The sequence below is a fragment of the Eurosta solidaginis genome, chromosome 4 (genome assembly GCF_040869045.1).
Source record: "Eurosta solidaginis isolate ZX-2024a chromosome 4, ASM4086904v1, whole genome shotgun sequence".
Classification (NCBI taxonomy): domain Eukaryota; kingdom Metazoa; phylum Arthropoda; class Insecta; order Diptera; family Tephritidae; genus Eurosta; species Eurosta solidaginis.
Window position 1 is genome coordinate 126,231,893 of NC_090322.1, and position 238,959 is coordinate 126,470,851.

The following is a 238,959-nucleotide window of genomic DNA, read 5'->3' on the forward strand; positions in this document are numbered from 1 at the left end:
AAACGACTATGGACTCAACTAAAATTGTTAGCCCCTCCAACTTTGTGATCGAGTTTTTGATACGCCACTGCGCCCATGTACATTCGTTCACTTTTTTTGCACCAGTATCAGGGTTTCGTAAACTTAACGTTTATTTGATAGCTTTTTTTTGTTTATTCCCATTACTATCAAGTTGGCTTTTGTACACTTGTTTATAAAGTACCACATACTCTGAGCGCTCAAACACACACACATAGTTATTCATATGGTTTTATATCCGCAATGGAGTTCAGACCAGTGAACAACCCGAAAAATAAGGAAGGAAATGAGATAAACTGTGAGCAGTTGACAACGTTATGTCGATCTATAAATGGAATACTTAATTGTCGACAGTTAAATATTGTTCCAGTGGCCCACTGCTCTTTTATAAATGATTAGTTTAACCAAATCTGGTCATTCGCTCTTGGACAAGCTTTAAAAATAATAAATTACTTGCCATTGGTGAAGTTAAGTGGGGAATAAAATAAAACTTTGTCTTGCTATTACCCTATAGTAGAGTCTACATGATAGCCTAGCAATTCAGTCGCATTCACAATTAGCTATGGTGGTAATGGTGTTAATTTAGCAGGCGGGGCTCTGGTTACCCCAAGTTCCGCACGGAAGGAGGGAGCTGGTTGACCTCAAAGGTTCAACGTGGTCATATAAACCATTACCGCGATGTTCAAGCTGGTACCTTACCTTGAGCTATTCTCTGGAACGTACCGGAACAAAATCCAGCAAAGATATGATAAAACTCCCCAAAAACCTACGGGGGGTCTTTTTTCGCTAGAAAAAGAATTAGCAAGAGATGTCCGTCGCATAACTCATACTGCGATTTGGAGCTTTTTAATATCGAACGTTTGTTGGCCGCCCTCAATAATTAATTGACTTCGCCATAAGTGTGATTTAAATAGCCTCTGTTTAAAAGAGGTGCTAGCAACTTTTATTGTTTTTCCTCTGTTTTTTTTTTTTTTTTGTTATGGGTGGGGATGAAAATATCAGGATTTGCATTAAATAAAAAAATAAATGTAAGGCGCGATAACCTCCAAAGCGATTTTAGGCCGAGCTTCTCTTCCAATTTTCGTTTTGCTCCTCTTAATTTATCCTACAAATTGGCGGGACAGGACCTACTTGTTGCAAGGCAGATGAATTTTCACTGTAAAGCTTTTCATGGCAGAAATACACTCGGAGTGCTTGCCAAACACTGCCGAGGGGCGACCCCGCTTAGAAAAATTTTCTTGTAATTGAAAAACTTTGTTTCTAAAATTTTGATGTTGTTTTGTCCGGGGCGTGAACCCAGGATCCTCGGTGTGATAGGCGGAGCACGCTACCATAGAAAGAGTCGAATAATTTGGTGCATTAAAAATCAAATTAAAAAATGCCGTATGTAACATAATTGTGAGCAACCATGAGTTCGGGACTAAAACACCTTACGCAGTTGGTGATTTTAGGTTGCGTAGCATTTGTGCCTTAACGGCATCGTTAGTGATTGTTGTTGTTGAAGCGGTAAGGACACTCCCCGAAGGAGTCCATCAATGTTGATGGTACTTTGCCGGATATAACTCCCGTAATTTTCGGTAACAAGCACAATTATGTTACCAGCCCTACCATCCCGGGAACGATTTAACATGACTCCATCGAACGGTCTAAGCCATCGCGGCCCTCCATATTTGTAACATGATTCTCCTCCGTTAAGCGACGTTCACAATTGGGTTGCGGAAGCTGTGAAGCTATTGAGCTGTGTGTTGTGCTTATCGACCCCTTGAATCCCATTGGTAGTGATTAAGGTTACTCTTGTATGAACAGCGCAGCAATCTGAGTTAAAGCAATGCGAGAGGACGGAATTGGAACAAGTATAAACTATACTAAATGGGATAGTTCTGCAATAATTCGGAACTAGTGCGATTCGCTGCAAAATCGTTTCTGTACTTGCAAGATATTGGTTGAAGTTAGAAAATCGAGCCATAGAGTTATACACTCGTTACTGTATGAGCCATTTTTCTACAGAAAGAAAACAAGGGCTCCTTCATGGTATCATAACGAGCCACAATATCCTACGTGAGTCTCCGTTTGGGAAGCGGAGGCGGCCACTTTAACCTAACCTAACCTACTTCAACCACGCCACATATTTTTGTTGCACTTTAAGCTAAGGACACACTGAGTGGCGCGACATGCAGCGACAGCAGCGCTTCACTTTTTTGCCGAATTACTGCATAAGAAAGAATATTTTGCCGCGTAGTCTAGTGCAGCTCAGTGTGTACTAGCTTTATTTTTTGCCATTTATAGTAAGCGTCTGTGAAAAATGGGGTTTAAAATAGAGCGGTGCTATTAGTTGACCAACTTTTATTGTTTTGATAATGAAATCTACAATTTTCTTTCTAAATAAAAGTATTTCCGTCAGTCGTTATGTGGCTCAACTTACGCCACGCTGTCGGTGGAAAATGGCTTGCGTCGCGACGGCGACAGATTGTATCTGCTTAAGCCATAAGAGAGAAAGAGTGAACGTTGTAATTATTCATCTTAAGCTAAAACTATACAAAATAACTTTTCCAAATAAATGCCAATTACTGTAAGGTAATAACTTGCTCCAATATGTATAGAGACACTAAGGCCCAGTTTCACATATCGTAACTAAGTTAAGCTTACAGCTGAGATTGTGCATTAGCTAAGAGGACCGCTTTGGTGTGACTGTAGCATGCTCCGCCTACCACACCGAAGATCCTGGGTCACGTCCCGGGAAAAGCAACATCACAATTTTAGAAACAAGTTTTTTCAATTAGAAGAAAATTTTTCTAAGCGGTAGTGTTTGGCAAGTACTCTGAGTGTATTTCTGCCATGAAAAGCTTCCCAGTGAAAATTCATCTGCCTTGCAGATGCCGCCCGGAGTCGGCATAAAAACAAGTAGGTCCCATCTCGCCAATTTGTAGGAAAAATTAAAAAGGAGTACGACGCAAATTGGAAGAGAATCTCGGTCTTAAATCTCTTCGGAGGTTATCGCGCCTTACATTTATTTATTTTTTTTTTATAACGTAAGCCCTGATACTTATTTGGGTTTTTTAAATGGCTCGTCAAGCAAATAATGGTAATACTCTTTCCTAGAGTGCCGCTCCAACCAAACTTAACTTTACTTAAAACATTTTCCAAAATAGCTCTGTTTTTAATATATTGTCAGTCACTGTATCTGCACTTTGGCATTTTAAATGTTATTTGTGGTGTCAACTCTTTCACCATTTACACATAGCAAAAAACAGTTAACATAATGAAGCAACACATCGCTGGTGTACCAATATGTCATACAAATCTCTCACATGTATGTATATCCGAATACGATAGATCTTTTTATTTTATCATCTGTGACGTCTGTGTAATAAATTTGTGAGTGCTAAGATTTAGTAAGGCTATGTATGTATGAGCGTTGAACTTATGATTATGCAATTAACTAGTTTGCCTCGTTATTATCACAAGCCGTCGCATTATATATGAAGATGAAGATCATGGCGATAATAATCATCATTACAACAAAGTTTTGCATTGTACACTTAATAATTATCGAAGATAAAAGCAACACATCAAAGCTTCGGGATGACTTTCATAGTATTTCGAGATTATTTTCGGTACTTCTTGTGAAGGCTTTTGGAACCGATTTAGTTTTGAGTATGAGTTCGAGGCCCTTTTGGCTATTTACAGATGCAATTTTGTTTCATAAGGTTATTGTGCAGCTTGAACTTTGTAAAGTACCAAAAATGAATTCCGCAAAGTGTCTAAAGCAATCGCTGGATCTTATCCTTGGGAAATAGTCCCGAACTGATTTCAAACTACTTTCGAATTTATCCGAAAACATTGTTACTGGGGACATTCCCAAGTACTGTATAGTTAGTGATGCGGAGAAAGTTTTAGCTAGTATAATTTTCCGCCGAGAAACTTCCCGATTACACCTTTTCTATCTTCAGCAGAACAATGCATACGGCAAAGGGTATCGCGGACAGTAGCTGAACGAAAGACTTTAATTTAAAAAACTTAAGCGATAAAGTTTTACCAAAGGCAGAGGTTGTGAATGCCGGCGCTACTCTGCAAGAAAATATGCTTACTATGAATTAACTGGTTTCGAATAAGCCAAATCAACTAGTACGCATTAAGCGCACAATAATGACCACAGGCCTAGGCCGACAGATCGATAAGCTTTGTAACAAAATAAACAGCTATATCCCTTATATCTCCAGTTTCTTCGCCTCGCGAAACCTGGCACTGCCACCGACTAAATCATAGGCGACCTTATTTACAACGTGGTCGTCCCAAATGTCGATCATTTTGAACATCCATGTCAATGGCACCACGCTACCGACTGTCTTACACCCCAAAATCTTGGGTGTGACGTTCGATCAGGATCTACATTTTGGTGAGCATGCAGCCGCAATTGCACCGAAAATCCAGAGCAGCAATAAAATCCTCAAATCTCATGTTGGCAGTCCTTGGTGTAAAGATAAAGAAACGCTCATTACCTCTTTCAAAGCAATTGGCCAGCCGATTGCACGCCTTGAGTCCCCGATATGGTCACCAAGCCTAAAGACTACTCACTGAACGAAGCTACAGGCCTGCCAGAATACCGCCCCATCACCGCCAACGGCTGTCTTCTTATGTCCCCAGAACACCGTCTACATAATGAAGCGAGAATACTTCCCATTAGGGAGAGAAATGAAATGCTAACCAAACAATTTCCGTTGAATACCCAGAAACCTAGGCATCCCAACAGACATCTGATTGATGAGCCTACACCGGCCAGGGGCTTAAAGAGTCATCTCTGTAGGCATTACGAGGAAATACGGCACCTGAGAACACAGCCGTATGTAGCCAAAAAACACAAGCAGGTCCTCAGTGAACTCCACAAACAGGCGTCGGACCTCTGTGCCAGTAATTGCCCGGTGAATCCTGTACTCAAAGAACAATACCCCAAACTAGCAGAGGAGAAACGCACTCTCCCTAGGGAAACGCGCATTACTCTAGCTCAACTTCGATCTGGTTAATGTAACAGGTTAAACTCTTACCTATCCAGAATCAACCCTGACATACAAAGCATATGTCCTGCCTGCAATGTGTCCCCACATGACACCAACCATCTCTTTAACTGTATTGTGGAACCAACGCCTCTAGCACCCCCCTCATTATGGTCCACCCCTGTTGAAACAGCAAGTTTCCTTGGACTCCCGTTAGAGGACATTGATGACAATTTGTGATTGGTCGCACCTATTAAATGGGCCGAATCACTGCTACAACAACAACAACAGTACACATTGTTATTTGGTTATTTTCTTTAAAAAACTTACTATTTTTCTACGGCCCTGTATGACATGACAACCAAACATAGTGAGCAAGGACTCTATTTTATGGCAACGGTGAATTAATTTAAACCTAATCATGGCGTAACCATACAAGGAGGCAGCATGGTGACATACCTACAAACATAATTAAAAATGCCATGTACTTTGTTTTTGTAAATTCGATGGTCTAATATCAAAATGGTACTGCGCTGAAAGTTGATGTATCAAGTCAAATAAAAAAAGTACACAATCAGCTGTAGTTCCGCCATGAACCTAATTTAGTAGCTGATTTTTGTGGAGTTAAGTTGAAGTGAATTTTTTCGGTATTCCCGATAAATTGTCAACAACTATGTGCTTCAGTTGTGCTTAGCAATTTACACAATTATTCTGTAGGGAAATTAGCGGCCTTCAGATCGTACTTAATTATTAAGCGAATACTGTCCTCATAGCTTAAAAGGGAAGGAGACGAAGAACAAGATATCTTTATTGAGGAAGATGGAGTCTACCACCCGACAATGAGTAAGTGAGAATAGCACTACACCCACAGAAACAACAAAGCAAAGGCGTAGGCGCTGTTCTGGGCCTTGATTCTCGGCGCAGGACTGGGGCGATTCTTTTCCTCCTTTCGTCTCTTCAGTAAGCTTGTTGCCTTCAGTTGATCGCTCCTCTTCTCCACGCCCAGTACTTTTCCTCCTGAATTTACCATGTTAGTATATAATCCTAATGTTACCCAAAATTGTTATATGGCTTTTTTCCTTTCTCTGCTCGTTACCTTTTCAACTATATTTTTTTACCCACACTCGCCGACCCTCCAGATTCTTCACTTGTAGAGCTCTCATATTTCCCATGTAGCGAAGCCATTCTCTATCTCCCTGTCATTATCGCTGTTGCAGGGTTTTGAGTTAATCATATTGGTATTATGTCTACCTTCCCGGCAAGGTGCGCTCAGCGGTCTATTTCCTGAGGCTGCTCTGTATTGAGATTGCTCCGCTCAAATGCAGTCGAGATTAGGTGTATATGTAATTTGAAGGAATGTGCGCATACCTTGGACTGAAAATTTAACCTTTTTTGGCCACCTAAGCGAGAAAAAAAGTCGTAGATGTTGGCTCCTGAACCTCTAGTAAAACCACATAGTAGAATGCTAGCAGACCATTGTATGTATCTTTGTTACGCTCGGACTTTGCACTACAGGTTCAATGACTACTTCCCAGCTGATGTTATTCGGATGCAGATCGGAACATTTGGTAGCCACACTTCAATAAACTGCGAGAAATCTTTACTATATTTATTTAAATTAATGAATCAAAGGCAGTGACTATTTAAGACTAATCTACGACTGGACCTGGAGTTAAAAACTGCGAGATGCTGCTCCGTCTCTCAGGTAAAGAATAAGACATACCCGAAGACAAAAATGAAATATTCCCAAGATTTTCAAAAGAAAAAAGCTGTCCATTTAAGAAGAGGCATGCTTAGCAGGGTCAAACTGATGTTTTACACAATCTTACTTGATCAAATTCTAATATACTTCGACTTCACATTGCCGTATGAAATAATGCTAAATGATTTAGAAGGTTCAACGTGGTCATAACAGATCGATTCGGGGAGTCCGCTTATCGCTACAAGAAGGAGCAGAAGAATGGACAGACGGCCTGTTGAAGGTATATTTCCAGGAGGAACGAATATATTAGCAAATTGACTTCTGGTTGTTGATGTTGCTGTTGTAGCAGTGTCATCAATATCCCTTAACGGTAGTCCGAGGAAACTTGCTGTCTCAATAAGGTTGGACCTGAGAGATTGCTTTCCTCAATTACGAGTTCCGGGTATTTGTCTTTAAGGAAGGGATTTACCTCAATCAATATTGGCATAGTAGTCCGACACCTTTTTGTGGATGTCTCTGAAAGCCTTTTTATATTTATTTTCTTTATACGGATAAATTCTTATGTGCCGGACTTTTTCTTAGCACTTACGGAGATTTATTTTCAAGTCCCTGGGAGGCGGGCCTCCTCAATCAGAGGTCTGTTGGGATGCTCTTTATAGGAAAGTTTCTCGTCTCACTGTGTATATTATGTTCTGGATACATAAGAAGGCATCGCGTGGCAGTCCTAAGCGCGATTTTGACAGGCAGGCAGTTTCCACAAGGGTGTTTTTTTTTTTAGTCTTGGCGACTATATTGGGGACGCGTAGCAGGCAAGCGGTCCGCCAACTGCTTTGTAAGTGGTAACGAGCGCTCCTTTATCTTTGTCCCAAGTGATGTCGGTAGAAACTTGGGGGTTTTATTACGGCTCTAGGCTTTAGGTAACATTGCGGCTGCGAACATGTAGATTCTGATCAAATGTCACAACCAGTATATTTCTTATATGGTCGACATTTTTTTTTTTTTGTTTGTTGTAAATAAGGTCGCTTAGGATTTAGCGGTGACAGTGTCATATTTCTCGAGGTGAAAAAACTGCACATCGATTGATCTGCCGGGACCTGTTACCAATTTTCGAAATTCATTTATTTTCCTATTCAAATCGCATCACCCTGTACAAATTGATTTCTGATGAAACTTAAATAAAAATGACAATAACAACTTAAGTTGACTTTTGCGGATAAAAATATAAACTTAAAAATGTTTCGAATACAAAAATTGCTGCTCGAGGAATTCCGTGAAATTTATGAGCCTGTTATAGTTGAGAATCCGTTTACGCAGGTTACAGATGATGGTGAAGGCATAAGGCAATATCATATTGGTAAGTAAGTCAACAAATAATAAAATAGGATATTAAATTTTAAAATTGTTTGATACCTCCTTTTCTACACGAAGGACTTACACCATCAAAAATTGTTTTCGGTTGCGATGATTTCGATTTAACGGATCTAGATGACTACGGCTATCATAATATGGATCCAGAAATCGAAACTTTTCAGTTGGTCAGCTTACTGCCGCTGCAATTTTTACTAATAAAATTCTACCGCAAGAAAGGACGTTATGTAATGCGTATATGCATTGTGGGTGATGAGGATAAGCCAATGTTCTTTGAATTTGGTGGTCATATGTATAAAAATGTGAGTAATTTTGTGTTGTTATTCCAAATCGTAAATGTAAAATTTTTGCTATGCAGTTATTTTGGAATACATGGCGTGAGCGAGTCGCTACAATACGCTTATCACATCCGGCGCTATTTCATATATCTGGTTGTAGTCCGTTTTCAAGTACAGATGTACTCCTTGAAGATGAGGAGGTACACGCCGTTGTGCATTCGCCACCACGCTCCATGACCAGCTTTTGTAGGAGTTTTAGCCAGTAGTGAGATCTTCATTCTTTCAGGAGGCTATATTGTGCAAATAAGTAGTTATACATGCATTTTGTGTATGTAATATTATTGCAAAGTTATAAATGTGATAACGAATGATTATGTATGTACTAATTTCTTTTATTGCAAAAACAAATATATTTTATACATTAATTCAAAAGTTGCAAGAACAAACAATTGGAATAAAGGGAATATATCAAAGTCTGCAGTAAAAGCGGGATTTATATTGAGAGTGAATAAAAGCGAAACTTATAAAGATATCATGGCTCAAGTATATCGTTGGCTCATCTAATCAGCTTATTTTATCTTTTTCATTTGACTGGAGTAGGGACTGTCAAAAGGAGATGGCAAACTCAAAATGAAACCAACTCATTGACAACATTTTCATACAACACACAACTGCTAAGTTTTATGTTTTCATTCCATTCCATTCGCCTAACACCAACACGCAGATTTTGACAATCTGAAAAAAGGTATGTTGTTGCTGTAGAGATGATCCAACCTTATAGTTTAGCCATGAAACATATGAATCTGTAAAGGTTTATTAAAAGAAAAAAGTGGACTTTCTACCTATAATCCTAGAAGTCTGCGCCTTTTCCCGTTTAAGTTCAGAAAGTTACAGTTCAAGTTCAGAAAATTACAATTCAAATTTAGAATTTTCATTTCAATTTCAGAAAATTACAAATCAAGTTCAGAAACTTAAAATTCATGTTTAGAAAATTACAAATCAAGTTCAGAAAAATCACTATCGTTAAAGAGGCACTTCGAGACTTGTTTGAAAATCTTTTCGAGACTATTTCGAAACAATTTTTAGACTGTTACACGATAATATCCGTATAACTTAAGGTATAATTTCGGGACAACTTCTGTATTATTACAAGGCTATATCGCACTCATTTCGGGACAAGATCATTTCAGGGTAACTTCGGGATAAAACCGTGGTTAATTCTTTCATGTTGCCTCTTCTCATGTGTGCCTGCCACCCAGATTTTTTACGGTCCTTCTCCTTGGACCATCGAAAATAACTGTTGACTGCGTCAAAAGCTTCGAAGAGGTCAATCGCCCAGGGGACTGTTTATCGACTAAGCAGCAATAAAGCTGTTTTATAAAGGCTGGATAAGTCTACAGACTTAAAGCACATTCCTGCTGTAACAGACTATTCGGATAAAAGTAGAAAATGCACACTCCAACCGCTTGACGATAGTAAGCTTTATAACTACACCTTTTTCTCTACCACAAATGGCTGGAATGTTAATAATCCGGTATACTGTCCGAAACTTGAGTTGTAAGCTAAATTTTGTATAAATCATCCGGCTGCTTAGTATGCTGCCACTTGGCTTTTCAGAGACAAAATTACTGTTCTATGACAGCTCTTAACGGCTTTCAGAAGTTAAGCTAGTGTCGGAAGATCCTTAATGTTTTTGTTGTTGTGTTAACAGTGCTTCGCCCCATTCAATGGGCACGTCCACTCACAAATTGTCATCAAAGTTCTCTAACGGGAGTCCAAGGAAACTGGCTGTTTCAACAGGGGCGGGCCATAGTGAGATTGGTGTTAGAGGTGTAGGTTCCACATTACAATTGGAAAGATGGTTGGTGTCATGTGGGACACGCATGATCCTACATTACGTATGTCGGGGTTGATTCTGGACAAGTAAGAGTTTAACATGCTACAGTATCCAGAACGAAGTTGGGCCACGGTGACTCGTGTCTCCCTTGGTAGTATGCTTTCTTCTGCAAGGGTAGGGTATTGCATATTAATAACAGGGTTTACCTGGCGCGTCCTGACAAACGCATTTACCGATTCTCTTTGGATTTGGCTTTGGGCCTTCCTATGCTTGTCTGGATCAAACGGCTGTGTTGGCAGGTGGCGCCATTCCCGTGGAGGCACGGCTAGATCAAACAGTTGTTTGCTATGATGTCCTGGTTTGTGACAATTTAGCAAAAACTGCCTGTTCAGCATTTCGTTGAGCTCTTTAATGTTGAGCTCTTTGGTATCACTATGTTGGTGGTGTTCGGGGGTCACAAGGAGCCATCCGGTGGCAGTTCTGATAGCAGCAATTTGACAGGCCTGTAGCCTTTTCCAGTATGTATTTTTAAGACCAGGCGACCAAACTGGTGACGCGTATCTCTTGAGCGCCCGGCGAATTGCTTTAAACGTGGTTATCAACAATTTCGGTGACATGCGCCTTGAAGGTCAGAGTATTATCGAACGTTACACCTAAGATCTTTGCACCCAAATGACAGTCGGTATTGTGACATCATCGACGTGAACGGCGAATATTTGCGACGTCTGTTCCTTCCACGTCGTAAACACAGTGCCCGTGGTTTTTGTCGGTGATAATGCCAAATTGCGCGAGGTGAAGAAAATAGAAAGATCGAGGGGATAGCTGTTTCTATTAGAAAGTAGTTCATCAATTGTGGCCCTTCAATTGATCTGGTTGCCATAATCGTGCAGTATTCGGCATAGGAAATGATTGTAACTCCTTCAGCTGGGGAAGGGAGTTTTGATATGTAGAAATTAATCGGAATCGGGGATAGGACACAACCCTGTGATACCACTGTTTAATTTTCCTAGGCTTTAAGATGCCTGCCGGCCATTCAGATAATTTGCGGTCCATCTTTTTAGACAAGAGGGAAGGTATGAGCCTTCTATGTCTTGGAGTAGCGTTCCGTGGTTGACTGTGTCAAAAGCTTTTAACAGGTCGAGTGCCACGAGCACAGTCCTATGATGGGGTTTTTCCTGATTTATTCCATAATTAAACTTAGTGTTTATGGCGTTTAGCGCGGTAGTGGTGCTGTGCATTTTGCGGAAGCCATGTTGGTGCGAGGTTAGACGAATATTTGCGTGAAATGGGGGAGCAAGACGCTTTCCAATGTCTTCGCTACTGGCGAAAGGAGTGATACCGGTCGATATAACTCGCCTTCGTTAGCTGGTTTACCAGGCTTTAGTAGTGGAATTATCCTCCCTATTTTTCATTGTTCGGGAATGACAAGGGTGAAAACGTGCGGTAGGTAGTTTAGTCCATCAGCGCCAAGGTGTTTTAGCATTGGCATGGCTATTCCGTCTGGGCCTATTGATTTGGAGGGCTTGGCCTTGTGGATGGCTTCTTCAACCTCTGGGGGGTTGTTAGTAATTGGTGGCACGTCGTGTTTGTGTTTATGTGCCCGTCTGTTTGCACGATCTCTGGCTTTGTCTACAGAAGAATGCATTACATATTGTGCCAAAAGGCGCTCGCGCATTTCTTCGAATCAGATAAAGTTTTATCGCCGAAGGCTATGGATATTTTATCGTTGCGTTTAGTTTGATTGGACAGAGATTTAACGGTTGACCGCAATTTACCAACACCGGCAGAGTGGTTGCAGTACTCAAGTTGAGACTCCTAATATGGGGGTCTCTAAGGTCAAGATGTCTCGCCAGATCACATCCTCTTGCTAAATTTGCAGGTTATGTCGGGAAATGCGGTATGATTTCAGTTATTCTACCGGCCGGAATAAAGCCTGCAGAAGCTGTTGCGATGACCTCGCGGACTGCACGCTCACTTTGCAGGACATTAATCAGGTCGCTGTATTGAAAGGAGTATGGGCAGGTGTTCAGAGTAAGTAAGCATCGGCTGCCATTCAAGGTAGTTTATGAGCCCTGCGCTGGCAATTGAGATGTCAGGTGACAATTTCCTGTAATTAGTCGTCTCTCTGGGAGTCAAAGATGGGTGAAGGCGAGAGCAACTTCGGACAGTCGATGTGGCCTGCAGCAGCGTTGCTGCAAGAAGGTGGCGTAGGTATGCTTGAGAGTGAGCCGCGGGACGTCCTTGGACGTGAACAGCAGGGAGCCGCAAAGGTTTTGTAGAAGCTTCGGGGGCGACGAACGTTTTATTCTAACCCAGAACAGCCCGAACAATGTAAGCATCTTTTACACGTGACACACTGGCAATGAAATGACAGCCCTTGGTCGGGGGAAAAAAATCCCGAGTCGCTCCAGTACATACAACCGGCTGCCGTGGAAAGCGGTTGGTAGAAATTGTTTTTGTATCTTGAAGTTGAATAAAGTTTCGCCAGTTTTTCTAGCTTGGAGTCCAAGACAAAACAAAATAGTTTCATACATACGTATAAACAATTTTTTACTTATTGGAAATTTGCAATATTGAAAATATCATATAATTTTTTAAAATATGCTTCCAAAGTCAACAAAAAGGTCCTTAATAAAAAAAAATAATTACATAGCAAGTTGGCGAGCAAACGAAACTCAGTGACCGTTCACTTCGCCAAGTAACGAGCTCCATCGACAATCATATTTGCGTGTAAACAGCGGCTTAGCGCGAAGTTTTTAAATCTTAACCATGGTGAAAACAATAAGGTGAACTCATTGTCGAGCTCAAATTTTTTTGTTTACGGGAAAATGGGAAAACAACCTTGCCAACTCTGAAAAGAGTAATCAAAAGCACTTCTAAATTGAAAGGGCAAGTGTACCTTATGACGGGCAGCCTTTTTAATTGAAAATCAAAGTACTTCAGAACCAAAGTAAACGATTGTAAGTCATATATCTGCATACATAGATGTGTACGCCAGTGGCATGGCGAAGCCCCTAGCAACTATGGTCACTTAGTTCGACAAATAAAAACCATCATCCCGTCACACAGATCCTACGCTACATAAATAATTTTGCATGTAAATGCAGCAACAATGATTTGAGCCAGCCTCTGCTGATATACGGACCTAGAAAACTCACTAGATGATTGCTAAAATGTAAATGTGATCCCCTCAAACATTCTCGGAGCGCTCATAATTTATAAATCCGATATGATTACGAAATATATATGTGAAAAATATAAGCGACAGAAATCTGATCATTTATGACTCCAATATGATTAAAACTTGGGCCAAAGGTCAAAAGTGTTGAGCAAACAAAGCAACTTAAGAACAGATTTTATTTTGGAAAAAATTCCTTTCAAACTCAATTTACTTGGTTCGTGTTAAATTTTTTGAATAAAATCATAACCACTTAAACTTTTCTGGAGCGCTCCTAGTTTACGATTCCGAAATGAGTCTGAAATATATGAGAAGTTTGAGCCTCCAAAAATGATTATATGGTCAATATTTTAGTCTTTAATGTTACAGAAATACGTATATTTCTGTTCATATTTTTGAAGTATTGAACAAAAGCTGAATATTTTTTACTTATTCTGATGACTCACCCCAAGGGCTATATTTTATACCTATACACTTTTCTTCAATTCTTTGTTGTTTTCAAGATACAGCCAGTTTTAAGCGGTCTTTAATGTTACCGTATTTGGAAGTGCGTTACGTAGTAACGTCGCACTTACTGAAAATTCAGCTCATCCTGCCAACTAAAAAACTTAAACAAAGCATTTTCTTCAAGACCAAGGTTGAAAGAAACGGCAACTTTTTTAACTTTTGGAAAAAAAAAATGTCCGGCAAGTCTACGATTCAAAGTATACAGGTCTTTAACGCTACACAGAAAAAGTCTTTAACGTTACCATTCGATCTCCTTGAAGAATATAGTGAAAAAAGATATAAAACAAAGTAAAATAATAGTAAGCTTGAAAATTCAATATTTATTCAATTGAAATCAATTCAACGTACATATCGCACACCTCGGTCTAAAAGGAGCTATGTCAAAAATCTTAGATATTGAAGTTATGCATACCACTGGGTTACACGACTTAATACCTATCGACCTGTATAGTCGATCAAGTAATACCTCTACTATCCACGGGGAAAAGGCTACATGAACAATAAAAATTACATTGATACATATACATACATAGGGAAAGCAGTCGGATTTTCGAGCATCGTGATTTTTTGAACTGATCGCTGTTTAGATCTAGTTATGCAATGTTTTATGTTACCGAAAAAAGCATGAAACAAACTAATTATATCCTTCACTAGACATATCAAAAGTAACGATTTTTCCATCGACTACTTGAATTTGATGCGATGAAGCGATGTTTCGAACATTCTTCGCATTTGCAAATACATTTAAAGTATCAAGAGCATCGTTAGTTTCATCGATTTCACTTTGTGTCACTTCTTCTATTATTATTTGTGATTTGGTACGATTAAAAGCTCTCACAAAGTCAACTGCACAGTTTACTAATTCATCTCGAGCCCTAATATGTTTTCGCACAATAATTTTTGCAGTTGGACCAATGCCATCCACACATCCTTTACCGTGCGAGGTAGCAAAATAATTCCAGTATATTTTTAGACCGAATTTCTCCTCCAATTTTGGAATCATTGCAACAATAAATACATTTTTAAATTGGGAAGACGGTCCATCACTCCAAATTTTCAACACCTTTACCGACTGTGGTAATCCTGTAAGCAGCTTGAACATGTATGGAACGATTGTTTCCTTAGTGTGGACGAGACTGTCAGATACGAATACATTCGACTTAAATGATTCGTTGTAATGAAATGTAAATAACGATAATTGACGCTGATTCCAATGAGCGGACTGGACTTCTCCCTGAGCTTGACATACAAAATTGTCAGCGAAATCTACCTGCAACATACCTTCATCACCAAACTCATAGCTTGATGCCCTGGTTCGATCAAACATATTGAATGTGTCTGATTGTGCAGTTTTTATGAAGCTGTGTTGTAAGAATTGTTGGGATATCGTCGTAATATGGGCAATCAAATCTGATAACTGACCAGCCTCTTCACATTTTTCAACACGTTTTCTGTCTGAATCTTTTTTCCAAATTACCCAACTAGCTTCGGTATCAAGCGCGATATTCCCAACTTCATGATGCAGATTCTCGTTTGTTATGTCGCATCGTCCATACCAACAGTTTTTGGTAGCATCGTTGCACAAAAATCTCTGCAAAAAACCGTCACTATAAAGTGGAATATTTGGAACTATCTTATGCAACGCAGCAACGACTTCGATGAAATTCGAGAGATATGAACACATGCACATGTTGTGTGGTAAATCGTGTATCAATTTAATATTTTTTGGGCGATGTCCACAAAAAAAGTCAAGCTGCACCATTCTAAATGTGGAAAAAATTAACATATTAAATTAAGCACATGGGAGGCGGGAGAGGATCGCGTAGAAACAAATTGAGAGGCTCACTTTTTTTCATTTTTTTGCTGTTCAACAAATATCGCATATTCTTCTTTCATAGTGAGTTCCATATGTTTTGTTGGAAGTATTATCATCTTTCCAGTTTTTGGGCATGGGTAGTGTTTGACATCCTTTGCTTTAGGTGAAATATCATCATGATTGAAATATGCATGAATGTCATCCATGTCATAATTTTGGACGTATTCTCTTTTATTTCGAGGCAGTTGTATGACATTTATTAAACCTCTACGAGTTTTTTCATCAAAATCATTAATCACTTTTACCGATAAAGCTTTTTGTTTTCTTGGTGAAATAGGAAAAGCTTTCGTTACCTTTAAAGCAGCCTTACCGAGAGTGGTTAAATTTGCATGGCTGTTGTTTATAGCTTCAGTTGGATTATTCTCTTGTGATCCAGTTTTCTTTTTTCTGTCTCTGCATTTTTTAACTCGTTCATGTGTTGCTTTACGACGCTCTGCAATGACACGATCACGGCGAGTGGTGGACAACAACATTTCTGTAGCTTTCGATGCCTCTCCGTTTTTTCATTAATGCATCCATTTTTTTCTTGTATTCGCCATACTTGTTAATTTTTTTCAAATAAGCAATGTAATTCTTATTGATTTGTGCCCGGCTTTGCGGTTTCTAAAACGAATTTTAAATGTTGGAGAAATCGGTCTTTAATGTTACATAAATTAAATTCCGAAAGGCGGTCAAACGATAGGGATTTTAATATCAATCACTATGTCTCTCCAAACTAGACTAAATTCTATAGGAAAAAATACATTTTTGGCTGTTTCCCCGTTTTTAAATTTTGCACAATAAAACATTTTCGGTAATTTGGTATTTAACGTTACACAGTTATAGAAGTAAAATTTAAAAACGATCAAACTCACAAAAAGCGCGTCGAATCACATTGATTTCTATTATACTCAATTTTTTAAGGCCTTTTCTATTCGAAAAATATTAATTTTATTTGTATGAGCCATTTCAAAGTTATGGGGCCGTACCTTTATTTGTCTTTAAAAAACAAAAGTACGCATTGAACTTTTATTTTCGGACTTGAAAAAATATAAGTCCGGATTTTACTTCGTGGGATTTAAAAATTTATTTACATTACATTTGATTCTTTTTTTTTTGCTGAGCTCATTTACACTTACAATAAAAACTAAAGCAAATGAAATACAATAAGGTAAATACTATTTTTGCTATATACAGTTATATTAAAAATATGGCTACATAAAATGTAGATTTAAAAATTGATTTAATTTTACAAAATTTCAAAAAGTTTAAAATCCTCAACACGACAACCAAGTCTTAATTACCAAAAGTAATAGTTTTATCTGAATTTTTCGTGCTACAACCGTTGTTGCTACTATGTCGATTACCATTCTTGAGTATACCATTCGTGCCACCATTCCCGGTGCCACCATTACTCATACGTACCGGTGCCACTGTGGCTACCTCATTTATACTGACGCTATGAATTTTTCTCACAACATTCTCATAGTTCTCATAACTGTTGCGTAACGGACAATTGCTTTGATGTTCTAACGTTTCAGCTGATTTCTTCAATTTTGAACGTGTTAATGTATTTTGTAGTTCAGATTGTAGATCTACAGGGCTAACATCTGTAATGCCGTTATTACGTTTTGTTGGTGAGCTAACAAAATCAAATTTAGCCGGTTCGCGCCGTTGTTGTGGCTGTTCATATTCGCCAATTGTTATTGTACCCGGTCGCGATGTACGTCGATTGTTGTTGTTGTTATTTTTATTATCGTATGCCATATCACGTGCATTTGTTGTGACTATATTTGTGCTGGAATAACCGTATGTGGGTCTTACGCTGCTACATATTGTTGTTGGAAATGTTGCTATTTCAACGTTGTCATAATCTGGGATAGGGGTGGCTGGCGGTTCGGGCGGTTTTTCTGTTGGGGCTTTGAGCGCTACTCCATTGTTGTTGCTATAGTAATCAATTGGTTTTTGTTGTTGCTGAAATTTATTGCTAGTTGTATTCGCGTACTGCTGCGATTGTGGTTGCTGTTGCATTCGCGGTGGTGAACTGGAAAATTCAATTGGCTGCAAGAGAAGACGGACGATTTTTATAATATATATATATATATATATATCATATACTATATTAAATTTTAATTTTATTTTGCATAAGGATGTGTAAGCAGTTTCAATAATTTTTTTTGCATAAACATTGATGGACAGATATTTACTAATTAAAAATAAACCACAGCATAAGTCCAAGAGAAATCAGTCATGCATGTCGTACAGGGCGTATGAGTAATTATTTGTCTTTCAATTCTTTGCCATCAAATTGTATAAAATTGTTTATACCCAGCGTGTACTTGTGCACAAGGGTATTATAACTTTGATTGGATAACGGTAGTGCGTAATGGATTAAAGTAATCGATATAGATATGAACTTTCTTATATCAAAATTATCAACTCCAAAAAAATTTTGATTGTTTCGTGTCCGTCGATCTGCCCGTCCTTCGTCCGTTAACAGGATAACTTGGCAGTCAAAATTGGGATATCTTTGCGAAAATGAACGTTTTTCAAGTCGTAAAATAAAAGCTGTTGAACATATCGTGTTAGAACTTGGCATGCATGTTGTACTTGCACTATTAACGCATTTTATGAAAATTAACTACATCGTTTAAAGACCAGGGGCCCTATTCAGTAACTATGAGTTTTGAAATGTACATTTTAAAACTCACAGTTACTGAATAGGGCCCCAGGCCACTTTTCTAAACAATTGGTATCGAAATTTCGATAATTGGCAGAACGGGATAATATATTACAAAAGAAAGATAAAGTGACAAAATTTGATATGTAGATGGTATTTATGAAGACAAATAGATATTTGATAAAATTTTGTCAAATAGGCGTGGTACAGACCACATTTGAACGCAAACAAATTTAAAGGTTTCTCAGCTGGAAATCAAAAGCCGTTCAAGATATAATGGCATTTGGTATTGAGGTTTTCCTTGGTAATGCTTTGTGAAAAACAAACAAAATCAATTGGCCATCATGCCTACTATAATAAAAAGCGATATCCAAATTTTGAAAAAAGGGGAAAATGTGACAATTCATTACCAAGACCAATAAATTGATGAAAATGGATACGTGGGTTGACTTTGTTGACGTTGAACTGCCCACTTTTAAGAGAAGAAAATTTATTTAGTTTTGCAAGCTGTAAGCCAGAAGCCGTTAATATCACTTTGCAATTTTGCAGAATTTTGATTCATAGTATTATATTTAGATCTAAGGAAAATTCATCAACTATCATGTCAATTTAAAAGAAAAAAAGTTGCTTAAAATTTGAACCAACACATAATCGGACATATTTCATATTTCTTTATTCAGTCTATGATTTACAAGAATCTTAAAGACTATATTAAACATTATTAAACATAAGGTTTATTTACAGTAAAGTTAATTTAAAATGGAAAATAACATATTTTAAAACTTCGACGAGATATCGAAAAATCAATACAATAATTATTATTGATTGAGTTAATAGCAATTAGAGTGCGAATGATCGGGTCATTAAGTGCGTAATTAGACCTAAACTGGCCAAATACAAACATAGTATATTGGCGCAAAGTCCGTGATGGAACATAAAAGTTCAAAGACTCTAACAGTATTGGGCAATCAATATTGCCATTGGAAATATCATAAATAAACATTATAGATGTAATTACTCTTCTACTTTCTAATGTGTGAAGATTAATTAGCTTACACATAGATATATATAAACAGTACTTCATGAGTACTTTTTGCGCACGTTCGATTCTCTTATTGTGTACCTCATAACAAGGACTCCATTTTATGGAACCATACTCAAGCCTTGACGGCACAAAGGCATTATATAATAGGTTTTTAGTATATCCGTCCTTAAACTCGGATCCATTTCTTTTAATAAAGGCCAGTAAGGAATATGCTTTGGGGATAATAAAATTTAAGTGCTCGGTGAATTTAAAAGACGAATCGAATGCAGCACCTAAATTCCGAATTTTATTCACCCTACGTAACGGCTTATTAGAGACATAATAAGACGAAATCAATTTACTACATAATGTAGAATAAGTTATGTAATAACATTTGTTGGCATTTAGCGCAAGCTTATTTTTACAGCACCACTCATTAAAATTATTTAACTCAGATTGTTGTATGAGAGTATCAGACTCCTTCTTGATTCTGAAAACAAATTTCAAATCATCAGCGTGAAGGAAATAATTGCATTACTTGAAACAAGAAATTACATCACTGATAAAGAGAATAAAGAAAAGCGGGCCAAGGATAATACCTTGGGGCATCACCTGCTACGTAAGGTGATGGCTTTACGTTATAAATAACAACAAAATTTATCCTATTGGATAAGTATGAATAAATCTATTGTAAAAATGTTGAGTGGAAACCCATTTTTCGCAATTTAGCCAAGAGAGCTTTGTGCGAAACTTTGTCAAAAGCTTTGGATATGCCCGTATATATGCAGTCAACTTGACAACCATGAGTAAAAGACGAGATGCAGTAATTCGAAAAAACGACCAGATTAGTTACTGTTGAACGCCCGGAACGAAGCCATACTGACATGGGCAAATATAACGCTTAACTACGGACGTTTTCTCAAAAAGTTTTGAAATTACAGGGATCTTCGATATTCGCCGATAGCTTGAAACGTCAGTTTTACTACCACTTTTATGAAAAGGTTGAATAAAAGTAGTTTTCCATTCATCCAAAAAGATACCAGACTTTAATGATAAATTAAATATATGCAGCAAGGGCTCTGCAACGGAAGCTACATATTGCTTCAGAAAAAAAGATGAAAATTCTTGAAAATCACATTGCTTGGAGCTCTTGATCGTCTAAATACTTAAGATAATATCATCAATATCTAGAACTAATGAGGAGAAGTCGAAACAAGACGTTATCTCATTCAACATATCCCCGTCGTCATTCAACAGATCATCAGTAGCAAAGTTTGCTTTAAAAAATTCTGCAAACAAATTGGCTGAATCACTAGACGATGACGAGTTCTTGCCCTTGTAAGACACAGACAACGCTATTGTTGAAACAGTACCATTATGGATAGTTTGTTGCAAAGTACGAAAATTGAAAAAAAAAAAAAACGTTAAACGATCCAGGTCCGGTCCTTTTGGTTACACTTTTCACAAAACTTTTAATATCAAAGTCGAAAAACAGCGACTAAGTTTAACAAAATTTGTTAAGAACATTGTTTCAATGAGGTATACCTGCCGTGAGTATATTCTAAGCTCGCAAGCCCGCTGGGTATACTCAATGCGCCTGGCATTCCTCTTTAAATATTTCCTTTATATGTATTATACCACGCGTTGGATATATAACGTTCGGTTTTGCCCGAACTTAGACTTCCTTACTTGTTTGTCTTGCAATTCTTTGCCCTCAAATTGTATAAAAATTTTTATGTTGTTAATATTTCTGTACGTAGTCGTTTTTTTTTTTATTTCAATTGAAATGGTTTTCCCAGTAAACTCAGGGCAACGAAAAATTGTCTACCTGTAATTTTTATTAAATACAACTTTAATTCAATAACATGGTCTATTTTTTATATGTAATTAAATCAATCGCCTTCACAAAATTATCGGAAGTCAGGCGTTACTAAAGCTTCAATAATGCATTCATAAAATAATGATAAAGCTTTTCGCAAAAAAAGTAAAAACAGACGAAGCTTTGTACTTATGATTCACAATGCCAAGTTTATCTTTGGTAACTCGGCAAGGTTGCTGACAATATAAACAACCAGGGGCCCGTTTCACAAAAATACAAGTTTTGTAATACAAGTGAACATGTTCTGGCAGAAGACTTGTATGTTTTGTGAAACGAACCCCAGAACTTGTGAATAAATGGATACTTTTTAAATTTTCTCAAAATATCTGTTATTAAAGCAGATAAAATTGGAATCTAAGTGTACTTTGCCAAATCGCGTATAAGGTCCTGCCAGGCGTATTGTGCGAAAGATTGAGGACCACCGTGAATTGGCGGATTGGACCATACCATTGCGGCTTCAGGCCTGGTAAATCTACCATCTACCAGTTTTTCATAATGCGAAAAACCTTGGAAAACCCGGCTAAAAAAGAATTTACACACATCACCTCTTCGTCGATTTTAAAGTCGCCTTAGACATCAAGAAACGGAGTTGCCTATATGCCGCTCTGAATTTAGTTCCCCCCCCCCCCCACGTTGAGCAACACCCTCATCTCAGTCAGAATTGGGAAGGACCTCTCGGGGCCGTTCGAAACGAAATGTAATTTCAGATAGGGTGACCCCTTATCGTGCGTTTTCTTTAATTTGATGCAGGAGAAAATTTTACTGCAGAACTTAGACTCTCTGGAACAATATTCTATAAGAGCGTGCAATTAGTGGCGTATGCTAGCGACGTTGATATCAATGGCCTGTAAATCCGCGCCGTAACATCTACTTACTCCAAATTGGAAAAAGAAGCAAAAATATGGGTTTGATTGTGAATGAAAACGAAGTACCTGCTATCACCAAAAAGAGGCAGCACATTTACGCCTTGGCCACTGTTGGAAACCATAATTTCGAAAAGTAATAAAAACTTCGTTTACTTGGGAACGAGCTTAATATAAAAAACAGCATCAGCTTTGAAATCATTCTTGCCAATAAATGCCGCTTTGGACTAGGTAGGACCTATCGGCAAACGATAATCACGCTCTGCGAGTCCATGGACCATGACATCATCAGATGAGGCGGATCTGGGAGTGTTCGACAGAAAAGTTCTGCGAAAGATTTACGGGCCTCTATACGTTGGCGACGGTGAGTAACGAAGAAGATTTAATATTGAGCTGTACAAGCTTTACGCAGACATCATCATAGTCTAGTCGTATTAAAACACATCGTCTACGCTGTCTAGGTCATGTAATGCAAATGAAAGATTGTGCTCCGGCTAGTAAAGTATTTTAATTAGAGCCCGCCTAAGGAAGCAGAGGAAGAAGGCGGCCCACTCCGCTGGAAGGACCAGGTGGAAAACGGTTTAAAATCTCTAGGTGTGGCCATTTGGCGCCAGTTCACACAACGAAGAACGAGTAAACGGTTAAGCGTCAATTAAGTAAATAAGTAAGATTTTCCCTTAAGTTGTATCCCACTATCGTAGTAGTCATTATTATATAATCTTCACTTACCGGTGGCGGTGCCTGGTAATGTGTGCCATTTGTTGGTGTACCATTTTCATTACGATAAATACGACTTGAGCGATGATTTATATCGTCTTCCATTATGTTGGTATTTCGTAAAACGTCCTGACGCTCCTAAAGAAAAAAATTACAAATGAGATTGTTAGATAACATTTACTTAAATACATATATATATATAAACAAATGAACGCAGTGAGTGCAAATACTTAATCACACAGAAATATATATAAGAATGAATGTAACTAATTGCAAAATGAAGATAAATATGCGCAATCAAAAGTACGAGTTGATAAACGTTTTTAATTGTCCATTTGGAGGCTTTCTTCATCGCTTCTACTTTTATTTTCACTTAAATTTAGGTATGTATGTTCGTATATTTGTTATTAATTAACTTTTAATTTTGTTTTTACAGATTTGCTTACGTACCTCATAGGTGCTGAATGTGACAAGACTGAGTCCGTTGCGCGCTGGACGCATTGTTGTATATAATGATTTATCATCATCTTGTTGCATCGCGTATATTTGTTTTAAGTAACTACAGTGATGTTTTTGTTGTGTTGACTATATTATGTTGACTAATTAACTAACATAATAACCAGGCATAATAGATATTTATACTAAGCAGTTCCGTAGATACATTAATATATGTACATTTGTGTGCGAAATAATAGCAGTGCCATGTAATGAAAAATCCACATTTTAAGAACATTAAAAATGTCCAAAAAAAGTTCATTTTCGAAAACATTTGGCAAGCCCTGACCAAGAGACTAGAAGTATCAGAATTTTGACTGCCGAATTCTTTTGAAAATTCTTGCACCCTCACCAAGAAGCCATAAGTTATTAATCCGACAAAGATTTCTCCTGTTAATTCCATATTTTCACTGATTTGAACAACACGTCCGGTATTCGCCAGTTTTCCTTTGCTTTGCTATTCTTTAACCGTGACTTCACTGTTGTTTCTTCATATTTAGATAAAACAAAAACAAAATATTTAGCGCGATTTACCTTCGAGTAGATTTAGGCCGAACTTCGTCGGAGTGTCTGCCACACAACTGCCGAGGGGCGACCCCGCTTTGAAAAACCATTAATTTTTGATGTTGCATTGCCCAGGATTTCACTCAGGACCTTCGCTGTGATAGGAGTATCACGCTACCACTTTACCACTACATGGGTCGACCATGACCAGGTATCAGGATCAGTGACGTGCATCTCCCTGGCATGTCTGCTTGCAGCAGCTGAGAGTTCTGGATATTGGACTTAGGGAACGGAGTTCGCCAGGCATATATCGGCATAAGACTAATCCGACTCTTGGCGGATGGGACTGACTGGTCCAACCATTGAGTTCTTATATGCCGAACTTCTTCATATTATATGCAGAGGTTACTATTGTTATGTCTTTGGTTAGCGGTGCCTCTTCAATCAGATGCCATCATCCCGTGGTAGTTCTGAGCGCAGTGATAGGCCTGCAGTTCCTCGAGTGTGTTTCTTCAGTTATCAGACGCCCCTAATCGTACCAGCTTTTTTGGTCACTCTGAGGTCCTTTAATATCTGCAGCGGCGGTACGTAGTAAATCAGGAATATTCGCACACTTCCCGGTTACGTCGTTTGGTCGAAGAGTGTCTCTGAGCGCTGAAAATGGAAATCGTCAGCTGTATGTTCCGTATGCAGGATCTTGCATATGAAATTTCTTTGTGTCACCGCACGCATTTTCTTAGCTTCCCAGATTCTTGAACGTATCTTGACTCCCAAAATTTATTGGTGCGAGTTGAATATTCGCGATACTGGTTTTATTTCATGTTGTTTGATCAGTAAACAACCAAGAATTTTGTTGTTTCTTTTTATGCTGGATCCAAGAACTAATTTTCTGTTATGGGTGATGGAGAAGTCTAACAACCTCAGCCTGCTGGAAAATGTTAGTTATACCGTGGAAGCTGAATTTTTTGACCGTCGAACAAAAGACCTTTTCCCACCCAAGAGTTTGCGTCTCCTATCATGATTTTTTGACCAGGTTGGCACTAATCATGGTATGTTTTTCTTGTTTCTATCTATTGGTGCGTAGGAGCAGACAAATGTTTTACTAAAAAAACCCCTTGATAATGATCCTGGCGGGGCGGTTGATCACGGCTATGACCGATAGTACTTGAAGTCAAAGCCTCTTTCCCACTACAAAGTAAACCTCGTGACTCTGACTTGCGCTTCAGTCGTTATAGCTACTGTTGTAGATGTCACAGGGCCGAATGTCTTTCTGCCTGCCTGGTTTTTTGCCTTATCGAAGACATAAAACAGCCAGACATCAGGAGATAACCTGAAAATTTCTGACATCAAATCATAGTTCTTAGAACGTTGCCTTTCGGATCGACAGAAAAAGGAGATCTCAGCCGAGACTTTTTGGCACATTTTTCCATTGATAGGGCTTTTACGTCGACGGTTTCTGTTGCCACTGCTATTATTTCACACGCAGTTGTACAATCTTTGTAATTAGGTATATTTGTGCTCAAGTATTTAACAGTAATTAGATGTTGAATTTGTTGAATGTCGCTGTGTTGCAGTAAACGATTGAACGAATGATTGTTTTATGTAATTATGTTCATTAATTTTCAAGATTGTCGCTTTGTCTCTTAGTTATTAGAGTAAAAAAGAAATCGAAGCGAACAATGAATGACACAAATACACCCACAGAGTTTTCACAATTTTAAATTAATACACGCAAACAAACTCTTTTTAGTTTTTTGTTAGTTATCTTCCTTGTTCTTTCACTTGTTATTGTTTATTTATTTTTAATTAACAATAAAAATTTAACTTTGCGTGTTTACAACCGTCGACTTTGTTATTATTAACTCTTCCAAGCAACTGCGACTAACTCACTGACTGGCCGTTGTCTGACTAATTAAATGGTCGGTTTTATACTTCTGAAGCTACTAAAATATGCGCAACTTTAATAATAATAATACACCGAAAGAAAAAGGCTGGTAAAATCGAACGAATTATGCGGGAATTTAACCGATATTTCTGTTAATTTTTATCGATAGTAATCAAGTTTGCAGAAAATGTTAATTTTGAATTCAAAACAAAACAAAAAAAATACAATACTACAATACAATTTTGATGTTTTTTTCTAGGCCCTTAAACCAGAACTTTTTGTGTGGTAGACGTAAAGCGCTATAATCACACCACGGTAGGCGCCTAGCTCTGCTCTGTTAACCAACAATTATTAATGTCCCCCTAAGAATTCCAGAAAGACTGTTGAAATAACAGATTTTCGTCAATAATCAAATAACAGTGGGTGTTGATATGACAGAGGTTTATTTAACACAAAAGCCATAAGAGAAAAGTAATGAGCACCGTGAGCGTAAGCTTTTCTTTAAAATTAGCTAATGTAATTGCATAATATTTACAGTTGTGTGCTGTTGAAATGAAAAACGAAATCCGCTCTTTTAAGTGAAAAATCAGTAACATTGATTGAGGGTCCGTAATTCGCACAGATTATTGTTAACTTGAAACATATTTCTTTTGATGACAAAAAACTCGGTAATGTCATTGATCGATTTTACCGAATGTCTGTTAATTCAAGATCAACCAGTCCAATTTGTTGATTTTACTAGCTTCATTTCTTTCGGTGTATTGCAAGACGAAAAGAACAAAATTCCAATGTAAAGAGGTAAGCACAAACAAGTCTTTTTTTAATTATTGACCAGCGTTTTTTTTCTATTAACTTTTCTTTATATTCTTTAATGTAAAAATTTTTATATCGCGTTAAGCACACGTCCGATAAGATAACGTTTGGAGTTCTATTGTGGAAATATATTTTAACGAAGTTTTGTATTGGCGCTTATGAATAATTTGACACGCGCACAATTCGACAGCACTCACTGACTAAACTATTATTAAACTAAATAAATGTAAAGCGCGATAAACTCAGAAGAGGTTTTAGGCCGAGCCTACTTATTTTATGTCGATTCCGTACGGCATCTGCAAGACAGATGAGTTTTCACTGAGAGCTTTTCGTGGCAGAAACACCATCGGAGTGCATGCCAAACACTGCGGAGGGCGACCCCGCTTAGAAAAATGTTCTTCTAATCGAAAAAACTTGTTTCTAAGATTTTGATGTTTGTTGCTTTGCCCGGGGCGTGAACCCAGGATTGTCGCTGTGGTAGGCGGAACACGCTTACATCACACAACGGGTGCTGCTAAACTATTAACTATACATATCATATATTACGTAATACAAATAGTTTTTGTCATACAAATCCGCTTATTTTTCATCTATGTATTTGTTTGCAGCTAATTTTTCCAAATGTTAGCTGCTCTTACTTCGTCGCGCGTCTGATTAATACTAAAGGTGTGTTGCTGCGGCGATACCTCCAAATATGATCGCCTCCGTCAATCTGTCAGTTGGCAATAACGAATGATATCATTATATTACTTAGAAAATACAAAAGTACTTATGAGTTCTCTTACTATGATGCACAGAAAAACGTTTATATGATCTTGGCAAACAATTTGAGTGAAGAGCAAACAAAAACTCAATGAAGTAAGGAAATCTAAGATCGGGTAGAAGCTCACATAATATACTCACACTCAGAGAAAAAATCGTCCTAAAACGAACGAAACAAATTCAAAATGAAAAACATTCGTTGACAAAAGTCTGCTAAGTACGTTTTTCTTAACTCGTGGCCGATAGGCTTGTTCTAAGAACAGTTTTTCCAGGCACACCGTTCGTATTTTATGACCAGTTTGGTATTGACGTATGAATTTCTGTGCTCATTTGAAGCAAGATTTTATTTTTTTGTCATAAATAAAAAATATTTATAACAAAATTTTTGTTATTAAAATCCAAAAGCTTAAGAAAAAATGCATATTATCTTATTGAGAAATTATTCTTATTTGAAGAATTGATTGAATTGTATAGTTTCTTTTTTCTTTAACTTAATTTAAGAACAGTGCACTTAATTTAAGAACATTGTTCTCATTAATAGAACATTTGTTCATATTTTAAGACCAGCCGTTCTTTTTTCAAGAACATGGCGTCAATTCAAGCACAAGGTTGTTCATATTTTCATATTTCAAGAACCAAAAAGTAAGAACTTGAAAAGCTTGAATTGAGTCCGGTGGTGCTGGATTTTAGAACGGCATTTTTCTCTGAGTGCAGTTGTGCAGCTTTTCAAACACTATATTTGATTCACTATCAAGCTTAATTTAGTCATCCAGGGTTAGAGCACTATTAGGAATATTCGTAATTCACTCTTGCATTCCTTATTCAGTAATCCGTTACATGCCCAAATAGGACAAATTTAATACAAAATTCTAAGAGCGCACGATCTCATTCAAAGGCAATTCAGTCCGAGATCTGTTCTGGATAACGTTAAACTCAACTCTTTTTCTAAGCTTATCGAAATTTAACAGGACGAATAGTCATCAAACGGTTGAGTATAAACAAATATAGATACAATGGAAAGAAAAAAGTCAATAAAAATAATGGTAGCGTTAAAAAGATAAAGGAAGTGAATTGGCATCTTTAAACAAAGCAGTTTCAGGTTTCTTAATTCGCAAAATACTTCATGCTTCAATTAGGGACATCATATTACATATTACATTGGCGGCCACCGTGGTGTGATGGTACCGTGCTCCGCCTATCACACCGTATGCCCTGGGTTCGAACCCCGGGCAAAGCAACATCAAAATTTTAGAAATAAGGTTTTTAAATTAGAAGACAATTTTTCTAAGCGGGGTCGCCCCTCGGCAGTGTTTGGCAAGCGCTCTGGGTGTATTTCTGCCAGTGAAAACTCATCTGCCTTGCAGATGCCGTTCGGAGTCGGCATAAAACATGTAGGTCCCGTCCGGCCAATTTGTAGGGGAAATCAAGAGGAGCTTTAATTTTGCATGAAAAATTGTAAGATAATAACATTGACGTATATTGGAAAGATTTTTCTTATTTTCGGTGTATTTTTCTTCGTTCGGGTTTTGGAAATTGAGTTACGCGGAAACTGGATACACTCTCTAGGAAGATATTGAATAGTGAATAGCACCATTGATTTGAACCAGAGACCGCCGATAAAACCGTTATGCAACAAAAAGTGATCTCTACTTTTCTAAAAAATCGAATGTCCATTTAGCTCGAACATCCACAAAAAGGGATGCAAGTAGTTGATCAGCGGAATACATAGCTTCCGCAACCCAATTGTCAACCTTACCTACGCGAGGAGAATCATGTTACAAATATGAATGTATCATACACATATTTATCAGGCGAAGCTCTGGCGACTCCAAGTTTCTCATCGAACTATGGGGTGTTGGGCGGTGTGGCCTAGAAGGTTTTATGTGGCCAATTGTCCCCAAAATAGTCGGGCTAATACTTAATGGTGCTTTGTTACCGGAACGTACCCGATCTATATCCGGCAAACGAGCATCAACATCGATAACACTTCCCTAAACCTTCGAAGATTGTCCTGGATCTTATTTCTTATAGGTTAAGTTGAGAGAGAGTGCATGGCAATTTCCTTCACATTTATTTCAGTCCATTTTGGATGCTTTGAGGTAGTATCGGTTGGAGGCGCATTTGCCAGATAGTATATTTATAAATAAGTATTTATTTAACCACCTAGTTACTCATATAAACTGAGTTAGCAGAAAGGGCTGCCTCAAATACTGTTGGAAAAAGTACCCACATAAAATCTGAAAGCTTTTGTTTGCAGTCCGGGATATCAACAGTGAATATGATACATAGCACCCTCATTCTTAAAGCTTCTGAAGAGTATTTTTGGTATACCCAAAGCTGAATGCGTCAAGTTGTGTGCAATGGCACCCGTAAGTAAATCCATTTTAATTTTTGAAGTAAATTCGTTTTTCTGCTATCCAAACAAAGTCATACCGACTTTGGGGCATCACAATGGTCATGAAATCATTTAATAGTGGTCGCAAAATTTATCCGCCTGGTTTATATCCCGTAGTACCTTTTCTTGCCTTCTCATCGGCATTTCGTACACTTCCAATGCAAATTAAGAGAATGGGATGCTCTTTGGACGTCAGTGATTCTCGATATTTCTGTACAATTTCCGGTTTTGTCAAATTGTATTTTAATGTCTTTATGTTATTAAATGGCGTTACATTTAAGACACTTGAAGCCATTCTGCTTCCCTATTTCACTGCAAATATGCGTTTTGGCAATCATCAGCATGGCTTTCGAAAACTACATAGCACTACCACCGCGCTAAACGCTATTAACACGCAAACCAATTGCGGATTAAATCAAAAACCCCACCACAGGGCTGTACTCGTTGCACTAGATCTGTCAAAAGCATTTGATACGACAAGTTACTGCAAGACCTGGAAGGTCCTCCTCCAAGTCTCACAAGGTGAACCGCAAATTATTTGTCTGGTCGGCAAGCATCGGTGCAATTAGGGAACATAACATCTAAATCCATAATAATTTAACTAATACTGTTTAACTTCTACATATCGAAGCTACCTTCACCACCAGAAGGAGTAACTATCGTTTCCTACGCCGGTGACTGTACAATAATGGCCACAGGCCCAGGCCCACACATCGATGAGATTTGTAATAAAATAGGCAGCTATCTCCCTGATCTCTTCAGATTTTTCACCTCCCGAAACCTGACATTGTCACCGGCCAAATCAGTTATCGGTGACCTTATTTACAACATGGGCGCTCCAAATGTGGACCATATTGAACATCCACGTCGATGGCACATGCTACCGACTGTCTTACACCCACCCAAAAATCTTGGGTGTGACGTTCGATCAGGATCTACGTTTTGGAGAGCATGCAACCGCGATTGATCTTAAAATCGAGAGACGTAATAAAATCCTCAAATCTCTTGCCGGCAGTACTTGGGGTAAAGATAAAGAAACGCTCATTACTACTTACAAAGAAATTGGGCGCCCGATTACATGCTACGCGTCCCCGATATGGTCACCAAGCCTAAAGGTTGCTCATTGGAAGAAAACACAGGCATGCCAAAATACTGGGCTGTGTTCTTATGTCCCCAGAACACCACCTACACAATGAGGCGAGAGTACTCCCCATTAGGTAGAGAAATGAAATGCTGAACAAACAGTTTATATTGAATACCCAAAAACCTGGGTATCCCAACAGACATAAGCAAAAAAGCACAAGCAGGTCTTCAGTGATATCCACAAACAGGCGCCGGACCTCTTTGTCGGGAATTGCCCGGCGAATCCAGTTCTTAAAAAGAAATACTCAGAGCTTACAGAAGAGGAACGCACTCTCCCTAGGGAAACGCGCGTCACTCTAGCTCAACTTCGATCTGGATACTATAACAGGTTAAACTCTTACCTATCCAAATCAACCACGACATACAAAATGTATGTCCCGCTTGCAATGTGTCCCCACATGACACCAACCATCTCTTCAATTGCAATGTGGAACCAACACCCCTCTCACTATGGTCCACCCTTGTTGAAACTGCAAGTTTCCTTGGACTCCCGTTAGAGGACATTGATGAGAATTTGTGATCAGTAGCACCTATTGCATGGGGCGAAGCACTGCTACAACAACAGCAACAACATCACATGTTATATTCTGGGGAAATATGGATGCCCTTTCTATGGCATAGACCTCTTAATTATAAGTGAGCTATTTTTGGTGCTACCGTGAAAAAGTCAATCATCAGTTTTGCCCTAGGCCCTGCGGAAATTTTGCTGTACACGCCCCAGATAATGTACAGGAATTCCCAAAAGACACAACTCAGAATGCCCAAAATACAGGCATAAAGAATTCTGATATCCAGAAAAATTCTCTAAAAAAAAGAATATTTACCGGAGGGACTATATTTTGTGCCCAGAATGTTTCTTCTCAGGACTACGTGCGATCGAGATTTGGTTATATCTGGATTATATATGGTTTCTATTTGATCCTATCTGGATCTGGCCGGGATTCTGCGGTTATAAACCCCGATAACATCAGCATACGACAAAAACGTCCTTTGTACCACCAAGTATAAGATCCAATTAGCTCGAATACAACATGCCGTACGTGGGCCGGATAGAGAGAAAGGAAAACTTTTTAACATTTTATGGCTTTCTAAATTAGTATGAGACCTCTTATGCTAATAAGCTTATTTATCAGAAATTTGAGACCTTTTTTTGCAAGACATGTGCAGAGAAAGGAATTATTAGACTCCTCCTTCTCCTCATTCTGACAGCTTCTGCAGAGACAACTTATTGCTATACCCATCGTTGAAGCATATGCGCAATAACGCACTGCCCTGCGATGACATAATACACATTAATTTAGTTTGAGAAATAAGCGCGATATTTTCTTGTTCAAACATAGCCATAATCATTTCGGTTGGTACATAATATAGTTATTGTCCATCAGCGTAATTCACGCTTCTTTTCCGTAGATCACCAAATAGTGATAGTATACCCTTGATAGCTTCAAACAAATATTTCGGCGCTTGTCCTTGCCATTTGCAATTTGTTTACATCGAAGAGGGCTCGTAAAATGTCTAGATCTATTCTATCCTTTTTATGTCAGTGTCTGACACTAATACGATGAGAGTGCCTGCCCTGCAGCTGCTTCGACTAAACGTCAGAACCGAAGGGGCCACATAACGCGTTAGTGGAATATCACGCTATCTCGGCCGACAGTTCGAAAACTTAAATTTCGAACAAAAACAGTACCTTCAAAGTCGTCATCCAATTTCATCATCAGGTGGACAGTTAGTCGAGGTTAAGCTCGTTTTCTACCTAGACCTATTTAAATTTTAGTTCTATATATACCGATTCGCCAATAAACATTTTATAATTAATATGCCTCTGCAGCTGGGTATAGAAATTAATTTTCAAAACAAATGAAAATAAATAAACGAAATATTTATTTATAAATATTACTGCGCTATGCAATCAAAACCATACAAAAAATCTTGCGATTAATCCCTAAAGAGATTGGTCTCCGTTTGATCTCTTTTGTGTACATTTGGGCATAATTGATCCCCTTTAGTCCCTTTCGGGTGCAATTGGGATTAGTAAGTTTGAAATCTATGTAGCCCATTTTAAGAAATATTAAAAAACCGGCAACGAAATGATTAAAATAAAAAAGATTACAGGTGATCTTTTTTATTTTAATCATTTCGTTGCCTAAAATAATAGGACTTAGCAACTACGCCGGAGTTAGGGTTAAATATAGGAGAATATTTTGTATTCCTTTCTGAAAAGCGGGCCAACAACTAACATGAAATAGATTGGCTGGCTTGGCAAACCTTTCGATTGTGTTTCTGCCATGAAAAATGCCTTATTTGAGTTCTTATTCAATCGAAAAGGGACCAGTCTTCATATGTCCGCATATGCCTACAAAAGGGGATTGGTTCTATCGATCCCTTTCTGGTATAAACGGGTGCAATTAGTCTCTTCATAGGACATGCTCAAACAAAAGAGAACAGTTCAACTCATACAAAGAGATCAAAACTGGCAGTGGTCGCATATTTATTTGCGACTCATCCCGGATTCATCCTAGACTAATCACGTTTTTTGCAGGGAACAAACACCTGTTATATGCATTGCCATACACAAACATATACACACACACAAGTAGGTACTTCTCGCAATCACAACTTGACAAAATTTTTCTTAATTTTTATTTTTTTGTTTTTTTTTTTTAGTTTTATCTCATATTTGTTTTGCTCATAACACACCGATAACAAGTAGAATAAGACAAGAACACAATCTAAGTGCAAAATATGACTCAACAAAAATTAAGCAGCTCGTTGCTTCTTTTCAGATTTTATTTGCTCGTATCTACACGTCTATTTGTGTAGATTCTGGAATTTTTTTTTTTTAATTTATAATCGCAATAAAAGACGCGCTTTTTGTTGTCGTGGCTGTCTACCATCGAGTCAAAATAATAGACTTAAGTAATGCACAACTGATGCTCAGCGAGCGTTTAGCATGAAGTTTACAACAAAACCATATAACACTAACAAAAGCTTAATATTTATTTAGTTAGAGCGCTTAGCTGCTTGAGCATTCAAACGCCCCAAGATAAGAAATACATTTGGGCGAGCAATTGAGTAAGTAGTTGGTGTTTAGGTAGGTAGATCCGCTTTCAAGCGACTTCACTCACTCTTTCATTGTTAGCGCTTTTGGTTTACGTTTCTGATTACTGACATGGCTCGTTGTTTTTTGGCTTGTAGCTCAGTTATAAGATATGCTTAAGCTATTTGAATATTACTAGAACTCCACTGAGCTAGAACATGGTTCTTATTGTTGTTTGCAATAACGTTAGGTCAGGTGTTTTTGTGTTTGCTTTTTTAAAGTTACCTAATAACTGGTGCTTAAGACGAACCGGCAACTTTGAAATAAACAATACAAGCTGTCCTGTCAAACATTGCTCTGCCGCAAAAAAAATTGAGGTACTTAAAATGGTCACACTTTTGTCTGTATATCTCGTACAAAGCGTAGTTTCACCAAAGGAGATGTTCTGGTCTAACTTCTAATATTCGTTATGAACACGATTTGTTTAAATTATTTGTGACCCCTTGCTGGTGACGCACAAGGGCGAGTTGCGGTTGCTATTAATGGCCTTTTAATACTCATGGCACAGTTTTGACGATGAGCATCAACGCTAGCCTATTGTAAATCGCGCCAAAGGGGGCATCTAGTTTGTTCTGCTCTTTTAAGATCTATAATTCCCGAAGTGCGAACAGTAGCAATCCTGTCCACCACCAATCGCTACCACGCATCCTGGCGCTCATACAACATGCCAGCACAGACTCTATAGGACTGCGACTTCGAACTCATACCTTCGCGAACGTCACTAGAAGCTCTATGTAAAGGTCCGAAGACTTTCTAACGGATTTTTTTTTCGCGCTATATTGCCGAGCACTACCAGAGAAACACCTTGAAACGTTGGGGAGTGACTATTCGGCCAAGGATGCCGCCCTCGAAATCACAAGCAGTCCAAGTGGATATTATTGCATAACTCATGGGTGGAAATAGTATAATCCTATATAATTTAAATTTTACAAGGACCCTGGATACCTTTTTTTTAATGTAGACCAAAATTTGCAGACGTTTGTGTTCGAAACATTGATTTCAATAGTCTTCGCTAAACCAAAACAATATTTTAGAATGAAAATCGACCGATTTTAAGTTGAAAGATGTTAAGGTTAAACGCTCAGTTCGAACTGTTGTTTCCGGACTTTTGATACAAGAATTCATTATGAATAACCGCGTAGCTTCAGTTTTCAAACTAGGGCGACTGTCCACTATGTTAGAGTAGTAGCACACCCGGTATTTGTTCCACTGTATGGGGAAAACTTTTGCTTCACCACTTCGAATGTTCTTGCGAAGGACAAAGCCTCACCTTGTAAATATATGGGCCTACGTATTCAAATATGTAACAGGAGCCGAAACGTGTAGGTGATATTTAAACTTGGTTGATAGGCTAGAATCACTGTGTTCACTCCAAGGGACTAATTGGGATTGGGCCGCCAAATTTAGGAAATATGAAAGCGGGAAACTTGGGTGTTGAATGATGAAGTGTGAAAATCAATATTAACACATCGGACGCTATTTTAAAGTTTCGCAAATAAACAACAGATGTTTGAATATAAGGCCAAGGGATTTTTCAAACCCTTCTATCTTCAACTTAAGTATGAGGTGAGAATCATTTCAAAGGGGAATTTAAACCCCTAGGACCTACTAAAGCATTTTGCATAACTGATTTCGCTCATTATACCCAATCGGAATAGAGAATTTTTGAAAAAATCAGCACTTTTTCGAGTAACTTGCTTTTTTAACAACAGAAGGACAATTTGAAAACATGTTCGACTTGGGTTATTTTATTTGAATTCATTGTTCCTTCTTAATTTTTTTTAAATTATGCAAATTGTGCATTTAAATTTTTTATATAATTTTCTTTTAGTATTTTATTTTAATAAATTGGTGAATTGGGTAATTGGGTAATGCAAAATCCGTGTTAAGCTGGCATTGAAAGCGCCTGTTTTTTTAAGTTACTTTTGCACGGGTAGAAAGAGTTACATTACGCAATTAGATTCTTATAACTGGCAGTGATGCGCATCCGTGAATACCCCTCTCGACCATACCCGTCCAATTTTCGACATGAACAATAAAGGGCCTAAACAGTCTTAAGAGAGTAGAAAATATAGTACCGCACCGTGCAAAAAATGACGAAAATCGGCGGCGGCGGCGGCGTTTATCGGCGGAGTATATCTCTAGTACCCATATAACGGGTACGGTGGCGACGTTGCCTGTTGATGTACTTAGTGCCTTAGTGGGAGTAACTCCCTTACCTATATTAAAGAGAAAGAGGCACGAAAACTTCCAAATATTTTTGAGCTAAAGATGGGAAACATGACAGCGCATATGAAGGTATTAAGAAAATTCCAAGAAAGTATCATATATTGGAACTATGCTCAGATTATCACGAAGTTTTGAAGTATCCATTGGGGGCGCAACTATTTGGCGCCCAGAAAATCCATTTACTCACCCTCACTCAAAAGTCCGGTTCTCGGATGGATCGAAATTTGATGACAGAAGAAACGGGAGCTGGTATCCATGGGCAGAACTTCAAGAAATCGATACCAATGGGATACTACCCCACTAAATTTATGGCAGAAATTCTACTGTATGAATTTACGGTAGAGAATTTTTATGAAGAGTCTTAACTTCGAGAAGTATCGTCATTATGTCAGACAGCCAGGCAGTGTTGCAGTGTTACACAGCTGCTTCTAAGATGGTGGATGAATGCAATGGAGCAATAAATTATTTTGAAACCAAACACGAGGTTTTGTTAGGATGAGTTTCGGGACAGCACGGACATGAAGGAATGGACAGGTAGACCCTCAAGCCAAATAGGGTACTTAAACGGTAATCTATGGCTTAGAGCCGTTATGTGGACTCACAAGGCACACTAGGAAAGTCATACAAAATAAAAAAATAAATGTAAGACGCGATAACCTCCGAAGAGATCCAAAGCCGAGCTTCTCTTCCAATTTGCGTCGTGCTCCTCTTGATTTTCCCTACAAATTGGTCGGACGGGACCTACATGTTTTATGCTGACTCCAAATGGCATCTGCAAGGCAAATGAGTTTTCACTGAGAGCCTTTCATGGCAGAAATATACTCGGAGCGCTTGCCAAACACTGCCAAGGGCCGACCCCGCTTAGAAAAATTGTATTCTAATTGAAAATCCTTGTTCTAAAGTTTTGATGTTGCTTTTCCCGGGGTGTGAACCGAGGGCATACGGTGTGGTAGGCGGAGCATGCTACCATCACACCACGGTGGCCGCTTAGGAAAGTCATAAGTAACTGGAAAAAGCTGTTCAGACAACACTGGATTGAGTGCATTTACTCAGATAGCCAAGCAGCCCATATCGCACTAAACTTCCCCATCACATTGCTTTAGGCCATCAACAGCTGTAATAGGTCGCTTCAATCCGCAGCTTACTTCGCAACCATAACTCTTATATGGACAACAACGACGAGATTGCAAGGGCTGAGGCACTACTGCAGGCAGCGGAGGCAGTTGAGATGCATGATACACTCACATCAATCAGAAGAAACATGCATAAAATATTCAAGGAGCTAGCAGTTTTCAGCTGGTACTCCTCAGACACCTGCAAGATAACTAAGCAAACATGGCGGAATTACGACAGTAGGAGAACAGAGGACCGCTAAATAGGCCAGGGAAATAAATCTTTAGGATATCTGCAACAATCACGGGACACTGACCACTTGGCCTGCATGCCGATGGAATGTGGATCCCTTTTAACGGCATTTACAGTAGCTGCGGCGAGGAGGGCACCAAAGGCATATTCGCGCACTACCTGTTCTAATTATGGGCAGTTATACACTGCCGCAACTTAAGGAAGTAGCTTAATGCTCTGTAGAGGATATCAGCAGGTTGATTGTCCGCATCAAATTGTTCGAACAGAGTGCCGAATTGCCATACTAAAACAGCAGCAATTGGTTCTAGAAGAAATGTGCATCAAAATGGCGTGCCGTGCACTACTTGGGCTCGGATCTTTGGTGTCCGGGCGACACAGCAACCAACCAACCAACTTGTTGGCCTAACCCTTAAGTGACTGTTCAACGTTTGCAAGCTGAATTTTACCATCTAGAAATGGTAGAGTGCAGTTGTGTTATCACAGCATCTAGAACATTTGATTTACTTTCTCACCTTACTGTGTGACGTGGTATAAAAGTTATGCTCTAAAAAAGGAGCATGACGCAAATTGGAAGAGAAGCTCGGCGTAATTTCTTCCATGGCGGAAATATACAAGGTGGCAGCATGTTGGCATACCTACAAACATAAATAAAAGTTGCATGTACTTTGTTTTTGTAAATTCGATGAACTAAGGTCAAAATCGTACTGCGCCGGAAGCTGATGTATCAAATCAAATAAAAAAGTACACAATCAGCTGTCCCGTGCTGCCACCATGTATAGTTCCGCCATGATCTCTTGGGAGGTTATCGCGCTAGTTGTACTAGGAAACACATCGCTCTAACCCCATTGCATAACCCTATATATTACATTTGTATTAAAACTACAGTATGAACATTAGCGCCACTCTGTTTGTAACATACTCGTACATTCTGTATAATAACACTGATGTACACTAGGGATGTTACGAATATAATATTTTAAACACGCATGCAATCGAATACGAATATAAGGAATATAAATTTAGCTTATCGTAAATAATTTGGTCAATCATCATTACTAAAGCTTCAAAACTTTTTCTTCAACATTGGAAAAAAATTTCAATTGAAAAGCAAAAACAAAACTTTTTGTTATAAGCGAGCAGAAAAAGTTTTTAAGCTTAAGAAAAAAGAAAACACACATAATTTGAACATATTGTCACTTCATAAGACATAACCTTTATACTACACACAAATATGAGGTATTATATTAGTATAGATATAGAGGTATATATATCAGTATAGATGTGAGCTTAAAAGCTTGTTTCTTTTATAATGCATTCCAGTGCATTGTGCATTCTACCTTTAATACGTTACATTCCATTTCTTGGCATTCGAGTTCTCAATGGGAATGGGCATATTGTCAGCTCCCGAAACAACCAAGTTCTCTGTGGCCGGGTTAGCACAAAAAAGAGAAACTCATAAAAGGTAACAAATGCCTCACAAAGCTCCTAAATTGCGCAAAGTTAAATGGAAAATTATTTTTTACTAAGGCTTACTTAGGCTCTTTTGACCATTAGGTTTTGGTGCAAATAAAAACAACTTATTTCACCATTCCAACCCGACGTTTCGCTAGTCTCTCTAGCCATCCGAATAATGATGCAAAAATGGGACCAAATAAAATCCACAACAAATATACCAACGATCAAATTGCATGACATATTAAAATTCTGCTTGTTAGACAACAATTATTTTAAATACAATGACACACTGTATGCACACACGTTTGGCATGCCAATGGATAACCCTCTCTCCCCGACAATGGCTGATATAATTATGGACAACCTACTTGACAACACACTTAAGGCACTTAAGGAAAAAATTTCTAGTCAAATATCTTCTGGACATCTGATAAACTTTTTCTCTTCACAACCCATAAAATAAACACGGCAAAAAATCTTATAAGCAAAATTATAACAAGAAGCGACGAAAAATTGTGGGATAAAAACCTAAGAAAAATTACCGAAATCCTTAAGCTGCAGACATTGGTGCTTTATCGGTAACCGTATCGGTAACCTTATAACAGCTGATTCGACCAACCTTATGGGAATCAATGTAATCGATTATTGGTACCACTAAGGTCGTAACCGTATCATAGCCAACCTAAACTTACGGAGAACTTCAGCAAAACGCTAACCAAGAACAAACACAAAATTGCACTTGCCTACAAATTCAATCATACATTATAGACCAGTTTGTGTACTTTGGGATGTTAGGGGAGTAAAAAAATACATTGGAAATACCGTACGCTTCGTCTCAAACGATATTCATCGGAAGAAGGTTGCGGAAACACTAAAAAACATTGTAAACTTTACCAAGTAGCGCAACTAACAGCTGATCGCTCAAAATTAGCACACACACACAAACATCACTTATGGCCATATTACAGAAATCTTTAGGGAAATTCAAGTTAAATTTTTAAACAGACATAAAATGTTATAATTTTGGAATATATGGCATCTAGGACACCTTAATTGCAGTAATTGAAAGAAAGTGTTTGCTTGTACTCAACTATTTAATTATTTTTTCTAAATTTATCTTTAATATTGATGCTAGGTGAGACGTTTGTGTACCTTGGGATGTTAGGGGAGTAAAAAAATACATTGGAAATATCGTACGCTTCGTCTCAAACGATATTCATCGGAAGAAAGTTGCGGAAACACTAAAAAACATTGTAAACTTTACCAAGTAGCGCAACTAACAGCTGATCGTCAAAATTAGCACACACACACAAACATCACTTATGGCCATATTACAGAAATCTTTAGGGAAATTCAAGATAAATTTTTAAACAGACATAAAATGTTATAATTTTGGAATATATGGCATCTAGGACACCTTAATTGCAGTAATTGAAAGAAAGTGTTTGCTTGTACTCAACTATTTAATTATTTTTTCTAAATTTATCTTTAATATTGATATAATGATTGAAGGTATATTAATCCAATGCAACTCTGCTCTTCCTACTGTTCTTCATTCCACTCCATTCGAGTGCCTTCTTTCACTGAATTCGAGTGCCTTCCACCCTATTCGCAACATAACCTCAATTTAAGCTGCCAAACAATATAGTAAACAATGCTAAAAAAGTGAAATGAAAATATTCTCTCTCAACCTCCAAAACCAATTCCCAAACTGTGTTGCAATAGTACGAAAACAAAAACATACATTTGTTGGCACGAAATACGAAAAACGGAATAACCATATACTGAAGTCGACTTTATCTTAAGCAGCGCATTATTGTCATTCATTTCGCCTTCTCATACATTTAATTATATGCAAGCCGATTCATTTTGCAACATATACATAAAAGTATTTAAAAAAGTATTTTTATGTAGTAACATTAGAGGAAATAGTAGTAGAAAAACGTATTAATGCACGTTTCGTATGCAATCGTGGGAAAACGAACCCCTTTTCAGACTTGTTGGCAGTGTGGCCGTAAGCCTAGAAAGAAATGTATCAGTTTACAAATACAAAAAAAGGTACCAATCTCATACACAACGACTAATTTTACCAGTTTTATTATAAACATAACTGCTTTCATTTATAAATTTCAAATTATGGTGGAATTTTCAAATTTCTTCAGCTCACATATATATATCGTTAAATCCACACTGCAAAAATTGTTGTAGCATTTGCTGCATGTGTGTTTAATTTACGGCGACCATTTTCTAATTTTAAAACTTTCTTTCTTTATGATTTGAATCATAACGGAACTTTTAAAATTACAACTGCAAATTCAGTTCGAGTTGTGAATCACAAAAGCGACATTACATATTTGTGGCCGTTAGTGCGAGCGATGCCGCCGGTAAAGGCTAGTTTATCCTAAAACGCTTAATAATTTGAACATAATAAGAGCGGTTGCAGCTCTATTTTCCACATAGACTGGTAACTGTTAAATATGTATTAAGCAATATGAGCAAAATGTGTTTGTATATTATTCTCTTCCTGTGTTCTTCGCCCCACATACCTGCACTTGATCGTCCCTCACCTAGCACTTAAATGTGCAAAGCGTGCCCGTATGAGCAAAAGCCATTTTCTCCATCGCTGTTATAGACGATATTCACAAAAAAACCCTATTGAAAAGCTCCAACAAAACAACGTTATATATGAAATAAAATGTGAAGGCAACGAAAATGAAGAATGCAAGAAAATATACATAGGAACAACAAAACGGCCACTAGGAGTTCGGTTCAGAACATGAAGCAGATATAAGAAAGAAAAAACAGAGCACAGCATTATGTCAACACACAATACAAACTGGACACGCAGCTGATCTACAAAACACAAGAATCATAGACAGAAATAAACAAGGAAAAGCCAGGTACACATTGGAAAGCCTGCGAATATTGCAAAGAAGAGACAGAACAATAAACAAAAAGGAAGATACAGATGACGTTGTTGCTGCAGACACCCTCTGTCTCTAACATTAATTCGTTTTAGTATGAAAATGATACCACTATGGAATGGTACCGAAAATAGATTAAGTTCTAACAAAATTGTTTAAATAGTCCAATTATGTGAGTTTTCTATATAAATCGTGTTATATTATTCAAAGTGTTTTGGCCTCTTTTCTTGTGATATTTGTTTGTATGTAATACTGTTGATTACTAATATTCAAATGTTACGCACGTATGCCTTTTCTGTTTTTATATTAATTTATTCTTTTTATATTAATGTATTGCGTTTTGTTATTAAAATATACAGATCACTCTTGAAAAAGCTAGAGAGACTAGCGAAACGTCGGGCTGGAATGGTGAAATAATTTGTTTTCATTTGCACCAAACGCTAATGGTCAAAAGAGCCTAAGTAAGCCTTAGCAAATGTTATAAATAAATTGACCGGAAAATCACCAAATTAGGAAAATTATTTTATTTGCGAGGTTTCGAAGGTAACGATGCATTTAAATTAAAAAAATAAATGTAAGGCGCGATAACCTCCGAAGAATGTGTCGTGCTCCTTTTAATTTTTACTACAATTTGGCGGGAGGGGACCTACTTGTTTTATGCCGACTACGAACGGCATGTGCGAGGCAGATGAGTTTTCACTGAGAGCTTTTCATGGCAGAAATACACACGGAGTGGTTGCCAAACACTGCCGAAGGGCGACCCCGTTTAGAAAATTTTCTTCTAATTGAAAAACCTTATTTCTAAAATTTTGATGTTGCTTTGCCCGGGGTGTGAACACAGGGCATTCGGTGTGGTAGGCGGAGCACGCTACCATCACACCGCGGTGGCCGCCAAGGCATTTACGAACTAGAATTAATTGCACTTAAATATTTTATAGTTAAACGTATAGTAGAGAGTGTGTGTAAAAAAACTTTCTGTACAATTGTTTTTTTTTTTATTATACAGATTCTAGATTTTTGCTCTCATCAAGCACTCAATTGAGCAGAGATCATACAGGCAAAAGATTCCTAATAGCTTATTTGCACGTTGCCGTCTTAGGCTATCTATAGACTGGGCGTTAGGTGACATTTTTTCCTTAGACCTCATATGGTCCGATTTCTGTTGGCTTTTTGATTACTCTTTGCTTGTGACGGTAATTTCAACATCAATAAAACTCAGCAATTAAACATTTACTCCTCCAAACTCAGCTGGGCTTATTTTTCCCTCGATACTTTTGAAAGTTTATGTTTATTAAAAGCGAAAAAAGCAACAATAGAGCAATAAATAAAAAACAAGCAACACTTCGAAACTTTTGCACTGAATTTTCCCGTCAAACGTGGACAGCCTTTGAAAAACTGTTTTTTAGAAATCATCATAAGTACGGTTGTATCTAAAAATCCTTCACTGGCTCAGATTACTATCCTATAAACTCCCATACAACCAATTATTGATATCGCAAATAAAAAGTAAAATTTCCAGGGATCTCGAAAGCATACATACATATGTCATATTAGATATCCCCTTTCCTTAATTGTGCAAATACAAAAACATTTGTTGATTTTCCAAATTAAGCCAATACGAACATTCGCAACATATATACTGTTATCCACTGTGTTCATTTGTGCACTCTCCAAATACAAACTTACCTTGCGCTCAGTTTCTTGAAAACCGTTTTTGAACATACGTTGGTGAGCACGTTTAAATTCATCCATCAACGCGCTATGTTGATCGCATGAACCAACGCCAATGCCGGCAACTGCCCCGCTACCGGCTGTCGGAATACCTTGACTACTGCTTCCGTTGCTGTTATTGTTGTAATTTACATGACTGCGATTGTGACTGTTGCGCTCGCTACAATTAACAGTGTTGCTAGTAGCGCGAGCACCCAAATTGGTTGACGCAGAGGCAGGCGCTGATGCCAACGCACTCGTCTTTGGTGTGGTTGCCATTGTAGACAATGAAAGTGAAGACGAAGATGGTGACAGCGGAGTTGAGTGATGGCAGTGAGACAATTGTTGTTGTGACGCGTGGGTATGTTGTAGCGTGTGATGATGCTGGTGCTGTTGTTGGTGATTATATTGTCTGCTCTCGCTGTAATTTTGTTGCTTGCTTGTCATATAATTGCTTACGATGTTTGTATTGTTGCTAGTATTGCTGTTATTGTTATTAGTTGCTGCATTCATACGGAGTTTCTGTAATGAAAAAACCAGGCGTTCAGCATATTGCAAAGTCGCTTTTGCGTGTAATTTGGGTATTAGGAAATATGGAAAGTTGATTTTGGTACTTTGTATTTTGTAAAGTGCGTTTCATAATTATAAGGCCAGCAATTTTTTGTATACACATACATACATATGTAGCTACAAAATGTAAAATCAGGTAACTAGAGTTGTATAATATGATTTCTTATACCAAGGGCTGAAAATTCGAGTACCTCCGAGACAGGTCACATCAAAAGAGAAAATGCGACCAACAGTGGTGTGGTGTAGCGTGCTCGCCTACCACACCAAAGGTCGTGGGTTCAAGGCCCGGAGGTGCAATAACATAATCTTTAGAAAAAAGTTGTCTAAATTATAGCGTTTTCTTTTCTGAAATATATTGTCGCCTAAATAAGTTGAAAAGCCTTATTATAGTTACTCCTACCCCAGACAATTTTCAACATTTATAGTGGATGCAAAGAAGATAAAAGGATACCCCGTGTATTAGCTGATTTTCACAAACGCGCTGTCAATGATAATAAAAATTCATTAGCAATTATTTCCTTAATTTTTTTCGCTAAAAATTTCTTCGCTAAAAATTGGTGAAGTTACGAAAATAAATTGTCACGAAAAGTATGTTGAGTAGAGTTGCACTGCAGGGTAAAAGTGTAACGCTTTTGCGTTGCGAGCAGGCAGCAATTTTCACAAAAGAACGAAATATCCCGTAAAGGCGTTACCCGTTTTTTTAGAATAGAAAAAAATATATTTACAACCCCTGCGCGGCGTACAAAAAGCGTAACACTTTTGCCAGAAAAGAAAACGCTATTAGTGAAAAAAGCACGACCAACGCGGAGAATTAAAAAGGTTTTATACCGAAATTACAGCACTTGGTCGAGGGAAAGGTTGAAGCTACTCCGGTAGGTAACATCGGCCGCGGTGGGATGTCTAACTCGGGTTTTCATTATGTTGAATGAACACTGAAAGAAAAAGACTGGTAAAATCAACCGAAATACAGGTCAATTGAACCGAAATTTCTGTAAAATTTTATCCATCGCAACAAGATGTGGAATCAACTGCGCACAAATCGGTGATTCGTAATTGACCGTTTTAGTAGTCAAATGAACAAAAAAAGTTGTTGCGACAGCTTTGTTTGAAATTACCTATGTTGCCATATAAATAAATAAATGTAAGGCGCGATAACCTCCGAAGAGATTTTAGACCGAACTTCTCTTCCAATTTGCGTCGTGCTCCTTTTTAATTTTTCTTACAAATTGGCGGGACGCGACCTACTTGTTTTATGCCGACTCCGAACCAGTGTTGCCAGGTGATGAAAAAAAAGAAGCTAGATTGGCAAAAAAAAAAGGTTAGAAAAAACTAAATTTAGAAAAAAAAGAAGCTAAAAAAATGCCAGAAATTTGCTTGGTTAATTCATAAAATTTTTTTTTATATTTTAGTTTACACATTTGTAAATAAAAACTTATAAACATAACTTAAACATAACTTCTTGTTTCAAAACATATCAGGAACATTTTCCTCGACTAGCACATGGAATTACTTTAAATGATTGCATATGTGTATATACACAAAAAAAATATTACAAACTAATTATTTATATAAAATATTCCCCGTCTGAAAAATCAGAAGAGCTTAAGTCTGCGTGTAAAGTTTGGCTATTTACCATAGATATGAGATCATCGGTAATTTCAAAATCATTACAACATTTAGATAAGCGTTTTAACGAGCATCTAATATTAAGCAGCGCATTAAGCATTTTAATTTTTAGTTTGTTCCTTAATTTAGTTTTCAGAATTTTCATGCCACTAAAAATTCTTTCAACCTCCGCGCTACTGAGTGGTAGTACTAAAAAACTAAATACGAATTCGACAAGTTCTAAAAAAGATGGTTCGTTTAATGCATTTCTATATTCTCGGACTTCCGACAAAAATTCCATGGTGGAGTGTATATTTTTCCATTGTATAGTTATAAGTTTTCGCTACTGCAGCTCTATTAATGCTATTTGACTTGAAGAATAACTATACTTCTCTTTTTCAAAGTAAGAAAATACATCTGGCTTTGAAACTTTCAACGAGTTTTCAGCAGAAAAAGAATTAACCTTTTGTAGAGAACTCAAATTAAGGTATTAGGTGTTCACAGGAACTATTGAAATTATTTTATTTTAGAAATTATTAAAAATACATTCGGATTAAAAAAGGCTAGAAAAAAGTCACGAAGCTAAACCAAAATTTCGAGGCTAAAGGCAAAAACAAAAGGCTAAATCTAGCCTCGAAAAGGCTAACCTGGCAACATTGCTCCGAACAGCATCTGTAAGGCATATGAGTTTTCACTGAGAGCATTTCATGCCAGAAATACACTCGTAGTGCTCGCCAAACACTGCCGAGGGGCAACTCCGCTTAGAAAATTTTTCTTCTAATTGAAAAAGCTTATTTCTAAAATTTTGATGTTGCTTTTCCCGGGGTGTGAACCCAGGGTCTTCGGTGTGGTAGGCGGAGCACGCTACCATCACACTACGGCGGCCGCCATATAAATACGTAAATATGTGAATACATAAATACGCATGCTTGCTACATATACATACAAATATGAATATAGAAATGAAAATAGTAGTCACAAAACTGATTCTGAACTCTTTCAGTTGCAGCTCAGCTCATTCTCAATTTCTTCTCTCTCACGTAGTGGCCACACTTGATTGTTTCGAACAAAACTTGTATATAAATGTTTGACGTAATATTTTAAAAAGAGAACTTGTAAGTTATAGAAAAGTAAAGAATCAAATCGCAGGAAGGTAATTCACCAATGGAGTGACTTTACATGTAATTCGGCAAGTTTAATTTTCGTAACACTTTAAGTTGAAAGGATTCCAAAACAACTCAAGCTTTTATTTTGTCGGAAATATCAACATTAAAAAGGGATGTTTTTTTATTATCTTATTAGATTCGTTCGCGTGAGTGAAAATTGATAAACACTTGAACAAAATGTTACTAACTTAGGAAAAATCCTGTTGGTTTAAGCATAACTTTTGCAACAAGAGGGCGCAATTTTGCATTTCGCTTGGACGAAAAGTTGCAAAATTGTACCCGATAAATAGGTGTCCCGGTATCTCATAATTTTTTGCACAGTAAATTCAAAAAAGGGTTTTTTCGTTTTGTATTGATAACTGAAAAACTAGTTTTTTATTGTTTTCCCATTTTGTGTGTTTTTTCGATTTGATTGTTTTCTTGTTTTGGTGTTGTTTTTTTTTACAAGTGGCACCATCGTCATAAGTACAAAGTAGAGAGCGGAGTAGGCGTAAAATTCTCTTTGAAATTTGCTCATGTATTGACAGTTGATCGCCGTTGAAATGACCTGTAAAATCAGTTGTGTTAACAGAAAAATCAGTCAATTTTTACAAAATTTTGTTAACTTAAGAGCAACAATTTCTCTTCTGTTAAAACGACTAAACTAATTTGTTCGCTTGACAAAGAACTCGGTCGAATTAACCACAATTCCATCCATTTCACCGAAGCTCCGTTAAGTCAAGAACAACAGAACCGATTTGTTGATTTTATTAGAACCCTTTCTTTCAGTGAAGGTCGCAGTAAGGATGGGGTGGGGAAGATCTATTACCGGAAAGAAAGTAGTCATGATATTTACTGCCCTAATTTCGATAACCAATTACTGGTGAGACATGTCCAAGAATGTACTTAAGTAGAGTCGCACATGCGAGGTACTTCTATTCTGGACACTAGCCTTATACATATAAAATATAATATATACTTTCGATTTTGGGTATTATTGACCTTAAATATTTTTATTTATTTTTACCTACCTCTTTACGTTTCTTTAGTTCCTCGGTTATGGCACTGGATAGTGAGCTGCTGTCGACTTGGCGTATGTTTCGAGCATGCTGGGAACTCTGCTGTGTATGCTGCTGCTGTCGCTGTTGTTGATGCTGCTGTTGTTGTTGTTGTTGTCGTTGTTCTTGACTACAACTATTGCTGCGTAGGCATTTCGAGAACTCCTGTTGTTTCGTTGGACTTGCTGGATGATTGGTAAAGGAATGCGTTGGCTGCAGTGTATGATGGCGATAGGGGCCATTGTAAACAGGTCGATGTTGCTGCATTTGTTGTAGTTGCTTATGTTGCCGCTGTTGTTGTTGTTTCCTTTGCAATTCTTGCTGCTCTTGACGATGAATCTCTACAATTACCGTTTTACTTTCATCTTCATCCTGCATACCAGCAGCAGCGTGATTTCTACTGAACTGTGGTGATGACATTTGTGTGCCATATTCAGCCGCTGCTGCGTCCGCAGCCATTGATTGCGCCTTATCACTTACAAATGTATTATTAATTGATGTGCCTTGATCTGACAATTTTATAATTGTTTTATTGACTTGCTGATGATTTCCGACACCTTTCTTTTCCTCTTGTCCATCTCTGCTGCATTGTTTATTGTCACTCAACTTTTGTTCCACACTTCGATATTGTCCAACATATTCAGTTTCATTTGTGGTGGGCGCTGTTGTTGTTGGTTCTTCACACACCGATGTAAGGCGCTTTGATTTGGCATCTGCCCAGCAGGGGCTTTGATCGCCTGTCACCGAGCTGGCCGAACTGTTATAACCACTTGACTCACCCGGAAATAAATCGCATCCGGCAGCTGTACGTACGATCATCTCCAATTTGTTAGCACTTTTCATTACGGCCACCGCTTCGCTAAATAGCACATCGGAGAAATCTATGCTGTTGACGCTGAGAATTTGATCACCTTGTCGTAAGCCAGCTTCGCGCGCTACACTCTTTTCTTTGGTGAACTGTACAAATATACCTGGCTTCCATTCGGGGCCTTTACATATGCCGAGTCCGAGTTTGGTGCGTGGTGCTACATTCAGCGTAATACTGATATCTTTACAGCTTGTGTCACGCTGTGGTAAAGTTTTGTATGAACTTTCTGAAGATGCGCTACTACCAGTTGTGAAGGCTTTAACTGCGTGCCAAGATAGTTTGTCGCTATCTTTCCTGTGGAGGAGATATTGAAAATGGGTTAACTGGAATATTTAATGTGGCAGATTAAAGAACTGGTCTCGAATTTTTTTTTAGATAAATCGGGTTCCACGAACTCCGTTTGATCCAAGAGACAAAGTATAAACAGCTCGGATATTCAGAGCTGAGGCTGTAGCAACTTTCTCTAAAATGGACGCTGGAGAGATATTGGTGCTACATCATACATCCTCTACGATATCAACTGCATCGATAGCACCTTTCAATGTCAAGGCATAACTATTCCGTATGGTGATTTGAGCTCGAAGTTGTGTGCATATATATACATAAGTGTTGGAACCTCTTGGATAAGATGGTATATTGGTACTCTACTTTGGGGCGAAAGATATTGCCCCTAACGAATTCCAAAAGTTGTAATACTAAGATATAACACAGGGGCTGAAACTGTTATTCCTTTTATAATACAATTCCTTGCATAACTATTAATTTTGGACTTAAAATATATTTGGATCAAGATAAAAATTATTTTCGGATTCTAAAAATAAAAGTACAGATTTTATTTTATATGTTCACTTTTATGGAAAAAGTTCGAAAAATAAAAAGGATGCATGATTCGACATGATATTGCTATAGGGATACCTGGGAACTCAAACATTTTCACCTAGGACAATTTTTTGACCAGGACTTTTTCGACTCCGAAAAAAAATTATTATTTTCCGTCCCTGATATAATAGGTTATAGGAACGGAGAGCCTATGTTAGACCATAAGAATCATACTCACCCCGCCTCTGTAAAGCGGCCGACCTGAGTAAGCAATACTACATTCAAAAACTAAAGAAATTACAACGGGTGCAGGGCTAGCAGAAGTAATCGCTAAAAGTTATTCTCAACCACCTGCTATTGGCCCTTGACAGGTTTGGATGGACTACTTTTCGCCCATATTGAACTTTCACTATAACTTTAAGGTCACCGTGGTGTGATGGCAGCGTGCTCCGCCTACCACAACTAAGATCCTGGGTTCACGCCCTGGGCAAAGCAATATCAAAATTTTAGAAAAAAGGTTTTTCAATAAGAAGAAAATTTTTCTAAGCGGGGTCGCCCCTCGGCAGTGTTTGGCAAGCACTCCGAGTGTATTTCTGCCATGAAAAGCTCTCAGTGAGAACAATTCTGCCTTGCAGATGCCGTTCGGCGTCAGCATAAAACAACTAGGTCCCGTCCCGCCAATTTGTAGGAAAAATTAAAAGGAGCACGAGGAAATTGACTAGAGTGTTGCTGCAGGTTAATGGTCGCCAATACTTTTATGCTCAGACGGTAAGCAGCGCTGATTACGATCAAAATAGTACAGATAGTTTACTTAATAGGTCGGTAAGAGAAATATGTAGAAAGGCTTGCGGTTGGAGCTACACGTGAAAAGAGTAAGACGGGTGTAGAAGCTGCAGCGAAAAGGATTGCAAAAACCACCGCCCACTCTGTGAGTTCCCAGTCCTAGCGCATATCAAGTGCCGAACTCTGGGAACTTGAGAAAAAGTGTATCGAAATGGCACTACATACACCCGCCTACAGAAAGAGACAGAGGAGTATATCCCTAACAATTTCGGTATTACCGAACATTAGTTAGTTGGTGCCTATGTGACAGGTATGTGTGTGGTGTAGTTCATTAATTTTTAATTAATTAAAATTTAATTAATATCGCAGCTGCAATTTGCCGAAAGTGAAACAACCATTAGTGTCTAACACATTTCCAGAGTAGAATGAAATTCCTTGTAAGACCATACTCGGCAGCGATAACATGAAAGAACTTTGAAGCTGGAAAAAATTTAAAAAAGATCACTATGCAAATTGGAAGAGAAGCTCGGCCTGAATCTACTCGTAGGTATGTATATCTATTTATTTGTAGCTTCATTATTTCGTTTTTCTTAATAATAGTAATACCAATCTGTATTCTGTTCGAACAAATGATATTCCGATCAGCACAGAAACTGGCAGCTCCAAAAAACAAGTCCTCGAAGTTGTGTTTGTATTTGTTGTTGTATTAACGATAAAGACGCTCCCCGAAGGTGTTCGGCAGTGTTATCAATATTGATGGTCCTTTGCAGGATATAGATCTCGTACGTTCCGGTAACAAGGCACCATTAAGGTACTAGCCCGACCATCTTGGGAACGATGATAATATGAACACATTAAAAATTCTAGGTCATCCCGCCACCCCCCCCCCCCCCCCCCCCCTTTTCCATGTGGTACTTTGGGTCACCAGAGCTTCCCCTGCTAAATATGTGTATGATACATTCATACACGTAACAAAATTCCCCTCGTGTATGTGAGGTTGACAATTGAGTTGCGAAAGCTTTGAAGCTATTAAACTATGTATTGCGCTTATCAACCCCTTGTATCTCGAAGATATTGAAAAGAACGTGTTTCCAATCCTGCTCTACTCCGAGACTTAATTTAACATAGTTTTAATATATTTTGTGTGGCAATGTAAACAATACCCATCAGCACAGTGGTATGGTACCTGAAATTCGATCACAGGAGGTTGGACGGCACTTGTTACAATCACCACTCCAGCTTATATAACGGAGAAATTACTTCTAGTATTTATTGGTGTTATTATTGTTTTCGGCAAGGACTTAATTTCGATCAACACTGCGGCTGTCAGTAGGAGGCGACACTTTTTAAAACTAATCTAAAATGAGGGTTGGAATACACTCGTCTCCAATCCTTCATTGTACAATACGGTGTTTAGTTTTGCTTAGGGCGTGCCATTTCCAGTTCAGTTAGGAACTTTAGTGGTTTATAGTATTATATTATATAAAAAAAAAATTCCTATGGAGGCAGTTAAATATTTGGCATTCGTCTTTATTGATTAAATCATCGGCCAATTGAGTCTGCGGATTTGCGCCACTCTAATCAATTAGCCTGTTTCTGCAAATTGTCTATTACATAATTAAAGCTTTTTGATGTATTACGGCAAAATCTTCTATCGACGTTTTTATAATTTTAATTTGCAACCGCCAAACCAATTAAGATTTATTACTTACTCTTTAATCGGCAACATTCCCACACTCCTCACTTTCAATGTAATCCGATCTTGGTTGGTTATGAATTGTATTAATTCTCTGTGAACGGCATCATCGACGCGAAATCCATTTATTCGCAAAATTTGGTCACCAATCTGCACATAAACATAGAAAATGTAGAAAATGTTTAAAAACATAAAAAACTCGTTAAAAATTTTACTATTAACTGCTCAAAGTTCAAATAATGTGCACTAGAAGCAATCGACGACGGGATATTTGTAATGCGAGAAGCGTCCAAATCGTTGGTTAGAATTTGCTCGCCGTCACACGTGTGCCACATAAATTTTCGTAAAAAGTAGCAACGAAAACAAACAAAGAAAAAATGCTGAATAAAATAAATATGTGGAAATTATAGCGAGTATTGGTATGCTGTAGTGTATACAGTGCCTCGTACTCAAAATGGTACCATGTGCTAGGCACAAGAGTAGTGTGCCAGACTAGAAATTCAAAGGAGAACCACTTTTACCGAAAAGGCCTACTTTGAGCTCGTTTCATGATCGGGAGATTAAGGCTTCTCGACCATCAAAGATCACGATCTATAAGTTTCAAAACAGACGCGTCTCCAGACGATCTTTGATGTATTGTGAGAAAAGTTCTTTGGAAGATTTCCAACGGCATGTATGGCAAGAATTTTAATGGGGACAACGATACATATCAGCCTTGTTTGGGATATTTTTGAGTTGAGATAGGAAGTTTTGAAAAAAAATCTGGGATAGAATGCTTTTCAATCAAATTCCGTGATAGAGAGCTTAATGAACTAACTACCCTTCAACTGCATTTTTGAACAGTGTGTTGAATAAAATTCTATAATTTTACTAAATACCCTGTATTGGAATTCATTTAAACGACGCCCTGTTGTAGAGTTATTTTTCAACAACAATGCAGCTACCTATAAATTCAATATCGAGGAATTCCGACTATTATGCACCTTCTGCTAACGTTCGAATTGCTAAACTGTTGAATAAATTACTCCAATATTCAGTATTGTAAACTGGTCTTTATTTAGTTTACTTTGGGAGTAGTACTTCACAATTATACTTCACAACCAATATCGTATTTAAATCAAAACTGATTAGTTATTACTCAGCTTGTGCTGCTTTTATACTCTCTGTTGCCTCGACTGTCAATTTCTCCAAAGGTCTAGACGTTTCACCTTCTAGAACTGTTGTGTCTCCTGCTTGGTAATCAGACGTCGGAAAATAGTTAAACAATTGTGCACACTCAATTTACACGTATTCTTATTCTCTTTAGTTTAGTAGTCCCTGAGCATTTGGCGCAGCAACAACGATTGTGTGCGCCGCTCGCAATATTGACGAATGTTGCCCATGTTTTACTATTTGCCGACCATTGTTCACAAACGATCTTCGTTTCTTGCTTGCTAATAAGCGAAGGAACAACACAAAATGATGCATCAAAGGGTTTGTGCGACTCCCACTAACACAGTTGCATTTTCATTTTTCCGACGTCTGTTGGTCATTTAGTTCTATGCGTGTGTATATGTGAGTTACTACTTCGGCTGATGACTACATAAGTGTGTGTGAGATATCGCTTCGTTGCCTTGTACATAAGTGTTGCTAGTTTTAACTTGTATATGTACATAAGAGTGGCTGTTTCATTTTTTGTTGTTGCGTGATGATTTACTAACAGCCTAGTGATATCACCATTCGCCACAATATATTAAGCTAAATGCTTAAAATATCACCTCTCTAATGGATTGGAAAGATCGTGGGATCGTATTTTCCATAAGATTTGATAACAGCATTTTGCAAACTATGTATCTCTGTATTTTAACTGCATGGTCCAAAGTCCGTTATTACCCCTTTACTATTTTTGATGCGGAAAATTACCCTCCTTTTTCTTTGTAGTCGGGTCTACAGATTTGGGTGTCAGATTTTATGGTCACTAGTAACAGGCATCACAAGGTTCAAACTTCATTCATTCATTCATTGTGTTTAAGGCATCATCATCCATTATCCCGTAAAAAACTCAGTATTATTCAACTTGCGTGGGTCATAGGATCCGTTATTGGTGAAGGCATGCCGACGAGTCAGATATTAATAGCTGGATCCGAGCTTAATGTCGTGGCATAGAGAAGCTTTTCACAGCAACAACTCTGTATAGTAACAGAAGGTTTCACTTAATTGTTATATCTGACTTTGAGCCATAAAGCGTAGTAGTGGGAACTCCTCCTTTTACGAGTTCTTAGTTGTCTCGCTTACTATTTGTCACCTTCAGAACTGGCCTTAAATGCAAATCAAAACCTGTGGCAACAGCAAGGAGCCTAAAGAGGATACGATATTATAAAAAATAAATACAAGGTGCGATGTTTCTTTGCGCTGGTGTTGAACTCAGTACCTTCGGTGAGCTAGGCGGAGTACGCTACAACCACACCACGGCGGCCACCATAATACGCTATTGATTCAGTGTATTTTAAGTGGACGCTGCTGCCCTTAAAGGCAGTAGAAGATTATAATTTAGGTATCTATTATAGTCTACTGATATTTATTAACGCAGACAAGCAAACGGCACTTCAAACCCGACGTGGATACTAGAAGAAAATTTGGAGCTCAATTTACTACTACTTCAGGACAGGTGGATATCAGGTCTGGAAGACAAGCTCCATACGTGTCGATATTTGGTAAGAACTACTCAATTTCAAAAGCGTGCAACTTAATATCTTCAGCGAGGGCACATCTCATAATCTTCAGCTATCCAAAGAAAAGGCGTAGAAACGTCGGTTCGGAAATATTCGACTATCTGGGGAGTTTTCAAGGGTCTATGTCTGTCGTATCTGGAAATTTATCGTTACAACGGAGTGATCACCTAAACTAAACTGGAAGCAAGTATTACTAGTAGATAATCTTGCCTCCAACTGTTCTGTCGCTTATCTGGAGCAGCTTTGTGCCATCCTAATCTAACCTAATGGAGAAAAGTCCGATGGTGTGAGGTCGTAAGTCAATCTAGGAGGGCTGCATAATTTAATGGTTTTGGGTTTTCATAGAGGGCATTGCTCGATGAATATGATTAAGGTCATGCACTCATACTCCTTTGTAGCCGTGTAAGACGACTCTAAATTATTTTGACTTAGCTTTTCATTCTTCATTTTAGTGGCACTACAATGGAACTATATCTATTTAAAGTACCTTACCAACAACTTAAAGAGCACAGTATTGTACCATTTTGACTCGGAACCACTGTAAATTGATGCACTTAGGTGGCATGCCGTACGTGCCGGACGCACCCACATAGGAACCGCTTGTCTTATTTCAATTTAACGATAGTGGCATACACACAAGTTTTTTCTTAAGTAGACGTTGCCCGTTTTATTTGGCTCCATTTTTATACCTTTCATGAAAATGAGATGGTATATTAATTTCATCACGAAACCCAAAACTGTAAGACCTTAAAAGAAAATAGATAGACCCACCATTAAGTATACCGAAATAATCAGGATGAAGAGCTGAGTTGATTTAGCCATGTCCGTCTGTCCGTCTGTTTGTTTGTATGCAAACTAGTCCCTCAATTTTTGAGATATCTTGATAAAATTTGGTGAGCGGGTGTATTTGGGTGTCCAATTAGACATTTGTCGGAACCGGCTGGATCGGACCACTATAGCATATATCCTCCATGCAACCGATTTTTCAGAAAAAAGAGGATTTTTGTCATATCTTACTCAATTTAACAGATTGAAGCTTCAAACTTCACCATATACTTTCGCATATTGCACATAGTGTTGTCTGAAAAAATTGATGAGATCGGTCGTATATATAGTATATATCCCCCACAACCGATTGTTCAGATAAGAAACTTTTCGCAATTTCAGCCCCATTTTAACAGGTAGAAGCTTCAAATTTCACCGAATGCTTACGTATATAGTATATATTGTTTTGTAAAAAAATCATAGAGATTGGTGATATATATAATATATATATATTTATTTGAAATAGTCTACGAACATGAAAAACATTCTTACAGACTATGAGTAAATAAAATTTAGGAAATTAATAGATTATATTAAATTTAAAGTATAAAGAAAATATGATTTCGAGACCGAAAAATCAATATCGATAGAATTAGAGATTATATTGAATTCATTAACAACCCTTGACAAAGGGGCGTTCCGAAGATAGTTTGTCTTAAAGTTTTCGCAATAAAAAATATTTGAAAATCGCAGTGTCCTTTGCGGGACATTAAGATAAATGCGCTCCAGAAGATAAGTACAGTCAACAGTTCCTTGTATAACGCCAAAAACAAAAGTTAACGAGAGGACAGACCTTCTTTTTTCTAAAGATTTAAGATTTATTAACAATGATCGAGACCTGTAGGAGGGAACTGGTTCCGTGAAGCGAAGGCAAAGCAAAGTGTATTTAAGAAACACTTTTTGAACACGTTCTATCCTGTCTATTCTAAATTGCTAAAATGGACGCCATATAAAGGCTGCATACTCCAGAACGTGACGTAAGAAAGTGGTGTAAAGCAATTTTAATGTATATGGATTTGAGAAATCAAAACTATTTCTTCTAAGAAAACCTAGCATAGCATATGACTTCGATACTATAAAATCAATGTGGCTGTTGAAAGAAAGCTTGGCATCAAAAATAACACCAAGATCCTTTATTTCACTGGATATCTGCAGAGTATGAGCTGAAATACTGTAAGATGATACTAAAAGATTATTAGATTTTGAAAAAGAAACATGAAAACATTTACTGATATTAAGCGAAAGGTGCGACTTCAGGCACCACAAGTATAAATTATTAAGGTCTAATTGAATTTTAGCCACGTCAGTTAGATTGGTAACTCTCGAAAATATCTTCAAGTCATCGGCATATAGCAAAAAGTAACTGAACTTAAAGCATGAGAAAATATCATTTATAAACAACACAAAGAGCAATGGACCAACAATGCTACCCTGTGGGATACCCGATGTCGCAACATACGAATAAGAGGAGACATTATCAACCATAACCACGCTTGGTCTATGACGTAAATACGACTTAAGCCAATTCAAAATTTCAGAATGAAAGCCAAGACACTCAAGCTTCGCAATCAGAATCCTATGAGACACTTTGTCAAAGGCTTTCGAAAAATCCGTGTAGACACAGTCTACTTGACATCTGCTAGAAAAAGCCGATAGACAATACTCACTAATGTCATGAATGTCCAAATGGATTAAAATGAATAGTCTCACCACGTTTATAAAAGTAATACATGTATTTGTTTATTTAATTAACAAAAGGTTTAGGTTAAATTATAATTCAAATGTTAAGGAAATTGATTGTACCACGAACTGACTACCGTTCTGCTTCACAGTCAACCAGCGAGTGCCCTCAATGCTCTCACAAGCAAACTGTCGGTGACAGCTCGGCCTTTCCTGACATTTCGTCCTGCATGGACGAATCATCGTCGTCGTCGATACCATCAAGTTCAGGAATCAATGCACACCACGGTTTTATGTGATCCACACTACATATGTTGCAATAACGTCTTTGTGTATGTGTTGAGTCTGGTAGATCTTCGATAATATATCTGTCGTAGTTAAGTACTTTCGTAACAATATATGGTCCTTTAAATGCGGGATCCAGCTTATGGGAGAGACCTGTTGCATTTGGAACATGATCAATGACCATTAATTCGCCAACATCATATTTCTTTGGAGTTTGGTGTCTTTTGTTATAACGCTCTTTCCACTTATGTCTCTCTGCCATTATATTGTTTGCTGCTTCATCACGTTTCACCTCGATATCTGGATTACCCTTATCATCATCGTTTATAGCTTGTATCATTCGGTTGTATGTTACATCTCTGGGATTGAAATGAAACACAAGTTCATTAGGCGTGTATTTTGTTACCTCATTACGTTGGGAATTAATCGTCCATTGAATGTTTGGAAGCATTTTATCCCATGTTTTGGCCGTTTCGCTCATACATTTCAAAGCGTTGATAACTGTTTTATTTACGCGTTCGGCCTGTCCGTTAACTCTCGGTGTTCGTACTGCAGTTTTGTTGTGTTGAATACCATGATTGGAAATGAATTCTTCAAATTGCCTCGAAGTGAACGCCGTACCTCGATCTGATGTTATTTTAAGTGGTTGACCAAAAATGGCCATGATTTCTTCTAGTGCTTTTACGACTGGTTCAGTTTTCGTAGTTCTGACTGCCTTTAGGATTACGTACTTACTGAATCCGCATACAACTACTAATATGTACGAAAACCCTGATTTGCTGCGTTGGAATGGACCCACATGATCAATAAAAATGTGCCTAAATGGGAGCGGCAACACATCGCTTACGTGCAATTGGCTTTGCGGTTTACCTCCCGTCATTTTATTTAAGCAACACTCTTCACAAGCTGCTATGTATGATTTGACATACCTCCTCATGCGTGGAAACCAAAAATGTTTGCATAGTCGCTGTAATGTTTTTTCTAAAGAAAAATGTCCAGAGTCATCATGACATGACTTAACAACTCGCCATCTTACTGCCTTTGGTACTGCTAATTTCATTTCGCCCTTAGCTTTTCTAAATAATCTACTGTTATGCATCGTATAATCGGTTTTCATTTGCTTAATTGTAGCTTCATCTGCCGTTTCTTTCCCTGTAATTATATCGCTTATTCGTTTTAAATTTTCATCTTGGAGATGCATTGAGTAAATCCAATCATCCATCGTATTGCCTCGGTTAAGTTTCAATACCTTTTCTGCAACAGTGTTTGTACCTTTCGATATTTCAACAGGCGCTCGACTAAGTGAGTCTGCGTGCTGCATTTTAGACCCAGGTCGATATGTACATGTAAAATCAAATTCTTGTAGTTTTAGCCACCATCTGGCAATGCGCGGCTTCAACGCTGTAGTGGACTTAGTTGTTGCAATTGCATTGCAGTCCGTTCGTACAACAAATGGAGTACCGACTAAATAAACTCGTAATCGTTCAAGCGTCTCTACGATCGCCAATACTTCTAATTCATGTGATGGATACGTAGACTCAGCTGCATTACATCGTCTGCTGTAATAGTGTACCGGCTTCCAATCCTCGCCTTCTAGCTGCAACAACACTCCGGATAGCCCTATGGAACTAGCGTCGGTGTGTACTTCGTGGCTCTTTGTTACGTCAAACAAAACTAACACCGGCTGAGTGCAAAGTGCATGTTTTAATTTTTCAAAAGCTATGGCATGTTCGTCTGTCCACACGAATGTTTGTGCTTTCTTTAGTAACGTTGTTAGCGGCATAGCGGTACTACCATAATCTGGTATAAACTTCCTGAAAACCCCTGTTAAGCCAAGGAATCGACGGACTTCACTTACATTAGTGGGTTGAGGAAAAGCTTTAATTGATTTTGTTTTCTCCTCACCAGTCTTAATACCATCTTGGCTTACGACATGGCCTAAGAATTTAACATTTCTTGACATAAAAGTACATTTACTTGGTTTTAGCGTGAGACCAGCATTTCGTACTGCATCCAAAAACTCGGCTAGGACATCAATACCTTCACTAACATTCTTTGTTGCAATTATAACCTCATCAACGTAGCTTATAATTTTATCTCGGTTTCTCAAACCACGTACAAGTTGAATAATCATCTCCTGAAAGACCATTGGTGCATTTCGCAGTCCAAATGGCATTACATTATACTCATATAATCCCTCAGGCGTCAAAAACGCTGTGAACTTCTTGCTCTCCTCATGTAATGGAATTTGATAATATGCTGCAGTCATATCAAGGGTGGTAAAAAACGTATTACCCCCAAGCTTTGACAACTGCTCTTCTACTATTGGCATTGGGAATGTTTTTTTTATGGTGACCGCATTAAGTGCCCTAAAGTCAACGCACATTCTATCTTCCCCGTTTGACTTCTTCACTATTACAACTGGAGCTGCGTAAGGTGATGAACTCTGACGAATTATATTGTGCTTAAGCAATTCGTCAATTATCGTGGAAAGTACAGGTCTTTGGATAAAAGGTACCTAGTACTGCCTACCTGTAATTGGTTTCTCGGTGCTGACAACGATTTCCATAGTTGTTGTTTTACAACGTCCAAGCTTTCCTAAATCTTCTGCAAAACAATCATCGTATTTTTCTAGTAAATGAAGTACTTCATGCATTTCATCTTTGCTTAATGATACATTAACATTAAAACCCCATGCCGTATTTTTCTGTATTTGCATATTTCCCGACTGTATAACCAGTGAACAATCTTTTCGACACAAAACATCTCGTCCAATGAACAGATCGTATGGCATAAACTCGTCGGGTACTACATGCAATTTCGTATTCAGTTTGCTGCCTTCTATAACTAATTCTACTTCAATCTCTTCTTTGCTTTCAACGCTTGCACCCCCAAATCCCTCTAACTTTCTAACACATACTTTCTTTTCCACATTGGTTGGTACTTTGGATTCGGATATGATTGATGTGTCGCTGCCAGTATCGATAAACGCCGAATACTGGTCACCATTCAGCAAGACACTTGACATTAAAGGTGGATATAAATTTTCACTAACTACCTTTGAAACCGTTGATTTTTCATAGCGGCAAGACTTAGAATCGTGTCCCACCTTGTTACATTTTGCGCATCTTTCCTTTCTTGCAGGCTTTGGACATTTTGCTGCAATGTGTCCATACTCGTTGCAATTAAAACATTTTGTATATTTTTTCTCTGTAGTAACATTTCGTGTTACCTCGTTTACATTTCTATTACCACTATCTGTACCTTTGAACGCAAAATATACATTTGCTAAACTATCAAGAGATCGCAATAAATCGTTACATGTTGATAATTTCATTGCCATAAGGGTTCGTGTTAAATTACTGTCATTTAACCCCCCAATAATATATGTATTGATTGATTCTTCATCAACCTTACCTCGCCTACCAATATTTAACATAGCGTAATAGTATTGACTATAAGTTTCATTTGTTCGCCTCTTTCTTCGTGATAATTCCGTGTGCACTTCTGCCGTACACATTGTGAAAGGCAAATCTGTTTGAAATGCTGATACAAAAGCTGACCATCGTTGAAATACGGTTTGTGCATCGAGCCATTCTTTGGCCACCCCTTTCAACTTTGATTGAGCGGCTAACAAAATTTCTTGCTCAGACCATCCGTATGCTTCTCGTAGCTGTATAACTTTATCAACAAACTGTTTCGATGTTAAACTCCCTTTTAATGGATCAAAATCCGGTAATATTGCGATGATGTCGTGTACTGCGCTTCTTTTCCATTCACGTTGCGTCATTGGGACTAACAATGGACGATCTGCTATTGGTGTACCATTAAAATCATGTTCCGATGAACTCCTTGGTATTTCAGCGTGAACCTCTGTTGTGGCAGTTGAATGGTTGTCGTGGCAACTTGCTTCTGCTGGAATCGTTGTGGCGTTCGACGGTGTTAACGTTTGCCTTGTCTGTACTGTCACCAAATCGTTTACAGACTTAGCTATCCCCGCAATAATGCCACGCATTTCTTCCATTTGCTTCTGCATAGCTGTAACTTCGCTGCTTACCTCCAACTCTTCAGCATCAACTTCATCAACGCCGTACATTTCTGTCATATTAATAAGTTTTGTTGCTTTATTGCCCATTACCGTCGCACCTTGGTTTTGTAGCAATTTGTTGATTTGATCAACCTTTAAAGTGTTTAATTTGATCATTTTTCCCATATTATAGTGCAATTAACTTTTCTGCATGCAATTGTCATCCACAAATATGAAAAAAAATTGTCTTGCCTCTTTTTTTTCCAGTTCTGCCGAAATTCACTTGTAATCACGTTGGTTTTTCTTGAACGTCTCGCCGTTGTTCAGCCCGTATGGCTCACAATAATTCTCCTCAATAGAATTCCAGAACGTTCTTCAATATTGCAGCTATAAACACCACTGCCCCTTTTACGTTGCTCTTAAGCCGTTGCCAAAAACACAAAACAAAATAAATCTACTCTTGCTGTTGTCTTATTTGTATCGAAGTCGTTGCAAACACACAAACTAACCATCTGCTTGTGTTCATACATTCGTTACTTCGATTGTTGATTCTTTTGCGTTTACCTTTTGTTGTGTACATATACAAAGTCACTCGCCGTTATAATTTTTCGATTGTAACTGTTGCAAATGATCTCTTAAATATGTTAAGAGAAGTTTGAAGCAATTTCGTTTGCTCTTTTACTTTTTAAACTTATTCGTTGATTCGCTTACTGGTGGTATTTTTCCCCTCGCTTGTGTCGTTGATTGAAAATTCAATTCGTATGTAGGAATGGATGTAAAATATGTTCATCCCACTTCTGAGATGTCACGAATGTCCAAATGGATTAAAATGAATAGTCTCACCACGTTTATAAAAGTAATACATGTATTTGTTTATTTAATTAACAAAAGGTTTAGGTTAAATTATAATTCAAATGTTAAGGAAATTGATTGTACCACGAACTGACTACCGTTCTGCTTCACAGTCAACCAGCGAGTGCCCTCAATGCTCTCACAAGCAAACTGTCGGTGACACTAAACACTGCCAAATTTGAAACAGTAGAGCGCCCCGGAATAAAAGCATGCTGGTTTGGAACAATTAAGCTTTTTACTGAAAAATTAGAAATACAGTAGATAGTTTGGAAATTGGTCTATAATTGCTTACATTGTTTTTGCTACCACTTTTAAAAACCGGGGTTATGGATGCCAATTTCCAAGCATCTATAAAGACACCCGTGGATAGCGATCTGTTAAAGATAGTTAGTAAAGGGAATATCAAAGCTCGACAATTCCTTAATAACACTGCAGATATTCCATCTATGTCAGTACGTGAGGAAGGCTTCAATTTCGAAATACCATTAGCAACATCTTCATATGTGAGCGAAGCGACCCAAAACCTGACGATAAATTTGCATCAGAAGAAAAATTGAGATCAAGGTCTGCCTCAGAACAATTGTTATCAAAATTAGACTTGAAGAAGTCGGCAAACAAATTTGCCACATCTACAGGAGTATGAGCTGATTTGTCATTGAGAAAAACGGTGGATGGTATTAAAGAGCACGACTTTTTCGACTTCAAAAAGTTCCAAAAGGTCTTGGGATTAGAGTTGATGCTATGTTCGATATTAAGAATATAATTTCTATGCAAAAACTTATCCAGACAGTTAAACTCTTTCAGCAAACGCTTGTAGGTATTATAATGGCATTGGCTGTTAGTTGCCTTATACTTCTTGTAAATTTATTGCGAAGATTTTTTAACTTCTTCAAACGGTAGTTATACCATATATATATATATATATATATATGATGGTATATTTAGTATATATATATATATTATATATAGTTTTTTTGCAATTTCAACACCATTTTAACAGCTAGAAGCTTCAAATTTCAACAAGTGGTTACGTATATAGTATATATTGTTGTGTGAAAAAATCATAGAGATCCGTGGTATATATAGTATATATTTTATATAAACTTTAATTTTTGCCCCCTTTTTATGGCTAGAAGCTTCAAATTTTAACAAATTTCATCAAATAGTTACGTTTACGTCATATATTTTTGAAATACGTGATTTATAGTCATAGTTTTTACATGCAGACCACAAAAAATCTGAAACTTTGCATCCTCACACAAAGTACCTACCTATTTTTATTTTATATTTATCTTAAAAATCGTTTAGGTATGTAGATCTGTTCACTATATATTTCTTATCTTATACATCCGATTATTTGGAGATTACGAACGGGATAAGATTATTGTTCAACCCCATTCATGAAAGGTATGAAGTCTTCGGCACAGCCGAAGACAGTCCCGTCCTTACTTGTTTAATTCTGCGATGTCTCAACTTTTACTGGAGCAACTTCAAGAAAAAGTAAACGAATGACCTAAATCTGTGTACAACAAATTATATATGAGTTTCTGTGCTTGTACTTACACGCATTCCTTTGAGTTCGGCTTCACTGCTACGTTCCACGCTCGATACAAAAAATCCAGCACCAAACTCTTTACCACCACGTATTGTAAACCCAAACGATGGACTCGTATCGGGTGTGACCAAAATGCGACGCGCATGTGGACGGATGAGTCGTATAATACGCAGACGTGTACTGGTTGCTGCAGCTGCCGCTGAGGCTGATGTTGGTATGCTGATGGCGCACCAGGAAGAGGTTGTGGCCAATGTCATAACATCACTGGATGAGCTGGCTGTGGAGCCTTGAATGCTACTGCAATCGGTCAACATGGTGGGGACGTTTCTTTATAAAGTTTTATTTTTTATCTTCGCCGTCTGTTTTGGGAAATTGTAGCTGTGCTGCAACGCGTAACAACTGCAAAAGGAAATTGATAATTTTTTTTGTTTAGTTATGGAATTAATAAAATATTTAGTTGGCAGCTGCGCTCGCTGCAATTGAAAGGCGTGAAAATGTTTCCGTGATAAAGAAAGATTACATATTGTCCGTGATATGGACGTGCTGGTTTTGCCTACAAATAAAATTTATCTTTTATTCACATTTTTTTTTTTCTTTCTTTTGTGTTTTTGTTGTATTATGTACAATACTGAATTTAAGTGGCGCACAAATGTACAACGAAGCGTTTGGGCTATTTGTGCAAGATGCACATCTAAGCGCCGTAGAAAAATCTCATCGGTGGAGGCAGCTATGCTTTAAACCAAATCAAAAATAATATTTGCTGCTGAGCAAAAACCTTTTACAATAAGTAAAAAATTATAGTGAGCATCATATATCTTAAAACTTAGGCTTTGCACAAACCTTCTATTCTGAGAAAGCTTAGACAAATATTTATGAACCTACGGTTTTGCCACAATGACTGAAAGATCACGGTAAGTACGAATAGTGACAAGCAAAGCTCTCGTCACAGGAGCGATTGGTTTCGAGCATATCAACCAATGAGGCTGCGTTTAATGCTGCGTCTAAGTGGCATTAGAAGTCACTGCAAGGTGACATACATGCGGCTACGTTTCACAAAACGAACCGATGATGAATCGGTAATTTGTACCTCTATTTACTTCTAGATACCGTAGTAAGCTTTAAGGACGTTTTGTAGGAGTCTATGAAGTACGTTACTATGACATCTAGTACCACAAAACACCAATACATGGACTGATTGATGATCTATATTATCGAAGGTAAGTCTATGGCTTTGAGAAGGGATAAGATTGGGTATGTGATTGCGATTATTCGTAATCGCATTTCGATCATATTGTTGTGTATAACAGTTCAGTCACAGTCATACATTAACATCGCAGCGGCTTAGAAGATACAGCTATAGATCTTGTTTCTCAAAATTAAAGAATATTTTTACTCGTATTTTTTTTTATTCCTCTTTACCTTTCTCTCTTCCATTCCATCACCCTCTTCTTCTCGATCACAATTCATACTCTTCCTCGTTTCTTTCTCTCCTTTTAGGTCTTTCGAAATTTCAATCACAATATCTTATTTTTCTTCTCTCTTTCTCTCCTTCTGTCTTTCGAACTCCTTTTCCTCTCAATCATTTTTTCACTATTCCTCTCTACAATAGATCTGTCCCAGGCCCACTGTACGAAAAAAAAACTATTGTAAATGGCCACATAATCAGAATGATACCTAAAGACGTTCCAAATTTCAAGCAAGTGGAGAACCAGGTATAATTTTTTTCCAATAAATCTGCCTTTTACCCACTTGCCGAAGAAATTTGACAAAAATACTGTGACGAATATTAGCATCAGTAAGCGATACTATCATCACTAAACCGATACTAAGCAGCCACTCGTATGTACGTAAACAAATCAATCATCATTTACACTCATGCATACAAGGTAGCGGAGAGATACTCACAAACGCATGTCATCGTCAGCCGTCGTAGTACTCACATATACACACGGATATAGCTACAAACTACAAATATACCTGTATATGGTTGGTAACCAAGCATAAAGTTCACGAAATTACTAGACCTTAGGAGAAATGGGTGAACGGGGAAACCGAGAGTATAAAAGCAGGGCAAGCTGAGGCATGACGAATCAGTTTTGATTTAAACACGCAATTCGTTGTGAAGTAAGAGTTATCGTGAAGTACTTTCAAAGTAGTCTAATAACGACCATTTTGCATTATTGAATATTGGAGTTATTTATTCAACAGTTTAGCGATTCGAACGTTAGCAGAAGGTTTGGAATAAGCGGAATTCCCCCAAATTCGTTACAATTGGTGTCAGAAGAGGAAATTTTGAATAAATTCCAGAGTTGCAGAGTACAACAAGTGGAGCAAAATAGAGTGAATTGAAGATCCAGCAACTGAAGAAGGAGATGGATAGCCGTGGATTAAATACAACAGGCAATAAACTCGAACTCCAGGCACGATTACGAGAGGCAATTGAATCAGAATGAATTAACGTGGGAGAGTATGTCTTTCATCTTGATGGCGATGAGACAACAAAATTTGAGGAGAAAAATGAAACACCGCAGACAATGGCGAACACAGACCTGAACATGATATTGGCTGCAATATCGGCACAAATTTCCGAAATGTCATCACAGATATCCACCAACATGTCATCGGAACTGCAATCACAGGAGACACGTATATCCGAAATGTCGTCACAAATAGCATCCGGGATTGAAGCACAGGAGGCACGTACATCCGAAATGTCGGGACAAATTTCAGCAGAGGTCTCATTGCAGATCTCTGCACAACTGGAAGACCGTATGGACAAAAAAAATAATGCAGTTTGAGAGCAAAATCGAGGCTGAGGTAGATGCTTTAAAAGGTCGTATACAGCAGCTGCAACTAAATCGGCCGGCTGTTTCATCGAGTAATTCAAAGGTAAAAATCCATTCCTTTGATGGTTCTGTTCCGTTCCAGGTCTTTAGGCTACAGTTTGAGAAGACCGCAGCAGTGAACAACTGGAATGCTGAAGATAAAGTTGTTGCACAGTTAGAGGCATTGAAAGAGCCTGCAGCTGAAATCTTACAGACTATTCCAGAGTACTAATGGAACAGTTATGAACCATTGATGAGGGCACTAGAGAGGCGATACGGAATCAAGCATAGGAGACAGATATACCAAATGGAGTTACTGAACCGCTTCCAGAGGCCTGGTGAAACATTGCAAGAGTTTGGGTAAGATGTTGACAGGCTAGCACATTTTAGCGAATGTGGACGCACCCGTGTAATACACCGAAAGGGTAAAAATCCAGAGCTTTATTAATGGAATACGGGATATCGAAACGAAGCGAGCGACATACGCAAACCCAAAACCTACATTCACAGAAACGGTATCACATGCTCTGATTCAGGAAACAACATCGCTTCTGTGTAAGCCAGCTTTCAAAGCTTACCGTGTGGAGGTAGAAAGGCCTGGGTGAACACAATATTGGAGGCACTTAAAGGATCGCAAAAGCGTAGTGAAAGAGTTGTCAAATTCTTCAAATGCGGGAATCCAGGTCACATTGCACGTCATTGCGTTCTTGATTCTAGTGGTTTCAACAGCATGGGTGGTCTTAAGAACAAAGCTGAAGGAGATGAGCAAGAGAGAGTCAGATGTAAAGATCGAATGTCCTGTGATATCTGTATCGCAAATCAGAAGGAAATCGAGCAGTCTTACCGTCAGAGGAAATGTGGATGGCAAGGAGCGTGTACTGACTGTAGATATGGGCGCATCTCATTCCTTAATCCGATCTGATTTGGTCAACAGGAGAGTAAAGCCATTACCTGTACCAAGGTTGTGTACGGTCACTGGCGAGTATAACCAATTCCAGGGAGAAGTGGTGTGTGAAGTCTTAATTGGAAAGGTCACGGTTCTACACAAATTCGTTGTGGCAGAGATTGTTGATGGAGTTATATTGGGAGTGGACTTCTTAGTTGACCATGACATCAAGATCGATATTCAGAGAAGGATTATGCGCTATAAGAAGAAGAATGTGCCACTTAACTTCAGTTTGGAGAAAGGGTTCAACAGTAAGCGAATGCTGGTGGAGGAGATTCAACAGAGACCACAAAAGTCAAAAAAAGTAAATCGGGCAAAGGTTGATGGGACGAGTGGGCCAAACAAATCAAAACCGAAGGTACCCGCGAGAAAAACACTGACATTGACAAACCTTAATGAATCGCTAAACTGTTTAATAAACAACTCCAATATTCAATAATGCAAAATGGTCTTTATTAGACTATTTTGAAAGTACTTCACAATAACTCTTACTTCACAACTAATTGCGTTTTTAAATCAAAACTGATTCATTAGTTTAGACAATCCAGAGCTTATCTAATTCCATAATATTAACATCAGAGTCGTCAAGTAATTATGGGGTCTTAAAAAAATTAAATCAGGAACCTTTTCGGATTTCAATGGCTCAGAGAAGGGTACCAACTTCAGTCCAAGTAGCACACTGGCATCGCCTTAGCGAGCTACAAAGATTTGCTTTGAAGTCGAAAAATCAGTTGATTCTCTTCTGACCTCTTTTCACACTAGCCGACACGGCACCGACACGACACCGATACCGACGCGACACCGTCACGGCACCGACACGACACAGACACCAACACAATACCGGCACGTGCCGACACGGCACCGACACCGACACGACACCAGTGGGGACATAAATTCATATAACGGCAACGACATGTCGGCGGGAAGCAAGCATTCCATTCGTGTCGTCGTCGACAAGCTGTTTTTATTTGTCACATTGCTTGTTATTTTATGAGCAGTGTTGTTAAATCGTGTCGTGTCGTTTATAATGTGTACTTTGAAGAAATCGAATGGCAACAATAAAATTAATTGATGCATGGGCGATGGTAGCATTTTCTAATTGTTGCATAATATTCGAAGAGTTGAATGCCAAGTCACTGCAACTTTTTTATAAATTTGAATTTTTTATATGATACCTTATTGATTTTCAAAGCAATTGAGTGGGGTGATTCTCTTCTGAGCTGCCGGTGTGGTGTCGGTGTCGGTCAATGTGAAAACGCTCAATGTCTGCAATATTGTTGACACCTTCACCGACATTAATATCCGCCACCAACATATGAATTTATATCAATTTATAAAATTTCCGCAATTGCAGATGCATTGTATATTGGCAACACCTTTATCAATTACAACAACAGCACCAAAGTGGAATGATGTATAGCCAGTGAAGGCGTGTGTCATTAAGTGGGTTTTCACAAATTTGTTAGATACTAAGAAGCAGTAAAAATTTAATATGCAGAATTAGAATTGATTTTTGTGGGTGGCAATGTTTTAAAAAAGTTTTTCTAACGCTGCAGTAAAATTAAATAACATCTCTGTTAATAGTTATGGAACTCACAAGGTTTTTTATTCATCTTGTGCACCATGTTTTTTTGAAAAAACTTACAAATTTACAATGAATACGACACTCTTGCAACTTGCTAAGTACGTATTAAAAAAAATCTAACTAAATTTAGATATGATGATTAAATACATTTCAGAAAGATATTTAATATTTTACTGTTGTTAAGTGATCTTCAAAACTTGGCTTTTCATCCGTGTTCCTGCGGTCTGGGCAACGTGACCATTCCAGCTGGAAGATGAGCAACCAACAGTATAGAGAAACCTATGAACCTTCCCCCAAAGTTCTTAAGGGGTTAGAATATTCCCGAGGTAGGCATACCTGTCCTAAAAGACGACTTAAATCCATAGACCCGAAGATTCTAGGGATCATCAATAAATATTATCGCGCCAGGACCTGAGCGTACCGGATTTAATCAGGCAAAAGACTGTCCATATCCTAAACACTTCCAAAATCGTCTGGAAGTATTTCTACGGTTAATAAACAGCAGCTGCGAATCTGTTATAGAGGAGCTGCGACATGTCTATGCAAAGAAGAATTTCAGCTCACATCGTACCACCGCTTCGGAAACTGTACTAGTAAACCACTTCGGAAAGGAAGTACGCTATTTACATACTCAAATTGAAAACGATTGCAGCACGTGGATAGAAATAAGAAAACAGAAGTCGAAAGACATGAGTGCCAGGAGTTTGAGATCCATATGGCATAAGAGGTTCTGTGTAGTATGTTGTAAGCAGTGTGCCGTCAATAAGCTAATAGAGTCTTATTAGTGAAATTTCAGATCTTTTAAGTCTTCTAGCCATCAGATTTTTATGATATGCCAAATCATATGGGAAAGTCAGTGAGAATCAACTGATTTTTCGGCTTCAAAGCAAACCTTTGTAGCTCGCAAAGGCGATGCCAGTGTGCTACTTTGACTGAAGTTGGCACCCTTCTCTGAGCCATTGAAATTCGAAAAGGTTCCAGATTTAATTTTTTGAGACCCCATAATTACTTGACGACTCTGTTGATGTTAATATTATGGAACTAGATAAGCTCTGGCTTGTCTAAACTAAAAAGTTTAAGAATAGTGGATCTAGCTATAAGCAGAGGCAAGTAGACACGACTTCGAAAAGACCTTAAGCAGAATTCTTCTGTTACATGGCTTAGGTGTTGCCAATGCCCGATGAGAAATCCTTGGGATATGGGAAAACACTTTCTCGGCGGACTTACGGATCCGGTCGCAGTGCCGACTGGGAGTATCGAAGAACATTTAATAAGGAGCTATTTTAATGAAGGATTAACCAACAGCTCAGATTTTAATCGACACCCGCTGATATCAACAGTGTAAATAGGAGGTTCCAAGTAGAAAAGGAATTAGGTTTTTAGCTAAAGTCATTTAACAAAACGAAGAAAATACTCACACAGATGGTTGAGTGACATTTCGCTTCCAAGATCCTCAACGGATTTATGGAAAGAAAAAAGGAAACGGCAGGAGAAAAAGGAAAAGAAAATGAGCAGTAAAAGAAAAGGAATAGGAAAAGGAAATGGAAAAGAAAAAGAAAAAGAAAAAGAAAATAAAAAGAAAAAGGAAAGCCAAAACCAAAAGGAAAAGGAGAGGAAAGCCAAAGGTAAAAGGATAAGCTAAAATGTCAGAGACAGGGAAGATGAGCGAAGATTTTAGAAAGAGGCAAACATATATAAAAGGGAAAAGAAAATAGGTTTGAAAAGGGGAAGACAGAAGGGACAGGAGGGAGATTAAGAATCGGAGCAAGACGATAAGGTATGGAAAGAAAAATGGGAATAAATTGGTTAATAAATTGGAACAGGCAGAGTCATCGCAGAAGGTATACATACAAAAAATTAAGGCGCGATAACCTCCGAAGAGATTTAAGGCCGAGCTTCTCTTCCAATTTGCGTCGTGCTCCTCTTATTTTTTCCTACAAATTGGCGGGATTAGACCTACTTGTTTTAAGTTGACTCCGCACGGCAGATGAATTTTCACTGAGAGTTTTTCGTGGCAGAAATGCACTCGGAAAGCTTACCAAACATTGGCGAGGGGCGACCCCTTATAAAAATTGTATTCTAATTGAAAAAAACTTGTTTATAAAATTCTTTATGTTGCTTTGCCCTGGGAGTGAACCACATGATCTTCGGTGTGGTAGGTGGAGCACGCTACCATCACACCACGGCGATCGCAGAAGGTATAGGAATGGAAAAACACAGGAGGAGAAAGTTTCAGAAGTTTAGAATGAGGAATAGGAACAAGGAGGGAGATGACGAATTTCGGGGAAACAGAGGGGTATATAACGAGGAAGGTAGATATAAGGCGCGGATAAGCGTGCACATATATTTTAATTTGCAGGGAAGCCAATATTTAGACAGAAATAATAATCCATCAGGAATCCTGCAATATGACGAACGCTGTTTGAAAATTTTAGTCGCGTAACTTTTTTGTAAATGTCTCCAGCCAGATCTCACAACCGGAACTGCATTCCCTCCCACATGATAGCAATCATGTTGATATTTATTTGTATTCAAAATCATCCATGAGCAAATGCCAATTGTACCTAAAAGCAAACATAAATTAAGCTCTATCCGCATCGAATGCAAATGCAATATTTATTTAGATAAATTACAAAAGAAATAGATGGACATCAGAGGTGCGAGTTCGTTTGTATGTCTGTCTATGCATTGTCATTGGATGGTGTCATTACAGCAGCTGCTGTTTGTTTGGTTGGCTGTCGGTTGTCGCCCATCCACCGTTAGTAAAAGTGAAAACTTCACTTTCTCTATTTTCGCGCACATTTTGCACCTGAGTGTTGAGGCCACAGTTGTCTAACGAATATTCGTGCCCAAAAGCTGTGGGATCGCACAGGCTAATTTTAATCAGTAAGGAGCATCTTCTCTTTTCTTATTCTTCATTTACACTTTCGTATTCCCGATTGCGCGCCACAAACCAAATATTTTTGCATAACAACTGCGGCCCGTAACTGGTGGCTGCCAAATGTTGCATGTGGCAAATATTGCAATGGAAAATTTATTTGTTTTTAATTTAAATAGTGCGCAAAAAAATCACATTGTTGTTGTTGGTGATGCGCACCCTCGGACTCGCAGTCGGTGTTTGGATAAAGTGTTGCTGCAACTTATGGTGGTGGCGTCAATATTACAACATTATTACAAAAAGACAACAAAAAAGCAGTAACAGTTTTAGCTGCGGACGACAACGACATCAATAGCGTGCAATGTCGTCATCTCAAGCACACTGACACGAACAAAGGCATTGAGAGATAAGAGCATCAACAATAGTTTTTAATAAAAAAAAGTTTGATATCAAAAAAGTGTTGTGAATGAACTGTGAAGAGCCTCCACATGTTATGGGAAATTTTTATTTGAATTCTTGCGTTATATACATACATACATGTATGGACAGCAATTTTTCTAAGAACTGTCTCATATAAACTTGTAAATAAAAAAATTAGATAACATTATTTTGTCTGTGTTAAAAGACACATAGATTACATAAAGAAAGTGTTTAAAAATTGTTTATCTTATTTTCATTGTTTCAGTGCTCTTTACTCTATATCAAGTTTCAATAGCAAGTCTCATGAAAATTAATCACTTGATTCCTTCTGTACGATTTTCTAAGTGTGCCTCTAGGGGAACATTTTATAATAGACCAGCATATGCTAAATGAATAAGAGCCAATCCCAGCTCTGCAATCAAACTACGTGTTGAAATAACATACGTTTTCACGCCAGCCATAGTTCTGAAAACTCCCATTTATTTCCTTTTTCTCAAATCCACATTTTACTGGAGGTGTTAGGACTTAACGTCATATAGCTCCTTACCAGTTTTCATTACCTACCATTACTACATCCAGAGATATGCAGTATGATATATTCCATTTGGTTGGGAGGTGCCACGCCCCCTTCTCCCTCACCCCACATTTTCTTGGCGGTTTTAGGGATTAACCTCATATGACTCCTTACTGAATTTCAATGTTCTAGTATGAATACCTTCAGAGTTATGCAGTACCAAAGATTGCATTTGTATGGGAGGTGCCACGCCCCTTTTATATATCGTAATTATTTTTTGCCTACGACAATCCTTGGAAGGTTTCTAGTGGGTGGTGCAAATTTAGTTGTGATCGGTCGATCCGTTCAGAACGCAACCCGATCTATACTTACATACATACATCATTTGAATTTTATATATGTGACCCGGTCTATGAAAAGATGGCTTATGACTCAAAAAAAACTACTACTACTAAGAAACTGAAGAAATGCATTGTTTATCTTTAACAGCTGTTTCTCGCAATTTCTTTTTTGAGTCATAAGCCACCTTTTCATAGGCCGGGTCACATAGAGATATTTTACTCTCTTTGACCTCAGAAATACGTTCAAACTATCAAGCACCTAGTTTTCTAGTCGTTTGATTTGTTTAATCATCTCCACCAGTGCGCCACCTGACGGGATTGCTTCTTCATTTGTTGCATTGTCGGTGCACTAAACTAAGTGTAAGGTTTCAAGATTCTATCTCAATGAGAAGCTATTAAAAAAACTATCGCAAGCTTTCACATGTTCTAAATAGATTTTCTGAATATCTCTAATTACCTCGATTCCTGCCCCATCTAGAAACTTTTTCATACTAACTACATATTAGAATCCAATGGAGCATTAAGCTTTGTTCAATGTTTCAGGTCTCTAGGTTATCGGGAAGCTCCTTAAAGTTCGAAGCCAAAATTTTCGATTTTTTTAATTTACACGACCCCTTAAACTTTCGTTCAAATTCCAGGTATCTGCGTTATGTAGCAGCTCCACTGTCGACACTGATCAGCCAGATGTGATTTTGTCGTCACAGACCCAAAAACACGAAGCGTAGCTTACTTTTGGAGAATATAGCTACCCTGTCACGGTTGCCACACCATGTTTTCATATGGGACCAAAATTCATCGAAAAAAGTACCAAATCTCCAAAAAAAGCACCAAATTATTTTATTGTGACACAATCATATCGGCAATTCTCAAAAGTGACGTATTTGTTGTAAAATATAAAACCTTAGGATGATTCCATGGCTTCCTATACAAATTATACTTTAATTAAATTCAAACTGTACAAACAAAAATAAAGTGTACTTTTATATAGTACATTTTCACATTTCTGGGATAAGTCTATGTCATTCACCAACCAAACGTTTTGAATCTAGTTTTGCTAACAAAGCTTTTAGTTCCAGCATTATGTTGTCCATTGCAATGAAATAAAATGTATAATAGCGCAATTACTAAGAAACGGTTCAAATATTTGCGTTCTGGTTTTGCCGAACTATATGGCAAACTCAGTAAGTCATAAATGAAGCCAAGCAATTCTTCGAAGCAGTTTTGTCAATGCACATTTATTGAATCTAGCCCCAGGCCTCGAATTTAAAATCAAACGTCTTAAAAAATTTAACTGTGCAATAACGGAACCTGATTACATTTAATTAGGTACTATTAGCGGACTATTAATTAACAGTGTTGTTATTGAAGTTTGTGGGGTTCTGTACCTACGGTAATAACTTTTCACACAACAATTCTTCCGAAATCAAATCTCTTTCCCATTTGCTTCAAAACCTGAATATAAAAATAAATTGGTTTTAATCGCAATTAGTTGTACCTTTTAAAAGTTATCACTTCCGAGAAGTGTTTCTGCCCTACTTCCTGTTAAAATATTTGTTATATCAAGCTTCTTAGTTCTCCATAGTCGTGGAATTCTTTGAACTCTTTGAGCTGTGTGAGAACGATTTAAATACCGACGTGCAGTTTTTAAACAGAATTTTTTTTTTTTAATTTTGAAGGTGTTACTTTTTGTTGGGCACGTTGATATACATAGTTATTCCTTCACAAACTCTCAGTATCCATTGATATGCTTGAATTGAGTGAGTGGCAAGTACATCAAACATAAAACAAATTAGTTTCATTATTTTACTTAGTTTTCAATTTATGTAACTCGACGGCCATTGTAATGGCTCCATCAGTGGCAAGTTTCTTTGAAGGAAAGTGTTTGATAACCGATCGATATATCTAGCCACTAAAACAAAACTTTTTTCTGATATGTGCGTGTAATGTGTTTGCGCTAAGATCCAGCATTTTTCTTTTTAATGCCTCGACTAAATTATCTCCTAGATGCTCTGCTATATTTTATTGACTAATCAATTTTTGTGGGTAGAATTTCATGGAAGTAAATTGAAAATTATATTCGAGTTAATGAAAGTGTGGCAAATGTTGTGAGCAGTGTTGTGAATTTTTACCTCAGTGAAAAAAAGAAGAATACCAAAATCGTGGCTACTGCTTAAAACGAACCAAAATAGAAAACAAAAGAGTGGCCAGCGGGCCAAATGGGGTTGGAAGGGATCATGTTTGGTCCAAGTGATAACCGTGTATTCTGTTACCAACTTGTGTCTACTACTGCTGACATACCTACTTGATAGCGAAAATCTTGGATTGAAACGGACTCCCCTAGTTACGGAGACGTGTATGTGTTTGACAGTGTTGCAAAGCCTTTTGTTTCCACTCCGCAAGCCATGTTAGATCCACCTATTATAACACAGATGCCGAATTTCAGCCCCAATTTTTTGTAATTCTTCCCTTTGGAAAAAAGTATTGTAACGAATTCTGGGGATTTCTGATATTTATGCACCTTCTGCTAACGTTCGAATCGCTAAACTGCTGAATAAATCACTCCAATATTCAGTATTGCAAACTGGTCTTTATTTAGATTACTTTGGGAGTAGTACTTCACAATTATACATTACAACCAATAGCGTGTTTAAATCAAATCTGATTAGCCATTCCTAAGCTTGCGCTACCTTTACACTCTCTGTTGCCTCGTCCACATATTGCTACTAAGGTCTAGACTTTCGCCTTCTAGAACTGTTGTATCTCCTGCTTGGTAGTTGAGCTATATGCGTGTGTATGTGTGAGTAACAACTTCGATTGATGACTACATGTGTGTGTGTGTGATGTCTCTTCACTTCGAGCTGCTAGTTATGAGTGTGCATGTACATAAGTTTGGCTGCTACCCGTTTTTGTTGTTGTTGATTATTTACTGATGCTAATATTCGTCACAGTATTCTAAAGATAGTATCGAAGACCGTCATTGGGCATATGTTGTCCGCGACCGTGTGCACGTTCTTGACAGAGGCCTAACTCCTGAAGCTTAAGTGCACCTTAATACGTTATTTCATTGATAACGAGATGAATCGATGGGATGTTAAATATTATGTTTAACAACTCTGACCCGCATTATCTAATCGCCTCAGTGATCACCCCACAGGCAGATCAATGACCTTTCCATATTTAGGACAGGTGTAAGCAGGAGGGGGAACTTACATTTCAAAGAAAGTGTAAACGAATATGGAAGATACAATGTACCATGTTTTTTTTTTTTATATATATATTCAAAACACATTTATCGGCAATTTTATTTGTAATTTTAAATAAAAAAGATGAGACCCAACACAAAGCGATGTTCGCCGTGAGACAGCGCACACATGCCCACAAACAAACTCATTTCACAAAACACGATTTAATGTGACCCAACGACATTACCGTCGTATGACATTGAAACTAATCAACAACGAGAAAAAAATGTCGTTTGTTTACTCTCAACAATCGAAAGCGTTGTGCTCGTGCAATAACGGCGGCTGAATGCCCCGCTTGTGACAGGTTGCATGCAAATGTTACGACAACAAAAGCGGAGACAATTCATTTTCTAAGGCACGAACGCAATTTCACCAAGTAAAATTTTCCAATAAGAAAAGTTAATAAGAAAAAAGTAACAGTATTATGAGTTTTTCTACACGGTCAAACTGCAATGATCGTCATGGCACATGATCTAGTCATGCCAAATGTGCTCGCGTTAAATGTTACGTGTGACTGGTACTGACTCGCCTATCGCTTGTCGCCTCCTCATGCAGTGTTTATTGTCTTTATGACAGCTGTAATGATTTTATAGCATGAATTTAGCTGTCGCGCGATTGGCATGGCGCATCTGCTAAGTGGTGAACTGTCGCCGGGAGTCGAGTTCGATGCGCAAGCGTACATGCAACTTTGAATACGTGTAGCATGCGGCACAAGTGCTTGCGGCGCATAGCAAATCACATAAATTTAAATTTGATCATTTATGAAAATTTTCTGTTTTTCTGTTGGTCTTCCGATTTCGGAAGTAAAAGCTGTGCAAAGTTTGTTTGCATTGCTCGTATTCATAGATATTTATGGCTTTTCGGATGCGCAGATGCAGCTGGCGTGCCAATTGTGTTGTTGTCAATTCCATTGACACTTGAACGGTTGCGGTGTGTACAGTCGTTGCTGTTCCGTGCATGTGCAGAACAAATGAAAGTACCGCCAAAAGGCCGTTTTAGGCATGAAAACGCACAAATACATATCTAAAAAAGAAAGTCGTTGAAAGCCTTCTTTCATTTCCTGTTTATTTGGGAAAGCGTTAAATTGTTCTTCTTGATTCAATAAGCGCTTGCCCGCCTAAGATATTCTGGCCAAAACAGTCCGGTCTTAGTGACGATATTGAATGGGCGATCCGCAGCTTTTTAGCATATAAAATCCACAAGTTCGGATGGAATGTTCCCTTTTAGTCGTTGACCTTACGTCACTCCAACTACAAAACATCAGCCCGACTAAATTATTTTTCCGTAAACTGGAGAGGGAGCACGGTGGCCGAATGGGCCCCAGTCCGATGAATTCAAAATGTTGTATTTATCAAAGTTTATTCTACAAAACTTTTAAGCCGTACCTAGTACCTACTTTTGCAGTATGTTAGATAACTCCGGCAGTCAACAGAGACTATGCTGTATGATGTCGTCCACAATATAGACTTGGGTTAGGTTAGGTTGAACGGGCCGGCCAATAAAAACCTCACATAGACTGAATGTGTCCATAGTGTTACCGGAATGTGTTTGACGACCAAATGGAAGAACCCCAAACAGGTGCCAGGACATATGTTACAGAATAACTCCGTCCTCTTGACAAATACTAGAAGTTTTCCAGGACCCAACTTAATTGCTGCCTCAAGATCTGGTAACTCTACTAGCTGGAGCCTTGACCTGGCGAGCGTAGGGCATGAACACAGAACGTCCTCAATAGTTTCTTCCTGCAGCTCACACTTCCTACACTTGCTGTTACTGACGAGGCCTAATTTATAAGCATGTGACGCCATAAGGCAGTGTCCGGTCAGTATGCCCATCGTGAGCCTTAAGTATTCTCTCTTCAGAGATACGAGCCATTTGTGTGTAATATCGTAGGCTTTGCACATGATCTTAGAAATTTTGCAGCCACGCGCTTTTGTCACGCCTTTCCTGCTTGATGAATCATATGCAACTCCTGTCTCCTTTTGATTGGGACGTATATCGGATTGGGACGTCTATCGTCGACTCAGCGAGTGTTGCACCCTCCTTTGCCAACTCACCGGCCTTTTCGTTACCTTCTATCCCTTTATGACCGGGAACCCAGTAAAGATGTATGGTCCGGCCTGAGCGAAGTGTTTCCAATGACTCTTTGCATTCCAGAACCCTTCTTGATGAAGTACTGTGTGAGATTATTGCCTTAATCGCAACCTGCCTATCAATATATAAATTGACGCGACTGCAGCTTTAGCACGCTCATTTAGAATTTCTGCTGCTTTCTTCACTGCTATAATTTCCGCTTGAAAAACGCTGCAGTAATCTGCAGGATCTAGTTGTTTCTGGGTCGACACAGTAAACAGCAGACCCAACCCCTTCCATTAATGTGGAACCATCCGTATAGACGTGTATAGCATATTCTGCCATTTCTGCACCACGGCACCAACATTTTCTTTCGAAACTCAGACACGGGACAATGTATTCCGTTTGCCCGATATTAGATGGCGCTATACTGCTGTGGCCATAAGGCCTGCACTCAAGCTGCCCCGAGGCCCTAAGCCTTGTCGCCGTTGCTAACGCGATGTTTTTGATCGTTAGGTCTGCATGCGGGATGTGTAGAATGGCATGAAATGCTGCTGTCGGGGTAGTTTTTAAGGCTGCCGATATGCCAGTCATTGATACTATGCATACACTCTCAAGTTTTTTGGTATACGTACTTTTTTGTGTGGCTGTCCACCAAACAAGAACCCCATAGTAAAGTACGGGTTTGACAATTGCCGTAAATGCCCAATGAGAGAGCTTGGGTAATAGGCCCCACGTCCACCCTAGCATCCTCTTGCATGCAAACAGTGCCGCGGAGGCTTTCTTCACTCTCTCTTTCCACAACAACTTAATCTAGTATAACTCCTAGATAATTTGTGCTATATTTTTCTTGTACGATTACTCCAAGCTTAGGCTTAGTCCCGTTAGGGACCTTATACTTCTTAGTAAATAATACTAGATCGGGTTTTTCCGCGTTGGCGGTTAACCCGACTCCAGATGCCCACGCATGTACATCCCGAATAGACATGTACATCTCAGTATACACTTACACAAAGTGTTTCTCCTGGCATAGTTGTTGGCCACAGATAAAGGTGATCATAATGTTAACTCAATAGAATCTCTGCGGTCCATAATGAAAAGCGTCGTACATCCGCTGATAAGGAATCCACTGGACGATGTGCTTCATCTTTAGGCAGCAGGTCCATTCAGGGACCACTGAATAGCCTGAGTAGTTGAACGAAGACCGCAGGACTTTATTTTAACCCATCATCTACTGAGCCAGTGCCCTATAACAGTATGAGGTCCAAAGTTTTCTTACCTCCCCTTTTCTGAAAGTATAAAATATAGAGGTGTTCTCTGCCACTTAAGCCGAACCCGCTAATTGGCCGATACTAACACGCACAACTTTGTTGCGGTAGAAGGAAGTGGATCTGTACTACATGAATAACATGCTAGGTAGTGTGCAACGACCTAGCAGTTACGCAATCACAGGTGTGTTAAGTCGTACCCTTCAAATGCTCTAAACAAGGTATGTAAAGTGAAAGGTGTCGACCTCTTTATCAAAATATAGGCTTCTGAAGATGCCCTTAGACAAGCATATGTCTTCCTTGAACCTAATGACTCCTATATCAAAAGCAAAATAGGATTTAATATTTTCTGTGGCAGTTTTCTATACATAGTGTAGACTCCTTTTAACTAGAAGGGAGGATTGGGAAGATGGGAAGCTCATTAAGATACTCGACTTCTCAGTTTTCACAGACTTTACTTAAAGGGTTTTCGAAGTGTGAGTGGCAATCTCTTCAACGCTGAGTCTTCCACACTGGGAGAGTGTGCTTCGATTCGGTGGCTGTATTACTGAATACCAATATTTGTGGCAATTGCGTAGTCATGTTATCCATGAATCTGGTTCAATCTGCCTCAAAAATGGCCTTTCTAAGACTAGAAGCCCAATAGGTTTTCTGTAGAATTAAATACCAGACTTCTGAGGGGTAAAGCAGGCACGAGGAAGTGAGAAGAGCGACGTCTTAAAGAATGTGAGAAGAGGTACGATATAGAGGGATATTCCTTCTTACCTGCTGTGGTTTATGATTGTGAACGAATTGCTTCAGAACAAGGATGGTAAGCAGATGCCATGTGGTTGCATATTCTGATAACTTGGCGATCCTTTATGAGGTGAAAATTCTTACTAAGTGGTCTGAATCACCCAAGTAAATCGAAGCTAATCCTGTTAACGTGGACGTACAAAATCTCTATATTACGATTACCCACAATTGTGGGAACATCGTGATATGGGATGGGATGGGTATGTCCAAATTTTTGCATAAAGAGATCAAAACTGGATGGGAACCTTGGGAGGAGTGTTCTGCCAAGTAATCGCCGTCAGATGCAAATTTATGCTGCCCAATCATAACAGCAGATGCCAGGCGGAAGTCACTTTTATTAAGGATACGGTGATTAAGATTGATTCGCCTCACTCACACTGGTATCGTACTAATTCATGATTATAATTATCTCGGTGCCAGGGCATAAGGATATCGCTCTGATTGCTTGATCCGATCGGTTACTTCTAACCTGAACATGTCAGCCAATAGAAGCTATATTCCCTTTGCTTTGTTAATTTTCCGATTGAGTGGATAATTGATGTATATTGGAACGATTTTCAGCCATCCCTTATAAAACAGTTTCAGCGTTGTTCCATCTTCAGGGTAATTTTTCGTTCTCTCTGCTTTATTTTATCACACATAGACTCCGCCCACTCCAAGAAATCGCAGGGCTGACACCACATTTTTTTAAATAAATAGGTCTTTCTGGCCAGTCGTTGACTCTCAATTCACTGGTGCTGTTGTAAGGGTTTACGTTAAAAGGGCATTGTCCCAACGGATTACTACCAAGGTAGCTCCCAACGATAATTCATGCACTATGAATAATATAATGGGGCGCCTCAGGGACTAGGTGTTCTTATCCAGTCATGCTCGACCGATCAGACTTTGTCCGTAATTTTATCGTCAAAAAATTTACTACCGCAGTAAATAAAGATAAAGTGATAACACAGTAGACCGGAAAACTGTTTAAGATGTACCTTATAGTTGATCTTTGAACCAACCACAAAGCCTAATGAAGAAAAACCGGTCACTGGGAGATAATTTAATGTATCTAGAAGCCCACATTGAAGCAGCTTTATCCTATTCTGCGAGAAGCCGAACAGTTGTAAGACGCTTCATCCTTTCAAGCTGTAAATTATTTCAGTTGCAGGGGGAAACTTGCAACGCATACGAGATGCAGCCGCAAGTATCGGTAGCAGTTTAGTACCGGTTGTGAATTAAACCAAAAGTTGTCAAACGATTTGGGTCCTCTTAACAATTCATTTCAGAATGATTCTTTGGAGAGAGTGCACAACCATCGTCATAGGGTTTAATACGAGGGAATACGCTCCTGGTCCCTACAGCTTAGCCTTTTAAGTATGAACAATTCTTGAACAAACTTTTCTCTTTGGGTGATCTTTACGAAATCGGCATAGGCCGCGATCTTTCTGCATCCGCAGTTCATACCCTTTAGAAGTGATTCCACTACACTTTACTTTAGGTACTCTGTACATTAATTAAAATTCAGTTTTATCGTCTTTTATAATAAGCGACAACCAAATATATTGAGTATTATCGTTCATCACAACTCCATTGACCTTTAGTGCTAGAAAAACAATATTTTGAAATTTAATTGGGCTTATGTAATTCTACTATGACCAGCAGTCGACCTGTAGTCAAAAGCCAAAGTAGTCAGCAAATATTCTAGTTCATTGACTCGAATTTTGCTTGTCGGACTCTATGAAATGCGCGAACGCTTTCAGGCCGGCAAATTGTAATGCATACTTTGATTAACAAGACTAGATGTCGTACAAATCAACAGACACATAAACACAGACACGATCAGAGAATATCTCTCCGTTACTTCTGCAGATTAATGAAGCCATTAAAAAGGCCAAACAGAATGGGGTCAGACGGAATAGCTATGCCAATGCTAAAAGACTGAGCATAAGGATCTCAGTTACCTGACGCTTGTTTTCTACTTGTCGTGTTTGCCTTTTCCATTGCAGAATAGTGAAGAATCGAACGGATAATCTCACTACCACAGCCTAAAAACCCAGCTAACGACGATGGGTCGTAATCATTCCTTTAGTCAGTAGTGAAGACGTTGGAAACGTTCTGCTTCCTTCATTTTAAACGCAAGTCTTCGGTTAGCCAGCCATCGGCATGGCTTCCGTAAAATGCATATCACTACCACCGCGCTTAACGCCATTAACACCCTGGTAAATTTCAGAGTAAACCACTCAAACTTCCATCATAGGACGGTGCTCGTGGCACTAGAAATGTCGAAAACGTTTGACACAGTGAACCACCGCGCATGATTCCCAGACAAAGAAGGTTCACCTCTTGTCTAAAACGATGAACCGCAAAATATCGGAGTGGTCGGCAAGCGTCTGTTCAATTTAAGAGCGAATCCTCCAAGCCTAGGAGCATTAAACAAGGGGTGGTGTCGTATCATCCGATATATCATACCTCCCTTTACCGCCAGCACGAGCTACCAGCATTCGCTATGCCGACGACTGCACGATTATGACAACTAGCCCTGGCCCCTCAACAGACGAATTAATTTCCAAAATGAATAGTTGTCTATACAGTCTTTCTGTTTCTTTAACCTCGCGTGATCTGAAACTATTCCCGACCAAGTCCACAGCCACTTTGTTTTGGACATTTAGGAACAGATGACGCAAATATTGGACATTCACATCAATGGCGTTACGCTACCGACTCTTAGTCACCCAAAGATCTTGAGGATGACGTTCGATAATACTCTGACCATCAAGGCGCATGCCTTCGAAATCGTATCTAAAATACGAGCCACAACTAAATCCTCAAATCGCTTGCCGGCATCACAACTGACAAAGCAATAGGTTGACTACTAATGTGATACGCGTCAACGGTTTGGTGGCCTCACTTCAAAATAAGACACTGGAAAAGGCTGCAGGCGTACCAAATACTGCACTTAGAACTACCGTGACATGTCTTCTTATGACCCGTGAACAACACCTATATAGAGAGACAAAAGAGCTCAACTTAAAAGAGTTTTTGTTGAATTGCCACAAGGAGGGGAATCCCAGCAAACATCTGCTTAACCTAGCCTCGCTTCAGAGAGGGATAAGGCAACCTATTCGTGGATACTACGATGAGATACGGCACCTACCAACGCAGCCGATTGATCCAGAAAAACATAAGGTGGCATTAAGCCTAATCCAGACTGAGTCGGTTAATATTTTCGCTAGGTCGCGCCCGGTGAACGCTGTTATCAGTATACTGTTGCATAAGCTAACTAGTATGTGAATTGGTATGATATTGGTGTTTGTAATGACTAGTCTGCCAGGTATATTTCTGACTCAAAGATGCTGCCTAGCGTGTTAAATATTGTGACCGTGATTCAAATACTGACTAGTATGGCTCTGGTACATTCTGGTGTATATAATGACTAGTTTGTTAACATGTATGAGGATATTGCCGTGCTATAAATACCAATTGCTAATATGGAAAAAAGACAGAACTGCACCTTGTTGGGATTTTTGGCAAACTAGTATTCTTTTAGTACTCAACTAGTTGGTTTGACTGCAGGGCGCTCATGAAAGTCAGCAATAAATCAAAAGACTTAAGCAACGAACTTCATGGCATAGCTGCAAAGTCAGCAATTTTCAGTTGGATGTTGCATGGACTTACCGTCTCATATAACTTTATGTAGATTTGATTTGAATCTTTTATTGCTCAATGTTATTTAGAATACGATGCAATCAAATTAAATGAATTAAAGCGAAGCGAAATGCCATAAAATAGTTGTAAAAATTGTGAAATCTTTAGAAAAAAAATAAATTAATAAAATTCCACTTTACAAACGCACGTAGTACAAAATTTTTTCGCAGTACGTGATTGTATAATTTACACGTAAAATACAATTAAAATATTTTTGTATTCTTTATTTTCCCCCTTTTTGAGTTCGTGTCAAATTTTCTTGTGTGCGTGTGTTTGTTGGGGTTTATTGTTTTATATTAATTGCTTTAGATGTAGAATTTGTGTAATACAACACACAGCATCTTCCGGCTATTTCAAAGCCTTTTATATTCCATTGACCTGCTGGCTACTGGCCCACTGGCATTCATAAACTTTTCAACAAATTAACATAACATACTTAATTAGCATAACAAAAACAAAAGAGGGAATACAAGCCACAGACAAAACTGGCAAGATATTTCCAAAAGCGAATTGGGTTCAATTCGCTACAGCTGAAGGGAATGAAATATTTCATAATCGCTTTTGGAAATACAAAAAAATAGACCAAATAGAAATTATTGCAACTAAGTATATAAACCCTATTTTTGCGGGATATATGTACATAGACTAAAGTATTTCAAGCCTGACTTAAATATTTATGCGATTGCAGGCAGAGGAGGCTGATGACATTTCACAGTTTCGCTTCAAAAGTAAAAAAGAAAAATGGCTTGAAGAAATTTTGACATAACATGTCCTTCGCAGCCGCCATGGCGGAGCAAAACAGCTAGGTGGGAGGTGTAGAGAAAAGTTTCTTAGCGATCATCGGCTTCTTATTGGTTTCTTATCGACGGGCTGTAGATGTGTCCTCGATTTTATATTGAATTGTTATCATGAATTGTTTCATAACAAACCGATCTGTCGATGTTAACAAAGCGTTGGTATTCCTTTACATTCCCTTTCTTTCACTTCCTTGCCTTTCTTTTTCATTCCATGATTTCCCAGGCCTCGAGATTTTATAAGAGAACAGAAACCATTTCAAAACAGCGGGAAGGTGAATCGATTCCAACTTCGTGGAAAATTTAACCATTGCTGAATTGTTTAATGCCTGAAACAAAGCTTAAAATTTAAGGCTATTTCCACATACTTACTCTATCTAGCCCTAGGAAGCCATAACTTGTCTGTTGTTTCAATAAAATCGTTTTATGATACGTCATGTTCCCAATTCCAGAAACTAACAAGTAAGGAAGGCTAAGTTCGAGTGTAACCGAACATTACATGCTCAGCTGAGAGCTTTGGAGACAAAATAAGGGAAAATCACCATTTAGGAAAATGAACCTAGGGTAACCCTGGAATGTGTTTTTATGCCATGGGTATCAAATGGAAGGTATTAAAGAGCATTTTAAAAGGGAGTGGGCCATAGTTCTATAGTTCGAGATATCGCCATAAAGGTGGACCAGGGGTGACTCTAGAATCTCTTTGTACGATATGGGTATCAAATGAAAGGTGTTAATGAGTATTTTAAACAGGAGTGGGCCTTAGTTCTATAGGTGGATGCCTTTTCGGGATATCGCCTTAATGGTGGACCAGAGGTGGCTTTAGAATATGTTTGTACGATGTGGGTATCAAATGAAAGTTGTTAATGAGGGTTCTAAAAGGGAGTGGCCCTTAGTTGTATATGTGAAGGCGTTTTCCAGATATCGACCAAAATGTGGACCAGGGTGACCCAGAACATCATCTGTTGGGTACCGCTAATTCATTTATATATGTAATACCACGAACAGTTATCCTGCCAAGATTCCAAGGGCTTTTCATTTCGCCCTGCATAGCTTTTTCATTATCTTCTACTTAATATGATAGGTGTCACACCCATTTTACAAAGTTTTTTCTAAAGTTATATTTTGCGTCAATAAACCAATCCATTCACCATGTTTCATCCCTTTTTTCATATTTGATATAGAATTATGGCATTTTTTTCATTTTTCGTAATTTTCGATATCGAAAAAGTGGGCGTGGTTATAGTCCGATTTCGGCAATTTTTATACCAAAATAAAGTGAGTTTATATAAGTACGCGAACTAAGTTTAGTAAAGATATATCGATTTTTGCTCAAGTTATAATGTTAACGGCCAAGCGGAAGGACAGGCGGTCGACTGTGTATATAAACTCGGCGTGGCTTCAACCGATTTCGCCCATTTACACATAAAACAGTTATCGTCATAGAATCTATGCCCCTATCAAATTTCACCAGGATTGGTAAATTTTTGTTCGACTTATGGCATTAAAAGTATCCTAAACAAATTAAATGAAAACGCCCAATTTGAAGTTTTCTTTTATTTTTGTATTTTGTTGCACCATATCATTACTGGAGTTGAATGTTGACATAACTTACTTATATACTGTAAAGATTTCAATTTTTTTGTTAAATTTTTTTTTAAGTGGGCGCGTTTGTCATCCGGTTTCGCTAATTTTCGTTTAGCACACAAATAGTAATATGAGTAACGTTTCTGCCAAATTTCATCATGATATCTTCAACGACTGCCAAATTACAGCTTGCAAAACCTTTAAATTACCTTATTTTAGAAGTGGGCGGTGCCACTCCCATTGTCCAAAATTCTACTAATTTTCTATTGCGCGTTATAGCTACCAAGTTTCATAGCTTTATCCGTCTTTGGTAATGCATTATCGCACTTTTTCCGTTTTTTGAAATTTTCCATATCGAAAAAGTGGGCGTGGTTGCAGTCCGATTTTGTTCATTTTAAATGGCGATCTGAGATGAGCGCCCAAGAACCCACATACCAAATTTCAGCAAGACACCTCAAAATTTACTCAAGTTATCGTGTTTACGGACGGACGGACGGACATGGCTAAATGAATTTCGTTCTTCGCCCACATCATTTTGATATATAGAAGTCTATATCTATCTCGATTAGTTTATGCCGTTACGGATTGCCGTTATGCGAACAAAGTTAATATAATCTGTGAGCTCTGCTCAGCTGAGTATAAAAAAAGGCGGCCCTTCATCATATCGACCAATCTGCATGGTCTCTATCGCCTGTAAGGCTCTTTGGTACAGCTATCGACCTCCTTATAAACTAATTAAGGCGCCTGGGAAATATGAAGCGAGTAAAATATAGGAATAAATCTGCTGTCGATGTAGTGCAATTAGTAAGTAAGGTTGGCTTGAGGTATTCCACTCCGTAACATGATTGCCCATTGCATTTCCATATGAACTAAAGTAGGAGCTATTAGCCAAATTTCTTATCTCCGTCATGCTATCAAAAAAACTTGAGCCCAGGAAACTGGGTCGTTTTGGCTACAGTCGGGGACGTCAGCAAAGAAAACGATAAAATGACTCACAGTCCCCAGTAGATTAAAGGGCTATGAATACATCCGCCGTGAGATATGCCTGTTGTAAGAGGCGGGCAAATGCATAGATCAGATGGTTACATGTGTAAAAACCATCGTTCCCGCTGCGATCGGGATAGTATCAGAAGATATTAGTAGCTCGCGCTTTCCAAGGCAGTTGGTTCTATGTACCGGAGCGAATCGGGATTTTTCCCTACCAAGGACTGTCATTTCAGTGTAACCCCATTTAATTTGTTATGTCCTTCCCACAAATTGTCATTCCTGCAGCAGCTCCTCGCAGCGGGACTGCTCCATACTCTCCGGCTCCGGGCAGGTATCGAACCCAATCCGGGTCCGTCTCCTGACCCCGGACCTGAGAAATGGTTTTGCTGTGTTTGCCGGAAAAGAATCTTTTTAGGACGGTCATACTCTTGTCAGTGTGTCTCTTGCAAGAGATGGTTGCATCGGACAGGTTGTTCAGGGCTATACCCTAAAACCAGACGTCCCCGTAATTTCTATAAATCTTTTGTGGCTCCCTGCTGTTCACGCCCAAGGGCGTGCCGTAGTCTGAGTCATAGAGCCCCCCACTATATTTCAGCAGCTCCACTGCTCAGCAAGCCACTACTAGTCCCCCAACTGCTCGCGCCCTATGGTGCCTCCAGCTCATACGGCTGCTCCCACTCTTAACCACAATCTCCGTAGTAGAGTGGGCAGCAATGCCGTATATCAGCCCTGCCCCCGTCTTCTTCCCCGTCTTTTGCGGCAGCAATGGTGTAGGTCAGGGAAACAGACTCTTAGTCCCTACCACCTTTTGCACTGTCTGCAAGCACAGAATATATATGTTTGCGACATCCACCCAATGCAGATCATGCCGCGGTCAGTGCCACTTTCCTAGATGTTCTGGTATTCGCGACGGAAACCCCCCGACGGGCTTCATTGCGCCTTGTTGCCAGGTCGCAATCCCAAATACACCGGGCACCCCAATGCTTACCCAGGGACGACCAGTCCCAGGGCCACAACAGCAATTACGTCCTAGCCTCTTATAACCCAGGCGTAGTCACCCGTCACTTACTCCTAGAGTGACGACGTCTCCCCCGTTGTACTTCAGAATTCTGCAGTTAAACTGTAATGGATTAACTGGTAAGATCACGGAGATAGTCGATTCATTGAAGCGGCACAATATCCGCATTGCTGCGATTCAAGAGACTAAACTCACAGCAAGATTTGCTCTGCAGACCTGTTGTGGGTATAATGTTCACAGAAAAGATCGCGAGAGCGGAAACGGAGGCGGCCTCGCGTTTATCATACACCACTCTGTGCAATATCACATATTTGATCCCGAGATCGGCCGCAGGGACAGTGTCTTAGAAAGTCAAGGCTTATATGTTCGGTCAGGCGATGCAAACCTAGAAATCATCAACATCTACACCCCTCCTGCCACCTGTTGCCCCAGTGGATACCGCCAACCCGCTAATATCAGCGCCTTACTGACTGGCAACAATCGCATTATCTTAGGCGATTTCAATGCCCATCACGACCTATGGCATTCTAACTTGCACGCGGACAGCAGATGTGAGATGTTGGCGGATCGAGTAGAAGAAACGACCTTCTGCATGATAAACGGAGAGGCCCTCACTCTTATGGTAGGAAGCTGTCATAGTTCGCCAGATATATCAATCGAGAGCGCAGGACTCGTAAACTGCGTCAACTGGCAGCCTATGGTAACATTGGCATCCGACCACCTGCCATTACTCATCTCGCTCGAGCGTACCGCCGACTTCATCGTCTCTGAAAAACGGACTTTCATACACTTTAAAAATGGAAAGTGAGAAGAATATAAATCCTTTACAGACAGCCGCTTTGCTGCCCTCCCTATCCCAACTGATGCTCGCCAAGGGGAACGTGCTTTCCGCAAGGTCATTGAATCCGCCACGGCTCGCCCTATTCCCGGCGGAAGAATACCCGAAATTTGGCCTCACTTTCCGGCGGATGCCGCAAATTTAGCGTGACCTTATAAGACAGCTCGATCCCGGCTAGCCCCAAATAAGGGGCATAAACCAAAACATCAGATTGCTTGTGCATGGACACTAGCGGGCGAAATGGGAGGAGCATATAAGAAGCTGTAACCTCTCTGCCGGTGTGGGTAAGCTTTGGTCCACCGTAAAGACCCTATCGAATCCGTCAAAGCACAAAGACAAAATTTCCATCGCCTTTGGCGATAGAGTGCTGTCCGATGCGAAAAAATGCGCGAGCGTCTTTTGCCGACAATATATAATGCATTCTACGGCTGACAAAGTTATACGGAGGGCCAACAGACACGCGCACAAACATAAATGCAACGCGTCCCCAATTACCATCACCGCCACAGAGGTTGAGGATGCCATCGGTCAAGCTAAACCATCTAAAGAGGTGGGCCCTGACGGCATAGCCAAGCCGATGCTTAAAAGCCTAGGAAATGAGGGTTTAAATATTTATCAAATGTCTTCAACCTGTCTCTTTCCAACTTTGTCATTCTCGAAAAATGGAAAATGGCCAAGGTGGTCCCGCTACTAAAGCCTGGGAATCCAGCTAACATAGGAGAGTCATATCGACCGATATCTCTCCTATCGCCGGTAGCCAAAGCGCTTGAAGCCATTTTAGTGCCCCATTTGAAGGCAAATTTGCCACTAGCCTCTCATCAGCATGGATTTAGAAAACTACACAACACTGCCACCGCGCTAAACGCCATTAGCACCCAGATAAATTGCGGTTTAAATCAAAATCCCCACCATAGAACAGTACTCGTTGCACTAGACCTATCAAAAGCTTTTGATACGGTCAACCATGGCACGTTGCTGTAAGACCTGGAAGGATCTACCCTTTCCCCATGTCTTCAAATGTGGACCACATATTATCTGGGTGGTCGGCAGGCATCGGTGCAATTTCGAAACCAAACATCTAAACCAAGGAGAGTTAAACAAGGGGTACCACAGGGTGTGTCCTATCCCCACTCTTGTTTAACTTCTACATATCAAAGCTACCTTCGCCACCAGAAGGAGTACTATCGTTTCCTACGCCGATGACTGCACAATAATGGCCACAGGCCCAGGCCCACAGATCGACGAGCTATGTAACAAAATAAACGGCTACCTCCCTGATCTCTTCAGTTTCTTCACCTCGCGAAACCTGACATTATCACCGACTAAATCATCGGCGACCTTATTTACAACATGGACGTCCCAAATGTCGAGCATTTTGAATGTCCACGTCAATGGCACTACGCTACCGACTGTCTTACACCCCAAAATCTTGGGCGTGACGTTCGATCAGGATCTACATTTTGGTGAGCATGCAGCCGCAATTGTATCGAAAATCCAGAGCCGTAATAAAATCCTCAAATCTCTTGCTGGCGGTACATGGGGAAAAGATAAAGAAACGCTTACTACCACTTACAAAGCAATTGGCCAGCCGATGGACTGGAAGAAGCTACAGGCCTGCCAAAATACCGCCCTCAGAACCCCACGGGTTGTCTCCTTATGTCCCCAGAACACAATCTACATAACGAGGCGAGAATACTCCCAATAAGGGAAAGAAATGAAATGCTAGCCAAACAGTTTCTGTTGAATACCCAGAAACCTGGGCATACCAACAGACATCTGACTGATGAGCCAACACCGCCCAGGGGCTTAAGGAGTCACCTCCGTAAGCACTATCAGGAAATACGGCACCTGAAAACACAGCCGTATGAAGCCAAAAAAAAACATAAGCAGGTCCTTGGTGAACTCCATAAACAGGCTTCGGACCTCTATGTCAGGAATTGCCCGGTGAATTCAGTACTCAAAGAGCAATACCCTAAACTTGCGGAAGAGGAACGCACACTCCCTAGGGAGACGCGAGTGACTCTAGCCCAACTTCGACTGTAACAGGTTAAACTCTTACCTATCCAGAATCAACCCGGACATACAAAATGTATGCCCTACTTGCAATGTGTCCCCACATGACACCAACCATCTCTTCAATTGTAATGTGGAACCAACGCCTCTAACACTTCTCTCATTATGGTTCACCCCTGTTGAAACAGCAAGATTCCTCGGACTCCTGTTAGAGGACATTGATGAGAATTTGTGATTGTCAGACCTATTGGATGGGGCGAAGCACTGCTACAACAACAACAACATGTTAGTACCTCACCGTATCGGAATCATAGCCAGTAAAGCACTACTCACACCCGTACCACTAATCGCCGGGGAGTGCTTTTACGTTTACTGTAACAACACAAAACATCTGCTTTTCCTCTGAATTCTGACTACCCTTACAGAGGGGGATGTTGCGCTTCCCAAGGCAGTCGGTTCTATGTACCGGAGCGACTCGGGATTTTTCCCGACCAAGGACTGTCATTTCAGTGTGACCCCATTTAATTTGTTTCGTCCCTCCCACAAATTGTCATCCTCCCAGCAGCTCCTTGCAGCAGGACTGCTACATATTCTCTTACTCCGGGAAGGTATCGAACCCAATCCGGGTCCGTCTCCTCACCCCGGTCCTGAGAAATGGTTTTGCTGCATTTGCCAGAAAAGAATCTTTTTAGGACGGGCATACTCTGTTCAGTGTGTCTCGTGCAAGGGATGGTTGCATCGGACAGGTTGTTCTGGGCTTGATCCCAAAACCCGACGTCCACGTAACTTTTATAAATCTTTTGTGGCTCCTTGCTGCTCACGCCCAAGGGCGTCCCGTAGTCTACGCCTAAGCGTATCCCCACTACCTTCCAGCAGCTTCGCTGCTCAGCAAGCCACAACAAGTACCCGCTGCTGCTCGCGCCCCACGGCGCCAACAACTCAAACAGCGGATACCACTCATAACTACTACCTTCGTAGTAGAGCTGGTAGCAATGCTGAGCATCAGCCCCTGCCCCCGTCTTCTTCTCCTCCCCTCTTTTCTGGCAGCAATCGTGCAGGTCAGGGAAACAGACTCTTAGTCCCTGCCTCCGTTTGCACCGTCTGCCAGCACAGAATATATAGGTTTGCGACATCCGCTCAATGCAGCTCCTGCCTTGGGTGGTGCCACTTTCCTAGATGTTCTGGTCTCCGCGACGGCAACCCCTCGACGGTTTTCATCGCGCCATGTTGCCAGGTCGCAAACCCAAATCATCCGGGTACCCCAATGCTTGCCCAAGGGCGCCCAGTCCCAAGGCCACAACAGCAATTGCGTCCTGGCCTTCCACAACCTAGGCGTAGTCACCCCTCACTTACCCCTAGAGTGGCGGCGTCACCCCTCATGCACTTCAGAATTCTGCAGTTCAACTGTAATGGACTAACTGGGAAGATTACGGAGATAGTCGATTTCATGAAGCGGCACAACATCCGCATTGCTGCGATTCAAGAGACTAAACTCACAGCAAGATCTGCATTGCAGACCTGCTCTGGTTATAATGTCCACAGGAAAGACCGCGAGAGCGGAAATGGAGGCGGCCTTATTATACACCACTCTGTGCAATATCATATATTTGATCCTGGCATCGACCGCAGTGACAATGTATTAGAACGTCAAGGCCTATCTGTCCGGTCAGGCGATGCAAATCTAGAAATCATCAACATCTACATCCGTCCTGTCACCTGTTGCCCCAGTGGATACCGCCCTAATATCGAGGCCTTACTCACTGGCAACAATCGCATTATCTTAGGCGATTTCAATGCCCATCACGACCTATGGCATTCAAACTTGCGGGCGGACAGTAGGGGTGAGATGTTGGCGGATCAAATAGACGAAACGACGTTCTGCACAATTAACGGAGACGCCCCCACACGTATGGTAGGAAGCTGTCATAGCTCGCCAGATATCTCAATCGTGAGCGCAGAACTCGTAAACTGCGTCAACTGGCAGCCGATGGTAACATTGGCATCCGACCACCTGCCCATACTTATTTCGTTCGAGCGTACCGCCGACTTCATCGTCACCGAAAAACGCACTTTCATAAACTTCAAAAAAGGAAAGTGGGAAGAATATAAATCTGCAACAGACAGCAGCTTTGCTGCCCTCCCTATCCCGACTGATGCCCGCCAAGGGGAGCGTGCCTTCCGTAAGGTCATTGAATCCGCCTCGGCACATTTCATTCCCGCCGGAAGAATTCCCGAAATCCGGCCCCACTTCCCGGCGGAGGCCGCGAGCTTAGCGAGGGAACGCGACCTTATAAGACAGCTTGATCCAGGCGACCCCCAAATAAGGGATATAAACCAACGCATCAGATTGCTTGTGGACGAACACAAGCGGGCGAAATGGGAAGAGCACCTAAGAGGTTGTAACCTCTCTACCGGTGTAGGTAAACTTTGGTCCACCGTAAAGTCCCTATCGAATCCGACTAAGCACAAAGACAAAGTTTCCATCGCCTTTGGCGATAAGGTGCTGTCGGATGCGAAAAAATGCGCGAGCGCTTTCTGCCGACAATATATAATGCATCCTACGGTCGACAAAGATAGACGGAGAGCCAATAGACGTGCACATAAGCACAAACTCAGCGCGTCACCAATTACCATCACCGCTAGAGAGGTTGAGGACGCCATTGGTCGCGCTAAACCATCCAAAGCAGTGGGCCCAGACGGCATAGCTATGCCGATGCTTAAAAACCTAGGGAAAGAGGGTTTCAAATATTTAGCGCATGTCTTCAACCTGTCTCTTTCCACCTTTGTCATACCCGAGAAATGGAAAATGGCCAAGGTGGTCCCGCTACTAAAGCCTGGGAAACCAGCTAACGTAGATGAGTCATATCGTCCGATATCTCTCCTATCGCCAGTGGCAAAGACGCTTGAAGCCATTTTGCTCCCTCATTTCCAAGCACATTTGCAGCTAGGCCCTCATCAGCATGGCTTCAGAAAACTCCATAGCACTACCTCCGCGCTAAATGTCATTAGCACCCAGATAAATTGCGGTTTGAATCAATATCCCCACCATAGAACAGTACTCGTAGCGTTAGACCTATCAAAAGCTTTTGATACGGTCAACCATGGCTCGTTACTATAAGACCTGGAAGGGTCTACCCTTCCCCCATGTCTTAAAAGGTGGACCGCAAATTATCTGGGTGGTCGGCAGGCATCGGTGCAATTCAGAAACGAAACATCAAAACAAAGGAGAATTAAACAAGGGGTGCCACAGGGTGGTGTCCTATCCCCGCTTTTGTTTAATTTCTACATATCTAAGCTACCTTCACCACCGGAAGGAGTCACAATCGTTTCCTACGCCGATGACTGCACAATAATGGCCACAGGCCCAGGCCCAAAGATCGATGAGCTATGCAATAAAATAAACGGCTATCTCCCTGATCTCTCCAGTTTTTTCGCCTCGCGAAACCCGTCATTGTCACCGACTAAATCTTCCGCGACCTTATTTACAACATGGACGCCCCAAATGTCGACCATATTGAACATCCACGTCGATGGCACTACGCTACCGACTGTCCTACACCCCAAAATCTTGGGTGTGACGTTTGATCAGGATCTACATTTTGGTGCGCACGCAACCGCAATTGTTCCAAGAATTCAGAGCCGTAATAAAATCCTCAAATCCCTTGCTGGCAGTACCTGGGGAAAAGATAAAGAAACGCTCTTGACCACATACAAAGCAATTAGCCAGCCGATTACGTGCTACGCGTCACCCATATGGTCGCCAAGCCTAAAAATACTGCTCTCAGAATCGCCACGGGCTGTCTTCTTATGTCCCCAGAACACCATCTGCATAACGAGGCGAGAATACTCCCCATCAGGGAGAGAAATGGGATGCTGACCAAACAGTTTCTGTTGAATACCCAGAAACCTGGGCATCCCAACAGACATCTGATTGACGAACCAGCACCGCCTGGGGGCCTAAGGAGTCATCTCCGTAAGCATTTTGAGGAAATACGGCACCTGAGAACCCAGCCGTATGAAGCGGAAAAACACAAGCAGGTCCTTGGTGAACTCCATAGACAGGCGTCGGACCTTTATGTCGGGAATTGCCCGGTGAATCCAGTACTTGAAGAAAAATATCCAGAACTCGCAGAAGAGGAACGCATACTCCCCAGGGAAACGCGTGTCACTCTTGCTCAACTTCGTTCTGGATACTGTAACAGGTTAAACTCTTACCTATCCAGAATCAACCCCGACATACAAAATGTATGCCCTGCTTGCAATATGTCCCCACATGACACCAACCATCTCTTTAATTGTAATGTGGAACCAACGCCTCTAACACCCCTTTCCTTATGGTCCACCCCTGTTGAAACGGCAAGTTTCCTTGGACTCCCGTTAGAGGATATTGATGACAATTTGTGATCGGTCGCGGCTATTAGGTGGGGCGAGCATTGCTACAACAACAACAACAGGGGGATGTTGCTGTACGCCATCTTCAAAGCATCGGTGCAAAAGCTCAATGATATTTTTATGTATTTTCCCACTGCATATTTGCTCGGTTTGAATGGAGCTCAGTTTTTCTTAATCAAATATCACTATAGAGAATTTAAGACCTCAAAACTACCCAGATTTCTCCGCTGAAAATTGGTTGGTTTTCACTTTTCTGAGAAGATATCCAGTGATGGTTATACGAGGCTGCCTGCCTCGTTCACATTCATTTGGAAACATTTTTTATCCATTTTATCAGTTCACGTCATTATTATTGTGGCCGGGGACCCGAAAAAAGGAGACAAGCGCCCATGAACTGCGCCTTGAAGACACTACTAGTGTAAGCCAGTGGGACTGATAAGCCCTCAGATCCTTCGATTATTATGTCTCATGTAAACTGATTTGTCTCTACCAATGACGTAGCCAGTAAGATTGACTGGCCCGCAAATGCTTTGGGTATAGCCCAGCTTCCATTTCCATTTTAAAGTCAAGCGTGTGAGCAGGTTTGTTCTTATAACAGTCTTAGCCCCCTTTCCCTTCTTACTCACATTTTGTTGCGCCTTGAAGTCATCAACTTAATAGCTTTTCTAACATGTCATCTAACATCGTTGAGTTCCCGTAGTCAATATTGCCATATATTGGATAATCACGTCTAAGGGCTCCTATTTCGGCTAAATTTCACACGAACACTTGCAGAGGCTTCAATTTAAAAATGACGTTTAATCTCTGCTGAGGTGCGCTGCTCCTTCAGCCTGATATTCTCTGGTGCGTTAGAGTTTGCATCTTTTCAACCTTCAATTGACTACTTCTTTTGTCTAACGAGATACACTAAATTACTATGTGCTGTACATACTATTGGTGATATACAGCAATAGTCCAAACTCTTTCCGAAGGCCCTTTTGTAGACATAACATACTGTCGAATTTACATAAATAAATGCAAGGCGCGATAACATCCGAAAAGATTTTAGCTGTTTTATGCCGACTCCGAAAGACGACTGCAAGGCAGATGAATTTTCTCTGAGAAGCTTTTCATGACAGAAAAATACAAGGAGTGTTTGCCGAGGGGCGATCCCGCTTAGAAAAACTTTTTATAATTGAAAAAACTGATTGCAAAGTTTTGGATGTAGCCGGAACCAGGCTATGGAAGCAGAGGAAGAGGGCGGCCCCCACTCCGATGGAAGGGCCAGGCGGAAAACGATTTAAACTCCCTTGGTTTGACCAATTGGCACCAGTTGGCAAAGCGATGAAGCGACTGCCGCACCTTGTTGGATGGCCATAACCATTTAAACGGTTAAGAGCTAATTAAGTAGGTAAGAAAGTTCTTCCAACACTGTTCAATCGCAGTCGGACAAAAATTGCCTTGACTCAGAAGACACCTTCAGAGAACACGTCGTTGCACAAAAGTCATGGGTTTAGCCAACTTCAGTAGAGAAAGATCCTTTTAATCTTATCCTTTGTTTTTTTTCTTTTTTTCCTTTTTTATACCGCTATACCAACAAAGTTGTATTATTTTATTTACCTCCGTAACTGGGTATTAAATAGGTACTGCTGCACATACATAAAAAAACAACAAATAAGTTTAAAAAAATGTAATAAAATAAGCGCTAACAAAGTTATTACGAAAAAATTAGTTTACAGTTCATTTTTTTGTATGTTAAAACAATAATCCGTAAAAGCAAAACGCTGGAGATAAGAAAAGTAAAGTAAAATGGAAATCAGCTTAAATTATTAAATAGTGAAATGAAATTGTATTTGTTTCTGCCTGTCGGCCATTAAATACAAGTTGTTCCGTTTTAATAAAACGTTTAATAATCAAGCCATAAACTGCGATGATTACAAAATCGTTATGCTTAAATTTCTCACATACGTCTGATACACATACATACAAACATAACTCGCTGCCTTTCGTTTATTAAATATAAATATTTTTGTTAAGACATGTGCATAGATTAGATACAAAAAAGGCTTTATTCCCAGATGTATGTCGTAATAGAAAAATAAAAATGTTTCTCACTAATTTCATGCTGAAAATCAGTCGGTTTTTTGGAGATTAGAGCATAGTGCGTTCTGTTTGTTTAAATATATTAAATAATATAAATATATAGCACTTTTCTTAATATGTCGATGTAAATTGTAATACGTCTCTAGAAAATTCGAAATTGTTTGAGGTATTACTAACGTCCCTAATATATAAGGACTTGAAGCTCGGAACATACTGCAAGTCCCGTGAATAGTGTTGTATGAAATGAAAAAAATTAGAATACCTGAGCTATAGGTCAAGATATATTTGGAGAATTCGTTCTAAATCGATGCAGCCTTGCCATTGCGGCAAAGTAGATATCTAAAACTTAAAACTTCCACTAGATGGCGCACGAAACGACGAAGGATATTCCATTGGAATTTTAAGGAGCATTACGGTAAGCTGGATATTTGAAACAGTCCTAGTCTCTACTTTTTTCATCTAGCGCAATTTAGTACTACAATAAAAAAGTTAATACTGAATGAAATGATTTAAACGTTCTTAAAAATTTAGAAGAAATAATAAAATTACAGAGAATAGGAAAACTATTCCGATAGACAAATTCCAGAGGTCGCGACAGCCCAACTAAGCAGAAATATGCGTGTTCGCTCTGTCAATCGTTTGACTAAACAAGTATATTGTAACGAATTTAGGGAAATTCCGCTTGTTCCAAATCTTCTGCTAACGTTCGAATCGCTAAACTGTTGAATAAATAACTCCAATATTCAAATCAATGGTCTTTATTAGACTACTTTGAAAGTACTTCACAATAACACATACTTCACAACCAATAGCGTTCTTAAATCAAAACTGATTACTGATTCCTCAGCTTGCGCTGCTTTTATACTCTCAGTTTTCTCGTTCATCCATTTCTCCTAAGGTCTAGCCATTTCGCGAAACTGTATTCTAGAACAATTGTATTCCTTGCTTGGTTATTAGCTATATACATGTATACCTATTTGTAGTTTATATTTCTCTTATGGCAATATGCGGGTGTATGCTTGAGTACTACTTCGGCTAATTATTACATATTTTTGTGAGTATCTGTTCGTTACCTTGTATGTATGTGTGTGGAAATGATGATTGGATTGTTTGCGTACATACGAGTGGCTGTTTAGTAGCAGCTTCGTGATACTAGTATCGCTTAGTGATCCTAATATTTGTCACAATATTCTACAGTTTCAAGAACTTTTATAGGGTATTAGCAATCTGCTAGCCATTGTGAAAATTGGCTTTTTTAGCCTCTTCTAATTTTTAACATTTTTTTTTTCAGAACCAAGGTAAGAATCCCTGCCAAATTTCGATTGATTGAGAAGATGATGCTTTTGTAAGTTTAAGGTTTATCGACTTTTTTTCTACCAGTTACCGCCTTCTTATTGAAAAGTTATCAAGATCTTATCAAAAAGTTATGGACAAGTTACCACAAATCTATCGATTTATTCTCGAAAAGTTACTTGTTTTTTATCGGAGCATTATCAAATTGTTGTTGGCGTGCTACCGGTTTGTCATCGAAAACTTGTTGATTTGTTTTTCAATGTATCGAAATGTAATCGAATTCTTCCGAAAAATGTATCGATTTGTTACCGGAATAATATCGAAATATTATCGGAAAGTTATAAATATGTCAACAAAATGTGATTAGAGTCATACTATCTTGCATCAGCAAGCTATGAATTTGTTATCGATTTGTCATCGAAGAGTTACCAACTTGTTATGAGCATGTTATCGATTCGTTAACAGCCCTCATCAGTTTGTTATCAAACAAATACTGATAAGACTTCAATATGAAACCGATGGCACATGTACCTAGTCGATAAAAAGCCGATAAGAAACCGATAAGAAACCTATGACTCAGCGATTACAAACCGATATGCATACCTGTACGTTTACACATCGAACACGAGTACTTGGCACCCACGCCTTTTTTGTGTTGAAAAAATGAAATATGCCATCAAATTTAAATGCGACCCAAAGAGATTGAAAGCAGGCTCAAGTGACCAAAATCTTCGCCGCAACTCACGGGTACGTACCAAAAACTGCTGTTACCGTAGCGTACCGAATTCATAACTGGCGAAGAACTCTAGTAAAACTTTTAGGGGGTTTTCGAGGTTACAACAACAATAATAACAAATTTAAAGCTTGCTTATATTAAGAATGCTTCTCTTTGTCTGGAGTTCATCGTAAGCCTTTTATTTGTCCACTACTTTTGGTAGTAAGAGGATTAACAATTGTATATGGGGTAGTTTCAACGTGAACCGTGACGTCGAGTTGATGTGTTTCTTCATTCAATTCAGAGCTCAAGTGCAGTTATATAAGTATTTCACTATCAAACACATTTCTGAGTGTGCAAGTGAAAATCGTAAAAAAAAACAGACCAAAGAATTTTAAACATTTTTATTATCTATTTTTAAATTAATGAATAAATAACCAGTAACCAAATTTGAATGACAATTTCTTTTTGTATGTTGACTTTTTAATTGGGCATCATTGTGAGACCAAACCGGGTTATCGCAAAATTATTTACAACATTTCAAATAAAAAGTCGACGAGGGTTATGTCTGCCTTTTATTTATAAAAGCAAAGAAAGGCAACTCAATAAATTTGCAAAAAAAAATTAACAAAAATGCACGCTTCCGTAAGAAAGCTCAAAGTAGTGATTTAACAGCAAGAAACGTGGGACAGTATTTGCGAGTAAGTACTTAGACCTACATGTGTAGGTATGTGTGCTTGTATATATACACATATATGCTTTCGACTAAGTAAATGCAAGGCGCGATAACCTCCGAAGAGATTTTAGGCGGAGCTTCTCTTCCAATTTGCGTCGTGCTCCTCTTGATTTTCCCTACAAATTGGCCGAACGGGACCTACATGTTTTATGCCGACTCCGAACGGCATCTGCAAGGCAGATGTGTTTTCACTGAGAGCTTTTGATGGCAAAAATATACTCGGAGCGCTTGCAAAACACTGCCGAGGGGCGAGCCCGCTTAGAAAAATCGTCTTCTAATTGAAAAACCTTATTTCTAAAATTTTGATGTAGCTTTGCCAGGGGTGTGAACCCAGGGCATACGGTGTGGTAGGCGGAGCACGCTACCATCACACCACGGTGGCTGCCAGTTTTAGAGCTAGCCCCAAACAGGTCAAGTGCTGAGAAACATTTTTTTATAGTTGTTGTTGTCTTCATTGAACTTTCACTTGATTTGCCAAAAAATGCCAAAGAAGGAAGTGTACATAAAAAAATAAGTGCTAAATACCGTAGAAAGAAGGCACTTGAGTGTAACTACAATTTTTGATGTGTGAATATCTTTGCTTGCGGTATGAGGAAATCCTGCATGTATCTAGTATTCAGTACTAGAAATTGTGGATGCGTATTCTTGCTAGGTGGTATTGGTATGGTGTAACAATACAGATTGAGAGCTTTAGTGATGTCACTACCATATAGCGTAATAAGTGAACAAGATACGTAGTAGACTCGGTATGAGCGAAATCACACAGCAACTCAAGGCAAACGCGTCATCTACGTATGTATAAATTGACATCTCTGAGCATTAGCACAGCTTATATGCATGCAAGTGCAGGAAGATATATATGCACTGCTGTTGCTTTGGAAACAAAGAGCCAGAGATACATATAATGACAAACACGAGCAACTGCGTGTCGTTACTGATACACAAAGTTTTTACAAAAAAAATCACGTGGTTAGTAATTTGGGTTAAGTTGTTTCGTAGTTGGGTTTTGATGATTTTTTAATTATTTATTAAAATCTCTGATAACAAAGGGCTAAGAACGAAAAAAATAAAACAGTTTAAATAAAAAATTTTTAATTAATTTAAAAGAAAATGTATTTAAAAATATAAATATAAAAAAACAAACAAACATAAATATGTTATACTGAGCCCGAGTTTACAGCGCTTCTCGTTCGCAACGAAAAAAAAACTTCACAAAAACAAATCTACATAACAAGCAAATTAATAGAGTCAGAATTTCTCAATTGTGTTGTTAGTGTAGAAATGAGATAAACTGAATTTAGCAAGGAAACAAATACAAGCAGGATAGCTAATGGTTAAGGCAACTGCAGTTTCATCGAGTGATTTGCTGTTCGAATCTCGGTGAAACCTTTGATAACATTACGAAATTGCCTGATGATGCATTCGTGGCGGTTTTCGAAATGGTACCATCGCAATATGCCAGTAAATGTTTCTGTCTTTCTTTTCAGTTTCTCTTAGAAAAACATAATAATTTAATATTCAATTATTATAAGCCGGTGTTAGGCTCATGAATTCTTAATAAAAAAATCAAATTAAATAAAATGGAATAAAATAAAGTTAATTTAAATTAAATTAAATTCAATTAAATTAATTAAAAAAAAAATTTAATAAACTGAAATAATATACATTATAATGTAATAAAATAACATAAAATAAAGTTAAATAAACTAAAATAAAAAATATTTATGAAATAAAATCGATTTTTAATCGAAGAGTTATGTCTTTTTTATGCAAAAGTTTTGGATTTATCGATATGTTATCGACTTGTGATCGGATTGCTATTAATTTCTTATCGGAGTTTTGTCGAAAGTTATTAAAAATGTATCAATAACAAATCAATAGCAAGCTGATAACAAATCGCAAAACCGCTAATAAAACAATAACTTGTGTATTGGCTGTTACCGATAAGAAGCCGAGAAAGGTCTTCTCAAAAAGCCGGAAACTATTTGTTGCGGGCAAATTTCCCTCTGGTTTGGCTTAACTTCAAGCTCTACTTAACTTAAAAACATTAGTTTCCCTTATGTACACCTGTTTAATTACACATCGAACTTCATGAGTACTTGGTACCCACGCTTCTTTGTTCGTGTCGAAGCTAGAAAAAGTAAAAAAAATGTGACATGAATTCTTTTGCAGTGTCTTTGAATACAAATAAGCTAAAATTTTTATAAAATAGCGCAAAGTTCATTCCCTTGTTTATAACATTTGTACGTGCATGTATTCACAAAATTTTCGCATTTAAATTTTAATATTTTTTATTGTTTTTTTTTTTTGATTGGATATTCAAAATGCAATCAACATTGTTATTTTAATGCAAAGTAGTTTTTTTTTAACAACACAAGACACATTTTTACTCGCTCCCTTTTACAACTTATTTCGAAACTCAAAAACTTCAAGCCATTTATGTTCATATTCAAAAATACATTTAACCCAACGCGCGATATTTATGACCAAAAAAAATCTGTCAGGCTTTTTTCAACCGTTGAAGTTGTAAAAGTGAATGTGAGTTTCAGATGAAACAATTCTGCTTTCAAAAATAAAAATAAAAAATGGAATTATGCAAACGTGCATGGGCAGCTAATGATAATATTAATACCATACTATTTCAGAAGGGTGGGAAGAGGCGGTTCTTTAAGCGAAACGCAGTTCGTTTCCTACTTAAATTTGGCTCCTTTTACTTTAATTTTTTGAACACGTTTCGACTCCCTTTAAGTTATTAAATAAAAGTTTTTGCTCGTAGCTACGCCTATATTGAAATAACAATTTAAAAGCTGATTAGATACTGTGCGTACCTCTGTGCCTATTCATAGTACAACACCAACAATTTGCATCTATTTACTAACAGCATAGTGACTTAAATTGCTAACATTCTACACAATATCTTCTTCATTATCCAAATAAATGAACCAACAAATAAGGGGTAAAGTTATACCGCTTTCCATTGCCATCTATCAAATTTTCACAGATACAATTTTAGTTGTTTGGTCTTCGTTGACACTTCTACGGAAACACCCATATATAAAATTACGGGGAGCGTGGAACAGCTCTCTTTTTCAAACCTAAAAGCAGTCTATGCTTTAAGTATCGGTTAAGAACTTTAAGCACAATTCTTATTAATCAAGTCATTACTATGGAATTTATAAAAACAATAAATAAAAATTTCCCATCACTAAAAAAGCGCCACCTGTTGGCACCTTTCCATATATGTATATGATGAAATCATTGTTGAACACATCGCATCAAGCTTAACTTATTTGCTCCAGTAGTGTTTGCTCTATAAGCCTCATACATGTATACATTTCATTTGTTTGTAGTTAGAGTCGAACTTTCTCAATATCTACAGTTTTCTTACGTAATAAATTGTTTTCTGGCTAATAAATATGTTTTCTCCTTTATCCATTGTTATATTTTATTTATTTATATTTCTTTTTTTAATAAATGTTTGTTTTTAACGGTTTTATTTAGCTTGACTTGCCATGTATGTAACTTCCAGATAAGCTACAAGCTTCAAACATGGAATATAGTTCCGAACCCGATGACAATGCAATAATAATAAAAAACTCCGATAGGTGGCGCAAGGATCGAGATATTCAAAAAATCGTATTTGTGGTCCGTTTTGGCTAATATTTGGAACAAATATTACATACAGTCCGGTAGACATCAAAATACTTTAGAGTTCTAGGACTTAGATTGTAACAAAATGTCAGGAAAGAGTCCTTGTAGTAATGAGGCACTAAATGAACTAAATAGAATTAGAAATAATATGTACTTTAGACTAAAAACTTGAAAATAAAATAATTAAAAATCTTTTTTTAAGTTAAACGGTTTTATTGAAAACAACACTTACATGAGTAATAATAATAATAATAATAATACTAAAAGCTAGAAAATAATTAGGTAGGTCCTAGGTACTAGTCATCACACTCCTCATCAATATAGGGCGTTGATCAGACACTTAAATAAAAGCGTTGAACGCGTCAAATTTCTATTGACAGTCATATATAAGACCAACTGAACCTTAATCAGGTTATGCTACGCCTCAGATTTTATACAATAAAACCGTTTAACTTCAAATTTTTTTTAATTATTTCATTTTTAAATTAAATGCTTAAGAAAGTGCACAATAAAACAAACCCAAAGTAATAATTCGCAAGTTCGTTGCTGAAGTCTTTAGTTTGATTGATTAACTAACAACTTGCTGACCTAACGAAAGGAAAATTCGATAAATACAAAAAAAAAAAACGTAAATGTTAATTATGTATATTTCACAATGGTGGCCACAGTAACTTATAACGGATAATATTTTCGTTCTCCAAATTTGTCTAATTCATATAATTTCACGTCGATTTCAAGTTTAAGTATAATACTATGTGAAAAAGTGAAATTATGCGCTAAACCAGCAAAAGTTAAAAATAAACAAGTAAGGAAGGCTAAGTTCGGCTGTAACCGAACATTACATACTCAGTTGAGAGCTGTGGAGACAAAGTAAGGGAAAATCACCATGTCGTAAAAAGAACCTAGGGTAACCCTGGAATGTGTTTGTATGACATGTGTATCAAATGGAAGGTATTAAAGAGTATTTTAAGAGGAAGTGGGCCATAGTTCTATAGATGGACGCCATTAAGGGATATCGCCATAAAGGTGGACCAGGCCTGACTCTAGAAACTGTTTGTACGATATGAGTATCAAATGAAAGGTGTTAATGAGTATTTTAAAAGGGCGTGGGCCTAAGTTTTATAGGTGGACGCCTTTTCGAGATATCGCCATAACGGTGGACCAGGGGTGACCTTAGAATTTGTTTGTACTATATGGGTATCAGTATTTTAAAAGGGAGTGGGCCTTAGTTCTATAGGTGGACGACTTTTCGGAATATCGTTATAAAAGTGGACCAGGGGTGACTCTAGAATTTGTATGTACGATATGAGTATCAAATGAAAGGTGTTAATGAGTATTTTAAGAGGGCGTGGGCCTTAGTTCTATATGTGGACGCCTTTTCGAGATATCGCCATAACGGTGGACCAGGGATGACCTTAGAATTTGTTTGTACTATATGGGTATCAAATGAAAGGTGTTAATGAGTATTTTAAAAGGGAGTGGGCCTTAGTTCTATAGGTGGACGCCTTTTCGGAATATCGTTATAAAAGTGGACCAGGGTTGACTCTAGAATGCGTTTGTACAATATGGGTATCAAATTAAAGGTATTAATGAGGGTTTTAAAAGGGAGTCGTGGTAGTTGTATATGTGGTCGCCTTTTCGATATATCGCCATAAAGGTGGACCAGGGGTGACCTTAGAATTTGTTTGTACTATATGGGTATCAAATGAAAGGTGTTAATGAGTATTTTAAAAGGGAGTGGGCCTTAGTTCTATAGGTGGACGCATTTTCGGAATATCGTTATAAAAGTGGACCAGGGTTGACTCTAGAATACGTTTGTACAATATGGGTATCAAACGAAAGGTGTTAATAAGTGTTTTAAAAGGGAGTGGGCCTTAGTTCTATGGGTGGACGCCCTTTCGGGATATCGCCATAAACGTGGACCAGGCCTTACTCTAGAAAATGTTTGTACGATATGGGTATCAAATGAAATGTGTTAATGATAATTTTAAAAGGGAGTGGGCCTAAGTTCTATAGGTGGACGCCTTTTCGAGATATCGCCATAAAGGTGGACCAGGGGTGACTCTAGAATTTATTTTGTACAATATGAGTATCAAATGAAAGGTGTTAATGAGTATTTTAAAAGGGCGTGGGCCTTAGTTCTATAGGTGGACGCCTTTTCAAGATATCGCTATAAAGGTGGACCAGGGGTGACTCTAGAATTTGTTTGTACGATATGGGTATCAAATGAAAGGTGTAAATGAGTATTTTAAAAGGGAGTGGGCCTTAGTTCTATAGGTGGATGCCTTTTCGAGATATCGTCATAAAGGTGGGTCAGGGGTGACTCTAGAATTTTTTTGTACGATATGAGTATCAAATGAAAGGTGTTAATGAGTATTTTAAAAGGGAGTGGGCCTTAAATCTATAAGTGGACGCCTTTTCGAGATATCGCCATAAAGGTGGACCAGGGGTGACTATAGAATGTGTTTGTACGATATGAGTATCAAATTAAAGGTATTAATGAGGGTTTTAAAAGGGAGTGGCCCTTAGTTGTATATGTGAAGGCGTTTTCTAGATATCGACCAAAATGTGGACCAGGGTGATACAGAACATCATCTGTCGGGTACCGCTAATTTATTTATATATGTAATACCCCGAACAGTATTCCTTCCAAGATTCCAAGGGGTTTTGATTTCGCCCTGCAAAACTTTTTCATTTTCTTCTACTTAATATGGTAGGTGTCACACCCATTTTACCAAGTTTTTTTCTAAAGTTATATTTTGCGTCAATAGACCAATACAATTACCATGTTTCATCCCTTTTTTCGTATTTGGTATATAATTATGGCATATTTTTCATTTTTCGTAATTTTCGATATCGAAAAAGTGGGCGTGGTCATAGTCGGATTTCGGCCATTTTTTACACCAATACAAAGTGAGTTCAGATAAGTACGCGAACTGAGTTTAGTAAAGATATATCGATTTTTGCTCAACTTATCGTTTTAACGGCCGAGCGGAAGGACAGACGGTCGACTGTGTATAAAAACTGGGCGTGCCTTTAACCGATTTCACTCTTTTTCACAGAAAACAGTTATAGTCCTAATCTAAGCCTCTACCAAATTTCACAAGGATTGGTAAATTTTTGTTCGACTTATGGCATTAAAAGTATCCTAGACAAATTAAATGAAAAGGGCGGAGCCACGCCCATTTTGAAATTTTCTTTTATTTTTGTATTTTGTTGCAACATATCATTACTGGAGTTGAATGTTGACATAATTTACTTATATACTGTAAAGATATTAACTTTTCTTTTAAAATTTGAATTTAAAAAATTTTTTTTAAAAAGTGGGCGTGGTCGTTTTCCGATTTTGCTAATTTTTATTAAGTGGACATATAGTAATAAGAGTAACGTCCCTGCCAAATTTCATCATGATATTTTGAACGACTGCCAAATTACAGCTTGCAAAACTAAACTAAACTACCTTCTTTTAAAAGTGGGCGGTGCCACGCCCATTGTCCAAAATGTTACTAGTTTTCTATTCTGCGTCATAAGTTCAACCCACCTACCAAGTTTCATCGCTTAGTCCGCATTTGGTAATGAATTATCGCACTTTTTCGATTTTTCGAAATTTTCGATATCGAAAAAGTGGGCGTAGTTATTGTCCGATATCGTTCATTTTAAATAGCGATCTGAGATGAGTGCCCAGGAATCTACGTACCAAATTTCATCAAGATACCTCAAAATTTACTCAAGTTATCGTGTTAACGGACAGACGGACGGACGGACATGGCTCAATCGAATTTTTTTTCGATACTGATGATTTTGATATATGGAAGTTTATATCTATCTCGATTCCTTTATACCTGTACAACCAACCGTTATCCAATCAAAGTTAATATACTCTGTGAGCTCTGCTCAACTGAGTATAATTTAATGAAGCAACTGAACAACCACACAACCAAATAAGCGCAACAGTATAACCGTAATAATAATACTTGTACTAGCCATTCAAGAGCATTGCAAATCGATTTAGCAATGCCCAATGCAATAACAACTACATGCATTTCTTTCAATTGCAGATTCGCGCGATGCTCAGCATTTTTCAATACTGCAGACTTTTCTCTTTTATTCCAAGCGCTGAATTGTGAGGCGAATAAACAAGAACTTACATTCATTTCTTTACATATGTATTTTACAATTAACATTTATCCGTTTACAATTTTTGTTTTGTCTCATTGTTTATTTTTGATTTTGAGTTGCATTTCGCTTCGCTTTTATGCGTGAAAGTCATAAAAATGCGTGCGACCTACATTCAAGTTCAAGTTTGCTGCAATTGTGGCGTTGCGCCGTCATGATTGTTGTTGTTATTCACTAACAACAAGTGTATGTATATGACAATAAGTTAACAACGAAAACAATATTTATTTACGAGTAATTTTTGAACACGCTGACAAAAACAAAATAATAATTAAATACAAGAAAAGTATTAAACATGTAAAAAAAATAGTAAAATAAAACCTACAATAAAATGTTCCGAGTACTACCTGCAGACAACATTGATTCGATCAGGTGTCGATTTAAGCCGTCATGGTTGTGAATATTTCTTATTGTTTATCTTTTTGTAATTATTAAAGACTTTCATAAGTTTACAAATGCAATAAAGTGAACATATTATATACATAAATCTGTATCTATATAAACATTAGAGCGTATCAAACATAAACGTGAAGTAAAAAAGGAGTGAGTATCAAGTAGCCGTGAAGTTCAATGTATAAACATATAGTCATCTCCATAAGCATTATGAGGAAATACGGCAACTAGGAATACAGCCGTATGAAGCAAAAAAGCACAAGCAGGTCTTCAGTGATATCCAAAAACAGGCATCGGTCCTCCATGTCGGAAATTGCCTGTCGTATCCAGTTCTTAAATAAAAATACCCAGAACTCGCAGAAGAGGAACGCACTCTCCCTAGGGAAACGCGCGTCACTCTAGCTCAACTTCGATCTGGATACTGTCACAGGTTAAACTCTTACCTATCCAGAATCAACCCCGGCATACAAAATATATGTCCTGCTTGCAATGTATCCCCACATGACCTCAAACGTCTCTTCAATTTTAATGTGGAACCAACGCCTCTAACACCTCTCTCACTATGATCCTATGATCCACACCTATTGAAACTGCAAGTTTCCTTGGACTCCCGTTAGAGGACATTGATGATAATTTGTGATCTGTCGCACCTATTGGATGGGGTGAAGCCCTGCTACAACAATAGCAATTTATAACACTTCGCTAAAAATTCGATAGCTCGCCTGCACCTCGTCGAAAACACACACTTAAAAAACTGACAACTTAGCGACAAAAAATTTATACCACTACCATAATCCGTCGATAACAACCGTTTCGAGAACAAATTTATAACACGCCGCACGGTTTCGGCTCCATTGTTCCCACATTACGATACAGTTTAGTAACTACACCTACATATTGTTCGGTGGCACCCGTGCTTCTTCAGGATCTATTTGTTGGGTTTGTTTATTAATATTCCGTTCATAATAGATATATTTGAAATTCATATCTAATCGGGATTACCTTAGATTAAAATTACTTGAAATTCATTTATATACATTTGAACGATAACACTAATTGCCAAAGTTATGTGAACTAAGCCATATATTAAGCTTAGATTTTCATCACCATATCGGGTCTCTAGCCAAACGGCTTAATTTGCATTGCTTAAACATATACCTTTGCTCCATAATTTACCTCTAACCATGATTTCCAGGTCATCTCCAATCGGCATCCGCTCCCCTCTAGATCTGCCAGAAGCTCAATTACTACTATAAACTAGAGTAAAGGAGATAAACTATTCCCTTATGCCCCTGAATACCTTCGCGTCGATTGTAGCCATTATCCACTCCACTGCGACAATTCTCTAGAAATTAGTCGCCAGGAACTCCGCAAAGAATTTTCAAGATTCGCGGAAATGATGGCATCCGGACCCTTTCAGTCTTGTATGGCTTGAAAAAATCAATATCCCACACAAGTTGGCTCGCAGAAGGGTGGCAGGCATTCCTGCAGAGCTAGCAATCGCCGGCGCGCCGCGGCGGTGCAAGTAGAGGTTTTTGTATAACCGGGACATACGGAAAATTATTGCTGCAGATCTTCCTTGCAACTCATAGTCCCTATCGCAGTTACCCCAGGAGGGAGGAATCCTATAGAGAACTTTCCTCAGCCTCGCACTTGGCAAAAGCTTCTCTAAGAATCCCGCTTGGGTATCCTTATGTCATACTTAGAAATTTATAAACTCACCTTATACAGCTCCCAGTCCGAGAATAATTTACTTGCTCGACTAACAAGTACAAATATTCGCGCAAAGAAGACTATGTAGCACGGTTCAATTAATGCGTCGAAGACTAAGGCTATTAGGTTGTTTGCGCAAAAAACTTGCACAATTCGAGCGTATTTTCTACGAAAATAATTATTATAAAAGAGAATTTGTCAGGATTGTATCTTGATGGACATTAAAGGCACTTTTCTTTGTCGAAATGTTAGCTGTGTTTTTTTACATGTGTCTCTCCATTTTATCTCCACACTATTCTCCATTTCTATGAGCGATTGATTGCAGCCGATTTAGCAGTTGGGTATACACTATGACTAACAGAGGTTTGAGCCTCCGCTATTTAATAATTGGCGCTAGCTTGGTCTCCTAAACATTATCTAAGTGATGATAAGAGATTTTTTTAAACGCACATGTAGATGTATATATATTGTGGCGAATTTTAGCATCACTATGTTAGAAAATAAAGGCAAAACAACAATAAACCAAGCTGCCACTCTTGTGTATATGAACACATGAATTTAATCATCAGTAAAGAGATATCTCTCACACACACACATATAATCATCAGCCGAAGTTCTTACTCACACATATACACGCATATAACAAATTACCATGCAGGAGATACAAGAGTTCTAGAAGGTGAAACATCTAGACCTTTTGAGAAATATCGGACGAGGCAACAGAGAGTATAAAAGCAGCGCAAGCTGAGTAATAACTAATCAATTTGATTTAAACACGCTTTTAGTTGCGAAGAGAAGTATAGTTGTACTACTCCCAAAGTTGTCTAATAAAGACCATTTTGCAATACAGAATATTTATACAACAGTTCAGCGATTCGAACGTTAGCAGAAGGCTTCAACTAAGCGGATTTTTCCCTATATTCATTGCAATATGTAAAAAAGCACCGCTATTGCATTTTGCGGACATTTTCTTGTCTGTATTTTGCCATGTCTGTATGTTGGCGCATCTGGAGTGTGTCTTTTTTGGATTTCTTAAAATTTTCGTTAATGCCAGGGCTATAAGGTGCACCCGGGATCACCGTGGGGCAACCGCCCTCTGATCGCTTAGGATTTCAAATTGGAGGAAATTATTACGTAAAAGAAACTGCCAGAGCGTTTTGACTTTGATATTCATGTATATAGCTATTATCATTTTCAATGGAACCAATTGTGAAAATAAATTTCTTTTCAAACAATTGCATCTTCTCTACAAATTCAGTATGCTCCCCGCCTTAGTTATTACAAACATATTTTTACCTATGTTTTTTTTTGTGTTTTGCATGTTATTTCTTGTACTTCCGTACTTCTAGATTGTGCTCAACTCTTTAGCTTGATTTAAATACATCGACATGATTATTTGATGCGATCATTCCGCCATGACTCATTGGCATATCACCCGGATTTATGTAAAAATTCACATTAAATGAAATAGCAGAGGAACAACAAAAAAGTAAAATACTTAAATAAAACAACAAGTAGCTCATTTGCACCAAATTAAATTCATTCTAAAAAATTAATTTACGTTGCTTTCGGTCATTTACCTCCCGACTTTTCTTCTTGTTTTTATAACTTTTTTTTAAATTTATTATTTTTTTAAATACTTTAATTTTCTGCAAGAAACATTCATAAACGTTGTAAAAAAGTGTTTTTTGTGGTTGTTTTAACTTTATAATTCACAATTGCGGTCAGCGTTGGTCGCTATTAATTTTTTTGTACTGTCATCAAGGCGATTGACTTTTTCTTTGTTGAAGTAGTGTTTTTTAAATAAAATTTCAAAGCAAGTTGTAAATATCATTTGTTGTGATAGTGATGGTTATGTTGGTGATGGTAGCTATCGTAACCGCGTTAGCTTCAGTGATTACTAATTGTTGATTATATTGATGTACATTTGTATGTTAGGATTTTGTATGTTTATTTGTTGAGTTGGTTCGGTTACGCGCGCATTCCATGGTGGTTGATTGCTGACGGTCGATCGTTCATGGTTATGATTTTGTGTATTTTTGTTAGTGGCGGCAGTGAAATTAGTAGCGACACTTACGCTGTTGTGCATTTGAGCGTATCACCAAATACATTTAAAAACATTTAGGGCGTTCCAATGAGCCAAACAGCTTTGGATCACTACCCAATCTCAATGGAACGATCCTGATCAGTACTATGAGAGTTGGCAGCACTCAAATAATGTGTACACATAATTGGGTGCCTGTTATTTTCAAACATTTAAACTAGTTCAATTGGTTTTTTAAACCATGCCACAAATACGATATCTTTTCCATATAAAATTGTAAGGGATTTTGTACGTAAAAATGCTTAACAAAAAGGTCGGCAGTTAAAACACGTCCAAAAATGTAGGGAGAGATGCCAAAAGACGCGCTTTGAACTGAATAACTATCCTCCTAAGGCTGATATTAAAAATTTTTTCCTCCGTCAGGACCTTTTTGCAAAAAGCAAATGTTTTGGTTCTTGTATTTTTCAAATAAAAAACGTTTAATTTTTCTAACGTGATTTAAAATGAATATAATGCAATAACTTTATTAAAATTAATATAATGTAACTATTTTTATTTTTAATAAGTTGTTTTCAGACTTAAAGTAAAAATATATGGACCGTCGAGCGCAAATATTAAATATCGGATGCCCTAGTGTATAAGTTTGTATGTGCTACCAAGTACCGAGGGGCTGTAAAACATTTTCCACAAAAAACCAAATCAGCAGAACCACACTGATGATCTGAAATTTATCCGGATGTATATAAGAATCACAGTGTTTTTGTTGCATTTGTATGTTCAATTTTTATCAGTATCTGGATCAGGTTTTATTGGAACGCAACTATTCATTCATACGTAGGTACATATGAGAATTATAGCAGCAAGTTGATATCTCTTGTTCAGTTTTTTTGTACTTCAAACTTATAGCAGCGTACTTGAAATGTATGATATATTTTAATGTAATGTTTCTATCGTCTAAAATAATAAACTATATTGGATGTGGACGAAATCTGTAATTTTTATTGTTCATACTTATTTGGTTAAACAATTCATACATATTGTTTTAACGTATTTTTTTGTCGCAATGTCTCACTCCTCCTCGCTTCTTTCTCCTACTTTGTTTCTTCTACCTCCCCCCCCCCTTCTCACTCTCCTTTTCCGCTCCATTGATTCTACCTTTTCCTGTTCCTCTCACCGTCCCTGTGCCTTTCCGCTTCTCTATCCTCTTTGAATCCTAATTTTCCTTCACCTTTGCTCCTTCGTTTCGGTCAATTTAGAATTCCCCCTACCTCAAAAATTAGATATGCATTTTTTTCGTATAAAGAAGAACACGTTTGATAACTCCCTGCATTTAACCTAAACAGTCTTCATTTTATCAAGGAGCCCACAAAAATAAAATGCTACATAATCATCAGCATAGGAAAGAAGAACAAGCTAATTACTGTTGAAACCCCATGTACTGACGTTACATTCAGCAGCAAAATAGCTGCCTGAAGAGTGAATTGCAATCTCATAACTGCCATGTAACATTATTTATTAAGAAAGATGATAAAAACGTCCGCCAACCGACCGGTCTGATGCGCTGCCATACACACCACTAAACACTTCAAATGCACCGCAAAAATTAAAATTAATATAAGTTAGGAATTTTTGTGTATTGTGTATTTCATATTAAGATAGGAGTGCTGGAAATCGGTTCTTTTCCTTTTCTTATCATTATTATGTAACCATTCTCGACTCTTGCCAGTCTCAGTCACGAAAAAAAGCCTGAATGCCTTTTAAAGAAATATGGCACATTTGTATTGAATAATCTTGAAATACTTTTCCTTTAAGGACAAAGTCTTTTAAATGGGTATAGACTAGGTAAATTTAAAGGGTTTGCCCGATAATTTGCATTACCAGCCTGACACTTACAGCGGATTGAACCAATAGTCTTTATTTTGAGTAAGAGAAGGTAATTAACCTTCGCAAGATTATTGGAAAACGGTTGACAGAAAGCTGCCAACTGCCTTCTACTTAGCGCCAGACAGTCACCAGTGAGAACCCTAGACCTGGGTTTATATTGGAACGATTTTCCGTCATCACTTCACAAATTCTGTCTGGAGACATACCAGTTACGGCGTTGTGCCATCATCAGAGTCATTTTTTGTTCTGGAGTTTGACAAGGACTGCTTTTACCAAAACATTTTGCCACAGTTGCGGAATAATTTCTGCATCATTTTGGTATAACTTCTTAAATACATACCGATCAAGGCGAGACAATTGCGGAATAGTTCCGGGTTTATTTTGATGCTATTTCGGAATATCTTCTTTACTACTTCGGTATCATATCGGCACTTCATCGAATCATTTCTAAAATAGCCTCCAGAGTATTCCGAGATATTTCGAGATACTTGCGAGACTGTTTTCGATTTCAAAAAAATTTTGAGACTATTTCGACTATTTTTGGAAGGTTTTCGGTATAACTTGGACTATTCGTAATCATTAGAAATCACGCCAGGTTTATTTTCATCATTTTCACGTTAATTCGTAATCATTTTGCTGCTTTTGCGGGACAATTTATGCGTTATTTTTGATAAAATTTCGAAACTACTTCAGGATAATTTCGGAATATTTTCGGGTTTACTAACGGGATCATTTCGGGACCGTTTTTGGAATTGTGCCAAAACTAGTTCGGAGTAGTTTCAGAAATGTTTTAGAACTATCTGCGTATCATTCCAGTAAAATGAAATATTATCACGATTATATGGAGATCAGTTCTGCTCACTTAAGGGTAAATTTCTGAATAAATTTTTGGATATCTCCTGATCATTCCAGCTTTGTTTTCTGGGTAATTTCGGAACTATTTCAGGATATATGCAGAATCGCGACTATTTCGGAAACATCTTACCTCCCTTAAGTCTTCTTCTATAGATAAACCATAATTATGAAAACAAATTGTAAAAAGGTTGTCTGCTAAGCGCAACTGGGTATAACAACAACTAAAAAAGCTTTACAAAAAGTAAAAAATATTAGTTTGTATGAAAAAGCTGAACTGCGAGTCATTAAAAACACTTGCCAGAAGAAAAACTGACTAAAACAAAAACAATCAGTAGCTGCCACTGCCGCAGCCGTTGTGAGGAATTGAAACTCAGTTTTCATTCTTTGGTAAAACAGCTATGCGACTATTAGTAATAGCTGCGCCATTCCACTCTTCTGGTAAATCACCAGGCGCACCAAACAAAAAAAATGCTCAGGTGGTGTGGGAATATTTTCTGTGGCAGCCGCCACAATGCCTTGAGATTCGCTTTGGCTCTTTTTATTGTTGACTTAACTTGAATCGCAACAGTTGGCGTTGCTTTGTTGTGCTTGTTGAAGGTACTTCAATATTTTCCTAACTATGCTTGTAGTATAGTTATTATATTTTTGTTGTAGTTTTAGCTTTGTATTATAGTTAGTAAATATGTAGTAATAAAAGTTCAATAACACTGCAACATGCAGCATATGTCATGCTCGCAAAGTGTGGCATGCTAAATTGCAGTTGTTGTACTTTCTTTGTTATTGTAATTGCTGTTTAAAGTACTTATGCCGTAATGCTGTTTTTGGGTAAATATTATTGCATTCACCTGAGGTGAGCGAGCGCGGGGGCGTATTGTGTGTGTCCCATAGTGTTCGTAGTACTTCATGCATGAGATAGCACTTTGTGAATGGGAATTTGAATTTGTTTAATGACTAGAAAAAGTACGCTGGTACTTAATTTGGCTGAAAGGCTGCATGATGAAGAAGGACGCAGAAACATTTATAAATTATGCACAAACAGAGGGTTATGCGTGAAAATCAAGCATGGTTTTTTTGTTCTTCTTTGAAGTACTTGTTCATGTACTATTTATTATCCAATGAAATCATTTTATTGTCTGTTTTAAATAATCATTTTGCTTCCTCATTCTGATTTTTGTGTGAAAACGTTTTTACTGTCGGTACTATCGAATTTCAGGGCTCTGCACAATCTATCAATAGTAAAATTTAGTTGGATAAAATTTAAAAAGCTTCTATCGCACTCACTGTCCACACTTCTCTCCATCAAATCATCAATAATGCGGTCAAAAACAGGTAAAGTTAAGGACTTATTGTCAAATCAATTGGAGAGAAGAGCAGAATGTTACAGATCCTCCTTGCACAAATGACTAGAGCCACATACCAATTTCGCTTGGGCTTCATCTAGCTGTGAAACATTAGAAGTTCTAGTGAACATTCACTGTCTGAGTTTTACCTATGACCCAGGAACAGCTTTCAACCCTGTTAGCATTACAATAACAGAATCATCCACCCACCTGTACCACCACGCCTCAACTTCAGGTACTATAATAACGGTTGCAATGGAGTATGCTTTCAAAGGTGATAATTTCTTGATTTCAGTTCACCATTGCAGGGATAGTTCTCTGCCCTACGTCGTGTTTCAAAAATTTAGGGTTGTAACATCCTACATACATGACGACTTGTGCGTCCACCGCGGTCAATCTCCCTCTGAGGTATCACAAGTTTGGAAGTGCAACATAACAATTTTTATAATGGATAAAATGCAACACTCAACACAAATATTTATTACTTCAGCCTCATAACTATTTTGGGTTCTGCACCCAAATTATCTGAATAACGTTCCCAAAAATGTTCTACAAGAACAGAAATAGCTTCAATAAAAGCCAAAATAATCACGAACAACAAAAAAACCAAGAATACCAAGAGCCACAAGAACATCGAAAATAACAAAAATACAATGATATATAAAACACTAAAACAACAGGAACACAGAAAATAACAGGAACACCAGCACAAGAAAAATAAAGAGAACACAAGGAGTATGATGAACACCAAAAACAACCAGAACACCAATAGCAACAAAAGAAGAGGGAAACGCCCAGAATACCAAAACATCAACAAATACAACGAAACCAAACAGAACAAAGCAACGCCAACAATAACATATACAACAAGGATATCAAAAAGTACACCAAGAAGAGCAAAATGAAAAAATAATCAAAAAATTCAAAAGCACCAAAAATACCAAAAACAAAAATAGCACATAAACAACAAGAGCACCAATGGCAACGAAAATAGGGAGAATACCAATAACACCAATGACACCAAGAATATCACGAATATCAAAAACAACAAATAAAAATTATGATAAAGCAAAAAGCAATTAGAGTATTATGAGCAACAAAACAACAAGAATACCAAAAACAACCGAACTATCAAGAACTCGAAGCACCATAAGGAGAAGAGTTCCAACAGTACCAACAAGTTCACCAATAAATCAGCCAAATAAAAAAAAAACAGCAGTGAAGAAAGTTTGGGGGGATCACCAAATACAACCCCAATAACAATTACGAAAGGAACAACATTAAAAACAAAAATCCACCAACAGCACAATCGGAAAGTGAAACGACAACAGTGCATAAAGTTTTTTTTAACTGCTTTGTGGTGGTTAGAGATTAACTTGAATACCACATTGATGCTCACATTATATTTACAGCATCACTTATGTGTAAGTTTTGTTAATCATGGGATTTTCCTACTGGCTTAGTAGTACCATGTCGGAATTATTTTGATACTATTTTTGGGACTTTTTACAATTATTAGGACTTTATGTTTGACCATTTAGGTCTCTTCCTGAGAGTAGTTGGCATAACTTTCCACCAATTGAAAAAAATCAGGCAATTAAACTCCACGGTCAAACGCAACCTCATTGTCAATAAACACCTTTCTCCTCTCATTATCCATCTCCAGATATTACATCGGTTTAGTTTATAACAATAATCAAGGTCAGGATACTTAGAAGGTGGGATGCGGGTAAAACAAATCACTCGCAACACAGTAGAGCTCCTAGCAACTAAGCATTCCACTTCACTTAAGATTACTATGAACATTGCAACCACATCCCATTAAGTGCAATCGTGAAATATTAAAACTTGAATAGATGATTAAATTTTGATCTGAGACTTTGCTAATACTTCCAGAAAGTGAAAATAATATAACCTCAAATATTTCATTTACGTAATAAGAGGTACGCGAATATTCACCAGGCAGTCACACACACAGACCCGAAACTGCTTACATTCTCAGGCTCATGCACGTACTAACTAATGTGTGTACAATCAATATTGCACAAGCTAAACGCCAGCTGCCCAATGAAGAGCGTGGCTAACGAAAGACTTAAGCAACGAACCTGAAGTGACAAACAAGCATTTCAATGCATGCAATTCAAACGACTATGGCGTGTGTGAGGGTGCGAACGTAGCGAAGTAACTGCTGCAGACTACTGCCGCAATAAAATAATTGACGTCAATTCCAACAAACTCAATAAGTAAAGGCTAAATATTTGTCGGCTTGTCCAAATGCCGGTATGTTAGCATTAAAGTATGTGAGACAGAGAGCAAAAGGCAGACAGACAGGCAGACATACGATCTGCCATAGGAGGCAAAGATATTGTGGCTATGATAAGTTGTCTATAGGTGTCCATAAGTAGTTGCTGGCAGGCAATCAGATGGGGTTTCATAGTGGCTGACTTAGTAGTTGGCGGCTGCGGTTGCGCCTATCGCTAACAAAGCGACACAATCAATTTCACATACGAAGAAGTAAAGTTCGAAGAAAAAAATTTTGTAAGCGGATATTTTGGTATTTTGGTCTAGAGACACACATTTTGCGCAATTTGTCTGAGTATATACATATTAATAAAATATTTTCGCTATACACATAAAACTTAGAAGCGGGAAAGCATAAGCTCGAGTAAAAGCAAATGTTGTATATTAACTTGGAAATATGTTTATTTGGTCCGGATAAACATTTTTTTACTCCTCCATCGACTATGACTGATCCACGTAGCTTCTCGGAAGCTTGTGTAGGAGAATACTGTGTCTCAAAATACTCAACATATGCAGCCTGTTCCTAACAGGCACTTGACATTTACAACCAGTGGATTGATGCGCTATTGCATAATCTTGCCGAGGTGTGCATCCCCTGCTCGGCAGACTAGTTCCATTTTACCAAGGTAGATATAATTTATCACGCTGACCCAGAGGTCTGACAACTAAGAGTTTCACCGATGCGCTTTGGTGTATATAACTGCTCCGCTGCTGCAAACTATTGTAAAACATTAGACTCTTGCTCTTCGGTATTACTTTTAACTATTAAGTGCCATCAAACAACTAGCCCTTTAAAAAAAAATATAGTCAATGTAGCGTCCGACCCATCAAAGGCACTGGCTATGGCGTAAGCCGTATGCGAAATTATGGTAACGACCGCGCGTAATTCAGTATTGCAACCGGCAATGTCTACGGCCGTCCTATTCTCGTGATACGCAAAAGCAAATAATCCAACAATTGGGTATCCACGCCGATAGCACAGCGTTAGTTTCAGCTCCGATGCACATGCAACTGCAATTTTCATAGTTAAATGCCTTATTCCTGCAGAAGAGGAAACAAGAACTTCCAGGGATATGCGTGTAATAAGTTGAGTCTTAACATTTTAACAGTCAACTCCCTCTTACGTGATGTTAGTGGTATATCTCCACATGACAGAAATAATCGTTTTATTTGGTATGATGGACAAATTGCTATGACAGCAGCTTTACTGGGGTCTTACCCTCTTGAAACTGCCAGCTCCATTTACTCTATCTTTGGGTGTTTTTGATGACAATTCCTGGGTGGTCGCATCCTTTGTTTAATGTGACGTATTTTTAATGCAATGACCTGATTTAGGTGATACAGATGAGATACCTGGGGAATGCAAATATCTTAGGAATAAAAAAACAAAACCAACATCTGACACATGCAGGTGTTCAGTCTATTACTGATTGCCCTATAAACAGCTATACCCTCTAATCTAAGAAAATAAGTGACCATAGCCTCTTAATGTAATATTTATATCAAATTCAAGCAGTGAGTCGAACTAGTGCAGAAATATCACATCGATCTGAAACTCACTCTGAAACCGATTAGCACCAGTTTGAGGGTTATCATTAAACTTGTAGTGCGAAACTGTCATTTTGCGTAACTTTCCCCAATTTTTTCTGTATGATAATTAGCGGCATATGCACATCGAGATTCAGTGAAATCGTTCTAGAATTCTCGTATGTTAAAAACCTTAATTGAGGCTTAGTTCTCACAAAATATAAAGGTTTGACAGACTCACAATACCTTCCACTATTGAGCTCTAGTTATTTCAATAAATCAAAATCTTAGCTATCACTGTCACATCCATATACATATATGCGGCTCCCAGATTAGGGGTGTGTGTCTTTCTAACAAAAATCTGCGCAATCAACCAGGCATGGAAAACATTCATGTCTATAAAGATAGGATACTAATAGCAATTCTAGCCACTTTCGAAGACTAAAATTCAGTGCTTTTGGTGCTCGGACGAACTAAAACAATGAGTCTGATTGGATACAACTACAGAGTCAACATATCGGGAACAGTAATAAAATAAAGCATGCATTGTTCATCTGTCGGTGTACTGGCATGGGAATTTCGTATAAAACTCATTTCCTAGAGCCTCTGACAGCGTACAGACTTCAAGCTGGAGTCAAAGAGGAATCTTCCGTCTCTAGCTTGATCAGACCCATTCACGATACGAAAACCCTTCCGTTGGAGAAACAGTACGTATAAAGACGTGGAACTAAGTACAGAGTCCATCTTCCGCAAATACTTGACCCTATCACTGGAGGACTGTTACTTAGATGGTAGGAGGTTAAGTGCGGTTAGAGCCTTATGACGTTTCCTCCTCTGAAAAAACAAAAACATTATTACCCACATAGCAAAGACGTGATTTAAAATTATTCCTGTATTTCTAGCGTTAGGGATATATTTGTATCAGAACTGTTAAATAATTATCAAAAATTTGAATAAGTAATAAGTACATTGAGTGGATTTCAGGCAAATGATTTATGAATGACTAATAGCTAATTAATTTCACACAAAAATTAATTGATCGATTATTTTTAATTGCATGATTAATGTGATTATACGACCATTTTAATTAATTTTGATTATAATAATATTAATAATGAATTAATATAATTATTTGATTGTCAATTAGTTTTGATTATTTGAATTACATAATAAAAAATACAAAACAATTTTTTATAAACATTTATTATGAAATTATTTCTGTTTCATACTTTAAAAGTTTTCTTGTTTCCTAGCAAAAATAAAAACATAAACATTTTAACATCGGACAAAGGTAATACAACGGTAGCAATGGAAATTAACGAATATAATGAAAAAATGCCAAATATTTTAAATGACAAAAATACGTATAGAATTCTAAATAAAGATCCCACATCACGATTATAAGCCAGGAACAATAATCTAGTCGAAAAGCTCTTTAAAAGGGAACTTATAACAAATACCGAAAGAAGCAAACTTACATCTAATACGTCGTTACCGCCCAGAAGTTATGTCATACCCAAAACACATAAGGAAGGATTACCACTTAATTATTATTATTTATTTATTATTACGGCGTTTTAAGCCTAAGACTTAGATTATTACAAATTATAAATATATTTTAATAATAATAGGATTTCTAGCGTTTGGGGTGTGGGAATGCATGAGATTCCGATCAGCACGGGAACTGGTTGTCCCAACGGGCGAGTCTTGGAGTCATCTCATTGGGAGGTTGGAAGGACGTGTTCTCAATCCTGCCCTACTCCAAGACGTATGATTACACAGTTTTATTATTTATGCTGTTGGAATGCATTTGATTCCGGTTAACCCAAAAGCTAGCAGCTCAGCAGAACGAGCCACTCTTATCGGACGGTTGGAAAGGACGCGTTTCCAATCCTCCCTGTTCCAGCTTTTATGTACACACAACCAACTATAATATATCATTGTTGTAGGAATATACGTGATTAACATGAACACTCCAACTGTTTGTCTGGGACGATATTTCCCGGAATTCTTTCCCAATTTGATAGCGAGCGATATATGTTTTTGACCTGATGCATAAGGTTCCTCTGTGTCTATTTGGATTGCCATGTACGCTCAAGGATCAGTAACATGAAATACAGATACAAAATATTTTATCTTATTGGAAGGGTTTTGCAATATTCTAATAAACTTTTTTTGAAGGTGTTTAAGTTTTCACAATTTTTAACATGATTAGGTAGTTCATTAAAACATTTCAGGCCTTTGTAAAATATATTTTGCTTGTCCATTTCTGTTTTGAGAAGAGGTAATCTAAAATTATTATTTTCCCTGATTATGTAAGAATGGGTTTCATTCACATAAACAAGTTTTTCACTTAGGTAGGCTGGTAATTTACCATGCTTGATATAAAATACAAATTTCATACTATGGTAAAATATCAACTGTTTCTCACTCAACCAGTTTAGTGCATCAAGCATACTCTTTATGGAAATGTCGTTGCACCTCACTTTCAATATAAATCTCATAGCTTTTTTTTGCATAATTTGTAACCTGTCTACTTGTTTTTCATTGGCAATAAAGAATATTGTAGGGCAATATAAGAAGTGCGGTTCTATGATGGATCTATATATTTTCAAATTATATTTCTTACTAATAAGTTTACACGATCTCTTCCAAAATCCAATTTTTTTGTCCATTTTGGCAACAATATAATCAATATGATCCGTAAACCTCAGTTTATTGTCAATCAGGATCCCTAAGTACTTAAATATTTTGACATCCTCAATGCTTGTATTCATTATTTTTAGATCTAAATTAAGTGATTCTTTATTGGTCGTCCTAGATAAAACCATGAATTTAGTTTTATTAACGTTAAGCTTTAGTTTATTAGTGCAAAGCCATCTATACAATGAGTCCAAATCTTCTTGCATTTTGCTCCTTGCTATTGAAATGTCCGTTTCATTTACTTCAAGTAGCGCATCATCTGCAAACAACCTGATTTTACTATATTTCAGAGCTGATGATATATCGTTTATGTAAATGTTGAACAGGATTGGTGCTAATACCGACCCTTGTGGTAAATCTGTGTCCACGGATGAGACTACTGACTCGATGGTTGTTCTTTGTTTCCGGTCTAATAAGAAGCTTCTAAACCACTGCAATTCATTTTCCCTAATACCAATTTTTTGTAGTTTATCGAACATTATATTCCTATCAATTGTTTCGAACGCTCTTTTCAGGTCAATGAAAACTGCTACTATATGTTTTTTCAGGCTCAGCTCTTCCTTCCAGCTAGATATGACGTAATTTAAGGCCGTCTCGCAAGAGTGCCTTTCTCGGAAACCAGATTGTTCCTTTATAAGGATTTTATTATTTTCTAAGTAATTAAGCAGTTGATTTTTTATTACAACTTCTGGAATTTTTTCTATGTTCGGCAATGTATTTATCGGCCTTAGTTCTTCTGCCATTATTGAACCTTTTACTTTCCTAATTGGTACTATTGTCGAAATTTTCCACATGTCTGGCACTATTCCAGTAGTCATGGATTTGTTTATAACGGTTGCATAGAAGAAACCCATGTACGATACCGAATCTTTAATTACGCCTTCTGGAAGTAAATTTTTCCCCCCAGTTTTATTTTTGACCCTTTTTGCTATACGTGTAACATCCTCAATCGTAATTTATTCGAATTTTAAACATGACCTAGCTGTAAATTGGAAGTCGTTCTGACGTTGAACAACTTCAATTTCCCTGTTTATATCAACAATGCTATCTATAAAGAAGGAGTTCAATGCTTCAGCAATATCGCTTAGACCGATATGTTCGGCAATCGGATCACCATCGTACGGATTACGTAAATATATTACGGATATATTAAAAAATTTAACAGCGAACTCCATATATAATATACGAAACACACTAGATTTTAAAGAAAGAGTAAACATTGCCTACATAGGTGATGACGAAAAACTTATATCATTTGACTTTATTTCCCTATTCCCGAGCATACCTACACAATTAGCACTTGATGTTATTTTAGAAAAATGGATAATAATACAAGAACACACAATGATACCAAAGCAATTATTTGTGGAAATAGTAAAATTCTGTATTAAGGAAATTAGATATTTTAAATACAACGACACTATATATACGCAAATAAAAGGCATGCCAATGGGATCACCTGCTTTGTCAGTGATTGCAGACATAATAATGGAAAAACTTTTGGAAAACACATTGGAAAAAATTGGGATGCAAACCAAGATTGCTTACAAAGTATGTCGATGACTTGTTTGCAATAGTAAGTGAAAAGGAAGTACAAAACACTTTAAACGCGCTAAACTCTTTCAACAAAAGTATACAATTCACCATAAAACTAGAACAAGACGGAAAATTACCTTATCTGGATTCAATGATAAACATGTATGGAAATGTACTCAAATTAAAGTGGTACAAGAAACCGACGGCATCAGGACGAATCGTCAACTTTTTTTCTAACCACCCAAAGGCGATGATACGAAATACAGCAATGGGCTGTATTCGAAGGATGCTACAAACGTCAGATGAGATATACCACAAGCAAAAAGAAAAAGAAATATTTGTATTACTAAGGAATAACGATTTCCCCGATAAAACTATTAAAAGCTTATTAAATAAATCAAAACACCAAAACCAAAAGCAAAAATCCGAAAACCCAGTAATTTTCAAATCAGTTATTTATGTACCTCAACTCTCTGAACGACTCGCGACGTCAGATTGTTACAATAAAGAAAATATTAAAATAGCACATAAACCTATAAATACCTTGAAAAACTTTTTCAACAAAACAAAATCTAAAATACCCGGAATGGAAAAAAGTAACGTAGTTTATGAAATTCCATGCAAGGAGATAAAAACAATAGCCTTGCCCAAGTGTTTATGTAGGAACAAGCAAACAAAAATTGAAAAGTAGACTTGCCCAACACAAGTCGGATTTAAAACATTGCCATAATGTAATGAATCAAAAAACAGCACTCATGATGCACTGTAAAATGAGACCACATACACCAAATTTTGAAGAAACAAAGATTCTCCAGCAAGAACAACATTTTAGCAAACGATTCACTCTAGAAATGTTACATGTCGTCGACAAAGATACAAACATTAGGCTCAATTATAAAACAGACATAGCGAACTGCGCGCACAGCTACAATTATTACTTTCTAAAAAGACAGTACACAGCTCCACATCAGACAGAGCAGATGTGTAAATAAATGCAATGTATGTACATATATTTTGTTCAATTTTATAATTTTTAATATGTTTTGTCAATAGTTACGCCCTGAAGACGGTTACCGGAAGAGTAACCGAAATATATTGGTAGTAAAACTTAGGCATATTGTGTTTTACTCAATTTGACCTGAAGCCAGCTTTAAAGAAAATAAGTAATTATCTAAGAGGTCGCCAAAATCACAGTTTTCTCATTTATATAAATAATTGAAAATAATCAAATAATTAAATTTAATGTAATAATTGTTTGATTATAGTTAACTAGCAGACCCGCCCAGCGTTGTTTTGTCCTAACTTTGGTGTATCTGCATAAATTTTAAGAAATTTTTACCTATTACCGTTTTCCTCTCTCTCCTTTATCCTAGTCCTTCTATTTGCTACTCTCTCTACCTTTCTATTCCTCTGCGACTTCTTCTCCCTCTCCGTTTTTCCCTCACTTCTCTTCCGCTCCATCTATCCCTATCTGTATATGTTGGTCTCACTCTATCTCTTTCTCAGTCTCTCTCTTCTTCCCTTTTCCCTTCTTCTTATTCTGCTCCATTCCTTTTCCCAAGTCCCAGTTCCAGTCCTAGTTCCATCCCTAGTCCCAGTCCCGCTCCCAGTAACGGCCGGTCACTAAGCCATTTACCGGAAATATAAGTGTAGTAAATACCAACCTAGGCAAAGGGCTACCTTTATAACAAATTTCAGGTAAATCGAGCCGTTGATAGAATTTGTTCGTTTAGATCGGTCCCTGGTCCACTTCACGGAAAGAAACTTCACAGGAAGTTAGATGAAATAGATTATTTGATTAATTTTAATTGTTTGATTCAGTTTAATTAATTGATAATACTTAATTACTTAATTTTTTTTTAATCTAAAACCGTGACTAGTTTTTCTGATAATTTTTGATAATTTTTTTAATTGCCAATAATCATGATTACATTTGTTTATTTTTTTAATTAAGTAATTAATTATTAGTTGCTAGGTTGTGCGAGAAAGGCGGCCTAAGTAGTGAGCTGTTACCAAAATATTCAGCTCAGCCCTCGCAACCTAACCTAACCTAGTGCGAGAAAAACGAATTAATCATTAAATTAAAAAATGCAAAGAAATTAAATATTTTTAGCTTCAATTGATATTTATTTTGTATTTTATACGTCGATTATTTGTATTACCGCTATTGTTAAATTAAACTTAGTAATTTTAAGGGCTTCAGACCATATATTATTTACTGATTGGGGTTGAGTAAACAAATCTGTATTGGAACAAGAAAATTAAGACGCAGATTGATAATCAGAAATCTCAGAATCTCAGGTATAACAAAATAAGCAAATTGCAACTGCAAGCCAAATTGTGTGCAGCTGCCTATGAATTGTAAAGGATCTGCTACGCTGCCACACAAGCTTCGACGTAACCAACAAATATTTAGAATAATGAATTGTAGCAACCAATAAGCCGGTTTGCAGCATAACATTTGCATGCAATAGCAACAATTGCAGCTGTGCAAACCAACAGCTGTCGTACCAAAGTACCAGCAATCCAATCAATGCCCTGCCTAAAACTGGCAACTAGAAACAGTAGTCTACCCAGTATTGCCGGTAGGCTGGCAGCCTGTTTGTCTGCCCAGCTGTTATTGTCTGACGGCATGAATTTGCAAAATGAACGAACGCATTCCCGGGCACAGCCACACCAAAACTTGATTTCGCGCAAAAGTAACATTTCATATCTAATGCTAGAACTCCATAACAAGCATCTTGGGCGTTTTAGCCATTCTAGAACTTCAATGTGCTTGTCAGCTGATTCATTTACCTAGGTTACAGACTATATGAAAATCTGTATAAGTAGCTTGAAATTTACGTCGCTATTTATGGAGTTCTTGCTTTTGAGAGCGAAAAATAGTGGCGGTAGCAAAAGCTTAAGTTGAAGAACCGGCCAAAGTTAAAGTAGCAGCTTAAATAAAAAACTATAAAAAAACGCGAGACATTTTGCAGCTGCGCACAAGAGAAGGTCATTTCCCCAAGGAAAATATGCGCTTGATGCCAATAGAATAAAACTACATATATGATATGTTTGTATGTATGTGCTAATGCTGTGTGTATGTGTGTGTCTATACCCGCGTCTTTAAAATATAAAAACAAGAAAAAATATATGCGCATAAATTGAAGATTTGCAACTCGGTCTAGAAGCACGCAACTGCCATGAAGAATTCTACTTTGTGCTAACTGCATTGATTAAGGAAGAAGAAATATATTGGCCAGGAGTCGTAGCTGTCATGGCGTAATTTTAAGTCTTCCTTTTTAGTTTTACTCTTATTCTCAGTTTTTCTTTTCCTCTCCAACTTCCACTCCCTCTACTGGTCTCTCCTTGCGGGCTTTTGCTCTCTTCTTCTTGCTATTTGCATATTCCTTCTTTCTTTATGGTCTCTCTCTTTTTTCCCTCTCATCCATTCCTTGCTATTTTTCTCCTCTTGTACTAAGAGAACCTGTCCCTTTTCATATTCCTATTCGCTCACATACAACTTTTTCTTTCGCTTTCCCACTTTCGCATCCTTCTTTCACTCCTACATTGTTAGCTATTTCTCCTATACCATCCTGATCTTCTTTCCCTGCCACTCATCTCCCCCATATATGTACATGATATATACTTGAAATTCGCTGGGATCTAACGAATTTGGATCTTTTTTTGAAAGGGGCGTGGCCCTTCCTATTCCATACTAATACTACGGAACGTACATATATTTCCAAAAATGGACTCAATGGATTAATCGAAAAGCTATCGACTTGTTACCGAAACTTAATTAAAATTTCTACATGTTATCAATGAAACATCAATTTGTTATTGAAAGTGTATCGATATTTTTTCGATAACATATCGACAACGACGACAACAAATCGATAACTTTTGGATAGCAAAATGACTAATTTTCGAAAAGAAATCCATATTCTTTAATCACATGTCGATAAAAGCATGATTACTTTTCGCTCCGACAACACGTCGGTTATCCGCCATCATTAAACCGATAACTCTCTGATAACAGTTGTTCACGTCTAACAAAGCCAATAACCTGCTCATAACAATAATATCAACAAGTAAGGAAGGCTAAGTTCGGGTGTAACCCAATATTACATACTCAGCTGAGAGCTTTGGAGACAAAATAAGGGAAAATCACCATGTAGGAAAATTAGCCTAGGATAACCCTGGAATGTGTTTGTATGCAATGTGAAAGGTACTGAAGAGTACTTTAAAAGGGAGTGGGCCATAGTTCTATAGGTGGACGCCTTTTCGAGATATCGGCATAAAGGTGGACCAGGGGTGGCTCTAGAATGTGTTTGTACGATATGGGTATCAAATTTAAGGTATTAATGCGGCTTTTAAAAGGGAGTGGCCCTTAGTTGTATTTGTGAAAGAGTTTTCGAGATATCGTCCAAAATGTTGACCAGGGTCTGTCTGGTACCTCTAATTTATTTATATATAATATACCACGAAGAGTATTCCTGCCAAGATTCCAAGGGCTTTTGATTTCGTCCTGCAGAACTTTTTCAGAGTATTTTACAAAGTTGTTTCTAAACTTATATTTTGCGTCAAAAAACCAATCCAATCACCATGTTTCATCCCTTTTTTCGTATTTGGTATAGAATTATGGCATTTTTTCATTTTTCGAAATTTTCGATATCGAAAAAGTGAGCGTCGTCATAGTCGGATTTCGCCCATTTTTAATACCAAGATAAAGTGAGTTAAGATAAGAACGTGAACTAAGTTTAGTAAAGATATATCGGTTTTTGCTCAAGTTATTGTGTTAACGGCGGAGTGAAAGGACAGACGGTCGACTGTTTATAAAAACTGGGCGTGGCTTCAACCGATTTCGCCCATTTTCACAGAAAACAGTTATCATCATAGAAGCTATGCCCTTCCAAATTTCGCAAGGATTGGTAAATTTTTGTTCCACTTATGGCATTAAAAGTATTCTAGACAAATTAAATGAAAAAGGGCGGAGCCACGCCGATTTTGAAACTTTCTTTTATTTTTGTATTTTGTTGCACCAACTTGAACGTTAGCATAATTTACTTATAAACTGTAAAGGTGTTCAAATTGTTGTTCAAATTTGACTTTTAATTTTTTTTTTTTGTAAGTGGGCGTGTTCTTCATCCAATTTTGTTAATTTTTGTTTAGCACATATATAGTAATAGGTGTAAGGTTGCTGCCAAATTTCATCATGATATCTTCAATGACTGCCAAATTACAGCTTGCAAAACTTCAAAATTAGCTTCATTTAAAAGTGGGCGGTGCCACGCCCACTGTCCAAAATTTTACTAATTTTCCATTCGGTTTCATAAGGCCAAGTCACCTACCAAGTTTCATCGCTTTATCCGTCGTTGGTAATGAATTATCGCACTTTTTCGGTTTTTCGAAATTTTCGATATCAAAAGTGCCCTCTTCACTTTTTCTTTTATTCACTCTTCCCTCCGTTTTTTCTCATCATCTATCTCTATCTTCATCTCACTCTATCTCTTTCTCAGTCTCCTTCCCTCTTTTCTCTTATCTCAAGTTCTTCTCATTCTTCTTCATCCCTTATTACCAGTCCAAGAGGGTGGTATCTATTTTGTTCCAGCCCCATTCCCACTCCGAGTCTCAGTCCCAGTCCATCTCTGGTCTGCTTCCCGGAAAAAAGGATCATAAATAATAATATAGGCAAATTTATATACCAAATTTCAGGCAAATCGAATAGTACGTATGTAAATAGGTATGTGGGTATTATTAATTCATACCTTCATTTTGGCTTCGCATGCATATTTATCAGTATTACCAGGTTGATGCGACTAAATCGAATATCGCAATGAAAATTAATTTAAAGCTCTCAGCAACAGCTTTCATTTGTTATCCATATTACACACACATTCTAGGGGTATCCGGGTCCACGTTTTGGCCTATATCTCGAGACCATAGTCACCAATAAGTATGAAAACTACGCTGTACTAAAGCATTCATCAACAGCTTCAATTTGATGCTCATAATGTAAAAACACATCCTAGTGTTACCCGGGTCCACGTTTTGGCCTATATGCCGAGACCCTAGTCACCCAGGGGTGCGAAAAATTCCCCGAGTCAAAGTACTCATAAACAGCTTCCATTCGATAGCTATATGGTACAAACACATCCCAGGATTACCTTAGCATAACAAATATATTGAAGAATTAAATTTCCTTAGTGCACAAATATTAGCATATACATACATGCAAAAATACCAAAAAATAAAAATTTTTTTTAAGAATTTTAAGGAAATGTTCAATATTTTTAACGAAAGAGTATTTTTCAAGAGATGTTTGCATTTTTAACCATTTATGTTGCATTAACTTGCAACAACGCATAAATATGTATGTACATACATACATGTTAAGCTGATATGATATGAAAATACATACATACATCCATACATATAAATGTACTCCCGAAGGTTAATAACGCAGCGAATGCTATGTGTCGCCTCACTCAAAAGCAATTTGCGTACACAGTGACACCGAACAACCACACACACGGATTTTTTGGTAAAAATGTTAATTTTGTTTAAACAATTTGGCTGATATAAGAAAGGAATCAAGTATTTTTTTGATGCAGAACGAAGGTAAATATTTCAAAGTTTTACTCAAAAGCAGAATTTTTTAAATCCATCCATTCATTTTATGATTTTTTACTACATTTTGGCAATTTGCCACGCCCCTATAATATATACCTTCAAATTATATTAACTGTACCATCTCACGTAGCTAAGCTTTCAAATGCAAAAACCCGTTTTAAAATCGGAGAATTCTGTGTGAAGTTATGTGCGTACATGGCATTTAGCGACTTTATTTTATAAGATTTAAGAAGATAGATAGATATAGATACAGTTTGTTCTATTTAGCTCAAATTTAGTTTACTTGATATGATATCAAGAAAAGGCAACAACAACAATAGTTATGTAAATATGAAAAGACTGTGTTCTATTAACCCCCTTTGAAATTATTTGATCACTGATAATTTTAATTTAACTGCGATTTTCCTTGCAGCTGCCAAACCTTTAAATGCAAAACCAGAACTTTTTGTGCTTTTTTTTTTAATTATTGAAGGGAGAAATAATCACCAAATTAAGCATATTATCTATGATGCAATTAAATTTACTGCAACTTTATAGATATAAAATTATACTAGAATATAAAACCAAGTAAAATGCTTCATTATCATATAACTTAAATTAAAATTTCATTTTTTGGCAAACCGTCGAAAAAAGTACTTCATCGAATTAAAGTTTATGATTTTATTTTGTATTGAATATTGACCGGATTTTTTCGGTAATTTTTATTTTTGACATGGCATGGCATATATGTAAGTCAATTCCTACTGGGTCATTCCAAAATACTTCGAATTTTGTCTACGATCGCAAATACCATTACTTGCACTATAGCAACGATTCTTTGGCGGTATTTATAGATTTTAAAACGAGGTTGGCTGTTTATTATTTACATACATAACACTTCATTGGTTGCTTGTAAGTAGAAAGACCAGAGCTGTGTCTACGCCAGAGTTAGTTGATCTTACAGCAGCTGTACAATAAATGGCCTGTAAATGCGGCATCTGATGCAGCGGGCATCGTAAGTTGATAGGCCAATATGTTAAACATCGTATAATCACATCGTATAATCGTAAGTTATGCATTCAACAATCTCCCAGCCTAATAGCTGGCCAGCGACAAAAGCTTTAATCTTTTCCAACCGAGTTGTAAAATTTTAATACTTCCCGTGTGACTTAAGTTTTTCAAACTTTGTCCACTAGAGCTGCACAAAGTCAATCAAAGTTATGAAATTAAGAAATGTGGCAAAAAATAAAAATGTAGGGCGCGATAGCCTCCGAAGAGATTTTAGCACGAGCTTCTTTTCCAACTTGCGTCATGATCCCTATAACTTTTCTTACAAATTAGCGGGACGGGACCTACTAGTTTTATATCGACTCCGAACGGCATCTGTAAGGCAGTTGAGCTTTCACTGAGCAGCTTTTCATGGCATAAATACATTCGGAGTCCTTACCAAATCACTTTCGAGGGACCCCGCTTAGAAAAACTTTCTTCTAATTGAAAAAACTGGTTTCTAAAATTTGTATGCTGCTTTGCCCGGGGCGCGAACACAGGATCCTCGGTGTGGTAGGCAGGGCACGCTACAGAACCATGAATTCAAAAAAATTACCTAAGTCGAACATGGTCCTTGAGTTATTAAAAAAGCAAGTTATCCAAAATAGGTGCAGATATTTAAAAAAAAATTTAATATCCCGTTTTGCTCAAACAATAAGCGAAATCGGTGATGAAAAAATCCTTTAGTAGGTTCTAGGAGTTTAAATACTGCTTTGAAATGATTCTCACCTCATACTCAAGTTGAAGTTATATGTACGTATGAGAAGGGTTTGAAAAATCACTTGGACTATTACTCAAATCTCTGTTGCTTATTCGCGAAACTATAAAATATCGTCTGAAATGTTAGTTTTGATTTTCACACTTCAGCATTCAACACACAACGAGTTTACCGGTTTGGCATTTCTTAAAGAGGGCGGTCTTATCACGAACTAATCTCTTGGAATTAATCACATTTTATAGCCTATCAACCAAGTTTAAATATCACCTACACGTTATGGCTCCTGTTACATATGTGAATACGTAGGAAAATATATTTACCAGGTGAGGATTTGTCCTTCCCAAGAAGACTCATAGTGGTAAAGCACAGGTTCTCCCAAGACAGTCAATTAAATTACCGGGAGTACTACTTCCCGTAACGTAACAGTCATAACGTCAGAAAAAAAACCCGTTTGGGCTGAGAATATAACCTTAACATCATTCAACTTTTAATCGGTCTTCTTTCATTCTAAAATATCGTTTTGGTTTAATGAATACTATTGAAATCAATGTCAATTATGTAGATGCGCCGAGGATTATACGATTTTCACTTATAAGTTACACAATGATATCCACTTACACAGCTTATAATTTCTAGGGTGGTATCATTGGGCGAATAGTTACTCCCTAATGTTTCAAGGCATTTCTCTGGTGTAGCTCGGACGAGTAGTGCGACAAAAACATATGTCAGAAAATCTTCGAAGCTACACCTAAAGCTTCTAGAAAAGTTACGTCGACGAAGGTATGAGTTCGAATCCGCAGTCTTATAGCTTCTGTGCTGGCGTATGGTGGTAGGGCCAGGAGAAATGGTATCGTCGGGATTGCTACTATTCACACTTCTGAAATTGGAGCTCTTAAGAACTCCCGAAAAAACTGGTGGCGCCCTTTGGCGCGATCAGCAATAGGGCAGCATTGATGCTAATCATTAAAACTGTGCCACGCGAATCATGACTATTAATAGACCATAATTGCGGCTGTAAGTCGCCTTTGTGTGTGAGCAGCAAGAAGCCACAGATGACTTTAAGAAATCATGTCGACGACTAGTATTAGGAGTTAGCTCAAAACATCTCCTTCGGTAAAACAACTTTAGGTTCGGCGCCTCTCTGTGGTAAGTGAATGAAGGAACGTCACTCCGCAAGGAGCTACTCCTGAAATTTCTTTGTCAAGTGCGAAGAAAGGCATGAAACATTTGTATCATGTGGTAAAAGTATAGCGTAAGGAAAAGCTGGAATTTTAGGACAGGTTATATTGTTTTCTGCGATACATTTCAGCATTCTTCCCAGTGTTGTTTCACAACTTAGCCACAAAAGAATACAATTTCACGTACCATGGCTATGTTTTTCGTAAGTTTACTGGTTTTCTAGGTTTGCACTAGCAATTCTTCGCACGATTTTAGTTTTTCGCATTTTGTTTGTGCATTTCTTATTATTCTCTTTCTTGCAGCTTTTCTCAATCTTTTTTCTCCATTGCCTAGTCGTAAAAGCTATTCGTAAAAATGCGTTGGTGCACCCCAGACTAAGTTGGTCAATTGTGCTGTATTGGTGTTTGGACTTTTTCTTTAAGCACTGACTTAGTTGTTGTGTTGTCTGGGTTTATTACAGCGAGTGGGGGAAACACAAAATACAAAGAATTATTAACCCATCAAGATTTATCTATTTCATATGATTGATTCGACTGTTCAGTGGCGATTTATAGGCGGTTGGGGCTATAACAAATTTACTCATTCGCCGTTCAACATTTGGTGCTAACTTATCAATTGGGCGGTTATTGATTGCTCTATAATTGAATTGCGAAAATGCGTATTGCAGTTGAATCAAGAATTCGGTACTAAACTATAGCATTTCGCAAATTATCTAGGGAGTGTCGTGAGTAGCGCTGATCTAGCGTCATTCCCGGATGTCCAAAAACCTTTTAACCAAAGGAACAGTCACACTCGCAGGATTTTTGTTGCCATTATCGTACAGTCATCGGCGTGCAGTCATCGGCGTTGTTTACTTTTTAAAAGTTGATGAAAGTGTATTTTTTAGATGTTATGAATTCGGCTTATCGTTCAAGCGAGAGGAGTATCGGTAGGTCGGATGCCAGCTGACAGTTTACAAGTCCTGCACTTACGATTGAAATGTCAGGCGAGCTATGACAATTCTCATTCGTGTCGGAGCGTTGTTCGGGAGTGCCAACATCTCTTATCTACTGTCAGCTTGTCGTGGGCATTAAAATCCCCAAAGATAATACGATTTACACCAGTAAGAAGGCCACTGATATCATTGCGATATCCACTGGGGCATCATGTGATAGCAGGGATGAAGATTTAATAACTTCATATACACCTTGGCATTGGGCCCGCGGCCGATGTCGGGATCAAATGGATTTTACTTCACAAAGTGGTGTGATGAAAGTGAGTCCGCCTCAATTACTCTCTTGGATCGCAGCTGTGCGAATGTTGTGCCGTTACAAGAAATCGGCTATCTTTGTCATCTTTCCAGTTAGCCCACTAGAGTTTGACTGCAGTATTTTGAAGTGCAATGGGGATATGTCGGCACTCTAGGTGTAAGAGATAGGTGATTGCACCTAGATTGCATAAGGCTGGGGCGCATGTGCTGTTCGGGAACCGGAGTACACATTGTTGTTGGGTATGCTGTTTGGTAGCACGGACGGAGGAATTCCGTCGCTGAAAATGGCATCGTCTAAGGCGGAAACTGCATTGGACAGATGTCGGAAACGTATAAATTCTGTACTAGCAAACGGTGCACAGGGTGCTAGGGACTAAGGGTCTGTGTATCTGACCTAATCGTGTGCTGGTGCCGAAAATAAGGGAGGGGGCAGCTGCTGGTTATCAGCACTGCTTCTGTCCATGCTACGGAGATTTTAGCAGCAAAACCATTTCTCTGGACCGGGATTGTGCTTAACACATTTTCGGAGCAGCAAAATATGGTGCAGTCCCGCTCCTAAATCTGCTGGGAGGAGGACAATTTGTGCAGGATACGAGACAAATTAAATGGGGTTACAAATTAAATGGGGTTGACAGACCTTGGTCGGGAAAAATCCCCTTCGCTCCACTACATAGAACCGGCTGCCGTGGGAATCGCCGGTATGAAATGTATTTTTGTTTTGTGCTTTAACCAGACTAAATCCGTCAGCGTTAGGCCTAAGAGCTCTTAAGAGGAATATGACAATATAGCTCCACTGAAACCCTCTCACTTTTTGCTGCGATTGGATGTGAAAATGATTTGATTAAATGTAGTGAGAAAGATTTGTTCGTACCACACTAAGCTACCACATTCAATAATATATTTGCATTCCGTAGCGCCAGACCCAGCAAATTTTTATAAACAAACTGATAAACGAAATATGTGTGATGGCAACTGTTCTGAGTTGCCAATATTTTGACTTCATCTTAAAAAAACTATATATGTATATACCAAAATTAACAACCTAATAAACCCCTTCACTTTTAATCAAACTTTCTCAGATTTGATTAAATTTCACAAGCGCATCTAACTCGAAAAGTCGTTGTGCTTAATTGGTTTCCACATATACCTTGCTCGCATACACCAAAACTGATGTGGAAAATAAGGAAGCCATATGGGCAGTGCGAAATTGTTGCTAATATGATCGTTTGCGCATGCGCAATCTGACAGCAGGTCGTCAGTGATTATGACATTTCATAACCGACGCTTACTAATAATGACAGCCATATATGCATAGTGCGGTTACTTTTACAGTTCATTTCAGCTTCAGTTCATTGCTGTTTTAATGGCGATCAACAATTAAAATATAATTATGATGATGGTTTTCGGCAACAACGAAAACCGCAAGACAGTCCAAATCATCGCACAACCCTATGTATGTATTAGAGATATACGCCGCCGATAAACGCCGCCGCCGCCGAATATCAAAAATATCGGCGCGGCGGCGGCGGCGTCCAGCGCGTTACTATATTTTCTACTCGTTTAAGACTATTTAGGCCATTTATTGTTCATGTCGAAAATTGGTCGGATATGGTCGGAAGTGATATCAACGGATGCGCATCACTGCCAGTTATAAGAAACTAATTGCTAAATTTAACTCTTTCTAATTGTTCAAAAGTTATTTTAAAAGCGGGGCCTTTTCGATGTCAGCTTAACAAGGACTTTGCATCATCCAATTCGCCAAGTTATTAAAACAAAACATTAAAAGAAAAGTTATATAATCAATTTATATGCTCACTTTGCATATTTTTTTCAAAAAATTAATAATGAACAATGAATTCAAACAAAATGGCCAAAGGCGAACATGTTTTCAAATTGTCCTCAAGTTGTTTAAAAAAGCAAAATACACAAAAAGGTGCCCATTTTTTAAAAAAATTTATATTGCGATTGGCTGAAAGAATAAACGAAATCAGTGATGCAAAATCCTTTAGTAGGTTCTAGGGACATAAACACTCATTTGAAATGATTCTTACCTCATACTTAAGTTGAAGATAGAAGGGTTTGAAAAATCACTTGGCCTTATATTCAAACATCTGTTGTTGATTTGCGAAACTATACAAAGTGTCTGAAATGTTAATTTTGATTTTCACACTTCATCCTTCAACACTCAAGTCTCCCGGTTTGACATAAAGTTGGCGGCCCTATCCAAACTAATCCTTTGGAGTGAATCACATTGATTATAGCCTATCAACCAAGTTTAAATATCACCAACACGTTACGGCTCATTTTACAAATGTGAATACGTAAGCAAATATGCATATTTACCACGTGAGGCTTTGTCCTTCGCAAGACCACTGAAAGTGGTGGAGCAAAAGCTTTCCCAAGACAGTCGAACTAATGACATGTGTGCTACTACCCTAACGTAGTGGGCAGTCGAACTAGTCTGCAAACTGAAGCTACGCGGTCACCCATAATGAGCTCTTATATCATAAAGCCGGAAAACTACTTTCAACTTAAAATCGGTCGACTTTCATTCTATCATATCGTTTTGATTTAACGAATACTATTGAAATCAATGATGTGAACACAAACGTCTGCAAACTTTGGTCTGCATTTTAAAAATTTTATCCAAGGTCCTTGTAAAATTTAATTATGTAGATGCGCCGAGGATTATACGATTTTCACCCATTACGCAATGGCATCCACTTAGTTTGCCTATGATTTCGAAGGCGGCATCCTTGGCCGAATAGTCACTCCCTAACGTGTTTCTCTGGTGTAGCTCGGCAGCATATCCCGACAAAAGCATCCATTAGAAAGTCTTCGGAGCTACACCTAGAGCTTCTAGGAAAGGTATGAGTTCGAAGTCGCAGTCCTATAGCTTCTGTGCTGTTCGCACATCGGGAATTGTAGCTCTTAAAAACAGCCGAAAAAACTGGAGGCGTCCTGTGCCACGAGAGTCATGAGTATTAATAGACCATTAATAGCAACCGTAAGTCGCCTTTGTAGGTGACCGCCAAACAGCCATAAATGATTTAAAGAAATTGTGTTCGCGACGATTGTTAGGAGCTAACCCCCCTAGGTGAAACTACGCTTTGCGCGAGATATACAGACAAAATTGTGGCTATTTGGTGTATCTATATTTCTTTTCAGCAGACGCAGCAATACCAATTCCAAAGACCGGGGTTAGGTTCGAAGCCTCTCTGGAGTAAGTGAACGAGGGACGATCCCTCCGCAAGGAGCTATTCCTGAAAATTTTTGAACAGTCTGCGAGATCGTGAGGCAAAATACCCGGAAACGGCCAACTTGTTGATTTCCTTAAATACATACAAACAAAACTTTTCCTAAATACTATTTTTTTAAATAGAACAACAAGGAAGGTTAAGTTCGGGTGTAACCGAACATTACCTACTCAGTTGAGAGCTATGGTGACAAAATAAGGGAAAATAACCATGTAGGAAAATGAACCGAGGGAAACCCTGGAATGTGTTTGTATGACATGTGTATCAAATGAAAGGCATTAAAGAGTATTTTATGAGGGAGTGGGCCAAAGTTCCATAGGTGGACGCCATTTAGGGATATCGCCATAAAGGTGGATCAGGGTTGACCCTAGAATTTGTTTGTACGATATGAATATCAAATTAAAGGTATTAATGAGGGTTTTAAAAGGGAGTCGTGGTAGTTGTATAGGTGGTCGCCTTTTCGAGATATTGCCATAAAGGTGGGCCAGGGGTGACTCTAGAATACGTTTGTACAATATGGGTATCAAACGAAAGGTGTTAATGAGTATCTTAAAAGGAGTGGGCCTTAGTTCTATAGGTGGACGCCTTTTCGAGGTATCGCAATAAAGGTGGACCAGGGGTGACTCTAGACTTTGTTTGTACGATATGGGTATCAAATGAAAGGTGTTAATGAGTATTTTTAAAAGGGAGCTGGCCTTCGTTCTATAGGTGGATGCCTTTTCGAGATATCGCCATAAAGGTGGACCAGGGGTGACTCTGGAATGTGTTTGTACGATATTGGTATCAAATTAAAGGTATTAATGAGAGTTTTAAAAGGGAGTGGTGGTAGTTGTATATGTGAAGGCGTTTTCCAGATATCGACCAAAATGTGGACCAGGTTGACCCAGAGCATCATCTGTTGGATACCGCTAATTTATTTATATATATAATACCTGCCAAGATTTCAATGGCTTTTTATTTCGCCCTGCAGAACTTTTTCATTTTCTTCTACTTAATATGGTAGGTGTCACACCCATTTTACAAAGTTTTTTCTAAAGTTATATTTCGCGTCAATATACCAATCCAATTACCATGTTTCATCCCTTTTTTCGTATTTGTTACAGAATTATGGCATTTTTTTCATTTTTCTTAATTTTCGATATCGAAAAAGTGGGCGTGGTCATAGTCGGATTTCGTTCATTTTTTATACCAAGATAAAGTGAGTTCAGGTAAGTACGTGAACTAAGTTCAGTAAAGATATGTCGATTTTTGCCCAAGTTATCATGTTAACGGCCATGCGGAAGGAAAGACGGACGACTGTGTATAAAAACTGGGCGTGGCTTCAACCGATTTCGCCCATTTTCACAGAAAACAGTTAACGTCATAAAATATATGCCCCTACCAAATTTCAAAAGGATCGACTTATGGCATTAAAAGTATCCTAGACAAATTAAATGAAAAAGGGCAGAGCCACGCCCATTTTGTAATTTTCTTTTATTTTTGTATTTTGTTGCACCATTTCATTACTGGAGTTGAATGTTGACATAATTTACTTATATACTGTAAAGATATTAAATTTTTTGTTAAAATTTTACTTTAAAAAAATTTTTTTTTAAAAGTGGACGTGGTCCTTCTCCGATTTTGCTAATTTTTATTAAGCGTACATATAGTAATAGGAGTAACGTTCTTGCCAAATTTCATCATGATATCTTCAACGACTGCCAAATTACAGCTTGCAAAAGTTTTAAATTACCTTCTTTTAAAAGTGAGCGGTGCCACGCCCATTGTCCAAAATTTTACAAATTTTCTATTCTGCGTCATAACTTCAACTCACCTACCAAGTTTCATCACTTTATCTGTCTTTGGTAGTGAATTATTGCACTTTTTCGGTTTTTCGAAGTTTTCGATATCGAAAAAGTGGGCGTGGTTATAGTCCGATATCGTTCATTTTAAATAGCGATCTGAGATGAGAGCTCAGGAACCTACATATCAAATTTCATCAAGATACCTCAAAATTTACTCAAGTTATCGTGTAAACGGACGGACGGACGGACGGACATGGCTCAATCAAATTTTTTTCGATCCTGATGATTTTGATATATGGAAGTCTATATCTATCTCGATTCCTTTATACCTGTACAACCAACCGTTATCCAATAAAACTTAATATACTCTGTGAGCTCTGCTCATATATAATAGAGCCTACGCCGCCGCCGCCGATAAAGTGAGCGGCGTAAACCTCTAGTATGTATGTATGTACACTTCTAAAGTATGGATGTTTGTATGTAAATATTTATGTTGTCCTCATTTACAATTGCACTTTCGGGAACCACTACACAATTTCAATTTGACTTTTCACGGTGCACCGTTTGACTTCTACCATTTACCGTTAACTTGTGTTGCTAAAAACCTTTAAATCAACGCACACATACATAAAAGGATGGAAGTGTATGCATATAGGTAATAAAACATTTAGTTTACCTCATTATGGCATGAATAAAAAAATTAAAAAAGAGGTGGAAATGCTCCTTTTAAAAATGCAATAAAAATGTATGAAAAAACCTTCAACTGTGTCTTCCACAACTTAACTCTATTGTTGTTTATCGTGATATGGCAGGTACTTTGTGCTTTTTATGTAGGAACAGTCGCTCAATAAATATGGAGTTGTGATTGATCTAGTGCAACCAAATTTCTTAAAAAAAAGGTACAGTCTCCAATCTAAGATGACTTTGGACCAAGGGTCTTAAAAATTCTTTTTAATTCTTCTACATCACTAATATATATATGCCCGGGAGTCGATTTGGAAGCTGGACCGACCTTAAAGAATGCAGTAGAGTCATTTTTGGACATAGCACCACAGCGGGCAAAGGTTATTAAATATACCAGCAGTAAGGTATACCCGAAGGTTTAAAGAGATCTAGTTAAATATTGTAGCATTATCGGGAGTACCGGATATAAATATTCGGCAAAGCACTACGAAACATTGCGTTCTACAAATCATAGTGGCGTTCATCCATAAACTGCAGAGGGATCCTAACACTAATAACTTACTTACTTAATTGTCGCTTAACCATTTAAACGGTTATGGCTGTCCAACAAGTCGCTTCTTCGCTCTGTCAACTAGCTCCAATTGGTCACACCAACAATTTAGTTATCGCTAAATAAAATTTTGGTTCGTTTTTAGCCAAGTAAGTTTGTCTGGAAAAAATGTGGAATCGTTTCAAATTGATTGAGAGGAACTGCTCATCTGCAATATTCTGTTTGAGGTAGTGGGAGTGGGGTGGGTGTTGGAGCCCTGCAAAAATCGCGAGTACTCCATGCATGCATGTATGCACTCCCAAAGCCGCTTCATCTGCTGTTGTCACGGTCCATGCCTCTGCCCCATATAGCAGGACGGGTACGATAAGTGACTTGTAGAGTATGATTTTCGTTCGCCGAGAGAGGACTTTACTTTTCAATTGCCTACCTAGTCCAAAGTAGCATTTATTGGCAAAATTGATTCTTCGCTGGATTTCAGTGCTGATGTTGTTGCTAGTGTTGATGCTGGTTCCCAAATAAACGAAGTATTTTACTATTTCGAAATTATGGCTGCCAACAGTAGCGTGGTTGCCAAGGAGCGCATACGCGCCTCTTTGCTCGATGACAGCAGGTACTTCGTTTTGTCCTCATTCACCATCAACCCAATCTTTACCGCTTCTTTTTCCAGTTTGGAGTAAGCAAAACAGCGCGGGTGTTTAAGCCGATGATATCTTAGTGTCTCTAGTTTGTCTGAAATTAGAAAATTTAGTCGTCCACTTATATAGATGGGTGCTCTCGTAGTCCCAACCGTCACTATTAGAAAACAAGTAAATGTTCGAGTAAACTACACTCATAAATTGTATATTTCATTAGCTTCGTATCTAATAAATATTCGCTTTGAAGTGATGTTATTTAAAAACTCCTATATTTATTAGTTAAAGAGAAATCTTTTAAAGTTTGAGGCAAAATATAGGCCAAATTTCCAACCGTCACCATGAAAGACTCCATTATTTCATTATAATCTTCATATTTGGAGTAAACTAGCGAGTATAAATTGGCGAATAAGACGGATAGAGGACGAAAGTAAAAGGCGAAATGGGTTGCCAACGCGACTTTTCGCAACAATGCCTATATTAGCTTCACTTATATGGTTTTATGTACTTAACTTGTTTATACCAAAAAATGTTACTATAAGCACCGGTATCCGCATTTAAAGCAAACACGGATACGATTGCGCTTAAATGGTTTTTTAAAAAAAAAAAAAAACAAGATTGTTTTAATATATTGATACTAACACCGCTATTCTTCGACTTTATACCTGCTCAAAGGAATAAAGATAAACACTGATTGAAAATTAAAAAAATTTTCTGATAATTATAATCCCATTTTAATGGCAAATAACTGTAACCTTGTATGCATGTGTAATATTTGATCTTTACAAGCTAAATTCAAGTCATTGCGCCACTAATCTGTCTTGCGCTTTTTCATATTTTCCGGTTACTTTTGCTTGACAACTGTATCTTATAATTTTCCACTTTTCCAGTTATTTATTATTCTTACTTAGCATATTTTCCTTTCTCCATTGTTTCTAATGGTTTTATGGGACTTTACGCTAGCTCTATTATTACTTTTGCCTTATTTGGTGGTAGCTTGCTCCGCCTACCACACAGGAGATCCTGGGTTCAAGTTTCGGGCAAAGCAACATCAAAAATTTGTAAACCACTTTTTTCAATTAGAAGAGTTTTTGTATGCGCGATCGCCCCTCGGCAGTGTTTTTGCAGACGCTCCAAGTGTACTTGCTTTGAAAAGCTTCTCAGTGAAAACTGAACAGCCCTACAGATGGCGTAAAACATGTTGATCCCGTCCCACCAATCTATAGGAAAAATCAAGAAGAGCACGACGCAAGTTGGAAGAGAAGCTCAGCCTTAGCCTCTTCAAAGGTATATCCCGCCTTCTATTTTTATACTCAGATGAGCAGAGATCACAGAGTATTATATTGTAACGAATTTACTTGCAAATCCTCTTATTTGCAATCCTCTGCTAAGTTCGAATCACTAACTGTTGAATAAATAACTCCAATTTGTAGTAATGCAAAATGGCCTTTATTAAAGTACTTCACAATAACACTCCAACTGTACAACGAATAGCTTAATAACCAAACTGATAGCTTAAAGGAAACTGACTTTCAAAATAATAGTGAAATTGCTCGCTAGATATCGTCTTACTCGTAACTGCTTGACAATTCAAATCAAACTGAATTTCTTCTTACTCGCCTGCATCGCTTTTATAGTTTACGCTGCATACTTCTAGGCTCTTCGATTTCCAGAAGTTACTAGTTGTTTCGGCTACAAAATCGCCAGCCACAACTACGTGCACAAATTATTGCTCTCTCTTGTGACAACTCAGATAAGGTATATGCATGTGTTTGTAGTTTACAGTCTCCCACACACACATAAGCGTATAAGTAAATTCATCGGTGTGTGACATCTCATCTCTCGCTGCCTTGTATGTAAATGTTGCTCGTCGGAATGTGTACATATGTGTAGACGCAATTATTGATTCGTTTATGTAGATACATAATGATTGAATTATTGATGTGCATTCACGTCACTGCTTAGATCGGCTTAGAGCTGGCAGCACTCCTTAGTTTTGCTAATATTCGTAACACTGCCCTCCACCTAAGTCTGATCGTCCCGATCAGACAAATCTCTCGATCTAAACGCTGCTAATCTCTCCAAATGAACCACTTTCATTTTGGTTCGTGGTTTGGTAGTGGTTTGTATGCGGTACACTACATCGTTGATCCGTTTTACAACTTTGTATGGGCCTTCCCAGTTACACTGCAATTTCGGGGACAAACCTTTTTTTCGTTGTGGGTTGTATAGCAGCACCAAATCTCCTTCCTGAAACCCTTCCGAATTAATTGCTTTATCGTACCTCGCTTTCATCTTGTCACTCATAATCTTTGCTCGTTGCCTTACCAGATCGTGTATCTCTCTCAGCTCTTCTTCTAAGACATCAGTGGATTTCTTGACATTCCTCTCCGCATCGGCATCTATCCCATACTTCAAATCAGCTGGCAGTCGAAGGTCATTGCCAAAAATTACCTTTGCGGGAGTTTGGCCCGTTGTGTCATGTACTGCCGATCGGTAGGCCATCAAGAATAATGATATGTGTGTATCCCAGTCCTTATGCTTAAATGCTCCTCCAATGTTCTATTGAAACGTTCCACCATACCATCGGACTGAGGATGCAATGCAGTTGTCCGTGTTTTCCGAATGCCCAACTTCTTGCACAGTTCTTGGAACACAGCTGATTCAAAATTCCTGCCTTGGTCAGAATGTAATTCCATTGGTACACCATACCTTGCAACCCATTCGTTTTTAACCACTTCTGCTACTGTTTCTGCTTCTTGGTTTGGGATTGGGTATACCTCTGGCCATTTACTGAAATAATCCATAACCACCAGTACGTATTTGTTTCCGCGGTTGCTAGTAGGAAATGGACCTGCGACATCCATGGCGATCCTTTCAAATGGTGCACCTGAAATATACTGCTTCATCTGGCCACGACTTCGGGTTTTGGGCCCTTTCGCTCTGTTGCATACCTCGCAATTGGCAATCCACTCGGTGACCGACTGACGGCAACCAACCCAATAGAATCTCTGCTTAATTTTCTCGAGTGTCTTCGTGATTCCAAGATGGCCTCCACTTGGACCATTGTGCAACTCGCTGAGCACGTCAGGAATCCTCTTCCTGGGAACAACTATAAGTTTCTTCTTACATTGACCATCCTCACTCTCCCATACTCGATGCAAGCAACCGGATATCAATTCCAAACTGTTCCACTGTGCCCAATATGACTTCGCAATGGGACTCTCTGCTGACATATCCTCTCTGCTTGGTCTTTCGTTTCGTTCGAGCCCTTGCATAACATGTGACAGATCTGTATCTTCTAGCTGACACTTTCTTAGTTGTTCCTTGTCCCATTCATCCGTACACGTTATAGTCATTAGCCGGACATCTATAATGTCTTCTTTAGCCTCGGCCTTTGAACAGTGCTTGCATTCCAAACTACATGGCCTTCGTGACATTGCATCGGCATTTCCATGGGTACTACCTTTTCGATGCTCAATGGAAAAGTCATAGCTTTGAAGTCGCTCTATCCACCGTGCCAATTGTCCTTCCGGATTACGGAACTGCAGTAGCCATTTTAAAGCTGCGTGATCTGTCCTGACACGGAATCGCTGGCCGTAGAGGTATTTGTGAAAATGTTTAACGCACTCTACCAATGCCAACAGCTCTCTCCGCGTAACGCAGTAGTTCCTCTCTGGTTTTCCAATCGAACGGCTGTAATATGCAACTACCTTCTCCTGTCCATCGACCAGTTGTGATAAAACGCCTCCTATAGCATATCCACTCGCATCTGTATCTAGAATAAATGTTGCTCCTGGAATCGGATATGCTAACATTGGGGCAGTGCACAAACGCTCCTTCAATGTTTGGAAAGCCACTTCTTGCTCCTTCTTCCATTCAAAAGCTTTATTTTTTCTTGTAAGCTCATGGAGGCTATGGGCTACGCTGGAAAAATTTGGTACAAATCGGCGGTAATATGTGCACAGCCCAAGAAAACTTCTCAATTCATGTAGGTTCTGTGGTCTTGGCCAATCCTTTACAGCCTCTATTTTTTCGTTCGCAGTGCAGATGACCTCTGTCGTTACCTTGTGACCCAAATAATTGACTTCCTTTTTAAACAGCGCACACTTTTTGGGACTTAACTTCAGACCAGCGCCAGCTATTCTCTGGAAAACTTCCTCCAAATTCTTAAGATGTTCATCAAAGTTCTTGCCCAATACGATAATGTCGTCCAGGTACACCAAGCATGTTTTCCAATGTAGACCTTTCAGTACCTGGTCCATGAGTCTCTCAAAAGTAGCTGGTGCATTACAAAGTCCAAAAGGCATCACTGTAAATTGCCAAAGACCATCACCGACACTGAAGGCTGTTTTCTTTTTATCTTCCTCCTTCACCTCCACTTGCCAGTAGCCGCTTTTCAAGTCCAGCGTGGAAAACCATTTCGTACCAGATAGCGAGTCCAGAGTGTCGTCAATTCTTGGCAATGGGTAGCTATCCTTTTTCGTTACGTCATTCAACTTCCGGTAGTCCACGCAAAACCTCATTTTTCCATCCTTCTTTTTTACAAGTACTACCGGTGAGCTCCATGGACTAGCTGATGGTTCGATGACGCCGCTGTCGCTCATTTCTTGAATGATTTGACTCACAACTTCCCGCTTCGCCAGTGGAACACTACGTGGAGCTTGACGGATCGGCCTCGCATCGCCAGTGTCAATTTGATGTTTCACAACGTTGGTGCGGCCTGGTTTAGAATCATCCTGGTCAAATATGTTCGCGTACTTTAGGAGCAGTTGTTTTGCCTTACTCTGATATGCTTTCTCTAGCCCCTGCATCCATGCCGTGATGTCATTTGAAAGATCAGTATTACTAGCTGAAACGTGTTCCTGGAGTTGTTCACAGTTAATAACTACTTCAGCCTCTTGGCATCTTCCCAAAATAGCTCCTTTAGTCAGTTTGAGTGGTGACTTGAACTCATTGAGTACTCTTACCGGAATACGACCATCTTGTTGTGTCATAGCCAGGGTTTTTCCTACAAGTATGTTTAGAGCTGATTTGTTTGCTGCTTCGACAACCCACAATTTGTTTGTCCCACAATCTCCATCAACCTTTGCCCAGATGACTGCTTCGGATTTTGGTGGTATTTGCTGACTCTCTTCCACCAGCACTCGTTTACTGCTGTAGCCTCTCTCGTAGCCGAAATTAAGTGGTACATCCATGTTTTTATATCGCATCGTCTTGCTTTGCATGTCGATCTTGATGCCCTGGTCGATTAAGAAGTCGACTCCAATTATGATTTCATCAACAATTTCTGCCACTATAAAATTGTGTACTACCGTGACGTTCCCAATTGCGACTTCACATTCTACTTCTCCAATTACCTGGGTGTCCTCTCCCGTGGCTGTACGTAATCTTGCTCCAAGCAATGGTCTTATCTTTTTGTTGACTAAATCCGCTCGAATGATGGAATGAGATGCACCCGTATCTACAGTCAGTAACCGTTCCTTTCCGTCCACATGTCCTCCAACAGTAAGATTGCTCGATCTTCTTCCAATCTGCGAGATAGAGATTATGGGGCATTCAATTGCGGGAGCCAGCTGTCGCCCCTTGCGGCTGACTCGATTTAGTTTAACGATTGAGTGGTCTTGGATATTTGCTCATCACCTTCTGCTCTGCGTTTACGACCACCCACATTGTTGGAGCTACTGGGACCGCTGCTGCAATGTCGTGCCATATGACCTGGGTTGCCACACTTGAAACATTTAATAACTCCGGCATTTTTCTGTTGTGATCCCTTCAGTGCTTCCAAAATAGTGTCTACCCAATCTGGTCTTTCCACTTCTACACGATGAGCTTTGTATGCTGGTTTACTCAATAGTGAGGCCGTTTCCTGAGTCAATGCATGTGATACCGTTTCAGCAAATGTCAGCTTTGGGTTTGCGTATGTAGCTCGCTTCGTTTCCACGTCCCGTATGCCATTTATGAAACTCTGGATTTTTACCCTTTCAGTGTATTCCACGGGTGCGTCCGCATTTGCAAGATGAGCCAATCTTTCAATATCTGAAGCAAACTCCTGCAATGTCTCATTTGCTTTTTGGTAGCGGTTTTGCAACTCAATTTGGAATATCTGTTTCCTATGCTCGCTTCCGTAACGTCTCTCTAAAGCGCTCATCAATGTTTCGTAATGGTTCCGCTCGTACTCTGGGATGGTCTGTAAGATTTCCGCGGCAGGCCCTTTCAGTGCCACGAACAGAGCTGCAACTTTATCTTCAGCATTCCATTGGTTCACTGCTGCGGTCTTCTCAAACTGTAGCTTAAAGACCTGAAAAGGAACAGAACCGTCAAAGGATGGTGTCTTTACCTTTGGATTACTCGCTGAAACAGCTGGGCGATTTAGTTGTAACTGCTCCATACGACCTTTTAAATCATCTACTTCTGCCTGAAATTGAGCCATTTTTGCATCCTGCGCTTCCAGTTTTGATGATACCTGTTCCAAAATTTCTGCCGAAATTTCAGACATACGTGCCTCTTGCGCTTCCAATTGAGATGCCATATATGTCTTTTGGTCTTCCAGTTGAGATGACACTTGCGACGTCATTTCTGAAATACGTGCCTCCTGTGATTCCAGTTGGGATGCCATATATGTCTTCTGCTCTGCCAGTTGAGTTTCCATCTTGGATGTAATACGTGTCTCCTGTGACTCCAGTTGGGATGTTATATTTGTCTTTTGTTCTTCCAGTTGTGATGACATGTTGGTGGATATTTGTGATGACATTTCGGACATTTGTGCCGATATTGCAGCCAATATCATGTTCAAGTCTGTGTTTGTAACTGTCTGCGATGTTTCGTTTTTCTCTTCAATTTTTGTTGTTGTTTCGTCCCCATCAGGATAAAAGACAAACTCGTCCACATCAATTCCTTGCGACTCCATTACCTCTCGTAGCCGTGCTTGAAGTTCGATCTTATTTCCGGTTGTATTTAATCCACGGTTCTCCAACTCCTTTTTCAGTTGCTGGATCTTCAATTCACTGAACTTTGCCATGTCCAAGTCGTATTCCAATCTTCGGAATTTATTCAACAATTCCTCTTCTGACACCAATTGTAACGAATTTACTTGCAAATCCTCTTATTTGCAATCCTCTGCTAAGTTCGAATCACTAACTGTTGAATAAATAACTCCAATTTGTAGTAATGCAAAATGGCCGTTATTAAAGTACTTCACAATAACACTCCAACTGTACAACGAATAGCTTAATAACCAAACTGATAGCTTAAAGGAAACTGACTTTCAAAATAATAGTGCAATTGCTCGCTAGATATCGTCTTACTCGTAACTGCTTGACAATTCAAATCAAACTGAATTCCTTCTTACTCGCCTGCATCGCTTTTATAGTTTACGCTGCATACTTCTAGGCTCTTCGATTTCCAGAAGTTACTAGTTGTTTCGGCTACAAAATCGCCAGCCACAACTACGTGCACAAATTATTGCTCTCTCTTGTGACAACTCAGATAAGGTATATGCATGTGTTTGTAGTTTACAGTCTCCCACACACACATAAGCGTATAAGTAAATTCATCGGTGTGTGACATCTCATCTCTCGCTGCCTTGTATGTAAATGTTGCTCGTCGGAATGTGTACATATGTGTAGACGCAATTATTGATTCGTTTATGTAGATACATAATGATTGAATTATTGATGTGCATTCACGTCACTGCTTAGATCGGCTTAGAGCTGGCAGCACTCCTTAGTTTTGCTAATATTCGTAACAATATTAATTTTGTTCGCATAACGGTACCCCGTGCCGGCATAAACTAATCGAGATAGATATAGACTTCTATATATCAAAATGATCTGGGCGAAAAAAGAAGTTCATTACTTGAGTAAATTTTGAGGTATCTTAATGAAATTTGGTACGTAAGTTCCTGGGCACTCATCTCAGATCGCTATTTAAAGTGAACCAAATCGGACTTTAACCACCCCCACTTTTTCGATATCGAAAATTTCGAAAAACCGAAAAAGTGCGATAATTCATTACCAAAGACGGACAAAGCGATGAACAATGGGCGTGGCACCGCCGACTTTTAAAAGAAGGTAATTTAAAAGTTTTGCAAGCTGTAATTTGGCAGGCGTTGAAGATATCATGATGAAATTTGGCAGGAACGTTACTCCTATTACTATATGCGTGCTAAATAAAAATTAGCAAAATCGGATGACGAACACGCCCACTTTAAAAAAATGTTTAACAAAAAATTTAATATCTTTACAGTATATAAGTAATTTATGTCAACATAACTCCAGTAATGATATAGTGCAACAAAATACAAAAATAAAAGAAAATTGATGTATATTGGAACGATTTTCCGTCATCCCTTGTCAAATTAGGTTTTGAGACAAACCGGTTTCGGCGTTGTGCCACCATCAGTGTCAATTTTCGTTCTGATCTGTTGTTGTCGTTTGTCCTGTATTTATAGTTGGTAGGTACATGAGCAGGTATTGCCAAAATTGATGCTTGTGTATATTTATTTATGTGTATGTGCTGTGTGTTTATTCAGAAACGAGGGTGGTTTTTACTGATCGATATATGTGGCTGGCTGGGACAGGTAAAAATCCGTAATTTTAGTCGATTGACCTTCTTTGTGGGTTTTTTGTTTTGGTGCGTTAATTGTTTATTTGTTGTTGTGTGTTTGTCTGTTGTACCTGTGTGATTACTTTGTTTCTTGTAAACAAGTTTTAAAAGCTCGGATATTGTGTCAGAAATTGTGTTTATCTATTCGTTTATTAATCTACCGTCGAATGTTTTCTGTTTGTAGATTTCCATGTTTTCGAGTACGTTGAGACGTCGGCCTTTTGCTTGTATGTGAAAAACCCTAACTGTTTTATTGATATTTGCTGGGGAACATTCATTCTCGACCATGTGATTCGCGAAGTTAGACTCGGGTATAATGTTTGGATTCCGTATTTTTTTGTTGTAATCTCTAATATGTTCTCTGAACCTCGTTGTTATTTGCCGTCCTGTTTGTCCTATGTACCTATGTTGGCATCCGCAGGTAAGCTTTTATATGCCATGGCTGCTAAACGGATCCTCTGAGTTAGTGTTAGTTCTTAGTTTTCGCCCTAGATTGTTCGATGTTTTGAATGCTGTGTTAATGTTGTATTTTTTAAAGAAGTTTGCCATTTCTATGTTGCTTTCCAGTATATGTCATAGTCGTCCAGCTATTATTTTCCTTTTCATTATTTCTTTTTGGTTCTCCATTTGTCCTTCTGAGTTTATCTACTAGTGCTTTTTTATATCCGTTGTTTGCGGCGATATTACATATGACCTCAAGTTCTCTATTATATGCCTCTTGTGTTATGGCTGTTTTCTGTGAAAATGGGCGAAATCGTTTGAAGCCACGCCCAGTTTTTATACACAGTCGACCGTCTGTCCTTCCGCTCGGCCGTTAACACAATAACTTGAGCAAAAATCGATATATCTTTATTAACCTTAGTTCACGTACTTATCTAAACTCACTTTATCTTGGTATAAAAAACGGTCGAAATCCGACTATGATCACGCCCACTTTTTCGATATCGAAAATTTCGAAAAGTTAAAAAAATGCCCTAATTCTGTACCAAATATGAAAAAAGGGATGAAACATGGTGATTTTATTAGTTTTTTGACGCAAAATATAACTTTAGAAAAAACTTTGTAAAATGGGTGTGACACCTACCATATTAAGAAGAAGAAAATGAAAAAGTTCTGCAGGGATAAATAAAAAACCTTTGGAATCATGGCAGGAATACTGTCCGTGGTATTACATATATAAATAAATTAGGGGTACCCGACAGATCATGTTCTGGGTCACCTTGGTCCCCATTTGGGTTGATATCTCGAAACGCCTTCACATATATAACTAATGGCCACTCCCTTTTAAAACACGCATTAACACCTTCCATTTGATACCCATGCCATACAAACACATTCCAGGGTTACCCTAGGTTCATTTTCCTACATGGTGATTTTCCCTTATTTTGTCTCCAAAGCTCTCAGCTGAGTATATAATGTTCGGTTACACCTGAACTTAGCCTTCCTTACTTGCTTTAATTTTTTATGCATTCCTGGTTGGAATTCAAGCTCGCGACCTATAATGATATTTTTTTTGAATTTTCACATAATCGAAAAATTAGTATTTGATATGGAATAGAAGATAGAAATAGTAGTTAACAGTAAGAAACCGCCCAAAATTATCGGTGATTTGCAACAGATAGCGCAACGCTGGTAAAGTGGAATTGAAGTAGCAATTTATCAGTGAAACAAAACATCGCTGTGAAGCTTAATGGTTAGCACAGCGGGCCTAAAGCGTGCTGATGATGAACGCTTAGCAATATTAGAAATGGATCTATCTGTGCAGCTATGGTAGGAGTCTGAAAATTTTTATTTTCCAAATACTCATTTTTCAAAAAAAAAAACAGTTATCACAATAATTATTGTTCTTGCATTGAGCTCGAATTGAACCTGGAATCAATAGGCCGATAAAACAAAAATAATTTTAAATATTTAGTTTATCTTTGATAAATCTAAAGAACTTAATACAATAGGAATCGAAGAGGATAAAAGAAAATTATTAATTACGGTTTTTTATCCATGGTATCTCGCAATGACCGATATTCCACTGAAAGCCGCAAGACTATATATCACATAAAGCGGAAGAATAAACCGACTGCAGTTTCGAAGATTGCAAAGTAACAGGAAGGACAAAAATCGAATACAGAGGAGAAAACAATAAAGAATCTACGGCATAAACTAAGGAAAAACAATATTGTCACAACGAAAGCGGACAAAGGAAACACCACTGTGCTAATCGAAAAAGAGCAATATATATCCAAAACCGAGGATCTCATAGAGGAAATGAAATGTCGTAGAATGAGAGAGGATCCCACAGATGAATACCAAAAACAAATCAAAGTTGCTATAAAAAATGCAACCAATATAGTAGATTCTAACATGGCACATAGATTGGTCCAAATGAACCCTTCGGCCCCTCCACTGGTTTCGCTACCAAAAATCCACAAGCTGGACACGCCAATGAGGCCAATCATTAATTTTAAATCGGCACCATGTTACAAACTGTCTAAATATTTAAAAACGATATTGATAGATACTCTGGACCTAAGGAACGAATATGCAATAGCTAACACAACAGAACTAATAGAGAGACTCGAGACCGTAGAGCTAACAAGAAACAGCAAATTTGTATCTTTTGACATAAAACATTTATACCCATCTGTACCACTATCGGAGACTTTGGACATAGTTAGCTCAACAATAGTTCATAACACAAAAAACAAAGTGAAAAGTATGCAAATCACAAATACGCTAAGAACCACTTTACGTCAAAACTATTTTCAATTCAACAATAAAATATATAGACAAACAAACGGTCTTGGAATGGGAAGCCCCACATCAGCAATTCTTATGGAAGTATTCATGCAAAATCTGGAAGAAAAGTACACACAGGAGCTGAAGTCCAAATTAGGCGTGTAATTTTATGCTAGATACGTGGATGACATAATATGCGTTTTAACTACTAATAACGAAGAGCTTGTATTGGAGTACCTCAACAAGCAACACGGAAATATAAAATTTACAATGGAAACCGAAAAAGACGGAGGAATCAACTATCTAGACCTCACGATAAATATTGATAAAGAAGCCAAAAGATTTAACTATGACATATATAGAAAATCAACGGCCACCGACACAATAATACACAATACCTCAAATCACCCTCAACAGCATAAAAATGCAGCATTAAGGCACTTGGTACATAGACTTGAAAGAACACCTCTTACACAAGAGGCATATAAGAGAGAACTTAAGGTCATATATAATATCGCTGCAAACAACGGATATAAAAAAGCACTAGTAGATAAGCTCAGAAGGACAAATGGAGAACCAAAGAGAAATAATGAAAAGGGAAATAATAGCTGGACGACTATGACATATACTGGAAAAGCAACATATAAATTGGCAAACTTCTTTAAAAAATACAACATTAACACAGCATTCAAAACATCGAACAATCTAGGGCGAAAACTTAGAACTAACATTAACTCAGAGGATCCGTTTAGCAGCCACGGCATATACAAGCTTACCTGCGGATGCCAGCATAGTTACATAGGACAAACAGGACGGCAAATAAGAACGAGGTTCAGAGAACATATTAGAGATTACAACAAAAAAATACGGAATCCAAACATTATACCCGAGTCTAACTTCGCGAATCACATGGTCGAGAATGAATGTTCCGCAGCAAACATCAATAAAACAGTTAGGGTTATTCACATACAAGCAAAAGGCCGACGTCTCAACGTACTCGAAAACATGGAAATCTACAAACAGAAAACATTCGACGGTAGAATAATAAACGAACAGATAAACACAATTTCTGACACAATATTCGGGCCTTTAAAACTTGTTTACAGGAAACAACTTAATCACACAGGTAAAACAGACAAACACACAACAACAAATAAACACAAAACAATTAACACACCAAAACAAAAAACCGACAAAGAAGGTCAAACGACTAAAATCACAGATTTCTACCTACCCCAGTCAGCCACACAAATCGATTAGTAAACCACCCTCGGTTCTGAATGGACACACAGCACATACACATAACTAAATATACACAAGCATCAATTTGACAATACTTGCTCAATTACCTACGAAATATAAATACAGGACAAAAGACAACAACAGATCAGAACGAAAATCGACACTGATGATGGCACAACGCCGAAACCGATTTGTCTCAAAACCAAATTTGACAAGGGATGACGGAAAATCGATCCAATATACACGACTGCAAAGTACTTTGTTTCAGAATTTATTTCGCGTTAGTGTTATTTCAGGTCCGGAATCACATTTCACAATGGTCATTTTTGTACGCTGGTTTTAAGAGCATTGACCAAAGTTAATCTGCACGAATTGGTTTTTTTTTTTTTTCAAATATATGATGAAGGGTAAGTGCGCGACTTTTGGTTTTTTTTATTTTTTCTTTTTTGAATATCAATATAGAGGACTAAAAAAAGAATGTTTTCAATTTAAATCAAATCAAAATCTTGAATGAATGTGAATATTCAACATACAACTCGTCGGTACATTAAGGTTGTCTATTTAATCGTAAAGCATTCACCTTTAATTATCTAACAATAGCTTATTGCATGGAAACACAAATAACGATTTTTCACCAATTACTTTTACTTCAATAAAAGTAATGTTTTAAGTTAAAAGGTTTTATTGAAAAGAATACCTACATTAAGTAATCTATATATATAAAATTCAAATTATGTATGTAGGTATAGATCGAGTTGCGTCATAAACGGATGGACCGATAAGAACCAAATTTGCACAACCCACTAGAAACTTTCCAAGGATGGTCATAGGCTAAAAGTAATATCGATATATAAAAGGGGTGTGGCACCTCCCATGCAAAATGAATATTTGGTACTACAAAACTCTGAAGGTATTCATGCTAGAACATTGAAATTCATTTAGGAGTTATATGAGGTCAATCCCTAACACCCCCAAGAAAATGTGGGGTTGTGGAGAAGGGGGCGTGGCACCTCCCATATAACTGGAATTTATCATACTGCATATCTCTGGATGTAGTAATGGTAGCATAGTGAAAATTGATAAGGAGCTATATGAGGTTAAGTCCTGACAGCTGCAGTAAAATGTGGAATTGGGGAAAAGGGGGCATGGCACCTTCAATACAAATGGGATTTTTCAGAATTATGGCTGCCGCACAAACTTAGGTTATTATAACAGCTAAAGTTTGAATACAGAGTTGCTTGATTATTATTCCTTTTGGATGTTTAGTAATCTTCCGCCGTTAAAATTTTTTGTTAACTCCAGTCTATCCCCATCTTCTATCTACATATATATATATATAAAGTTAAAATTAAAATAAATCGGGTTGCGCCCTAAGCGGGTCGGGCGATCACAACTAAATTTGAATCACCCATTAGAAACTTTCCCAAGATGATCATAAGCTAAACATAATTTCAATATAAAAAAAGGGGGTGGCACCTACCATACAAATGGAATGTTTGATACAGCATAACTCTGGAAGTATTCATGCAAAAATATTGAAATTCAATAAGGAGTTAAATTTGATCATTCCCTAACACCACTAAGAAAATAAGGGGTGAGTAAGAAGGGGCGTAGCCCCTCCCATACAAATGGAGTAATGAAAATTGGTAAGAAGCTATATGACGTTATGTCCTAACAGCACCAGTAATATATGGAATTGAAAAAAAAAAAAAAAAACAAGTCAAATGGGACTTTTAGAACTATGGCTGCCTTAAAAACTTAGGTTATTTCAGCACTTAAAATTTGATTGTAGAGTTGGGTTTGGCTGTTATTCCTTTAGTATTCTTTTATGTTATTTTTAGGGTTGGTATTTTTGGATACGCCTGGAGGAACGGGAAAAAAACATTTCTGTTTAATTTGATATTAATTGATGTAAGAGCAAAAAGAGAAATCACTATGGCAGTAGCTTTCTCAGATACCGCGGATACCCTTTGTGTGGTGGACGTACAACTCCCCATTTAAATGACCACTGTCTGCAAAAATCTGATACACCGATGTGCAACATAAGCAAACGGTCAAGCCAAAGTGAGGGTGTGCGATGTGTGCACCATGACTCATACACAGTCGTTGCAAGTTTTATACCGTACCCGTAAGAATTTAAGGTGTAATGATCACCACAAAGGTGCTGCTTTCCTGTTACTTGCTGGAACAGCCGCAGTTGAAGTAAATGCGTGCTTTTTTGTCTATAGACGGCTTTACGTACAAAAATTTACTCTCTTTAGAAACATGAGGGCGTTTTGGCGGAAACACTTCAGCAGCAGCTGCTAAATAACTTCTTGAAATTAATTATGGCAAAATTCCTATTTCATTTGTAAAGATATGAGCGGTTGACTATCAATAGAAATTTGACGCGAACCACGCTTTTATTTATTTGTCTGATCAACGCCCTAGATTGTTGAGGAGTGTGATGACTAGTACCTAGGACCTACCTAATTATTTTCTAGCTTTTCGTATTATATAATATTATATATTATACATCATGTAGGTATTGTTTTCAATGAAGTCGTTTAACTTAAAAATTTTTTTTTAATTATTTTATTTTCAAGTTTTTAGTTTTTATTTATTTGCCTATTATTTCCATTCTATTTGGTTCATTTAGTGCCTCATTATCACAATCTAACTCCTCAATACATAATCCTTCCAAAGACGTTACCTGACTCAGGGCCATGTGTGCTTGTGCCTCCTCGAACTCCAAAGTATTTTGATGTCACTTCTACCGAACTGTATGTAATATTTGTTCCAAATGTGAGCCAAATCGGACCATGAATACGATTTTTTTAATACCTCGATCCTTTCGGCACCTTACTTACTTAATTGGGGCTTAACCGTCTAAACGGTTATGACCGTCCAAGAAGGCGCGCCAGTCGCTCCTTCGCTCCGCCAACCGGCGCCAATTGGTCACACCACGGGAGTTTAAATCGTTTTCCACCTGGTCCTTCCAAAGGAGTGGGGCCCGCCCTCTACCTCTGCTTCCATAGGCGGGTTCCGATAGAAACACTTTCTTGGCCGGAGCATCATCATCCATTCGCATAACATGGCCTAGCCAGCGCAGCCGCTGCGTTTTAATTTGCTGGACTATGTTGATGTCTGCGTATAGCTCGTAAAGCTCATCATTAAATCTTCTTCGGTACTCGCCATCGCCAACGCGTAGAGGTCCATAAATCTTTCGAAGAACTTTTCTCTCGAACACTCCCAAAGCCGCTTCATCTGATGTTGTCATGGTCCATTCTTCTGTCCCATATAGCAGGACGGGTACGATAAGTGACTTGTAGAGTATGATTTTCGTTCGCCGAGAGAGGACTTTACTTTTCAATTTCCTACATAGTCCAAAGTAGCATTTATTGGCAAGATTGATTCTTCGCTGGATTTCAGTGCTGATGTTGTTGCTAGTGTTGATGCTGGTTCCCAAATAAACGAAGTCTTTTACTATTTCGAAATTATGGCTTCCAACAGTAGCGTGGTTGCCAAGGCGCATATGCGCTGACTCTTTGCTGGATGACAGCAGGTACTTCGTTTTGTCCTCATTCACCATCAAACCCATCTTTACTGCTTCTTTTTCCAGTTTGGAGTAAGCAGAACTAACAGCGCGGGTGTTTAGGCCGATGATATCAATGTCATCAGCATATGCCAGTAATTGCACGCTTCTATAGTATATTGTTCCAGTGCGGTTAAGTTCTGCAGCTAGTATAATTTTCTCCAGCATTAAATTAAAGAAATCGCACGATAGGGGGTCACCCTCTCTGAAACCTCGTTTAGTTTCGAACGGCTCGGAGAGGTCCTTCCCAATTCTGACTGAGCTGATGGTGTTGCTCAACGTCATTTTGCACAGCCGTATAAGTTTTGCGGGGAAACCAAATTCAGACATAGCGGCATATAGGCAGCTCCTTTTCGTGCTGTCGAAGGCGGCTTTCGGCACCTAGCGGGAATTTTTTTAATAAAGCGATTTCTATTTCTGTATGTAATGTGCGTTCTAAATATGAGCCAAATCGGACCGCAAATTGAGCCACCTAGCGGGATTTTTTTTGATAAAGCGATTTCTATTCCTGTACGTAATGTGTTCTAAATATGAGCCAAATCGGACCACAAATACGATTTTTGTGAATATCTCGATCCTTGAGTCATCTAGCGGGAATTATTTTTCACAAAGCGATTTTTATTCCTGTACGTAATGTGTTCCAAATATGAGCAAAATTGGACCAAAAATACGATTTTTTGAAATATATCGTTCCATGCGCCACCTAGCGGAGTTTCTTCTTCTTGTTATTGCATTTATCGTGTTCTGAACTATATTCTAAGTTTCACGCTTATAGCTTATCGGAAAGTTACTTAAATTTCAATTTAAAAAATCGTAAACAACGCTCGCTACAGAGTCTAGCTAAATACACCCGTTTAAAAATAAACAGCAGCGTAAATCCAACTTTGGTTACATCCGAACTTAGACTCCCTTACTTTTTTGGGAGTAGTTTGTGTTTAAAATATGCCTCATTAGGAAAAGTAATTTATCTGAAATTAACTGTACAATTGAAACTCACGCTGAGTATATAATGTTCGGTTTCACCCGAACTTAGACTCCCTTACTTGTTTATTTTATATATTTATATTTATCGAAAATATCGATAGGTGTACATCCCTTCCCTATATATAACACATCTTATACAGCCGATTGTTCAGATATAACGAATGGGATAAGATTACTGCCCAGCTCCATTCATAAAAGGTACCAAGTAAGCCGAAGACAGTCGCGATATCTGTCCTTGCTATATAAATTCCAAATGCTTAGACAACCGTGAAGAAAGCCACAAAAATTCTGGAGGGAGTGTGCTTAAGCTGCAGTCTCGTCACTATATAGATACTAATAGACAGGCGGCGATGAAGGCAATAATCTCACACAGTTCTTCATCAAGAAGTGTCCTGGAATGCAAAGAGGCATTGGAAAAATTTTGCGCAGGCCGGGCCATACATCTATACTGGGTTCCCGGTCATAAAGGGATAGAAGATAACGAAATGACCAATGAGTTGGCAAAGAAGGGTGAAACACTCGCTGAATCACGGTAGACCCCCCAATCCGTTTGGGAGAAATCAAAAGGAGACTGAAGTTGCATATATTCTATTAAGCAGAAAAGGCGTGGACAGAAGCGCGCGGCTGCAAAGCTTCTATGATCATGTGAAAATCCTACAATGTTAGACTCGGCTTTCTGGCGTCACATGAATGGCGAGCTGCAGGAAGAAACGGTTGAGCACGCTTTGTGTTCGTGTCCTACGCTTACCAGGTCAAGGCTACAGATATTAGGGGCGGCAGGGTTGGCAGATCTTGGGGCAGCAATCATCCTAGGTCATAGAGATATCTAGAATTTGCCAAGACGACAGAGTTATTCAATAACATAAGTACTGATTGTGGTCCTTCCGTTTGATCGTCAACCAAATTCTGGTATTACTATAGACATACTCGGTCTATGTGAGGCGTTTATTGACCGGCCAGTTAAACCTAACCAAACCTACCCAACCGTGCTAAATGCACGTTGACTTCATTGAAGTGCTTGATTGAAATAATTTGTAATGAGCATCGGTTTGGAGAGGCTGGATGTCAGTATACGACAGAACAACCAAACATCATAAATGCCAACTAGTTGGTAGATAAACGACCTCGATTAGGCCACAAATGCTTGCAAGCGATAATGACCTCGATTTTTTTAATATTTTTCTCATAAATGTTAAGTGTTAAAATTAACTTATATATGTACTTACATACGTACATTTATTTAGGCACAGACATGAACACAAGTTTTTTTATGTAGATATATTTGCTTTTAATATATGTAAGTAACTAACATGAAAGTTTGTATGTTTACAAATTATAGTTATCAAAGTTGCAAATATGTAAGTTGTGTTCTTTATGCGCGTGTACTTAGGCAAATGCAACGATTTCTGAAATATGTATATACGAGCCGGACCCGTGCGCATCTTGCGCAACCAATATAAGAGTCTCTTATCAAATATCAACAGAAATCAGCTGTTCTGTCAATCAATTAAAACTTACAGCTTGCGCTTTCATCTAGCGTATGGTAGCAACTGCTAGTAATGCAGTGCAAATATTCACAATAGTGCCATAGTACAAATAGATTTCTTTGTGTCCTCACAATCGTGTATTTTTAACAAATTATTTTAATGAAATATAATTAAACAAAATCTTTACGAACAAAATAGCCCAAAATCCGCTAATAGCCCGAATCCCCATCTTTACAACCAAAACTTTATTTATAGATTTGGATTCCAAATAACAGCGAAAAAGGGACCCGTACATAAAAAAAAGCAATTAGAAATAATATTGTAACGATTTTTACTTGCAAATCCTCTTATTTGCCCTTTTGCTAGGATCGTATCGCTAAACTGTTGAATAAATAACTCCAATATTGAATAACGGAAAAATGGCCTTTATTAAAATACTTCACAATAACACTCAAACTGTGCAACGAATAGCTTAATAACCAAACTGATATCTTAAAGGAAACTGACTTTCAAAATAATAGTGCTATTGCTCGCTAGATATCGTCTTACTCGTAACTGCTTGACAATTCAAATCAAACTGAATTACTTCTTACTCGCTGGCGCCGCTTTTATAGTTTAAGCTGCATACTTCTAGGCTCTTCGATTTCCAGAAGTTACTAGTTGTTTCGGCTACAAAATCGCCAGCCACAACTACGTGCACAAATTATTGCTCTCTCTTGTGACAACTCAGATAAGGTATATGCATGTGTTTGTAGTTTACAGTCTCCCGCACACACATAAGCGTATAAGTAAATTCATCGGTGTGTGACATCTCATCTCTCGCTGCCTTGTATGTAAATGTTGCTCGCCGGAATGTGTACATATGTGTAGACGCAATTATTGATTCATTTATGTAGATACATAATGATTGAATTATTGATGTGCATTCACGTCACTGCTTAGATCGGCTTAGAGCTGGCAGCACTCCTTAGTTTTGCTAATATTCGTAACACTGCCCTCCACCTAAGTCTGATCGTCCCGATCAGACAAATCTCTCGATCTAAACGCTGCTAATCTCTCCAAATGAACCACTTTCATTTTGGTTCGTGGTTTGGTAGTGGTTTGTATGCGGTACACTACATCGTTGATCCGTTTTACAACTTTGTATGGGCCTTCCCAGTTACACTGCAATTTCGGGGACAAACCTTTTTTTCGTTGTGGGTTGTATAGCAGTACCAAATCTCCCGCCAAGAAACTTTTCGAATTATTGTTCTCATGGTACCTGTGTTTCATCGTACCACTCAATACCCTGATTCGTTCCTTTACACTCTGTTGTTTGGCCGATGAACTACTTCGTAGAGCTTGCGCTGGACGGATTTGCTTTGCATAATCAGTATCGTTCCCACGTTTCCCCACAGTAGTGCGCTCTGGATTGAAACTACCCTCGCGTTCCTTCTCGAAAATTCGTTTCTTCATTTTCCTGCGTCTTTTAGGTTTTGTCAGTGCCAGTGTTTCTCTCGCAGGTACTTTTGATTTTGATTTATTTGGCCCATTCGATCTATCAACCTTTGCCTTCGACTTTCGTGGTCTTTGTCGAGTCTTTTCCACCAGTACCCGATTACTGCTGAACCCTTTTTCCAAACTACAGTTAAGTGGTATGTCCTGGTTCTTATAGCGCATAATTTTTCTCCGCATATCGATCCTGATGTCATGGTCAACCAAGAAGTCCACTCCCAATATGACTTCATCAACGATCTCCGCCACAACGAATTTGTGTAGAACCATGACCTTCCCAATTAGGACTTCACATATTACTTCTCCCTGAACTTGGTAATATTCGCCTGTGACCGTACGCAACCTCGCTCCAGGTAACGGTTTTACTCTCCTGTTGACCAAGTCAGATCGGATCAAGGAATGAGATGCGCCCGTATCTACAGTCAGTATTCGTTCTTTGCCATCCACATTCCCTCTGACGGTAAGACTGCTTGATTTCCTTCCAATTTGCGACACAGATATCACAGGGCATTCAATAGCTGGATCTAGCTCTCTACCTCTTACTAGCTCTTTCTCATCTCCTCCAGCTTTGCGTTTACGGCCACCCACATTGTTGGAACTATTAAGGCCAAGATCGCAATGACGTGCAATGTGACCGGACTTCCCGCATTTGAAGCATTTGATAACTTTTTCACTCCGCTTTTGCGATCCTTTCAGCGCCTCCAATATTGCGTCTACCCACTCTGGCCTTTCTACTTCCACACGGCGTGCTTTGAAAACTGGTTTACACAGAAGCGACGCTGTTTCCTGAATCAGGGCTTGTGACACCGTTTCTGCGAATGTTGGCTTTGGGTTTGCGTATGTAGCCCGCTTCGTTTCCACATCCCTTATGCCATTTATAAAGCTCTGAATCTTCACTCTTTCCGTGTATTCCACAGGTGCATCCGCATTTGAAAGATGAGCCAATCTTTCAATATCTGAAGCAAACTCCTGCAATGTCTCATTTGCTTTTTGGTAGCGGTTTTGCAACTCAATTTGGAATATCTGTTTCCTATGCTCGCTTCCGTAACGTCTCTCTAAAGCGCTCATCAATGTTTCGTAGTGGTTCCGCTCGTACTCTGGGATGGTCTGTAAGATTTCCGCGGCAGGCCCTTTCAGTGCCACGAACAGAGCTGCAACTTTATCTTCAGCATTCCATTGGTTCACTGCTGTGGTCTTCTCAAACTGTAGCTTAAAGACCTGAAAAGGAACAGAACCGTCAAAGGATGGTGTCTTTACCTTTGGATTACTCGCTGAAACAGCTGGGCGGTTTAGTTGTAACTGATCCATACGACCTTTTAACGCTTCTATTTCGGCATCAATTTTGTCCTCGAGTTATAAAATTTTTGCATCCTGTTCTTCCAGTTTCACAAAGAGCTGTGATGATACCTGTTCCGAAATTTGTGCCGACATTTCAGATATACGTGCCTCTTGCGCTTCCAGTTGAGATGCCAAATGTGTCTTCTGTTCTTCCAATTGTGATGTTATACGGGTTTCCTGCGATTCCAGTTGGGATACCATATACGTCTTCTGTTCTTCTAGTTGAGATGACATATACTTTTTCTGTTCTTCTAGTTGAGATGCCAGTTGAGATGTTATATCTGTCTTTTGCGATTCCAGTTGAGAAGCCACTGTTGATGTTTGAGCAGATATTGCAGCCAAAATCATGTTCAAGTCTGTGCTCGTAACTGTCTGCGATGTTTCGTTTTTCTCTTCAACTTTTGTTACTTCCTCGCCATCAAGATGAAAGTCATACTTTTCCACATCAATTCCTTCCGCTTCCATTGCCTCTCGTAGCCGTGCCTGAAGTTCAAGTTTAACGCCGCTTGTATTCAATCCACGGCTCTCCAACTCCTTCTTTAGTTGCTGGATCTTCAATTCACTGAACTTTGCCATGTCGTTGTTGTCCTCTGGAATTTATTCAACAATTCCTCTTCTGACACCAATTGTAACGATTTTTACTTGCAAATCCTCTTATTTGCCCTTTTGCTAGGATCGTATCGCTAAACTGTTGAATAAATAACTCCAATATTGAATAACGGAAAAATGGCCTATATTAAAATACTTCACAATAACACTCAAACTGTGCAACGAATAGCTTAATAACCAAACTGATATCTTAAAGGAAACTGACTTTCAAAATAATAGTGCTATTGCTCGCTAGATATCGTCTTACTCGTAACTGCTTGACAATTCAAATCAAACTGAATTACTTCTTACTCGCTGGCGCCGCTTTTACAGTTTAAGCTGCATACTTCTAGGCTCTTCGATTTCCAGAAGTTACTAGTTGTTTCGGCTACAAAATCGCCAGCCACAACTACGTGCACAAATTATTGCTCTCTCTTGTGACAACTCAGATAAGGTATATGCATGTGTTTGTAGTTTACAGTCTCCCGCACACACATAAGCGTATAAGTAAATTCATCGGTGTGTGACATCTCATCTCTCGCTGCCTTGTATGTAAATGTTGCTCGCCGGAATGTGTACATATGTGTAGACGCAATTATTGATTCATTTATGTAGATACATAATGATTGAATTATTGATGTGCATTCACGTCACTGCTTAGATCGGCTTAGAGCTGGCAGCACTCCTTAGTTTTGCTAATATTCGTAACAATATATATGATGTATGTAGGTAGGTGGTAGGTTTACCGCCGCTTGGTTAAATGATTGCAGTACGTTGAATTTCATAAACTTTAGGAAAACGCGATTAAGGTTTATGTTCAAAATATCCGTGGTGTGTCGAAAGATGTTTCAAAGAATATTACTACACCTTTTTAAACAAATGAAACTTAGTAAGTGCAATTGAGAAAAGTCGAATGTAGATGAAAACGGGCTGCGGTTACCTCGATCGAAATCTTTAAAAACTGGATGTCTTCAAGAGAAATTTCCAGTTATAAATTTCAATTATTTTGCATTTCACATTTTTTTAACCTTCATATAACCTGTAGTCTACATTTGTAGAAACTTGGAGAAAAAAGTCAAATAAAATTAAAAAAAATTCTAAACAGCTGTCTCCAAGGGTTTCAGTAGCTCCTTATTAGAAATTCTAAGTAAATTTAATAAATAAAATCGTTCAAACTATTATGTGCTTTACCCCCAGACCCCACTTGAAAAAACATCATCTTTCAGCCGTTAGTCAACATTTGTAGACATCTTATAATATATTTTCATCTGTACACTACTTCTGGTTTACTTAAGGATTTCACTAGGGTAGGCACCTTGCCGGTAGTGTGATGGATTAGCCGAACTGCATAGCTCCCGTGTATGTGTCTTAGCGCTTTAAGGCAATCCAACTACGCCGTTCTGCCTAATAGGAGAGCGGCGGAAAGTCGGTGGCCAATAACTGCCTATTGGAACATTTTGCAGCCAAAGGGTATACCCGCCTGTATTTTAATGCAACCGGTGAGTCATACTACGTTGATAGTTTGAGTTCAATTTAGAACGATCCTCTAAGCTGGCAGTCCTAATTATGATCAGTTGTTTTACCAAAGGTTGCTATACTCCAGATAAATTTATTAACATATATCCATGTACAATAGCTGGAAATTTCTTAACGATTATGTCCAGAATATTTCCTGAAAAGTTTATAATCTGTATTTGATTAGCGAGGCATCGTCATATTGCTTTATAGAATTGTTTTTGTTATTGATATTAGAGAAAAATTGCAAAGTTTACAAACGGCAATAGTTATTAGGACATGTTTTTGAATTTCAATTCTTCATCAGCTAGCTTCTCGGGAGCTGAGTATTAAACTCGAATCTCCAACATTCATACCAGTGTAAAGGCAGATGCCTTTAACCACTCAGCCATATCAATGTCCCATGTCCTAGTAAACATCGCCGTTTGTAAACTTTGCAATTTTTCTCTAATATCAATTAAAATTTTTATATTTTGTGCTGTTTATTTTTTTTTTTTTAGTATAGTGAGCCATATTTTTATTGGTATTAACAAGGGGAATGATAGAAAGTCGAGCTTTCGCCCCAATCTAATCAACTTGCTGAATAGCATAGTTGGGGGTAGTGCACTAAATTTTGATTTCATTACACTTTCATTTGCATTGCGCTACATTGGAAAAATTTGAGTTCGTATTATTTTTTTTTTTCATCTAAGTGCTGCCTTTCTCTATTACGGCTAAAAAAAATTTATTGCAGTCACTTTATTTTTCACTATCACTCCACACCTGAGTGAAGAAAAAAAATCATTATTGGAAGATTTCTATGCGCCACTCAAATTAGTAAAGAAAAATGTTTGTGCACTGAGCTGACGCTGAAATTGTTTCAACACCAGGGCCCGTATCGTGTTTAGTATTGAGGTAATACGGCTGCAAGTACTTATTAGATTCATAATGTATTATCATTTTTATGAAAACCTTGATAGATTTATATTTATCATTTGAGTGAAATTGCTTTTTCATTCGTGTAACAAGATACCAGCCCAGCTTTTAAGCTTTAGTGATAAATGTTTCAGATTCACTACCACTATGGCTGAATGTGGCTGATATTCTTTGCATTGCTGCAAAGGCTGCAACTGTGAGTGAAGGCTGGTGCATTAGTGCACTACCCCCAACTCTGTTTAAAGCTTTGTCATTTGGTTGGAAAATCTGAGCGCACCGCTGTCGCTCTTGTGTAGGTTTGACCGTAATTCTCACTCTCATTCTCACTGTAACTCTTAATATTACATATGTTAATGATATTCTCATTCATCCTGTGTAGCGGCAGCCTGTGGGTCAATGCAACATTGCAAAAGTCCGAACACCGCTGTATCTGTGTGTTAACAGCAACGGAGTTACCCTTATGTGTGTTAGTAACGTGATTTGGATGTGTGAATATGTATCTGTTAGTGTGGGTGAAATTAGTATCGTGAAAGTTTATGTCTGTCGTTTCCCGCCAAAATAGGATTGTATGTATTGGTGTCTTTCGTTCTTGAGTGAAAGTGGTGAGAAAGAAATGCTTTCGATCTATGGGGTACGATTGCCAAACGATGACAGGGCATGTCTCAAATGTAAAGTACATTCAAGTGAGTGCGGAAGCTACTAAAGTCGTGGTAAATGCAAAGTTAGTCTTTTGGGAAAAAAAAAAAATAAGTTTCGGTTTACGGTTGTTGCTGACCGCGTTATTGGCCCGTCAAGCACCGGCACAGAGAAAAAAAACCTTGGTGTCCTGGATCCTATTCAGGTGAGTCAGTGAAATCCCCATCCCCAGTTCCTGGTGCGTGTGGACTATTCCTGAACATAAATAAAATTGTTAAAAATGTAAATTAAATTAAATAAAATTAAATACCTAAAATTCATAAAATTTAATAAATAAATATAAGTAAATACAAAGATAATGTGAAGTAATAAATTAAATAAAATAATGAAAGTTAAAAGTAAAATCAAGTTAAAATAAATTAACTAAAATTATAAAATGAAATAAAATAAAAGTAATGAAAATAAAATAACATACATAAATATATAAAGCCCAACATTTGAGTAAAATCTAATATATAATGCTCTGCTCCCATAGCGCCAACGTGTTTTCAGGTAATTTTGTCGAACATAAATAGGTAATAATCGCATCCCAATTTGAAACATCGATCTGATGTGTTTTTAAAGATGCCAAGCAATTATTTATGTCGCGCTGTAAGGTTTTGATAGAGCTGCCGCACTCGCTATCTATCTTTTTTAGATTAAACAAAATTTGTAGTTGTGAGTTTACGAGAATCCGCTTATTCTCGTATCTCTCACATAGGTTTTTCCAGGCTGTTTCGAAGCCTTCATTTGTCAAGCCTTCATTTGTCATTTGGATTTCAACAGCCAACGCGTACACATCTGCCGCCAGCGATCTCTGCCGTATTTCTGCGTTTATTCAGGTAATATTGTAACTATTGCTAGTTTTACATTTACCCAATAAATCACATATATTATAACGAGAAATCTCGTCTATTTTGCTTATTTTCATTTCCAACCCGCTTACTCCCGCTGAGATCGACCCGGTGCGCTCACCTCTCCAGGATTAGACGCACACCGGCCGAACATTTGGTCCTTCGAGCCAATGTGCGTCTAATCCTGGAGAGGTGAGCGCACCGGGTCGATCTCAGCGGGAGTAAGCGGGCCGGTCGTATAGCAAGCTACAACCGTTGACCCGCAAAATCCTCCGTTTTGGAGGGGAAAGGCACCCACACACCAACCCCGACATGCATATGCATGAGTGCTGACTAAAAGCACACATACACGTGCATGTACATGCATGCACATGCATGAGGGTGATGGTGTGGGTGGTTATAAATTAATTCGAGTATCGAGTATCGATTTGCAGAGTTGCATTGGGGGGGGGTCGCAATCAGATGCGGAAAAGTTAGGCATCCTGCCTAAACACCTAGATAACATTAAATATACAGATAAAATTAAGTAAAATAAATAAAATCAAATGAATAAATAAAATGACATAAATAAGTATAATGGAATAATTAAATAAAAGCAAATAAATAAATAAAATAACACAACTCGACGAAAGTTAATAAATATAATAAGTCCACATGTACCCCAATGTCTGGTTTCGTTGTCAGCATGACCCTAGTCCCTAAAATTCTTTCTCTTGCCTATTCAGATTGCGGCACAAAAGTTTAAACTTGCCACACCAGCCACCATCATTAGTGCCACGACACGCACGCACACACACAGACACCAAAGATAAGCAGATAAGCGGGGTAGTATCTGAAGTCCAGCAGGAGGGGAAACATAGAGCCGGTGCCGGACTCCACGCCGAAGGGTATAAAGGAGGGGCATTTTGGCGCTCCTGTCCCGGCACCGCAGCATTTTTTTTGAAGCTTCGCCTGCAGAGAGAACAACGAAGGGGAGGAGCAAGTCTCGAGCTACCGCCGAGCAGGGATCAAAAATTAATCAACATTTTTTTTTTGGGTTTTTTTTTTTTTATTTTTTATTAATATTTGCATTCGCTTTTTTTATTAGACGGTTTAGTTTTCCGCATTTGAGAATAATTTTGATTTGGTCATTTAAATTTGAGATTTTTTTCGGTAAATAATTTTAGTTTCCTAAATTTTTTTTGGTTCAGATATACATACATACATATATACACATATGTGTATATACGTAGATAATTATATGCATACCACTAGGCCCTAACTTGGCCCCTCCTGTTTTATTTTTTGTCGTTCATATTAATTCTTTTTTTGTTTACATATTTTTATAAATTTTTGATTCTTGCCAAAAACCACAATTCCCCTTTTTTTGTTGTTTGTGATCATTCGCCTTTATTCGTAGTTATCTTATTTTCTCTTTATGCATAATCAGTTGCACAGTTGCTTTGAACTTCTACTTTATTTTATTAGCTTTTAGTTTCAATAGTTCTCATAAGGCCAATGAATTTTTTTTATTTCATCTTGTTTAGCTTTCTTTGCTTCTAAATTACCTTTTTTGTTTTTTTTGGAGTCACTATTCGCCTTTTTTAAGCGACATTTTTTTATTTCTGTGCTTTTAATTAAATTAGCCAAACATTATTTTTCGTCCGCACAAGGAAAAGAGGAAATATTCTGCTTTGATTCGGACAGCGACCGCATGCCCGAATAACGTCAAAGCAAAATATCTCCTCTTCCATTGCCGGTAGTTGATTAGGAAACTTCCAACATAAAGTCTTTTAGGTATATGATACATATGTATGTGCTCTTAAATTTTCAGCTACCCTCCCCCTCCGACGCAGGCGCCTTCGTTGCTGGTTAGATCGGTGAGTGCTAATATTTAACGTATCACATTTCTGCGACAATACACTATGTATAAAAAAAAACCTTTGCATATATATATGTATAAACCCATCTACCTTACACTAGGAAAGACTTTGTTTTTGAATTCGCACAAACTACAGAGGCGGTGCGATAATTCCTATTTTCACTACTTTTACAAAATTTTCCTTTCGATTTTTTTATTTACCGCGGGCCGAACTTCTAAACACTCATAAAATCCCATAACAACTTGGGTTTAAATCGTTATTACGTTATCCTCTTTTTTTCTTTAAAATTAATCCTTTTTTTGTATTTGTTTATTCACAAGCATATAAATAGATACATACATACATATATGTATTTATTATTCATTAATATTTGAAGTCAAGGTTAGGTATTAGTAATAAGTTAGATTAATGAATATTTCTTTTTTTGAATTCCAATTAATTTTAGACTGGATTTAGTTTCCATGAATTTGTATTTCAACTAATACTACGTTTCCACCAAACCCAAACTCCGTGTTTGCCAGTTTCGTAAGGCTGTTAAAACATGTCTAAAAATATCGCAAAGGCTATCGAAAAACGCGTTTTAACTTCGGTATCAATAATGCGAAAGCAAAAATCAAAAGTTGCATTTCTGCCAAGAGATATTTTGTATAAAAGAGTTGGCAAACACGGAGTTTGGGTTTGGTGGAAGCGTAGCATAAATTAATTATATAATGAACTAATTGTAAAATTTCCAGCTGAAATCGGATAGTTTTCTTGTACATCATTTGGTCTTACATTGAATGGGTTGAAGTCTAAATAATATGTCAGGCTAATTAGGCATAAATTTGGTGTGGGTGTTGCACGGGTGTATTAGAGGAGACGTAGATGTGAGGTTACCGTGACAGACTAGACAGATTAGGGACATGGGACATTGACGGACGGACACATGTCAGGCTAAGGGGGCGTTGCTAAAGTTTCGGAGTCAGTGCAACGCCCAAGGCTGCGTCAAGGTTTTACGCAGAAGGGGAGGGATGAGTCCACCTGACACGGACAGACCTTTTCTTCCAGCTTTCCTTTTCTTTTCGCAGATTTCAGGCATGAACCTTTTTTTTGTTGGTATAACTGTAGGTAAGGCGAGAGAGCAAAAACTCACCCCGCCCGACGAGCTAGCAGGGGCTTGCCAGCATGCCAAATGCCACCTCCGCCTTACCCCAACAGTCAGTTATACAACACCTGTTAACCTCATATTCCTGCTTTTATTATCTTCCTCCCTTTTCTTGTTCCCTTTACCTTTACGCCTTTCCTTCACCTCCTCTCCTTTTCCTTTTAAATTTTCTTCGTATTTACTTCTCTCTTTCATATCAATTTTCCTATTTTTATCTGATGACATATCGAATTTAAGTTTTACTACATAGGGCTGTAGAAAGAAAGTAGCAAAATAGTGCCAAAAATTGTACCTCCATGCTAGGTGAAAATTCATTACCGGATTATAAGTGCCGTCAAACTTTTTTATTGTACTACGGACTTGACCTCTCTGGGTTATTGCATTGCATTATGGTCCGAACGAATTTCCCCGACGCTGAATGTACATACAAAAAGGAATTTAATAAAAAAATTGTTTTCTCAATGGCTTTGTTTATAAGCAAAAATAGGCCTCTAAAATTATGAGCCCTTAGTAATAATGGGAACTCTTCTATGACAACTAATTTAAAAATTAATCGGGGGCAAAATTTACTTTATCAACAATTTTACCAAAAATAAAACTCCTAGGTTGGGTGAGATTGAACTGGTTGATCCGTGATGACCTCACATAGACTAAATGAGTCCATACTATTGCCAAAAACTTGCACAAAAAAACAAACTGAAAAATCTTATCAGAAGCCAGGACCAATGTTATAAAATAGCTTTGCCCCTTTGGCAAATACGAGAAGCTTTCTAGGATTTATGCTCCTTCGAGATCTGACAGCTGTGCCACTAGCTGGAATCTTAATATTGCGAGCGCAGGGCACGAGGACAAAACGTGCTCGATCATTTGCTTCTGCAACCCGCACTTCCTACATCTGCAGTCACTGGCAAGACCTAAATCATGTGGCACCAGAAAACAGTGTCCAGTCAGAATACCTATCAAAAGCCTACAGTCCTCTCTTTTCAATGATAAGAGTAACTTTTTTAGTCTTAGGTTGTAAGACCCGCTCATTATGTTCTACACTTTGCAGCACCGCGCTTGGTCCCACGCCTTTCCTGCTTCGTATATCATGTGCACCTATCGCCTTATTTTAATCTCGCCCAGTCTGATTGGAATGCCTAGTGTACAAGCTTCAGGCCTTGCGCCCTGTTAAGGTTGCTCATCCGTTCTTTATCTCCATCTATTCCCATATGTCTAGGGACCCAATATGCTATCTAGCCCTAACCCACTTCTAGATGTTGTGGTACGCGGAAATATTGGCTTAATTACTACTTGGTTTTTTCACATCCGATTTTTAAAATTGTTATGTCAATATTTTTGCATTGGAAAGCTTTATAACTCATTTAAAAGTAATTTTAAGCTCCACAGTTGTTTTCATATGCTTGTGTTTTCATAGTTTGATAAAAAGAAAATCATATTTTAAGTGGCTGCAACTGGTTTAAGAGGCTAAACTATAGGAAAACGATTTCAGAGCTCTTAAGGGCGTCAGAGGAATTATGGAGACTCTCAAAACAAAAATTAAGACATCAAATTTCAAATTCAGATTTTAATTGATTGCGGCCACCGTGGTGTGATGGTAGCGTGCTCCGCCTATCACACCGTATGCCCTGGGTTCAACTCCCGGGCAAAGCAACATCAAAATTTTAGAAATAAGATTTTTCAATTAGAAGAAAATTTTTCTAAGCGGGGTCGCCCCTCGGCAGTGTCTGGCAAGCGCTCCGATTGTATTTCTGCCATGAAAAGCTCTCAGTGAAAACTCATCTGCCTTGCAGATGCCGTTCGGAGTCGGCATAAAACATGTAGGTCCCGTCCGGCCAATTTGTAGGGAAAAATCAAGAGGAGCACGACGCAAATTGGAAGAGAAGCTCGGCCTTAGATCTCTTCGGAGGTTATCGCGCCTTACATTTAAGTTACAACAAAAAAAAACTATTTCGGCTGTATTCGCAGGATCAAAAAATTAAAAAAAAACTTTCCAAGGTCCTCTCAACATCACCTTCAAATTTAGGATCGGACTTCTGCAATTTTTTTTTCGACCCAGTCTATTGCGTACTGAGTAAATTGCATGTATTAACATACTCCATTAATTTCTATTGAAATATCTTTGACTTACAGTTACAACTTTCAACCCGAAATAAACTGTATTACATAACCACGAATATCGCTTTCAGCCCTGAATTAGACCTGTTGTTTTGTTATGGAAATTGTCTAAACTGAGCTCATAGCCGGCTCATAAATTAAAATAAATTGCCCTTTAAAAGTTGCATTAACTAAACTTCGTTGCTTAATATTTACAACGCAAAACTTAAAATTCAACTGAAACTAAATTTAACAAAATAGTCGGTGGTGGTGTAAATATTAAATTTTTTTTTTTTGTAAATATTATTATTTTAGTTTTTCTTAATCGACTATTTTAATTTCGTTTTTAATGGAATTCAATTAAATTTGTTGTTGCAATTTTGGAGTATTTCGTTTATCATTTCAACGTGTTTTTCAGCATTTTTTATTATCAGCCAATTAGCTTAAGTCCTCTTTACTTTAACGTTCTTTAGTCATACAATATTCGTTGATTGTTTTGTATCGCAGCTTGCAATGAAGCGCCCTTTGTGGCTTCGCTTAATTATATTTGTATTTGTTGATTTGCAGGTATATTCTTACTAAACCCAGTTGTAATATTTATTTATAACATATATGTAATGCTCCTATATTGCTAATAGAGGCTAGGTACGTTCCCAAACATCAGAGTGCCGACATATTGCTGTTTAAACGTTTTTGTTTTTGTATTCAATAATCGAATGTACCTAAATTTCAATTGTTTCTTGTCATGTTATAGGCTGTCTTGTTTTGATTTCGAATTCAAAACACATTGCAAGCATTTTCTATTAGCAATATAGGAGTATTACATATATGATTTATAATAATAAGAATAATAAAAATTATTCAAGGCAGCCTGAACCGGAGCAGGTTAATTGATAGTCTGCTGGATCAACTGGTTTTCAATAGCAGAGCGATCATCAGCGAAAGTAACAGGGTGAAAAGTGATAGGCACGTAGGCATAACCGGAGCTGCTGCGATCTGGATCGTGGACGCTGGCGCCCGCGTAAGAAGTCGTGCTCCCGGAAAGGGCTACATACGGGCAACTGTGGAGCACATCACTATATTTAGCTGCTTCCTGTCCCCGAATGATCCTATTCAAGAGTTTAAAGATAAGCTAAAACTACTTTAACCGTCCTGTTCATAAATAATTTATCTTCTTAGTTCGCATGGCTGGGTACACGGGTACCACAAGGCAGTTCATACGTGAGAGCTACTAGTGGTACCTGGGTATCACAGCCATGAGAACTAGTAATAAAAAACTAATTTTAGTAATAAAAACCTAATTTATTAAAAAACCATCTTGACGAAAGAATATTTGAAAAAATTTTCTCTCCTTTTTGTAGAAAACTTATTCCCATAGGATGGCACAAAATTTTAACTTGTTTCTATTTGTAGATTACGTAAAAACGTGAGAACTACGAGTGGTACCTGGGTATCCCAGCCATAAGAACTAGTAATAAAAAACTAATTTATTAAAAAACCATCTTTACGAAATTATATTTGAAAAAATTATCTCTCCTTTTTGTATAAAACTTTCCCAAACGATGCCACAACATTTTAACTCGATTCTATTTGCAGATTATTTAAAAATGGCTTTTGAATATGCAAAATGTACCCGGGTACCCATCTATGCACAGGACGGTTAAGACGATCTGCGTGATCAAACTCTACTAAAACTTTCGAAAAAAGAAAAACTGTCTGAATGAAAGTTGTTGGAAATGTTCTGAACTTATTTTAGCCATAAAGAGAGAAAATTTCCATAAGAAATTTGTTAAAAATGTCTTCAGCAATTTTTCTTAAAATCATCCATCCATACAATTTTACCTGCTCTAATGTAAGTATATCTATATCTTTTTTTAATTTTTACAGCCAACTTTGCATTGGAGTATCTAAGATAAATTGGCAATTTATGATTCACCCTTTTAAAAATTATTCACGTAATATTTGTTCAATCTTGATTAATCGTATAAATAAAAATATTAAAGTATATAAAAGGCGCGAAATATCTCCGAAAAGATTTAGGCCGGGCTTCTCTTCCAAATCGTCGCGTCGTCCTCCTTTTAATGTTTCCTACAAAATGACGGGACGGGGCCCACATGTTTCCGGCCGACTCCGAACGGCATCTGCAATGCACATGAATTCTCACTGAGAAGCTTTTCATGGCAGAAATACACTCGAAGTGTTTGCCAAATAACCGCAGAGGAGCGACACCACTTAGAAAAACTTGTTTCTGATTGAAAAAACTTGTTTCTAAATTTTTGATGTTGCTTTGCCCTGGACTTGTACCAGGATCTTCGTTAGATTGACCAGGAATCTGTCAATTTTACAGAATTTTGTTAACTTAAGAGCGAAAATTTCTCTTCTGTTGAAATAACTAAACTAATTTGTTCGTTTGAGAAAGAACTCGGTCGAATTAACCGTAATTCGATCAATTACACCGAACCTCCGTTAAGTCAAGAACAACAGAACCGATTTGTTGGTTTTACTAGCACCATTTCTTTCAGTGTACGTAATAAATGATTAAAAAGTTAATGTTTATCAATTATTCCATTCAACTGCTGCACCCTGAATGCATATGATTTTAAAACTTTTCAAATGCAACGTGGCAGTTCTAAGAGTTATCCAATTCGGCTGAAATCTTGCACGGCATTATTTATTATATTCCGCCCGGCAAACCTGATATTTAAAAAAGAAACGTATATGTATATTTTGAACAACCGACACCAATTTAGATGCTACATAGAACTGTACTTAAGTCATTTGATGATTCTTTTTGCGCTTAATTATTCTGCATTGTTTTACTCGTAAGTTTTTCCTTTTTGGTTTTTTTTTTGTTTAACCCAATTTTGCAACGAAAAATTTCAATAATTTTACATAATTCTTTGCAACCACTTTTGTTGTTATTCTAATTTTTTCAGTAACATCATCAAAATATTTAAATAAGCATTTGTATTAATATGGTTTCGTTATGCTTCGTCTGCATCGAAATTCACCACCGCACATTTTTTTTTGTTTTGGAGTATAATGTTGTTGGTATTTTACAACATTTTTATTTTAACTACTTTTGCACTTGTTATTGGCCAATACCTATGTAATAATATGTAAATATCACCACTAAACAAAGATAATTAGTATTTTCCGTCAACTCAATTTCCACCTGCGTTTGCTTTGAAATGTAACCATCAACTGAGCAGTGAGCCAGAAAAGTGAATGAGCCTAACTCTGCCTTTAGCCAATACCATTTTTAGTGCGCTCAAACGATGTACAGCGATTGCTAAGCTGGGGTAAACTCGTACTACGTTTTGGTTGCACGACCGTCTGCGGCAAGTTGTCGCTAAACAAAAACACAAGGTAACTGGCTCACAAAAAACAAAAAAAAAACGTGTAAAAGTTATTTCTCTCAACCCATCAAACTGGCTTTGTCTGACCAATGGGCTTTCCAGTCGCTCTCATTGTTCTATAATTTCCACAATTGCCTATTTCCTATTCCTATTTGGCTTTTCTCCATTCACAAATATGCTGTAGCAAAGATTAAAATAACAGATACACATCTGATTTTGCCCTATACTTATGGAAATTAAGCCTATGTCCGGTTCTTTCCCATTCGAATAGAAACAAGTAAGGACGGGACTTCATACCTTTCATGAATGGGGCTGAACAATAATCTTATCCCATTCGTAATCTCCAAATAATCGGCTGTATAAGATAAGAAATATATAGTGAACAGATGTACATACCTAAACGATTTTTAAGATAAATATAAAATAAAAAATAGGTAGGTACTTTGTGTGAGGATGCAAAGTTCACGTTTTTTGTGGTCTGCATGTAAAAACTATGACTATGAATCACGTATCTCAACAATATATGACGTAAACGTAAGTATTTGATGAAATTTTAAGCTTCTAGCCGTAAAAAAGGGGCAAAAATTACAGTTTATATGGGGTATATAATATATATAACACCGATCTCTATGATTTTTTTACGCAACAATATATGCTACATACATAAGCATTTGATGAAATTTTAAGCGTCTCGCTGGTTTTTTGTCTGAACAATCGGTCGTATGAGATACATATATATTATATATACCACCGATCTGTATGATTTTTTCACACAACAATATATGCTATACACGTAAGCATTTGGTGAAATTTGAAGCGTCTCGCTGTTAAAATGGGGCAGAAATTACGAAAAGTTTCTTATCTGAACAATCGGTTGTATGAGATATATACTATATATACCACCGATCTCTATGATTTTTTCAGACAATAATATATGCTATACACGTAAGCATTTGGAGAAATTTGAAGTTTCTAGCTGTTAAAATGGGGCTGAAATTGCAAAAAAAAATATATATACCATATATATACTATATATAAAACCATATATATACTATATATACCACCGATCTCTATGATTTTTTCACACAACAATATATGATATATACGTAAGCAATTTGTGAAATTTGAAGCTTCTAGCTGTTAAAATGGGGCTGAAATTGCAAAAAAAAAATATATATATACTATCTATATATACTGTTACGAATATTAGCAAACAACGTTATGGAAGCGAGCATAGAAAACAGATATTCCAAATTGAGTTGCAAAACCGCTACCAAAAAGCAAATGAGACATTGCAGGAGCTCGCTTCAGATATTGGAAGATTGGCTCATCTTGCGAATGCAGACGCACCCGTGGAATACACTGAATGGGTAAAAATCCAGAGCTTCATAAATGGCATACGAGATGTGGAAACGAAGCGGGCTACATATGCAAATCCAAAACTAACATTTGCTGAAACGGTATCGCATGCACTGACTCAGGAAACAGCCTCACTTTTGAGTAAGCCAGCGTACAAAGCCCATCGTGTGGAATTATAAAGGCCAGATTGGGTGGACATAATTTTGGAAGCACTGAAGGGATCACAACAGAAAAACTCTGGAGTTATGAAATGTTTCAAGTGCGGCAAGTGAGTCAGCCGCAAGGGGCGACAGCTGGCTCCCTCAATTGAATGCCGCATAATCTCTATCTCACAAATTGGAAGAAGGTTAAGCAGTCTTACTGTTGGAGGGCATGTGGATGGAAAGGAACGTTTACTGACTGTAGATACGGGTGCATCGCATTCCATTATTCGAGCGGATTTAGTCAACAAGAAGATAAGACCAGTGCTTGGAGCAAGATTACGTACAGCCACGGGAGAGGACACCCAGGTAATTGGAGAATTAGCATGTGAAGTAGCAATTGGGAACGTCACGGTACTACACAATTTTATAGTGGCAGATATTGTTGATGAAATCATAATTGGAGTAGACTTCTTAATCGACCAAGGCATCAAGATCGATATGCAAACCAAGACGATGCGATATAAGAACATGGATGTGCCACTTAATTTCGGCTACGACAGAGGCTACAGCAGTAAACGAGTGCTGGTGGAAGAGAGTCAGCAAATACCACCAAAATCCGAAGCAGTCATCTGGGCAAAGGTTGATGGAGATTGTGGGACAAACAAATTGTGGGTTTGAAATGTTTGATTTGGAATAAAAGATGTGAAAGATTTGGTAGTCAAACATTAATTCTCTTTATTAAATAAATTCTTTCCCTTTTATAGTTATTTACTTAACCTATACATTCATAATTATCTTAATACTAATAAACTAAAAATATGTACATTGGTAATGGGGTATGCATACATGTAGGTTTGTATGCATGCTTTGTAACATGTAGATTTGTATGCATGCTTGCATACATGTAGATTTATATGCCTGCTTGCATACATGTAGATTTGTATGCCTGTTTGCAACGTCAGCAGATCAATGCGAGTAATTTGGTTAATGCTATGCATACATGTAGGTTTGTATGCATGCTTGCAAAGTCAGCAGATCAATGTGGGTATTTGGTTAATTCCCATTATTGGTTGTATGTAAATAATAAGCAGAATTTATTAGCTGTGAACGGACAAGGGTTTCATATTCGGCATTCCATTGATGTTAGCTAACCGCTGGTTAGTTCAATAATTTATGTTGTATAATATTGTAATATGATTATTACTAAAATGTATTTGGCATTGAAGTGTATTACATAGGTGGGTATGACGCATAATGCTACAGGTTGTCGAAGCAGCAAACAAATCAGCACTGAACATACTTGTAGAAAAAAACCCTAGCTATGACAAAACAAGATGGACGTATACCGGTAAGAGTACTAAATGAGTTCAAGTCACCATTCAATTTGACCAAAGGAGCTATTTTGGGAAGATGCCATGAGGCTGAAGTAGTTATTAACTGTGAACAGCTCCAGGAACTCGTTTCATCTAGTAATACTGATCTTTCAAATGACATCACGGCATGGACGCAGGGGCTAGAGGAAGCCTATCATGGTTCCAAACCAGGCCGCACCAATGTTGTGAAACATCAAATTGACACTGGAGACGCGAGGCCGATACGTCAAGCTCCTCGTAGTGTTCCACTGACAAATGGGAAGTTGTGAGTCAAATCGTACAAGAAATGAGCGGCAGCGGCGTCATCGAACCATCAGCTAGTCCATGAAGCTCACCGGTAGTACTTGTAAAGAAGAAGGATGGAAAAATGAGGATTTGCCTGGACTACCGGAAGTTGAATGACGTTACGAAAAAGGATAGCTACCCATTGCCAAGAATTGACAACACTCTGGACTTGCTATCTGGTAAGAAATGGTGTTCCACACTGGACTTGAAAAGCGGTTACTGGCAAGTTGTTGAGGTGAAGGAGGAAGATAAAGAGAAAACAGCCTTCAGTGTCGGTGATGGTCTTTGGCAATTTGCAGTGATGCCTTTTGGACTTTGTAATGCACCAGCTACTTTTGAGAGACTCATGGACCAGGTATTGAAAGGACTGCACTGGAAAACATACTTGGTATACCTGGACGATATCATCGTATTGGGCAAGAACTTCGATGAACATCTTAAAAACTTGGAGGAAGTTTTCCAGAGAATAGCTGGGGCTGGTCTGAAGTTAAGTCCCAAAAAGTGTGCGCTGTTTAAAAAGGAAGTAAATTATTTGGGTCACAAGGTAACGACAGAGGGCATCTGCACTGCAAACGAAAAGATAGAGGCTGTAAAGGATTGGCCAAGACCACAGAACCTACATGAATTGAGAAGTTTCTTGGGCTGTGCACATATTACCGCCGATTTGTACCAAATTTTTCCAGCGTAGCCCATAGACTCCATGAGCTTACAAGAAAAAATAAATCTTTTGAATGGAATAAGGAGCAAGAAGTGGCTTTCCAAACATTGAAGGAGCGGTTGTGCACTGCGGAACAGTAGCAGAAGTGGTTACAAACGATTGGGTTGCAAGGTACGGTGTACCAATGGAGTCACATTCTGACCAAGGCAGGAATTTCGAATCAGCTGTGTTCTAGGAAATGTGTAAATCATTGGGCATTCGAAAAACACGAACAACTGCATTGCATCCTCAATCCGATGGTATGGTAGAACGATTCAATAGAACATTGGAGGAGCACTTAAGGAAAGTAGTAGACAAGTACCACAAAGAGTGGGATACCCGCATACCATTATTCTTGATGGCTTACCGTTCAACAGTGCATGAGACAACGGACCAAACCCCTGCAAAAGTAATTTTTGGCAATGACCTTAGACTGCCAGCTGATTTGAAGTTTGGGATAGATGCCAATGCGGAGAGAAATGTCAAGAAATCCACTGGTGATTTAGAAGAAGAGTTAAGAGAAATACATGATCTGAGAAGGCAACGAACAAAGATTATGAGTGACAAGATGAAAGCCAGATACGATAAAGCAATTAATTCGGAAGGTTTTCAGGAAGGTAATTTGGTGCTGCTATACAACCCACAATCAAAAAAAGGTTTGTCCCCGAAATTGCAGTGTAACTGGGAAGGCCCATACAAAGTTGTAAAACGGATCAACGATGTATTGTACCGCATACAAACCATTGGCAAACCACGAACCAAAATGAAAGTGGTTCATTTGGAGAGGCTAGCAGCGTTTAGATCGAGAGATTTGTCTGATCGGGACGATCAAACTTAGGTGGAGGGCAGTGTTACGAATATTAGCAAAACTAAGGGGTGCTGCCATCTCTAAGCCGATGCTAAGCAGCGCCTTGCATGCACATCCTTAGATCAATCATTATATATCTACATAAACGAATCAATCATTATGTCTACAGATATGTAGGTACACGCAACTGAGAGCAACGCACAAGCGCATGCAGATATCTTATCTGAAATGCTCCTAAAGGTATGCAATTGTGATTGTGGAAGTGTCGCTCACACATACAAGCGCATGAGGTATGAGAGAAGCTATAAAAATTATACATCTGTAGTTGTAGCTGAGAAATTTATAACTAACTAAAAAAATCCTGGAAGCGCCTAGAAGCTGCCACGAGGAAATCACAGAGTATAAAAGCATCAGCGGTAGAGGCGCTATGTGCAGTTTTCAGTTAAGCAAGCTATCTGTCGGGCAATAGATCAGTTTCATTTAAGCTATCAGTCAGTTTGGTTATTAAGCAAACTAGTTGCAAAGTATAAGTGTTATTGTAAAGTACTTTAATAAAGGCCATTTTTCTATTATTCAATATTGGAGTTATTTGTTCAACAGTTTAGCGATACGAACGTTAGCAAAAGGGCAAATAAGAAGATTTGCAGTAAATTCGTTACAATACTATATATACCACCATATATATACTATATATACCACCGATCTCTATGATTTTTTCACACAACAATATATGCTATAAACGTAAGCATTTGGTCAAATTTGAAGCCTCTAGCTTTTAAAATGGGGCTGAAATTGCAAAAAGTTTCTTATCTGAACAATCGGTTGTATGAGATATGTACTATATATACCAGCGATCTCTATGATTTTTTCACGCAAGAATATATGCTATATACGTAAGCATTTGGTGAAATTTGAAGCTTCTAGCTGTTGAAATGGGGCTGAAATTGCAAAAAAATATATATATATATATATATGTATATTGTAACGAATTTGCTGCAAATCCTCTTATTTGCAATCCTCTGCTAAGTTCGAATCACTAAACTGTTGAATAAATAACTCCAATATTGAACAATCGAAAAATGGCCTTTATTAAAGTACTTCACAATAACACTTATGCTTTGCTACTCGCTGGCTTAATAACCAAACTGATTGATAACTCAAATGAAACTCTACTATTGGCCGCCAGATCGCGTGCTTAATCAAACTGATTGATAGCTCAACTCAAACTGAATTACTTCTTACTCGCCTGCCCCGCTTTTATAGTTTACGCTGCATACTTCTAGGCTCTTCGATTTCCAAAAGTTACTAGTTAGTTTCGGCTACAAAATCGCCAGCCACAACTACGTGCACAAATTATTGCTCTCTCTTGTGACAACTCAGATAAGATATATGCATGCGTTTGTGCATTGCCGCTCCGCTACTCGTATACGTACATATGTGTAGACGCAATTATTTATTCGTTTATGTAGATACATAATGATTGAATTATTGATGTGAATGTTTGTAGTTTACAGTCTCTCGCGCATACATAGGCGTATAAGTAAATGCATCTGTGTGTGACATCTTTCGGCTGCCTTATATATGTGTATACATGATTTGATTATTGACGTAAATACTGCTTATCGTGGCCTTGGCATCGCCTTAGTGATGTTAATATCCGTGACACTGCCCTCCACCTAAGTCTGATCGTCCCGATCAGACAAATCTCCCGATCTAAACGTTGCCAGCTCTTCCAAATGGACCACTTTCATTTTGGTTCGTGGTTTACCGATGGTTTTTATCCGGTACACTACATCGTTGATCCATTTTACAACTTTGTATGGGCCTTCCCAATTAAGACTTCACATACCAATTCTCCCTGGACTTGGTTATACTCGCCAGTAATCGTACGCAATCTTGCTCCAGGCAATGGCTTTACTTTCCTGTTGACCAAATCAGATCGGATCAATGAATGAGATGCGCCCGTATCTACAGTCAGTACACGCTCCTTGCCATCCACATTTCCTTTGACGGTAAGACTGCTCGATTTCCTTCCAGTTTGCGAGATAGGTATCACACGACATTCCATAGCTGGGGCAAGTCCTCGATTTTTACATTTGACTCGCTCTTGTTTATCTCCTCCAGCTTTGCGTTTACGACCAGCCAAGTTGGAACTACCATGACCGGTTCTGCAATGACGTGCAATGTGACTTGGGTTACCGCACTTGAAACACTTCATAACTCCGGCATTATTTTGTTGTAATCCCTTCAGTGCTTCCAAAATTGTGTCTACCCAATCGGACCTTTCCACTTCCACGCGATGATCTTTGTATGCGGGCTTACTCAAAAGTGACGCTGTTTCCTGAGTCAGTGCATGGGATACCGTTTCAGCAAATGTTGACTTTGGGTTCGCGTATGTTAATAAAGCTCTGAATCTTTACCCTTTCTGTGTATTCCACGGGTGCGTCCGCATTTGCAAGATGAGCCAATCTTTCAACATCCGAAGCAAACTTCTGTAAGGTCTCGTTTGCTTTTTGGTAACAGTTTTGCAACTCAATTTGGTATATCTATTTTCTATGCTCGCTTCCATAACGTCTCTCGACAGCGGCCATCAATGCTTCATAGTTGTTCCTCTCTCCTTTGGGAACCGTCTGTAGGATTTCGGCTGCTGGCCCCTTCAATGCTACGAATAGAGCAGCCACTTTATCTTCAGCATTCCAGTTGTTCACTGCTGACGTCTTCTCAAATTGAAGCTTGAATACCTCGAAAGGAACAGAGCCGTCAAAAGATGGAGTTTTTATCTTCGGATTGCTCGCTGGACCAGCTGAGCGATTTAGTTGTAACTGTTGCATAAGACTTTTCAACGCTTCTATCTCGGCATCAATTTTGTCCTCGAGTTGTAAAATTTTTGCATCCTGCTCATCCAGTTTCGCAAAGAGCTGCGTTGATACCTGTTCCGAAATGTTTGTCGACATTCCAGATATACGTGCCTCTTGCGCTTCCAATTGAGATGACATATATGTCTTCTGTTCTTCCAATTGAGATGACATTTGCGACGCCATTTCGGAAATGCGTGACTCCAGCTGAGATGCCATTGTCGATGTTTGTACAGATACTGTGTTTGTCACTGTCTGCGGTGTTTCGTTTTTTTTCTTCCATTTTTGTTGTTGTTTTGTCGCTATCATAATGAAAGTCATACTCCTCAGCATTGTAGATTCCTTCAAATACCATAGCTACACTTAGTCGTTTTTGTAGCTGGGATTTATCGCCAAAAGTAGCCACTCCACGGACTTCCAACTCCTCCTTCAGTTGCTGGATCGTCAATTCACTCAACTTTGGCATGTCCAAGTTTATTCGAAGTCTTCGGAATTTATTCAACAATTCCTCTTCTGACACCAATTGTAACGAATTTGCTGCAAATCCTCTTATTTGCAATCCTCTGCTAAGTTCGAATCACTAAACTGTTGAATAAATAACTCCAATATTGAACAATGGAAAAATGGCCTTTATTAAAGTACTTCACAATAACACTTATGCTTTGCTACTCGCTGGCTTAATAACCAAACTGATTGATAGCTCAAATGAAACTCTACTATTGGCCGCCAGATCGCGTGCTTAATCAAACTGATTGATAGCTCAACTCAAACTGAATTACTTCTTACTCGCCTGCCCCGCTTTTATAGTTTACGCTGCATACTTCTAGGCTCTTCGATTTCCAGAAGTTACTAATTAGTTTCGGCTACAAAATCGCCAGCCACAACTACGTGCACAAATTATTGCTCTCTCTTGTGACAACTCAGATAAGATATATGCATGTGTTTGTGCATTGCCGCTCCGCTGCTCGTATACGTACATATGTGTAGACGCAATTATTTATTCGTTTATGTAGATACATAATGATTGAATTATTGATGTGAATGTTTGTAGTTTAGAGTCTCTCGCGCATACATAGGCGTATAAGTAAATGCATCTGTGTGTGACATCTTTCGGCTGCCTGTGTATACATGATTTGATTATTGACGTAAATACTGCTTATCGTGGCCTTGGCATCGCCTTAGTGATGGTATAACTTAGTGATGTTAATATCCGTGACAATATATATACTATATACCACCATATACATAAAATATATACTACCGATCTCTATGATTTTTTCAGACAACAATATATGCTATATACGTGAGTATTCGTTGAAATTTGAAGCCCCTAGCTTTTAAAATGGGGCAGTAATTACGAAAAATTTCTTGTCTGAACAATCGGTTGTGGGGGCTATATGCTATATATACGACCGATCTCATCCATTTTTTCAGACAGCACTATGTGCAATATAGGAAAGCATATGGTGAAGTTTGAAGCTTCAAATAAATTGAGGAAGATATGATAAAAATCCTCTTTTTCTGAAAAATCGGTTGTATGTAGGATATTGCTATAGTGGTCCGATCCGGCCTTTTCCGACAAATGTGTAATCGGTCATCTAAATACACCCGCTCACCAAATTTTATCAAGATATCTCAAAAATTGAGGGACTAGTTTGAATACAAACAGACAGGCGGACATAGCTAAATCAACTCAGCTCTTCATCCTGATTATTTCGGTATACTTAATGGTGGGTCCATCTATTTGCCTTTAAGGACTTACCATTTTGAGATTCGTGCCAAAGTTAATATACCATTTCATTTTCATGAAAGGTATAAAAGCAGGTAGGTACTTTGTGTGAGGATGCAAAGTTTCACGTTTTTTATGGTATGCATGTAAAACTATGACTATGAATCACGTATTCCAACAATATATTACGTAAACGTAAGTATTTGATGAAACTTCATGAAATTTGAAACTTCTTGCCGTAAAAAAGGTGGAAAAATTACAGTTTATATGGGGTATATCTATAACTTCAAGAAAGATTAGGCGTTAGGACCCCTGTGTAAAAATCCACACAAGTGTAAAAGCTTCTGATCGCCACTTACCAGGGAATGGCCTGGGTGACTCTTTCGCAGCAGATCACTACTCCCCCTACGCTTGCGCCCAAGTATCCTCTGGGTAGTCTTTGAATATCCATTTGGTGGTGTCCTAATATGAGAAGACTACAAAATTGCAAAACCACTCAACACAATCGGTTTAAGGGGTAATTGAGGAACTCCATAGGCAGCGTCCGGCCAGCATAAGGCACGGGTGCATGCGGGTGTATGTTTTGAAACAAACGACCGGCTATGCTAACGTGCAAGTTAATATCACCCTAAAAAAGCATCGGATATTGGGAGCCGATTATTCGGATATTACGGATCGGATAAGATTATTGGTTAGCTCCATTCAGGTATGAAGGTATGAAGTCAGTCCCTCCCTTACTTGTTTCATTTGCAAACGTTCAAAAGCCGTCTATTAGATGGTAAGCACCTGGAGTGTACCATATATAGGAGGATGATGATGCCGCTGCCTGGGACAGTGACGTCCTTTGGGAAGGCAAAGGCTGACATCACATCCATCCAAGAGATGTGATGGGCAAAATACTGAAATGAGTTTAAAAAAATATGTGACATTTACTGGATTTGTAATAGAAGCAAGCGCACTTTCAGTGTCGGACTTGGGGTGGGAACGGAGGAGAAGGGCAATGGGGATAATGACACACTCTACGAGTTTCTACATGAGCGCTTGCCTCCTAACCTGAGCATGATATAAAAGTCGTGCTTGGCGGTCGCAGTGGTGTATTAGTAGCGTACTCACCTACCACACTGAAGGTCCTATTGTCAAGACCCGAAACAAGAAGTCTTTATAAAAAGTTTTTTTTTTCAATTAGAAGCAATTTTCTTATGTGGGGACGCCCCCCGGAAGTAGTTTTGCCAATACTCCGAGTGCATTTCTGCCATGAAAAGCTCATCAGCGAAAACGTTTCTGCTTTCAGACGCCGTTCGGAGTCGGTCCCGTCCCGTCAATTCGTTGGAAAATTTAAAAAAGCATCTCGACGCATATTTGAAGACATTCTCGGCCTAAATTTTCCCGGAGGCATTGTAAAATAAACCCATACAATGCCCGGAGGTATAACTTTATAAGCCTTTGCTACTTCAACGCCATTGTGGTCAAAGATGATTCGGCCGGACAGTACAAAAGCCCAGCCTACACCACGAAGCCTTCCTAAATAGATTGAGGTTGATATTATTGTTTAAGCGATAAAGGCACTTCTCGAAGGTTTTGGGGAGTTTTATTGAAGTTGATGGGCTCTTGACGAATATAGATCTGGTACGTTCTCGTAGCAAACACCATTAAAGCACAAACCTGATCATCTCGGGAAAGATTTAATGTGACCACCGTGGGGTCGCCAGAGCTAAAGATACAGGATTCGCCTCGGTGCCCGAAACAGGCCTTATTCAGCATCGAGCTTAAGAATAAAAAGATCGAGCAAGCGACTAGGCTGTCTCCGGATCGAAAAGCAAATCTTGGGACCATGAGGTGATAGACTGGTGGCATGTTGCAGTATTTTAGATGTTGTTGTTGTATTAACAAAACAGTGTTTTAGATGCGCAAACATTTGAGGCAGTAAAAATGCAATGAACGCTTTACAACCAAGAGGGAGAACTCTGCTTAGAGGACCAAGTTGAAACCTAATGCTACAAGAAAGTGTGGGAAAGCTACAATGAGTTAATGAGGGAAGTGAAACGTACTTTGTTGTAAGTATCCGGAGAAAGGAGCGAGTGGGAAGAGCTTGAGGTACTGGCCATCAAAAACAAAATAATAAATGTGTTTACTTCGGAATTCAAATGGCTTGAGAAGCTATGGCAAAAATACGCTCGGAAAACCAGCCAAAGGACTGCCTAGTTAATTGTCCCGTCACTAAGAATGCTACCATGAGGAAATAAAGGAAGTGAGACAACCTTTCTATTAGCTGAAAGTATACCGTGAAAGGAGCGTGAAGAGTGGGAAAAGCTTGAGCTACTGGCCATCGAAAACAAAAATAAATACGTTTCCTGCCGACTTCAACGGCTTGAGAAGCCATCGGGAAAATACCCTCGGGAGACCTGCCAAAGTTCTGCCTTGTTAGTTGTCCCGTCATTTGAGTGCAGGATATTAAAGCCACTACCAATATATCAAAGGAACACCGCCCCAAATTTTACCCAAAATTCGAGACAGGCGGAAGGTCTCATGCCCACGGTGAATTCCTGCAAGACCGAAAACGGCGGTAACCGATGTCCAAGGACTGCTTACATTATGAAGGTCAAACTTCTCTGCCCTCTTAAAATGAGAGGCAGTGATAAGGCCCGAAGGGAATATGCTAAGCCTGAGTCCACAATCGAAGACAAAGGAACGGGCTATAACGAGGTACAAACGGCTAACAATTGTGAAAATTTCATAAAAATTAAGAAAACGCAAAAAATTACAAACGTATATCAAAAAAAATAAGTCTCCTAGTCAGAACATATCCAAAAAAAAAACAAAACATAAAACCTACAAAAAGTTAATAAATTCTCCAACTCAGATATTTTTAGCTTATGGATATGGCGAAAAACCAAAAACCAATTGGTTGACTATGGTATGGTTATGGCGTTAGCGTTATGGTATGGCATCATTAATCGATTACATTGATTTCCATAAGGTAGGTTCGATCAGCTGTTTTATCTGGTTATGGTTATATGGTTATAAGTCACCATTAATTGGCCCTTAATTTTGATCTCCAAACCTTTGTTAGACTCACCCAGGGTAGTTTTTTTATAAGCCCAGTCGAAGTCCGACATTCCGGAAAGGTGTTCTGCGCAAAAATATACTGGATTTCTACTACTATTTTCTAAAGAGTTTTAGGGACAAATTTGCTGGTTTTGTTAAGAAATAATTGATTGTGCATCACTTCTTAAAGAAAAATGGACTTTTCGAAAGGCAAAAAAACAAAGTGAAGTATATATTAAAATAAATTAATATTCAATATTCTATCAGCCCATTCTAAACAAAAACGCCGTGCGAGTTTTCCCTTCTCCCATTCTTCGTATTCGAAATAAAAATTCCTTGTGAGCTTTTTGCTTCTCCCTTTCCTCTTATTCTGAACAATGTTCGAAAAAGCGGAAACAGGTTATGGGAGAAAAGTAGGTATTATGAATGTGAGTGAGAGGGAGATTTCTCTGCCATTTCTTAGGAGTTTTTTCATTTGTAAAAGTAAAGGGAATGCATCAAAATAGTTAAAGGAAATTAGTTATTTTAAGAAAGAACACTTGAACAAATTTATGCTAAAATATGTAAATTCTACCACAATATTCTTTATTTTAAGTCGAAAAGTATATCATAAGCAACGGAAGAGCTCTTGGTATATTTGATGCAGCCATCCAGAAATTGCGCTAGGATTTTTTAAGAAGGCTTCAATAGATTTTGGCATATGACGAAAGACGAAATCAACTCAACTTTGCCGCCAGAAAATTGCTTTGCTGAATGGAAGGAGGCAACTCCGGCGGCTTGTGTTATCCCGCCGTCTTCTTCTTCTTATGCTCCTCTGTTGATGTTGCTGTGGCACAAATTCACTACTCCTTTCAATGAATTACACATGAAATGCAACACTGTGCATTGTTTACATTTTATTTCTTAATTTCAAACAAATTCGCAACAATAATTAAACTTTGCAATTTTTTAAACAAAATAAGAAATGCGCAATGAAAGTGCAATTGACAAAACAGCTGACTTCGAAAATTCGAAATTCCCATTCCCCAATTATTGTTCTCCCTAGGAGAAAAGAATTTGAGGAATTTTTCCGTTGGAATAAAAAAAATCCACTAGAACAAAATTCCGAGGGAATATTTAGAATTGGGCTGTATGTGTATTGTGCGTGAATAAACAGCGTCGTCTAATACATAATTTGCGATGGAAGGATTTACTAAATATACTACTATTGTAACGAAGTACTATCACAGAGGAACCGCCGATACCAGTTTATTGGTGTTACAACGAGAATCGATATTTCACTCATCTCTAATTCAGGTATCGTGGAGTAAAAAAAATTGAATCCCAAGAAAACGTTGAAAAATGAATCAATTTGGGGAAAAGGAAGTAATTCAAGCTATACTCATAGCAGATAATAATATGGAACAGCTGCAGCCTTTTTCAGATGACAACTCTACCGTAAGTAATAACAAGAACATATCTTCTTTCAGTCACGTCTTTAAAATGTTTTATTCTGTTATCAACAGGCGATGTTACCTTTGGTAAATGTTGCACTATTGGATTATGCCCTGGATGCACTCAATCGCAGTGGAATCGAAGAAGTCTTCGTCTATTCGAGTTTACATTTACAAAGTGTGCGAGAGCATATCAAGTAATTTGTTTCTGCTTTCCCTTATTTGAAAACCAAGTAAATTCCAACTCTTATTTCACTTGCAGAAATGGCATTGCATCACTCAGCTCGTGGTCTATTAATATGACAGCTCATGTGATAGGTGGCGAAGGTTGTCGGTGTTTTGGTGATGCGATGCGCGACTTAGATGCCAAGGCGTTGATACGTGGAAACTTTATATTACTTGGCGCAGATACAGTTACTAATGCGGATTTTAGGCCTATATTTGAACAGCACAAGTGAGTTGTGTTAAAAGCATGGGTACCACTACTAACACTTTTGAATACTTTAAGAAAAACTGCAAAATATGACAAAGGAGCTGCAGCTACACTAATTTTCAAGGAAGCGCCCACATCCCATGCACGCACTGGCAATGAGATAATGATTGCTGTCGATCAACAAAATAAACGGCTACACCACCACCAACGTTTGCGTATGCATGGCAAAGAATCACACTTTGAGGTGCCACTTGAAGTGTTTTTGCACAATTCCGAGGTGGCACTAATGCATAATTTGATTGATCCACAAATAGCTATTGGCTCGCAATCAATGCTCGCTTTGTTCAGCGACAATTTTGATTTCGAAACACGTGATGACTTTATACGCGGTATACTTATTAATGAAGAAATACTCGATAGTCGTATCTATGTGTCGCTACTCCCACGTAGTCAATATGCACGTAAAGTCAATAACTGGCTTACATATGCTACGGTTAGTCAGGATGTAATGAATCGCTGGGCATATCCGCTTGCACCAGATATGGGCATAAACTGCTTCACGCAGCAATATATTTATAACAAGAATAATATTTATAAGAGCCCATCTTCAACAGTCATGAGAGCGACGCTACGAGAAAATGTTGCTGTAGAAGCAAATAGCCATGTGGAAGCAGGTACTACTGTGAGTTGTAGCGTTATTGGAAAGAATTGCAAAATAGGCAAAAATTGTACACTTGTAAATGCTTTTCTCATGGATGGTGTAAGCGTAGGGGATGGTTGTCTGCTAGATTGCTGTGTAATTGGCAATTGTGCCATAATTGGGCCTGGCGCAGTGCTGGCCGAAGGCACAGTAGTGGGTGCGAAATGTGTTATAGCAGCCGGAAAGTCAATTAAAACTGTTGTGGTGAAATGCTCAGTAAGCGAGCATGGTGAGTATCAATTTGGATCAAAGCTTGATCGACATATTTTAGTGAAACTTCTTAAGAGACTCCCTCCAAAAATTATATAACTAAAATAGTGTAAACTATTAATCTGACCTACATTACTTGGTCGTATGTCGTTAGCAAATTGCCTATTGGATATTTTCAAATGCAAGAAGTAAAGAAATGGGGATGCAGGTTGAAACTAATTTAGTACAATTAAGTTCGTTGCAAAAAATGATAGCTTTTGGATTTTTCAACATGAAGTTTTATTTCCCCCACAGGCAGACACAAGGTTTGCTTAAATACTTTCTTTTTTTCTACACGATAGATGAAGTGGTGGAAAAACTCGGCGATAATGCATACATCGTAGATGATAAACAAGACACACTACCTACATACGCATCTGACTCAGAGGACAATGTACTGCCAAGGGCCGCCATTGGTATTCCGAAGGTGACCAAAACGACCAATACTTGTGAGGAGAGCGATTACACGTCCAGCAGCGATGACGAATCACGTGCACTTACACCAACGGTCGACGATACAAATAGTAAACGTTTGCGTTTTTTTAAATTTCTACTTACACTAATATTTCCTCTACTTGTTATTACTATTGCAATTCATTTCGCTATGTTACAACAGTCTTTTTGGCCGAAGTAATAGATTCATTGGAACGCGGTTTCCGTGAAAAATCCAATCCAGACTTTCTTATATTGGAAATTAATTCTTCACGTTATGCGTATAATATGTCACTAAAAGAAGTGAATTTCTATGTGGTAAAGGCTATATTCAGTCTACAAGATATTAAAGAGCCTGCCAATCAAAATGTTCTCGTTGCCATCAACAAAGTAATGAAACAATTGGGTCCGGTGATGTCGAATTATATCAAAAGAGATGAGGCTATGTTAGAATGTTTGAAGGCATTGCAAGTAAGTAGTGATGCCATTTAGTTAGATAATAGATTATAATAAATGAACTGCTATTCTGTTGCGCTCAGGATATCTATGAAGAAAATGAACATATACGCAGCAAAATTTCAAAAATTGTACACTACTTATATGACAAGGATTTTGTAAGTGAAAAAGCTATTATGGCATGGTATTCCCAACTGGATTCTCTCGAACACCGTAGTTTACGTCAAAGTCTGACAGAACTTATTGAATGGCTTAATCAATCTAGTGAAGAGGAGGAAGACAATGATGATGCAGCAGAAAGTGATTAATATACTCGCCTTTTCTTAATTTGTTAAATTTTATTTGATTATAAATAAAAAGAAAAATCCAACACATACTTAAAAACTGAAGAAACAAAAAGTCTTATTATCGTTAGTAGTAAGGTACATAGTGCAACCATTTCAGAATCATTATCTCTAGAGAACGATACCAACTCGGAATAAAGATACATATAGGCAAAGTTTATTCTTGTTTTTAGAATGCATAAGCACAGATTAAGTTAAAACTTAAATGAACAACAAAACACCGAGTTTCAATGTAAATGTAATAATTTAATAATTTGGGAAAAATTTAAACAACGTGACATCAGGACGGACAAGGCGACAGCTGTTTCGATTATACCTTGTAGATCTCTTCAAAGCCTTTTCTCCCGGGAGTGGGATTTGAACACACACTCATACAATGGTTGAAGTGTTACAAAAGCATTCAGCCACGTCGTGCCTTAGTTGTTGTAAACTTTATCCCAATTGCCTTCCTTGCATTATTATTATTATTCTTTTTACACAGTACATACTCCCGGGAGATAAGGCTTTGAAGTGATTTACTATCACGTTGTTTAAACTTTTCCCAAATTATTAAATAAAAATTATAAATTAAAAATTGCTTCAAATAAAAGCAATAAAATTACATTGAAATTTACTGGTACCTTAAACTCATAAATTTTTTTATTTTAATTTTTCTTATAGCAGTTCAAGAAAAAGTAATTTACTGTCGATAGGGTGTTTGTTAACAAACGCAGGAAATTACTCGGAAATTGTTGCAAACTCTTATAATTATTGATTAGTCATTGGTGGTTAGAAATTAAAATTGTTTAAAGGGATTGTAATTCAATTGGTACTACGTATATATAAATTAACATCCTATGCACTGTCGAATCCATATTCATTGTCATTATTTATTGCGTAAGTCGTATTCCAACAATTTCCAAACGTTTATCTATCAATTGCACCTCCAGCGGTCGATATAGCTGTATTGCCCACCATCATATTATTATTGGCCGCCAGCATGCGTACATGATGTAAATGTATTTGAACATTCTTTTGAAACGTTTCAACATTCACGCCACACAAACTTGAACGCACTTCCTCAATACAACCTTCCAGCACTTTCGAAACTTCAGCTGAATTGCCATCATTACCCAAGTGTGAGGCTACCAGTAAAACGGTTGCAAGATTTTTAATTAACCCCAGTACGTTTTTATTCTGCACTGTTCCCTGGTTATTGCGCTGCACTGCATCCTCAGCTGCTTCGCGGCACTTCTCACGCAAATACGAGGGCGCCAACATTGCCTGCACTTGAGGATCGCGTGTTAAGTCGCCAGCAAATGCTTGTACATCGTTCAAATAATCTTGCATATCACGGTTCATTTTTTCCATTGAAATCACAACTGATGCATAACGCCTCTGGAATTCCTCACTCAATTGTGGCACTGTCTCATTGGTATTTTGTGATTCATCGGACGATGAATTTGAATTATTATGTGCTGCGGCAAGTTGTTGTGAAGCTTTCAGCTCTGCTTCATTGTTCATTTCGCAGAGGCGTTGCAATTTAGAGCGTTTTGAAGCTAAAGCACGTTTTAAGCGTACAAGCGTCTCCAATAACTTTGCTGGATAACCGTTAATGTTGTCACGTCCTAATACGGGATCCTTGAAAGGACTTTCGATCACTTCCTGTGCCAGCACTGGATCACTCTTGTTTAAGTTCATATTTAATGCTGAGCGTATGTTACGCATATTGCGTAATGGCGACACACTTCCATTAAAAATGCTCATCAAGTTTGGTCGACTGTCTCGTGTAATGCTTTGTATTGGCAGCATTTCATGAAAGTTTTCCGATACAATTTCAAAATCTGGTATAGAATGTGTACCCAAACCGTTACGATCGAACGTGATGCGATATGTTGAACACATTGAATCGAAAGCATCAACTGTACCACTAAAAATACCATCCTGAGGCACACGCAAACGTGCCGTCACTTTGGTGCCTATCGGCAATGGCAAAGGGATCTTATCTGGCAAATCGCGCACATAATTCAAATCTTTAATATCACCCGATTTACGAGTTTGTATGTAGCGTATTTTTAGCCGTCGGCGCTCCAATTCACGCCTTTCTTCTTCGAAGAAGGCTTGCGAGCAACGGCGAGGTTTTCCCATCAGTGCGCGTATTTGACGCCATTCCGCGCGCGTTAATTGCCGTGTACATAAATTTGGAAATGATTCCGCTAAGCAAACTTGAAAATCATTCTCACCCTCAAATAGAGCTTTGTCCAAGAATGAATAAAACCATTCGAATATAACCCAACGATGTGCTTTTGGTAATTTGAGTAGATTTCGCAAACGCAATCCAATGCTTTGACCAATCTTTTTATCAGCCGGTATAATGGTGGCCACAGTCATGTTGGCTTTTGAGGAGGCGTTGGTTTTTGTTGGTGTAATTGGCACACCGCTTTGGCGTGTACTCGATTTGGGCGTAGTGTTTGTTGTCGAGCTCGAAGCATGCGAATGAGAGCTGTTGCGAGTTGGTGTGGTCGGTACTTCGGTGCTTTTCTTTTTTTCATCCGAGCGCATATAACGTGATATGACGCCTTTGCGTTTCTTCAACACTTTGGTTGGTGTCTTGTGTGGTGATGCGCTTCCTTTCATTGGCATTTTACGTGGTGACAAACTCATACGTAGTGGTTTATCATCGTTAATGATGTTGTCGTCAAAGAAAAAACGATTTCGTTTACGTATGCGTGCAGGCATACCTCGTGCATTTAGCATTTGTATGGGTTGCTGCGGTTGTGGTTTGGGTGGTGGGGCTGACCCGACACGACGCAGTCCTAATGTAGCCAAACTAAATGCTGGTGGTTCGATGTGTTCATCGTCTGAGAATGTGGGCGTCGAACGTGATTTACGTGACTTCTTCGACATCGTTTCCGATTCGTCTGACATATCGCGCAGTAAGTTTGATCAACCAAGGGAATAGATCTGAAAGCAATGAAAGAATTTGAAGAGGTTATTTTTTAAAATTATTGCTATGGTGAGTGAAAAATTGTCGAGGGTTAATTAAAAAAAATTAGGATGAAGGTATCTCGGTGGTAGTCTTCTGACCTGGCGCAATGCAAAAACGCCCGCTACCTTTTGACCTATGAAATTTGGCATAAATGTTATCTGAGGGGTTCCCAACGAGTATTTATCAGTTCAATTGTTATAAACAATTTATAAGTAATTTGTGGTTAAGGTGATTACGTTAATAACATCACTTTTTACATTTTCGTAAGATATTTTTATATAACGACACGTTAATATGTATCACCCCCAGCGGGTTAGGTGGTTAGAATACACCCGCGGTAGGTGTGCCTGTCGTAAGAGGCGACTAAAATACCGGATTCAATACATAGCTTCTCCAAAGACATTTGACAACCTCACATATCCGTGGCGAATCCTGTTTCATTAACAGCCGAGACGCTGGCCACCCCGAGCTCCTCATGCATCTAGGGGGTGGGAGGGCTTGGTACCGGATCTGCATCCGGCAAATGACCATCAACTCGATAGCACTCCCCAAGGAATGTCCTTATCGCTACAATAACAACAATAACATATGCATAAAGCCACAAACCAATATTTTAATTTGTTTAAATTTAGGTATTGTTGTATAATTTCATAAGTTATTTGTTTAATTTATGCGAACATATGTAGATGTTGTTAATAGTACTAACGAATGGAAAAGGTCCGTTTACCTTTTTCATTCGTGTATTTATTTCATAAAAAAAAGGTAATTTGGAATAAAAAATCACGCGATTTATGTAAATTGTTTATAACGATTGAACTGATAAATAATCGTTGGGAAACCCTCAGATAACATTTATGCCAATTTTAAGAGGTCACACCTCCTTAGTTTACAAATAAAATGAAATGGACTCTTAATGTATAGCCAACGCTTTTATTTTACTTTATTATACCTTTCATGAAAATGAAATGGTATATTAATTTCGTCACGAAACCCAAAATTGTAAGTCCTTAAAGGAAAATATATAGACCCACCATTAAGTATACCGAAATAACCAGGATGAAGAGCTGAGTTGATTTAGCCATGTCCGTCTGTCCGTCTGTCTGTTTGTATGCAAAGTTCGAAGAATATATTTTTAACGCCTACAAAATGTTGGTCCTCTCTATTTAATCTTTCTAATGGCCTTGAGTAAAATACGTTGAAACTTATTTTTATCAATTTAAAACGCTTTTCTTCGAAGCTAAATCAATTTGCCTGCCTGCTTTTAAAGGGGTAAAATGTTCAACTAAATCTAACGCTGCTTGCGACATTTATTTGCTGCTACGTCTGCGGTTATGTAGAAACGTACCCGTTTTTGGTGGTGCTATTGTGCGCTGTAACCATACATTTACGTATATACACGCTTCCTTCAAAACTACTACGTTTTTTATTGTCAGTAAATATCTAGAGTGCATATTATTTCTACCTAACTCCTTCATTCTTAGATATCTTCTTAAAACATTTCTTCAGTAATTATTGCGGCTTCAAATACATCGTACGTGTTCTCAAAATATAAAATATTTAGATAAATTACAATTATTTTACTTGCAAAGGAAATACGCGTGTTTTTTTTTTTTCAAAACAGTTAATTTAAATTTGTAAAGTATTAATATCAAATTCGATGCGCTTTTTAACGAGTTAAACCAATCAATTACATAATTTTTGTGTTGTGTAAAAAAATTATCAGTTTTATTTTGTTCATTAAATTATTAAAGTGTGTGTAAACTTTTGTTACTAAATTTTTGATGTGTTTTTCCTAAACAATCATATAATTCTGAGTGTCGTTTTTTAAACTTTCACTCGTGAAAATCACCCAAAAAATATTTAAAGTGCGTTGTTATATAATTCTGAGTGCATATATAAACTTTGGCCCGTGAAATATATAATATATATATAATAGTCTACTATAAAAATTATTTTTGAAAATCACCCATAAAATATTTAAAGTGTGTTTTTAAATAATTCTGAGTGTTTATATAAACTTTCGCCCCTGAAATATATAATATATATATAATAGTCTTCTATTATACAAATTATTTTTGAAAATCACCCATAAAATATTTAAATTGCGTTTTTATATAATTCTGAGTGTTTATATAAACTTTCGCCCCTGAAATATATAATATATAAATATAATAGTCTTCTATTATACAAATTATTTTTGAAAATCACCCATAAAGTATTTAATAATTCTGAGTGCGTATATAAACTTTCGCACGTGAAATATATAATATATATATATATAATAGTCTTCTATTATACACAAATTATTTTTGGAAAGCACCCATAAAATATTTAATGTGTATTTTTATATTATTCTGACTGCTTATATAAATTTTCGCCCCTGAAATATATAATATATTATATAATAGTCTTCTATTAAACAAATTATTTTTGAAAATCAACCATAAATTATTAAAAGCTGTTTTGCTCAACCTTTTTTTAGTTGGCGGGTTATGGAATGTGTGTTATTTAGTTTATTACTTAAATTTGCTTAACTTTTCGAGTGCTTTTTCAAAATTAATAGGTAGCTTTCGTTAGTTCAATATTTTTCGTTTCGAACAATTATTATTTCAAGTGTTTCTAACGACTTTTAACTATTGTTTATAAAATATTTTAAGAGTTTTTGAAAACTTACTTTATTAAACACTTCCAATATTTTTCAACTTTTTTTTAAATTTATTCGTTCAAAATATTTGAGTCTTTTATACCAAGCCCATAAAACATTTTAACGTGGTTACGAACCGGAGCGCGTTCGGGACTCAGTGGCACGAGCAGCACGAAGGGAAACCTCAATTGTAAGAGAGGAAGAACAAGCCCGAAATACTTTGGATCATAGGGTTAGACGAAATATACCTGAATTGAGGGAGCCGGAGCGCGTTCGGGACTCAGTGGCACGAGCCGTACGAAGGGAAAGCTCAATTGTAGGAGAGGAAGAACAAGCCCGAAATACTTTAGAGCATAGGGTTAGACGAAATATTCCTGAATTCAGGGAGCCTGAACGCGTTCGTGACTCATTGTCGCGAGCAGCAGGAAGCGAAACCTCAATTGTAAGAGAGGAAGAACAAGCCCGAAACACTTTGGAGCATAGGGTTAGACGAAATATTCCTGAATTGAGGGAGCCGGAACGTGTTCGTGACTCAGTGGCACGAGCAGCACGAAGGGAAATCTCAATTTTAAGTGGAAGAACAATCCCGTAATACCGAAAATCATAGATTAAGACGGAATGTTCGAGAACTTAGGGGGGAGGAACGGGTTCGTGATTCAGTCGCCCGAGCAACACGACGACGAAATCCTATAGTAATAGAAGAAGAGCAAGCGAGAAACACCAATGCCCATAGGTGTAGAAGGAATTTTCACGAATTGAGGCAGGGTGAACAAATTCGTGATAGGCTCTCGAGAACTCAACGAAGATCAAATCCAATCACAAGACGTCGCAAGCAACTGATAAATACATCGCAAAGGCGAATATCTCGACAACAAACTCGAATGTCCCTGGAAAGTAACAGATACAGCGCACGCGAACATGTCCAGCTTCATAGGTCTAATGAAGAAAACCGAAGAAGAGGTAACGAGAGACAGCGTTCAAGAACATCAGCATATCGAGATAACCTCTTGCCTGATGCAACAGAAGAAGGGCATAACAATCAAATTCGGTCACGGCATTTAACACACTATGAGCAATATGAGTTAAATATAAAAGAAGGACCGACTATTGTATATGTATGCTGTGGGGGACATGGTTTTCGCACCAAATCAAAAAACTGAACAAATCTTCTCTTTCAAATAAATATCCACAACTCCAGCTCAACAAAATATTTTTTTTAGAAAATTAATTTCCAAGCAGAGCAGGAAAATTCACATTTTGTTCAACGTGCTATCGTCAGGTTATGACAGGCAAAATTCCAAACATTTGTTTGGCTAATGGCCTCCAATTTCCAGACATACCTGATGTTTTGAAGAATCTGACATGCCTAGAAGAACGGCTTATATCTCCAAGAAATCCTTTTATGAGAATAGTATCTCTCGGGTACGAGCGCCAATGTGCTGTTAGAGGAGCGGTTGTAAATGTTCCTATTTCCGTAGTTCAGACAGTTACCACTCTTCCTCGAAGATTTGAGGATGCACAAGTGATCCAAGTACACTTAAAACGTCGTTTGGAGTATAACCATAGCTTTATAGTAGACACTATAAGGCCAGCAAGAGTAATAGCAGCACTTCAGTGGCTCATGGATACAGATCTGTATCGTTTCCATAATATTCAATTGTCCGAAAGATGGTTAGCGGACTATAGGAACAGCGAAACCGTTCAATTTCTAGCAGATCCAAACGATGAGAATATCGTAAAGCATTACAGAGTTCTCTACACAATATTGAAATTGAGGCTAGTTTAGAAGATGAAATAAATCCCGGAGGACAAGAACTCTTTTGGACAACGAGCCCATTGAAAACCTTCCACTGGAACGAATGGAAATAGCTCCTGGTGAAGGGCGAACTCCCATCGACATAACACGAGACGATGATGCGGAGGAGTTATCTTTTCCAACAATATTTTGTGGCAAAAAAAGAACAACTGATCTAACATATAGCAAAATAGCGCGATCAGAAGTACGAAGATATGATCGACGCTGTGCGCGTGTTTATAACTTGCTATGGAAGTATAAATATTATGAATTACATCGCATTAAAGAAGCGATTTCTATTTGTTTAAGAAACAAGTTCGGAACCTGCCTTATTACGACAGCAAACATGGTAGACTCAAATTTTGTAACCAACTTAGTCCAACATGATGAAGGATATCATATTTTAAAAGGACTTAGATCATCACCTGCTCACTGGGAATCAGAGAAAAAAAGGTGTTAGCAATGATTCGTCAGTTTGGTTTGCCTACATTATTTATTACTTTATCGGCTGCAGAGACCAAATGGCCAGAACTTTTGGTTATTCTATCCAAACTTGTGGACAAGAAAGATCTTTCAGAAGATGAAGCTGCACAACTTTCTAATTCGGAAAAAGCTCGCCTGATAAGGACAGATCCTGTCACATGTTCTAGATATTTTGATTACCGATTCAGACAGATGGTAAAGTTGTTGAAATCTAAAATTTTCGAGCCACATGTGCTCACTCATTTTTACTGGAGAATTGAGTTCCAACACAGAGGCTCACCTCACTGTCATGGAATGTATTGGTTGAGCGATGCACCTACATTAGAGATAGATGGAACTATAAATGTTGGACCCATTATTGAATTTGTGGAGCGCTTTATTTCAACGGATGGATACAATCCAGACGTGAAACAATATGTCGAATATCAAAAACACAGACATGGTCGCGCTTGCTTAAGAGACATAAGAGGTCAGCAAGTCTGTCGCCTCAACATGCCTTATCCACCTATGCCTAGGGCTGAAATTTTATTTCCCCTAGATGAAAATGAACTAAATGAAGAGCACGTGGCTTTGTTTAAAAAAATTAAAAAATTTTTAAACCTACATAATGAAGCCGACACCTTAAACAATTTTGAGAAGTTTTTAGTACATCCCGAAATTTCGACAACCTACGAGAACTACAAATTGGCTCTTCGGTCAAACTTGAAAAAGCCTCAAATATTTCTCCGAAGGAAATTTTCTGATCGACTGCTAAATGCATATAACAGTGATATTTTACGTTTGCATAGAGCAAATACATTCAGTTTATACTTGATGCTTTTGCCTGCTGCAGCTATATCATAAATTATATAAATAAATCGAATAGGGGGGTTTCTCAGCTTTGCGGCAAGCCATGGAAGAAATAAATGAGGGAAATTATACAGTTAAGCAGAAATTACAACACATTGATAATAAGTTCGTGAATGGCTCTGAAGTGTTCGCCCAAGAAGCAGCCCATAACATTTTAGGTCTCCATCTTTCAGAAGCCAGTGAAGGTGATATATTCATTAACACGTCTCATCCTGAGAAGAGAGTCCGAATGGTAAGACCGAAAGCAGATTTAGAGAGACTACCAGGCGATTCAATGGATCTTTATGTTCCCAACTTACTGGACCATTATATCCAGAGACCAGGACAGCTAGAACAACTATGTCTTGCAGATTTTGCCGCTTCTTTCCGATTTTCGAAGACAAGAAGGGAAACTGCAACAGAAATGAGGCCAACGAAGAGTTGGAGCCAGAAGCTGAAACTTCTGAAATAACCGTAGTCCCACTGGAATTAAATGATGGGAGTGGTTTTATCAGGCCGAGAAAGCATCCTCTTGTATTTAGATGGAGGCGTTTTAGTGTTGAGTTTTCTCGATCCGATTATTTTCGAGAAATGGCTTTGCTGTTTTATCCATGGCGCAACGAAGTCTCTGATTTAATTGAAGTCGACATTGAAGCAATATGTAACCTCAATAAAGAGATGATAGAGGAGAGTAAGAAAAAGTACGACAAGTTGGGTAGAGGGGGGAGGCTTCGACAGGTTAAGAGAAAATGATTTTTTTAGAGAAACTAGAATGAGAAATAGATAACTCCTTTCATATTTACTGATGCCATGTATGTTTATGACACTTCGGATTTGTGGTTAATATTCCACATGCTTTTTTTTCTAAGTTATAATCAAATAACCAAAAACAAAAAATATGACGAAACCTCCCTTTTTCGGGGAGGCTTCGCCAGTCATCTGGGTGGCTTCGACATTGGGTGGGAGGTTTCGACATTTATCAAATATAGCAATTTAACCAGCAAAATAAAAAAAGGATGTTGGAAAAAACTCTAAATACGATTTTTAATTCATATTTCATGTTATTTATTTCAATACAGTAACAAATTTTTCGAACAAAAACATAAAAAATTTAAGCGAAAAGTAAAGTATAACTGCACTTTTAACGAACATCTAAATTTGAAAAATCAAAGTTGTTGTGGGCAATATACTTATTATATCCTGCTTTGAAACCAAGTGTCTGTCTTCTACAATCGGTTCATAGAAATATTGGGTTTTATTTTGATGTCTGAGGAATTTCGCGACGCACGTCGAATTTTCAACTTCCACGACTACACCAGTGTAAAAGAAATTTGTTTTGTCAGTGAACATAATAACAAAAACAAAAACGAATCGTCTAGCCAAGTCATACGTCAACCCATGATAAAGATTTGAACATTTCTTGAAGTAAACCGTTAAATCTTTTTCCTGGGCAGCTGTAAGTACTTGATTGGAAGAAAACTTCGACTGAAAATCTTTAACAGTTCCCATATTTGTTTGCTCTTTTGAAATTCGAGATATTAGTGTTATCCGCTTCAAGTTATATTTCCGAGCAGCGCTTGATGGGGTTTCTTTTTTTTGTTTTATCTCCCCGATGGCTTTTTTCATTTTGTCTTCGTTGATGATCTTTTCAGGGAACTTTCTTTTGTAGATATTTGGCATCTTGATGGCTGTAAAATATTACTAGCTAAGTAAAAACTTTGTCGAAGCCTCCCAAAACATATTGTCGAACCCTCCCCCGTGCACTTATTTCAGATTTTTTGCTCCAAAATATACATCTTAGTGTTATTGAAAAAGTCTTTAAAAGCAATAAATCTTAATTTTATTGCAATATTAATGGGCAGAAAACTCATGTTATATATTCTATATTGTACACTTTACACGCGAATACTTACCAGCAATTTTTACATCAACACTTCTCAAAAATAAAAAATCTCGTCTGCATACTATCGCCGTTGAACAAGCACTGAATAGCTTTCATGACAGCGTCACACTCAATTTGGTTACTGTTTATTGGTGGAATAAGAACAATGGCAGTAATAACGGCAGCCAAATTTGAAAAAGTCGAAGCCTCCCTCATGTCGAAGCCTCCCCCTTCTACCCTTCTCTGAGCATGAACTGGAAACAATTCTAGTTGACTTGAATCAACAAATAGGGCCAGAAAATGCTGCCAACGAAGAAAGTATGACTCCTTTCTTGGATGAGGAATTCAGGGCATTAGCTGTTCCGGAAATCGGAAATAATGTCGACGTATTCCAGAACGACGAGCAAAATATAGACGAAGTTAGACTTATAAGATTGCCTGTCATCATACAAGAAAATGAACTGTTATCGACCGTACGGTCTTTGAATGCAAAGCAGCGGGAATATTTTTATCATGTGCACCATAATATGAAAATTAAGCGACGATTTTACGAATATGTTGGCGGTGGTGCTGGAGTAGGAAAAAGCCGAAAGTAACCCGGAAACGGTTAAAGTGTTGTTATGTGCTCCTACGGGAAAAGCTGCGTTTGGTATTGGTGGAGTAACATTGCATTCTGTTTTCTCTTTACCCATCAATCAGTCTTCAGCTGAATTACGCCCATTAAGCAACGATACCGTTAATGCAATATATTCAAGTTTGATAGATCTTCAGCTTATAATAGTGGATGAAATATCAATGGTGGGTGCCAAAATGTTTGGATACCTGGATGCTCGTCCAAAGGAAATATTTCGGACTAGCGAGTATTTCGGAGGTATACCAATTATTGTGTTTGGTGACTTAAAACAACTTTCACTAGTAGGCGATAGGTGGATTTTCTCACCAAATTAATCAGATCCATATAGTGCGATTACCGGCACACCTCTTTAGGATTTGTTTCGTTACTTCGAGCTCGCAGAAATTATGCGCCAAAGAGAAGACCAAGTATTTGCTATCGTCTTAAACCACTTGTCTGAAGGGAATATGACCTCTGCTGATGTTGATTTAATAAACACAAGGGAAACAAGACTAGATTCTGTTCCCAACGACTGTATTCACCTCTTTTACTCTAACTCAGATGTTCCAATTTATAACAGTATGAGACTGGCTGAAATTGGCACGGAAGAGTTTACATCTATCGCAAAAGACACTGTAAAAGCCCACTCTATTTCGGAGCAAAGTAAGCGTAACATTTTAGAAGCAGTTCAGAATTTTAAAATATCAGAAACACAAGGAATGTGCTATCGTTTGCAGCTAAATGGATCTGCAAAATACATGGTTACAGTAAATATTAATACTTCAGATGGCCTGGTTAATTGAGCTGCAGGTCGCTTAATACAAATTGACCATCAGAGTAACGAACGTACGCCAACTACTCTTTGGATACAGTTTTCAGAACCAGAAGTGGGTGCGATTGCCCGCTCAAAAAAATCTCATTCTCATGAGTCAAGTTGGACCCCAATTGAGAAGGTGGTACGTACTTTCCAGTATAGAAGAAACGACCAAGTTACTGTAGAAAGGAGACAGTTTCCTTTGGTACCAGCAGAGGCAATCACGATCCATAAAAGTCAAGGAGCAACCTATAGGCAGGTTGCTGTTCATATAAAGAGAGGAATAAGTCGATCTGCTTTATACGTTGCGTGCAGTAGAGCGACAAATGCATCTGTCTTATTTATTATAGGTAATTTCGTTCCACCAAAACCGTTTACAGCCAACGAACCGGTTCAAAAGCAACTAAGTGTACTGCGTTCAGAAAAAAAAGCTAGCTACCCACTTCAAGTTTGCTATTGAGCGACCAACTGACAGCCTTCTTTTATATTATCAAAATATAAAAAGCTTAAGAAAGAATATCGATGAAATAAGAGCAGACGAACTTATTTGTTCAGTGGATATTCTTTGTTTCGTAGAGTCCTGGGCTTTGCCAGGAGAAGATATACAAATCGAAGGCTTTGATATAGTTGCTAGGATTGATGGAGTTGGCTCAACTGTACAAAGTCGTCCTCGAAACGGAATTATAATTTATTGTAAGCCTGACCTCGCTCGCAGTTTTACAGTAAATTCCAGAAACGTCCAGTATGTAGCTGGAAAAGTTTATCAGTTTTTGGCGATATTAAAGGCAAATATAGCTATTGCGTTGGTATACCGAAATCCGTCATTCTCATTGCCGACATTTAGAAGAATGCTGGAAGAGGATACTAAGGAGCTCTCCAATGAAAATTTAGAAAAAATTGTTCTTGTAGGAGACTTTAACATTTGTCGAAATTCGTCAAACGATATACTTGGGAGGAAATTGGAGCAGCTGGAACTGCATTCACTTTTGGAAAATCTTGCCACTACGAAGCAACAAACTGCTATTGATTGGTTACTGATAAGTTTATCTCCGGACAGTGTAAAGGCGATAACTTATGAAACGCCTTACAGTGACCATGATGGAATATTTTTATGTGCTCCTGGCTGTTATTAATACAATTTTAATCATTATTACAGAATGACAGACCCATCGAAATTATCAGAAAAATTAGGTTAGTCGATTAAGCCATGGCTGTCTGACAGCCAGGTTTAACGCAATTTAGTTTTTCTCCCTTTCAACTAATTGTTCAAATAAAATTTTTGTCCTTAAGTTTTTTTAGCTTTGTCAATATAGTTTAGTTTATATTTATCTTAAAAATTGCTTAGGTATGTACATCTGTTTACTATATATTTCATATCTTATTAAGCCGATTATTTGGATATTACGAATGGGATAAGATTATTGTTCAGCTCCATTCATGAAAGGTATGAAGTCTTCGGCACAGCCGAAGACAGTCCCGTCCTTACTTGTTTTATTTTAAATTTATTTGTTTGATAATTGTTTTATTTCATATCTTTTATTCCACATTTATTATATTTTAATATTTTTAATTTTGTGTTATTGTAATTTAGTTTTTGTTTCTATTTTATTCCAATATTAAAATTAGAGGGGGTATGCAGGATATCAATGCTTAGCATTCCGGGGCAGCTTGAGCGCAGACCATACGGCGATAGTAGTATAGCGTCATCAATTACAGGACGAACAGACTACCTGATTCTCTATCTACGCTTCGAGGGGCTCTTAAAGCCACAATAGAGGTGGAGGGTTGGCGGAAGGGTGCTCAAATGGCGGACGAGGCGATACATGTGTACACAGATGGTTCCAAAGTAGTGAAAGGAGTGGGGTCTGCGGTATACTGAGCTGATCCAGAAATAAGCAGATCCTACAAGCTGGCAGATCAATTTAGCGTTTTCCAAGCGGATGTATTAGCCGTAACCAAAGCAGTAGAAACATTGGAAGAGAATAGCTTAAACTGCAACCGTGTTAACCTTTATATTGACAGCCAAACAGCAATTAAGGGAATAATCTTGCATAGCACAGCATCTAAAAGTGTGTTGGAGTGTAAGGAATCCCTGGAAAGAATCGGGACGGGAAAAGCGTACATCTATGTATATTGGGAGCATATGGGAATAGATGGGAATGAAAAACGGATGAACTAGCTAAAAAGGGCGCATCCCTTGAAGCTTGCTCCGTATACGTCCCAATTAGATTGGGCGAGATTAATAGAAGGCGAGAGGTGCACATGATTAGTCAACCGAAAAGGCGGGGGTTCAAGCGGGGGGGTGTACAGTGTCGAAGACTATGTGTAGGTCTTACAACCTTAGACTAACAAAGATAGGACTGTAGTCTCATGACGAGTATTCTGACTGGACACTGCCTTGTGACGTCACATGCCTTTCAATTAGGCTCGACCAGTGATAGCAGATGTAGGAAGTGGGCGTTGGAGGAGCAAACGATCGAGTGTGTTCTGTTCTAGTTCCCTGCGCTTGCCAGCCTAAGACACAATCTATTAGGAGTGATACAGCTGTCAGATCGAAATGCAGCAAGTGGTATAGGTCCTATAAAGCTTCTAGTATTTGCCAAGAGGAGGGAGTTATTTTATAACATATATAGGTCCTGGTTTTTGATATGGTTTTTCAGTTTGGTCGTTAAATAAATTTCTGAAAACACTACGGACTCATTCAGTCTATGAGAGGTCCTCATGGATCGGCCAGTTAAACCTAACCTAACTTATTCCAATATGAGCATAGAAATGTTTATAGTAATTTAGAAATAACGCAGTCCTATAGGTTCTGTGCTGGCTTCCGGTGTGAGGGCATACGATAGAAGACGCGGTAGCGACAGGGTAGTGTCCTATCCCCACTTTTGTTTAGCTTCTACATATCAAAGCTACCTTCGCCACCAGAAGGAGTTACTATCGTTTCCTATGCCGATGACTGCACAATAATGGCCACAGACCCAGGCCCACATATCGATGAGCTTTGCAACAAAATAAACAGCTACCTCTCTGATCTCTCCAGTATTTTCACCTCGCGAAGCCTGACACTATCACCGACTAAATTATCGGCGACCTTATTTACAACATGGACGTCCCGAATGTCAACCAATGAACATCCACGTCAATGGCACTACGCTAACAACTGTCTTACACCCCAAAATCTTGGGTGTGACGTTCGATCAGGTTCTACATTTTGGTGAGCATGCAGCCGCAATTGTACCGAAAATTAAGAGCCGTAATAAAATCCTCAAATCTCTTGCTGGTAGTACTTGGGGAAAAGATAAAGAAACGCTCATTACCACTTACAAACCCCCCAGTGTGTTTGGGGGTCAGAATATAGCCGCGGCAGGAATGCCTGTCGTAAGAGGCGACTAAAATACCAGATTCAAGGGACTGTGTAGCGCAACCCTTCAGGTTGCCAGCGCAATATATATCTTTTCCAAACCCAATTGTCAACCTCACCTATCCGCGGCGAATCCTGTTTCACTAACAGACGAGGCTCTGGTGACCCCAAGCTCCTCATGGAACTTGGGGGTGGGGTGGGAGGGATGGCATGAAGGTTTAATGTGGCCATATAAAGCGTTCCCGAGATGGTCGGGCTAGCACCTTTATGGTGCTGTGTGACCATCACATCGATAACACTCCCCAAATCCTTCGGGGAGTAACCCTGTCGCTACAACAACAACAACACCACTTACAAAGCAATTGGCCAGCCGATTGCATGCTACGCGTCCCCGATATGGTCGCCAAGCCTAAAGACTACTCACTGGAAGAAGCTACAGGCCTGCCAAAATACTGCCCTCAGAACCGCCGCGGCTTGTCTTCTTATGTCCCCAAGACACCATCTACATAATGAGGCAAGAATACTCCCCATCAGGGAGAGAAATGAAATGCTAACCAAACAGTTCCTGTTGAACTCCCGGAAACCTGGGCATCCCAACAGACATCTGATGAGCCAACACCGCCTAGGAGTTTAAGGAGTCATCTCGGTAAGCATTATGAGGAAATACGGCACCTAAGAACTCAGCCGGATAAAGCCAAAAAACACGTGCAGGACCTCAGTGAACTCCACAAACAGGCGTCGGACTTCTATGTCAGAATTTGCTCGGTGAATCCTGTACCCAAAGGGCAATACGTGAAAAATAGAGCGAAGAAATTCGCAAACTCTTGATTGTCGCTAGAAATGTTACCATTAACTTCATAGCGGAAGGAAAACCCTTTACCCCACGTTTAAAATTTACGAAACCATAAAATGACCGCTGGTTGCTAATAATTTTCTTCTTAATTTTACAGACGTAAGCTTTATAGCACTTTTTATTAAGTTCAATATACTTATGACGCAGAATAGCATAACGATCGTAATCGAAATGTAAGCCAGTCTTCTTATATAATTTGAAGTAACGTGATTTTTTGTTTTTCAAAGGATTTTAGTTATTTAGTGATCCAGGCTTGCATTGGTTCATCATATGAAGAAATACGTTTGGGCACATACTTTTCAAACATGTTATAAATGATACTATTAAAATAAAAAACGATCTGATCCACGTCCGCATTATGTTGAGGTCAAGTTATTTTAGAAAGTTCTTAATTTAGTATTTTGAAATTGGCTCTCAAAAAATCAAAACGACTGGTATAAACACCTGGTTTATTTATGCAACCATAAACGTTGCCCATAGTTTCGTTAATTATCTCGAGGGAAGGATGGTAAACATCTTCAGGTAAAACTAGAGGCTCACATCGGTTCACAGAGAGTTTAGTTATGTCATCCACAAAGGCTAAATCTAAAAATTTCCTGTACTTATTTGGAAAAATATTAATCGGATATTTCATACAAAAAGTCGCTGTTACACGTCTTAGATGAGACTGGTAAAATATTATGATCATAGGTGTTCCATGATATATGCGGCAGGTTAAAATCGCCCAAGCCAAGCATTGAGTCGCATGGCTTCATCATCGAATAAGCAGTTTTTATCAGTGAAACATGCTGCATATACACTGATTGATCAGATGAGGGAGGAATGTAGCAAACGACTAAGTAAATCCGTCCTCTGTCTAGCAGTATTCGAACGCATTTAAATTCGATGTCATCAGTAGCTGGTAAATTAACCTCCTCGGATGGTATTGAAGAATGTACAGCCAGCAAAAAACCACCCCGGTTCTGTTTAAGCGATAATTTCTATAAGACTTATACTCGTCCCAAAAAATTTCGGAATCAAAAACATGTGGTTTCAACCAAGTTTCAGAAAAAGCAATAATTTTGTAATTACAGTGAAACGATTTTAAATACAGATCTGTTAACTTTGAGTTTAAACCTCTTACGTTCTGGTAAAATATACTGAAGGTAGATTTTAAATTCAATTTTTTGGAACAGAGCTTTGACGAGGAAATTGGGCGATATTCTCATTTGTCTTATGAAGGAACTCGCGAACAAAAGCCCCGGGCGGCCAAAACGAACTATTTAAAAGGGCTTCGAAATCTTTTAAATAAACATCAATTCTAAACGAGGAAATATTTCTCGAAATCTTAAAAGCTATATTTTAGAACGTGCTGAAAATACGGACTTTCTACAAAAAATACGGACATACGGACACAGGCCTTAAAATACGGTCATGTCCGTATTAATACGGACGTCTGGTCACCGTAGATGAGCCCTGTTATGTGGCTGCTCTATACTAATTGCTTGATCTTCTCTATGAACACTATCGTTAGGAAAACAGCTAGCGTGCAAAAATTTCGTCGTTGGGTACGCGTTTTTAGCACCATTTTAATTTTGTCATATTCGAATAAAAACCTGTCGTTACCAAAACATTTAATTCTTTCCTGAGTGGTAATTCTTGCCCTTTATCTATTAATATTTGTTGCTTAAAATGAGTTAATGGCTATTGCGTTCTCTTAATTCAACTCTGCTTTCAGCCGAATGTAGCGTATTTGTAAGTGAATCACTTAAATCTGAATCTTCATTATTCGTATCTATTAAATAATTGAAATGTTGCCTAGATAATGCCCCAGCAACAAATTCGTTGTACTTTTTATAAATTATCTTCGGTGAAAACTCCTCAATAAAAGCCATCTTTTCATTTTTACATTGTGATTTCTTTCAGACATTGCAAATGACAATGGCTGATGATCCGTGTGAATTTCTGCATAACGGTAATGGCGTAATGTTTTCAATGCCCAAACGATCACAAATAACTCCTTTTCGTTTGTTGCATGATTTTGTTCAGTGAAGTTTAAAGTTTTCGAGTTCAGCAACGCCATCAGCTCAGTCAGAATTGGGAAGAACCTCTCCGAGCCGTTCGAAACTAAACGAGGTTTCAGACAGGGTGACCCCTCATAGTGCCATGTCTTTTATTTGATGCTGGAGAAAATAATACCAGCTGCATAACTTAACCGCTCTGGAACAATCAGCATATACATATATGATTTCTAATTGTTGTTTTTATGTACGGGTCCCTTTTTCGCTCTTATTTGGAATCCAAATCTATAAATAAAGTTTTGGTTGTAAAGATGGGGATTCGGGCTATTAGCGAGCTTTGGGCAATTTTGGTCGTAGAGCTTTTCTTTAGCTATATTTTATTAAAATAATTTGTTAAAAATAAACGGTTGTGAGCACACAAAGAAATCTATTTGTACTATGGCACTATTTTTTCTTTTATTTTTTACATGACATACCGATACTGGAGCGCGAAAAGGGAATGGTAATACTGGTAGCAGCAAAATACAATGCACCCGGCCCTAAGGAAAAGAAAATCAGTCGCCACCTGTAACTCCAGACAGTTCCAACAACAAATTTCGCTGGAATTCGGTATTTTCAGCCTATATTTACTGTTGATGATCGGGATCACTCGCATTCCGACAGCATTAATATAACAATAAAATTATATGATGTGTAACCAAAATAAGGTCAAACAAAAGTTGGAGCAGGGGGGATTGGAAACACGTCCTTTTCAACCTCCCAATATATTTTGAGCGGTGCTGATCGGAATCTTCATGCGTTCCGACAGCGTCTTTACTAAACAAAGTTGAGGGGTGATTGGGTACACTTCAATTTCCAACATCCAAAGACATGTTTAGCTGTGTTGATCGGAGACCAATACATTCCGACAGCTTAAAATACAAATATAATTGAAAAATATAAGTTCCAAATTTTGTTGCCTTAAGCTGGGAGCCCTGGAGGATTGGAAACGCGTCCTTTCCAACCTTCCTTAAATGACTGGCTCCCAGACTCGTCCGTTTGTTACGCCAGTAAATATGCTGATCGGAATCACATGGCATTCCAACAGCATATTCAATAGAAATAAATGATATAATAATGAATTGTACTTAGTAGTTTAAGTTTTAGGCCTAAACAGCCGTAATAATAATTAAATTAAATAAAAATATTGTGAATATTTGCACTGCATTACTGGCAGTTGCTACAATACGCTAGATGGCAGCGTAAGCTGCAAGTTTTAATTGATTGATAGAACAGCTGATTTTTGATGATATTAGATAAAGGACTTTTATATTGGTTGCGCAAGATGCGCATGGGTCCGGCTCGTATTATATAAAAGCGTGAAATATCATCGCCCAGAACACCCGCGCCGTAAGTTCTCCAAACTGGAAAAAGAAGCGGTAAAGATGGGCTTGATGATGAATGAGGACAAAACGAAGTACCTGCTGTTATCGAGCAAAGAGTCACATATATAGGCCTTGGCAGCCAAAATTTCGAAATAGTAAAGGACTTCGTTTATTTAGGAATCATCATTAACACTTACAACAACATCAGGTAAGTAGGCAATTGAAAAGTAAAGACCTCTCTCGGCAAACGAAAATCATGCTCTACAAGTCACTTCTCCTGCTATATGGTGCAGAAGCATGGCCCATGAAAACATCAGATGAAACGGCTCTGGGAGTGTTCGAGAGAAAAGTTCTTCGAAGGATACATGGACCACTACGCCCCACCCGTGACAGCTACTTTTTAAATAATAGCAATAGAAGTATTTAAGAAAAATTATTAGATTTCCCAAATGTTCGTATACATATCTAAAAGTGTCTAAACAAATGAAGCTACTTGCATATATTCGCAGATTTATATTAGATAAGTTAATCCATTAGATAACGTCTACTTTTTCTCCCAACCGTGCTTATTATGGCACTTATTATAATTTTCAAATGTACTCTAATATTGTGTTTTTCTTTATAAGAGTTAAAATGAATGTGAAACTCGTGAGCCTCTCCATTAGAAACCAAAAACCATAGTTGATTTTATCACAAAATATTGAACAAAGATACAATTTAGCGTATATATGTGCACCCTTAACGGTGGAACACCCCATAAGATAATTTGTTAATATTTTTATTGTTTGTTTATTTTTGTCTTACATGGAAGGAGGAAATGCTTTATGCACTAACCGGCTTAATAAGCCTTGGTGCTACACTCTATAGGAAAAAGCCTCTCCGAGTGTAGAACTGCCTTCTACCGGCTACAGACCAAAACCTAACGTCCCATGGCTCACACATTTTCCATACCTGTGACCGCGTTTTGCATTAGTTCCGGTACGGAAGGTGTAAGGTGCGTCATCTCGGGGCCCAAAATATATAAAGCTCGAATTTTCAACCTTGGTCATTCTGTAGAGATATTCCATGTAGCAGGCGTGGCGACTTAATAACTGTCAACCATGGCTCAAGCTCGGGAGTCAGTTCCCTGGTTTACTTGTCTGCAGTACTGCAGCTCCATTGGTGTTGCCAACTTCGGATAGATTCTTTTCGCACCTGCACGGCAACATCTCTACATACTTCTCCTCGGAGGTGATAGATTGATTTCTTCTCCTCAGCGAGAAGGTGTATGTTTCCCGAAACGAGGACTGCGACTGCGGAAACCGTGCGGCAAGCTGAGGCGATTCGTAGCGCCACTCTGTGTTAGATTGAGGTAATAGCTACTCGGCACTTCTGGAATTTCATTGCATCTGCCCAAATTTCTTCACCGCACAGAAGTATAGAATCCGAAGCGGATGCAAGTAGCTTTCTTATACATGGCCTTAGCCCGCCTATGTCTGACATAAATCGACTTAGGTGCCCTATGGTCTGCGCAGCTTCCTCCCTCACAAGCTCCTTTAAAGTATTCTTGAAATGTAAGCTTGCTATCTGGCCTCACTCCAAACTATTTCCTGGAACTGTCTTAGTTTTTGCTGTAGCAAGCTCAAGTCAATGGTAATTCATCCTTCTTTTTACACTGCGCATTACTTGGTTTAATTTAAGCTGCACCAGCTCGCACTTCCGTGCTGTAATTGCGGCAGCCACGTCTACTACGAAAGCGACAAGAAAAGTGCTTTCTGGCATGCGAAAGCGAAGGATGCTGTCATACGAAGCATTCCAGAGGTCAGGGCCTAACACAGAAACTTGCTGATTCACCTGTTATCCCCACCTTTCTCTGACCTTGATTTGTTTCGTACCTAAGCCAGCGATCTTTAAGGTAGTCTCTTAGTACTTAGCTAGTAGATAAGGGAGTACCTTGAAAAAGTGTTTTGGCGCTTCGAGAAGGTCGTCTCACCTGACGTAGTTGAAGGTATTTTTCACGTCAAGCGTGACCAGAAATATATTTGGCCTAGCCTGGTGACACGCCGTATGGGTTGCTTGCCGCATTTGTAACCTCGGTTATGGCATCTATTATTGAGTCGACTTTGCGGAACCCATGCTGACGATGGAACCTACCGCACTTCCCAAGGCAGTCGGTTCTATGTACCGGAGCGACTCGGGATTTTTCCCGACCAAGGACTGTCATCTCAGTGTGACCCCATTTAATTTGTTTCGTCCCTCCCACAAATTGTCATCCTCCCAGCAGCTCCTTGCAGCAGAACTGCTACATATTCTCTTACTCCGGGAAGGTATCGAACCCAATCCGGGTCCGTCTCCTGACCCCGGTGCTGAGAAATGGTTTTGCTGCATTTGCCAGTAAAGAATCTTTTTAGGACGGTCATACTCTGTTCAGTGTGTCTCGTGCAAGGGATGGTTGCATCGGACAGGTTGTTCTGGGCTTGATCCCAAAACCCGACGTCCACGTAACTTTTATAAATCTTTTGTGGCTCCTTGCTGCTCACGCCCAAGGGCGTCCCGTAGTCTACGCCTAAGCGCCCCCCCCCCCCACTACCTTCCAGCAGCCTCGCTGCTCAGCAAGCCACAACAAGTACCCGCTGCTGCTCGCGCCCCACGGCGCCAACAACTCAAACAGCTGATACCACTCATAACTACTACCTTCGTAGTAGAGCTGGTAGCAATGCTGAGCATCAGCCCCTGCCCCCGTCTTCTTCTCCCCCCCTCTTTTCTGGCAGCAATCGTGCAGGTCAGGGAAACAGACTCTTAGTCCCTACCTCCGTTTGCACCGTCTGCCAGCACAGAATATATAGGTTTGCGACATCCGCTCAATGAAGCTCCTGCCTTGGGTAGTGCCACTTTCCTAGATGTTCTGGTCTCCGCGACGGCAACCCCTCGACGGGTTTCATCGCGCCATGTTGCCAGGTCGCAAACCCAAATCATCCGGGTACCACAATGCTTGCCCAAGGGCGCCCAGTCCCAAGGCCACAACAGCAATTGCGTCCTGGCCTTCCACAACCTAGGCGTAGTCACCCGTCACTTACCCCTAGAGTGGCGGCGTCACCCCCCATGCACTTCAGAATTCTGCAGTTAAACTGTAATGGACTAACTGGGAAGATTACGGAGATAGTCGATTTCATGAAGCGGCACAACATCCGCATTGCTGCGATTCAAGAAACTAAACTCACAGCAAGATCTGCATTGCAGACCTGCTCTGTGTATAATGTCCACAGGAAAGATCGCTAGAGCGGAAATGGAGGCGGCCTCGCGTTTATTATACACCACTCTGTGCAATATTATATATTTGATCCTGGCATCAACCGCAGGGACAATGTTTTAGAACGTCAAGGCCTATCTGTTCGGTCAGGCGATGCAAATCTAGAAATCATCAACATCTACATCCCTCCTGTCACCTGTTGCCCCAGTGGATACCGCCCTAATATCGAGGCCTTACTCACTGGCAACAATCGCATTATCTTAGGCGATTTCAATGCCCATCACGACCTATGGCATTCAAACTTGCGGGCGGACAGTAGGGGTGAGATGTTGGCGGATCAAATAGAAGAAACGACGTTCTGCACAATAAACGGAGACGCCCCCACACGTATGGTAGGAAGCTGTCGCCAGATATCTCAATCGTGAGCGCAGAACTCGTAAACTGCGTCAACTGGCAGCCGATGGTAACATTGGCATCCGACCACCTGCCCATACTTATTTCGTTCGAGCGTACCGCCGACTTCATCGTCACCGAAAAACGCACTTTCATAAACTTCAAAAAAGGAAAGTGGGAAGAATATAAATCTGCAACAGACAGCAGCTTTGCTGCCCTCCCTATCCCGACTGATGCCCGCCAAGGGGAGCGTGCCTTCCGTAAGGTCATTGAATCCGCCTCGGCACATTTCATTCCCGCCGGAAGAATTCCCGAAATCCGGCCCCACTTCCCGGCGGAGGCCGCGAGCTTAGCGAGGGAACGCGACCTTATAAGACAGCTTGATCCAGGCGACCCCCAAATAAGGGATATAAACCAACGCATCAGATTGCTTGTGGACGAACACAAGCGGGCGAAATGGGAAGAGCACCTAAGAGGTTGTAACCTCTCTACCGGTGTAGGTAAACTTTGGTCCACCGTAAAGTCCCTATCGAATCCGACTAAGCACAAAGACAAAGTTTCCATCGCCTTTGGCGATAAGGTGCTGTCGGATGCGAAAAAATGCGCGAGCGCTTTCTGCCGACAATATATAATGCATCCTACGGTAGACAAAGATAGACGGAGAGCCAATAGACACGCACATAAACACAAATTCAGCGCGTCACCAATCACCATCACCGCTAGAGAGGTTGAGGACGCCATTGGTCGCGCTAAACCATCCAAAGCAGTGGGCCCAGACGGCATAGCCATGCCGATGCTTAAAAACCTAGGGAAAGAGGGTTTCAAATATTTAGCGCATGTCTTCAACCTGTCTCTTTCCACCTTTGTCATACCCGAGAAATGGAAAATGGCCAAGGTGGTCCCGCTACTAAAGCCTGGGAAACCAGCTAACATAGGTGAGTCATATCGTCCGATATCTCTCCTATCGCCAGTGGCAAAGACGCTTGAAGCCATTTTGCTCCCTTATTTCCAAGCACATTTGCAGCTAGCCCCTCATCAGCATGGCTTCAGAAAACTCCATAGCACTACCTCCGCGCTAAATGTCATTGGCACCCAGATAAATTGCGGTTTAAATCAATACCCCCACCATAGAACAGTACTCGTAGCGCTAGACCTATCAAAAGCCTTTGATACGGTCAACCATGGCTCGTTACTGCAAGACCTGGAAGGGTCTACCCTTCCCCCATGTCTTAAAAGGTGGACCGCAAATTATCTGGGTGGTCGGCAGGCATCGGTGCAATTCAGAAACGAAACATCAAAACCAAGGAGAATTAAACAAGGGGTGCCACAGGGTGGTGTCCTATCCCCACTTTTGTTTAATTTCTACATATCCAAGCTACCTTCACCACCGGAAGGAGTCACAATCGTTTCCTACGCAGATGACTGCACAATAATGGCCACAGGCCCAGGCCCAGAGATCGATGAGCTATGCAATAAAATAAACGGCTATCTCCCTGATTTCTCCAGTTTTTTCGCCTCGCGAAACCTGGCATTGTCACCGACTAAATCTTCCGCGACCTTATTTACAACATGGGCGCCCCAAATGTCGACCATATTGAACATCCACGTCGATGGTACTACGCTACCGACTGTCCTACACCCCAAAATCTTGGGTGTGACGTTTGATCAGGATCTACATTTTGGTGCGCACGCAACCGCAATTGTTCCGAGAATTCAGAGCCGTAATAAAATCCTCAAATCCCTTGCTGGCAGTACCTGGGGAAAAGATAAAGAAACGCTCATGACCACATACACAGCAATTAGCCAGCCGATTACGTGCTACGCGTCACCCATATGGTCGCCAAGCCTAAAAATTACCCACTGGAAGAAACTACAGGCCTGCCAAAATACTGCTCTCAGAATCGCCACGGGCTGTCTTCTTATGTCCCCAGAACACCATCTGCATAATGAGGCGAGAATACTCCCCATCAGGGAGAGAAATGAGATGCTGACCAAACAGTTTCTGTTGAATACCCAGAAGCCTGGGCATCCCAACAGACATCTGATTGACGAACCAGCACCGCCTAGGGGCCTAAGGAGTCATCTCCGTAAGCATTTTGAGGAAATACGGCACCTGAGAACCCAGCCGTATGAAGCGAAAAAACACAAGCAGGTCCTTGGTGAACTCCATAGACAGGCGTCGGACCTTTATGTCGGGAATTGCCCGGTGAATCCAGTACTTGAAGTAAAATATCCAGAACTCGCGGAAGAGGAACGCATACTCCCCAGGGAAACGCGTGTCACTCTTGCTCAACTTCGTTCTGGATACTGTAACAGGTTAAACTCTTACCTATCCAGAATCAACCCCGACATACAAAATGTATGCCCCGCTTGCAATGTGTCCCCACATGACACCAACCATCTCTTTAATTGTAATGTGGAACCAACGCCTCTAACACCCCTTTCCTTATGGTCCACCCCTGTTGAAACGGCAAGTTTCCTTGGACTCCCGTTAGAGGATATTGATGACAATTTGTGATCGGTCGCGGCTATTAGGTGGGGCGAGCATTGCTACAACAACAACAACAACATGGAACCTACCTCCTCCATCTTCAATGGCTGCTATCAGCCATTTTACGGGCGTGTCGAGCATGCATAAATTTCGAAAAGATGACGGGGAGTCTGGGTCTCCTTTGCCTTTCGGGATTAGTACGAGGTGTACTATCTTCCTCCTTGTTCGAAAAATCCTGGTTTCCAGGAATTCGTAATACATATGCAGCAGCGATTCGGGGATGCTCTTAGCTTCTACTGATATCCCATCGCGCCTTGCGGATTTTCCGTACTTCATACTGTGTAAAACCGTTTTTGGCTCAAGCAGAACGGTTGCAGGTCATGGTTGTTGTTGTAGCAGTGCTTCACCCCATCCAATAAGCGCGACCGATCACAAATTTTCATCAATATGCGCTAACTCACGTTAGGAAACTTGCAGTTTCAACAGGGGAAATGGTTGGTGTCATGTGGGGACACATTGCAAGCAGGACATACATTTTGTATGTCGGGATTGATTCTGGATAGGTAAGAGTTTAAGCTGTTTCAGTACCCAGGTCGAAGTTGAGCTAGAGTGATGCGCGTTTCCCTAGGGAGAGTGCGTTCCTCCTCTACGAGTTCTAGGTATTTTCTTTAAGAACTGGATTCGCCGGGCGATTCCTGGCATAGAGGTCCGAAGCCTGTTTGTGTAAATCACTGAGGACCTGCTTGTGCTTTTTTGCTTCATACGGCTGTGTTCTCAGGTGCCGTATTTCCTCATAATGTTACGTATTCAACAGAAACTGTTTGTTCAGCATTTCATTTATCTCCCTAATCTGGACCTCATTGGGTAGGTGGTGTGTTGGGGGACATAAGAAGACAGCCCGTAGCGGTTCCGAGGGCAGTGTTTTGGCACGTCGTATTTTCTTCTAGTGAGTAACCTTTAGGCTTGGCGACCATACCGGGGACGCGTAACATGCAATCGACCAGCCAATTGCTTTGGTAATGAGTGTTTATTTGTCTTTACCCCAAGTGCTGCCGGAAAGAGATTTGAGGATTTTATTACGGCTCTGGATTTTAGGTACATTTGCGGTTGCATGCTCTCCAAAATGTAGATCCTGATCGAACGTCACACCCAAAATTTTTAGGTGTAAGACAGTCGTTAGCGTAATGCCAATGACGGGACGTCCAATATGGTCGACTTTTGCCGTGTCCATGTTGTAAATAAGGTCGCCGGTGATTTGGTCGGTGACAATGTCAGGCTTTGCGAAGCGAAAAAAACTGGAGGGACCAGGGAGATAGCTGTTTATATTATTACAAAGCCCATCTATGTGTGGACCTGGGCCTGTGGCCATTATTGCGCAGTCATCTGCGTAGGAAACGATAGTGACTCCTTCTGGCGGTGAAGGTAGCTTCGATATGTAGAAGTTAAACAAAATCGAGAATAGGACAGCACCCTGTGGTACCCCTTGTTTAATTCTTCTGGATTTAGATGTTATGTTCCTGAATTGCACCGGTGATTGCCGACCAGACAGATAATTTGCGGTCCACCTTTTGAGACTTCGAGGAAGAGGACCCTTCCAAGTCTTGCAGTAACGTGTCGTGGTTGACCGTATCAAAAGCTTTTGATAGGTCTAGCACAACGAGTACTTTTCTATGGCGGGGTTTTTGATTTAATCCGCAATTGATTTGCGTGTGGTAGTGCTATGTAGTTTTCGAAAGCCATGCTGATGATTGGCAAGACGCAAATTTGCAGTGAAATAGAGAAGCAGAATGGCGTCAAGTGTCTTGGCTACTGGCGATAGGAGATATATCGGGCGATAAGAATCTCCTATGTTAGCTGATTTCCCAGGCTTTAATAGCGGAACGACCCTGGCCTTTTTCCATTTTTCGGGGATGACGAAGGTGGACAGGGACAGGTTGAAGACATGCACTATATAATTAAATTCTTCTTTGCCTAGTTTTTTAAGCATGGCTATGCCGTCTGGGCCTACTTTTTTTAGATGGTTTAGCATGAATGATGGCATCTTCAACATCTTTGGTGGTGGTAATTGGGGACGCGCTGTGTATATGCTTGTGTGCGCATCTGTTGGCCCGTCGTCTGGCTTTGTCAGCCGTAGAATGCACTACATATTGTCGGCAGAGAGCGCTCGCGCATCCTTTAGCATCCGACAGCACTTTATCGCCAAAGGCGGTGGAAATTTTATCATTGTGCTTAGTCGGGTTTTATAGGGACTTTACGGTGGACCATAACTTACCTACACCGGCAGAGAGGTTACAATTATTTAAGTGATTCTCCCATTGTGCCCGCTTGTGTTCATTCACAAGCAATCTGATGCGTTGGTTTATATCCCTTATTTGGAGGCCGCCGGTGTCGTGTTGCTAGAGTTGCGGTCTCGGCTGGAAAATATGGTCGGATTTCCGGGATTCTTCCGGCGGGAATAAACCGATCCGAAGCGGATTCAATGACCTTGCGGAAAGCATGCTCCCCTTGACGGGCAGAAAACGATTGTCGGTATAAGTTTTTTTAATCTTCCCACTTTCCTTTTTTAAATTGATGAAAGTGCGTTTTTCAGTACTGATGAAGTCGGCAGATCGCACGAGCGAAAGGAGTATGGGTAGGTAGACGGATGCCAATGTTACCATCGGCTGCCAGTTGATGCAGTTTACGAGTCCTGCGCTCACGATTGATATATCTAGCGAACTGTGACAGCTTCCTATAGGTATTCCATAGGAGTGGGCCGTCTCCGTTTATCGTGCAAAATATCGTTTCTTCTATTTGGTCCGGCAACATCTCGTCCTGCTATTCCCCTGTAGGTTGCAATGCCATAGATCGTGGTGGGCATTGAAATCGCCCAAGATAATGCGAGTATGGCCAGTGAGTAGTGCGCTGATTTCAGGGCAGTACAGCATGGTGCCAAAAAAGATTTGTAAAAGTTACGAGGTCGACGGGTTTTGGGGTCTAGCCCAGAACATCCCGTCCCGTGTAACCATCCCTTACACGTGACACACTGACAAGAGTGTGACCGTCCCAAAAAAGTTCTTTTCCGACAAACGCAGCAAAACCATTTCTCTGGACCGGGATCAGGTACAGGTCGCGGATTGGGTTCGATACCTTCCCGGAGCAGGAGAATATGGCGCAATACCGCTGCAAGGATCTGCAGGGAGGATGACAATTTGTGGCAGGGACGCAGAAAATTAAATGGGGTTACACTGAAATGACAGCCTTTGGTCGGGAAAAATCCCGAATCGCTCCGGTACATAGAACCGGCTGCCTCGGGAACGTCGTGTGCTACGTGAGCGACGTGGTCACCTTCGCTGTTTGTTCGTGTGAGGAACAGAGCATGTACTTTTTTCGCATCTTGTCTTCATGCATCGTTTGGTTCGGTGAGCGGAATTCCTTGTAGCCTTGTCCCCTAGGATGACGATCCTCGTCTTTGCAGTCTAAAAATTTATAAAAATTAAAAAATTTGCAATTTTTTCGATATAATTATTTAATACTTTTATTGAGGGACATTTAAAAGTAAGCACAATACAATTTTAATTTTATTTAATTTATAATTTCTTTAATACAATACATATTTAGTGTTACATTGCTGGCATTAAACTTTACTTTCGAAAATTGTAAGTAATGTATTTTCTTTTATTATACATTCTATTATATTGAAATGCGTATTTGGAGAACGAGACGGATCTAAAAGAATGCACACATAAATATTCATCGTTTGGTTTTATGTATGACGCCGCCATTAACTCCAATAAAACATTAAAACATTCGGGAAAAGGGAAAAATTCATTAAAACATTTAATTTAGTCATAACGTATATTTTTATATATGTATATATATATATATATATATATATATATATATATATATATATATATATATATATATATATACATATTTAAGTATGCGTTTTACATATATGTACATATGTATGTATATAAGTAATTATTTTAATTGCAAATATGATGCTATTTTTAAGTTTTTATAATTTCTTCAATATCGTTTTTTTCATATTCCTTACAAACATACATATGTATTAGTAGTGCACACATAGTTGTGCATATATATTTGTATATTTCTCAAAAGTAGTACACATTAAAATATTATTTTTCTAAATCAATTTTTACAAAAGGGCAAAACAAATTTTTTTATCGTGTGGTAATTATTTATAAAGGTATGTAAATATAATATAACAGTTTAACAAATATTAACAGCATTTACAGTTTTTTTTGTTTTCATTAGTATAGCATTTTATTCCGCGTTTCTTTGATTATTTATTTATATTCATTTAAATATATTTTGCATTCGTGATTGCTGCACTTTCGTAGTTCTAAAGTTCACATTCTCTTGTTTCTATTTAAATGTATATGTGATCTGGAATCATGAAACAACCCTATTGTGCGAAAATACCGTTCTTCACTTTTTGAGTGATGCTTATAAGAAATTTAACGCTCTTTAAAATGTAACAAACCGCGTTTCTATCTTTCTTATTCGTTTTTTTTTTTTCACAAATCGCATTTAAAGCCAAATCGGACCACAAATGCGATTTTTTTTTAATTTTTCGATCCATGCGCCACCTATCGGAGTTTGTTTCTTCTTATTATTGCATTGCCATGGGGTGCTGAACTATATTCCAAGTTTCAAGCTTGTAGCTTATCAGGAAGCTACTTAAATTTTAATTACAAAATTCGTCCACAACGGCCGGCCGCTACACAGAGTCAAGCTAAACAAAAACTTTAAACGCGTTTTTCTCGAAAATTTGTTTTCGCACAATAGGGTCGTTTCACAAATATTGTATTATTTATTATTATAAACATTCATCTATTTAGCAACCAACATTTATCATATTGTTATGTAGGGGTATTATGTGGGTATGTATGTATTTTAATCGTATACATAGTATATTTATGTATGTGTATATAATATGCAAATGTGCGGCCCACCGCTAGCCCTATTTAATATAATTTTTTGATTAAATAGGTGTATGTATATATTATGCAATCAGGAATCGCGGACGAACAGTGGTTCAGAGAGAAGTTGGACGAAGAACAGTTGTTTTAATTTTTTTATTTTAATTCTGAAACTTTTGTACATACATATATATATATTTTTTTAGAAAAGACATACACCTATGAACATGAATGAATAAATTATTAACATATTTTTTCAGTTATTTTCTGAATTTAGTTTCGTTAGTTTTTGAAAACTTGAATAACTTGCGTTACGAAAATTATGCAAACCAATATCAAACACGTTTTCGAAAATTTGAGAAATGTTGGTGGTTTGAAAAATGCCATACAAAATTTTAAATTTTTTCAGTTTTATAGTCCAATAAATCTCCGCTATCGCCACCATATCCTTAAAATATAAACGTTCCAAACGATGTTTTTGTTTGCAATTCTACTTATCTCTTTCTTTAAATTTTTTGGTTTTTTTTTTTTTGTTTGACGCTCAACAAGCTGTTCCAGGCAACACCTGTCAAAGAACATATAAGAACAGTATCTGCTTGAAAAAATTCATATTGTCCGTTCATATTCGGTTCAATATAGCCGTTGCTATGCCAATCTTGACCCACCGCGAACATCCATCGATTTATTTTACACTATTGGATCGTACGCCATTACTAAGACGGTCAACTTGTCAATGATACTATGGCTTAACCATGCTATTTATATATCGTTGGGCCACCTTGAGAAGTAACGGTGTCCTTCTCGCGGCAAAAGGCCCAGCTTCTCCGAAGTGATTGATAAGCTGAAGTGTGGTGATACAGAGACTCCGGTTTTACGCTGAGATTCTAAAAGAAAGCAAAATGGTGCGACTTCGGTTGTCCATAACAAGCAGTTCCTGACTTTAATGGTAATAAGTGCAGGAATTCCTGTGGGCAGATATATTTCGAAATAATGAAGTTCAGTTGATAAGGCTAAACAATATTAACCAGGGACCGATTTTAATAGTTAACTTATTTTTTTGAGTCGAAAAAGTACGGGTCAAAAAATTTTCCTAGGTGGTTTTTTGTGGGCTCCCGGGGATACCCATAGCATTTTCGAATCGATCATTTTTATACCACATATATATACGAGGTCATAAATAATTTTGCGATAAAAACTCACGAATATAATAAATCCATTGAAATTTGGCTGAGGTATTCCCATTTGACCATTTCTAATCGATAAATATTTTTTGAAAGCAGATAAGATTCAAAAGGAAAATGCAAGGTAATTCGTACTGCTTTCCACTGTTTCTTCAATGAAATTGTTGAATAAACCAAAAAAAAACCTAAACAATCTTTAAAATTCGCACAGTGTTGGAATCAGAACAGATTTTAGATTTTCCTTAAGTAATCCTTTGTATGCATAACATGCAACATAGACAACTAAATTAAGAAACCCCTCATACCCAGGGACGGAAAATAATATTTTTTTTTTCGGAGTCGAAAAATTCCTGGTCAAAAAATTGTTCTAGGTGAAAATGTTTGAGTTCCCAGGTATCCCTATAGCAATATCATGTCGAATTATGCATCCTTTTTATTCTTCGAACTTCTTCCATAAAAGTCCACATATAAAAGTAGAATCTGTATTTCCGTCCGTTCTTTGTTATCAAGCGGACTTTTATTTTGGCCTTAAAAAATAAAACTCCGGATTTAACTTTTATTTCCCGACTTTTATTTTTAAAAGTCCAGAGTTTAACTAGTTCTATCGGACTCAAAAAATAAAAATCCGAAAATAATTTTTATCTTGATCCAAATATATTTGAAGTCCAAAATTAATAGTTATGCAAGGAATTATATTATAAAAGGAATAACAGTTTAAGCCCCTACTCATACCAAATGAAATAGAGATACAATAATTTAATTTTGCGTTATACATATATTGTGAAATTTCTCTAACATCTCCAGGAATCAATTAACAGTTTATACACTGCAAAAATGTCCTATTTCTGACAACATATAAGTTTTGTTCGTAAACTAAGCAAAAATAAAGTTATATGCCAATATATGGCCCAGCGAAAGAAAGAGGGGTAATGGACGCAACAAACTCTAGACACCAACAAAATATGTTACCCGAACTTTCCGAGAAAATTTATGTAATGACTAATATTAGTTGTAGCCGGTCAATAAATTATTGTAAATATTTTTGTGTTATGATAGGCTTTTCTTGACCATAATGTTGCTTTTAGTGCAAGTAAAACTCCACTATTACGTCCCAACGTTTCGCTAAGCACCTTAGCTTCCTCAGGGGCGAAACTGCATTTATTTAAATATTTTTTTCAATTTACCAACGTAATTTGACATGACCATTTTTATAATTTTATGTCAAATTACGTTGGTAAATTGAAAAAATATTTAAATAAATGCAGTTTCGCCCCTGAGGAAGCTAAGGTGCTTAGCGAAACGTTGGGACGTAATAGTGGAGTTTTACTTGCACTAAAAGCAACATTATGGTCAAGAAAAGCCTATCATAACGCAAAAGTATGTAATGACATTTATTAATTATTTACCATCTGTATGATTTTTAAGTTTCAAGCCCATTTTAATAAAAGGAAATATATAGATCTGGATTGAACAGCGCAACTATATAAAGAAAGGACGCCACATTTTGTTAGAAAACAGCAAAATTCGTAAAACCAATGAAGTCTATCTTTGAAGTAATGTTTCTCTGTACAGGTTAAGGGGAATTACCAAACTTTTTATTTCCACATCATACATACTTGAAAGTCATGGCAAAGTTGACATATCCACATCCTTATAAAACAGATGATCCAACCAACCTTATGGAAAGTAGTGTAGTTAGTAAATGGTGCCATACCATAACGCCCTAGCCATAACCATACTATTGTTACGAATATTAGCAGCACTTAGCTGATACTAAGGAGCCACTCGTATGTACGTAAACAAATCAATCATCATATACACACATACATACAAGGCAACGAAGAAATACTCACAAACACATGTAATCACCAGCCGAAGTAGTACTCACGCATATATGTAGCTCAATTACCAAGCAGGATATACAGCAGAAGGCGAAACGTCTAGACTTTAGTAGAAATATGCGAATGAGGCGACGGCGAGTATAAAAGCAGCTCAAGCTGAGTAGTCAGTTATCAGTTTGATTTAAACACGCAATTAGTTGTGAATTATAAGTGTTATTGTGAACTATTCTCAAAGTAGTCTAATAAAGACCATTTTGCAAAACAGTTTAGCGATTCGAACGTTAGCAGAAGGTTTGGAATAAGTGGAATTTCCCAAAATTCGTTACACGGCTACCGTGGTGTGATGATAGCGTGCTCCGCCTATCATGCCGTATGCCCTGGGTTCAACTCCCGGGCAAAGCAACATCAAAATTTTAGAAATAAGATTTTTCAATTAGAAGAAAATTTTTCTAAGCGGGGTCGCCCCTCGGCAGTGTCTGGCAAGCGCTCCGATTGTATTTCTGCCATGAAAAGCTCTCAGTGAAAACTCATCTGCCTTGCAGATGCCGTTCGGAGTCGGCATAAAACATGTAGGTCCCGTCCGGCCAATTTGTAGGGAAAAATCAAGAGGAGCACGACGCAAATTGGAAGAGAAGCTCGGCCTTAGATCTCTTCGGAGGTTATCGCGCCTTACATTTATTTTTTTTTTTAATTTGTTTTTGGTTTTTCGCCATATTCATAACCTAGAAATATTTAATTTAGTTAATTCACTTTTTGAATATTTTATTTTTATTTTTGTTTTGAATACGTTTTGACTAAGTGAATTTTTGGAATTTGTTCGTAATTTTTCACATTTTCTTCTTTCTTTTGAAATTCTCACATATTTTAGGATAAGGCACCAATAACCGATGGCAATTGATATAGATAAGTAAAAATATAGCTAGACTATGGCGTTATGACTATGTGAACTTTGCCAGGCCCTTTATTTCCAGGCGAAAGAAATAAAGTCTGCCTACTTTTGATTTTCTGTTCGTGGTGGACCTTATTTGGTATTCGCCTATATATTTTGATTAGCAAAACAGGTTCATATTACTATATACAATTTTTCTTTTTGTTATTGATATTAGGGAAAAATTACAAAATTCGTACACGGCGAAGGTTACTATGCATTGCTTATAAGTGCAGTGTTATGAAATCCAATGTCACTGATCAAGTTCTGTTGAAGAAGCCTAAAAATATTCCCCACAATTTAGGGCTAAGTACATATACCATATATGTATGTGGAGGTCCACACAAAAACATTTACATCATAAGGACTTTCGAGAAAATTTACAGTTTTTTTAACCATTGATACCAAACGAAATTCGGTTTTTATATGGAGTAGGTTTGAAGTAGCTGACAGACGTAAGGTTTTAAGACCGGGGAAAACTCCTCTAAGAACGAAAACGGCGACCTTGTAACTGATGTCCAGAAAGTACTGAGATTATTGAGGGAGCACTTCCATGCTCTCCTAAATGGAGACAGCAATTTACCGCACAGGGATGACGAACCCGATCCCGCAATCGATGATGATGGAATAAATGTCCCCCGCACCCGATTATGACGAAGTCAGAATAGCAATAACCAGATTGAAAAACAAAAAGGCCGCGGGCGCTGATGGATTGCCTGCGGAGCTATTCAAATACGGCGGCGAGGAGTTGGTAAGGTGCATGCATTAGCTTCTTCACAAAATATGGGCGGACGCGTGCATGCCCGACGATTCATTGCCCAGTCCACAAGAGGGATACTGCAAACTGCACAAACTATCGAGGAATCAGCCTTCTTAATATCGCATATAAGGTCCTGTTAAGTGTATTTTGCGAAATATTGAAGCCCACCATGAATCGGCTGATTGGACCTTATCAGTGCAGCTTCAGACCTGGTAAATCTACCATCGATCAGATTTTCACAATGCGCCATATCTTGGAAAAAACCCGCGAAACAAGAATCGACACACATCATCTCTTTATCGATTTTAAAGCCACCTTCGATAGCACGAAAAGGAGCTACCTATATGCCAATATGTCTGAATTTTGTGTCCCCGCAAAACTTATACGGCTGTGCAAAATGACGTTGAGCAACACCATCAGCTCAGTCAGAATTAGGAAGGACCTCTCCGAGCCGTTCGAAACTAAACGAGGTTTCAGACAGGGTGACCCCCTATCGTGCGATTTCTTTAATTTGATGCTGGAGAAAAACATAACAGCTGTAGAACTTAACCGCTCTGGAACAATATTCTATAAAAGCGTGCAATTGCTGGCATATGCTGGTGACATTGATATAATCGGCCTAAACACCCGCGCCGTTAGTTCTGCTTACTCCAAACTGGAAAAAGAAGCGGTAAAGACGGGTTTGATAGTGAATGGGGACAAAAAGACGTACCTGCTGTCATCGAGCAAAGAGTCAGCGCATATCCGCCTTGGCAACCACGCTACTGTTGGCAGCCATAATTTCGAAATGGTAAAAGACTTCGTTTATTTGGGAATCAGCATCAACACAGCTCTGAAATCCAGCGAAGAATCACTCTTGCCAATAAATGCTTCTTTGCACTAGGTAGGCAATTGAAAATTAAAGTCCTCTCTCGGCAAACGAAAATCATACTCTACGTGGCACTTATCGTTCCCGTCCTGCTATATGGTGCAGAAGCATGGACCATGACATCAGATGGAACGGCTCTGGGAGTGTTGGAGCGAAAAGTTCTTCGAAAGATTTATGAACCTCTACGCGTTGGCGATGGCGAGTACCGAAGAAGATTTAACGATGAGCTGTACGAGCTATCCCCCAGCGGGTTAGGGGGTCAGAATATACCCGCGGTTGGTATGCCTATCGTAAGAGGCGACTAAAATACCAGACTCAAAGGGCTGTGTAGCGCAACCCTTCAGGTTGCCAGCGCAATATACAGCTTCTACAAACCCAATTGTCGATCTCACCTATCCGCGGCGAATGCTGTTTCACTAACGGACGAGGCTCTGGCGACCCCAAGCTCCTCATGGAACTTGGGCGTGGGGAGGGAGGGATGGCCTGAAGGTTTAATGTGGCCATATAAGGCCGAGATGGTCGGGCTAGCACTTTAATGGTGCTGTGTTGCCGGAGCGTACCGGATCTGTATCAAGCAAAGGACCATTACATCGATATCACTACCCAAAGCCTTCGGGGAGCAACCTTATCGCTACAACAACAACAGCTGTACGAGCTACACGCAGACATCAACATAGTCCAGCGAATTAAAACGCAGCGGCTGCGCTGGCTATGCCATGTTATGCGAATGAAAGATGACGCTCCGGCCAAGAAAGTGTTTCTATCGGAACCCGCCTATGGAAGCAGTGGTAGAGGGCGGCCCCCACTCCGTTGGAGGGACCAGGTGGAAAACGATTTAAACTCCCTTGGTGTGACCAATTGGCGCCGGTTGGCAGAGAAGGAGCGACTGGCGCGCCTTGTAGGACGGCCATAACCGTTTAAACGGTTAAGCGCCAATTAAGTAAGAAGTTTGCCCTAATAAGCACAAAACGTTATGTTACTTATATTTTAAATTAATGTCTCTTTAGCCATTATAAGCAATTTAAACAAGTAAATGTTACGTTTTGATACAAATAGGAAAAAATCAAATTGTTGCAAAAATTATATAACCTCCTTGGTAGTTGAGTGCTTAATACTTTAGTAAAAAAATAGTTTAAATCTATACTTTAAACTGGAAACTAGTGAAAACTAGACCTACAAAATAGTTTCAAGTCAACGGCAAGAAAATTTCGTCGCATTTTTTAAATTCGCCATTCGAAATTTTCGATATCCTTCACATAAGTATTTATGTATGTACCAAATTGTGTATAAAACGCAAAACACAAACGAATTACAAAGCGTGCAGCAAGGCATTCAAATGGCTGCGTGGGTAGAGTAGAGGCATCTGCCATAACACCAGTCTGAATGCAGATGCTTTGTAGTTCAAAACCGGGTGCTGAGCGATATGAAGTTATTGTAATTGTAACTTATTTCACAAATTTTCTTGGGAATAAATTGTTTTTCTGATATTGACATTTAAAAATTAATCCTAGGAAATATTAAACTTAATTTTAACAATTTATTAATTTACGGCAGTGTCTCTTCCCAAGGTGAAATTCAGAAACATGTCCTGTTGTTGTTGTTGTAGCATGTCCTATTAACCTTCGCCCTGTGCTCATTTTGTAATTTTTCTATAATATCAATAACGCAAATAAAAAACTTTGTCAAAGTTTTAAAATACTTCATAATGTTTGTTACTTTTACAAATTTATCTTAAAGTTAAAAAAAGTTAAAACTTGCTATGTTTATACGAACACTGATTTGAAATAATTTCAATTGCTATTACCGTATAAAATACTTCTAAAATCTGTTGATTTAAAAACAAATTATTTCGACTTTTTAGCTACTTTAGCATTGTCCATCACTTGGCGGCCACCTTTGTATGGTGGTAGCGTGCTCCGCCTACCGCACCGAAGATCCTGGGTTCGATTCCCAGACAAAGCAACGTCAAAAATTTTAAAACAAATTTTTCCAGTAGAGAAATGTCCTACTAAGCGGGGTCGCCCCACGGCGTTGATTTGGCAAATACTCCGAGTGTATTTTTTCCATGAAAAGTTTGTCATTGAAAATGTATCTGCCTTGCAGATGCCGTTCGGAATCGGCGTAAAAGCATGTAGGTCCCGTCCCTCCAATTTGTAGGAAAAATGTAGCACTGTGCGAATTGGAAGAGAAGCCCGGCCTAAAATCTCTACAGAGGTTATCGCGCCTTACGTTTATTTTTTTTTTTTATTTATTCGTCATCCTGTTTTGTATACAAAGATGCAACCCAAACTATTGAAATTGGGCACTTCAGTTCAAATTTTTGGAAAGGATTTTGAAAAACATTTCAAGTATTCGAATTTTTCGATAACATATTTGAAGTTGGTTTACATTGTTTTTGTTCACTTATGCTGATTATTTGCTTAACTTTTTTATTTAGTTTACAAAAACAAAATATACTGGAGGGAAATAATTTTGCACAGACAACTTCATATCCAAGCTGAATATAATACTCGAAATACTTGTTTAAAACTGTTGAAACTTTTTAAGAAAATTTTAAGATTTCGTACATGTATAGCAATGGTATTTTTCAGGAAAATTAAAGAAAATGTAACTGAAAAAGGATTTTAATTTAGAACTTTTTATACGACTGCGAGAGAAAAAAGTATCAGCAAAAAATTATTTCCAAACTTTATCAGTTGTTTTATTTGTTTTTTCTGTTAATTTAAAACAAAAAACCTTAATGAGTTGTATAACGCAAACCATGTAAATCAATTTCGAACAGGTTTTCGAAAAAAATGGTAAAATTCGAATTCTTATAAATTTTAAACAATTTTTTTTTTTTTTTCAAATAATTTTTGCTGATAAATTTGTACTGGAAGTTGTATGAAAAATTTTGTAATCCTTGCGTATTTTAATTGTTCGGAATTTTTGTTTCAATGTTATTTTATTCCTACTTTCGTTGTTTTCTTTATGTTTTTTTTTTTGTTTTATTACGTTATTGTGACTGTTGTTGCTGTTTAAGTTGCCTTTATTGCCATAGATTTAAGAACAAAATTTCCAAACAAATAAAAAGCACGTCCCATTTTAACTGTAACTGAAGTTAAATGTGAATTGAGTGCAGTTTTACCAATAAATTATTTTTTATAATTTTCCTACTCTTCAGTTTGCTTTCAGCAATTTTAGGAACTGTTAAACGTTTAATTTAAGTCAAACTCGGCCGTGCACTGGAAAAAAAATTAAATAAAAATATACTAGCATGCTATACATATTCCGCAACTTCTGCCTTTATTTAGACAAAACTGACCGCCCGACCGCATGCGTGTCTATCTATCCATAACATTGCATGCCCCACACTATGTAAGCAACTAACTTAAAATCCCTAAATGTTAACGGCCTAGATGATTGTACAGCTTCGTCTTTTACTGCAACGCTACTGTCTTCATACCACACGCCATTCAAGCATGTATGCGCGCATATACCACTAGTTTACACATTAAAACGTGTCTCCGAGCCATCGGCCAACATTAATGTCACTGTACGATTATTTATCCATACTAATTTTGCCAGCCGCATCGGATTCAGCCGTGACACATCGGGTATGGGTGCTGTTGAATAGCCTTTGGTGCAGCGTGTTTGCGAATTACCCAAACCAAACATGCCGGTACTCGTCTGCCAGAATGATAGTTTATTCTCGCTACACGAATACGACACAAGATATTTGCCATCCGGCGAGAAAGCCAGCGATGTTACGGGATGTGTATGCGCTGGTATCATTTGGCACTTATTTTGACGTAACTCATAAATGGCCAGGTGACCGTTGTGTGCACCGACAGCAATACGTCGAGTTTGTGTACAATGAGATATTTGATTGAATTTACAAATAGAAGGGCAGACGTCGGGCAGCCCGCGTGCTTTTAACTCATTATTGTCAACACAATGTAATGTTATGTCCATCACTTCGACTAGGAGACTAGCAATCTCTGCTTGCATTTTATCAATAAGCATTTCAACACAAAGTAATATTTCTGCTTTTGCCTTAAAAAGTACGGACTGTGTTAGGGGTTGATTGATGGATTGCGCATTTTGTTGCATTGTATTGTAGCGTGCAACCTCCCGCGCCATTGTTGTAATGAAAGCCGCCGGTCTTGCTGTGGCTATGAGCCGTAAAGCATGTCGCGCTGTACGACATGCATCGGCTTGTGGTGTGAGTGGTAGTTTATAGTTTAGATTTGGTACCGATTTGCCAGCACATGCGATCTCCAATAAACCGAGCAACACTTTGCTGACATCCAAGTAAGGTTCCCAAACGGTAAAGCCACGTCCGAGCAAATCGATTGCTGCACGACGCAACGGTGTATACTTTGGTAGTTTTTGTGAGGGTGGTGCATAAAGCAAATGTGCTAACGCCATTGAGGTTAAACGGGCCAAATTATTCGCTATGCCAAAGCCTTCCGCTACCGATGACTTCCTACGTTCCATTGTTGCTCGTTGTGGCGAATCTTGTGAAATATCTTGACCAAACTCAGCGCCAATAACGCCCAATAATATTACAGCTGTCGTTTGCTTTCGTTTCAGCTCTGACAAACTGGACGGTTTGCGTATGATTTCCTCTTCCTCCTCCTCGTAGTCTTCGTCCGGATTGTCTATACAGTGGTGGCCATTTGTGCCATTATTGCCACTTATGCCTTGTGCCGCCGCTATAACTTGCGGTTGAACAATTGGTTCAGTGTGTGTGTAGAGTGGTAAATACTGTGCCCAACTATCTACTAATTGCTTGCGGCCCTTCTTGCCCATGCGCGTCAATTCGCCTAGCAGTATCTGTTGTGCTGCTTCACGTATTTCAATACAATGATGTTGCCAACGTTTGGCCATTGCCTCTACTTGTGGACGTTTAAATTTGCGTGGCTCTAGCGCTTCAATCTTGTCTGGTAGCAGAAAGCAATGATGTGTGGACAAAAGACTCCAACCTTGTTTGATTTGCGATGTGTGATGTGCAATTAATTCTTCGCGTTCCTCTTCGTTGCTTAGTGTTGAGTCGGTCCGTTGAGCCAGACGTTGTAATTTCCTACTCATTTCGCTCTCCGGTAGGAAGGATGCGGCACTCATTGACATTAACGTATTCGACATGGCAACAAGTGCTAGTATATGATTCGATGTTAATGTAGTGCTTAGCTCCCAATGCAGCCTTGACGTAAATACGGCGGTTAGTTGTTCTTGGCGCAATAGCTCAGGCGCCATGTCACGTTTCTTAGAACTACTGATCGTGGGTGGTATATTATCTGGTATTATGTAAATATTTTGCCATGTAGGCAACAGCAGTGACATGTATCCGGCTTTGGATAGTACGCCAAATGAAACAGGCACAATGGGTCGCAACAGGCCCAATTGCGATTCGCATACCTTGTCCAAGTGTGGATCTAAGCCCCATGAGTGTAAGAGCGACAGCAGTAACTGCGCTACCTCCATTACGTGAGTTACTTCCATTTTTGAAGCAATTTTGCTACGTAAATCGTCTGGCTTTTCCTGTGTCTCTACAACTTTCTGAAAACTTTCCACTTTCGCTTGAACCCTCTTTTCCATTTGCTCTGTCTTCTCTTTGAATTTCTGTACGATACCATGTTTATCTTTGTCTTTTAAAATTTTCTCCATATCGCCAGCTTTATTCTTAACCTTACCAAAGAAATCGCTTATTTTCTTTGACGCATCTACGTGCACCGTTTTATCTTTCGGATTATTTAACACCACACCAAGCGCCTCCAAAGCGGCTGGCGTCATTAGCGTATACTCTTCGCTATGCAGCTCGAATATGAGTCCTTCTATATCGAAGAAAAGAATATGACTTTCTGCATCTTTGGGATTTGTGCGCAGCCCTTGTATTACAAGTGGATTAGACCGATGTTTCATCAAGAAATCAAAGTTGCCTTGATGTTGTCCCTGCAGCTGTTGTAGCTGATGTATGCCACGTTGTGTCGCATGACGTATGGCATTCATGTTACGCGACTTAATGCCACGGAAAAAGTGTACTGCTGGATTTGCCATACCCATTTCTGAAGATGCAGCGGCTGCGCCACCATGAGCACCCCCATTATCATTAGTGGCTTGCTCGTCGCACGCAATAAGCACTTCTTCAGCCAGCATGCCATGTAGCACCCGATCCAAGTGTCCCGTCTCCATTTGCCACACATACACCGAACCATCCGAACAGCCAACAATAAGAAAGTCATCGAGAGGACGCCATTTGATGGTGATCACTGGGAAGAGATGACGACTCGCTAACGTCACACATTTGCGTTCTTGCAAGCTTAAGAGTGTGACCGAATGATCCGACGCTACCGAGCATATACATTTTAAAATACGATTACTACAAGTCTCAGGCGGTACTAGGAGTTGTGTTATTTCACCAGCATGAACACAAAAGCGATGTAACATACTGCCACTGTATAAGTCCCATAAGCAGACAGCGAAGTCGACGCCACCTGAGAGCAAATGTGACTTTTCATAACGTGGATGCACTAGTGAGGGGCATAGCAAACAATTGACACGTCCACGGTGACCGTAGAGTATTTGATGTGAAGTCCAATCGCTGAAATTCTGTTTAATGCCTATTAGCAGCTGCATCATTACGGTTTGTGTAGCGGGCACTATGACAATAGTACCATCTTCGCGTCCAATAACTAAACGACTTTGCTGTGGTAGATAAATGCTTGATGTGAGCTTGACGGGCGTGTCAGTAATACGCGATAATTGATCAAGTATACCCACTGGCGGTGGATCCATCAAAGACCAAGCATCGACTAATGATGTGCACACAGTCGGCTTTAGAACACGTGGTGACATTTGTTTAGCTTGTAGTATGCTTATATTGTCCAGCGGTACTTCAGGCACTGTCCATACTGAAATGTAACCCTCCGAATCACCACGTAGTAAATAGTGTTGCGGAGTTTTGCCTTCTTCACGCTGATAGCGTAAAAGTTTCATGGCTGGTGGGCAAGACAGCACCTTGTCACCAGGCTGTTGCAGTATATAATATAGGTATGGTGCATCGCGCACCACCGATTTGGCATGGAATTCTTTGTTGTCGGGTATACAATTAGCGGGCAGCTTATACAAATAGCCCTTACCTTCATCTGTCCACAACATTACACGATCAGAGGTAATGAAATCGCCACCTTGCCAGCGTTCACGTGTTGGTGCTATTACTGAGCAAAGCACCGTGAAATCTCCTGCATCATAAATTTGCCAATATTTGGTGCAAACAATGAGTACCGTACGTTGATTTTGCGTACAACAGTTCATGGTAATCGCATTCAAACAACGTATCTCTTTTGACTCATTTTCGTAAATCGGTTCAGCGTGCTTATTCTCATTACCAATGAGTGTCCAAACTTTAACTGTGCCCGTAGTTGTGATAGCCAAGACAACATCATCTTTTCTTTTCATTGGACGCAGTACATGTATTGCTGAAATCCAATCGGGTTTTACTTTTGAACTTAGCTGATAGATAATTTCCAAACTAAAAGGATCCATTACAATTATCTCTGGATAATAGCCAATGCAAAAGAGGCGCACATCTTCACTATTCGCTGGATGATAACTTTCTATTTGTGTATGTACCTGTGGCAGCTTTACTGATTCCATACATTTTCCATCAGTAAGATCCCATGTGCACATCTCACCATTCTCCGATGAACTAACTAAAAGATTGTTTTCGGGTAACATGGAGGCACGTACGAGACACAATACTGGTGCCGAATGTCCCACTAATAGACAACGTGGTGACATTTTCATTGATGTTGGCTCAACTTGCCATAAACAGATTTGTCCATCGTAGCAACCGGTGACGAGTGTTGATTGATCATCTGATAGATATACACTAGATACGCAGTGAGTGGGTGCCGATGGGCCCCAAAGTACTACTGGTACTACAAGATTTGTGCTGACCATGTTGAAATAGCGAAAGCGCTGTGGAAGGATGAGAAGAATTCAGAAAAAATATTGCACGTTTGTGAAAAGTTTTGAACTAAGTATCTGGCATCAACGATGGCATATGCTGCGATGGTTTCTTTAATGAAAAAATGATTACCCCTCGTGTATTTAGAATGTATCAATAAAATAGAAATTAAAAATTACTTATATTAAAATTGTCTCTCTGATCTGGCGAAAGGTCCAAGGTAGTGAAAGTGGCATCCATGAGAATTCATTAGAAGCATTTAGATCTGTCAGCTCCTAGTTGTGAACGGTGGCCTGATTCATTTATTGTTGTAATCTAAATGCTTCTGATGAATGGAGCGTATTAAAAATTCTATACATCCCCCTGCGGGTTAAGGGGCTTAAAGAATAACCGCGGCAGGCATGCCTGTCGTAAGAAGTGACAAAAATACCCAATGATTCAAGGAGTTTTGTGTGCAAAACCCTCAAGGGGCTGTTAGCGGAATATAGAACAGCAACAAGAACAAACTTCGCATACTTTCGCTGAGACAGTGTAGTACACTGTGAATGATTTTAACATATACACAAGCTCCTTGCGGAATGAGAGCGTGGAATGACCCTGAAGGGTCGACGTGTTCTTATCAAATCGTTCTCCAGACAGTCGGTTTGGTACCTTAATGATGGTATTTCCCGAAATGTATCGCGTTAGCACCCGTCGTAGGACCATCAACTGAGGTAACACCTAACAAAACCTTAGTGTAGACACTTATGTATCGCCAGGGGCTGGTTTATGGTAAAGTCATAATCGCCTTAGTCGAGAAAGGATGATTCGCAAAACTAATTTTTGATAGAATTTTTTACCTCTTAAATAAATAATACCGATCTAAGATTTTAAATATGTATCACGGTACATATTTGGACTATTGATTTGGATTGATATTTGGGTGTTTTTGACCTTTATTTTAGGGATTTCAAGCGTTTTCTACAACCTT

General features: G+C 38.6%; 5 protein-coding genes across 10 annotated transcripts in view; 2 read left to right on the plus strand and 3 right to left on the minus strand.

The window, feature by feature from the left end:
• The first annotated feature begins 3,514 nt into the window (after positions 1-3,514).
• Positions 3,515-8,623, plus strand: LOC137248176 (uncharacterized). The gene is made up of 4 exons (XM_067779041.1): positions 3,515-3,551; positions 7,912-8,065; positions 8,140-8,381; positions 8,438-8,623. Exons 2-4 carry the CDS (start codon positions 7,945-7,947, stop codon positions 8,621-8,623), a joined length of 549 nt encoding a protein of 182 aa, XP_067635142.1. The 5' UTR covers positions 3,515-3,551; positions 7,912-7,944.
• Positions 8,624-16,910: 8,287 nt separating this feature from the next.
• LOC137250293 (uncharacterized protein DDB_G0283357) lies at positions 16,911-177,305 on the minus strand. Its single transcript, XM_067782847.1, has 7 exons — positions 177,217-177,305; positions 64,165-64,555; positions 52,238-52,371; positions 48,029-49,217; positions 43,654-44,199; positions 22,910-23,035; positions 16,911-17,795 (listed from the first exon to the last, which is right to left on the minus strand). The coding sequence occupies exons 2-7, from the start codon at positions 64,468-64,470 to the stop codon at positions 17,031-17,033; spliced, it is 3,066 nt and encodes a 1,021-aa protein (XP_067638948.1). The 5' UTR covers positions 64,471-64,555; positions 177,217-177,305; the 3' UTR covers positions 16,911-17,030.
• Positions 177,306-191,033: 13,728 nt separating this feature from the next.
• eIF2Bepsilon (eukaryotic translation initiation factor 2B subunit epsilon) lies at positions 191,034-193,866 on the plus strand. Its single transcript, XM_067782851.1, has 7 exons — positions 191,034-191,201; positions 191,270-191,394; positions 191,460-191,651; positions 191,706-192,559; positions 192,882-193,103; positions 193,196-193,482; positions 193,551-193,866. Exons 1-7 carry the CDS (start codon positions 191,106-191,108, stop codon positions 193,773-193,775), a joined length of 2,001 nt encoding a protein of 666 aa, XP_067638952.1. The 5' UTR covers positions 191,034-191,105; the 3' UTR covers positions 193,776-193,866.
• The window catches only part of mip130 (Myb-interacting protein 130), a 79,946-nt gene continuing 34,772 nt past the window's right edge, over positions 193,786-238,959 (minus strand). For 4 of the 5 annotated variants that reach the window (XM_067782852.1, XM_067782855.1, XM_067782854.1 and 1 more), the window contains exon 2: positions 193,786-196,754. In XM_067782852.1, the coding sequence (XP_067638953.1) occupies positions 194,718-196,718 (2,001 nt within the window). In that variant the 5' untranslated portion in view covers positions 196,719-196,754 and the 3' untranslated portion in view covers positions 193,786-194,717. Of the gene's footprint in view, positions 196,755-197,810; positions 197,827-238,959 lie in introns of those variants that run through there. The other variant, XM_067782856.1, reaches the window with a different exon arrangement.
• The window catches only part of Rbcn-3B (WD repeat-containing protein Rbcn-3B), a 9,862-nt gene continuing 2,619 nt past the window's right edge, over positions 231,717-238,959 (minus strand). For both annotated transcript variants that reach the window (XM_067782849.1, XM_067782848.1), the window contains exon 2: positions 231,717-238,000. In XM_067782849.1, coding sequence (XP_067638950.1) covers positions 233,525-237,982 — 4,458 coding nt within the window. In that variant the 5' untranslated portion in view covers positions 237,983-238,000 and the 3' untranslated portion in view covers positions 231,717-233,524. The remainder of the gene's footprint in view (positions 238,001-238,959) is intronic.

What these genes read in the sequence shown, in the direction of transcription:
- LOC137248176 (XM_067779041.1), top strand. Translation starts at nt 7,945, where the DNA reads ATGTTTCGAATACAAAAATTGCTGCTCGAGGAATTCCGTGAAATTTAT. An exon ending in CATAAGGCAATATCATATTG is followed by an intron (nt 8,066 to 8,139) that starts GTAAGTAAGTCA and finishes TTCTACACGAAG; the next exon opens with GACTTACACCATCAAAAATT. An exon ending in GTGGTCATATGTATAAAAAT is followed by an intron (nt 8,382 to 8,437) that starts GTGAGTAATTTT and finishes TTTGCTATGCAG; the next exon opens with TTATTTTGGAATACATGGCG.
- LOC137250293 (XM_067782847.1), bottom strand. Translation starts at nt 64,470, where the DNA reads ATGTTGACCGATTGCAGTAGCATTCAAGGCTCCACAGCCAGCTCATCC. An exon ending in GGAATGTTGCCGATTAAAGA is followed by an intron (nt 49,218 to 52,237) that starts GTAAGTAATAAA and finishes TCTCCTCCACAG; the next exon opens with GAAAGATAGCGACAAACTAT. An exon ending in TTCAAGAAACTGAGCGCAAG is followed by an intron (nt 23,036 to 43,653) that starts GTAAGTTTGTAT and finishes TTTTTTCTTTAG; the next exon opens with GAGCGTCAGGACGTTTTACG.
- eIF2Bepsilon (XM_067782851.1), top strand. Translation starts at nt 191,106, where the DNA reads ATGAATCAATTTGGGGAAAAGGAAGTAATTCAAGCTATACTCATAGCA. An exon ending in CCTATATTTGAACAGCACAA is followed by an intron (nt 191,652 to 191,705) that starts GTGAGTTGTGTT and finishes GAATACTTTAAG; the next exon opens with AAAAACTGCAAAATATGACA. An exon ending in AACGGTCGACGATACAAATA is followed by an intron (nt 193,104 to 193,195) that starts GTAAACGTTTGC and finishes ATGTTACAACAG; the next exon opens with TCTTTTTGGCCGAAGTAATA.